Source organism: Pezoporus wallicus, unplaced genomic scaffold (genome assembly GCF_028554395.1).
Source record: "Pezoporus wallicus isolate ANWC-B61680 ecotype Strahan unplaced genomic scaffold, APGP_CSIRO_Pwel_v1 contig_2908, whole genome shotgun sequence".
In the NCBI taxonomy this organism is placed as follows: Eukaryota; Metazoa; Chordata; class Aves; order Psittaciformes; family Psittacidae; genus Pezoporus; species Pezoporus wallicus.
The window spans coordinates 2,470,998-2,759,355 of NW_026642179.1; the positions used below are offsets into that span (position 1 = coordinate 2,470,998).

Genomic DNA, 288,358 nt, shown 5'->3' on the forward strand with positions numbered 1-288,358 from the left:
TTCACATTAAATTCAGAAAGAACACTTTTAACCAACAGTTATGCATGGAACAGTTTAGTTACCTTCTAGCAATTCAAATGTTAAACAGTGCTTTGCTCAGACAAATTGTGATCTGTGAGTGAGATTTTTATATATATTTTTATTGCTCCAAAGCATTGTGCTGTATGAAAGTTGGCAGGCTTGGGGAAGCTGGGAAAGAAGTGCAGACTTCCTAATTATTGATATGTGCAAAACCCAGGGGTTTATGGGGAAGCAGATATCAAAAATTATATGATACCCTGACATGTGTAGAGCTTCCAGTAACTTTGAGTATATTTGTCAGTGTGATACGCTAAAAGTGTCCCTGGAAGTGTTTTGCTGGACAGTAACATCAGTCAGTACTTTGCCAATTTAACTAAGGGAACAAACAGAAACCCATGAATAACTGTATGATGTCTTTATAATTAGAAAATATGTAATTTGTGTTTTTTGTGGGAAGTGAAGGCATTTTGGGTTTTCCAAGTTTTTAGGACATACACAGAAGCAAGATATAGCTTGAATACCAGACCCTTGTTCAAGCATGTATCTCCACTCATTTTCCTGGGCTGCATCTCATGCGTAAGGGAAACATGATTATGAATGGGAATCTGTATTTCTGGCCAAGGTACTACTTTATAGGAACCCATTTTTTCTATGATGTTTTTCAACTGTGAAGTCTGCGCAATGTCTAGAACACAAAACAAAGAGCCCCAAGTACTGAGTCTGATACATCAAGAGTATCTGAGGGATTATTTCTGTGCTCAGCCTTCCACCTTTGCATACAAGCGTTATGTAAGGAAATTACAAACATAAGGGAATTTGTAAGCATGCATTGGGTTCTGCACTTAAGTATTTTACAAACAGGTTGAATTTTTACTGCATCTATGTTAAGTATTTGCAAGTCAGTGCCTGTTGAACTGACTTTAGCTCTTCAGTATCTTTTTTTCAGTTTCTCTGTAGTTACATGCTTAGGGTATATCTTTGGCCTTTTACTAGTTCCTCAGCATCCATTATCAGCATATTAGTCTGTGCTTCTAGTTCATAATAATAGTTGTAGATTAAAGATTGAGATGAAAGAAAACAGGGAGACTTCTATACACTTCCTAGCCACCACTGCCGCTTGTCACAGAGGCAGCAAAGCTTAACTCCCCCCCCCCCCCCCCCCCGATCCGTGTCAACAGCACTAAATGTTATCTTCTCACAAGAAATGGCTGAAAGCAACAGCCTGAATGAAACTACTGTTTTCACACAAGCCCTTTAAAGAGTTGGAAGTGGGAGGGAGGTGGTGCGACTGTGTGGTTAATGAGTGGATGGAGGGAAGAGCCATTTTGGTGCTTAAGATTATGCTGTTGAATATTTGACAAGGGGCAATTTGTCGTCTTTAGGCGCAGGAAAACGCATGTAAAATGAAGTAAAGCACAAGTAAAGCTTCCCAACCTGTTCTTCATCCTTGTGTGAGGATGGAAGGAAACAGTTCTGAAGACCCAAGTATGTCATGGCTCTAAAATCTCCTTAGCTCTTCTGAAACATTTCCCTAGATTTACTTATTTGTTCCTTCCATGGCAGCATTCACAGCATGAGTCAACAAAGAGGAAACCTGCCCTGATTTTGGTTAATGGTCACTCATAGTGCAGAGCTTTTACATACATCTGGGTCAGTAGATGCTGTCAGAGCAGCAGATCAATACAGAGCATCTATAATGTATGTCTGTGTAATGTACAGAGCTAGAAAACTATAGAAACCCATAGAAAAAGCTATAGAAACCCATAATTCAAAAAAACTATTACAAAACCTGAAGCTTCAGACAGCTTTACAGCTGTTGTGACTTGAGAATTTTATTTTGATATATGCGGGAAACCGTATCAACATGCAGTGTGAGTCCAAAACATTGTTCTTTTGGACTTGACTTCAAGGAGAGTGACAAGGTAAAGCCAAAAGTATGACTTGTAGAGTCAGGCTAAAAGGCTCTGTACGAGTCTTCTAAAAGACAGAGTGTCATCCAGACTATTGCATTGCTTTAGTTACGTCTTGTCCTCTGGGAGAGATGGTTTCCACTGCCATCCAAACATACCCAGTTATGCAGTTTTTGCATACTATATAGGGTAGGAAAAGGTATTTTTTCTGAAGGAGTTTTCATTGTAATTGATTTTGTGATTGAGTAGAATCATAGAATAGTTAGGGTTGGAAAGGACTTTAAGATCATCAAGTTCCAACCCCCCTGCCATGGGCAGGGACACCTCACACTAAACCATATCACCCAAGGCCTCATCCAAGTAGCTATTAAAGGAAAAATACACACCTGTTACTGTGCAAACGGAATAATTTTTTGACATGCATCCAAAAACTGTCCAGTAAATTGAGGCTATTCAGGCAGTATCATTTGCACCAATGTGATTTTGGCATCTTTGCCAAAATAATGACCCTGTTATGTTCAGCCAACCTTCTCTTACAGCCAGCTCACACTGTGATATTTTGTGTGCATGAGGTGTTTAAAAGAAACCTACTTACACTGGACTATGATACAGAATAAATGTAGACTCAGTGGGCAATGGCCAGCAGGAGGAAGGAGGCAGTGGATGAGAAAGCAAGAACATTTGTGGTTGCTTTGGTTTTGTTGTTTTGTTTTTTTTGTTGGTGTGTTTTTTTCCCTGTTAGTTCTCTATAGGGATGTGAACATACTTATTTTCTGAGTAAATATATAGTGAAATGCTGAAATACTCATGAAAAAAGCATGGAGGCAAGGTCAGAATGGCCAAATGCTCATTTATGATGCTGTCTTCTGTTCAAATTAGGCCAGACAAATCTTTGCTGTTCCTACTGAAATGACAAGCCCTCTACCTGAGGCTCACTGGTGAAATAAAAGAGATGTGTAACAGTGAAGCCTTTCTCGTTAGCAATCCACTCCCTGAAGACAGGGCTCTCTGCACTTTTGCATCCACCTCTATGCAGATTATTTAGAGAAGTAGCATCTCTGCTTCAGGACCAGGCTAGTGGCAACTGTGGAAATAGCAGATGCATGGAAGGGAAGGGTGGGACAAATCATATCATACCCATTAATAATCAGAGGTAGAGTTCTGTTTCTCCAGTACCCTTCACAAGGACCTGTTTTATTTTGGGATTATGGTAAGACTATGCAGTTTAGCATAATATATATGTGATAGTTTGAAGGAAATTCCCCATTGTAACCAATATGACAATGAAGTAGATATTAAAGGAATATACACCTATTTACCTGCTAGTGGAATAACTGTTTGGAAGAAAAGAATGCAAATATCTGAAGGAGGTGATCAGGATCCCGGAAGTAGCTGAGGTACTGAACTACACCCTGGAACCCTGACAGGCAATAGCAGAGCCCAGAGTGAACATAAAGCATATGCGGGTACGTTTGCTGTTTTGCCAATAGTGAGTTCTTCACAGGTAAGCAATCCAGTGTGTTTACTTTCAGTTCAAGTTTGTTTTGTTTACATTGAGTACCATTGCTGCTAACTTCCAATGAGGTGACACAAAGCAACAGGTTACAAAAATGCCATCAACATCCATTCTGACAGCATCCATGTCACAATACACAATGATGTACCGGAATTATACATAGACAAAAAAAAATATATATATATATAGCTAATTATTCTGACTAGAAATGAAACTGACAGCGAAAAAGAAAAGAGCCCCACCCTCACCCCGAAGCCCCTGCAGGAATCCATACTGATGCTTTGGCAGCCTTGTAAGCAATAAAGCAGTAACCAGCCCTTCACATGCCAAAACCTTGTTTTTGTAACATAGTGAATTCCTGGCTTGGAGAAATAGTTACATCTGTTAAAGCACTTTTTATTTCCCACCTCCCACCTCAATCAGCTTCACGTTTTTTACACAGGATTAGTACTTACTGAAAATAATAAACAAATGAGGGGTATAGGCACCACAGACTGCTTGAAATCATATGGAGTAATGGAGTTTAAGATATCCCAGCTTGAAATTCAGCTGCCCTTCAATTAGATTCAGTAAAACAAGAGCCTGTTCAGTGGCATTACTGAAAAGGTTGGCTAAAAGAGCGGTCTCTCTGCTTCGTTAGTACTAGCACAGTCAAGAACCTAAACCATCCCAACTCAGTGTCAGCTGCCCGCATCAGCTTCAGGCTTCGTGTTTTGGATTTCTGCTCATCAGTCCATTCCTTGGGTCTCGTGCTCCCCCTAAACCCCATGTACAACAGTGCTGTAGGAAAGAGTCAAATCTATGTACCCAGCAACTCCCCCCACCCTCCCAGCCCCCTTTCTCTTCACAATCTCCAGATTTCTTCATGTATGTTCATGCCTCGCTATTCACTAATGAGGTATTATTAGATACTAACAATGCCTGCTCTCCTATGGACGTTAGCACAGACCAGTGACACATGAAGAAAGCTCTTCAGTCAACCATTAAAAAAATATTGCACTTACTTTAACCTTAAGCCCAACCTGCACAGAAAGAAAATATTAATAAAAGTACCAAACAAAAACCCAACAGCTGAAGCGATCAATTTTCTACACATAAAAGTGTCTTTTCCTTCATGGTGTTTAGTTGAATTTGGTCCAGTATTTTAAAAAAATGTCCAGAAATGAAACAGTTCGAAAGACACCGCAGGCTTGTTAAGGCTTTGTCTCCCCAGTGCTTCAGAAAGGTAAAAGTTTCTTTGTTTGTCCGTGTACTGCAAAGCAGCGGTCTCTCATGGCAGAACAACTGGCCATTCAAACCATCATCAGAAAAATAATCAGAAGCAAGGGAAGATGGGTGTGCTTCATGGTCTCACCTGCAACCGAACAAACAGAATGCTTTAGAAATAGGAAATAATACAGTTTTTGGTATATATTTTTACCAGCCCTCCATACAGGCTGGACTGCAGCCCACCAGTACAAGTAGCTGGGCTCTGGGACTCAGGTTAGACAGTAAACAACCTGAACAGTAGGAAAAGTAAGGCAAATCGGGGTTCATTTTACAGGCAGGGGAATGGTGTACTCAGAGGCTAATAAAGGTGCACGTGCAACACCACAGACACACCAACAGAGATGGCTGGTGGTGGTACCCACAGCCCAGCTCTCCAGCAACTATCCAAGAAGCCACTTTGCGTTGAAAGTCTGTAACTTCCTGCTTCTCCCAAAAGTAAATATTAAGGTTATGGCTGGCTTGCTTATTACTGCCACCTAATGAACTAAAGCTCATTAGCTTAAACAGCAGTGATGGATGTCCTCACAGCTTGCCCCCACCATCAACCTCCTGGGAGGTCAGAGCCATGTGTTTTGCTCTGCAGGTGGGGACTGCATGCAACAGGTCAGGGACTCCGTGGAAAGGCAAGATGGTCACTTCACTTACGCTAATGGCAGTGCTACTGTGTCTGAGACACTTCTTGTTCCCTGGTTCTGTTTTATGAAAATATTCCCCAGTGTTTCATGTCGGAGGTTTTTAGTTGCCATGTCACCCTCCAGCAGGTTCTGTTGCCAATACAGCAGTGCTCCAGAGCATCCCTAAACCACTGCCGGCCTTAAACCACTGTAAACTTGGCAGTTAGTTGGTGACTTAACACTGACTGAAGATATTGAAGTCCTCCCCTCCTTTAAGCTTTGTAAGAAGAGTTAGGGCAAAAGGAAGGGAATGGTTAGATGGCTCAGCTCACTCAGGATATCCAGATTCTCTTATTCTTTGAGTGAGTCAACATACTCTTACAGTGTCATGTAAAGTATAGCAGATTATTTACTGTGAGAGGTTAGAGGGATTTTCTTCACACTGTTCATGTGAATGTGGGGGTTGAGGCCCAGAAAGCTCCAAAACACCAGCAAAGCACCTGGAGCAAATGCCCATGTTGCTGGTTGCAGCTGAGAAATCGGGATGTGAGGCTGCAGGCACGGCACAGAGCCAGGCTTGCCTAACTGACTTACCACCTGTGACTCTGAACTAGGACTTGCTGACGTTCTCATATATAACATCACTGATGCAGAACTGCTGCTTCTTCTTTTGCCACATCAGTTGCACACACTGGTGAATAAAAATGTATTGTTCCTGGAAGAGAAGACCAAATGAGCAGCCATTTTTGCACTTCAGAAAGCATGACAAAAACCCAAACAGTGAAACAGTTTGATAGTATACAGTAACAGCCTGCAAAGCTTCTTTGTCTCTCCCTCCTAAGACCCTCTCAATGTACAATGTGTTGTCAGCTCCCAAAATAATAGCCAGCAATTGTTAAAGACACACAGCAGCTGAGGAAGCACGAAATCCACCTGAGCTGCCCTGGCATCATAATCTCTTACTAATAACCTGAATGATGACAGGAGATGAGAACAGAGTAGAGCAGAATAAAATATAATAATTCCATTGAATCTCAGCTAAAGTAGGTCTATTTTATATAGCATGAAATGAATCCCTTTGCAGAAAGGTACCTGAATGTTTTATGTGCAACAAAATGCATCCATGCCACATATGCACCTGAAATATTTTAATGAACTTACTTCATATTCCTTAGTGCTTGGCTTCTTTACCAATAAAAAGCTGAAATCTGATTTTGTTCACAGAGCAGTTAGTCAATTATTTGGGGAGTTATCAACCTCTGTGCAAATGACCCTAAGTAGGTCGGGTCAATCACATGCACTGCTACATTTGTGGATAGGTTTTTGTGCAACAAGACTGTGATTATCTTTGGGTTTGGTTATGGACTGGCTTTTCTAAGTATTATCATCATACGGATTAAACCCTGTAATGCAATTTAGGAGACTCTTAACTGATGACTTTTAGATTTCAAAGAGAAAGAAGGTAAACCCTGATGAATGCTTACATTAAGTTTATGTGCACTAGGCACAGGGAGTGAATGGAGCCCAAGCAAAAGAAGGTGTCCCAAAACCTGAGTCTGGATTTCAGCCCCTGTTCCCAGTGGTCTGCTGATGCCAGGAGATATCAATGCTTCAGATGACAGAATTGCTTTGATTTCCTCTAATTTGAAGAAACTGGTTTAAACTCAACTGGTATTCTCAGATCTAACCCCTTTTGGGGCCTGTGCCGTTTGTTTTCTTAAACTGCTCAGTGAAACACTGCCAAGTTTTGAGTGTATGAGGCAACATGAACTCAGGTGAGCTGTGTGTGGTTTCAGATTTTATAAGGAAAGCTTTCTCCGTGGCCTCTGTGCCCGAGTGTCAGTGTCACCTGGTGACCTCTGCAGCCAGGCTTAGCCATTGCCTGGAGCAGTAGGAGCCCAGCATCTGCCAAAGCCCAGCCCTTGACATCAGCCCCAGGCAGGCAATGGGTTTGTGCATGGGAAGAAAAGAAAATAAAAAGGAGAAAGAATTGCATCACCTCTGGAGTGCTAAAGCAGTTGCAGCTGAAATCAGCATCAGGGTTTCAGATCTGCCTTTGGGTCAATATAGCGAATTGTGATGAAAACCGGTAGTTGGATGGGAATGATCTGGAGTGGTCTGAGAATAATGATAGTTTTCTTATTTCTAGATGCTAGTTGTTGTCATTGCAGGTTTTCCTCCTCCTCTCTCCCTGCTAAGTCTTTGCTTTACTCTGGATTCAACAACCCTTGGCATTAAATTACCTGCCAGACCTACCCTACAAACAGTGATGGTGGCACTTATATGCAGGTTGTCAGCTTACACTGTGTGTAACCAATGAGGAGCTCAACAGGCATGAAATCTTTCCCTCATTAGCAGAGGAATCAGGATGCATAAAAGCTTCTGCTTTGGAAAAAGATTTTGTGATTTTTTCCATTATATATTCTGACAGTTTGACTATTCTTCCAGCATTTGCCTTGAAAAAATGGAAAAAGAACTATCCAGCAGATGTTTGGGCATGGAGTGGGGCAAGGAGTGTGCTTGGCAATCTCACAATCCTTTTATCTGTTTTGCTCATTATTTGTATTACCACTGTGTAACTTGAGTTCCTGTGCTTGCCCAGATGATACCCTCTTGAATAAGCAGGAATGGCTGTCCAATACTGATATAATTTCATGAGCCATTAATCCTCTCAGCAAGCTCAATTATTTTCAAAATGGTTTGAAAATTTCATATGTTAATCTATTCTAATGCATTTTTTGCATATTAATTTCACAGAAGGTGAGAATAACTCATCCTCCTGGAAGACATCAGTGAGATTGTAGATATCTTATTGACCCATCTATACAGCAAATTAATAACATGACAATATTACAACAAAGATGAAAAATTAATTGTATCTATTCATAGCTATTTTGTCAAGTGTTCAGGGGGAATAACATGAAGACACTATAGAGATGTATGAAATAGGTCCGATGATATGTTCACAATGTTGAAGTAAACTGATTTTACCTCTGTCTGCACCATGGACATTCTGTAGGACCGCATGTCAGACACCAGGCCCAATATATCTACGAACTCATGGTCACGGATGTGCTGTAAGAGCCGATCCAAGGCTATGAAGGTTCCTGTTCGTCCCACTCCAGCACTGCAACACACAGAGTTATGCATCTCATTTTAGACTTTTCTGATGGGGACACACAGGAAAATCAGTACTACTGCAAAAAGCAGGTGTCCTGCAGCTGTGATAATCAGATGTAGCTAATCTGAAGTCAGACAGGTTGGTTAATTAGTAGGATTCAAAACCATGCAACTCTTCATCCATTGTTTATGCAGAATGTATGGAGTGGATGGCTCTGCAGTTACTTCACCTTCTTATACTCCTCTCCATGCACTCACTTACAAAATGTGCTCAGGAGCTGCCTGCTCCTCCTACTTTCACTGCTCCCCTCAAAGATTTCATGATGAGGCATCTTTAACTACAGTGGCTGTAGTCGTAACTGTAGAGACTCTGGTTGCTGCAGAGGCAACTGGAGTTGAACCCGAATAATTCAGTTTCACAGCTCGTCACGCTGCAAAGCTCTTGGCTTTGCAAAGGCAGTGCACTACTGAAGTTAACCCTCAGAGGACAGACCACCCAGAACAGTCTACTCCTAGACTTCTGTCTTGGAAGCATGAGACAGAATAGCCAGCAATCATTTGGCTGACAAATCGTTATCCCTCCCCCAAGAGAAGCTTAGTGACTAGAAAAAAGATACACTGTTTTGATTTAGAGATTCTTATATGTGCATATGATTCTTTGATTGTGATTTCACACGTAATGTTTAAGTCTGATTTCATTATGAGTATGGCTTTAGAGGTTTTATGGAGTTTCATATAGCATCCCAACACCATACCTACTACGAAGGATAGAAGCGTGTGTCTTAGCAAAAGTTCTTCCTGCTGTCTTGTCATGTCTTTCAGAAAAGCCGTGGAAATATTTGCAATAAAGCTTAACAGTTCATCTCAGTACACAGTTCAACATAACTGTCACAAAACATGTTGTGTTGGGTTTTTTTTTTCCCGTGTTTAAGAAAACTGTCAATATCTCAAATAAGATGAATACAACAGAACTTCTGATTCATTCATTGATAAATTCATTCTGTGACTTTTTAATGTTTAAGCAATTTCTGTAGGAGTTGACAAATGTATTCTTCCCCTCTACCACTCATTTCACAGCATTGCTACTTTTAATCTATATTGTTCAGGATGTACAGTATATGACAAAAATACTATCTGAAAACACCTTTTTTTCTGCTGCTAGAAGCATCCTAATTAAAAAGAAAATACTACAGTTGTTGCCCAGCTCTCTTTTACTTGCTTCTATGCATTCCCAGAACAAGCAAGTGGTGTATAACCAATCTGATTTCACAACACTACATATAATCATCTTTTCCTGCCTTTCTACCACCTTTCTTAATGTTAGGACTCCCAAAACAATATCTCCTATGAATTTCTCCATTAAGTTACAGGGGAGGGCTGTGTGATTTGCTGTTGTTTTGCATTCCGTATCTGGAAAATAGAAATTATATTACTATAAAAGATTGTTTTCTGGGAAGGAGCTCTCAGAAGTGTGTGAAGTGATGGCAAGAGACAGTCAGTGCTGATCATCATATCAACACCAGGAAAGACAGTGTTGGAGAGTGCTCACTCATTGTGCAGCTATCTAGCTGCTGCCTCTGGGGTGGGTGATGTAGGGTTGGCTGAGATTAATCTCATCAAGCCTTGACTTCCATTAGAATATGTCACCATAAAGTACATATGTTCACCCTCTGCAAACCATCAATTTACGTATATCTGAGAAACCTGTGAGTGAGGAGCTACAAAGTGGTCTGAATTTAGAGAACTGCAACAGGAGCCAATCTGGTATGATATCACAACTAACATGGGAGCTGCTCCCAGAAAGGCCAAGTAAGTGAGTACCTTAATAAAGGCCAGATGATGCACAAATCTGACACTATATAAAACAACCTTCCTCCAAAAAAGAAAACCAAACAAAAAAAATCCCATATAACTGTTAGGATGGGGTACTGGTATTACTTCTAGCACAGCATACTGCTCTTCATGTCACTTCCTGAATGTACCACAAGCTGAATGCCCAGAGGAGATCTGCATGGAGACATACTGTTCACTGGAGCTGGTTCTCTCTGGTGTTAAGGGTAAAGAATTAGCCCCCTGCTTTGACTACAGTGAGGCTGGGATTTCAGCCTGCAGCCATAGACACCAAGGCATTTCTTTGTAGAGCAGTCATCTCTTTGGATGTTATCAACAAATGGCTTCAGGAGCACAGTGGGCAATCCTGATTTACACCAGCTCAGAGCCTGACCCTGCTCTCTCGTTTCCACACCTTCATGGTATGGATAGCGTGGTCTGTCCAGCAGTATGCCACTGCCCTGCAGATGTGCGTCTCTGTGCACATCCTCCTTCTCTGGTCACTGGAAGGACAGATTTGGGGGTTCCAAAGGTTTTCCAATCTATTTAATGAGTTACAGCCTTTAGTTCTCCATTTCCTTGAAACATTTACCTGCAGTGAATAATCATGGGACCTTTAGTCTTTGCTGATTTCTGCCTGACCATCTGTACAAACTGAAGGATGCTTTCAGCAGCGTTGGTTGTGGGGACACCATGATCTGGCCAGGCAGTGTAGTTAAAATGCATCACATCTTGCACCTCATCAGCCTAATGGGAGAAGCAGAACAGCAATGTTCACAGGAGTTTTAACAGTGTAGTCATGCTCAGTAAGACTGAGGTTTTTCTGTCATTTTGTAGTGTTTTCGTTTTGTTTTGTTTTTTTTCCAAATACAGCCTAAGAATGTAAAGGCAGCCAAAAAAGTGGCAAAGAGTTTACACACTATTTGATTAATAAGCACAGGGGGTACCAGAACATCATTCTGAAAATGGCATGAACTCTTTTTTCTGGGTTTAGGATTTGGCTTTTGCTTTTTTTCCTCATAGTAGTTCAATTTTATTTTGCTTTAAAATCGAGAACTGTTGTATTTTTCAAGTTTAAGATTTTTTCCTCTTTCTATTCCATTCCCTCTACTTTCTCATCTTGCCACAGATAAAAAATAAATCTGTTGGCAAAAAACAAGACTGGACTCTTGAGAATTTTTTTTTCAAGTTTCAAAGAAAAAATTAAATACCAAAAGGGAAGAAAAAAAAGAAAAACATTACAGGGGCAAAGGAAAGATTTAGAAAAATACTCATTATCATAAAAAAAAAAACCCTGCTAAAAGCTCTAGAGGCCTTAGGTGAAATAAGATTCTCAACACAACACATTTTGTCTCAGAGACTTAAAGGAACTCAAAACATGGGGAGAGGTGGGAGCCGTTATCACTTACATAGCTAATTCTGAAATTCCTATAAACCCAGTCTGTGTGCTCCTCCTCGGACAGCATCTCTACTGTGATGTCCCCATATGCAATGGGGTCTTCTGTAAAAGGCCAGTAATGGTCACATTTCACCTGAAAAGGAAGGAAATATAAACATATTCATATAAATATATATAGATATATAAAAAAGCACAATCAAAAGTATACTGAACCTCAGTTTTAGAAATGTCTACAGCACTATTTACTTGCTGCTGTGAGGTAATATATCCTGCAATGATTTTCAGATTGATCATTCCTATTTGTGTTACTATGGACATAAGCTATGCTTTGGTTTTCTGAAGGGTAGCATTAGTATAGCAAAGAATGGAAATAGATAGTGTCTTTTTAGGTTGTTTTCCTAATAAAATAGGTCTAAAAGGAAGAAAACACAGGGAACTAGAATATACATATAAAAAAATAAATTATATTCCAAATATTTCTATGATGATGTCAAGGAAAATGTAAAGCATAATACTTGTATTTTATCATTATTTAAACTTAGAAATGCAGAGTCACAGAGTGGTTGAGGCTGGAAGGGACCTCTGGAGGTCTTCTGGTCCAATTCCTCTGCTCAAGTAGGGCCTCCAAGAGCATCAGGACCATTTCCAGACAGTATTTGAATATCTCCAAGGATGGAGACTACACAACCTCCCTGTGCAACCTGTGCCAGTGCTCAGTCACTCTCACAGTAAAAAGTTGATTCCTAATTTGAGATGGAATTTAATATGCTTTAATTTGTGCTCACTGGCTTTTGTCTTATCATTGGGCACCACAGAGGTCTCCCTTGTCTCCATTGCCTCCCATCATATATTAATAAAAAGTAACAAAATCCCCAGAGCCTTCTCTTTCACAGCCTGGAGAGTCCCAGCTCTGTCAGCTGCTCCTCATGTGAAAGATGCTCCAGTCCCTTAATCATCCTGCAATGCCTGCCTTAAGTGTATGAAGTGCCATTCTAGGTCTCATTATGATGCTGTCTCATAATCAGACAACAATGGAAAGAATTTCACTCACCAGAGAACAAGTATGTGTTCAGAGTAGTCTTTTATACTATGTGCAAGATTTTGCTACATACCCTTCTTTTCTCATTACACTGAGTGAGCATAACAATAATTTGAGATTTCTGCTGGAGAACCATCTTCCAAAAATCATTCCTAGTTTCTGGCAGCGGTCCTTGGGTTGCAATATATTCCTGGGGTGAATGATAACCCTAAGAAACAAAGAGACAGGTGCTGTTTACCAACATGATTACTGCTTCAGAATACATACATTTCTCTGCCATACATATTTTTTAGCTTGCTCAAGTTCAATTTGTACTTCAGAAAGTGATTTCTAGTATAAAGAAACTACTTCATGATATTTTTCAATTTATTTTGAGATTACAAATATTGCCAGTTTTTTGAGATTACAAATATTGCCAGTTTTCAAGGCTCCTGAAGTGTAAGCAATCTAGAATGAAGGACAGAAGATGAAGCTGTTACTATACAAATCCTTTTCCCAGAGAGCAGGAAAGGCAACATAAAAAAAAACAAGTAATGGGAATCCTAAATCAAAGTTCCAGCTTCTTCCAGATTTCACTGAAGGGTTTGCTCAGTTATAGGCAAAAACCCAGTTACAGATGCTTAGCTTGCTCATCCTAAACAGTGGGTGATTTTCAGTCACTGATGTAAACAGAAGATAGCAATAAACAGGATTATATGTGTTTATGTCATAAGGACTTCAACTAGTAAAACATTAATTAGAGTTCTGCTTAAAATAATAGAGAATATGTGGAATCCACACCCTTAAGAGATTATCACTGCCATGTTTTATTGAAGCTTAGATGTTTTATATCCATGTATTCCTTCTCCTATCTCTATCAACATGGAAAGACTCCTTCCCCTGTCCAAATCCAAAAGATGGCTATAAAGACTGTAATAAAAGATCCAAAGAATGGCCATTCTGGCATCTGCTGTAGCCATATTTACTGAGATTGTATCATCAAAACCACATTTGGAAAGTTATCTGTTGTTTCTAATAAGAGTGAAAGATACATCTACCACACAGCATGAGCTAATATAAATTGGGCCATTTCTGTGCCACCACAGCATGCGGATTGTAAAAATATTTGTGATTTGGGAGCACTTTCCATAAATGGTGTCCTCCAGACATCTAGAAGTCTCAATCCAAGTTTTCCCACTACATAGAATTTGCTGGGGTGGCTTTTTTCCTACATGGGCTATGTCAGAGCTAAGTGTCAAACCTCCATTATCACAGGGACACAGATGACCACTAGTGTCTGTGTTTGGAGGCAGGTAGTCAGTGAAGAAGCAATTGTCAGGAAAAGCCAAGCATTAAGATGACATGTGTCCCAGTTTCTATGGTCAGCATTATGCAGTAAGTAGAACTGAAGAGATGTAAACTATAAAAGCAGAACTGAGCAATCTGAAAAGGACTGCTACATAAATCCTATTATCCAGAATCCAGACATTGAGAATGATGGTTTTTAACGCTGGAACATTTTGCTTTCTTGATTCACTGCAAGCTCAGGAACTTGCAGCATGAGTGGTTAGGTTCGTGCTCCTGACACATAGAAACTAAGTGCAGGCAACATGCTCAGTACTACATGCATGGGTGATGCCACAGTGACAAAATCATGGTTTGAATGACTCATCTGAGGGTTCCTTCCATTTCCATAATGCTGACTCAGGTCTCTTCAGCATAGCCAGGGCCAGCTCTGTCAACTGTTCACATCAAGGGTGCAGAAATGCTCATCTATGGTCCCCAAACATTTTTCTAAATGGATGTTATAGTGTCCTGCCTCCACTCCATGCAGAGGGACCCAGGGGACATTGCTCTCCCTAACACAGCTTGTACTGAGCTATAGCAAGGGGTGGATAACAGAGGGGCGAAACTTTGTGGCAGGGATAAGCCTAAGTGACTGCACAAGCTCAGGCAAAAATGGAAAGACCTGATGAGGTTTTAGCTTACCCCCATTGTCAAAATGGTTGAATACAGCTCTGTGTGTACTTTAATTATCCTAAAACTCTGGGTGCTACTCCCTGGTAAATGGCTGCTCTATGCCAGGCACAGGGAGACACACTGGGAGCACCAGGGACGAGGCAGAAAACAGCTCTCTCCACTCTCCATCTGGGCTGTGTGTATTTTGTGGTGTGTCTGACACAATCCTTATTTCATGTGCTGTAGAAACCTGGAAGAGTTTCTCATTTCAAAGTTTATGTTTTTCCTACCTGTCTTCAAAAGCCACTGAACCATTTCACATTTCCTCCCCATTTCCTTACCAGTATAATCTAGGTTTCTCAGTGCTGCTGTGGCAAAATTTGCCAAACTTTTAAAATTGGGCAAAATGTTGGAAGCTGAAGGAGATACTGAGAATCTGACTGAGCTTTTAGGAGATACTGTGCTATCTGCAGGTGACACACTAACTGCTATGCCGGACACTCTTCTTTACACTGACCAAGTTTCTGTACTCACAGGGATGTAGTTGGCATTAATGTAGTCAGACCCCTCTTCTTCATTCATTGAAACTAACCGGACACGACTAAAATCATCTGTGAAAGGAGAAAAAAAAATGTCTCTCAAACACGGCAAAATTAAAATTAATCCTATAAAAACTGGAACAAAAAAAAAAAAAATCCATTGGAAAATTCTCATATTTACCAATAGAGAGCAATGCCTGTTTCAGTAACACTACAAGGATGCACATTCATTACTGTTGTCCAAAATACACCCTTGAACTGCTGTCCCTTTGGGCTCCCTTAGGTTTCATTAAAATTGTAAGAGGAACATAGTAACAATACTCAGTAGTAGAAAGGACAACTTATGCTTCTCATCTCCAAACTCCTGTCAATAAACATCCTCAGAAAGCTCTTCAAAGCTAACTAAAAACATCTCTCTAAGGACAGGTTTTAGAGCCAGGCTGTTATGAGTCAGGAAGTCTGCTCTGATTCTCCAGTTCTCTTATTAAAACTCTTCTTTCCCTCTTTATCAGGGACTTTAGCAGAAGTCTGTATGCATTGTACTTACACGGCAGGATATTCGTGTAGCGATTTTTACAGCGATTCATGGGAAGATCGGCAGCAAAGTGGGGGATGTCAAGACCAATCAGTTTTAGCTCCTGGGATAACAGAAACACCAAGGTCAAGCTCACAAACACTCAAAAAATAATGCCTGGTTAAGTGATTACTTGTGGCAGGTACCAGATTGAAAACGTTCATAAATCACTTTATAAACTGACAGCAGGATCACACTGACTGTCCTTATCTGATGTCTCTGAGTTTGGCTCCAAACAGGTAGAGAGCAAAGATGTGGTCTCTCCTGCTGATGCTGCTGATGCACTGCTGCCACCCAAGGCTGAGGCTGAGGACTATTCCTCTCTACCTGAACTTAAATTAGTCAAAATAGTGTCAAACCAGGGGGTTGATAAGTTACTTCTGTGGTGGTCATCTGCCCCACTTAATGGTTTTTCTTCAGCTCCTCAAGTGTTTTTTTGGTCTTGATACTGGGGAATGCTTAGAAGATCTATCTAGTCATTATCTTCAGTAGCTACATCTAATATATGATGCATCAGAATACTTTTTACGGGCAGGAAGGGAATGTGTCAATCACCCAGAACGGTGGTTAACACCCTGACAGTCCTCCCTACTCCCTTTCCATGTATAAATCTTTGCAAGCTAGTCCTAGGATAAGAGCTCTTTAGTTTTATACTATTAAACTGACTTTAAATTCTGTGTAATTAAGAGAATATACCTGAACTGGTCTTAGGGAGGCCTACTTAAAGACATTTTTGATGTCACCTCCTCATTCCAATGCTTCCTGTCAAATTCAGGAAACGAAATAATTAAAATGAATTCAGGATTTTAATGTCTTTAATTCAGGCTGCCAGCATGTCCTAAACATAAAGGAAGTGTGCTGGTCTGACAACTATATCGAATCAAATGTGATGAGCCACTCAAATCAGCTTACTAAACACAGCCTCTAACGCCACCAGGGTCCATTTTTAATTTCTGCATAACTGGAACGGAAGCTGACCCACCTAGCAACAGCATTAAACAACACAGAGCACAGGAACATGCCATGCAAGCCTAACATCTGGAAATAGCTGATCTAGGCATGGCAGCTAGGCAAGGACAGAGTCCCCATAGATTTACCTCGAATTGCAGAGAAAATTTATAATCCGAATCTTTGGCCATATCCTTGATATATCCATCAAAATCATCCAACTGGACAGGGCTTTAAAAGAAAAAACACACAGAAATTAAGGGAAAAAAAAAGCCCAAAATAAACCCCCAAATAATTTTAGTACATTTTATTTCTATTTTTCCCTAGAATACTATCAAGTCATAAATATGTATTTGCAACTGTTAATGCTAGAAAACAACAATAAAGAGCAAGAAAAAATGTCTTGTGGTTGAATGCTACCAAATGGTGGGTACTCATTACCTGCACCACAGCATAATGGCACCAGAGAGGCTGAGAGAGGGGTGCTCATCCCTCTGGATGAGCTAAATTCTGCCACTGCTGGTGCTGATGGTGGCAACCACCCTGTGTTTGGGTGTGTTAGAGTTCTCCTACCTGAGGGAATCCACTGGTTTGAAGCCAGGGGAATGGTCCATGCACTCTCTTCTTATAGTTCCCTGGCTTCTGAACTGTTTTTGCATGGGTTATGTTTCCAAGGCACAGGTGGCACCATTAGAAGCACCCCATCACAGACCCACTCTCAGTACCATCCCACCAGCCTGCTTATAGCACCAGGGCAGATGCTGTTTCATTTGTCTCTTGTGCAACGTAAAATGTTGCTTTCAGATATTTTCACATCTGTCAGAAACACTTTTAAATCTTATCTGAGCTTTGCTTGTGCAGAAAAGTGGATTTCATAATTAGGTTTTCTTTTTTCTTAGAAATTCCACCAAAAAAAATCTCCTAAACCACCATTTTGGATGCCACTGCCACTGCTGCTTTCTCTGCTGGCTTTGACAACCGTACACATTTGTCATCAGAGGTCAAATTCTTGTCCCAGAGAGACCATGGCTAAATAAAGTAGCATGTGGGTATCAAATGCAGAGCTTCAGCAGCTATAAACTAGCCTTGATGTAGCAACTCACATCATTTTACACGCTTTTTTGCTAGGTGAGGATCTATCTTTTAGTATAGGCACAGCCTCTGAACATAACAGAGAAATAATCAGGCTAATGCTCTGAATAATGAAACACAGGTAAGCAGCTTCCCTCACCTAATTATCATGCTCTAATTTACAAGCTACTGAAGCATGTACACAGTAATCTTTTCATTTACTTCGAGGCAATATGCCCAAAGGAACCTGTCTTATCACCACGTAATTACTCCTGCTTACCCGTTAGCGTTAATGATCTAATGCTCTAGCAACAACCATAATGAGACTTTCATGTCAAGAGGGAAACATCACTACAAACAAACGTATCCCAGTTTTTCACTATTTGTCATTTTTAACTAAGGATAAGCTCTGCTGGAATCACTAAGTTGAATAATTGATCTTTTCCCTGATGACTAATTTTCTATCAGTAAGGACCTGCTCTACCACAACTTTATCTGTTGAGAAGAATTGCTTTTGCCCAATTATTGTTTGTTTTCTGCCTTCAGATCTCTCTCTCAGGATGTGTTTATCAAAAAGTAACTGCAATAACATTATACCATGTACTCCATAATGCACGTTTAATCCATTTTTTATTTCCTTAAATATCAAAGAAGTTACATACTTGGTCAGCTTTCTCTTCTTCAATCCATTTTTACTCCTGTAAAAAAAAAAAAAAGGAAGTGTTTTTCACTCATTAAACTACTGTAGACTTAAAACAGTACTGATTTAAGAAATTATGCTTTCTGGTCCAACACAAACGATGTGTTCTCTACAAATCCTGATCAAACAAACAGCACTGTTGGCTTCAGGTGGGCTGAAGCTGAGTCCTTAGGGCCTAAGCTTGGCTGAGACTGGGAGAGGGCTGTGCTGTTGCAGGGCATGAACCACCATAGTGCCCTCAAGGCTGCTTTGCTCCGGCTTTAGTGGGCTGGGAAACTGGATGCCAACACTAGAGAGACTTTGGGAATGAGAAGCATCTGTTGGGTAGAGGAAGACCACTACTTGCAAATTCAAGTAAAGATGAAGCAAAAAAAAAGGGCCTGAGCAATATTTATCACCCATTTCATAACCTGCTTATGATGATCAATGAAGACAATGGCAAATGCCCTGCTGGCTTCATTGGATTCAAGCTTAAACCTTAGGTAATATTAGTTGACTTTTCACAGCTAGAGATAATTATGCCAGTCATGTTATACACTGTCTTCACATGATTTATGAGTCATATAATTCACTAGTGACAATTGCAAGCAAGCTTATGAGTGTGTTAAGTGGTATAACCCATAAGATACGGACTTAAGAACTGTGCTGCACTACCTACCACCATGTGTTGTTTTTTTGGAGAAAGGGTGTGTGTTCATCTGTGTTCATCTTGTTGCTGCCACAAAAATCTTAAGCAGTCAATCAGATTGAACGCACAAAATGAGCACCCTGAACTAATTTGGCTAGAGGTCTGAAAACACTTATACCCTCTGTTAAGTCATCCACAGAGCACTAATAGATTCTTGCTTACTCAGAAGAGATTTTAGTAGTATCATTTTTTTCTTCCTAAGCATTAAACAATATTTGTCCATTCATCACATTATAATGACTAAAAAAAACCCAAAACAAAACCACCCACAAAACCCACACAAAATACACTATTCATTTCCAAAATTAAGTTTTACAACATGTTCAGTTTTTGGAGTAGGCGCACCCAACCCATAGTAATTTTGTTATCTTGTCAAGGTACATTTCTGTTCAGATGTGGAGCTTTGCCTGCAGAATAAATAAGCTATAGCAATACCAGCTTTACACTACTGTGAAGGATTTACTCTGCCAAGCTTTACTTTCCAAATATTTAAAATTCTTTCGGCTACTATTATCTAAACAGATACTATCTGTAGCGTATCTGTACATTTATGTGTAGTATGCGCACAGCCTAGTAGTATTCTACAACTTTAAAGATTTTTCCCAATGAAATCTTGAAATTAATTTCTCTAAATTATTCAACACATTTATTTTTTATTTCCTATGACTATGGGAAACCTTTTAATGTCAGGCACATTGGAATTAATTTCAAAAGAAAAAGAAATCTGAATGCTGTTTATGATAGGAATGCTTCTAGGAACACTTCTCCAGGGAACACTTCAAGAGGCAATAAAACAAATGATTGACATCCATTTCTCAGCAACATTTTCTTGTGCTTTGATAGTCTCAAGAGGCCTTTCTTTTTTAGCATTGTAATTGTTTCCTGAATGTTCATAAATGTTTTAAATTAATTTATGTGCAAAACAAAGACATTTGAAACATTAGCTGGTGTTTTCATCTGTTCTTCCATTTACCCTATACATTAAAATTCAAAGAGAGGGATCGCTCTCATCTCAGTCAGCTCCTTTAAACTTGGTCAACTATACTAAACTAGGTAGCTTGATTGAAGAGGAAACTTCTGAAGATACACATCTGGCAAGGTGAGTTAATGCATATTAACCAAAAAGAGGACAAAGGGAAAAAGAAGATTACAAAGTTTTGCAGCAGTGCCATAGATAGTGGCCTCCTTGGGCTTCTTGAACATTAGAGAGTTAACAGAGATCAGTGTAACCTACACAGCAGCAAACTGCTTGCCTGATCCTCCACCATTTTGCGGCTCTCATAGTTGAGTTTACGTCATGTAAGTTAAAAGTCAATATAATATTAGCCTTGGAAAGATGCAGTTCTTCAGCTGGGTGCTGGGATCATGCTTTTACTTTCTTGGGAGAAGAAATGGACCTTTATTTAGTTACATAAACCCACTCATTTTTGGGCCCACTGAAAATTGACATGATTTTTACTACATACTCAATGCAACTCAATGAAAACCAGTCTCGGAAATCCCAATGCTGAAGATGCCAGTGACTGCCTGCAGGGGCTTTTGTGCTGAACAGTAGTACTATGGTAGCACCAGAGAAAACATTTGGTCAAAAGTAAACCTTAGCTTTGGTACCACATTTTTGTAAATCACTATACCTTGGACTCAAGACCATCAGGAACTTGTTTATCTTATATAAATTGACCACTTTTAGATCATAATCAATTATACTTATTTGTTAAATGGTTCGTAAAACAGTTCAGGTTCTAAATAGACTGTGGTTTTGTTGGTTAGGTATTGAAAAATCCCCAATCAGTTGTGTATTATGTCTTTATGGACTATTTTCAGACTAAACTATTAACTATACACACATACACACATAGACACACACAGAGTAACTCGCTTTTTATACTTTGAGACTGCTAGTTTGTATTGATTCTCATCCAACTGTTGTTTCCAAAAGCAAAACTTTTACTGATGTCAGGAGAGCATAACCACACCTTTAAAAACTAAGGTATTATCTGACAACACGCATCAAACAGGTGGGGCATGATTAAGCAATTTTAGTAATACAAAAGCAGCAGAAGGCAATACCAGGCAATGAACAAATGAATAACTGGGACAGAAGAAGCCAGGACTTACAATGAAGTGGCAAAAATTGCAAAGACAGCAATGAGATGAATATGATGACCACCATAAGATTAGCTTTTTAAATACTGAAATGGATTGGAGCATAAACAGACAAACCAGATGAAGCAGGGTAGCAAATACTTTGATACCCACATCCTCTCCAATCTGAGTTCTAGTACAAGAAAATTGTATCTTCAAAAGCCTTGACCCATTTGAAAGCAGAGGTATCACACATTTTTCATGTAATAGAAACTAACATTGTTTACACATTGCATATGGAAAAACAAGTAAATCACTTACCAAGGATTAATATAAAATGCCAAAAGATAATCAGTCCAAAGGCATGAGGGTAGCAGAGTTAGGAAAGCAAATACACTTCTACGCCTGTGAGCATTAATAAATAACATACATAAAGATGAAAAAGTGAGGAGAGTTAGTAAGACAAACAGAAATCAGGAGATCAGCACATTCTATTTTAAAAATCAGCTAAATCCTTAAAGGCTTCCTCTTACTTACTTCATATTATTAACATCCATAGAAATTTTAGTCCTCAACCTGACTGCCTATGCAAGATTTTCAGATATCCAACATAAAATTCTATTTATGTTGGATAAATAAAATTTAAAATAAAATTCTATGATGAAAATTATTGTGGTATCTATGAATAACTATTCACAGCAGATTTCATTGTGGCTAATGCGACTGTGAGTACAAAATCATTCTAAACTTCTGCATTGGCAACCTGTTTACCAGACTCTGCTATGCATTAATCCAGGAAACCTACTCAGGCATGTTCTACCTGTTGGTGGAGTGGGCTGCTGGTACTTTTCAAATCTGAAAAACTCATAAAACTTAAACAAAGATTGCTCCATTAACAGGATTTTTTTTTCCAAATACACCCTCAGTGTTTCCCCAACCCCCATCAGAAAATCTGCTGTCTTAAAAACAATACCATCCTTCTACAACTGTTCTAAAGGAGAACCACAAAGTGAAGTTTCCCTTTTTGGTACTCTTGGATCTTACAAAGTTGGCAGATACTGTGTTTTCCCTGATAAGAAAGTCATGTCAAATGTAGTCATCTCTAATATTAATCTTCCAAACAGTGGTGGGAAACCGCCCATGCAGTGGAAACTCCAAGTTACGCTTTAATAAGTTTTGCTGCTGAGCAGAAAACGGGCAGGGCAGTTTCTGCATGGACCCTTCCCCAGGTGTTGGTAGGGATCGTGGAGGTCAGTCATCAACCACCTCAGTGTTTCTCGTGTGTCTTAGAATAGTTTCCACGAGAATCTGCTCCATGATCCTTCCAGGCACAGAGGTGAGACTGACTGGTCCGTAGTTTCCCAGGTCTTCTATTTTTGTTTTCTTGAAAATGGGGGTTATATTTCCCTTTTTGCAGTCTTCAGGGACTGAAGGAGCTTCACCTGACTACCATGATTTTTTAAATGTGATGGACAGTGTCTTAGCAGCTTCATCCGCCAGCTCCCTAAGGACCTGCAGATGGGTTTCATCAGGTCCCATGGAACTGTGCGCATTCAGGTTCCTAAGATGATATCAGACCTGATCCTCTCCTACAGTGGGCCTAAGGTCTTTTATCATCCTGATAAATTTCCACTTTATCAAATCACATGGTAGCATGATTGCAAACCTATTTATATTGTTCACAAATTAGGGACTCTGACATCTAAACTAATTGATTTTATTCAACATATGAAAAATATGCAATTGCTCAATAAATACAATAGTGTTTTCCTGGAATTATATAGTCTTTCACCTCTTGCTTAGGTGTACTGAACAATTCTATGCAATTAAAAGAAAGATGCAGATACTGCTCAAATCCTGAAAACTCTGCTGTGTTGAGCTTTCCTTAGGAATCAGTGGATATGCCCATAGTTCCTTTACTAGATCCCTGGAATAATCCCGAAGAAAATCTGGCTTCTTAATCATTCTACCTGTCTCTAGGGCCATATTTTCCATTTGACTGCCTGGATGGACAGTGAATTTGGTCTTGACATTAGACAACAGAGGCACACAAAACAAGATATCTTTACTAACTTTCAGAGAAGTCAGGACAATAAGATTAGGGAACACTGACTTCAGTAACAGAAATTTGTGGACATAGTAAGTGGGGATATTTTCCTCAATTTATATTTTTATAACATATTTTATGTATGTATACACATATGCATATATACACATATATATACACACATATACACATATATATACACATATAATAAGCAACAAGAACTTTCACGTTCACATCCAAACCTATTAGTTAATTCCCCTTCCCATAAAAAAGCCTTTTATGATTTTAATAACATCTGTTGCTAATTTAATCATTTGATTCAAGCTTGGCTATTTAATTAACATGGGTGTTTGATCTTCTGCCTTCTTTGCCATTAATATAGTCCAAGCAAGAGAATCTGAAAGATTAGTTTGTACTACATACAGCTGGCTGCTATTAAAGCTAAACCAAGCAAGTGAAGCTTGTTTAATATCCAGTTAATTAGCAGCACAGTGAGGTATTGACAAGATTTGCAGAGCTTGTTAGTTCAGTTTGCATGCTTATTAGCAAAAGGCTTGCTGTAGTGCAGTGTCAATCCATTTAATCCCATCCTTGCTGGCAGGCTGCATCCTATGAGATCATTGAAGCAGTTCCCTGTGCACCAACTCCTCTTTTCAACTTCTTGGCCATCAACAAATGTGACCATGGGTGTAAAACCAAGGCACATACTACCTCTGAAGGTCCCTTCCAACTCAAACTGTTCTGTAATTCTATGATTCTATGATTTTCTTTTTCCTACATCCTGGAGTAGGGCTGGCAGTATGCTTTTAAATATCTGTGTTTGGACTTGTCTTGAAAGAGAAGAAGTTTTTGCAGAGATTGCTAAATAATGAGCCAGTAAACCTTAGGTCAGTCATTAGCCTTCGTTTTCCATAATAGGAATGAAAATGACCACACTGGTGCCAGTCAATTAGCTTTGAAGAGCCCTTTTACTTCTATAATATCTAATCCTACAGACTTTCTTTGTTCAATTACTTTTCTTCTGCTGATGGTGTCAGTGATGGTTTGGAGTCCATAGTCAGTGCCTGCAACTCTGGTAAGTGGTTTCCTAGACTAGTAAGAGTATGCTGAGGGGGTTTTGAGCCTTTTCAACAGCACTGAACATTAAGTTACAGTAAATATTTGAGTTGGCTTGTCCTTGCCTTGCAATGCAAGGAGAACTTAATTAATAGCACTGCATGAAGACAGTTGCTAATTAGTCATCTACAGGCAGGCTTACTTCTGGATGTAAATATATCTCTATGGAGGTGCTAATGGATTTATAGACCAAGTTTCTACATTTGTTTTATGTAAGGAAATATGTCTGTAAGAGAAAGGAAAAAAATATCCTTCCAAAACACATCTATGCAACTTGGTTAACATGTATATACATCATTCCCTACTAAAAACAGAAGGTGACAGAATACACAGTCTTTAGTCATCATTCAAAAACCCAAAAATATCTTAAAGAAGGACAGTGATGGCATAAAAAATAAGCACTTAAGATTAAAGATCATATTTGCCAAAAAGCATAGATGGGGAAAGACATAATTAAAAGCCTTGCTTCAGACACTCACCAATTATAGGGAAGCTTTCCATCTCTCTCTAAAGATGCAAAATTGACAAAGGTTCCAGCCCCGCATTCCCTGTTTCAGGAAGACCATTGGGTACAAAGTTACCATTTTCAGATTTACAATGCTTGCTGTGATGTTGATTTAACACAGAACTCTTGGTGTTGTGGAGAACTGCTGAACACTCACATCTCTGACTAGATGTGAGGTAATCTGTGATCAGCATAACTGAAATCCCTTAGCACAGTCATCCAAAACTAACAAATTTTCAACACCACCTGAGATCAGCTTTCTTAATGATGCTTAAAAAAGAGTAAAATAAGGGAGAAGTTGCTAATAAAGATTTCAAATAGGACTCATCTTCTGTCCACATTTGGGCTTTCTAGCATTTCCAGCCCAGTGTCTGGCTCTAGCACTTGTTGTTGGCCTCACTATATATGCTAAATATTTATCTTTCTATACTAAATATTCACTGTCCCAAATTCAAGGAGCATATGTATAATTGTCTCCATTTGACAGCATAGTGGTAATTTTGGATTCACAAAATAATTGTGGCAAACCCCTGAATTTCCTGAATAACGTTTCGGTGAATTTATCACAAGTCCATTATTTTCAGCCACAAACGATAAACTGACTTGACATTTTTGAGTCTCTGATTTAAGAAAACAATCGCTTCCAGCTTCTTACTCAATCTACTTTTAAAATTTCCTTCAGGGGGTTTTATCTTCTGGGGCTAGAAGAGGTGATAAAAAGAAAAAGCTTCGGGTTGCCTGCAAAGTAATTAAATACGAAAGAGAATTAATTTTGCTGGGATTTTCATGGAGCCAGCAAAATGTGTGATATGGTAATCTGCTGTGTGGAATACATAGCCAAAACACATAAAATAACAGTGTCTGCTAGGTAACCAAGTGCTAGATTCTTCACATAAGTTGGTGGGCTTTTTACATGAAATAATTTCCTTTCTTGAGACAGCACAGTAAATTAATAGAAAAGATATTGCTCAGATTATGGATGAAGACTCCAGGACACTTCCAAAACCAGAAGGTGAACTACATATTGAGGGTTTGGGGAAACTTACACAGTTCACTCAGGCCATAATAAATCTCACATTAAAGTGAACTGTTACAGCTAAAATAACCAGGAAAAGGAAACTGAATTTCAATACTCAGATACAAATGATTTGTGCAGATAGCTGAAGGAACCGCACCCCTATACTCCTACAAGATAATTTTTCCTTTCATCTGTATGACACAATAAATTGGGATCTTCAGTGTTATAAGTGAAGGGCAGACCCTGAGATCCCTTCTGGATTTGTGAGTCTCGGTGTATATTTGGATGCATCCTGACTGCATGGAAAGACATGCAGTCTTTCACCATACAGGTGAGCCCGTATGCTCTTTCCCATGCTGCCATTCCTATAGGAAAGGAGCTCATACGAATGCAGAATTTGGACAACTGGAAGATCAGGATTTGGGGGCAGATTGGCAAGTGCTCTAGAGAGAGACTAACAGGGCTCTGGGCACATCCTCCCTCATCCTAGGGGTTTGGCTGCTAGGGCTCAGGCCTTATATGGCCTTTGAAACGCAGCATCCTGGATCCGATTAACAAACTGTCTTATCTGTTGATATAGAAAATCTTCTTTCCAAACTGTAAGAAAGATTTGCTAAACATCTTGATGTCTTGCTTATGCCCAGTTGCCTCAGATCCTAATTATCCTATAGGTTCCTGACACAACCCTCTTGTAATAAGTGATTGTACTTCTTAAACAGCCACTCTTGCAAAGCTCAAGGTTGAGCTTTTAGCTCAGGTCAAGAATGAAAACAGAGGGAGAAGACTGCTACTCATAAACAGCAGCAAGATTTTGAAGGTACCCTGTTCAAAAGCATCTTGAGCAGCAACCATGCACAAAAGCATCCTCAATTGCAACTATTGGTGTGTTTGTTGTTGTTGGGAATTTTTGGAACTAGCATAAATCTGGACTTACCTGGCCATTTGTAGATGTTTTCTCCTGAGTACAACAAGAGTCACCAGCAGCAGTCCAATCAGAAGAATACTTAGGATGGCTAAAACGGAGATTACCACTATATTGGGATTCATCTCTGTGACTGTACATACAAACAAGAAACCTTGGTTAATTCAGAAGTGCTGTCAGTTTTGCCATGGGGCTCATTTTGTTTTTTTGTGTTTTTTTTTCTTTTTTCCCCCTGAATGTTGATAGTGTTATCTTTCTGAACTGATCCCATTCAGCCTAGGGAAAAATCTCCCACTAGAAATGAAGTGAGGTTTTGACTTGTTATTGCTCTTACAGAATTTCTGTGGGGAAATGTCTTCACTGGCATTTTTGAGAAAACTTTGGTATTTTGTGATTATTAGTATTTTTTTGCTTTTTAACTGAAACTCATAACACAAGAGAAAAGAGTGAAAGAAATATAAAATACAGAAATTCATCATCATCTATGTCTCCAAAGCACATTTCAACTCTGAAGTTGATCTTCCAAAATAATAAATATCTTTTCCGACCCGAAAGCAAAATAACAGGCTGAGGTGCTGTAATATAATGTGTTAGAATTGAGTTTCTTTTGCAAATAAATTTGTACAATAGGTTCTGTTTTAAATAAGAACTGGAGTCAAGTCTCAGTAACAAAATCTTGATTTATTTTTGTTTCATATTACAGTTTTATCGACTGTACTATGAGACCAGACAATCTGTTCTGCTCATTTTGTCAGAAACCCTCTTTATTTTCCTTGGTCAGAATAACTTTATGTCTACAATTATATTAAATATATTTTATTGAATATATTTTATTAATTATATTAAATATAGTTTTCCAAGTCAACTCCCCAGCAAGGATTTTTCTAAGAACTTTTTAAAGCTGCTTCCTCATCACATCCACATCTGGCAGCCTTTCCATGATACAAACAACCCCTGGGGCCAGCATTACTGACAGCAGCTTTAGAAAGCAAGGAGAAACAGATGTTGTAGCTGGAAGAGGAAGAAGAAAGCAGGGAAGTGCTGCTTACCCATGGTGGAAACCGCAATGAAAGTGGGGATGCTGGGGCTGTTGTGGCTGAAGGTGGTTACACTGCAGTTGTAGGAAGTGGCAGGGGTTAGGCTGGAAATGGTCACTACGTGTGAAGAGACAGTGACAGGTTCCTGCAGACATGGGGAAAAACACACAGAAGTTTGTTTCTCCTGTAAACAACAGAGTACAAATCAGTGCTCTCCTCTCCACCCATATATTTGAACAGGTAAAGTCAGATCTGCTGAAAGAAATCAGCACTTCAAAATCCAGGGAAGGTAACCAGGGCCTGCCTGAAAACAGGCAGGTAGCCCAGCAGCCTGGCAGAAGGGAGGAGAGGAACGGGTGAAAACAGCATCAGGAACAGCCCAGAGCACCAAAGGGGGCCCTGGGGCCCCTTAGGGAGAGCAGAAGGGTGAGAAACCCCTCACAGGGGTTTGGCCAGTCACAGGCTTGGTGGGGAAAAGTGCTGACACCCGTGGGGCATCCCCAGAGGTGGGCAGACCTCATAAGCTCTGGTTACTAAGCCATACGGGCAGTTGTTTTATACAAAGTTCAGCCAAGACAGTTGCAATCCCCACACTCTTGTGTGAATATGTGCCATCTCTGCTTCTTTTGACAGGCCAAGGTGAAAAACAAAGCTAGAGCAAAGCCTTTTGGCAATAACTATGGTCAGACATCCCACAACTTAGTTTTTCTAGCTAGTATAAATTCTTTGCATAACATATTTATACAATTTTTTAATTACTGTGTCCCTAGTAAACACTTTTGTGGTTTTTAAATCCTGACATAGTAAAAGAAAACAAATACAACATGTGAATGGACTTAAAGGTCCTCCTAGGCTTTTCTGTACTCTCCAGCAAAAACAAGGGTGGGCTGCAGATGTGAAAATAGGGACACTGAGTGAGCAGTTTAGAAAGGGAACAAGAAGAAGTTCCATGAATGAAGTTGCTCTGGGTGGTGAGTGCAAGATGCTGTAACAAGTCCCAAGCACTGGATTTTTGCAGTGGCCTGTTGTCAGTCATAGGCTCCTTCCAGTTTAGCAAGGGTTGCTGTTGCAGTGCAATTCTGAGGTACGTTACGCAGATGAAATTACATCTACATGAGTGTAAGGGAAAAGGCTTTTATTCCCTGAGCTGAAAGGAGGGGCCACTGTTTGGGAATTGGACTTGGCTAAATGTTTTCCATTTTCCCCTCTGGGAATTTTAAATTAGTCAACCAAAATCCAAGATATTCAAACTCAGAAAGCTGTTGCATTTCATTTTGCTAGTTTAAAAATGAAGGAAAGGGAAAAAAAAGTTCATGCAATTAGCACAGAAAATCACAAAGAATTTTCACCAGTCTAATGGGAAAGCATCTCTTTTTATAGTACAAAAAGGAGCCCTTCCCCTTTTTGCAGAGACAGAAAAAGTGACGAATCTCATGAGAAGTGAGCTGACAATCTCTCTGTGCATTTCCCACTGCCAGATGTTCATGTCAACAAATGAGACACTCACTGAGCAGTCTTTTCCTTATGTTCTTAAAACAAGTCTGCTGTGCAATAAAGCTACAAATCCTAAGGTAACTTCTTTGCCTGATCACATAATTATTATGAATCTCTGCTAAGTGGATAATGACTTCACTATATTTAGCTATTCACTGTGAAAAAACAAGAATCTATATGTGGAATCCAAACTACCCATAAGATTAAAGTTCATTTAAACAATCTTTAGTCAGTGCCTTTCTCAATTCAGACTGGTCTTCTATAGGAGTAAGAGTGTGTACGTCTCTTTTTCAATAACCAGTGCCCTGAGTGGGTTATTTTTTACTTTTTTTCTGAATGATTCATGATTACGTGTGTCAGTCCGCATGAGAGAATGGTGTTCCATGACATGTAATCACAGCGATCCCCTACACCACCAGCTAAATCAGAGTAAGCCTCATATGCTGCACAGCACTGAATGTCAAGGAATTAAAACTGTTACTGCTCTGTTCTTCTACTGAACAATGTTACCAATCTAAACACTTAGATACCCAGGACACCTCTAAGCACAGGTACCTAACTGGATAGAGAGAAAAGAAGGCTCATTTGTGAGGCTGAGAAGGTGGCTCTTGAAAGAAATACTCTAAGAGACAAAATGCATGAAGAGCAGCTGCATTTGCAGCACAAAGGCACTCTGCAACAGTGAACTTCAGTTAGCAGTTCTCAAACCAGGAGTAAAGTAAGCCATAAATGATTAATGCTGCATACAAGATCTCATGGCATCTAAATATGTCCATTTTTCTCGTTGCTTATCAAGCTACCTGACCATTTTTGACCTATTGACCATTCCTGCCTATTGACATTACCTTAGTTTTGTGGCCTTTTAGGTTTTGCACTGTATATTAGAACCATTTTCATCAATAGCCAAGGACTCTGTTGAGTGCATGTAGCTTCTGTCCAATTAGTTATAATCTCATTAGTAAGATAGAAGCTAATTTTTATATTGAAAAATAATGAAATATTTTAGTCTTTGAAATATTTTAGTGGTTTAGCTTTTAAAATAAATTCTAAGTTAAATTTTAAGTTAAATTCTGAACCACCCTACCACATTTGGTTTAATCATCTAACCCGTGTACTGGGCATAAAATGCCATTGGACTTTACACACAAAAACCAGACACCAAACCAGAAACACGCAAGGCTCAGTCTCAGTTTCAGAGATGAAGAGCAGAAACCAAAGAAGAGCTGCTTACATACCTGGACTTTTGTTTCCTGACCAGATCCAGCCTGCTGGCAGTAGACTTCAAAGAAATCAGCCACTCCTTCTTCCACCCAAAGCAGAGTCACAGAGGTCTGAGTCTTGTTGACAGCAAACAGTGATTTTGGAGGGGCTGGTTCTGGTTAAGAGAAATTCTCCTTTTATTAAGCTTATCTATAAGTTTCCAGACAACTAAGAGGAAGCCTTGAACAAAAATGAAAGAAATGCCTGATGCCTTTCTATCTTTCATTTCCTTCAGATAAAGCCTGCCAATATAAAGCCCTGCCTCTCATGGTGATAAACTACCACTATAAAATGAGAAGATGATAAAGCTCTTGGTTTTCCTTCTCTATTTAAACTGTTCTCTATTTGGGGAGTTGGATAATTACTTCATTTCCCTTTTCAACAGAACCCTTGCTTGAGGATCATCAGCGTATTCTATTAATAGAACGACATTAGCAAAAACTCTTGGGGGAAGATGGCTGTCTACCTGTTAGCAGCACATTTGGCCTGAGAAAGCTTTTCTGTGCAAGACCTTCCCCAGGAGGTGATAAAGAAGCAGCTTTCCACAAGCAAAGGCTGTTTAGGTTTATTTAATTGTAGCAGAGGAAATATTTAGTCAATTAGCAGTTAAAAAAAAAAATCTTGTGGCTTATTTTTTGTGGTTTTTTTTATCAAGCTAACATTTAAAGGCCACTGAATCTGCACTTGTTTCAATAAGCCACAGGAATTTTCTCACTGAATGCAGAGGTTCACACCTCAGGGGTCTTCAGCTTATCGCTCTGATTTTCATTGCTGTTGTGCTGGATGAACTGACAATGGGCAAACATACGCAAGGGTCTGGTGAGGAGGAGACAACCCTGTGATAGGGGGATATGGAAGGTCTTCTGGAAGTGATGGCATCAAGGATACTCTGAAATGGGGGGGGGGGGGGGGGGGGGTGGGCTTGCACACAGCACCCGCAGCCCCATGTGTGGTGGCCTTGGCTGCCACAACCAGGGCCACCTCTGGTCCCATGAACCCTGTGGCTGGGTGGGCAGCAGCCAGTGGGAGGCCACACTGGCCTTCAGTGGAGGCCACCCCTCACTGCAACGTAGCCTGAACCAACCTGGTGTGTGGAAAACACAGAATAGGAGGGGAAGTCTTGAGGAGCAGAGGGAGGAGCAAACGGCCCTAGGACGGTGTTAGGACAAGGTAATTTTTTTTTTTCCAAGATTATTTAAAGACTAAGGCTTGATCCTGATTTTCATCCTAACAACTTCACACGATGGGTAATGGCAATACCTAGCTTTCAGTGCCTCAGGTGTCCTGGGCTCCTTTGGTTTGCCTTCAGAGAACGCAAAGTTTGAGTTGTTCAGGCAACATTTCTGAACTCTTCTCCAGTTTTCAGATTTCCTAATCTATGGATGTTTAATTAAAGCTGTCACTCTCAAACAATGACTGGATTCCAGGGTCCTGACACACTACACACAATGTGCTATGTACAACAACATTTTGCTGTCATTATTCCCCTTCACAAATAATCAGTTATTCTCATTCTGTGAGATGCTGTCACAGGAGCCTGGATGTGATGTGTAAGATCTATCACAAAAAACTTGGCACAAAGGACTTGCTCAAGTAGTTATAGACATATTGGATACATTTCTGATCCTCAGACAATCAGATCTGTGTTCTAGAGTTGGAGGCTGCCAAGATTATATTGCCATGAGGGGGAGAGTTGGGTAGGGACTGAGGCACATTCACGTGGCTGCTTATCTGTCATGGGGATTGCAGTGTACATGTTGTCCCTGTACTGCATAGGAAAGCGTCCCTCTTAATTACAGCCATATATCTGCTCTTGGATTCAGGAACACATTCCATCCCTCACTCAGGTAAAAAATGACCTCAATTAAAATATGAGTTTTGCATTAGGGCATCATCCCAAACAAATCCTGCTTTTGCCTCCAGCAAATGGCTTGATTTTTTTCTGCAAGTGGAAAGTTGCCAGGATGAAGCAAACATCATGGAGGGAAGAGCATTTGGCAGGAGTGCTTAAGCAACTGCCAAATGCGGAGTCGTCTATCACTTAGAGTTAGTTCCCACTTCTGCTAATTACAACTCCCATTGCTCCCTCAGAAACAGAGAGAAAGAAAAACTCTGGCATAATATCCTTACTATTGTCTATTCAAAGTGCAAACAGCATTTAAGAAAAAGAAAACCAACAAAAAACAAACCACCAAAACAACCAAAAAAACCCCAAACCAAAAACCCCCCACACCCTTAAGTCTGGAAGTGATTTATCAAAATGGAATTCATTCCACCTTCTCTTTGTTGCCAATGAAACAGCAAGGGTAAAGTACCTATACCAGTCCAATGAGAGTCTTCCTGTCCGAAAGCAAAGAACAGGAAGATATAACTATGCTGCAGGCCGTACAACATGAATGTACAGCATATGTAATAATACGGCCACAAATAAGATCATTTGTGGACCTGTCTGAAAGACAGAGCTAGCTGATATTTTGGAAATATTCCCCCCAAAATTTTTTACCATACCTATGTACAATGGTAGAGGGGGGATATATTCACCCTCACACACCCACCCACTTAGTCCTGGGAAGAAATGTACAGACATAAGTCCATGCACAGACACAAGGCATGGGGAAAACAGCGATTAGGACTTGTGCAGGTAAGGGAAAATCCATGGAATTTCTCTACATCTTTTAAATATCTCGTTTGGTAAAAAGGCCTGGAAGAATCTCAGATTCTTGTGGCTGCACTGCTTGCCCCAGAACTATTTAAAAGACTTGAGTAAGAGCTACAGAGAAAGACAGTTGGACAATGATTGCTTCAAGACCTCTAATTCAATTAGAAATTATTGGGTCCTTTCACTGTCACTCACAAAATGTTTACTATGAATGTAGTGAAGAAAATCCCATTTGAAATTACTAACTCTTCTTTACCCACCTTCACAGTGGAGTTAACACCTGTAAAAGAATTAGGCACAGTTCGAAATTTCACAGCTTTAGGTACCTAGGGCTCAACAATTCTACATGCATGAAAAAGTGGAGTAAAATCTCCTTAAGGCAGTGTCCAGTCTTCCTCAAAGGTAAAGGAAGATGTTAGGCAGCAAGCTATCAAGTCTTACCTTAAGGATTAAGTTCTCAAGTCTGTTTGTTTCTTTGAGTAGATGACATATATTTCTCTTAGAATGATGCTGGGCTCCACAGCCATGAATCTGATTGTTTTTGTAAAGAGTACTGTCATTTGTTTGTATTTAATGGTACATTTTTGGTGTTAGAAGTCTATGGACGTGTTCATGGAGAGAGATGGGGAGACAGGGAACCAGACCAGGTAGCAGAGTGCAGACACAGACACAGGCTTGTCAGAAACAAGGAAGGTTTTGCTTTGTATTGAAAATTTCACCTGTGAAACCTGAGTTGCTATTCCCAAAACCTGTTCCAAGACCTTAAGGAAGCAACTATGAAGCTATTCTCCCAGCGAGGCATTAAGTGATTTCCACTCTCCTACTTCCACTTACAGTCAAATTCTGCTGCTCTTGCTTCTCTTGAGTAATACTGGTTTAGGAGAGTAGCTTCACATGCAGGAATGAGAATCTTCACAGCAAGGTGAGGTGAAAATTATAGCTTTGCAAAAGAAATGCAGTCACAGGTACATGACTCTGAAATAAGGAAGATGCTGAGTCTGCTGACAGAGTTACTTTTACAGTCTAATGAGAGAAGGAGTGAGTTTATAATTTACATTTCTTACCCAATTCCACAAGCTGAGGCAGGGAAGTATTGCTGCCTCTTTCAGTACAAGCAGTCACTGAAAGGTTGTAAATGTCCCCCGGAGGCAAGCTCAACACTGCAGTCATCACATTGCGTGTTACCTACAATAATTACAGACACCAGCTGTTAAATTTGACATAAACTATACATCCTTCCTTTAAAATTAATCTGGTCACTGGCCACAGTTTTGTGCATCACAGCAGATGCCTTCTGCATATTCTAGCTTTGTTGCATGAACCAGTTCCCACTGACATCAACTGTGGAAAGCCATTGCAATCAGCAGAATATCACAATGCAAAAAGACTATCATAGGCTTTATTTTCTATATGACCACTGAAATTTTAAGGAAGAAAGAAAATCTCCCTTAACACTAATGAAAGCACTGTTGTATCTAGATATTTCATGTTATGCAAAATGTTAAACAAGCCATGGTTTTGAGTCCATTACAATTTTAGAGGAATTTAAATCAAGTCAGATCTCTAAGAAGAGTACACAAGAGACATATAAGCAGCCTTTATGTATCCTAAGAACCTGCAAATTAAATCCAGCTGGGCAAGTCTAACACCTGGAGATCTGTTGACTTGACAACAGATGTCAGGGCCTGACTTCAGTCATCTGCAAGTTTGAAACCAGATACGATCCAAAACTGAGCTGAGCTTCAAAAGATTGTGAATAACTTCCTCCTGCTATTTTAGGGGTAAGCTCCCCATTTTTCAAGGGTCATGGAGAATAACACAGAACTCAGGTACTGCAACAGACTATTTTCAGAGGACTTGAAGACTATCTATAAAAGGTACATTCAGGATTCTCACACCGGTTTTCATAGTAATTTAATTTTCAGGCTTTTAGTTACAAGAGAAACAGACAATTCTGAATAAAGACTAACAGGATGAAGTAAACTATTTTCAGCACTTCACTAAAAACTAACCAACTTCTACAGAGTCTTGGGAAGTGCAAAACAGCAAGAAGAAAAAGTCCCCATTGCCTCATAACGTTACCTGTTCATTTTAACCATAATAACAATCTTAATAAATCAGACAAAGACATTACAATATAGTATGATTTTTAAAGGACACCATTTCTGAAAGTGACTAACAAATCTTAGTCTTAACAGGAACACCCTGATGCCTGCAGGCATGTACCCATATTTATAAATATAAGCAGGACCATAAATCTTAACTGTAGATAGGCTGTTACAGGAATTTCTTAAAGAATACTTTCTGAGTTCTCTTGTCCTGAAAATGATAAAAAGACAAACATTTCTCAAGACATGCCTGAAGTTTTAAAGTTTTATTTGCAGATACACTCTGCTGTTTTTAATCTTCTGTTTAATCTAAAATTCTTCAATATTATTTTAAATTAATTTTATATTTAATGTTTATTCTTTATTTATTTAATCTAAGATGTAAATAGTCAATGAATATTAAAACAGTTGAACTGAAGTTGAATGGCACAGGAACTGGATTCTTTTGAAGAACAATAACCTTGCAGAGAACATGACTTTTGGAAGGAAGAGAGAAGAGGGATATTATAGCACAATTTTTTTAGAATTCACTTTTAGGATATTTATTTGTAGGGAAAAAAAAATTGTGGTGTTTTCTTCCATGTTTGAAACAAAGATCCAAATATTGGAAGCTCCTGCTGTTGAGAAATGTAATGTTTTTGAACAGTTCTACTAATCATGTAATTAGATTCATGCTGTAACAAGCTCCAGATGGGTGTACTCTTGCAGCCACTAGGAATCCAAGGAAAGCCAGGGTGCTCTATATAAATCCAAATGAAAGTTGCTGATGAATTTGTGCTTATGCTGAAAATCCACTTCCAATTCAGCATCTGCTGAGTCTTCAGTTGTAGAAGGGAAACCTTTCCCTTGAAAAAGACCAAATACTTTCTGCCTGTCAACAATTAAAGCTCAAGCGTGGTATAGAAGACAGTCACATGCTACAGGCTATATGAAGCTACACTGCTAGCCATACACATTCCTGCTTTTCAGCGCTTCCCTGCTATTTCACATACTTCTCACTGGGGGCTCTTCAAACAGTTCTCAGGGGCTGCTCTTTTGCTTCAGGTTAAACATGCACCTCTGTACCCTGCAGCCGGATGACTTTAATCTGTAATTGGAAACCCCAAATTTCTTTTTGTAAGGGATTTTTAAATATGCTCAGAAAGTTCAAGATAATGTGCCAAGAACACATCTTAGCATCTGGTAAATTTTCTATGAAGGGCACACATTCCAGGTGAAATCCTCATCCCATCAGAATCATTTTGTCCACTGACTATTTTGAGAGCTTGTCTTTGGAAGTGATGCTAACATTGTGAAGCAACTTCAAGTGATCAGGCTTCTGTGAGTCTTAATCAACTTGTTTAAACTTCATAATACAAATTTATTGACTCAGCAAATGAGAAATGAGTGACAGCTTCCCCACTCATACTTACACTCTTCTTGATTTTTTTCTTTCCTTCTGCAATGACCATCCAATGCAGCATCCTGGAATGAGAAAGGTCAGTACCATCTCCTCCATAGGTCCAGGTGACGTACAAAAGGTGGTTGTAATATTCTACGGAGGTAATCTCTGGAGCCACTGGTGCTGAGAGGAGAAGGCAAGTGTATTACAGACAGGGTCTAACACAGCTGAATACCAAATCCTGTGATAAATTTCCACTAAAGGAGACTCTTGGGAAGAGTGTATCACAAAGATAGCAGAAAAATATTAGTAGAAACATTTGCATTTAGTACTAGATGAAAGAAACAAAAAAACAGCGTTTAACCTGGGGGATATTCAGAACAAAAAAACATTCATGTTTGCAATCTCTCAGTTAAAAAAAAATAAAAATCATGAAGCTACTGGCTGATACAAGCCATTTTTTGAGTCAACGTTTAGAAATGGAATTCAAAGTCAGGTTTAAAGCTTGAGATATTACTTCACTGTGTTACAGCACTGGAAAGAAATGACAATCTGTGAGAAATAAAAAATTTCACACTGAATAGTTGTATAATTTTTCCACAGGAAAAAAAATACCTTCCCTTAACTGAGGTTGCATCTTCCCAGGAGGAAAAATCCCAAACCTGCAGTTTTACAAGGAACAGCTTTTTGCATGAAGTTATGGCCACTTTTGTTCCTGGAGTGAAAGTCCTGCTATCGCAGAAGGCAGCTGTCAGCTGACATCCAGCTAAGCACCAAGTGATCACTATGTCCAACATGGTCTCCAACCACCACATCACCCATAAGTCCATCTCTGCTGATAAATAACAGGCTTTCGCTAGCTGACTCACTTGCCAGCTGTGTCAGGAAGTTATTTTCCACACACTCCAGGAACCTCCTAGACTTTCTTCTCTGCCGTATTGTATCTCCAGCAGAAATCTGCTAAGTTGAAGTCCCCCAAGAGAACAAGGGCTAGTGAATATGAGACTTCTCACAGCTGTTTATGGAGTATTTTACCTGCCTCTTCACACTGGCTGGGTGGTCTATAACAGACTCCCACCATGATATCTGCCTTGTTGGCCTTGCTCCTAATTCTTACCCATAAACATGCAACACTATCATCACCATCATTAAGCTCTAGACAAATCAAAATACTCCCTAAGATGCAGGGCTATCTCCCCCTTCTCCACCTCCTTTCTTGCCTATCCCTTCTGCAGAGTTTATAGACATCCACTGCAGCATTCTAGCTGTGCGAGTCATCCCACCATGTTAGTGTGATGGAAACTATATCATAGATCTCCTCCTGCACAATGGTTTCAATCCTTCCTAAAATACGTATATAAAGATGAGAATTGCCTCCTAGAGGTGCCTCTCTAATAATTGCAGAGGGTGTACAGCTGGTCAGCTCACTTTGATTGCCTAATTCAGAAGTGCAGGTTAAGACAAGTTCAAATTGAGTGGAGACACAAAAGTGAAGAAGCTAGTGATCAGTAATGATTATAACCCCCTCTCAAAGTGTTATCAGTGGGATAACCTGGATAAAACAGGGAAATGCATGAATCTGTGTGCTTTGAAGGTTTTTTAGGAGCGCAAACAATGCGGGCTGATGGATCTTCCTCTCCACAAGCCCCGTGGAGTCCACTGTTTTTGTGCAAGGGCAACTCATATTTGGCTGCCTGGTGAGAGGACCCTTCCCACCACCAAAGCTCTGGATGCTGGCACAGTTGCATGTATCACCAGCAGGCATGAAACACTGGATGGACTAGTTCTGGATTGTTTGAAGGGGCCACAAGATGTCACTGCTGCTTTCATGAAGGCTTCTGTGACTTTTGCATTGAGACATTCATTAGTGAACAGATTTACTGAAGTAGTCGCTAAGAAGGCAGCAAATACAATGCAGGGACAATTCAGAGCCATTTAGAAACGTTTAGTAAGACTATTCTCTCAAATGAATCTTGAAAATGTCCTTTTATGCTGTTGAGAGGAAACTACCTTGTTTAGTATAAAATCTTTAAAGCAATGCTTTTAATTTCTAGAGTTCCCAGTCCTTCCCTTTGCACAGATTGTGTATTACTTACAATTTAAGGTTATGACTGGCATGAATATAATACACTAATAATAAACTCCTTTTATACCTAAATGCTGATGATACGCTTTCCCTCTCAATGTTCACACAGCTGTTTGCTTTAGGTATCTGGCGATGAACATCCAGGATATGGGCTACGGCTTGCATGATCCCTAGAATCATGTTCCGCTAGTTGCTAAGTGGCACAGATTGGCTGTAGGAAATTGCAACCCATTGCTGATCTGGCCCAAAGCAACAGCTGAAAGCATCCACAAGACCAACAGACAGCAGATGTGGTGGTACTCACCAACACCAAGGTTCTCGCTTTCTTTTTGCTTCTCCAAAGCTAAAAGCATTCCCATTATAAAAAAAAAAAAAATGTTCGTGGTCTAAAGTGTCCTTGCTTATGATTGCTTTAAATCCAGCTGTTTACAGCAAGTGGCATTAAAAACTCATTAGTCACCACAGCAACACTGGCAGCACCACAATCTCTCCCTGCATTAAAATGACAGTGTGCAACTGTCGCTGCAGGAGTCTGAGAGAACAAATGCTGTTTCTGATAAGTCTCTAGGATCCCCCAAATTCCCCCTATTTTCCTGGGAACATCTGACAAGTTGTTGTGGGACACAGCTATACATCTTCTGGTTTCTCGTAATATCCTTTTCATTCCAGGTCAAGCTTATGCTCCAGATGCAGAGGTTAGCTTTCCAGTTATACACAGAAGAACTGACAGATGGTGAACTGCCATTGGTTTTGTAGAAGACTACAAAACCTTCATTTTAGTATTTTAAAGTTTAGGGCTTTTTGGTGGGGTCTTTCTTTGATTTAATTCCTGGTAACCTGTGCAGAGGAGGTAGTGCTGTTGAGAATGACGTAGAAAAGGATTAAGTAGTCCATAAAACCGTCTGTTCCCTGGAAAGAAAGAGGCTGAAGGTGATAAGGAACTCTGCAAGTCTCCTGGTAACTTGAAAGAATGAAAAGGCGGCACTTACTGGGGACAAACATTTAAAACCTGCAGACATAAAAAACTGGCATGTCATTTTCTCACAAGTTAGTCTGATAGCAGTCCCTGGACAAAACTGAAGAGATTACAAGTAACAAGGCAATCAGAGGACAGGATTGTATTAAATGCTGACATTTAATGGTGACTGTCTATTGCTAAATGCTTGTACTTTGGTCAAATCAGACTTCTTTTTGAGGACTCTTCCCTTAAAATGCTGTGATGTGGCTCACTGCTATTCAATGTTTCCATCAATACTCTGAAAGTGAAAGTACCACTAACAAACCATGCAAGTAACATGGCAACTGGCAGAGGAGTGGAGGGTTTGGACAGGGCTGTGATTTGAATTATTGGCCGGGGCCTACTCAAACAAATTATATTTTGAAGTACTAGGTGCAAAGTTGAGTATTAGAAAAAAGGCATGTAGACAACACTTCTCAAATAAGTTCTGCTAGAAGCCACAGAATAGAAGCAAACCAACAGAGACCTCCAGTGTGATGCAATAGGAAATGCAGTCATGTAGATGCACAAACAGGAGAGCACTGAATAAAAAGCTGATTTTGCCTCTGTAGGAGAATTCAGCAGGGTGGTATTACACTTTAAGTTTTAATGTACTTTAGTAAAGACAGTAAAACTTAGAAAGGAAGACCTGGGCAAAAACGCAGCATGAGAAAACGTCTTAGAGTGAGAGAACCCAAAGAATTAAATGGAAATAATTGATTAACAGAAGAGTGAAGCTGGATTCTGTATAGGGATGTGAAAAAACTTTGTGTCTCTTCAGTGAATAAAACCCTTTGATGTTAAGAGGAATTAAGCATTGGAACAACTTCCCAGTCTTATACATTCTGGATATTTTTATGCAAAACCGGATTACCTTTTTAAAGAGAGGTTTTGCCAATAATAAATGGATGACATTATTGAAGAGATTAATCCATTTCTGATTTTGTCTACATCTGCTAGTTAAGGACTTGATCCATTTTTCCTCTAATAGCAGTAAGTATCTTTATTTTCACACCATACAGAGATCCAAACTGATCCTGGTGACAGCTTATATTTTAGAACAACCTTAATCTTCCTCATTTTTGCTGCTGGTTTCTGGAGGCATAATATTGAAGTGTGAGGGTCCCACTGGAACATTTCCACTCTAAAATGCTGAACCTGGTGCCCAAAACTGTTGGAAAAGACATTTCTCCCCTCATACAGCAACCAACCAGCTGGAAAATTGCTTCCCTATAGCGCTACAGAAAAGTTGATTGATGCCAAAGGACAATGAATATCCATGGAGACCTTCATGGAGCTCCAGCAGGGACTGTGAGTTTCTGATACACTGGAGAAGTGCCAGAATTTGTCAGCAGCATAGCTGAGGATCAGATGTTTTAGGATGGGAGGGTTTCTGGTTACTTCAGTGAAGCTAGGACTTAACCCACTGATAACTTTTCTGTCATGGCTCTGTCAGGCACCAGCACTACATTAATCATAGAATTATAGAATCATAGAATGGTCATCCTGGTAAATGGATTGCATTCAGTTTCTTCCTCAGACACATCCTCTTAGCTTCTTGTCAAACAGAAAATCTAGGACTAGGCTAGCATCTTTTTTGGAGAGAGTGGCTGGGATGTTGGAGGCTTTTTTTCTTTGTTATTAGATTTCTACAAATGGAAAGGAAGAGTGAGTCATCCTCTATTTCCTCTCATGGCGCATCTGGATTATTTACTGCTTTCAGTCACCTGCAAGGTGAATGAAACAGCGGTGCATAAAAGCACAACGATTCAATAAGAAACTTTGACTTCAACTGCCTGGATGCTAGAAACATGGGGCTAGGCGCTAACAAGACCTCTTGTATGTTGTTCCCTCTGTGGCTGATCTGTGATGTACTGAAGATTCAAACCCAAAGAATCTGACAAGAGACAACGGAGTATGTTAAATACATGGCTAGTCCCAACTGGAAGAGGGCAATCCATGTAGTTATATTGATTTACTGCAGTTGAGAATCTGACTTGCCATCACCACACAGTTTCCCAAGGCTAACTGACGCAGCATGGGTGCATGCGTTGATTGCAAGGGAACTCTTCTCTCATTACTGTGAACAAGCAGAAAAGGCAAAGCCGGAGGCCAAGAATAATGTGCTATCAAGAATACTACCTGCTTCGATCTGCCTAAGAGTGCATAACTCTCCTCCATTCTACCTGAGGTGGCACACAAGTCATGGACTGGTCTGTGGATTATTGGAAGTATGATAGTGGAGAAAAAACATTCGGAAATATTGAAAATATTTCAGGAAAAGAGTAACCAAGCACTGTACTTAACATAGGAAAATTATATATATTCACCTAGAACAGCTCTCACAGCTAAAAAAAATAATTAAATTAAAAAAAATAAAACAAACAAACAATCAAACAAACAAACGACAACAGAACAAAACCCCACAAACAAAGCCCCAGATAGGTGTTAAGTGTCATAATGTGCAAGTATCTTCAGGAGAAACGCAACACTCAGGTTAGACATTCTCTGCATCTCTGCTCCTGGGAGCATTTACGCAGTCTTTTCAGATGGCTGCTTACCTGTTATGAAGCTGATGGTGGAGCTGTCACAGCAGCTTAGCTCTGGGTCCCCCCAAGTCACCATGGTGACCCGAAAATTATAATACCAAGCAGGCAGCAGATTTGCTATTCTCTGTAAAGTGACAAAGACAAAGAGCAGCTCGGGACGTGTGACTTATAAAATACAACAATATTTACAAATTGCATGCCCACATTGATTTTACTGAGCACCCAGTCTTTACTCCAGTGGAAATCTCAAAAATTTGGCCCTTGAATTTATTCAAAAATCTGTGCAGTGAGAGCAAATATGGTTGTGATGGTTCTCCTGCTTATCCATGTACCTGTTCTACTCTCCACGGGAACCTCTCATTGATTTCTAAGGGAGAAAGAACAACTCCCACAGAGCAATCTTCCATCACAAAATTGACTCAGATTTTGTTGCTTCAAAAGACTTATATTTTCTGATTTTCAGTGTATTTCATTTTGTATTGTCATTTCTTATAAATGAAATATGAATGGAACATAAATGACTTATGAGACATAAATTATATATATAAATACAAATGAGATATAAATGAAGTATAAAATGCAATGTATTTTATAATATCATATGTAATATTGAAATTAAAATTCAAATATTTTTATTAACTTCAAATATTTAATCTTATGTTTAAATGAAAAGCCTCACGATACTTATTTTAATTCAAAATAAAAGCAAATTGGAAAAAATGAAATTTTAAAAGAAATTAGAAATTGGTATTTTTACGTATCTCTGCTGGTTGCAGTGCCTTCCCCCCTCCCCAGACAATACAAGGCAATCCAAAGATAAGGTTTGTGGATTATTCTCTTCATGTTTTTTGGAAAAAGTTGTATCCAATTAATACCGAAAATCTTGAAGATGCTTGGCCTATTGACCTGCCCCTGGTGTAATACTGAAAACACAAACATTGCTGTGACAATTTAAAAATAAGATGAAAAACACAAGAAGAACGAAACAACAGAGTGAAAGGGAAAATTCAGTTCCAAAGGTTCTCACTAAGTGACAACTCTTCAGGAGATGATAGTTTTTGATCTAAGATGTCAGATATAGCTTGATTTTTTGATACCCCTGCCTTCTCACTGGGCTTGAAATTGTTGCTCCAGAACACACTACTGAGGGATGTCAGTAGATCATAGGGAAATTTATGGGATATGGTGGGATTCTGGGGAACCAACATGGAACCCAAACAGAAGTTCACTAATACTTACTTGTATGTTAAATACCGTAAAGGAAGAACAGGGAGATGCTCCTTTTATAATTCAGGCTTACTCTTTAAAATTATTCTTTAAGAAATTACTTTAGCTGTGATACAGCACTACTGCATTTCAGACTGAAATTCAGGCTAAGGAATTCCAACTTCACTGCCTTGAACAGGATATGCAACAGTTAGGGACAATATCACCTAATTTTCTAATGGGCCCCACTAACTCTGGAAGATACCATTACTTCTACGATGATTTGGATCACTCAGCTATTAATCTAATTGTGCTGAGTCATGATTACAAGATATTAATTACTCATTTGGTACGTTATTTTTGTTTTTAATTTCCCTAGAGACTCGTGTGCTAGATTTACAGTCACATACCCAATTACAGTTAAGCTGCTGTAGTCAAAATGACTCCACAAATGGTATTATGCAAATCAATTACAGTAAATCACCGTGACTCTCACTAGCAGCAAGTTATTGCTATCTTTTTGCATACTTATAACTTTCTGAACAACTGACTCCAGCTAAAATTGCTTGCTGTCTTGAGCTACAGCAAAGCCTGAATAAAATCTGTTCACTTTCTCTAGGAAACAGTGGAAAGGAAAAGGCAAATTTCACTTTATTTCTGCAAAGGTGCATGTATGTATATGTGTATGTGTATTCTTCTAGAGACCAGTCTCCACCTAGTTGAAAGCACACTACAAGACTAGCCTGCAAGCTCCAAATCCATATTATCAATATTAATTATGTAGATAAAGCTTTGGACAACACCCCCCTGAAGAGAGGATAGCATTTTTAAAGACTTGACTGACAAACTGACCCCCAAATTGAAGCTGCCTCTGGACTTGCTGAACATGCCCATTTGTCAACAAAAAAGAAGCTCATCTCCTACATGATCTCCCTGCTTAAAAGTTAGCATGGTTCAGCTGGCATTCTCTTTCTTTAGAATAGAAAATGGCTTTAGAATCTGGCTATTTTCTCTGCTTTGTCTAGTAAAAAGTGCCAGGCTTAAAGGCATATATCCACATTTATGGGGGAAAGGCTGGGGAACAAAATGTCACAGGGTCACACAGGCATAGGAAAACAATAATCACTAATGGTCACTTTACCACAGAGGCAGTTAGGGAGACAGTTGCTGCTATTTCATAGTAGGTTGTCCATTCAGAAGTCATCGTTGATGGGTTGAAGTAAAACATTTCTACAACGTATTTCCTGAACACCCCAAGGAAAGGTCTGTTCCAGCTCAAAACCACAGCAGTAGGTCCCAAGGGGTAAAGTGTCAGATCCTTTATTCCAGTGGGCACTACAAATCAGAAACTGTGATTAGTAATGTGTGTTATCAGGTACAGTTTATTTTAAAAAATACCTTTCCTTAACCAAGTTCTACCCGTTTCTGATTTGTCTCTGAGTTTAATTCCCAAGATCTTCCTTGTCACAAGTAGTTGAATACCATTTTTTCAGCATTTCTTTCCCACTTTGTTATGTCTACTTTTTCAGAAATAACTACAGGCTACTTGGTGTTGGCTGCTTAGCTTGAGATAAAGTACAGGACTTGCTTTTTCATTAATGAAGGGTTCCATTCTACTTTGAAAATCAGGATGTGCAGCAGATATTTCAAGTTGCTCAAAAACAAAAGCATCAAAAGCCACAATACTCTGGAAGATGAAGACTATGAGAAGAACATTTTTTATGTCTGTCTCGCCTCCTTCCTTGGGGAGCATAAAGGTGCTGTCATGTATTGCTATTCTTGCCTCCCAGATGATGACACTGAGAAAGAGAAGTCAAGTGATTTGAAAAATGTCATATAAGGGTCAACTTCTGCAACCCTTACTTGTCTAGAAAGCAATTATTCTTCATGACTTAACTCAAGCTACTTAAATAAGTACTTTGCTAACATTTGCAAGGGTTGCAGAGCCCCAGAAGTCGCATGCCAGGTCAGAACCAACACCAGCATCCAGATGACTTCAGTACATGTTAGCACATGACTGCCTTTCCCCTTATAAATCATTTACCACATCTTTGCTTTATCTGAAGTGTTAGTATTCACTCAATGACAGTGAAGCTTAGGATAAACAGGGGGAGAATTTAATACTGGTAATAGTATATTTTATCTTACTTCCATTTCATTTATCATTATCCACCACTGATAATTTCACAGAACAGTTTCTTTCGCAGTTCTACTATTTTAACATCAAATTCAATATACTGTTATGAAATGAAAACTCATACAACTGTTGTTTTTCTGCATAAAAACATCCCCTTTATGAGATGCTTTGTTTAGAAACTGGTTGCCATTTGAAGTTTATGGCTTTTATGGATGTCAGGCCACACAAAAGTGGAGAAAATGAAGGAACTGATTTATTTTGGGAATATATGATTTTACTTTCTCAAGTGAAAATGGAATGTTGCAGATTTCTGAACAAAGTAAAATGAAAAAGTAAAAAAAAACTTGTCCAATGGTAGAGAATTTAATACTATATATATATTTTACAATTTTTTCATTTATTGAAATACACCATACTTTTTCAAAGTTTTATTTAGACCCAATTTATGAATATATATTAGGAGATTGCCTAGACTGGAAAGGGTCTCACCATATTCACTACTCCATATATTTGCTTTCACTTAAGGATTCAATTCTTAACAGCTTAACTTTGTTTTTTTTTCTGTTTCACTTTCTTTCCTATATCACAGAAAGGAAGCAGAGTGAAAAATATTGAAGATCTCCGACTGTCAGCCACCTGCTTTCCCACAAGGCAGTCTATTTATCAGAAGGAGAAGCTTGGTGACTCAGATTAAATATTTCTCTGTGGGTGTAATTCTATACACCGAATCTCTTTGTCCTTTGTTTTTTTAATACACTTTGTTAAAGTAGTAACCTTAACAAAATAAATGATACTGAAACTAAAAGATACTGAATTCTATCCTAAGTGACTATTTAGGAGCCTGGAGGAATCCTGAATTACAGGCAGTGGGGCAGCAACCTGCATCCTTGATATTGTTACTCTTAGTTCCAGAAAGTTCTCTTCAAATCTCAAAGCAGAGATAATCAAGATCCACTGATAAACTCTAGAAAATCAAGGCATGCACAGCCTAAGTTGGTGATGGTCATGAAGGAGATCAGCCAGCTCTCCTGACTCTTAGCACTGTGGCCTTCAGACGGGGCCACTTTACATTCTTCATGAAGTACACTTGCAACAAATGTCTTAAAAGCAGTCCACATACTTCATGAGCCAGTGGTAACAAATCACCTTTAGGAAGTGCCCACATCTCTCCATGCAACACAGATCAGGTTGACTACACTTTAAGGAGGCTCCCACCATAAATTACATAGACCATGACCACTCTAAGGGCAGACATATGTAGGTGTCCAATGGTGAAGATGGGGCACTCTGTGTGAAACCTGGCCATAACCTCCCTCTAGTTAGGTTTGGTAATAACATAACATTTAAATGTGAAATATCTATCTTCCACTGAAGGAGTATATTCCCCACCTTAGTAATGGGCTAGACAATATAAGAAAATAATTCCCACTAAGTGTTCATTGCAGTTAAAATAACCAACGTGACAATGCAGTAGTCCTTCATGGGCTCTAGAACTTAATGAATATACTACACATATTTAAAACCAAACCAAAATGAACATATTTCAAACAGCAGATGCAGGGATTACCAATGGAAAATGTAACGGGATCAGAAGGTGGTCCAACCAACGGTCCTTTCCGTAAATAAACCACAACTTGGTACTGGGCACCGGGAACAAGATTTTCAATGAGGCTGCTGCTTGAATTTACCTAATAGGAAGAGAACACATTGGATATGAAGTATTTACTCAGTTAATTAAAACAATACTGAGACTGTACTTGAACTACTCCAGTTACAAAAGGTGTGAACACACTGGCATCAGCTGCTAAAACTCTGTTCATTAAGCCCAAAATGGAAAAACTGTGAAAGTGGTCAGGACTGACTTGATAAATGATTTAACTTGGAGAATTCCACTTGCTTTGCTACATAAAGTCAGCTGTCACACTGCAGACCAACTCTCTCCTACCGTCAAAGTTTATTGAAATATCTAGGCTACGTTATTCATATTCAGATGATATTATTCAGGCATGTTTTTTTATTGAAAACCATGTGTTTTCAATAAAAGGCTGAGGCTTTTCAATGGCCATCTGATTCATCTGCAGCTATGTGAGCTGAAGGCAGCGTTATGGGAAAGCTGTCTTCTGAATGCACGTGTTAAGTGATTGCATGGTGAAATCAGAGAGAAATTACTCTTTCTCACCTCCCCTGCACAGCACAAAACCCTAAGAGACATTGTGATTTTTCTTTTCCGTTTGAAGCACCACCATTAAAATTTCTGCTGTTCAAAGTTTCAGCCTGAGCTGGAGACAGAATGCCTGACCAAGTGATTCCTGGTCTGATACAATATGAAAAGTCTTATCTTCTGAAGAACCAGCTAACAGCAAATGCACAGAACATCGTCAAGGAAAGGACAGCCGACACCCCTTCCAGAGCTGCAGGCTGATACTTCCTACTAACATTTTATTCACAAACTTTCCAAAGTCTGCATCACAGCCACCTTTGCACTGGTGGTTTACTGCAATGCCTGTGAATACATCAGTGCCAGCACAGATTTAGTGAGGAACAGAATTTCTCTTTAACAGCTGCTTTGGAAATCTAAATTCACTTTTAAATCGTGCACAATGTTCGAAATGGATAAAAGTCTGCACTGAATTTTGCCCTTTTCAGCTTGTCAAAGAGAATTCAAACCAACCAGCCATTAAGAATTCCAGATATAATAAGGTGATAACACTTGATTAGAGGTGGTATAAATATTTGTAGTGACAAAAAGAAACAACTGTATTTAGGACTTTATACCTGCTTGCAATAAATAGGCATTTACTTTTACAGATATCTTGTTTACTCAAGGATTAGCTTTAGATACTCATTTTTTGAGATTGTAGGTGAATCCTGTAGTATTTACCTTAATCATATGTGTATATACTTGTGATCTGTGGTTTATAATCACTGCTGCATTGTTTTCCTTCCTGATTAAATGACTGCACTTTTAATAAGTGGAAGGAAAATAACTCTGAAATTACAAGATGATTCCAAAAATCAATTCTGAAATTGTCATGAAGAGACACTTCCAAATGTTGAAGTTCACAGCCATTCTTGGAAGAAAACTGAAGACACTTTGACAAAGAGCCATTTTAAAAGACATTTTTAAAGGATGCAGACTCTATGTACTATTAACTTGCAGGGTTAATCACAGAGTTGAAGGAGATGAAGATTTACTGGAAATGTTAGCAGCCTCCTTCCATTCCCATGGACAAGCTGAGGGTGCAGCAGGGCAGTACTGCAGGTCATTTGCAGACTCCTCCACCACACACATTTAGGGAGACAGACAGAAATTGTGGCACTGCTCAGTAATGGCCTTATCAGCATCTTGGTAAGGTAACTGAGATGTGGGCTAAAATCTCTTTCTAGTTGAGCTGTATGCTACCAATCCATCATAGCCACAGCATCTGACTCAGAGTTTCAACCAATGGAAAAATGCCATATCTGGGGATTCAGGATTACTGCTCATCATAAACACATCCTATATGGCAGTCCTAAAAAACTGTTGTTCATGCAAATCATAGGTGATCTAAATGATCATTTACTTTCCAGTGCTGACATTTTTTTTTTACAGATAAAAAGAAAAGCTGACTTCTGATCACCTCTAAACTTCCAGAAAACTTAGAGTTTCTGTATTCATTTGTATTCCGTATTAATCTGTAGGTATCTAAGAAAGAATTTATGCTAGTCTGATTATAACCATGCCTATGAGCACTTTGCTTAATACAAGTGGATTACAGCAGATGCCTAAATGTTGTTATGATATGGCTGGGAAGCAGCTCTGTGGAAAGGGACTTGGGATTCCTGGTGGATGACAAGCTCAATATGACTGAACAGTGTACTTCTGAAGCAAAGAAAGCCAACAGGTTGCAGCATTACATCAACAAGGGCATCACCAGCAGAGATAAAGAAGTCATTATCCTACTCTACTTGGTGCTTGCCAGACCACACCTGGAATACTGTGCTCAGTTTTGATCCTCTCTATACAAAAAAGATGTGACAGGCTGGAGAGGGCTCAGAGAAGGGCCACAAAGATGACCAAAGGACTGGGAAGCCTGTTAATTGAGGAAAGGCTGAAAGAACTGGGTTTGTTCAGCCTTGAGAAAAGAAGGCTTGGGGGACACTTTATCATCATGTTACAGTATTCAAAGGGTGGTTACAAAGAAGATGGAGATTCCCTTTTTACAAGAAGTCACACGGAAAAGATGAGGCATTAGTAGGTACAAGTTACTCCCAGGTAGATTCTGGTTGGACACAAGGAAAATTTTTCACATGACAGCCATTGGAATAATCCCCAGGGAAGAGGTGTGTTCCTCAAGGCTGGGTACTTTTAAGATTCAGCTGGACAGGGTGCTGGGACATCTTGTCTAAACTATGGTTTTGACAAGAAAGCTTGGACCAGATAACCCTTGAGGTGTCTTCCAACCTGGGAATTGATGATTCTATGATTCTGTTATGGCAACATTTTGCCTGCTGCCATGAAAGTGTCTCAAAAGGTACAATGTAATTCACAAGCTCGGACAAAGGACTGGCTATGTAAGTCTAACAGAAATACAATCTTAACACTACTATGTTTTACTACACTCATTAGTTCCCAGATGCTGTGCTCTCCCCTACACTTTGTAGCAGCTGTGTCCCTTTAGACTGCAGCAGGGAGCAGCTACCACTGTGCTCTGCAGCCCTGATCCCAAAAGGGCCCTTAGGCATGATGATCCCAAACAGCAGAATCATTAGCAATTTTTTCCTGTGTTTGAAAAGGCTCCAGCTTCCATCCCTTACCTCAGTACAGTAGTGTTTTTCAAGCCTTTGACTTTCCTTTTGTTTCTGACAGGTCAGAGAAACCACAGACACGATGGTGCTGTTGCTTCCGCTTTCTCGCGATGCTGTCCAGGATGTCAGGGCAGTAGTGGAGCTTAGCACCTTCACGGTCACGTGCTGGGGCTTCTCAGTGAGCTCTTCTATCCATTCACCTGTGGGGCCTGGGACATGTCCCAGAAGAAAATGTGAGCAAGCCACTCTACGCATTTGAGGCATATACGTCAAAACATCCTTCTTTCATGGGATCATTTGCTACTAGTGAAGGAGGCTGGACTGACACTTGTTCATCTGCACCGCTGTCAGGCAGTGAAGAAGGCAGCCAGTGGGAAACAGCTTATGGCTGGTGCTATTTCACCTGTAGCAGAGGAGATGACGAGAAAAATGTCACTGTTCAAAAATTCAGATTGCAGTATTCTCTATTGCATACAAGAAACCACCCAGAAATACCAGATTTGCTCCAAGATAGTGTTTAAAAGCTGTGACATCCAACCGCATACAGATAATTGACAAATATTAAAGGATAAGCACATAAAATTTTTCACCTCTCCACATACTGCCATACCCTCCAACTGTACTACAGCCTTGAAGCGTGAAAATCAAGTTCACAGAGGTTACCACGGTGAAGAATCTCATTGTTCATCGGACTTTCTGAAGGACTTGGTAGGGAACACAGGTTTAAATGTAGATAAAACAACATTTTGAAAGATAACGTCAGCTAGACTTGGTCAAAATTTCAGATTTCATGAAAATTATCAGCTTTTCTTGTCACTTTGAAGTGATGTGACAGCTCTCTCTCCTTGACATTCCTTCCTTTACATAATTCTAATGGTTCTTTACATTTATTGAGAAAAATAAAATAAATGCCAGTGAGATCAGCCTACAGTATTTGACAAGCTATACTGCTATATGGATGCAGTATAAATGTTGTGTAATACAAGCCAATAATTTGACAGGATGTTTCACTAACAGAGTGCTACAAGGATAAGATAAGGCTGAAGCTATGAGCGAGAGTCATAACAGCAGGCCCACACCTACTCATCTAAAAGAGGAACTCGATCATTAGATTAGTCTCTGGAACAAATGCTTTATGTGCCGTTCTTACCATTCATAATTTGTTTCAGCATTGGCATTAAGGGAACTGAGCTATTTCATGTCACAAACCTAAGCTGTAGTCCCTATACAAAAAGCCTGCTTGATTAGGTTCATAAAGAAATATGGAAAAGCAATTTCACCTTAAGAGGACTTGTGCATGTCTCAGATTTGGCATACTACCAGGAATATGTATAATATCTATCTAAATACTAGGGATTTTGCATTTGAAAGAATAAATATGACAATTGCCAAGAATCCTCAAGTGGTTCGGAAAGACTGCAAAACTAACTGACAAAACCCCCCAAAACAAATGTTCTCAATGTGTTACATGTAAAATAAAAATATTCATTACATGCCCATAACATCTTAATACATATTCTAGCAATCTATGCACCCATACTTTGGATTAACATTTTCTCATTTCTCTCATGTCTGTCCCCAGTGAGTAGACTTCATGGAGACACTGTATTGCATATTGCTTAATGGAAATGGAATAACATTTGGCATTAATAGCAATGCTGCATAATTTATTTGTTATACTTGAATACTTTCATATATTTTAATGCTTTCCACATAATGAAGCTGTCTAATAACTATTTCTAAAGAAAACCAAAGACAGTGAAATTACAACAGAAGAGGCCCTTCCTCTTGTGTTTCCTCCTTTCTCTTTGTTTTCTGAGTACCATTTCTTTCACTTATAAAGTTAAAAAATAGGCAAGATAGTGGAATTCAGTTACATGCAGTCAAGCATTATGAGGAATTTAAGCCTAAATAGTTAGTATTTGTAAATGTTATGAGCTTCTAAAGACAAGGTTTTTATTAGAAACGTAATTAAGTACTTGAGTAAATTTTCTTATAAATATGAACGTTTCTGCCAGCTTTAGCTCCTGTGTCTTGTTACAACATTCATGAACTGGGGGAGACACCATCTTCCCACACATAAAATTGTGTAGTGTTGCAAGTATTCCCATGTTCTCATTGCATGGGCACTTTGCAGGCTATATCTACTTCCTTTTGTAGAAAAGGTACAGAGGTGATGACAGCCACCAGAAGGACAACAATCTGAATTCACCAACACCTGCCTTACTTGCTGATCTAATTGTCAGTCATGATATTAGTTTACACAATAGTGTCTTCTTGTTTTGTCTTTTACTAAATCTTCAGTTAAGAAACCCTGGGATCCTACAGGGAAATAAATTACTTTTTCTCCTCTGAATTCAGCAGGCTGAACTATGTCATCTATTGTAAAATTACAGTAGATATGCTCTGTGTTCTCTCAGAGACCATCTAATTTCAGAGTTCAGTGTTTAATTGTGCAGTTCTCACACTCTCAGCCTGAGATACCCTTCATCCCTAACCCGGTACAAAGAGCCTCCAGGAGTAAAGAAATTAAGTATTTTCAAGAATGTCTACAACCACTGCTTTAATTCTCTGAATTAAATCCTCTCTTTGAAAGATGCAAGGGGGGGAAACTTGTTTCAGTGAGCCGCTTCACTTCTGTACACTGGGCAATGACTATCAAATACGTCACCTGCTTTCAGTTCTTAGCTCTGCCAAGACAGCACAATGAAGGCCCATCCAGGGAAGATATAACATATAACATATTTGCATTATATTTCCTTCTCTGGCACAGGTAATTCCAGACGACTAGACTCTTCTGATCCTGCAGCAGATGCCATAGCTGCCACAGTGGGCAAACTCTAACATTATATTATATATATATAACCTTAAAGTTATATTGGTCTGGGAGAAAAAGACAGATTTGTTGAAATACTTACTGATATAAAAGCTAAGTGTTTTTGATAATTGACTTCCCCGAACTTCACAAGAGCCAGAGGAGCTAAATGTTGTTACCGACAACTTATATTTTCCTGGTTCTTTCAGTTCAGCAACAAATTTGTGAGTGTCCTCACTTACTGTCAAAAATTCCGTGAAGTTCTCTAAATCAGGGAGGAAAAAGAAGTATGGATTAATTGAAACTTGAAAGGCTTCAGCCGCTGAGAAAATGATTTATATCGGAAATGCTAATGCTGTTTCTGCTGAGGGATTAAAAGGTATCCAAAAGGACTGGATTTATGTGGGTAGTTTTATTTCCTGCCACCACCACAAGAGTAATTAATGACCAAGGTTGCAGTATAGGTGTAAAGGAACAATAAACCCAAGCCAAATTTTCATTCCATAGAAGGGATGATAAAATTGGGTTGCCATGACTGTGCAAGTGAAAAACAGCATGACATGAAAGAAAAGGAGCTTCCAATTTTCTATCTAATCCATTGCATTCTTATTCTGAAAAAAAAAAACAACAAACCAAAACCAGTATTTGCCCTCAGGGTGGGAAGGCTTATCAAAACTGCTTGTGAGGAAATAAAATTAATTTGGATAAAATAGATTTTAAAGCAGAAAACGTTTAAGCAACGTGGTGATTTTCCTGTAGCTTCATCACTTGAAAAATCTCCCTGATCTCTACCAAAGCTTCCTTGTTGCCTAAGGAATATGTTTGGTAGCAGTCCTCCAAGACAAGCATTAATCTGAATCTTTTCTGCATGCCCCTTCCAGTCCAGGTCCCTCTGAGAACCTCTCTCAGTGGCAGGCAAAACTACATGGTATAATGTGCCTTCTGTTCCTCAAATTTCTGTCACCTCACCTCCTTTCTCCAATACCAGAATGGATTTATGATAACTGCAGTGTAAACAGTGTAGCAATATGTACAACAGTATAAATCTCGTTTAACAAAAGAGAATTGCGAAATGCAATTTACCCCTCCTCCCTGACTTTTATGATGCACAGCCAGAACCAGATGCTACTCAGTGCAAGAAATTTCTGAAGAAATACAGGAGATCTAACAAAGCCCTCTGAAGCACAGTACTAGTTAATAATCTGTAGTGGGGACAACCACCAATGGAATTACAAAAAATAAGTATGAAAAGGCTATAAGGCTCTGGTTTACCTTCCCTTTCAATATTGATATGGAAACCATCAAACGCAGTAGGCGGCTTTGGTGGTAACCAGGTCACCACCATTTGTACAGGAAGGAAGGAAGGGGTCTCTGGATTCAGTTTTCCAGATGTGTTGACATCACTGGCCTCGTAATCACTGGAAACTGCATTGACAAACTCCTCTTCACCCTCTGATGACTCAGCTTCATTAGACCACCAGTACGGCTGTGATGTGGTTTCATACTCAGTGCTGTTATGACGGTAGACAGCTGAGGCTGCAGTTGTGTTCACTGCTGGAATTTCAGGTGGGTTGTCAGAAAAATGGCTATGTTTTTCTTTCTTCATGATCTCTTGTGGCCCCATGAATGATTCTTCTGCAAAATTCCCACTGTGCTCTTCCCAGTTATTTCTGTTGATTGGTACAATCTGAACAGAAATGTTTCGAGGTGGGTAAGGAACTAAAAGAGAAGCAAGGGTTAGTCTTTTAATAGGTATGTTCTGTGCACCTTTAGAAGTGTTAATTCCAAGAGGAATACTGTTTCAGAAAAACAATGCATCTAGAGATATGTCCCTGCCCATGGCAGGGGGTCTGGAACTGGATGATCTTGAGGTCCTTTCCAACCCTAATTATTCTATGATTCTACGATTTTGAAATAACTTCTTCATATTAAGATTCTCCCTTCTCTTACATATACTTATAGAAGAAGTGATTCTAGTACCATCAAGATGAGTGTAAATTCACAGGAAAATCATGATTCAAGAATAACAGGAATAAAAGCAGATATGAAATCACAGTCAATCAGACTTCAGTGCTATTACAGCAGCAAGGCTACTCAAGTGTGAATTTGTAAGAATGGATTTTCATATATTTTATTATGCTTTCCAGAAAGACCTTGATCATGGAAAAAAATACTTCTGTGGAAATGAATTGAAAAATATATTCAAAACTAATACATGGCATATTCAAAACTAATACATGGCATATTTAAAAAGTATGACCTTCATGTTACTGTAGGCCTTTTCATATGCTTTTAGCATCATCTTTTCACAACCATTAAACATCAGTTTAGATTTTCATATCTGTGAAGGTTTGATTTTAAGATTTGGCTCACCAGAAGACAAGATTCTGGCATGCAAAGAAGGTACTTCAACTTATACCAGGAGGGTAACACACAGCATTTTGTCTTCCTCACTGTAACTGCTTGTCTGTCTGCCCTTATATATGATAAGTGCGAATAGCCTTTGCAAATAATTTTGACTGGCACCTTTCAAAATGGCACTTTACACCACACTAATCTGCTTACCTCCCCTGTCTTGGCCACGGCCACTAATACAAAATCAGACACTACGATTCCTCATGCGAAGAATGAGGGATGTGAGTGCAGCAGGAAAGCAAAGTAGAGTCCTGTTGGTTGTATTCTTATGGTTCAATATCTTGATAACTATATTTAAGATTCTCAGAACAGAACTCAGCTGGCATCAGTTGACTTTGGTTTGTCCACGGCAATGAATGGACCAACATCAGTTTATTCATCTGAAGATTGTTTTTTTTTTATTTTACCACCAGTTCATTTCACTTTGGACCCTGGAAAATGTCTGTGGTCCAACAGATTAATAAAAAAGTTTTGGGCACTGTCCCAGGACCAAATTAAATTAGTTCTGGACCCTGAACAAATGTAATTTTCAGCCTTTGCAACATTGCTGTCTTGGAAATTAAAAAGTCATGCTTCAGGGCACAAACTGGCTGCCAAGTGGGGTGACTATGACATTTCTCTCCATAATAGAAGACTGCACAGTAAGGAAGGCCTTCTCCAACAGTTTGGCTATGATTCACTGTGCAAAGAGACAGACCAATATAGATAGATCAATAGTATGCTCAGTGCAGCTACTACTGTGGCTTAAAAATTAATTCCTAGCACAAGGCCTAGGTCATGTGAAGCAGAATTTATTTTCTAAGAAGAAAGCTTTATAGCTTCATATAAATTCTCATCTAAATTTCCCTTTGCACTGCATTGGACACATAACCCTATGTGCTAGCCTCAGAATCCCCCTCCCATGCTCCTGGGCAGGAGCAGCTTCCAGGACTGCTCCCACTCAGACTCTCCTCTGGGGTCAATCCCCTCCCCACAGCGGAGGGCAATCATACAGACTAGGAGCAAATGGTGCATAATAATTTTCTTCACCTGTTCTGTGCTGTTTGGGCTCATGCTGTACTCCACTGTATTCCACCAGTGTGCTTTTGTTGAAGGTTGCTTCTGATACCAACTGAAATGTGATGTTACTGTAGCATATACCTGGTAGCCAGTGATTGAAAACTGTTTTACCTTTAAAGAAATCTGCAGAAAGTTTTAAAAGAAAAGAAGAAAGTTAGAAAAAAGGAAAATGCAACAAAAGTTCACTTTCTGGTAATGCAACTGCACATGCTGAACTGGCAGTGTTTCAGATGTTTAAACATTGCTCAGCCTGGTCTGAGACATGAAATTCTGATAATTCAGTCTGCCAATGTTTTTCCTGGCATCAAAGCCACTTTGCTAAATAAAAAATAAAAAAGCCCAGCACAAGAAACATGAACTGCTTTTCACAGGAAAAGGAACTGAATCTGGCAACCTGTTCCACATGACACTAAACATCTCAAAGAGCATCTGACAGTTTCTGCAGACCTTTAACTGCTGCACGCAGAAGCCTCCTTGGTCTTTTGCTGACTGAGGTATAACATTCATGGTAGGTTGTTCAAAGGACCCTCTAGCATGCAAGTGAGTGCAAGCCACAGTTCTGAGTCTGGAGCTCATATCCACCACCAGTACACGTGAGAAGTTGCTTCAGGCTATTTGGCTATAGGAATGAGTGTGCAAGTTGTTTAGTGAATTTCTTAAACCTGGCTGACTTTTTTATTTATCAGCAGCTGCAGCATTACAGCCCTTGGAACCATGTATTAGCTGTAGAAGGCAAAAATTACTGCTGATATTCCTTTGTTCTCCAGAAAGAGGTTATCTATATTCTGTGCTGCGATTCAGAATCACCCTTTCTAACTTCTGGCACCTCACAGCATTGAAAAAATGTGATTTCTAGCCCCACTCTGTTTTGAAGCAAATACACTCAAAAATCTTCTGACCTCCATCTGGAAGTGTCTATCTCCCTCTACTGACTTTAAAGAGAGCTTACAGTGACTAGACTTTGGGAGCCTTAGCTCAGTGCCTAAAATTCAATACAGCACCTACTCGATTACTCAAAGAATTTTACTGCCACTATGCAGTGTTAAACCACCTGCTCTTCAGGGCCCACAGAGTATGCAGGTGCCTTTCTCAGTCCTCAGGATGGTTTCCATAGGACAGTCCAATTTACATTTCTGAGACAGATGTTATGCTTAAGCTACATTGCAGGGCAAAAGGGAGTTATAAAAAAAATAAAAATCAAAATCAGAATTTGCTTTTGTTAGATTACTTAGATAAATTGTTTAGACTGACTGTCTAGATTGTTAGCCCCTGATTACATTATTCTAATAAAATTGAAAATGATAATATGCAGCAGGGTTTATTAGCTCAGGGACAATGCTGAATACTACAGTAATATACAGTACTATACAGCAGAGTACTATTAGTCCTGTGTCACTCTACGGTGATACAGAATTACCAGGTTTAAATTCTGTGCCAGGAATCAGGTATATTGAATGGGTTTCCCATCTGTGGGGCATCCCAGAGCTCTCCTATCAGCTATTCACCAAAAATGACATCTTGGCCAGAGGGAAGAGACTGGGAAGCATGTTTTATGCTTTCAACTGACACATGTTATCTAGGGATTTCAACAAGCATCTTTAGGAAGTAAAAATGTATCTCCCTCTTTCCTACTGAGTTTTGTATTTCTTTCCTTTTAACTTTTGTTTTGGATTGTACAGCAGCAGGGAAGCTTAAAAGACAAGGAAAGACAAGGAAAGACAAGGAAAGACAAGGAAAGACAAGGAAAGACAAGGAAAGACAAGGAAAGACAAGGAAAGACAAGGAAAGACAAGGAAAGACAAGGAAAGACAAGGAAAAGAAAAAAAGGTAGAAAGCTTTTGGGGTTTTAGCGCATCAGGAACTGGGGATCCCTTCCCAGGTTGATTTCAGAACTGATTAAAAAAATCTGGACCACCCAGTCTTCCTCTAATATCCAAAAGAAAAGAAGAATCACTAGAACTAGAATGGGAAGCAGGCTGATATCCAAAGTGAACCACCAGTTCAATTCAAAGACTCCTCCTTTCCTTCATGATACTATATAATCTGACACACAACAAAAAATATAAATCTTTTTAACTCATACATGTCAAAACTACACCTAAGACCACAATTCAAAATGTTTCTGGCAGAGTTATCATTAAGGTATAGTGGAATAGTTTCCTCCTACCTTTGTACAGCATTGTTCGGTAGTCTTTTCCTTCCCAATAGCTTATATTTACCCTGGTAAAAACATTGTACTTCTCTGGGTACTGAATTTCAAACAACACTCCTGTTTCTGGAGATGGTTTGTAATCATAGATAGAAACACTGCTCACAGGAAGGGGTTCTAAAGGATATACAAATAAAAGGAAAAAAGGAAGAAAGGAGCAGATTAATAGGCAAACTGAGTTCTTCACACACATACCATCATCAATGCAACGAAACAAATGGTTTTGCTAGGTACGGCACAGGCACTCAAATCTACCACTTGATATGTGGCGTTTCACAGAGGTCCGGGACAAAAGCTTCTTGGGCCATTGTCAAAGCCAACATTTATGTGTGCCCCCATCAATAATTGTTTTTTATGCTTATACTTTAACAGAAAAAAATCCTTATTTGCCACAAAAATAAGATTGAAATAACAGTTATTACTTAAGCACTCACAGTTGTCATCCCAGAAAGATTTTCACCTTTAATCCTTGCCAATCATGTAAAAGTGTCCAGACAATAATATCAAAACACATGAAATTGCTCATAAGTTTGGCATAAATGTGAACTTTTAAGATTAGATGAGAAGCTTACCAGCATAATGCCCAAAGGAAACTACTTGGATGAAGATTTTCTATTTTGATATACATTCATTTCACGTAATTACACATTCCCTGTTCCTACCATTTTTTGGGAGGGCCACTGTCTTCAGTGTATTTATCCACATCAAACTTCTACAAACTATAGCAGTACCATCACCATTATTTTACAGATGAAGGACTGAGATACAGAAAAATAAAGTGGTTTACTGGAGGGCAAAGGTGGGGGGGGGGGGGGTGTAAACCTGTGCACAGAAAACAGCTTAGTGACAAACTGCTGATCTAGTGCTCTGAACTCCGAGCCAGGTGGGCTACAAAAAGAAATACTCTGTGTCCTGCAATGTGGCACCTAGACCAGTGTAGCTCCGTCACCTAAGGAAAGCAGTGCCAATTCACTGCAGCTGGGAGTCTGATTGCTGATAACAATAAGAGTGTCTCAGTTTCATTCATCCTCCTTTGTGCACAGAAAACAACAATGAAAAAATACCCTTTTTGCTCGATGCTCTTCTCAGCAAGAAAAAAATGATAGCAATCCAATTATACATAGGTTAAGAGGGCCAAGCACATATTCAAAACAAGATTACAGTGGCAGTTGAAATTTGTCATACTAACATATTTTAACAGAGATAGTTAATGCACAACACCCTCAATAATTATACCTAAATCCTTGTAAGTATTATCGTGTTGATTTAGTTCTCACACACTGTAGGGAACAGTTGAAAAATTCAGGCTGTTGATTAGCATGGCCTCAGAGGACACATTTGAGTTCACAGTTTTGCTGTGGTAGGTCTTGGAGAAAAACTAATCAAATATTTTTCCCTGAAAAGCATACAGTTACAACAGGCAAGAGAAAGAATAGATTAAAGGGAAGACTGGTGTCAGTTTCAAAGGTGGGATTATCCCACAGAAGGTGGAAGAGATTAATCAAAGATGGAAAAGCAAGACTGTAGTGGAAGCAAAAATTAAATCCAGTTATCAGCACAGTATTTTCACCACAGTACTAAGTTTCCAGATATGATGAAACATGCAGAAGAAAACAGAACTAAGAACAAAAACCACAGATGCAAACAATCTTTCCCCAGGTTTAAGAAGTCATATTATCATTTTTAATTTTGTAAGAGCATGTGAATGCAACACTGTAGGATTCTTAAACTAGCTCTCATGGCAAAGACACTTCATTAGCTTCATTAGATAAATCTCTATATATCTGTATGTTAACTACCTACAGATAGAAACTCCTGATCTCACAGATAGTACAGGCACTTCAGTGATGGGGACTGTGAAAATTTTGCTGACAATTTGTGACAGCCTAGAAATAAATAAGAGTAAAGCAGATCACAGGAAACAAAGCCTACCCTCTTCTTTTCTCTGAGGCTCTTCCCATTGCTTATTCTGAAATAAATTGTTCATCTGACTATCCACATGACCAGAGGGTTCATATCACAGCTCACACAGCACACGATAGTAGTTTAAATGTCAATAACAATCTCTAACTAGCACAACGCTAACATGCACTCATCTTTCATGTTAGCGGGTGTGCCCTGGGCTTTCTTCTGCTATCTCATTCACATCTGAGGTCTCCTTATTTCTGAAAGAATTACTGAAACTTTCTCATGCAGTGATTAACTTATCCCATTTGTTCCTTCCTACAACAAATCAAATAAAGGATAGAAGTTATACTCATTTTTAATCCAAATGATTTTTCCTCCTGATGCTTTGATTTAATTAACCAATAATTAAATTAAGCAGTAATCACCACAGACTCTCTTTCTTGTTATCTTCTGCTTACTATCCTCTCCTTGCTCATGGCTGATATTAGCAGAGTAGCATGAGTGATATAATGCAATTTAGAGATTCTTCCATTATCTTACTTCCTTCGGCACCAAATCTTCACATCAAAAGCTATTTGCACACTGTGAAATTAAAAGGACACTCAGCAGATAAAAAACTCATGTTCTGTTTTTCACTTACTAACTCCTCCTAGGGTTATTAAATTTAAAGAATATGTAAAATGTCACTCTTCGCTGTCTGTATTTATAATTTAGAGCATAAACAGTCTGGTCTTTTTAATTTTACCATTTTCAGTAGTCAGGATCCAGCTTTTCACAGATTTCAGTGGTTCTCAAGAAACAGCCTAATAGTTCAGAAAACATGGAGCTTCATAAACGTTCTGCACTATGTTGATGTCTGTATTCGTATTACAGAAGGGACAGAGGATTTCAGTGTCCCTCTAATAGCATGTTTAAGGCACTTCTTCATGTACAATCTCTTTATTTTTAGACTGGCAGATTATATTAATCACACATAGACATGCTTGCAGGATCAAGACCTAAATTTGCCTTTTTTCTTAGTGTCTCAGAATCTGCTGCTCCTATAGCAACTGCTTTCCCATTATATCGGTTTATGGGAGACTCAATTTCTTCGTTTCTCCTGGATTCTACAGCATTTTGCATTAAGCACATAGCTTGCATTATACAAACATCAAGATAGCATAATAAATGTGGCCAACTTCTTCCTCAAATGCCCTGGAAAATTCTGGATGCTAAATCCTTTATTAATATATCAGTTTGTGCCAGACACATTAACATTTGCAATTCAGGGGATAAAAAAAAAAAAAAAAGAGTACGTTGACAATAATTCATAACATATAACAACATATAACATATAATAACATTCCAGTCCAAATTAATTTTGGTTTAGTATTTAGTATTTGTAGATCAGGTCACTCTACAGATTGGATTAATGATTGATTACTGTGGTAGATTCTATGTAGTATTACACATGTGTGGTTGAAACTGGATGGAGATCAACTGAGATCAGCTCTCATGCTTCTCACACTTAAACCCAAATTAATGATTTATGTTCATATCACGACTTTCACAAAAAAATTAAAAATAAAAGCCCCACTGATGGCACGAACTAACTGCCATGGGCAATTCCCTGTATTCACATGAAGAAGTGAATTATGTCATTTTCTCCCCAGGATGACACTATTTATGTATCTACATAGATATTGGGAGCAAGTCACAGCCAGAGTAGGGGTTCTGTTATGCTATAAACTTTAGGGATTTTTTTCTCTCTTGCTAAAAAGCAACCATTTCTGAGATTAAAAATCTGCTATTTAATAATTTAGGAACATAATGTTCAAGTTTATGATAGGCAATAGAGATACCATGTGCTATTGCTTATGAAATGGGAATGTAAGTGAAAGTAGCGTCTGAGCAATGATGGTATATACTGCACTTTCTAGATGTTCGCATAAGATGACAAATAAAAAGACAATACAAAATAAAAAGTAATGTTATCACAAGAACAAAAATGAATCTGTTAACCAGCCTTTTTAAAGATGCACCATGTAATCCCTTAAGAAAGAAAAACACAAAGGGCTTAAGTTTTATATTTCATTGGAAAAAAACCTTTGAAGCTCTGACTTCAACAGTTCTGATCCATTAATAAGCTGGAGGAAAGGATCTGACCTACTGAATCACTTCCTGCAGCATCTGGCACAGACACAACCAAGCATTAACTATGTCTAATGCCAATTACTTTCTGAGTGCAGAAGAGATCAGAGTCCCAAGCAGTAGGCCCATTGGTCTCCTGAGAAGAATATTTTTTCATAGAAGTCACAGAGGCAGAAATCTCCCTAAAGGGAATATACTTTACAGTGACTTATATAAGGAAATATAAGCTTTCGAAAGAATGAGACATTTACCACTCAAAACTCCTAATCATCAGCTAAAATGAAAGTCAGGCAGAGCTGCACTTAATTACCCTCAGAGATCCTGAGATCTTGATTTCTCCAGTTCCCAGTAGAGATATATTTTTCCTAAAGCACACAATAACTTTGCAGTGCGCTGCTTTCCACATTCCTTCAAATGAACAAACACTTTTTCCTTCACAACAAAAAGAATTTACAGTGAATTTTGGGAAATAAAAAAAATAATTAAAAAGCTGTAAAGGTAAGAGTCAACCTGGGAATAAAACAAGGCTTCAAGATTGCATATAAAGAGGAAATTCTTCCCTGTTAGGGTGGTGAGGCACTGGAATGGGTTGCCCAGGGAGGTTGTGAATGCTCCATCCCTGGCAGTGTTCAAGACCAGGTTGGACAAGGCCTTGGGTGATATGGTTTAGCGTAAAGGTGTCCCTGCCCACGGAGGAGGGGTTGGAACTAGATGATCTTAAGGTCCTTTCCAACCCTAACGATTCTATGATTCTACGATTCTATGGGAAAATGGAGGATGAGTGAGAATTTTAGTCATTGTTTACATCCGTGCTCTTTATTTCTCTCATAAACTATGTAAAACTTATTAGTAATAAAGTGGAACTTTCTTTCAAATATTACAAAACACTAAATTAATTATATAAATTCTAGAGTTTCTTCACTCCCATTGAAAAGCCAAAACCAGAAGAGCAGAAGAAAGCAGGCTTGAAGTAATCATGTTAGATACCAGAAGTACTTCTAACCTTATCCAGACTGAAAGCTGGAAGAAAGGTAATTTTGATAGGCACAATACAATTGCATTCACAGGAATCTGGCCAGGATGGTGAGATTCATACACCTATTGTTGTGAAACCATCACAGGGATCTTTACAACTGAGTGGTCAGGGTTTCGGTTTTTCTCCTTCAGTGAAATACTGAGCCCCATTTGCTGAGCACAGCTTTGCTTCAGAATCAGAAGAAAGAGAACTATTTTGTGCTCAAATCCTATTTTACAGGCTTCCTATCTAAGAGTTGAATGCACCCTGTTCATCTTATCCTATCACCCCTGCTCAGGAAGCAATGCAAGGATGTGGGCTGTGCTCAAGTTGACAAAACCCTTGGCCTTTGAGAAGAAATATTGCAACAAATAGTTCACACTTTGCATTACAACAATCTGGACTAAACAAGAAAATGCTATAGTTTGTGGTGCTTTGAGTAGTATGAGAAAGCCCTTAAATGATTCCAATCAGAGATAAGCAGAAAATAAACTGTCAGGTCTTGTAGAGAAGGCCCAAATTAATAATGAAAACCTCAAATGTAGCATACAGACATGCATATTTTTATACTTATATAATGTTAAGTTTTTTAAATTTTATATGTACATATTTATCACACTTGTATTTATGTCTATATTTGCACATAATTATATATGCATATGTGTATTAAATATATATTTCCTTAACTTCTAAATCATCTTTCTGTTGAAGAATCTTTTTTTCTGCAGAGAAATCTCTGAGGGGTAAAACAAAGTCTTCTCTGACTCAAACTGGATGAAGTTTCAACCTGTGAAGAGACATACCTTTGTCTTGCAAATATGCTGAGAAGCAGCACATTGCTGAGTGATGTGAATAGCAGAAAGGAAACGTCATCAAGATATACCATTGGAAAGCAGAAGTCTTTCATGACTCTTACTGAATTTCTAAGTAGACAATGTCTTTAAAGGACCATGCTCTCATTTTGACATACATAATTCGGATACACAATGTTTATGCGAAACTCAGATCTCCAGGATATGGCCAAGCTGCAAGACTACATCTCCCTTCATGGTCTCCTTTTTAGAAATCAGAAGATCCCAGGAAACTGTACTTGTGAAATATCAAAGTATAGCCTTGGGAATAATCACAATGGCATCACTGGCTATCCCAATTGATTTATTTTGTGTCAGTCTAATGAATGGGGCTAATCTGCCACTTTAAATCTCTCCTGATACCAATGAAATTAGAATAAGAATTAATTTGGTCCTGGAAGTTAGTTGCAATGTGCCATATTTTCACATGTAAAATATAGGTGGAGTAACTTAGATAGTTATATGTCTTTTCATGGTTAAAATAAACTAAGCATGTTAAACAGGCAGTGAGAGCATATGGTGTGAAGAAAATTTCTCCTAATTATTGTCTGCCACAAAAATCAAGTTAATTAATAGTCAGAAAATGATGTAAAACAGGGAGTGAACAATAACAATAAAAGGAAAAATTAAAAAAAAAAGGGGGGGGGGGGGGAAACCAACTATTATGCAGTTTTGTAGGAGAACCCAGTGGTCACTACATGAGCTTTAAAATCTCTTCTCAAAAGCAACATATTTAAGTGTATCTTAAAAAGACCAGCCTGCCACACTGTCTTTTCATTCCAAATTTACTTTCATTCCTGCAGCCTTGTGCTCCAAAGATGAGCTATGTTAGTAACTGAGGCTGCTACAAGAGAGTTAGCAATCCTCAGTCTGCCTGGCAGAAAATACATGGAAGGAGATCTGGCCCTTTCCCTCGAGAAGTCCAGAATTTACATCACACTTTCACTGTTCACTACTGCATCCTTCAGTGCTGCCCACAGGAATGCTCCTTCTTTTCCATAAACCTGGTTGTCTTTCTGCTGAGACAAAATTAGTGAAATTCACTGCTCTGTTTTTTGTTACATGAGTTACTCAAGCAGTGCTGTCCAACTGCCAAATCACTGGTCCTTCCAAGCTGTAGGTGAGCAGCAGAGGCCATAGCAGAAAACCCTAGGATGCTGCCCACACACTCACAATAAAACAGGTGGTGAAAAGGGGTGGGCTGCTTTACATCAGAAAGAACACTGTCAAGTCTTGGAGGAGGGAAAGTGACATGGGATATGCCCCTTGGAGCCATCAGCCTCACACTCTTTCAGGAACACCTTGTGGAACCCCCCTGAGCCAGAAATAGGAAGTCTGGAGCTGGCCTTGGTGGGCTGAGCGACACTGGTTCCCTTCTTCCTTCAGAGATCCCCTGCAAAGAAGTCCGTGTGTTCCATCAGCCACACTGGATCACACCTTCCCAGGCTACCACTGACCCTTGTGGGCTCTGGAAAGCAAACAGCAATGAGCCCTGAAGCACAACTGCAAGTGCAGCATGCAAAACCCACTAGAAATGCATAGTGAAGCATTTTTTTTTCCCAGTCGATTATACCTGATGTTTCCATTATTTTCTTTTAAGAAAATAAACAAACCATAAATAGGAAATTGGATTAAAATTACTACATTGTCTGCAAGGTTAAAGCAGTCAAAGAAAAGGAAATTCAGACTGCCTTTGAACCCTAAAATTGTTCACTACACATAGATGTTCTTGCACATATGCCTTATGAAAAACTTGCGTTACCCAACACCACCATACTTTTCCCATAGATAGCTTCATGGTTGTCCTCATCAGGGCACAACTTGAGAACACAAGGGAAGGCTGAACAATGTACAGATTACGCAAAATCTGGTTACTGCAAAGTTTCAAACGCCTCACTCGGTAACCTATGAAACTACTGTAATATGCTTTGAATATTACTACAGTGGATGGCAGTTTCTCACTGGCAGACTAATGTAAGTACACAAAATCATGGCCATTCCTCATCTGCAAGCTAACTAAAACTGTCTATAGAAAAAAAAAAACAGAAACACCTTGAAATTGGTTTTCTCCATCCAAATATTTTTTTCCTGTCTTTTCTTAAATCTGTCTTCAGGCAAAGAAATCATTTTATATTTTACAAATTGTTTTCAGGGTGGCACATGGAAGCAGTTCTGGAGCAACAGTCAAGCCAGAAATACAGCAGACATCACTCAGAAATCTGTGGTGCTTCACATGATGACAAAGCAAACAAAATCACACTTCTCCCCCAGGATTGATACACATGGAGGTAGTAAGACACAGATTACTACAGTTATGATCTCCACGCAAAAAACCTTCAGCTGTACTGACAGAAACATGTTTTTGGTGACTAGCATCTGCTTTCCAAGTTTAGTACTGCTTCAATACATTAGCAACCAAAGAACATTTTATAGCATTTAAACCAGAATATATCTCACCATGTAACAGGAGTGCTTAGATTGAAATGTTAGTCAACACTTTTTGTCTTTTACTAGGTTTTTGGAACTCTTGGTTCAAAGGGTTTAGGATGAACATTTGGAAAGGAGATTCATCCATCATATTTGTCTCAGTATGTTAAACCTCTGGTCACTGTTCAGGAAAGGTCAAGCTGGGAGAAACCCACACCCATGCCTTTCTTCTTGCTCAGACTTTGTGAATTTTCACTCACAAGCCTTCTCAACACCTCTTCCCTACTGTTCTCATGCAGGGATTAATCCTACACAGAAGGATGACCTACTGAAAACACAAAAACCCCACCCAACCTTCTCCGCAAGAATAACTTCCAGGGAAAATAAAATCACACACAAAGAGAAGAAGCAGAAGAAAGAAAGAATAATGTGTTACTTACTGGTTAACACAGTGATTGATCTTGCTGACTTGGAAACAATATTTGAGTTCACTACCAAGAGAGTTACTATGTAATATAGGCCATGGTATTTGGCATTAAAAACCACAGGGGCAGGTAAAGTGCTATTGAATTCTTCGAACTGGAAAAAGTAGTTCTTGGATTCTCCAGCTATCTTCACAACATATACAGAGGATGAGCTCACCACATCAGATGCTTCCAGGGAGACAATGATACAATTGTCTTCTCGGACAGTAACTTGGAAAGGTTCTGCATTCTACAAGACAAGAATAAAGACTTTGCTGAAGTAAAATATGTTATTTTACTTTTACTTATTTCCCTTGGTATTCATAGGATTCTCACATTATATTTGAGGTAAAGTTCCATTTCGTATTCTGCAAGAGAGTTAACATCAAACCATAACATTTATTTCTGACCACAATTCACAGCCAAAGTCCACAAGATTATCAGGCCAGTCTCTTTGCAGTGAAGGCTAGTTCCTCCTGTGTGCTTTCTGATGCTCTGGCTACTCCATCTCTTACCTCACAAGCAACAAAGCCTCTGTCATTCTTTCCTGACAGAAGGTGGAGTAGAGCAGAAGAAGGATGGGATTAAAAAAGGGTATCAGAAGCAAGAAGGTTTCCACTAAAGCCACAAAGAGTAAGTCATTTAAACCACCAAAGAGAGAAAATTAAATCAAGACTCCTTTATCTTGCAGAAAGAGGATCATATATTCTTCAATGCAATATATTCTGGAAGCCTGCAACTGAAGAATAATTTTTGGCACTGATGAAGCTTTTGCAAATATGCCCATTCCGGCAAGTACCAGGTGATATGCAGCTCTCAGCACTATGTCCATGGCTTTGGTAGGCACTTTTCAGTTCCTAAGCTACACCATTTCATTTTCAATATTTCTTTTGTTAGTAGTAGAGAGAAAGAAGGAATTTAACCTTGTTTTCATATATCATGAGCATATTAAGTCATTGCCAGCTGAAAACACTTTCCATTTTATTAATCGCAGACCAGCTGTCAGCAAGAAGCACTTGCTCTCTACAGGAATTTCAAAACAGTTTCATGGTAATTAACAAGAAGGAAAAGTTCAAGCTTTCATTAAGAGCTGCCTTTTTGTTTATTAGGCCACACTGCTGCTTAGAATTTTTTACCCTCAGTGAAAACTGTAATATCTGATATTTTCAATTCCCAGCTCCATAGGATCTTTTTCTCCTCTGTATTTCACAGGCTGAGAGCTCTATTTTGAAGGCAGGGTGGGCAACCATGGCCACTTTGCCACTTATTCAGTCAAGTTGTTCCTGTAGCGAAGAGCTAGACAACTCCTTCAGAGATTAATTCTAGCAGTTTGTCTACCTCCAGTCTTCTTGTAGTTTTGTTTAGGGGATTCTTCCATGAAGAATAATGTCTTTTGCATTTATGCTGCAGGAACCAGGCTTCCAATTTGGAATTCACATATACGGTATTGTTAACTCCTGCCGTTCAAAAAAAAACCCAACAAATCCCCACAAAAACCACCCCACCAAGAACAAAGAACTCATTCTAGGTTTGTAAGATTTTATATAACAGTAGTTTGTCTGAATATACATTTATGGTTTCATCACTGTCCTTGAGATTTCACAGTGTACCTAAGGTCATATCACCCTATAGACAGAACAACAGGCATGAGAAAAAAAAATGACCAAAGCAAATTTACTTACCTGACCCAACATGAGAACAAGGTAAAAGTGCATTAAGCCCAGTTCAAATAGGATAACCAGTCTAGACAGCTTCAAGAGATTAAAAATAAAGGCAATGCAACTTCAGCTGCTGATTGGAGGTTTGTTTTGACTGACTTTTAGGAGAATTAATTTTAAGTTGCTAAAATGATATAAATCAATGTTATCCATGGATGAATACTTTGGTGTGGAAATCTGATTAATTTTTCACAGATGGCAGAGCAATTGCTCCAAAAGATTTATAATGTAAGACTCCGATTGCACAAAAGCTTCCATGTCTTTTCATTAGCCTCAGCTGAATTCAACAGGTTTACCCTTGAGTAGATCAAATTAACACATTTCAAGAGTTTGTATTTTGCTTTTAATCCCAATTCAGTATTTGGATCCACACAGGTTCAAGCCTTTAACTGGGGATTATGTTTAGATCTAGTCAAAACCAAGCAGAGGTCCTCTTACCCTTCTTCATCCCCATTCTCTCCACACTAAGCAAATGTGGAATGATTCCTACTTCAGCTCTTTTGATATGGGAAGACAGGAGAAGGAAGGCATTTACAGCCTGACTTTTCAGATGCATGTGTGCTTTTGTATCACAAAAAGCACAATTTCCTTCCAAGGCCAAGCAAGGAAAGACAGACCTAGTTCAGCAAGGTTATTTCTACATATCAAGCTTGAACTGCATATAAAATTCCATGTAAGTCAGTGGGTGCTGACCTTCCCTAGACTAGCATTTGAATGTTTTGCTAGAGGAGAAAGAATGATATTATCTCTAAAATAACTTCTAGCCTGCCCTTGGCTTTGCCATTGAATTACATGGTACTAACTCAATGGGCCTAACTTGCTATGAAAAGACAGACAAAAAAGCCCAACAAATTTATATGTGCCAACAAACAGTTCTAAGCAAGTTCCTTGTGTTTGGTGGTATTATAAATCATTTGTGATGTTAATTGAATACAGCTGGAAATTAAGCATATAATTGCAGAGTGACAGACATTCCTAGGATATAATTAGATGCTTTCAGAGACTGCTCATATGGGGTGTGATTTTACTCTTTGATTCTTCTGTGGGTATTGTATTAAGCATGTTGAAGATTGTACTTTCATTTTTCCCCTCATAATGTTTCCTTGAATTCACAGCAAGTAGCATTCAGCAAATGATCCACAAACCTTCTTCAGTAGTTCTCACACAATTAACATGCCTCTGCTAGCTAGACAGATACTATTGTTACCTATGACTATACCTAATGGGGAAAGTAACTTTTCCCTGAGTCCTTTATCTCCTGAGCATCTGAGGACTGTGAAATGACAACCTCCTTACTTTGTGTGCATGTGTCCAGATGGTTTTGAACAACTGCTGCCATTGCACAGGTATTTTTTGAGTGACACCTCTTTAGTGGCTGTGTGCCCACCTGCATAACAAATCCCTCTCTTGAGTGATACCTATTCTTTTTGGTGATTATCTGGCCCTCTTTCACACACCTGTACCTGCCCAAGCTTTTAAACTGCTGCATGCACAAGTGTTTTGTGGGAGCCATCTGTTATTATCCATTGGTTCTTGAAATAATTTTTATCCTTTCATTTCAACTCTAAGGTTTGGTTTATAGAATGAAGTGGCAAAAAAGGTATGAATAAAAAAGCCTTGCAATTAACATGTCATAAGATGAAATCACTTATCTCCTTTGGGATATGGATTTCACTTTGAGTGTTTTAATAGAACAGACCACTTTAGGCATCCTGTTGTTGTACGTTGCATAAAGTGAGGGTTACCAGCCATCATTGGGCTTGTGATTTTGAAAAGAAGTCTAAGGAAAAACCTGAGTATTTTTTGGAAGCACCTCTGGAAGTAAGAAACATGCCCCACTTAACTAGATTGTAAAGCCAGTTTGTTTTAGGACTGACAGCATCAGTATGGTAAATACACATTTCATTACTTCTGGTCAGCTACCTCCAGGATTTAATTTGCTGGTGTCGCAGCTTGAGCGGCTGTTTCATGCCTGTGGGGAAATTTGGCAGGGCTTGTGCATTCAGAACCAAATGATTAGCATCAACTTCCTTTCTAGTTTATTATTACAAGCTTGTGCCACGATAAAGCACTTAGGAAAAAAAAGGGGGTGAGAGAGGGAAGTAAATCCCACAATGTGATGCCTGTTCGCAGTCATTTCCAGCCCAGGGATGAGTCATGCTAGTGGAATTTCCAGCCAATAACCAGGTCCCAATTAAAATAAAAAGGAGGGGGAGGCAAGGCAATATAGAGCATGTCAAATAAACAACATTCAAAGAGTAATAGGAAAATAAATGGTGTGCAGCAGAGCTCAGAGTTCTCTTTTCAGAAGTCTATATCCTCAGTTTATTTCCTTTTAACAGTATGAGCTTTACACATGAGGAAGAGATCAAAGCTGCAAAACAGCTACTAATTTTACTTACTTTAGCTTTTGAATGTCTCACTTTGAAACACATTGGACCAGAACCCAATTATATGAAGTGTAAGTAGTTACATGTCTTGCTGACTTTAAGAGAAGCTGTGGATACTCATCAGCTCTGTAAAACTAAAATACTGGTAACTGTGTCACGTTATCTAATGCTAGGCAAGTGGAACCAAGATGCTGAACAAATCTTACTTCTGTCAGCTCTTATAGAGTAAATCCTAAGCAAATACTAAAGTATCACAGAGTTTTCAAAGTGGCCATCTGATATCGTAATGTAGGAGTAAATTTTAAAGCTGTAAGTTATCTACTTCTTAGGGCAAAAGTACCATTATGATCACCTTCTGTGTAATGATGGTCAAAAATATCATCAATGCAAGTATGACAAGAAAATATTGAACACTATATCCACACGTCTTGGATGAAATACTGGCTATTTTTGTGAATCCTAGAATCACAGAATAGTTAGAATCAGAAAGGACCTTAAGGTCATCTATTTCCAACCCCCCTGCCATGGGCAGGGACACCTCACACTAAACCGTGTCTTCCAAGACTCCATCCAACATGGCCTTGAACACTGCCAGAGATGGAGCATTCACAACCTCCCTGGGCAACCCATTCCAATGCCTCATCACCCTCACAGTAAAGAACTTCTTCCTTATATCTAACCTAAACTTCCCAAATTATGCTACTGTACTCAGATATATCTTGTTCCACTGGCCGATAATACTAATTTCATTCTAATTCACACAATGACTCATTCTCACCAAGATTCATCTTACTTAATTTTAGGTACTTAAAGGAAATGACTGAGAGACAGGATGACCTTTTCAGACAGAGTACCTGAGGGCTTGTCTGAGAACTGAATTACTTTTGAAAGTGCACTGAACAGCCAAAGGGTGCATGCTCCCAGCTTGGCAAAATTCCTGCAGTCTTCTGTCACCAGGTGCTTCACAGAAAGCACGTAAGAAATTTCATAAAATGAATAATATTGCAAAATGTGCATAAAACTCATGTCACAGTATTTTTGCACCAGCTTTCTAATGTATGTGACAAATGATACTGAAGAAAAATTATAGCAAAAATACTAAACATTCATTTTATGCAGAAATTGGAATTTTATTGGAATCTACTATGCAGTTGTTGGAAATGTATTGTTTCATGTGAGTCACCGTGCAGGAAACAAATTCTGACCTATATAACTGTTTCAGTAATTTACTTCTCTTCCACCCCTCAATCACTCTTGCCCTCCATCTGTCCTTTTCCCTGCCATTCGCCTGTTCAGGCTAGACACTTGACAGTGGTGGAGGATCGCAACTACCTTCCAGTCCTTTATAGGTGGAAAAAAAGAGGGGTCCATGAAACTCCCTTCTGTTGCAGTGTGAAGTCACCATCCAAAGCAAGCAACAGACTGTGGTTTCACACAGTTGAGCTGTTTTGAAGTATAAGTTAATATATAAATCTTTGCTTTAGATGACCCTTCAGGTTCCAACCTTTCTTCCATCATTACTGCATCACCTTTCTTAATTTCACAGCTTCCTGCTCATAATTTTCACAGGGTATTTTCTGCTGAACATTGCAACATCAAACCTTACACTGTTTATATTCCACATTCAGCCTCTTTGCTCTCATCTCAAAGGCTCTTAATAAAAACCATTTCATAAGGCTGAAAGTGATATGGTTTCACAAAAAGATACAAGCAGTCTCAAATAAAGCAGTTCTTGTAGCCATGAACTGAGAAAGATCCTTTCTGTGCATAGGAAAGGACTGGGTGAATATTGCTTATTATATATTACGCTAGCTATCATTCTTAGATCCTATAGTTCTAACAAAAAAAAAAAAAAGGCATGGTCAACCTTACAGAATTTAGGGAAGAAAGTACATCCTAAGATTTCCACATGTTCCAGTGAATTCTGAAGCAGGAAGAGACTTCAGTATTGACTGCAAGATGAAAAGATCGTTTGAAATGCTTTTCAGGAGTGTGAACAAAAATGTTACGGACTTGGAACAAAAATGTAAAGACTTCTTGAAAATAAGGATATTTATTCCTGGGGCTTCTGCTTATATCTACACTTCTCCACAGGTTGGAGAAGCAAAGAAACTCCCTTAATAAATACTCTTTGGAAGAAATATTCCATCAGAGAAATAGAAAACCTTATATTCAAGACTTTCCATGCGAAAAGGGAATATTTAAAGAAGTGAAAAGAGAGTAAAAGCAGCAGTTCTCAATAATTTATGATGTTTGATTCAGGTTAACATACCATTTCTGGAATCCTGCTCTATGAATAGTGTCCTCAGCACTGTTGCTATTCTCAGTCTCAATAAGCCAGCAACAACAATCTGCTGGTCATATTTTATAAATGAGCTTCAACATTTCTTTGCTCTGGGAGACATTTTTAAAGGGACAGGTATGTTTTCCCCTCTCCGCACATGAATGAAGAATAAGAAGGTATTTTTTTAAGCAAATGTTATTTTGGTATTTACAGTCCATCACATTTTGCTACCATTCTGAAGTTAATAATCTGGAAGGAAATCTTTCTTGACACTATCAACTGCTATTATGATAAAGTTAAGTAAATGCCAGAATGCTAAATGCATGAAAGTGGAATGTTTGCATTCAGTAAGGCTAATATCTTTTATGTATCACCTTGTTAGTATATGTAGCATTTAATGAATTATTGCTAAACATATATTTCTATCCCATCTTTCTGATGTAAACTGGAAAGGGCAAAACCCAAGCACAGTGATTCAGAGACCCTGATATTGACATAGCATAAAACTAGGTTAGAAAGAACTATGGATGGCATTTCTCCCTCTTATCAATCCTGACTGCACATACCTGTCCCAAATATGACAGGAATTCACACTCAAGCAGATACAGTTGGGTTTCTCTCTGCTCTAGATTTTTAGCTTCTCCCTAGTATTAGAGTATGTCAAAAAGAAGAATTCTTCTGAAAGAATATATGAATTTGATTACCTTCCTCAACTCAGACCTTTATGGACCTTCTGCAATTAAAGTTAGCCATCCCTGGTGGATGTACCCAAACACACATGCCAGATGAACCATGTGCTTTAATTAAAATGCATCTTCCATCTTGAGCCTCTATCTGAATAACAAAAAAGAAAAAAGGGCACAGGAAACATATTATATTGGCTCATCAGTTCCCTTAACTCTGCCAAACTGGCCTTTGTAGTGATCTTCTCCAATCAATACTTATTCTCTCTCTGGAAGAATAGTGAAAGCAAATTTCTACCTGGACAAATGTAAAATGATCAGAGTTGTACATAGGCCAGGTGGGAAGAGGAGGTCATGTTAAGTGGCTTCCCTATTAAATTCCAAAAAGGAGAAGTTAGGAGGAAAGGAAAAGAAAGATTACTTTCTAGGAATAGGATTTAATTGAACAGCATGCCACATGTACATTATCCTAAGAATATACATATTCTCCACCAACTGAGAGCAAATGCTTTCACAGCACAGTGCCTACAAGTCAAAACACATACACTGTATTTCAGTTCCCTCTCTGTGATAGAGGAAATGAAGAACAGATCACCCCAAGAAAATACTGAAGGAAAAAGAAGAGTGAGAAACTAATGTGGATTTTTAAGAACTTGGATTATTAGAAAGACACCCTCTTTCCATGCTGTCAAACAATCTTTGAAGTGTCTTATACTTCAAAGTGCCCTATGTGAGATGTAAGAAATACTGGAATAGATGTGCTTTTTGAATGACGAACAAATTCATTCAAGCTGTTTAGTACTTCAGCTCCAAAATTGTGGATTCACCTGTGCAAATAACAGAAGTCTGTAATACAGGCTTCTGATGCTGAATCAGCTCCTAAACAGCTACTGATGCTGAAAGGTGACATTAGAAAGTGACACAGAAAATTCCTGGTAAAGACTGTTGTTGCACTGTGAGAAACTGACTGTGACATGCTCCATCACTGTTGTGCAGCTGAGAGGAACTGGACTGAACTTTTTGCAGGAAAACAGAGGGATCAGGCCCAATCAGCAAAGGCTCATGAAGGGCACATCCTACTTGAACCAACCTGTTCTCCCTCTGTGATAAGGTGACTCACCTGGCTGATGAGGGGAAGGCTGTAGACATTGTCTGTTTGGACCTTGGTAAAGCATTTGACAGTGTCTCCCACAGCATTCTCCTGGACAAATTGGCTGCTCATGGCCTACATAGGTGTATTTTTAGCTGGGCTGGAAACTGGCTGGATGACCGAGACCAGAGAGTGGTGGTAAATGGCATCACATCTAGTTGGATCAGCCACTAATGGTGTCCCGCAGGGCTCAGTGTTAGGGCCAGTGTTGTTTAACAACTTCACTGATGATCTGGACAAGGGAAATGAATGCACCCTCAGTAAATCTGCAGACAACACCAAGCTGGGTGAGAGTGTTGATCTGCTAGAGGATAGCGAGGCTCTGCAGAGGGATCTGGACAGGCTGGATCAATGGGCTGTGGCCAATGGTTCAAAAGGCAAAGTGCCAGGTCCTGCATTTGGGCCACAACAACCCCATGCAATGCTACAGGCTTGGGGAAGAATGGCTGGAAAGATGCTCAATGGAAAAGGACCTGGGGGTGCTGATTGATGGCTACTGAACATGAGCCAGCTTGAACCCAGGCAGCCAAGAAGGCCAACAGCATCCTGGCTTGTAACAGCACTAGCATTGAGAGCAGGGCCAGGGCAGTGATCATCCCCCTGTACTGGGCACTGGTGAGGTTGCGCCTCAAATCCTGTGTTCAGTTCTCGGCCCCTCACTGCAAGAGCGACATTGAGGTGATGGAGCCAGAAAAGGGTAAAGAAGCTGGTGAAGGGTCTGGAGCACAAGTGTAATGAGGAACAGCTGAGGGAACTGGGAGTGTTTAATCTGGTGAAGAGAAGGCTCAGGGGGAACCTTACTGCTCTCTACAACTACCTGAAAGGAGGTTGTAATGAGGTGGGTATTGGTCTCTTCTCCCAAGCAACAGGCAAGAGGACAAGAGGTAATGGCCTCAAGCTGCACCAGGGGAGATTCAGATTGGATATTAGGAACAATTTCTTCCCATGAAAGGGTTGTTAAGCATTGGAACAGGCTGCCCAGGGAAGTGATAGTGTCACTGTCCCTGGAAGTGTTCAAAAACTGTGTAGATGAGGCCATCAGTGCTATGGTTTAGTGGTGGACTTGGTAGTCCTGGGGTAAAGGCTGAACTTGATGAACTTAAAGGTCTTTTCCAACCTAGTTGATTCTATGATTCTAAGGACAGGTTGTCAGCTCAACTTCATCTTACATGCTCTGGCAGAGAGTATGACGTGGGGTAGAGACTGAGTCTTATGGGTACTACAAAAGTGAAAAAGCTTTCATTTTAAATTGATACGGTACATATATACCCTGCACAAGTTCTTAAAGAAAGAATGCAATGCTTTGGTATTTGCATTATCTGCAAAGTGCATGACTGGGAAGAAGTTAGATTTCCTGTTCCCTCTCCCACCCAATTCTTCCATGTTAATCTATAAGAGGACAGATTAGATGCAATGAATAAAACTGTAGATAGGGGCTATTCCAGGAGCTATTCCTTATTCCATAGCTCCAAGTGATTTTACAGAGAATTGGGCATCAAAGTGCTCAAGTATTTTCAAAAACTCTGTTTTCTCAAATATGCTCTGAGCCGGCTGGAGAGGTTTGGAAATTTGAAATAAGGAGTCATTAATAGAAAAAAATCCTGTTTCAAATCAGTTTTTCTGATATGAAGAATTCAGAAGCAGGTGTGGGGTGCATTTGTCCCCATCTAAGCTGCTGACTTCCATTTTGTCCAGAGTTCACCTTAAACAAGTGTTTTAACATTCTTAATACCTATCCGCCCGAAGCCATAATCATAATGTGGCTATGGCTGAACCCTGAAAGGTTGCTTACTCAGGTTCAAGCACTGATTCATGGGTTGGGATTTTTTTCAGATCCAAGCAGAATCTGATATTCTGACCTTTGATAGCTCTGTTGTGTCATGTGTTCTCTAAATTAGCAATTGCTGACCAGATAATCTGCTGAGATTTTCTCATGTTACTTATACATAGTTCCTGTGGCTGAATGTTTTGTGGTTTGTTTTGGGTTTTTTTCTTCTTGCTAAAGTATTTGCTCTGCAGGTTTAGGGGGAGTCGATTGTCTTACCTGGTGGGGTTTTTTTTTGTCACTTTTTCCCAACCTGTGCTCAAAGAGGGGCAAGCAGCCAGTGCCATTTCCCTGATTATTAGCAAGAGATAAGCTCTGTAATTCTCTGTAGAGAAGAGGGTCAATTGCAAATCCATACAGAACATTTCAGCAGTTGCTACATCCCGAATTTCAATTCATTTCTAGTGTGGCTTTAGGCTCAGCTCAGCCATTTGTACTGATTTGATAAATGCCTATCAGAAAAAGAGTTCTCTATCACACTACTGCTGGCAACATACTGCTCAGCAGTCATGAAAGCTACCAAATTCTCTAATGATACAAAAACTCATAGCTTGTCACTGCCACCCTCCCCTGCAGGGATAGCTCCAGAAGGATTTATTTGGTCACAGCATATCAAGCATTTAGTTTTTAGTACAGCTGCCACAGGTTGACTTGAAAGAAGTGAATGAAAGGAGTGAAAACAAAGAGTTTAGGAAATGGAGTCAGGATCCTCAACTGTGGGGTGAAGTCTTTTCAGATGTAACACATGCTACCCCACCTCCTCAGAAGAAGAGACTGGTCAAGGGGGAAATGACTGTTGTTACCTACCAGAGGGATGACAGTCCAGGTTACTGAGTGTTATAGGGCTTTCATGAAAGATATAATTCTTCTACAATGTCCTCTCCTAGCAGCTTAATGGCTTCAACTTGCAATGCAGAATCTTCTGCAACTGTGCTTACCAGGTCAGGAAAATAATAATTACTTCTACTCTAATATACAGACCCCACATTTACCCTTTACTGGGATCCACTTGTGTGCTATCACAATGCTTAAATATTCTGCATGCTTCTGTGTGTATAAGTAAAACACTGAATATCCTGTTACCTTTAAAGCGAGGAGACCTTAATGACATGTTGGTCAGAACTTTTATGCTGAGACTTCTGTACTTGGTGTGGGATTCATCTGGCTTCATTTTATCAAACTAAAAATTGGGCATATAGTCAAATCTCATCATCTAGGATCCCTCTGTACTCTGTAGGAAGAGATGGATCTAAAGAATTTGATTTATCTACTTAGGATTAAACAAACTGCCTTCTGCAGATGTTTTTCTCTCTCTGTGCACCTTCCTTTCAAACATCAAGAGTCAGATGAGACCAGAAACAACAGCTATGTATGATATGGTGGCAGCTGTAACTTGGATTTGTATTGCCGTCTTTATGTGTTATGGCTCCTATTTTGTCTGAAGTGATACTATAAGGTTTAAATTTTGTTTAGCTATTCTCTTTTTCAGCAGTATATGAAAAATAAATGATGGCCATGACTGAGAAAGGCATATAACTTTAAGCATACAAAAGGTCCTACTCAGCAGAAGATGTAAGTATGCTCATAAATCCTTTGCCTATGTGACAAAGGCTGGCCCTGCATACAAGAATCAATCAAGAGATCAAGGTTTCTCTTCCTGAGTCACCAAAGAGTAATAAACCCCTGAAACTTCCTTCTAATTTGTTTTGGCATTTTTACGCAGTGAGGTTGCTAAAAAATCATTTAAAGGATAATATAAGTCTTGGGTCATTTGGTGATGGTGAGAACCCTGTTCTTCAGGTTTGGTGTTCTCTTTGTAGAAATTATTATTTGTTGCTGCTGTCATTTGTTTTTTACACTTGGCAGTTATTCAGTGGCCAAAAGGGATGCAGACAAACCCTTATAAATACATTCATCAGCTTAGTATCTTAGGTGGGGGTAGCTCAGCAGTAACAGTATGGAAAGCATACAGATCAAATTTCTAGCTAGTTTGGCAGTTACAAACCCTTCGAATGCAGAATTTATAGAATTAAACTTTAGCCATTACCTTTCTTTTATCTATTCCTTTTTTAATACCTGACAGAGCTTTTCCCCAGGCATTACAACGGCTAGCCAGGCAAGAGAAGGCTTAATACACCAAAAGAGGAAAGTCAGCTGAGAAAAGGGTGTGTGGAAATCATCAATGGGAAGTCTGTACCCTTAAGCAGAATTGACTGTAAAACAAGAATATATAATTTTAGAAGACTATTTCTTAATTTTAACTCAGGATACAATCTGTTATGTTTCTGCTGAAAATGATGATTTTATAAACAGCATGACCTTCAGTGAATCAACGTGACCTTTCCCAGAAGTAGCCCCAAATAAATATTTACTGAGCTTTATTTCATAGGCATTAACTCATCGGTAATATAAAAAGCTTTCAGGTCACTAGGCAATATAATATTATCGTTGTGACATAATGCCACAGTATAAAAGTGATAATGATTTTCTTTCCTAGTTAACTTCTAGATATGAGTTCACCACATATTGGTTTATGCCATTGTTTTCTTCTTCTATTTTATGAAATATTTTTGTCGCCAGTGAAAGATGACATGGATTTTTTTTTTTTTTTGCCTTTTCTTTAATTCACAGCAAGTGGTGCTTCCATACATAAGCGCTCGTCATCTTGCATTACACTAATCCAGGCAAAAAATGCATTACCCTAATTGGCTGGCTGCCATTTGCCATTCACAGTATGGTCATTTCTCAATAACTGCAATGCAAATATACAGACCTCTCCTACCAATTCCTGCACTCAAAATTCAAGCAATAAATATATTGTCTAAGCTCTTTCACAACTCTTTGACTGAATTGAAACATTTTTCATTATTCTCCTGTGACCACACCTGCCTGTACTTCAGAATATCAAATTCAGGTTCTCCTTTTCCACATACATGACCATGAAAAGTCACTAAGATCAGTTTTACAAATACATATAGGTGGCTTACAATGCAGGTAAGTATCCACAAGAACTCTAAAAAAATTAGGGCTGGCCACCAAAAAGTTTTTTTTTTTAAAGACAAGTGTGCACTTCTAAATCTCTCCACTTGCAGAGCATGGTCCTTTATGTATGTGTATATAAACAACATCAGAAAGATGCAAGAACATGCACACTGGCAGCGCTGAGTCCCCATAGTAATGGGAGCTGTTTAGCAATCAAGCCAAAGGAATGGTTTCTCTTATTTATTTATAGCTTTTTAAAATTTTAAATACATTCTTGATTTATTCTCCACCAGGTCCTTACTGACATAATTCAGTTTTTCCTCCACTTCCACTCCAGTGGGCCCATACCGCAATGAAACCCCTTTATTATCAACATCAGACTACAGTGCTATTTCTCAGTTCAGGTTTATTCTGGATGTACTTTTTGCCACCTAATTCAGGTGCCAGGAGAGTCAATGGACAAAAGTATGATCCTGACCAAGCTGTTTCTCAACAAGTCTTAGAAATTTAAAGTAGTAGAGAAGGCAGAGGTTTGGTGTTTGGTTGGGGTTTTTCTTGTGGCTATTAAGTGTTGCAACTCCAGGCACATTCCTGTGATGATTTCTCAAGTGATACCAACAGTGCTGAGAGCACACAGAAGAAAGTTATGACTCGGTGTTGTCATTGTGTTCCCCAGACTTCAGAGAAGAAACTCATCACCCAACAGCACTGTGAGTTGCCTACATCTCACTGCGCCAAAAGTCATTTGCAAGCAACAGCTCCTCCACAGCTTAATGAAACACCAGCAGTAACAGACTGGGTGCATACTCTGAGTTTACCACAAGCACCAGGTAAAAATGATTGGCTTAAATTACCCCAAAGATTTGGATCATAAACACAGCTACCACAGCTCAACCTATCAGCAAAAATGTATTTATCTATGAAAACAAAATTAGCCATGTCCTGCTTATCTCTGCTGCTGCAAATACATCTCCTAGTATGTGTGTGAAAATGAATATTCATACTTATATTAAGTAATTGCATGTTTACGACCAACCTATAATCCATTTGACAGCATTCTTCTTTCCCCTCTTATTAGCCCTGTAAGATCTCCATTCAGTTCTTACACTTTGCATACCAAAAGGACAGAAAAACATCCATGTCCTTATAAAGTTGCATACAAGTGCAGCAAGCCTGCATAAATAAGAAAGACTAGACCAAAACACTACACACCATGCTTCAAAGTGCATGAATGTCTTGGTATGAGCCACAGTAAAAACAGAAGCTGGAGAAGACTTGGATTTCCTCCCTGCCATTTGTCTCTACTTGAAAGAGGAAAAAAAAAAAAAAAAGAAGACATGCATGAGTGATGGTAATGGAAGACCTATTTGTGTCCAATTCACTGGAGAAACAGTACAAGGACATATCATCCTTGTGAAATAATTTGTCCTTATTCTTTGAGCCAGATGAAAGTTCCATTATGTACAGAATAACATGTGCAGATGAATACAGATTTGGGAGATGTATTATTCTTTCAATACACTGCCTCTGTGTAACTCATCTTCACCTCTGCCATGAAAACAGGCTTCTTCCAGAGTGCCTCATACTGTTATAATGTGTGATTTTTTCAACTAACCTAGAATAGATCTGAAAGTGCAGAGCAGAGACGAGGAGTCATTCACAATTAGGGCTCTTGCTGTGAAACAAAACTGACACATGCTCCTGAAACATATAGCAATTAGCAAGTGTGAAATTAAAAAAAATCACACCACACCAGTTGTTAGCAAGGCGTGCAGGAGCAAAAATAAAAGAGCCACATCTTTATCGTTCTGGTCAGCTTTGCAATTCAAAGAGACCTTAATAAGCACATAATTTCATTCCCTAAGATTTCATTCCCTCTGTGCCTCATACCGACACATCTGAGCTTCTCCAAATGTTTGCAAACAGAGCAAATCCTTCTTCTACATAAAATTAAATAGCAACAAAAGAAAAAATCGTACTTCCTACAACAATGAGGCCCCATTCTTGGTTGAAATCTCCTGCTACAATCACATTACAAATAATTCCAAGCAACACAAAAACACGTCTCTGCCAGGAAAAAGCAGTCTGCATGGTAAAACAGAAGTTGGAAAGTAAAGACCATGCTGTTTTATTAAGCTGTCCTAGAAAAGCCAGTAGCTATCACTGAGATGCAGATCAGAAAAAAAAAAACAACCCAGTCGTGCAATCTGGCATGAATGTAGCTTGAAACCAAATGCCTACAATTCTCATCATCACCTCCTACAGCACAGTTTGATAACTGTAGATGTGAGGGTGGAAACAAAGCCATTTCCATTCCAGTCTGTTCCCTTGGGTTCCAGTCTGCCAGGTTAATGGCAAGATCATCCTTCCTTATTTCACCCCAGAGGAGCTGTGATCTCTACATGGCCTCAGAAGTGTGCCCTCCCTTGCTGTGGCTAACCCAAAATTACTCTCACTTGGCCTCATGGCTAGGCAAACTCCTGGCAGAGGTTTTTGCAGTAGGTAAAAAACACTCCAAGATTTTTAAAGGTATTTACAGGTCCAGTATATAAATCTTTGGTTTTGAAAATCCTACTGGTACCAATTTGTAGCTTCATAGACCTTAATGACTTCCAGACTTCCATACCATTGGCCAAAGCACAATTCCTGGAGTACTAGGCTAAATCGTTGATGTTAGCATTGATCTGTATTTGTTAAGAGAACCCAAGTATTTTACCTGAAGCTGAAAACTTGCATGATATTTTATTTAGACTTATACTTTGAAAACATTAAGAACATATTTGATATCTACATCTTACATGGTAGGCTTTGGTTGGTTTCATTTTAAGTATTTCAAGTCCAAGAAATTTCAGCCTGCATTTTCAAAAGCAGCTCAGAATGAGTATCTAGGGAGAAAAACCAAGAGCAGAGATAGAATAATGATTATAATTCAAACAAAACTCCTCAAAGGGCAGAAGAAGCTACAACTGTGATAACTAATTGATCCTACATACACAAAAAATGATAAGCAGGATTCTGCCCTGGTAAGACTGATTTTTTTTTATTTTTTTTTTTAAGAGGGATTTAATTAAATACCTCTCAGGTCTTTTTTTTCTCTCTCTTTTTTTTTTTTTCCTTCCTTTATTTTTTTCTTTGAGATTTTAACTGTCAGGCAGCATTTCCAAAAGAAAAATTACATCCAAGAAGTAATTATCTGTAATGTGTGCTGTTTGACTTCTTTTCTGCTACAGTGACCTCTGGCAGGAGAAAGCAAAGAAGTTGGGGGATGAGGAAAAAACCCAAAATTGAGAAGTTAAATACATTTCTCATGGTCTCAACTAGCAGAAGGAGGGCTTGTTCCATTGTGGGAGCAGCACAAGGTTCATAAAAGCAAGGCCTATTTTAGCGACTGTATGTCATGTTAGAAAGTGGAGAAACATAAGAGGCTTGACACAGCATTATTTGCTCTGAATAATTAGCCCTCAGAGCCACTGCTAGTCAGAGCTGTTATTACAGTTGGGCGATCGAGTTCGGGGGGCTCCATTCACAGAGCACTGGGTACAGGCAGATGTCAAAGCTCTCATTATCTCTGCTTTGCCTTTCCCTGTTCGTCTGGCTGCTCTGAGCTGACACAAGAGGACAGATGCACAGCACAAGTCATTCAGGCTCTTCCCTTCTTTGCTGGCTCCAGTTCAAGACTACTCCTATTCACTACAGAAATTTGTTTATAAGTTTTCAAGGTGGATGTATTGCTCATATTCTTAAAGCCCTGTTAATAAATGTTTTATTACCCCTGACTTTGGTTTATCCCAGCTGCTGTTATCCCAGATAATTGAGAGTTGAATTGAACACTTAATATTTAAAATGTTTCCTGTGTGTTTTGGTGATGTCAGCTTTCCTTTGAATCCCTTCACCGGTTTTCCCACACAGACTAATCTTTTGTTCTTTTCCCTCAAAGACTTTAGCAACCATTATTTGATGCCAATCTTTCCATCATGTTACCTGCCTTCTATTCTGCCAGTAACAGAAGACACAAATACCTACTTCTGCTTCTTTCCTTACCGCTCCCTGTACAAGACACTGTCTTGCCATAAATAAGCAAGAATACCTCCTTTTTAGAGAGGTTTGTAATAAATCAAGAGAGCTGCTGCTGATTTGCTTCATATATATATTTAGAAAATATATTAATAGAAAAAAAATTTCATATAAAACTTGGCATGTGGCTTGCTCACACATTCCTCGCCTTTAAAATGAATTTTACAAAATAGTGGATTAGAAACATAAGTATTTTATATCTCCGATTTATCTGTGTGTTGCATTCTGCAGTCTGTCTCTTCTCTGTAGTTTTTTGTCTTGCTTCTTACTGATGTGGATTCATGCTGCTCCTTTGGAGGCCAAGCTGGTTACCTCATCCAGCGGTAACAGCAACCAGCCCAATCGGTTTCCAGTCCTACCAGGTGTTCTCACTGCTCCTTCAGTCTGCACTGCAGCCATCAAGCACAGCTATGGGATCATGAATCTATTTTAATTTTAATTTCTTTGATCCCCAAGAGGATAGGGGGGTTTCATCTACTCTGTTCTGTGCAGAAGACGTCATCCTTAACGTGCAAGACTCTGACCTGAAGTAACAGGACAACCTCGCAAATAATTTTGTTTGAAAAGCTTTTAGCTTCAAACTATTTTCTAATGTCAGCCACGGTCTAGAAAATCCTGGCGCTGAATCTCCACTTTGTTCACAGAACCACGCTTTTTGACAAAAGACCAAGGAAAGTCAGCCTGAAATAATCATATATTCCTCTATGCATGATCGCTGCAGTGACTAATCCCAATTTGCTCCCTTAACTCCCTGCTTCTGGCTCCCTCCCTTTCAGAAGGCAGCAGCAAGCTCTCCCAGTACTGGAAACAAATGAGAGTGGAGGAGAAAAGGCAATTTGTACTCATGTTCTCTCCCCCACCACACTTCCTCCCACTCCAAATTCAGTAGCAAAGGAGTATGTTTTGGTTGACTATCTGAGCCCAAAATTCCCTGCTATTATGTTAACGAATAGCAATGAAAGAATATTTTTGGTTAATTATGTGCCTTTACTGTTGATATTGCAGCTGAGTGGGAAAAAATGTGAGAAAATCTGCATGTTTTATGGTCCAAACATAATGTGGGAAGTGCTCAAGCACCAGACTTCTTGGATTCTCATTTAGTTTCCCCAGAAGTCTGGGAGCACTCAGGTCTTGTAACCTTCTTGATGCCCTGAAGGAGAGGATCTAAACTGAAGTTCAGTTCTAGACAACTTAAATTAAAGAGCTGATTAAAGCTGATGTCAAGATTGGAAAATGTTCTGCATTTCTGTACTATGATATCTTTCACTGGAGAATTTCAAAGCACTTTTCTAATACATGTTAATGAGACCTCACAAGAATGCTATAAATACAGTATCATGTGTATATGACTCATGCAACTTATTAATTTTACATCACCTACACCGCTGTTTGAGCAAGAGTGACAGAGCAACATTCAGGCAAATTCCTCCGTGAGAAACTAGCCAAAATAACAAAACCTGGGTCTTCAGGGTCAATCTACCTCAAGTCTGACTCCAGTTACACAGATTGAGGCTGAGAGACATGCACCCTGCTTACCATAACCCTCCCACTTCATGATTGCCTTGCAAAGCAACAGCAGTCCAGTTCTCCTACCAAAAATGTAGGGCATTTTTCTCACAAGAAAACAAACTCTAAAGAAGTGTATAGCTGCTCCTGTGCTAAACACACCATACTATGCCAGTAGTCTATAGTAGGATGTAAGAAAAAGAAGGAACTCTGTTGGGGGATGGATATGGATCCAAGATATAGACCTACTGTGGGACTAGATTTTAATTATAAAGCAGGAGAAAAAGCAATATATAATCTTTTAAACTTACCTATGCCCTTAACTAAAAGCCATTTTTATTAAGCTTAATTAACTGTTAGTACTGAGCTCCTGATAAGCTCTTAGTAATTCCAAAGAGTTCATTCTACTCCTGTGGTGATTACCCGTTTAGGAGGTTGTATAGCCATAATAATAAGGAAGACACACAAATGATTTGTTTGCATGGTACTTTACAGGAAGGGTCATACATGTTGATGAATGGTCAAGTATATTAACGTGGGCTTAGCACCTGTTACCTTAGCTTCCTGCTAGCTTAGAGGATGGGTAAATGAGCTAATGCATGTCTGTAAACTATCATAAGCTAAATAAATGGTTAAAGGCAACACAGAGGATAAATAATAGAGCTGAAACCACAGTAACTAGATTTTTTTAGGCCGGTCTCAGGGGAGTCAAGAAAGGTGGATCAAGCCACTCATTCCCAGGTGATTTCTTTCTTTCCCACATACAGGATGATTGACCTGGTTGAATTCAGCCAAAACAAGGAAGGCAAATTTTGCTTCAACATTCACAGGGGTTAGAGCACGTAAAGAGTGTGGAAGGAAAGTAGAAACTCCTGGTAACTGCACTGCTCTCCCAAGAGAAAAAAGGAGAAGGAGGGGAAGATGCTTCCTGTCCTCCAAATGGGAGGAAGGACAGAGAGAACGCGTTTTTAGGCTTCAGATGAACCTCAGGCATTTCAGCTCCTAACTGGATATCAGTAACATGAGAATATAAAATTGTAAATAAGTTGCTGCCCTTTTATGCTTTGATGGCTCAATGCTGTAAATGCTAATTAAAGCTTTCTAATCTATGAAGTTTGTGGATAATATAGATCGGTAAGAATATCCCTCTTCCCACACTGAAGCCTGTACTTGTCTCTTGTCTTTGTGAATGGCTCCTCCCTAGATCTGAATCTTAACAACTCCAGACTTCTGAATGTTCATATCCAAGAGCAGACTCTGTGGCTATAATCTACCTTTGAACTCCAAGCCATCCATAACCAGTGCAAGTTTCATTCTGTAAATTGCTATTCTGGCTAAGAATTCAAGTCTTCAAATTTTAATTTCAATAAAAATAAAGTCTATTCTCTGTCTCTGACAATTTGAAAAAGCCACTCAAGCTTAGACCAAGTTGAGTGATGCATTGAAGCCTTTCCTGTAGTAATTAAAGACTGAATTAAGAACTTCACCACTAAAAATGTTTCTGTCATAGTCTGGTCTGCTGTACTGTGCTGTAAATGTTCCACATGGATGAGTTCTGTTTCTTTGTCATTACAGAAATTTTCCGATATCCCCAAAAATTTCAGATAAAACAGCAGGGAAAACATCAGAAAATTCAAGTGCGTGTGCTTGCACGTTGCAGCAACACAGCCCAGCCCTCACCCTATTAGCCATTGACTGGCTAAGGATGATTAATCCATGAAAAGATGAGGAAAAAAAAAAAGTTGATAAAGAACGTGCAATCACCAAGAGACAACCTGAGAGCAACCACTGTGCACTAGGATTGGCCAATCCTGAGCTGCCTGGAAAACTGCCACTTCTATAGACTGAAAGAGTTCCTGAATGGATTTATTGCTATTTGTAGTAGGGTGCCATTTGGAAAAAGTGGTGTTCTTGTGAAACACCTGATGGAGTTAAAATTGAAATGGCCCCTATTCTCCAGAGTTAATAACTTTCCGAGGGGAAGAAATCACCTTAGGACCCTGACGTATTTCAGAGGATGAAAAAAAAAACAGTTTTGGGTTAAGGTGATGGAGAAAGGAGGAGGAAAATCTCACGTGATGGGAAGAGTAAACTTATCCCTTTGATCTGCAGACGGTTGGTTGAAGCCATGCAGTGGTTTGCCAAATGACTGTAGCAGTTTCTGAACTTAGAGGCTCCTGTTTTGAGGACCAGAGACTCCAAATCTCATACCTTCTACTAATAATATCTGCAAAGGAGTTGTATTATTTACACTTATTTTAAATTAGCTGCTGACCTGAGCTATAACTATTACAGTCCAAATGCCGTTTGCATATCATTCATTATATAAATGAGGTTTGAAATGAACATAACTGTTTACTCAGAAGTCATCCATTTAGTAAGTTGAGATTTCTTCATTACCCAAAATATACGATAATTGTCCTTCAGTAAGTTAATTGCACAGTCCTACTCCTCAATTGAAATTATCTGTCAACCTCAAATAATTATTACGCATCAACCTCAGCTAATATTTATTCATTCATACTCTTGTATACATAGACTGTATTGAAACTGAACTTGACTGATAGTAAGGTGAGCACCTTTTAAAAAAAACTATAACAGCGAGGTTTTTACAACAAAACTAAAACCATGTCTCCTAAGTCAGTGAATGAAGTGCTACCACAGCATACAATGGGGTGCTTAGTACACAAGAGGGAGAGAAACCCTTGGAGCTGGAAGTCCAGAAACAGCAGGTCCACAGAGAGGGGTGCACGCCTTTTTCAAGGAGCTGGGCACCACTAAGTGTTGTCTCCCACCTCTGTACCCCTTCAAGTCAAAATAGTCCCTTCCTGCCATGGAAGTGAGGGTTGCTGCAGGGTGTGGTGCAGCCATGGGCAAGCTGTGAGCAGATGGCAGCTCAGGGGACCCTGTGGTGCCCGGGCGATGCCTGCTCCAGTGCTCTCCTCCTCCGTCTGCCCTACTCTCTCTGCTCACCCCAGCTGGCTTTCAAGTGCCTGTCTTAGGACAGCACAAACTCCCAGTGTCTCCATAGCTTCCCAGAGGATTTTAGCAGCATCCGAGCCACTTGCTTATAGGTGACTTCAGTGTAGTCTAATATTTATGATATTTAACCTCTGATTCCCTAATGCCTTGCATGTTGAAGATGCAGTGGTTCCCCGAGAGTTCTGCAGTGACCCACAACTGATCAGTAATTATTAAGATATATCATGATGCCTCTGAAGATTACAAAAGTCTGAATCTTTTGCTGTTCCTTGTACCTATTTCTTCATTTTCCATCTCATTCAGGCATTTGTACCACTCAAGAAGAATGAGAAAAAGGTGTGCACTGATATATCAGAATAGATATAGTTACATCCATTTTGCAGACATGTGATAATTACAGGGTGAAAGGTAATGGTAAATCAGGGTAATAACATTCATTCCTGCAAGGAGAAATCCCCTTTGCAGGAGGGATGGGAGGATGCATTTCTTGCAGCTGGAAGTGTATTTTGGACGAAACTGCTCAAATTTATTTCACTTTCACTAGAAAGATTTCCATTTCTAACAGAGTTTGCTGCAAGCGTATCTGAAGAATTTTATTGTGCAAAGGGATTCAGTACTGACAGGAAGCATTTTCTACCCCTGCCACATCTGAGAAGAGGTACAGATCTTGAGGGAAATCCCTGAAGGGTGGAATCAACATTGGCCTCAGATCATGTACAAGATACTACGTCAGGCACGTTGTTTACTGTCATCTCCAATTTATCCTGTGTGACACAGTGCAAAACAGCACATATCACAAAGAAAAAGCATGAACCAGAGTATGTGAAGTAGCCTAGCAAATCTGTCAAGAACATGAGATATATGTATGCATGTGCATATCCCCAAAAAACCCACAAAGAACATTCAGATGACTAGCTCAAAATAAATGTAAATCCTCAAGCTCCCAAAATGTGACATAAGATGGTCTTACCTGCTAAAAATGTAAGTTTTGTGACTAAAAAGCATAATCTGGCAATCTAGGTGAGGTTTTGCCACCCACTGGTGACTGCTTTCAGTCTTTCTGAACCTTTTTGTTCCTGATCCTTACACATCCTCATGTTCATGCTGCAACTTTAAAAGAAAAAGAATGCAGTGTAACGCTACATTTATTTAACCTTTTGGTTAACTAAATAAAGGTTTTTTTCAGCCAAGGCTTTATAATGTTACATTTTTAATTAGACGTTTTTAGAAGAAAATACTCTGCAATGGAGTCTGTATTGAGAAGGGAACATAAATACCCATAATACAGACCCAGCCTAGTCAACCCTTTATGATCACGAAGGCACCCAAAAAAGATACACAATATGAAGTAACTTGAACAAGAGTGTATTACACAGGTTAAAGGCACTAACTGCAAAGCACCCTATTGCAGAACTTACAGCATTTCATATTCTGTGAAGGGAGTAAATAGGAAGACCTAAATTAAGTGACTTTGAGGTTAGCATAAATCACTGCTTCGAGGGACTGCTGTGTACTTGTCATACTACTCAGAGGATTAAAAGTAGACATCCTGTTGTATACACCATACTTCTGTAACTGTCATGGAGAACAAACACCACCAAGTTGCAGCAAATGTAGTCCAGTATTTCTCTTTTTACTGGATAAGAAAAGGAGGCAATCTAAATTTGTTTGATGAGAAACTTCAGCAGTCAGCAAAATAATCAGTCAAAGGTCAGTAGTGCCCCCACGGGTCAGAGACAGGCCTTGTCTGAGACCTCAAAAACCAGCTCCTTTCTCACAGGGAGTCAGTAAATTACAAAAGAAGGTTTCAAAACCAAAAAGTTAATATAGAGAAATTGATACCTCTTCAAAAAATTGAACAACAGACTGTGTTTCTCCTCAGTACCTTACCAGACCTCCAGCAGGAGGAAGGAGGAATGTGGATTTCCATTTGTACATGCTTTAAATTTCACATAGGTGGTGAACATTTCTTCTCATTCATTCTACCTCCCTAACAAGATGCAGAGTCTACAGACAGCAAAAGAAACTTTGCAGTATCAGTGCAGTAGTAAAGTGTTTTCTGCCCCCAAAGTAGGAAAAACTTCAGAATAAACTTATTTTAGATGATCATAAAACTGTATTTCAAACCCAGGTCCCTGTGTCAGCCTTATTTATATGCAGAGCCTCAATAGATTATCTTGGTGGGAATGTCTGATCATGTGCAAAAATAAAAGAGACAAAATTTTCTATGGAGTTTTAGTATGCGTAGCTCTGTGTGTCTGAGTGGACCTCAAGGCACTTGTAAGGGTCAAGGGTGATACTTAAAGTTGTCAGAGATATGCTGGTAGCTCTCCTGCTGTTTCCCTGCTACATATACTAAAGGCAGAACTTCAGTATTTAAGCTGACTTCAGAGAGGCTTCTGTACCCTTAGACTCTGGTAAGGGAAAAACTATGTGAATCTGTTATCATTTCCATATCCATAAAATGAGGTCTTCTTAGATGCACAGCTCAAGATTATTCAGGTATAAAATTTTAATATTAAAAATATATTTTTTTCTGTCAACATAAAAAGCCTAGAGCTAATCTTACTCCCAGTTCAACTGAACTCCCAGTTCAGCTGGAAATGCATGTCTTATTTAAATGTTCCATATATATTTACAACAACCACTTAAAGACTTTGTCTATTCAAACATATTTCTGCACATCTAAGTAGGCTGAGGATCAAAAGCCAGGTTCAAACTTATGCCATTTTGAACTTAAGGTGGTGAATAATGACTCTGCAGCAAGTGCTCTAAGCTACTTTTTTCTGCTGTTACAGATCTACATCCAAATTTCCTGTTGCATTTCTGCATTTCTGCACCTTTTTGTCCTGAATTGATATCAGGCATGGAAAACAACATACTCAAAAAATTCAGTGGGTGGAAGAAGTTCATGTTTAGTATAGAGCTAAGGTTTATTCTCAGGGCTAAAGAGGAAATTTTTAATCTTTTGAAACTGCTTAGCTCAGCCCTAGTTATGGGACCTCAGAAAAAAACATAATGACAGGAAACAACTATAATATCAGCTGCCACACAATAATAATTTTCTATGCTCCCTAAACAAGTTCAAAGAAACACCTAATATCCATTTGCACCCTCACTCAGCATTCTATTTCATGGTGGAATTTCTTTAGAGTGGTCTAATTATACTTTACAGGAAATACATAATTTTCAATTTTTTCTTGATGGCCCAGGAGACAGTTCCCTAAAGAGAAAGATCGGAAATCTGCAGCTTTTTATATCCTCACTAATTATATGAAATAAAGATCTGACACCTGAGTACAAGATGTCCAAAAGAACAAGCAAATGGAAAAATTGTGGTATTTTTTGCAGTTTGAATTAAAGAAATAAAATATCTGGAAGGAAATTGAGTTAGATGAGGTGTTAGATCAGACTGATGAAGTGTCTGTTTGATGCCCAGTGAAAAGGGAACACTACTTTTTTGTCAGCGACATCTTACACATTTTAGCCAGTATAACCAAACAATAATTAGCTTTCCATGGCCACTCAACAAAAATCGAAAACAAAGAAACACAGCTTCAGAAGATAGTTGATGAATACTGACATTCAACATTTTCTGTCTTTTAACACAAATGGATACCAGTTTGTCAAATTTTGGGGGAAATAAGTTTTCTTTTCAAGGTAAGCCACACAATTTATGATTTAAAAAGAGTCTACAAAAGTTGTAGGTTTTTAAAGCTATTCAATTAAAGGTGATTGCTGAAAACTGAAAAGCTATTCGTCGTGTAACTTACTTTGTCATAAATATATTTGCAGTAAAAGTAAAAATAAACTCAAAAATAGTTTGAAAATGTCACTGAAAAGTAGGTGGCACATCTCAGCTCCAAGAGACACCAAGAATACAAAAACCTTGCTTCTTCAGTATTTTGATTTTGCAACTACATGCATTTTTCCTTTAAAAAGGTATCTTTAGAAAGTGCCAAACCACATTTTTTCTGCAAAAGTTCTACAGTTGAATGAATAATGAAAATAGCATTGGCCAAACTATTTAATGCCATCTGTTATAGTTGTATCGCTCCAACTAGGCAAAGAGCAAGGAAAATTGTGGGATTTTCCTAGCTAGGGCACAGCCAACATGGGCAGCTTCCTCTGCCCCTCCTGCATCTGCCAGGATGCCCTGATGGAGCCCGGGCAATGCAATGCAATGTTGCTCCCCAGGACAGTTGTCTTTGAACACTATGGGTGGAAAATTAGGTTGGAGCTATCCTAATTCTCCAGTTAAGGACAGTTGTACTGCATAGACTCAGGGAACTCATTCAAGTGTACTTTGTCACACGCTGTCTTCCCATTAACAAGTATCTGAAATGCTTGCTTGAAATTTTGGCAAACCATTACAGGCCCAAGATGACAGGTATTAAACAGAGCCTGAATTGAGCGCTTCTTGGAATAAGTGCTTCTTGAAGAACAGATGCACTAGCTCACACCTTGCTTTTCTGATCAAGCTCCTTTTCCTGTGTTACAAGAAAACGAGCCTTTCCATAATTCCTTATCTTTCCTATTATTTCATCCCACTGCTGAGCCCACAATAGCAGGTGACAGATTGTGGAGAGGGCTTTTAGAGATATTGTAGATACTTATCTGCTATAAATCACAGCTTCATTACCTCCAGTGGAATCTGCTGAGCTATAGCAGCAAAGGGTCTGACTCTGCATGCTGCATTTCAGAGCTGTGGTTGTTGTCACCATTTCTACAGAGAAGCTACAGATGTTCAATTTGTAATTTAAATTAATGAAGAAGGGATCTTATTCTTTTTGTCACAGAAAAGGAGCTCCCCATACAGCAAGACAAAATAATGATATTGAACTTTCTTTTCAGCTGTAACTCTTCAGTGGTTTTACAAAGGAAGAAAGTAGCATTATCCTGTTCCACAAATTAAGGCACAAAAAAGGGACATACAACCACCAGAGCCAGGGACAAGCTTTCATAAAAGGCAAGGAAAAAAAAAGATATCCACAAGGACTTTGCACAGATTAGAAACCTACAGAAAAACAATTCAGAAAACTCAGGAACTAGAGGGTTTATGTCCAAATAAAGCAAAGCAATCAGAATGATCTGACAGCAAAAAAGAGGGAAGAGTTTACACATTTCTAAGCATTTTCCAGCAGAGCAGGGTGTCTTTATTGGAAGCTAACATCTTACCTATGTTTATCAATCTAGATTCAATTGAAACTGAACAAACTAGTCTTGCTTTTGACAAAACAGTCCATGACCAGAAAAAAGAAAAAAAATAAAATCAGCCGAAGTCCCCACACTCATATGAAATGAGCTCTATTACTTTATTTCAGAAAATGAGTAAAGTATAGCAGTCAAGAGCCAGCAGCACAGTGCCAACATGTACATCTATTTGTTCCAAGGCTGGATAAGGACCCATAAAAAGATCCCTAATTTAATTGCTGCAAAGAGTTATAACAGCTAAGGTCACTTTCAGCTTGGCACAACTTCAGGGGTGACTCACCTCTGAACTTGACCCACCATTTCAATTCTGATGTGCACTGCAAAACCCTCTACCCTGGTCCACAGCATGAAATGCAGAAAGCCACCAAGGCTACGGGCTGTGGCAGGCCCATGTGGCTGCACCTTCCCTGGGTTTGCTGTTCTTAGGGCCCTTCACCCCCCTGAACATCCCATTCTGAGACAAGTCACTGCCCATTCAGAATTTCACAACTGTCTTCAAAAAAGCTCTCAGTAAACTCTCTAATGGTCACATGAAGTCTTGGTATACTATGTAGAGATAAAAGTTAGCTTTTTGAATTTTAGGAGTATGCATGCATTTTCCTCATCTGAAAGGAAGCCATTTGGGCTAAAATCTTGCAGCTGTAGCTGCCAATGAAATGTAATTAGCATTATTAAAGTGTGGTAGGTAGTCCCTGCAGATTTAGTCTTTTCCACTGATGAATGACAACAAGTGTATTTATGGCCTCAAGAGAATTCTGGATAAAATTTCCATCATTTAACTGTCCATTTATAAGACAGTCTGTATGACCAAAATGAGGAAGTTCATCCCAGTTAAAAAACACAAACCAAAACCAAACCCAACCATAAAAACAAAAAGTATGTTGGTATAATGCATAAAATTGCAACACAAGCGTCCATATTTGGTTTGTTAATAAAAGATTTTTGTGACACTGTTTATCAGTTTATTTCAATCACTAGAGTAAAATGCTTTACTAAAGCCTTTACAGTAATACAATAATCCTTTTTTGGGGGGCTACATTACTGCACAAGTTCATACAGGGAATTCATTTAGGAAATTCCTAGCAGAGTCAGGAGGAGATTCTAGAGATCCTAATTTCTTATCCAATGTTTGTCTAAATTTTTAGAAATAGACCCTAGTACAATAAAACCTCCAATTCAATCTTCTGAAGGCTTAAGAAGTCCTTATGTTAAATGCATCCAGAAACCAAGTGTTTTCAAGCAGCTGTCCTCATCTATTCACAATCATGGGGTTGACACCAGAACACCCAAAACCATACCAACCACCCCTGGCTGGACAACAGCTTCACTGCATGTCTGCTGGAAGCTGGCCCTTTGCACTTCACCTGACACAGTTTTGAGTATAAACTCATTCCTCTCCTCCCTCTTAGTTTGTTACTTCCAGTTTACCTTTTAGCCAGGCCTCCAAAATACAGCATTGGAGCCATCCACATCCCTGCTACTTGACTGTATACCCATCAGTGCATTTGAACTGGGAATCCAAGTATTGCTTTGACCCAATAAAATACACATCTATTGAAGACTCGAGCAGGAATTGTTTTAAAAATGTGAGGACTCCAAACACCAGCATATTTATCCAATTGTCGCTTACCCTCCAGCACACTGCACAGAGATTCACTAATTATCTTTTAGAGGTGAGCTTGGCTACTCCAGCTTTGATGCTCTGCTTTGCAATTAAATGTATTCCAGCAGCCACATGGGGAGAAGGAAAAAATACAGCTTCCAGTTCTGCAATGACCTACTTATGGCATTAGAGCTCTGAGGGGGAGGGCTGGGGGGGGGGGGGGGGGGGGTGGAGAGGAGAGGTCTAACTGCAGCTTAATGCAGGCTGACACTTATCTGTGCTTCAGACTACACAGCAATCAATATCAGATATGACTTCACATCCTGCAGAAAATATTGGAAAGACAAGGAAAGTTAATGACAGGAAGAAATTAATACAAGACCTTGGTTCTCAAAACCTGCAGGAATTTTAATATCCCAGTCCTTTTCTGCCTACTTTGCCATGCCTCATATTACAGCACTCCTGCAGTTTATGTTAAACTTACAATATTATTCAAGATCCAGGAACCATTGTGCTGAGCACAGGCTCAGTCACAGGCTGCCTGCCTCAGACAGTCTATCTTCTAACTAGACAAGAACAGAGATTCACATTGCTCCCTCTCAACGAATAAAGCAAGACAAAGGAAAAGAATCTGACTGATGTATCATCACTAACCTCAGTCAACAACTGAGCCACAGATTGACTCTGGATCTTCATGTTCATTTTTTAACACACACTCCCCCTCTTTTTCCCCTCTTCTCAGATTGTCTTTGAGGCAGTTAAGCAGAATTGATAGAGAAAGGTGTTGATCATGGGAACATTTCTGCATTCTGTCAGGGATCCCAGAACACACTGGATTTTTAAGCACAGGAAGTATTTTAGTATGGTTTCTGTTTCCAGTATTCCATTATCTGGGTTTACAGCATAGAAAATTTAATTCCCAAACTTCACACTAACCATAGCACTTACTGGTGACATACTCAAATGGAAGCCACACTTAACAGTGCTATCACTTGACTCTTCCAAAATGCCATATACTTGCAGCATGTGAAATGCCTATCATTTAAATATCACAGCAAATGTTTTGAGAGCTTAATTGCAATAGTTAAGCCAAACAAATCAGTAAGCACTTAAAAATCTTTTCGTTCATTTGTGGCCTTTGTATAATACAGTATGAAGTGAAGGAAACCCCATTAGCTTATGCTGGAGTAAATTCAGAACAAAAGTTTGAGGACAATCACCCAGATTATTTTTTTAATTTTGTTTTTGGTGGTGTCAGATGAAATATCAACCTTCAGTCCTGTTTCCAAAACCTTACAAGTATACTGGAAATATAAAACATCAATGTACAATGGCTACCCTGAACTACAACAGCTAAGGATCAAGAAAGAAAGAAGAGAAAAGTGATGGACAAGATATGTTTTCATCCTTTTAGCCCAGACTCAGATGAGGAACGGCATCCAGCAGCAATGTTTGTCCCAGCCAGATGAGTTTCAGCCTGATTTATTAGCTTCCTTCAGTATTCCCTAGCTCAGTAACCACATTGCTTGAAGGAATCATTCACATCTGTGGAATTTACTAATCCTACAGCCATCACACAAATTGACTGCTCTCCCTTTCCCCAACTATTTCTGAGTCACACTACCTAAGGCTGTAAGCTTGTCATAACTGAGGCAGGGTCAGACACAGTCAGTACTTTAACAAGAGACAGCCACAAAGAGGTGAAATGCTATGGAGACAATGCCAATTAATCAATGGACAGCAAATTACACTTTGCATGATTCTGCACAGAAAATTATTCCTTCAGTAGGGTCAACTGTGGAAACCAAGAGAAATACTGTTTCTACTCAAAATGACAGTCAGAATATACTAATTTAATGAACGGTTCTAAGTTAGTCAAAATCGGATTGGATAAATTCTTGAATTAACGTCTTGCAAGAGAGTTGGCAATAAAAAAAAAAGTCCATTCACATCACTGCTAAAATCTCATTGCTCAGTCAGAGATTTCATTTAGCATCATGCCCACGCATCACTGCATTGTCACAGAGATGGAGGAGTTCTAATCTCAAATTTATTCAGCCTGCAGCACAGCATCGGATAAGCAGGGACTTGCTAGACTTGGCCAATTGCACCTACTTATAAATCTTTATGCCATTAAAATCCAGGCATTATAAAATGATCAAGCAACTGAGAACACAGGGCAAAAGGTGTTGGTTTGCTGGTTTCCTGAAGTCTCTCTCCCATTTAGTACCCTCTGTAGATGTTAATATCACCTCTTCTCCATAGTTAGAGTTTGGAAAGGAGAAAGTACACCCTGCAAAGGAGAAACAGAGTTCCCTTGTTTCCTTGCAGTGCACCCAAGACCCTGTATTATAACACACTGGTGTCTCACTTTATCCATCAGAACTGTAAATTATGTACTTTGCCTTGCAGTGATATTAAGCTTCAACAGTTGTGAAAATTTTGCAATGCTTGGATGAAAAACATCATCTAAAGTACACTGTATAATTAATGTGACTCCACAGACATCTTTTTAAGAAGCTTCTTCAAAAGCACTCTGAGCATCTAAACCCTTTCTTCTTTTCATAGCAAGATGATTGATTGCATATTTAAAAGTATTAATTGGCTCTATGATAAGGTTTTTAAAAAACTCTTCAAGCTTCAAGACATCAGGAAGAAACATTGTAATTGCTCAAATAACTTCAAATGCTCATACATTTTCACTGGTCCTTAACACATATATACAATTATGGGACCCTTATAGGCAAGTAGTATGTATTTATTTAGAAAAGGCTGGCTGTAAGTAATGGACTAATAATAAATAATTTGTAGAACATTGTGCATGAACTATAAAGAGCATTGAGAACAACTGATCTCATTCCTTGGTTTAATTATTCAGTTCTTTTTCATATGAAGCTATGTGTCTGGTATATTTGCTTCAGATCTCGAGAGTATTGACCAGGTTTTCTGAAGTCTTCTGCATTATTTATCTCTTCCTACCATAAGGGGTCTGATAGGTATACTGTTTCAATAATTAAATGTCAACAATTCATGCTGTTGGCCAAAAGCCAGAGGACCTTCATAAATAAATAATAGCATCTTGCATTTTTATAGCTTCTTTCATTCAAGGGTCTCAAAGTGCTCTGCGAATATTCATTAAGATCCCCCTGCCCCAAAATAGCCTTGTAAGGTAATTCAGAATTAGTCTGCTGTTGGTTTTTTCACAACCAGGAAAACAGGCACAGGGAGATGGATCAGATACTCCAAGGTCATGGCTCAAGCCAGTGGCTAAGGCAAGGGCACAGCCCGTAACAACAGCCCTGTCTGCCAGCTCCCCTCCCCAGGCTCTGTGCTGGAGGCAGCGGGAAGCAGATGTGACACTGAGGACCTCACTGAAGTCACAGCTACAGAAAAGCAATGAAAAAGGGGCGGGGTGGGGGCAAATCAGTATCTGCCCTACTGTCAATTTCTGGTTTAAACATGTTTTAGTATCCAGTTGCCAAAGAAGGTGAGAGAAAAGAGCGAGTGCTGCATGGTACGCATGTGTGACCCTGGGTGCCATTTCTTCATTACTAGGCTGCAGTCAGCAGTGATTTCAGTCAGAGCAAGGAAATATTTGGTATCTTTTTTCCAATCTAATCCTTAAACCTTTTCATTAGTAGTCATACATCTGTGTTTTATTTGCCTTTCTCCAGTCATTTTTCCTGGCATCATTCTCCATGACCCCATTTCACTCTATACTGAGGAAAACAAGACTGATAATAATGATCTTACATTTCTATAGCAGCTTTCATCCCACTGACATGTTGAGAGCAATGATGAGCACAGAAATAATGTAAGAAGCTTTTCAGCCATCCTCTTCTGGAATTAGAACTGAATTTCTGAGGAGAGAAAAGCTGAGTGTGAAAGCTGAGGTCACACCACTTGCTCTGCTCTCTCAGGTAGTTTTCAGCCATTAATTCTACCTCCAGTCCTCCAAAGAGATGAGAAAATCCACACAGAGATGATGCCAACAACAGAAACAAACCTCCCATTAAGATTCTCACAACAAATACCAAGTTCAAAAAAGCTCTGGTACTGTGCTCTAATGCAGCTCATTTCTGGTTTGAACGCAATGCCTAGATAAATGCAGCACCAGAACACTATGTATTAGAGAAAGCAATATCCAAAAGTGCTTTCACCCAGAAATAGCACTTTAGCATCTCCAATTCCCCACTGAATTCAGAGGAATGCCCATGTTTTCCACCCCTTTACCAAAACTGTCACTGTATACATACACACACATATACCTGTATATAGTGTATGTACATGCTGTCTATATACACACACACAAAGCACAGCCTCATATTGGTAAGGTGTTTCAGACAACTAAATTTGAGGACAAGTTATCCCTTAACTTTTCACTACTTAGTACCATTTATCAGGTGCCTGAATATACATACCTCTTCCTGATGTTGCTTCCTGAAATTCTGCACCTGAACTTCTGGCTGTAGTTACAGCCAGAAATATTTACTAATTTTAAAGAACTAAAATAGGTTTTTTAACATCGCTGTAGATTCCACATCCATTAGGACACAAACCATCAATCCTTTTTGTGTGTGTGCGCATGATTTTCAAAGAAACAGACCAATTTTCTCTGTTGATAGTGAAGGTTAGGGGCACTGGTAAGAAAGAGATGACATGAAGAAGCATTCACAGATATTATTATGGGTCAAAATACACACATTGTCCTATCAGAAACTGACCAACTTTCATTGCCAGCAAGAAAAAGAGAGAAGACTATTGAAATTTAAGGATATAGGAGATATATTTAAGACTATGTTTAATTATTTAAGGATATATTATTGGAGCAATAAAAATGAAATCCATTTTATATGTTGTGAAAACCAGTAAAAAAAGAATGAAAAATAGGATATATGATACTTTAATACTAGTAATTCACCCCTTTCTCCTGTAGGCTCTTTTCTCTATGCCTGCACTATTCCTCTGTTTCTTGAATCTCCCTTTCACTAAGCTTCACATATGTTTTCAGTTCCTTTTACCCTGCCATTTAGGTTTGGAGCCATTTAGGGAAAGTGTATGTTTTTTAATTACCATGTTTCTGTATCTACTGGAGAGTTTTTAAGTTCTCCTTCCTCACATCTTTCTCATTGAGTCACTCAACTGAGAAATTAACTTTATTGGTAATTTTGGCTTCAGCTATGTAAGATACTGAGTTGTGGAATACAATTACAAAAACACAGGAGACCGTAAGAATTCACCTGTTTTTCAGCAATGGTTGCAATGTAGTGGATGGTTAAAGACCTTTTTATCATCTGTGCAGTTGATTTATAAACTCACCTATTTTACCCACATGCATACCTATGATTTGCAAGTGCCCTTTAACTGCATTTAGATTCAGCATGTGATACTGTGCCAGAATAACGCCTGTTCTGTTGACCAGCTATAACTGTTTTTCAGTTTTATACGTAGTTTGAATAAATGGTTTCATAACAGCTTTTATAAGTTAGTATAACAGCTCAAAACTTAAAATGTTGTTGATGTGGGTTGAAGTGACAATGAAAAGAAGAGGGGACATATTTTGAAGTTATCACTATCTAAATTTGGATTCATAAAAGATTTTTGAACTTTTTCTCTAAAAGCCTGAACACATTTGGTAAAGGTCCCACATCTCACTCTTTACAGAAGACACTACTTCACTGAATGTCTTCCCCTTAGAAGACTACTTCACACTGTCCTTAAAAATATGGTGCAAAATTGGGTTCCACCGTGATCAAGGCAATAGGTATTCTTTGATGCATTTTACCTGAGCGAGTTTCACATCTCTTTATGTCTTCATGGAAATCTCTGAGACTGGTCATGTGTGTCTAACACGTGTGTCTAACAAACATGTAAATGATTGATTTAGATAGACTTAAGCCTGTCTCAGAAGATTAGAATATTGTCTCAGGACAGCAAACTCCAAGCTGTACGCTTCAGTACTACTAATGAAACACATTTTTACTCACTTTTTATATTACTCTGAATACTTTCTGCTTTCTTTGTCCTCTCCTTAAGATCCAGCAAGCAGTATGAGACAAAGTTAATTTTCAAAGCAGGCACTATTGATCCCATGTCACTGCTCTATTAAAATGACATTTTGTGTTATGCAGAATGACTGATGCAGACGTTATTTAATCTGACGGATGCCAGAGCAAGAGGCAATAGCTGCTCACTGCATCATTATTCAATAGATAACATTTTAGCTGGCTTTGGAAAGGTCACTCTCATGTAAGGGATACTACAGAGCTAACACTTTATTACACTTTTAGAATACATCATCCACCTTTAACATTCCCTCCCTTCCAGTAAAACTATGTTAAATCCAGTCAAAGCAATAGTGAATGAAATACTGCTAAATTTTATCCCTTGAACCAAATTAAGCTACTAAACTGATTCCAGTAACACCTGTATTCTACAACCTGTTTTCTCAGTTCCCACCTACTCAGTTCCCTCTTACTATAGGCCTTTTAGATAACAAATAAGACCAAAACAAAATAAAAAGACACCTGAAAACCCTGTACATAAAGTCAGCAAGATTCTCAAATTCAACTCATATTATTTTTGCTTTCTGTGTGCAAAACCTTTTGTCTACACAAGCCAAAAGTTTGTAGTTTGAGTCTGCAGGTATTGCCTGATCCACCCAGGGAGATTTCACATAGAATGAGGATGCAGAAGTGGTCAGCTATTAAGCTGAGAAGACTCTTATTCCAGCTTTTAGAAAAACTCTCCTAGAAGAGCTAAACAAAAAATCCTAGATTAGGAGAAAAAGGCTGATAAATCTTCAAAGCTTAGACCACATAAATCATTTCAGTGATGACAACAGCATTATTTGCATACGTGAGGAATACATACATAGAGCTTTTGCTTCCTGCACTGCACTCCAAGAAGCTTCCACACAAGCCAGGACAAATCTGGGCACTTGGGGAGCACAGCAGTGCAGCCACATTAGAGCAGTGTTTTGCAGAACCTCATTAGCGCTGCTGAGAAACAGTTCATTTATATCTATTTCAGGTATCTCCAAGGTACTGCATACAGACATGCCTCCAACCACAGCCAAAGCCCACTGAAATAAAGAGCTAATTGCTAATCTCAATTATTTATTTAATTGAAAAAGCTTGAGTCACTCAGGGTATGTCCACAGAGGGCTTTTGCAGGCAGATGGGAAACTGGTTTGCCCAGGCATTGGGCTGCCTGAACATAGCCTAACTTCATTCAAGAGCTAGAGAGATACAGTTAACAGGACCCTGTGCGTAAGCTAACCAAACTTTGCCAAGAACTTTCCTCATGCAACATGTTATCCGCCTACATGAACACTGATGGTTTCACTCCTGCTATTTCCTTCTGCTCTCAGAAGGTGTAAAAATGAGCAGAGAAACTGGATTCTAGCAGCGGGGGAACTTTTCAGTAACTAGGTTGATCTTAATCTTCCCTTGGACAAGAGCATAGGGCAGACCAGCTAAACAAGCACAGAGAAAGAATGAAAGGTAAAGAAAGCACAAGTGGCTGCATTGCTGCATGGATAACAGATTGTTGTGGTTTAAACCCAGTCAGCCGTAAATCAGCCATGCAGTCTCTCTCTCACTCCCCCCCTGTTGCCCCCCCTGCTCCTGGAGGGATAGGTAAGAGAATCGAAAGAATGTAACTCCCATGGGTTGAGATAAGAACAGTCCAGTAACTAAGGTATAACACAAACCACTACTGCTACCACCAATAATAATAACGATAAGGGAAATAACAAGGGAAGAGAATACAGTACCACCCGTTGACTGATACCAATACCCAGCCCAAGCGAGCAGTGAACTAGCCCTTCCAGGTAACTCTCAGTTACATCCTGGGCATGATGTGCTGTGGTATGGAATACCTCTTTGGTCAGCTTGGGTCAGGTGTCCTGTCTCTGCTTCCTCCCAGCTTTCCCTCCTCCCTGGCAGAGCATGAGGCTCACAAAGTCCTTGGTCAGACTAATTATGTTACTTAGCAGCGTAAATTTGATAGGTAGCATGGGGACTTCTGTTTGTACCTGGGTGCAGACGAGGAGCAATATTAAGCATAAAAGGCAGAGGTTTAAAGTAAGCATTGTGGCTTCGCTGCCTTTTCTGACAGCAAGTCAAACAGACCAGATGACTCTTCCAAGGGACCTGATCAGGAGCAGCAAAATATTTCTAATGCAAACAACAGTGTATTAATAGCCACTCTATGGTGAGAATCCCATGTGATAAATACACCCACAGGAATCCAAGGCTCGTGCTGGTAATCTTGAAAGTTCCCAGAGGCCTGATTATTTTGCAGCGATGTTGCCAGCCTTGTCAAGACTCATTGCTTAATCAATCTCTGCAGAACCATCTGGCTAACCAGCCTTTCACTGACAGGATAACCAGCACTAGACTGTGAGCTTTACTTCTGTGCAACTGTATGTTAACAGAGCTGATAAAGCATAATTGGCCCTTATCAGTTCAATACCACCAGTCATTCAAATTGACAAGGTTTGCTGTGATGGAAGGAAACAAGACAGGGATGTATCTCCTGAGGAAAATCCTTGATTTGGTCATTTCTCTCCTAATGCACATTTGTTACATATTTCTTTGCCTAGTAGCACTCCCTCATTCACAAAGCCTATTTTGCTAACTGATAATATCCTTAGATTTATTTTTGTAAGGCAAGAAAGCAGCACTCTGGTTGCCTAGTCTGACCTTTCACATAACCCAGGCCAGAGAACACCAACCAATTTCTCTTAAGCCTGTAACATGTGCTTGAGCCATAACACAGTTTTACACAGATTCCCAGTCTTGTATCACCTGTATCGATTTTTCTTTGCCCTATAATATATTAAAGAAAAACATGTATAAAAAAGTAGGTATTATGGAATTAAAGACTTACAAGTGAGGAAGAATCCACTACTTCCCTAAGTTGCTACAGAGAATAATTACCTATAATGTAATTTCTTTTTTTTTCATATTAAACTCAGCATCAAATCCTCTGATCTAACAGAATAAAAAAATGAAGATCAAAACACTATATAGTATAAGGAGTCTCTTTTCCCTGTTGATTCTTCTAGACCATAATTAAATTACTCTTTCCCTTCCAATGAATAAACTAACTAGATCAAATTCTTTATTTTCCACCATAAGGCATGTTCCCCATGTCTCCCATCACCCTCATACCTTTTTTCCTAAGCCTTTTCCAACTTCATGGCAACCTATTTGAAGACATATAAACCCCACAGTTCAAAACCAGTCTTAAAAGTCATATGACCAGGCAGTTGGATGCCATAGGATCCAGCAGATGATGGTTTTTATTATCCCAAAACTATTGAAAAATTGTGAAATTGCGTTTGTTTGTAACAAAGGAACCCCGTAAACTTTAATATAAGTCTCTGATAGACATGAACCTAAACTACCCAGAGACAGCAGAAAGAGATCTAGGAAGAGCAGGAGATATTAAGCAAAGAAAGTTTGGTATATGCAATATTTTCTTTTTTCCACATTTGCTGAAGGGTGAAAATCAGTCTCTGGAGAAATTCAGAATTGGCGAGGACCAGTTTGCTTAAACCACTGTTTATACCAGCTTTTTCTTACTGAAGAGTGGAAATTGCCTACTTTTATACTGCCTTTGCTGAGGAATCCTCATTCTTTTGTACGACTGTTAAACAGAAATGGCATCTTGCTCAACAAAAATATTCAAGGCTGCTTAGTTGGAAATGACATCTGTAATAAGGAGCAAGAAAACCTAATGTGATCACCTTCTGTTCTCCCTCAGACAGTCCACATAAAAAAAGCCATGGGAAAGCTCCTGGAGCTAACTTTGGGGAAAATCAGCAACAATTTAAGGGAAAGTGAAAGCTTTGCACTTGGCCACAAGAAGCAGTGGGGTCAACATTGCTGGCCAGTGTGTGACATGAGCCTGACATGTCCTACCACCCTGTCCCCAAGGTTCAGATCTGCAAAGCCACTGCAGTGCTCTCAGGACAAGGAAATGGCTAGCACACTGAAAAAATGTGCAATCAAGCAAACATCTCATTCTTAGCTTTCCCACAGGCTCCATGCATTTTATGTGATATCAGAAGCTGGTGACCCTCATGTCCTGGACTGCAAACAGGATTTAACGTGCCATGGTTTTGAGTATTAGTAACAAAGCTCTAGTTACATCATGGTGGAGACAAGAAATCAAAAGAAAAAACAATGGGACCTGGTAAATGTTTATTATAACTTTTTAAAATTCTGTGCCTTTTCCACCCTAAATCCTCTGAACTAAATCTGCTGATGAACTATGGTAAGCTGCTAAGGCCCAGGGCACATCATGATGTCAGCTATTGTTGTATAATTGTACTGAAAGTTAAGCTTTTGCTAAAGAGAGAGAAAAAAAAAGGAAAAAAAAAAGTGATATTTTTATAAACTCTCATGATCAGGAAATAGTTGAGAATGTTTCTAGAGGAAGAAATAATCAATGCAGTGCAAGGTACCTGAGCCTGCAAAGACCATGAACTGGCAAATCTCACAGCAATATTCAACCCAGGACCTATTGATCTGGAAGATTTCATCAGCACCATCTTGTTCTCTCCTGTCTAATCCAAACGTTTCCTATACTTACAGCACTGCTATCTTCACTGGATGACCACAGGACTGTCAGGAAGCCATAGGAAGCTTCATGTTATACCGCACTAAACATATTGGATAGTTTTCAGATAGCTATGCCTGATACAGTAAAGAGCATCTCCATAAGCCTTACTCCATGAGCCTTACATCCTGTAATGCAGAACTGCGTACCTGTTTTATCAGCAATGATTCCTCCATTATTAAGATGTAACGTCTACAGCAATAACTGCAGATATAATCTTAGTTATCCTGCTGCAAGTGTTTTGTTCTATTAAGAATCCAGTTTCCAATACTCTTGATTTTGGACAACACTCTATCTGCGCATGTGCAAACTGAATTCACCATTAGAGACAATTATTAAGACTAGTATAAAAAAGACTTTCTGTGTCAAAAGACCCATGGAATTACTATGTAACTGCTTTGTAACCAAGAAAAAAATACAACTGGGAGTGGCTTATTAGTGCTGGTTAGAAAAATCTGCAGAGGTTTGAGGCTGTTTTTTTTTCCTGAAGGAGGGAAGAATATGAAAGAATGTGAGGTTTTTAAGGTGGCAGAGCAAACCTGCCTGCCCTAAGACGTCAGGAATAATGGCAGAACTCTAAAATGGCAGGAGGAGATGATAGATTAATAATTTAGGATGTGAAGCATGACAGATTTCCCTTATTCTCAGTGCCACCTTCTCAGAATGCTGTTTGAGGCTCCTCACTCAGGCAGGATGCTCACACTACCACGACTACAGCAACAGACTCACAATTTCAAGTGTTAGCAAAACGATGACCTCATTTGCATTCACTGTTTCTCTTGGTTTGCTAATGATAGAGCAGTGCTTTTCCTTAGTGGAAATTACTCTCCCTGAGAAAGGGCTGTGTATAACAACAAATCAGGATATGTGATTCTTTGTGATGTATTTGGCTACACACAAAAATAATTTAATTTTACACTTGTATCTGTATCATGAAATATCTTTTGCATACGTTATGGCGCAGCGTGTCACTCAGCATTATTTTCTTTCAGGCTACACAATTTCAGTGCTGGCTTTTAGGTTTTGGGGGAAGTCTAATGGATATCACCAGGTAAGCATTTTACTACTCCATTAATTTCTCTGCATTTAAATGGCACTTAAGAATGCTTGAGAAGTATAAGTCCTCTAGGAATGTCTCCCAAGTCTGGGGTGGTGCCTTTGAAGACTATCCCTCCCTTTCACCTTTACACGTCCATGAAAAAAGAGGATGAATGACACAAATTGTGGTCTTCAAGATCTAATGCCCTCAACTTACCTACAGAAGACAACTATAAATTTATTTTCAATGTGTTTTACCTGGAGATGTTTTGTTGTGTGGTGTCCTGCAAGGCTAATTTGATCTACCAGGCTATAGCTTAAGCACCCACCATGATACCAGAGCATTATCATCACTTCCTCTTTTAATTTAGATGCATTCACTTCTGATCATCTTTGTACGCATACTGAAAGACTGGGAAACTGCAGGGGATGTTTCTCCATCTTTCTTTGCTGCTCAGAGATGCAGCATGTGCTCTCTGGGGTCAGGAGACAGAGCAGTGCCTGCTGAGCAGGCACCCTGCTGAGCACCGCTTTGCCAGCAGCTGGACTCCTTTAAGTGTTTAACTTGCTGAATTTATACATTTCTAATGCAAAGCATCAAGGAGGTAGCTTCAGGTCAGTGATCACAGTCAGTGAGGAAACCCAGACCAGAGTTCCTCACCTTTCCACATGGTCTGAGAGTCTACACCACCCTGCTATGCAAGAATATACTCTGAATACACTCACAAATGCCATGAACTTATCCGTTAAACTGATCTCTAGCAAATTAAGCACCAGAAGGATATGCTATATATGCATAAACTGCGAAGCTGTAGGGGAGCAGGGTGACAGCATGGCATAGCAGCCCAGTGCCCTGGCCCAGGACTCACTGCAGCAGGAGGTGGGCATCACTGCCAGTGGCCACCCAGAACCACAGCAAAGGGGTCCTGTCAATGGGAACTTCCAAAGTAATCTTCATTGAAAGGGACAGTTGTTGCTGCCACAGATGGCCTTCCTTCTCATCTACGCCAGCAGCTCTGCATGGGCGAGGATGCCCTAAGTATAAATGATCTTGGAGGTGAAAAGAGCTGCTGTCATGTTCCTGACCCTTTCAAGAGATGGGGATGGAAAAGACAAGAGAAGAGAGAAAGCTCCTGGCAATGGGAGCAGAGCTGTCTACGTAAAGGCAAAGAGAGAAGGGCTGGGGAGGGAGTTGCTGTCATGCAGAAGATGGAGATGCAACAGAGATGAAGACATCAGCTAGCATTTGCCAAAAAATAAAGGAAAATCCTGTGAAACTTAAGCAGATTAAATGACAAAACCAGAGGGCCATAAGAGAAACAAGAGTGCTGCTGGTAACTAACAACATCCACCACTACAATGCTGGCGTTTCCCAATCATGGGATGAGGCCTGCAGCAGAGGGGCAGCATGAAGAGCTGGCACAGCCACCAGGCAGGGGACACAGCCTTGCTGTTGCAGGTTGAAGGACTAACGCAGTGGCTACCAGCACACCAGCCCAACTTCATAGAGATGGCCACTGCATGGCAGAACATCCCACATGGAAATAAATACTGAAGACCTTCTGAGACTCCTTCATATACCGCCGTTTTGCTGTGTTAGTAGTCATAAAGCAGGGGAATAACATAACTGTGCAGACATAAACTACTTTAATTTCTTTCAGAAATTCAACTCTCTGGTTTTCTTTCCATTCTTTACTCTCCCTCTCAAGAGTGAGTGAGCATTTGTTAAGTTTGGCTTTGAACACAGGAAAACATTGGTTGGTAATAACTCTCCTAAATTGCTTTTCTTGGCAAGCGCTCTGTGCCAGCCGTCCTTCGTTCTGCTGTTAGGGGATGACTCTGAAGCTAAGAAAACACACACACACATGCAAAGTCTCCAGTAATTATACGTGCAGTACCTGCTTTTTTATGCACTGCAGTGTAATTACCTTTTTGTCAGCACAACTTCATTCTGCGCAGAACAGCTGAAATCCCTAATTACCAACTGCAGCAGCAAAAGTCTCCCATTTGCACTGGGGAAAGCAGTATCATTAACCCAAATCATTATGTGCCGCTTGTCAGGCAAGGACTATGGAAATTTCACCTGCATTCGTAGGTTTCCTTCAGTGGAAAAGTAAACACCACAGTCTGGATAAGATACTGAAAAAAACTCACTCCCTAAAGGGAAAACCCAACAAGCTGACCCAGACAAGAATCTCACCAAAGCCAAACTGGGCATGAAAGACTTGCCAATGGATTTCAGAGTTTAGCCTTACATAATGAGAAGTGCAATTTTCTTTAAGAGCAAGGGACAGAGTCTGGAATATTGCATGCATCAGATAAGGCTCCCAAAGGGCCAGGCCCAACTGGGGCATAATTTGAGCCCAAATAGTAGCATAGCACATTGTGGCTCTCATGAGCTGCCAGAGTGCCCTGAGCAGAAAACATACTGTGAAAAATCATGCAACTTTCCATAGCCAGCTGTGTGCTTGGAGCAAAATCTCAATCAGATTTCAATTTACATATTTATGTTCTGTCCAGTGAGCATCTCTGAAAGTAGCTGAAGAAGAAAATACATGCAGTATAAACTAAGTGCTATAACAACTCAGCTGAAAGCTAAGGTTTAAAACTAGCTCATTGCTATCTGGCTCAGAGCTATGCTTCTTTGTGTTTCTCTGTGCTTACCTTCTCTATTTGTCTTCCTCAGAAAAGGACAGTTTTCAGTGTGTATTTGCTTAGGGTCCTGTGTGTTGGATACCTTCATATAACAATAATGTTATAGCAATTGCTAACGTCAAGCTTTTAATAGAAAGAAATTGAGGTGATCACTCACCAAAGCAGTGGGTGAATTTCAGAGGGACAAATATCTTATGATTTTTCCAGAGGGTATATATTTTAAGGGGAAAAAAGCACTTTCGATGTCACTGTAGCTATTTCATATTTCAGCAAGTATCTTACATTTCCAGGAAAGTGGCTTGCAAAATAATCATTTTTAGCCAATGCAAGAAAATATTTTGCAGAAAGCAAATTCTGAATGAAAGTATCTGAATAACAAAATTGATTAAAAGCTGTGTAGAGCTTTTCAGATTAAACATGGGCAGGAATTCATAACATAGGTAACTTACAGGTTCTCACCAATTGAAAATTAGCCATTAAGACACATGTGGACTGTAGGCATCAGCCCTATAGTGCAGCTAGCTATCTTTATTTGGGTACCATCATAAATGTGTCTCTCTAGAAGTCCATGTGCACTTTGTGAGTTGTTAAGTCACAGATCTATGGATTTCCGCTGCGAACATCAGGGAATGTATCACTATAATATCCAGGGATAGGTTTATGCTCTTTAGTTTTTACAGTCTTGCTTCATGCAGTTGAATAGCAAGTGAATTTCAGAAGCCAGCCCATGGATTCAGATATGAACCATGCAGATGCTGAGCATTTGAAGAATTTCTGAGTTTACTATGCAGAAGTTCTAGGCAAACTTAAACACTCTGAGAGTCAACCATTTCTCTGCCAGGAACTCTACTGTAACATCAGGCTGTTAGGCAGCTACAGAAGGTTATCCTAATAAATTACATTTTTATGTGAACATACACACTTTCTCCCCTCTTTCCAGAAATTAAATAGTGAGCTAAAGCAAATGACAACATTTTAGCAACTTCTGAGCAGATTTAATTAAGGCAAGTCCATTTTACTGCAGACAGACTGTCTTATTTAATCTCTTACTCACAGTTTTCCTTCTCACTGCAATTTTGTGCAATTAAAAAAAGACAAACTGGAACGCCAATTAAATGCCTTTTGAAACAACAGCCACCTGTTACAAAAATGCATGAACTGACACATTTGCAAACTAATTTCAGTGTTCCTGCAGTGGCCCCCAGCTGCCTTGGGGCCGAGGCTGCTGCATTCTATGTCTCTGAAAAGCGGAGAACATCAGCCACTCTCGCAACATCTGTGTTGAAGTACTGTGAGGCAGGAGAAAGGAGAGGGGTTTCCTAAAACAGGCAAGAAGGAGCCATGGGCTTTAGGTTTCCAGGGTCTTGAAGAGAGAAAAGAAATAATCTTCTTGTCTCCTGAAGTTTCAGGGGCCCTATTAGTTATTCATTTGCATTGATCTACACCAGACAGAAACTCAGAATCATAGAATCATAGAATCACAGAATCATAGAATAGTTATGGCTGGAAAGGACCTTAAGATCACCCAGTTCCAACGCCCCTGCCATGGGCAGGGACACCTCACACTGAACCATATCACCCAAGGCCTCGTCCAACCTGGTCTTGAACACTGCCAGGGATGGAGCATTCACAACCTCCCTGGGCAACCCATTCCAGTGCCTCACCACCCTAACAGGAAAGAATTTCCTCCTTATATCCAACCTAAACTTCCCCTGTTTAAGTTTTAACCCGTTACCCCTTGTCCTGTCACTACAGTCCCTAATGAAGAGTCCCTCCCCAGCATCCCTATAGGCCTCCTTCAGATATTGGAAGGCCGCTATGAGGTCTCCATGCAGCCTTCTCTTCTGCAGGCTGAACAGCACCAGGAACCATGATCCAGCTGCCCTCCGCCAACCCTCTCACTGTTCTCACCACCCTCAGTCCCAAAGAAGCCTTCTTAGCCTTCCTCTTCCTCCCCATGCAGCATTCCTCCTGCACTGAGCAATCTTCTTGGAGAGGAAAAACTTTAAGCTTCATGGTAGTGGGAAAGATGATGCGTTTCCTCTCTGAGTAGTCAGTTACTGGATGCATGTGAGGTTTCAGGGTAAGACAAACCCAAGATAAAGCCAGATGCTCCTAGAAATACTAACATTCTTCTCTGAGAAAGTGTTCAGTTAATGGGCTCCACAAGCGTATAGCAAGACTTCTGAAGTTTAAGCCGGGTGGTAGCTCCAGGGATGTATTATTCAGACACTTGGAGAAGGACAGAGGTTGGATTTAAGGAGGCACTTTAGAGTGGTTATTTCTAACTTGAAACTCTCCTCCAGCCTCCCTCTCTGTGTAGCCACACAAATGAAGGCATGGGGCAGCATGGCCTGGGGGTGCAGGCAGGAATAAGGAGGTGGAGGGTACAGCAGTGGAGAGGGCACTGCTCTGGACCCAACCATTAAACAGCCCCTGCTTTGCAGACAGAGTCTGCTAGATGAATCATCCCCTGAACTACCCAAATCTTGCCAGCCAGTTTAAAACAAGTTTGCTGACTTAATAAATTCACTCTTTCTGCAATCCTGCTCACTGTTCTCCAGCACCTGCTTCATGTTTTTCACCCGCCTCTGCTGGTGGAGGCTTTGTGCAGCTGCTTCCACCTCTGCAAAGTAAGTGGAAGCATTAATAAGTCATCAGTAAGGAATCAGACTTGGTACAAAGAAAACACTGCTTCTTCTATAGTAACTGCTCACAAACCAGGCCCTACACCAGCTTAATGATGCCAGCACTGACTCTGCTAAAAGGCATAATCATATCCTCCCTTCCAGCAGGCTATTTATCTTCTGTGCTCTTTTTCTTACCTTATGCTCTGTTTTCTCACGTCTCTCTGAAATTGCTGGATATTTTAGTAAGATTCACACAAAGAATTATTTTATTGCTTTTTTCATCCACAATGTTAGGGAATGATTTCTCACTTTTTTAAGCTATGCTTGGCAGCATTCAAAGATTATTCCTTCCAGTGGAGTACCAATTACAATCTCTTTTGCTTTGTAAATATGTAGGTTCTTTAGTTTTTGCCTGACTTGAATATTAGTAGAAGTGATGGGACATTGCTCTTTCATCTTGCAGAAAGGAACTGAAATTATTTTTTTGCCCTGTTCTTGACCAAGATGAAACAGAATTTACAACATTATCCATGGAAGACAAGAAACACAAGGTGGGAGGAAGGGAAAAGAGCAGCAGGAAAAGGAGGAAAAGACAGATTAAAAGAAAGGAAAGGAGGTGGGAAGGTAAGACATTCTCATTTGACAAGTTCTTATTGACTTTAACTGCAGCTGAACTTGTTATTTTGGTGTAGATTTCATATATCTCATCTGATGGAGCCATCGCTTTCTGTGCATATACATGCTAACACAGGGTCTTATAGTCAAAAGAACAGGGATAAGTGGTAGAAAATTAGAATTTAGGTCCATCTGCTCACAGCATCCCACACAAGGGGCTTGATTCCCTACAGATTCAATCAGTCTTATGTTGGAGCGATGCATATTATGAACACAGATTGTGGCAGCTCCGACCTGAAAGGCTGAGGGTGCCATCATGAAACCATTGATAATTTAGGGCATCTGCTTGTAAAGTGGCAGGCTGCTGAAACAGGTGGAGGACCTGAGGGTTGCACAACTCAGATGAATGCTCAGGTCCTTAAAATACTGCCTCTTCCAGAATCAGTCTCTCTTCAAAACTAGGGATTTCATTTTGCACCCAGTATTTCTTTTTCTGTGAAAGTCTCCTTGAAATTGATACATGCCTCAGTAGGGTTCTGATAAAGGAGCATTTCCCCAATAAACTATTCTTAATGTAAAGCTAAATTTGAAGCACATATTCAACAGCTCTTTGCACAGGAAGATGAAGCATTGTGACATGTCTTTAAATCTGAAAAAAACAGCACAAAAAATATCAACTTCAACCCACACTTACACAGTGGTTCTCTGCATTCCTTGCTTCTGTAATTTTTACTTTTTTGCTAGCTTTCTTAATGCCAATCAGATTTTCTGAAAATAGATGTTTATATTGATGGCATATACTGTTCTCCCCCTGCCTCCAATAGTTAAGCTACATTGCACATCTGCTTAGTCCTTCCAGCTCATATCACAGCACCACTCCATCTTCCACCACCTGCAGCTGCAATACTGCTGATCAAGCAGCCTGGCTGTTTCTATCCCAGGTAGATCTTCAAGGCAGAATGTGTCTCTGTATTATGTTTGAACAGCACCCAGCACAAGTTCACCCAATGAAGTCCCCAGACTGCATGCATATAAAAGTCTTCCAACGTCTGAAAACAGGGAACATAGAAAGATGTTCCACATGATTTTTTATAAATGAGTAAGTTAAAACTTATTTTTTCTGCTGTAGGCAGAGCCTTGAAAGATCTAACCTTAGCTAGTTCACATACTGAGCTGTGTGCTACACACTAGTCCATAGCGGTAGTGATTTCAGAGAACAGAAATAAAACCCTACCAAAACAAAAGCTCACATATAGTTCCTGACATACTACATTAATGATCTATGCTAGTCAAAACCAACCAAAATAGTTCATAGTCCTTGACTGTAAGCCTTCAGCCTGCACTGATGTCTAGGATTGCTTTAAAAGGTCATTTGCAAACCCTCTGGCGTTGTCAATTTATGCTGTAAACCTTTGATGTATAGAACACATCAAAACAATAAGTTTCAGGATACGATGGTGACCCCACAGGTCCCCAGTACCTCAATTTCTGCTAAGTTTGGGATGTTCTTGCTGAAGCAGACAGGCCTGCAGCATCATGCTGTGAGTCCTTGTTGTACTTCGAGACTTTGACATGCCTTTCACATCTCCAAGAGGAAAGAAGCCTAGAAGAAGAGACTTATGATCCACAAAGCAATTTGTATATGAGCTCCTGCTTTGCAAGGAAACCAGATCAATAGCTGATGAAAACTGCAATTACAAGAGCTTGCTTATTAAAAAAGTTTGTTTGAACCTGTACATTTTCAAAGGGGGCTTTACCTCAGCTTGACAAGCTGCCTGTAGTTGCCTTGGTGCACATTTTTCATTTAAGTGTTTGACATAGGTAGGGATCCAATATACCGTATACATGCTTTTGTCCATACCACCACCACAACAGTAAGGAATCACTTATGGGTAGCAGACAAGCAGTTAAGAGCTGACTTATTTTGTAGCATCTTTTATTTTGTTACTGAGGTAAGTATGACCATTATTGAAGCAAGCAAAATAACACACGTTTTCATAATCATAGAATCATAGAATAGTTAGGGCTGGAAAGGACCTTAAGATGATCTCGTTCCAACCTCCCTGCCACGAGCAGGGACACTTCACACTAAACCATCTCACCCAAGGCTCTGTCCAACCTGGCTTTGAACACTGCCAGGGAGGGAGCATTCGCAACCTCACTGGGCAACCCATTCCAGTGCCTCACCACACTAATAGGAAAGAATTTCCACCTTATATCCAACCTAAACTCCCCCTGTTTAAGTTTTAACCCATTACCCCTTGTCCTGTCACTACAGTCCCTAGTGAAGAGGCCCTCCTCAGCATCCCTATAGCCCCCCTTCAGATACTGGAAGTCTGCTATGAGGTCTCCACACAACCTTCTCTTCTCCAGGCTGAACAGCCCCAGCTTTCTCAGCCTACCATAACCCTGGGTTCCATGCATCCTGGGTTCATTATTCACTACTGTGATTAACATTCTTTCTTTTTTTTTTCATGTACAAGAGACAGTGGTGACTAATTTATTACTGAAGCTCATTGCTTCAAGAAAGAACATTTTATGATTGATGTTGGACATCTTGTTCTGCAGTCCTATCATAGAAAATTAGTATCATCTAGCATCCTTACAATAGACCTGTCTGCAGGTTGTGGTGTCACCTTTTCTGAAGAGTACTATTACTATAATATAATCACAAATAATCACAATCAAGATTCAAATGGACTAAATGTACAGAGTAACAACTAGTTCTTTCTCTAAAGGAGTCTGATTATTATAAAAAATAGACAAACTGCAGGGAAAAGGAAGCGTTAGCTGAGCAAAGCAGCAAACACAGTATAAAAGAACCTAGACAATAAAATATCTTTAGGTCTTTTAATATAAACAATATGACTGAGATTACTGAAAGAAACCTAAAGCAGAGAAGAAAACTATGCACATCTTCAAAGTTCCATTTTTGTTTTTTAATCAGAAGTTCATTATTCCTACAAAATTTCTACAAAATTCCCAACTTAAATGGAAGGTTGGACACAATGACTGCCAGAGATCCCTCCCTAAATTATTTTGAGATGCTGTAACTTCACTGATGGCTGTCCTGGGTTCAGCAATAGCAGTCATTTTTCTCCTTCTTGGTAGCTGGTGCAGTGCTGTGTTTTGACTTTTGGCCTAGGAACAGAGCTGGTAACACTGATGTTTTGGTCTGGCCAAGGACTTTGTGAGCCTCATGCTCTGCCAGGGAGGAGGGGAAGCCAGGAGGAAGCAGACACAGGACACCTGACCCAAGCTAGCCAAAGAGGTATTCCATACCACCGCACGTCATGGCCAGGATGTAACTGGGAGTTACCCGGAAGGGCTAGGACGGCAGGGTTGGAGGAGGTATCGGTCGGTGCTTGGTCGGGCTGGGGGGGCGAGTTATTGGTCGGCTGGTGCTGAGGTGTTGTATTCTCTTCCCTTGTTATTTCCTTTATCATTATTACAATTGGTGGTAGCAGTAGTATCTGTGTTATACCTTAGTTACTAAACTGTTCTTATCTCAACCCATAGGAGTTGCATTCTTTTGATTCTCCTCTCCCATCCCTCCCGGAGTAGGGGGAGGGCAAGAAGGGGGGAGTGAGTGAACGAGCTGTCTGGCTGGGTTTAAACCAGGACAATGGCTAATAAGGGATCTTCCCATCAATCAAGAATAAAAGTAACAGAATGAAAAAAGAAAATTATTGCACACCATCTCTGGTGTCAGGGATTGTTTTTGAAGAGCATGCCTAACTACAACAGAAGGATATGGCCATATAACTACTGTTTTTCCTAAAACACTAAGAATATAAAGAAAGCATGATAAAGGACAGAAAAGCAGACTTAAAACAAAGTGCCATCATAATCATGTAGACAAACTGACAACAGAGAGTTAGTAAAATAAAAACATGCAATAACAGCCTGTAACTTTATGATGTTCTCCACTCTTAAAGTATCACTTTGCAGGTATAGACTTTACTAAAAGAGACTCCTGTTTCAGTCTAGGCAATCCTGACCACCTCAGCACTGGGGCTGCACAGATTGATCATCTTAGATGCACCCTGACCTTCTCAGCCAACTTCTTGCACCACACAGGCCACAGGTTTCAACCAACTGATTTTTGGACCTGGCCCTGTAAGTCACAGCTGAGCTGGGAGGCAACACCCAGAATGCCAGCCAACACTTCTCAATGAGGGGGGCAGGCTACTCTTTGCAGGATCAGCCCTTTTTGAGGTGAAAGCCATAAGGCGCATTTAATTCCAGCAGCGGCAAGTGCAACATAGCAACCCAGCTGTGCCATGTAAAATACCAGCATGATTAAACAATGTGGAGGAGAGGTAATTACTTATTGCAGGGTCACTGGAGGAGAATGGGTTATATACTCACGAGGAACACAGGGAGAGCAGGATGCATACGTAAGCAGCCTGACAAAAAAAATGTACTGGCATTTCATAGGCACAAACCTGGATCCACTTGGACTTCCCCCTCCACCAGTAAAATGCAACCTAGATGCAGAGGAAAAATTACTCTCCCTCCCACCTCACCAGTAGCTTTATTATACCTCCAGCAGCACTTATCCTGCATGCTCAGTCTCATTAGCTTCAGTAGAGCTCTTCTTACTGCAAGATCAAAGGAGTCTTTTCCTGGAGGGTTTGTGCCATTGATAATTTGGATATCTGCAGTAAACTTAATCTATCTGTGCTACACCATAGAGATTTGAGGCAGGGGAAGATTAAAGTGATTTGCCTAAGACAACAGAAGCAGTTTGAAGAAATTGAACACAGGTTTCCACAAAGCCCAGGCTTAAAAATAAGAAGTCTCTTCACACATTAAAAGCCCCCAAATACACATTTTGAGAATTAGGATTTTGTTATCACTATATTGGATATCTAAAGGGGAAGGGTTTGAAAACAGGCTTACGTTTGTCTTTTTTGCTGTATTTTTACCCTTTTCTTCTTCCCTGGCTTATCTTAATTTTCACTGTGAAAGGCCCAATCAAATGGGTCATGCAAGTCTTCATACATATCTTATCAGCAGACTGCAGCTCTGGGAGAAGGCTTTTCTGACATGCTCAGCCATGCTAAAAATACTGAATAAACACTTGCCACTTTTTACAGTTATTTCAGGATACATCACTCCAAGAAGAGATTCAGACGTCCACTGCCTTCCACTGCAGTCCAGCTCTGGCTGTGACCACAGCACACCAGCTCCTCTGCAAAATGAGAGAGGTCTCTGGAGAGGCAGATGTGACTGTGAAGGGTGGCATTAGGAAAGACACGCAGCATCCACCTTGGGCACAGGCATAAATAATGAGGTTCCTCCAGAAAGCACTTGTAGGTATTCTATTTCTTCAAAAGGTTTAAGAGAGAGATATAGGTGTGACAGCAAACACCACTTTGGCTTTGATAATGACATTATGCACAGCTAGCCTGTTCTTTGGCTTGTTAAAGTAGAAGTTTCCTGTGGGTAAGAAATGAACATTACTTTGTCACTGTTTTCAGGGCTTTCTGCCATGTTAATCTCATTATCTATGACAGTTTCTGTCAGTTTGTTAGCACAGATCCAATTATTCTGCTTGGCTTTTAAGTTCTCACATATTTCTGGCTATGGGCCTGATTCAGAGTTCTTTGTCCTCCTGTCTCCAGTGAAAATTTCAGTGTAAAAATACTCAACCCCACAGTATCAGAATTGATACACTAGCGATTTATACAGAGCTCTGGAAAAACATCCCTCCTAAGCTTTAAAAAAACAATGCAGAAGTGACAGCTGGAGGAAATTAATGGCCCTGCACTTGATCTAACTACATTTCTGTAATTGAAATTTACAGTGTTGGTAAAGAAGGGAGGTGTTTTTTTCTCCCTTCCTTAGACTCATGTTTAGATCTTGGCATTCCTTCTGTGTCAAAAAAAAAAAAAAAAAAGAAGGAAAATACAGTACAGTTCTATAAGTAAATATGACACACTTTAAACATAGAAATAAAACATAGAACCAGGTGGATCCATTTCCAAGGCATTTGACATTGAGACAGCATATTCAGCCTATTATTTTCTGGTTTACACTGAGCTTTTCTAAGATACAGGTTTGTGTGGGACAGACCAATAGAGCTGGAAAGTGGCAAGCATATACTAACCTATAAACAGACAGAAAAAAATGTCAACATCATTATAAGTTGTTCGGTGCCTAATCCTTGCATGTCACCAGCTTTTAACTCTTCTCTGTTTGAGGGTCCACAATTAATTTGCCCAAAGTCAGTTGTCACTTCTTTAATGTTTTTGTCAATAAAGCCAGTAATTCACAGGCTTCGTGAATTCCTACCAGCAAACCCTGTACCTCTCTCATTCTAGTCCGTTTTAAATGTACATTTTTTCAGTGAGGTCTGTAAACAGTATGCCTATACAAGAGTATTTTGTGAAAAGGACTGACCATCATTTAGTACAATGTATAGCCCCACTGACAACAGCATCAGCAGGAGCTTGTCATGACAGTCTCCTGCAGGTACTTAAGAGAGTGATTTAAAACTCTATGAAACAACTATAAAGACAAAGGTGCTTGAAGGTGATGCTCTTCTTTGCTTGTGCTCCACGTCTCTATTACCGCTACTAGTCAAAGTTTCTATTTGGAAGAGTTGCATGCTTACCCATCCACATAAAACTTAGTGGAAGAAGTCATGACACCCTGGTGTGCACAGACTTTCGTGCCAAACTCCTGAGAATTTCCTCACAAGCAGCACTTCAGCAACAAACAAAAGCTATCCTTCAGTCCTGGCAATTCCCTCCTTCATCACTGCCTGTCATTTTCACGCACTGCAACATACTGGCAGTGAAAGACATACCCCAGGAAGAGTATGTTTCTTCATGTAAGGAATTCCTATTAATGCCTAGTTCTGGTCCATAACAAATGTTTGCAGATAAGGGCTTTACAGACAGCGTTTTGCAAGCAGACACTGCTTCTTCCCCCACCTCCCCCTTCCTTGGGGTGTGATACAGGTTAATTGTCCCTTGGCGCCATGTATAGCTCAACCAATGGCAATAAGGATGATACAATGCTTTCTATCCACAATCCCAGTAAAACCTCTGCATCCCACCAACCAAATCAGGAGCTAAGGCAGCTGCCACCAGAATTAATTTGAGAATATTTTTTCTTAAACTTTATAAAGTGGGTACAAGTTTCCATCATACCAGATGTCATACTCAGCAAGGACACTGAAAACCAAGCCAAACTCCATTGCTAAATATTAAGTGCAACATTTTGTATCATCACAAACTTCGACATCTCACTCCATGACAATTTGTTTGCACAGTTTTTTCCAAAATGAGCCTGTTCATATTGGGTGTAACTTGGCAGAGACTCTTCAAAGTCAGCAGAGTACTGCCAGCCGCTACCAGGCAAGGATCTCACCAACAGCTCCATTTCAGCACATCTTAAAAAAGATAAATGAAAGAGAAGGCAATAAAAACCCCAGCATTTCTTTCTATAGGGAATTTTAAAGCTTGAAAAAAATCTTCTCTTTCAAGTGCAAGCATAAAATATATACTTGGGTAACATTAAGATTGGGACTCAATATTAAGATGGAAAGATATTTCGTGTTACTGCTGCCCCTTCATCCTTACCATCCCTCTCTGAGCCAATTATGCCTGAGAGAATCTGGGGAAAAGCATGAGTGTGTTAGATGCATGAAGTGGGGGGTGGAGGGAAATGAGGTAATCAAACCTCACAGCTTCAAACCTCACAGCTTCAAAGCCTAAGTCTATCTAACAAGGGTCAGAAAGAAATCCTGTGAACTCTCCCACTCTGCCTGCTACAGTATCGAGCAAACCTTTGTTCTAGGAGGGATACCATTTCAGGCTGCATGGCTGCTGCTTGAGTCAGCCTGCTGTTCTATATGGGCCAATTACCTATACCAACAGCCAGGCAGGTGTACTAGGAAACTCTTTGTTGTACTAATTCAACCTGCTGATGATCACTGATACACAGGTTTCATAACAGAACCACCCTGCGAGGTTTGTCAAATTGTCCAGATGAAATTTGTCTATTACATCTGTCCGACCCCACTCAAAGTGATTATGTTCTGAGAGAAAGGCAGAAACAGAATATAGCCCGCACTCCTGAGTCTGGGAGATAGGATTACAGAAATTATTAGCTTGCTGCCAGTAAGTCTCCAGAACACTGTACCAAACAGAAGTTTATAAGTTTACAGCACAATCAAATGAGCAGGGAATGACAGGGGGACTGCTTTCTGTGCGTCTCAAACCAGGCAGATTAAAAACATACGTCTTGCTTCACTATATGGTGCTGGGTTTTCTGAAAGACGTTCTACAGGGAAGAAAAATAAAGAAAAAATAAATTAAATAAAAAAGGCTTAAAAGTTTTAGTAGCAACAGAGAACACTATGAGAGTAGAAAGGCAAAGTCTGTATACAAACAGTGGACACTTACCGCACCTCTCCCACAGAGGAGGTGCTTCTGTTAATGCTCTAGTGCCCTAGCTTCCTTCCCACATACAACAGTTGGCTGATTTTCGTTAGTAAAAATACCTAAAACTTTCACGATTGAGTTAAGAGGAAGAATTCTACCTCACAGTTAAAGGAAGGAATGAGAGATGGGGGACAAAAAACCCCACAAACACGTTCTGTGCTTTATTTCACCTTTAGGCTTCCCCAGCCCTGAAGCTTATGAAAGAAAGGAAAGAACTTCAGCCTTCAAGAAATTTAAGATCAGCCCCCACAGCTGCCTTTAATCTGAATGTAGTAGCAAATAGCTCTCCCAGGGACACGCAGCAGCCTAGGATCTTTGGTTGTGTTGGTCTGTCACCTTTTAAGTGTCACAGGGGCACAGCACCACTCAGTCCACACAAATAAAATGCTCCACATCCCGTCAAGCCAAGGGTTATTGCTGCAAGCCACAGAGTCAGCAGCTGCAGCCTGCAGCTGGAACAGAGAGAATATTGTGATAACATTTCCATATTCCCTCAGAGAGGTAAGAGCAGCTTAATTCAGTCTCAACTTACATAAAGGTCTTGAAGATCCTTAAATGAAAGGTGCAAAATGGTATGGAAGAGCAACTATGTTTAAGGCATTCAATAATTACCAGCATAGTATGAAGAGAACAACACAAAAAGTAATGTCAGGAAGATGAGGACGCTATCTGCAGCTTGATCAATTATTAAATACAGTAGTATATTAGATGCAGTGCTTGTATAGCTATATTGCCTGAAGCCATGCATAGGAATACCTAGAAATCTGAAAGACAAATAGGAGGAAAACAACTTTTTTTTCCATATGATTATTAATATCTATATAGGTCATTCCTTTCCTTCAGAAATCACTTTTGCAAAAATGTAAGGGATACAAATTAGGCAGGAAAGAAGGAAATATATCTGCATTAAATCACCACCAAGTATGAAGCCATTTAGGAGCCAGGTAAAGAATTCCAAATACCTATAAATATTTAAATTTTTATCAGCATGTTTTAAAACTAAAGTTTGTTCCCTTTTACTGCCTTGCTGCCTGTATTGCTGAGATGCATGGGCAGTATACAGTCAAGGCACTGAAGATGCTTGGAGCTATTTCCATAGCAACAGACTGAGGTGAGGTAATACACCTGAGATACTAATGACCTCAGCGTGGAGTCTGGATGCTCACAGATAAATGAAATGAGGTGGCTGAAAAATTTCACATTTCAGTGGGTTTTTTAATGAGCAGGAGAACGAGCCCATAACAAAAAATTCCAGATAAAATACTTTTTTCTTTTTATCACCCCTAGGGCATATATTCTTGTTAAAGAGAAAACAAAAAAAAAAAAAAAGGGGGGGGGGGGAAGGGAGGGAGGAACAATTGCAAAACCCATGTATGTATCTTCAGGAAGAGCAAAGCTGACACAAGCAGATTGTTCACCTCTTTTTCTGCTCCTGAGTGTACAAATGCACTTGCATTTCCTGACTGAACACATTTAACTCCATAGAGAGCTCTTATGTACTTCAGCAGGTTTTAGCTTTAGCATGAAGATCCAGTTTCTCTCCTGGTCCACCTTCCCAGTGCCACTTCCCCCAAGAAATTCCACAGTTAGATTTTGCCACTGGGGGCAAGAACTACAAGAGCATCTTTAGATTTGTAACCATGACCCGTGAGGTCATGGAAGACAGCAGACAACATTTAAATTTAACATAGTAAGAATCCTACAGTTTGAAACAGGAGAACCGTCTGCCAGATCTCACCATGGCTCTGAAGACAGTCTCCCAGCTTGGTGTAGTACTATCTGACTTCCCCCTGTCTGGAAGAGGAAGATCAGGACCAAGTGATGAGAAGGGGAAAAGCAAGGTCCCCTTTCACTTAGCCCAAAGGATGTGAACCTGGCATTCAAAAAATGCCACCTTCATGAGGCAGTGTTTTACTCATGGGCCAGTTTGCCCATACCGTGTAGTTGGCACCTGTGGTTTAAGCTGTAGCATGGGATGGTTTTTTAATCTCCACTTTCAGGAAGCCCAGGTCCCTCCTAACTTTATGTTTCTGCACAAGCAATTAAACAGAGTGAATGAAGTTGGACTTTAACAGATTTGGACCTGCACTTTACAAGGTAGACATAATCAGCCCCATAAAATGTAAAAAACGAATGAAACAAACTGATAATGCCAAAGCCAGCCTATCCAAGTAGGATTTCTTGGTGTATCCAAGAAAAATTTTCTCACAGTCCTTCCCCCTTGTTAGTCAAAACTCTTGCTGATTTCATCAAGATGCAATGATTGCTGAGAAATGAAAAATGTTCCTCATTTGTAGATCATCTGTTACGATTGTCAGCTACATCACCAGCTCCTAAAGCTGTCCCTACCTCCAGTGCTCTATACAAGTTACTGCTGAAAGCCACACAAAGAGCAAGTATTTTAACTAACCACCCTACAAACACTGAGATTATGAATTCAAAGCATGACTGCACCAAGCCAGTGGTCACATTACTGATGATTTATAGGAGGGAAGTTCACCCTGGGTTCCCACTGAATTCCATAGAGAGATTATAAAACTACAGTTCTCCCCCCTCACTGATTCAGTGCTAACGCCAGAGCAGTGGGCAGCAGGGATGCAGCATGGCTCATGTGATATGCAGGACTGCAGAATAACTGGGCGGCTGGGAGGCGGCTTGAGGACCCCTGAGGAAATCCAACACCTGGGAATAAAAGACCCAAAAGTTTGCAGAGTTTTGGCAGCAGGGGTTTGTCAGAAGCAGATCACTTGTAAGAAGCAATGCCCATGCTCTGCAGAGGGGGCATGATTAGATAAGAGCTCTCCTTCCTAATCACTTGGCTTTTCCTCTTTTTTTTTTTTTCCTAAAAAAATACATTTATTCACTATAGCTGCCCTTGAAAATGTTTTTCATCAAGACACAGAAAAGCTCTGATAAATTGCCAACAGATCTTTTCTAAAATACTCTTTTAAACAGATGAATTTGCAAGTTATTCAACACTGTTAAGCCCCTTTTCTCTTTGAAAGCGGGAAGGTACCCTCTCACTACAAGGAAACAATTTTATTCGACATGGTCAAAGCCACCAACACTGCTTCTATTTCTCAATGAGTATCCTTCAGTAAAGCTATCCTACTTTCCATTTTGAAAAGGCCATTAGAATGTAATATAGTACTGATCAGAGGAAGACAAGGCAGGGACCAGAATTTGCACATTGGTACTTCTGACAGTGCAGGTGTGATGCGATCCCATTGCTTGTGAGACATGGAAGTAGGTGACCCAGCCATTTGTGTCCAGGCTGTTGTATCTGCATCTGAGGTTGATTACCTTTAAAAGAGAAAACCCAACCATGTAGCAAAAACCCTGCAATGGGGTGCAAATATCCCATACAGACATGTGATTGCTGGAGCTTATAGGAGGCATTGGCTGGGTAATTGCTGTGCCCAAAGCATCAGTACACACAGCAATCAGGAAGCACAGCAACCAAGAGACTATTGGACCAGTCTTCTTAGCAACGACTTAAGAGTCAATTCTCCTTGCCCATCTCATAGCCCAGGCTAGGCACATAGCTGCTAATTTTCAGCCACCTGCTCACATTTCATTCGAAACTTCACCAAGTTTTGTTTCGGTTTTGTGGATGAGAAATCAGTGTGTGAAGCAGCAGGTAAGTACTGGTGATGCTGAGAAATAAGTCAGTCTAAAGTTAAATGCACATGGCAGAGAAGAAGAAAGCTTTGTAAGTGGCTTGAAAATTAAAATATACAAAAAATACTAGCTAATTCTGATCACGTAAGGAACAGAGCACAGGCTTGCCCTGCCACAGACTCATCACTCACTCTGTGGAGGAGGGAGATTTTCCAGTGAGAGAACTGGGTCAGTAGAACTGGAGTTCAGGCTTGTCACTTCAGCAGTTTAAACACAAATCAAGTTAGTGTTTAAACCAGAGGCTCTGACCCAAGGAATGTGAACAGATGCTATGCTGAGACAAGTCACAGATAAAATCATTTTTGTTGGGTTTATTTTTACTTTTTTATTCTCACTTTACCTGAATTTCCCAGTGTGGTGCAAAAATTCAACAAAACAACCCAGTTTTAGTATGTCACAGAATATAAGCTTTTCCTCATGAATATTTACAAACTGTAAATTACAGTCATTTGCATTGTTCACTTCATGCCAAAAAAAGCAAGTGTCACATTCCTTTCACTTAACTTACTTGATATTTCTATTGATGTTGATAGGTCTACCTAGGTTTGAAAGCAAACAGTATCTGGCTTCCATAGGTATACAATTTCAGGTAAGACTATATCGATAGGACTTAATATTATAGTTTTACTCCAGAAAGACTCATGCTGAATATAGAGAAGGCCAGAATAATACAACCTGGAACTGTCATTTACTGTAATTAAAAGTGCTCAATAATGTTTATGATCCTTTCCTCTTAGCAGCTGCTCCAGGATTTAATGTTAATAAAAAAGCATATTTTGGAACAATGCAATTTTATTGCAATCCTCTTCATATTCCTGACCTTCACAAGAAGCTGAAGGCCATTTAGTGGGCTGAAAAAGGACAAATCAGTGTAACTCAACAGAAGAGCCAACTGCAGGGCAAAGAGAATGGGAGTAATCAGTCCCTGGAGTAGGAGAGTGAAGGTCAAAGAGTCCATGAGCTAACCCATAGAAAAAGACAAGTCACAAAATTTGCTTCTGAATATTGGTGAAATTCTCATCTACATCATAGGACTATGGTTTGAAGACACCTCATTCACCAGGGTTTGTTTCATCTGAGGCCATTTTACACCTATGCTGTGTCAAGTTCTAAGGGAAATCAGTAGAATCCCCAGACACCTCTCATCTCCTTGAGATTTCCAATGCCTCTTTGTCACAGTGAAATCAGAAACACACAGAGTATTTTGTGGCTCGAGGCATTTGATATTCTCATTTCTGAGATGAGAGGTTTATGCAAATTCTTTTACAATAACAGAGAACTTTGAAGCTTCCAAGATGTCCTTTCACTGCCCAAAGTGCTAACAGGAAGTTAGCATTTTCATATGGCATTCCTTTTCCTGTGTAAAACATTATTTTCCCACTTGCAAAATTTTGTTTTATGGAAATTACTATTAAAATCACAGCCTTAAATAATAATAAAGCCTGTTGTCACATCCCTGTTGGAACTGTCAGCTTAAACCACATTTGCTCTTAAAGTGGACTTCTGGGCACAGAGCACAGCATGCTGTACACAGCACTGTTAACCTGAGGGATGTTGCTTTTGGCTCTCTCTAGTTGTGAGCTTCATATAAATTGAGATTTGCAGAGGAGGAAATTAGACAGCCAGCTCTAATTGATTTGAGGGCCTTTCTTCTATAAACCTCAAAAGCTGTAGTCAGGATCATGCCCTGTCATGCAGGTAAATGAGAAATGCTGTCCGGCTGCTTCCTGCTCTCTGTTGGTGTGCAAATATGCTGGTTTGCTGCAGTCTCACAGCTCTCTCCTCACTCTGGAAAGCTAAACCATTTAACTCCTGTTGTTTGGGTTTTTTTTCTCACCCAATTTTATTTTAAGCTGAACTGACAAACTTCATGGTTAAAACTGGCTTTGGGCAATTGCTTACTGAATTAAGCTGCTTTTCTTTACCCTATTTCTATTCTGTAAGAATAGAAAGCATTTCGTGTACTTCGTTTACCTCTTCAAGCAGCATTCCAGATTTGTAGACTGAGGTTTTTTTGCTTGGGATATTTTTTTTTTGGTATGTGTAATATTTGCAATACTGCTGAGACAAGCGAGGGGAAATTTCTCCAGACAGAAAGTCACATAATATTGTTTCTGTACACTTATGTGAATATATAGTTTATGTGAAGAGAAAGAGCTACGTAATGGTGGAGAAGCTGACTTTACCATACCGGTTGCTCCTGACAGAGCCTGCTCCAAAGAGCTGTGTTTGTGCTGTAAATGATGGATAATCAGGAAGACCAGAGAGAGACCAAACTAATTGGAAGGGTGCACAACAATCATCTTTCAGTTTTGGAGAACATTTCCGACATTGTTTGATCTTCTGCAGTACAGGTGAGATATCAGGGAAATCTCACATCTAACCTATCAGAGAAATGGGAAAGCTACTGACAAAGACAACATGTAGCATGCAGTTCCCACATGGATAACCTTATCCTACTGTATATTATCTAACATGTATTCATTCAAGAGTACAGATCAAGCTCCACTACTCTTCTTCACCCTCCCACCCTGTGCTGTTTTCCAGTTTTCAGGGGGATCTTCCAAAGAATAGCTCCAAAGCATCCTTACATTGAATTTAAAAGAGCTCTCTTGTCTGGAAAAGACCACCATACTGCTTACTAACCTGAACAGCAGACCAGAGCTAGCCAGCTTCCCTGCAATAGGTTAGTGGCCTGCAAAAATTAGCTGGAAAGATGAAAGGAAATCCCACAATTAAACTGCCATATTCAGGTGGATAAAATGCTGAGCTCATGCTCCTCCATAGCAAGGTGTTAAAGAAGATGCAAAGGGTGAGAAAATGAGAAGTCAGTGTCTCTCTCTGTCATCTAAAAATTAAAGATGGGTGTGTTCAGATGGCAAGAAATGTGAATTTGATATCAGCAAGATAAATGAAAACCAAAATGACAATTCCAGTAAAAAGCCAGTCTTGGTCTTTGCAAGTTTTTTTTTTTACATGAAGCCCAGTTGATCAAAATGGAAACACTTCAACACATTTAACGGTGAACTGCATTTCTTAAAAAGAGTGTTTTCAGATCATGGTGTACTATTAACATGTTAAGCGTCTTTCTATATTCTATTAAGAAAAGCCTCAAATCATTCAATATCTATTAGAAGTACAATCTTGTTTCCAGTGCCTGGAGAAGCAGTAGGTAATTACAAAACAGAACAGCTGGAGGAAGATAAGAAAAATCATTATGTCACATAACCTTGAATTAGGTTGCCTGCATACTAAAAAGCTACAGTATTAAAGTCTTACTTCTAGTGGAGTCAATGGTAATGCTCCCATCAACTTCACTTGGGAAAAGTTTTATACAAAGGTTTACTTATTGAAAGCTTGGGTTGTCCTAAAACATTACTAAAAGGTTACTGTAGTTATTAATGAGGTGTCTAATTTGCTGTCTCTATATAATGACTTCTAGTTTACAGTACTACTAGAGAAACTGAGGCAAAATTATGATTCCCCCCCCCCCATTAAAGTCAAGGGGTAGGGGGAAGGCACAAAACTTTTGTATCTATGCATGCATTAGATCTTTACTCTGAAATTTGGAAGATGCACAAAATTTCAAGGCAAAGCTATGAAAATGACAAAGCAAAAGGTTAATTAGTCCCTTCGCTCCTTTCCTCTTTTGCAAATGTCTTAATGCCTCTCATCTCACTTTTTAGAGGAATTTTCTCACTAGCTACACATCTGACACAATTTCATGCCTAAATTATTTGTTTAGAACTTAAGGAACCAGAGAGAGGCCAAAATAAGGGGACTGAAAAGGACAGGCTGCAATTCTGCTACTGGTAGAGAAGAAAATTAAATTAGACGATGTTTCATATATACACCATGAATGACCAATGCAGTGACACTATGCAGTCCCTGACCCTGAGAGCACTCATTTCCCAATAATAATAGCAGGAGTAACCACAGGATCTTGTGACGGACATGAAGTACTTAATTCACCCCAAGAAAGCGCCCTCTGGGAAAGAACTGCAGCATGTGGAGTTGGCATTACTTTCAGTGGCATCTTCAGTTTGGCTAGGCATGGGGATTTTGTCCCTAGAACAATAAATCTGGCACCTTTCTTACATATAAAATTCAGTTAGGAATAAAGAATTTGCCATATGTTGATTTTTCCAGGCACGTGGAAATGAGCCAGCTGCAATTATAAAGAGCTGGTGTCTCCTAAATTCTACCTTAGTGTGGGCTCTTCAGCAAAATCTAGCTATCGGGTTGGAAAGTATGTACAAATAACTGAATGCAAACCCCGTGTTCATCTTCCAGGTCGTCTCTAAATAACCCTGCAGTAATTTCTACTCACGATCAGGTAAATAATTGACTCCCACGGGGACGGAACTTATATGCAACTTGTCATGTAAGTAGAGAATAATTAATTACACTCTTATTTACAGTTTGTCTGATAAGAGCATTAAATGGCAAGTAACTAGAAGAATTTCAAGGTGCTGAAATGTTTGCTCTCACCCACTCAACATGTAAACACAAGGGGAATGAAATTAATTTGGCACTGGCTTACACCATGGCTCCTCACAGTGACGGGGTTTGGTTTTTGCAAAACAAGGATCACAGATGCCTCTGTCCTGAAGCCAAAATCAAATTTTGTTGATGCTCTACAAGGTAATAAAATGTTCTAAATACACCAGCAGTTTTGAGAGGCTAGTTATCTACTCTGAGGCCCTATAGGACCTGCATATATTACTTAGATTATGAAGCAATGTATGTCCTTGGTTGTTCTGAATTTTCTCAATTTAGCCAGTGTTACCGGTCCCTGGCTATGCTTGTATTTACAAATGTAAGCACCTATATCTGGAGTAAATCAGGAGCTTCAGACACTGACTTGCCTGGCTAAATACAAAATCATTGATTTTGAAGAGAGTGAGAAAAGAACTTCAAGGGCAAGGAAAGAAGAAAAAAAAAAAGAAAAAAGAAAAAAAGGGGCACAAACCAATGACAACCTCCATGCCATATTCACTTGCACCCTCTTTAAAATTTCATTTTGGTAGAACTAGGACATCTGTCACAGGTCTCTTAATACCTCTCTGACAAGGTGAAGATAGAGCCACATTAAGACCTCTGCACTTGCCAGCGAAAGATGTAAGCTGTTCTCATGCTTAGTAAAAATGGGGGCCTAAGATTTCAAATTGCAGTCATAAAAATGAAATAAAAAGCAGAAAGGCAGAAAAAAAGGACAAGGAGGCTGCTTTTATATGAACCATGAAAAAGTAATTCCCCAGGCTTTGCATACGTTATTTCCTTTGCATAGTCTTTTCTGAATTAATTTCCCTGCAGTTTTTATAAGATCTTAACCTACTGAGTGAAAATAAGCTGATGTCAAAAAAGTTGCGCTAATAGGAACAAACAGCTTTAAAGGACCGGAAAGTGGACATACGTTCTCTTTTATAGGTCACTGCTTAATCCAGCTCGAAGGGCACTGGAAAGCAATGTTGCTGCCTTTTTGTGCCAGTAAACAAGCCTGTCTGTGAGGCCCATCCCCAAACCAAGGGGCTGCAACCCGAGCAGCAGCCTCAGTGGAGATGAAGGTTGGACTGTCAGGGGAAGTGTTTCACCTGCACATGCTAAGGAAAAGTCCAGTCTTCACTAGCCTGGTAACTAACTAAACCTGTGTCTGAGCAGAGATGTAATGATGGTCTAGGGCACAGGCATAAGGCAGGAAGGAAATTCTGCACTTCCATAGAAACTAGGCTTTGATGTCAGTTACCCAGTGATTTTTTTTTATGTTAACAAAGGGAAAAGCAACAGTAAGTAAGAAGGATTCCCATGAGCTACATTATTATCAATGTCAATTGAGTGATGGCTCTAGAAATTATAACCATCTGCAAGGTATATGTACAGTACAGCAAACTCCCTCCTTTAAACCCAGGGAGAAAAAAGCCCGTTACTCTTTTCTGTAAAGTAGTGAGAGATTGGCAGGTGAAATGAACATATTCACATGGGTATTAACTATTATCATTTACTGCTGCTATTATTCAGTTTTGAGAAAGAGAACCCTTTCCCAGCTACCCAGTTTATTCAAGAAATGTTTAAAATCATATTACGATAGGATTATTTTACATAATTTCACAGCTTATGGGTCTTGACACATGTTTAATTATCAGTGCACGAGCTTTTGTTTTTTCCCTACCAATATTATTTTATGCATCCTTCTTACCTCATGTGAATCACAGAAATACATACAGTAAATGCAACTTCTAATAAAAGCTTTCAAATTTTTCTGATTTGAAAAGGAGTAAGACACCTGAACTAATAATCTAGAAAATAAAATTGCCTATGACAAAAAGATATAGAAGAGCCACAAATCTGTTCTATCCCCAAAACCAAAGCAACTAAACAAATCTATCCACATATTTTATCCATTGGCACAATCTGCTGACCCACTTCCCTGAAAACCAGGCATGAGAAATGGAATGCATCCAGGAGGATTTCTGCAAACCACATCTCCATCCTTGTTTGTTTCAAAGAGCTGTCAAGTCCATATCACACTGCACTTCAAAGGCTAATTTCAGCCTTTCAAATGGTGCATAACAATTTGAGTCTCAAAACTGTGTTTTGTAAAACAATAGCAACAAAGTCACAGAATAGAAAAAAAAATGTAGCCTGTTGTGAACACAAATATTTTAGAAATGCTCATTATGTTTGAAGAGCACACAATAAACATGAACAAAACCCCAAAATAAAATAAAATACCCAAACAACCAAAGAAACCTCTCCCCAACCCCCTTTTTCTTCTGTATAAAGGAATTGCCATAACACCATGAGCCCATGAGAACCAACTTGTAAGGAGCAACAAGGATGTTTTACAAGTGAAACTTACATGAGTTAGAGTCATTTTAAATAAGCAGATTAAGAGCAGAAGGAACTGATGCTATTGTTTCTCCTTCAGTGATCTCTGTGATTCTCACAAGATCTCTGTGTCACTTCCTGCAGTGCCTTTCATGGATTGGATAACACCAATAAAAATATTTCAGAGAAATCTAATCAACGTCTTGACAAAATAAATGAAATTTCCTTAGCTACTGTCTGGGCTTTAACACAAGATATAGGAGACTACAGACAACAGTACAATAACTAGCACAAATAACTTGTGAAACCTCTAAGTTTTGTTGAGATCCAAAAGCTGGAGACTGATGGAGTAAACTACCTTATGACTGTACTCCAAGCCTTTACATATTTGTCTTGTGTTACTGAGAATTCAACAGGGGTTATGTTTTCTGTAGTCAGAGCTGACTAATCAAATGGTTTTGTACACTCTTTAAAAATCAAATTGTATTTTTAAAAAAAACACATAATCAAAGATTTTAATGTTTTTGGATAGAAGAAGAGAATCAAGTGTTTGGCACTTGACAAGTGTTTACTTCAAGATGAATAATGCAACACAGTTTGAACACATCCCAGATACAGGTTGTCAGCCTTGTTTTCTTCTGCATAAGAAAGCCTTGCTTCTGGATGCATGAGATTAAAAGCTAATGATATAAAATGGACAGTCTTTTTAACAGGTTAGATAAGCAATTCAAAGTCTGCATGCATGTTCAAACGTTTTGGAAATGCAGTTCTATGTGATTCCAGGCAGTTTCTGCTACTAGGCAGAGAACTGTTTCTCTCATGCTTTTTCAGTATTTCTGCATCTAATTGGAGAAGAAGTGGTTGTTGAAATGGAAACACAGCCAAAAAAAAATGTTGGCCAAAGTCTTCCCTACCTCTAAAAAAATTATGTGGAAAGTCACAAATAGGTATTTATTTCATCCAGACTTTTTTGGCTTAACCTGCAATATGTAGAAGAGAAAGAGGACTGACTAGGTTTCGGCCATCATCACTAAGACTTCAGGATGAAATCCTAACTCTACAAAAGCAGTGGAAGCCAAGTCTGGATTTAAAACATAGGGTTGATGCTTTAATACTCATCTCCCATTAATGTTCTTTTAAATCTCTTCCAGACCTTTGAAAACCTTAATCCAAATGACTTCATTCAAAACTGCTGAAATTACCCAGAAGCTTTCATGAACAAGAGATACTGAAATTCCTCTGCTTTTTGCAGCATAAAATTGTATGCAGCCCAAAAGGTGCATTTAAGAGATATGAATTTCTGTTACAACATCCAACGAGTCTAATGGGAGTTTAAAAAATTATAGTGGAAGCAGAGGCCGGGCAGGTTTCACTGTGATGCCTAATAAATATTACAGATAAAGCTTCTAGTATCAGCTCTGAACTTCGTGCAAATCCTGTCAGGGTTTGGCAATGCTGTAGGCTGATACAGAACACAGTCCTGTATTTCCTCTTGTATTACAGGGGTCAGGAGTAAAAGCCACCAGAGAAAGACCTGGCACTGAGAAAATACTAACCCTTCTCCCCATTAGCTGAAAGGTGGTTTTTTTCCTGAATAATGAGAGGAAAATGAATGTACAATGTTTCCAGACATCTATCCTCCCAGCAATTGTGCTATTAAAGTCTGAAGTTGTTGTTGGTTCTCCAAATGTCATGGTTTTTTGAAACTCAAAAAAATCCTCAACAGATCTTGCCATGCACTGCCAGAAAAACTGTACCCCTCATTTTCCCACATAATTTACAGAAAGCTTTTAAATGAAATTTCATTTCCATTTCAGTATTCAAGAAATTTCCAGCACTGCATTTTACTTGGTATCAGTTGCCCCGAAATCCCTTTGCCTGTGATGTCATGTGGGCAAGAAAGGCCACAAAAGGACCCCAGGACAGTACTAAGCTACTGCTTTCATCTCACCCCTAGCAGAAACTATCCAAAATTGGGGCACCTGGTCTGAGCAAGCTGGATTAATGTTGTCTGGACAGACATGACCAGGTCTGGAGGGTAAGTTATCACACCATAACACCTGTATGAAACATCTGGGATGTATAATCCATCACCCTCTACTGCGTATACACTAAAATCTACAGCTCGGTTCCAGGCTGTAGACATCTTCTTAATGGCTAATGTGAGTAAAATCAAATCTCACCACACACACACGCCTCAGATGCAATTGACAAGTCCAGAAAATAGTTCCTCCCTCTGTGAGGGGAGGACCCGATGACAACATTCCTGTTGCACGTGCAGCTGCGCTCCATTGCCAAGCAATATTAATACGGTTATGCTGCACAGCACAGTTCTGCTGCTTTTCCCTCAGAGAAGTGGACCCACTGAGTTTAACAGAATTATACATGTGGAAGGGAGTTTGGCCCCATGCCCACTAGCTATGGAGCCATGGAAACACCAGTTTCAGTGCAGACAGCACCTCGGCTGCATACTAAGCAGCTAAAGGCCACATCACCACAGCTCTGCTGCTAACAGTAGCTGACCCTATTAGATTAAAGCCAGTTTAGGCACAAGTACCTGAGATGTAATCACGTATCCTGATTGCACTGCAGACCCATCCAGCTAAAGGGCTAGGGAGTAATTGCTACCAGCACAGGGGGCCAGTTCCAGATCTTGCCTCCTTGCTTGAGCATACTCTGTTCTTTACGCCAGCAGTGCACTGGGTCAGGCTAATGTTCCTTGGTTAACTCTCTGTTGGCAGCACTTCTACAGAGCAGAAATTCCCCAAAAGCGCAGTGCGGAAGATGCTCAACTGGAGGAAGTCTGATCTGAGACCACTGATGCCTGTGGGAGCTCCCTCTTGAAATGAACAACTGGAAATTAATCCAGAAGAATTTAAAGCTGAAGTAATGCTTCTTGTGCTGCATATATAAGAGACTGCTTTCTTCTCTTTCAGTTTGTACAATTTGCATGGATTAAAGACTGCAAAAGCATGATCCTGAGGATGTTAGGCTGGTCACTAATTTAGGGGACTACCCAAGCAAGGAAGGATTATTTTATCCAATTAAGAAAGAGCACAGTGTTTAAGACAGAATTTGCATTAAAGCAGACAACTCTGAATTATAAATACTGTTGAGTCTGAAATTATGATCGTTAAACTCTCCTCACATAACAACATTCTACTGGCACACATTGTAAATCACTTCCTTTTGCTTGCAGTAGATGAAGCCATCACTCAAAACACTCAATTATAAATCTGAATACAATTTAAGAGGTGAACTTTTTCTAGTTCTACTGAGGGCAGAAGGGCAATGCTGATGGTGTAATACCGACGTTAATGCATTACTTATAACTGAAATTTAGTATTCAGTAATTCACTCATTCCTGTGATCAGAACAGGCAGCAGTTTGCTCTCCTGGATCCTATTCCCCTCTCTGTAAGCACACTAGGTCTGCCACAGGCAGGTTACCCAGTTCACCCAGCATATACTTTTGAAAACACAAGAGCAGCTTGGTCTCAAACTCTCCACAAACACGTTCCTTTCAGGGCCGCTTTTACACATCTATAAAAAGTGTACATTAATTGGAAAATGTTTCTTTTTTTAGCAATTACAAATAAGCTGTCTCAAAAGGACATGTGAATCTATAATAAAAAAGAACCGGAAAATAAAACTCAGTATCTTCATTTATGTGTTAACAACAGGAAGATCGGATTTGTGGTTTACAAACTATAATTAAACACAGGTATGGAATCATTCAAATATTAAATACAGCATCATTAGTTTTCATTTTCCTATGGAGATGAGACAGACATTAACATGTACAGTGTTAAAACTCTTTACCCATCTCAGCATCTTTAGGTGCCAAGATTTAATTATGCTTTGTGCCATGCTAATCTGCAGAGATGCTTCCACTTCAGCAGACTCTCCTACCTGCCTTTGTTGAAGTAAAAACTTAAAAATTACCATTTCCAGTGCAGAGCTGCAGTTTACCAAAATGCAGCCAAGTAGGGTTTTACAATAGTAATTGATTCGTCAAAGTAAACGCTTCCAGTTCCAGTCACTTCATCTACTTAACAATGGCAAGTATTTTGAAGGTATTTCAATTCCAGACTTTTTTTCAACTGCAGCTGATGTAAGACTGGTCTAGATGTACTCGGTGATCAATAATTTCTAGAAATGACCAGAAGGTAAAGGAACTCCCATGGGTAAAATTGCTCTCACCTTCATAAAAATTTCAGCCACCCCTTACTGACTGTCCTTATTCCCCATTCACAAAGCCCATCTGCTTTTTGGTTTGGAATTTTTTCTTTCTTTTTTCTCTCCCCCTTCTTTTTTTTTTTTTTTATTATTTTTACTGGTACTTGTAATGACGTGCACGGCATTTTTCTGGGACAGAGCAACCCCCTGGACCACCGGGCATCGATCAACACTGGCTAGCACATGGTCCACTGACAAGGGACTTTGCTCACAATAAAAACATAAACAATGTTTGACCAACCAGACTTCAAATTTAATGAAGATGCCAAGAACAGTTCCTACTCTTCTTGAAGGGAAGCTCAAGAAAAGTTCCTTCCTAGTGAACTGCTTTTTCCAGATGGGTTCCTGCTCAAAGTACCACTAGGGTTTGCTCTTATTTCTAAAATTGATGAGACATGAGATGGTTTGTGCAGACCCAACAGCCTGCTCTCAGCAGAAGAAGGAGGAACTGCTCCTTGTTTTCCTGTCTTCTCACAGCCATCTGCTCCTGCTACTACCATTGCCTGCTGGACTACTCACTGTGAAGGCTGAACTTGCTACCCTCCACAAAACTAGGACAGCTGAAGTAGTAAGCAGGGCTGGTTCCAAAAAACAGGTCTGACAAGTCCCAGAGGTACTGCAAGAGTGGGACTCGATGCTTTGTACAGGGCAGGACTGCTCTGTGCAAAAAGAAGTGAAGCCTCCTGAAATCAGCAAACTACCGGGATGAAGCAACATGAGCCAGGTAAGCCTAAAACTTGACACCACTGTAATAAACATAATGTAATATTGTACTTTGCAAGTTGCTTTCTCGCTCCTCATTTCATAGTCAGGTCTTAGAGTTGGTACTCAAGTTGACCCCGAGGCATGCAAAAACAGTCTGAAGTCAATACAGTCACTGAAGAGAGGAAATTGTCCAGCCTCAGTTCAGCCAGTTAGTTAAGGATGTCCCTGGGCGTTGGGATGTGGGTCACTGTCAAAGTCACGTGTTCCAGGTTAGGCACAGCGTTATGGATGAGGTCTATGCCTGCAAGTAGGCACTGGGGCAAAAAGGTCCTTACCTGTGGCCCAGACCTACCACCTTTATAGAAGGAAATAAGGTGGAAAGAGTAACATTAACTTCAGAGTAAACAAGCTACTGTCTTGCTGGTCCACCTGTTATTATGTTAGTGTGTGGGATTAAGCAGACCAAACTGCTGGACTTGTACAGAAACACACATGCAGACGCTTCTGAAGGCATTTGCAGTGCTTCCTAACACATTGAGAAGCAAAACGGTAACACTTTCCTCTTAACTCTGTAAGTTACCCTGCATGTGCACAGCGGTTTCAGCACTCTGGGAAGGTTGGACCTACTGCTTACACAAGGCTCCACAGCCTAGTACCTCCTATGTGTAGCGTCTAACTCGTTCTGGCTGTAAGACGTTCAGAAACTCAGGAAGATTTGTAAAGTCATGTATATGAGCATGGACAGAATTTCTGGAATGAAGAAGAGGAACTATCTGCAAAACCACATGATCCTTGGCACGGCCATCTGAGGATTGCTTGTTTGTCCCCACCATGTGTACCTTCTTCAGCTCCACGGCTCAGCCCCTGCCTGCTGCTATGTAACCCAAATGCCATTCAACACTCTCCCAGAGCCACTAGTCCAGCTGCACCACCTGCTTGGGAACCCCACACACCAGCAAAGCTGGTTGTTGTGCCTTTAGCAGGACACTTCTCTTGAAGAGCTCCCACGCCATTCACAGCTGCAGCTCACAGCTGCTGTTCAAATCCTTTGATATAAGAGCCTGAACCTAGCCACAAGCTTTCCACCCATGAATTAGAGACCTGCAGTGAAACTCTTTGAAGACAGAGTTCACAAAACATGCTTTAGTTTATTATTTATTTGCTTTCACAAATCTATAGAGTGACTGGTTTTCTAGCAAAAATTGTAAGAACTTAAAACTTAATATCCAAAAGCAAGGTCATGTGACCAAATAAACTCCAATATTTTGTGTGGAAGCACTACTTTGTTAGTAATTGTGGCTTTAGAACTCAGGGAGGGCCTTGGCATAAATCACATAGCCTTAGCAATAGTCCTGGAAAATCTATTTTATGGGCCATCAACCTCTCCTGGTGTAGAGAAGGACCAATTTATCTACCAGAAAGCTCACAGTACGGAGGGAATATATGTAAGTCAGACACAAATAAATACCCAAACTTGCATTAAATGCTTTCCAAGAAGAGATGAAAGGGGAGAAAAGGGGAAGCAGAGACAGTAAATACCAATTTTAAGCTCTTCACAAAGACTTTGGAGCCCCTATACTTCTAAAGATTACAGTGTAAACAACCACATTTTTCTAAGCAAGAAATAATTTTTAGTTTTGGGAAAAAATAAGTTGATCTATTTCTATTTTTCAATAGTGTATCTATATCAAATGCCTGCTATGTGTTGATTCTGTGCTTGTACCCTAGGGCCAGCTGGCAGTGGTATATGGCCAACTGGTGGTGATGTATTGCCCAAAGAGGTTGTGAGGATCCATGTAAACATATCCGAAAGCTGTGTGCCCACAGTCCTGAGCAAGTGGTTCTAGATGGAGCTGGGGTATTAGACCAGAAGACCTCCAAAGGTCCCTTCCAACCTCACATATACTGTGATTCTATGAACTATAACCAGGACAAGGTTATGAAACCCTAGCACTGTTATAGCCAGCCAAGCTGAAAGTTATGGGGACCGATGCTGATTTTAGTTAAATTTGGTGCAATTCAATGGAACACCATTGCTTTAGGTGAAGTTCATTTGAATTCACAGTGTAGGTGACTAAGCACAGTAATTGGCTCTTCCCCCGCCCCCCCCGAAATATAATCTGTATTTGAATAGCAGCTATTTTCACAAAAATAGTCTTTTCATGCAATCATAGTCTTTTTGTGACTATTTAGCATTCCACTGCAAGTTAACTATTGAACTGGGCTAAATGGCTGCAAATGGTGTGTGCAAAGAAGCCTCTTCTTTGACTGCTATAAAACGCAATCCAAAATGTTTACTGGAGAAATACAACTTCACATAGAATTGGAAAGCAAAATGCTTGAGAAATGAGGTTACAGGGTTTACATGAGGAGGGTGAGAGAGGCTGGGTGTGAACCAAAGTGACTTGAGCAGAGGTAAGTGCAGGTGGAGGAGAATGAAGGCTGAGAATAGCGAGAAGAGATGACAAGTGAAACAGCAGGGGAAGAAGTGGGCTGGAAAGAGGCCAAGGAAACAATAGTGAAGGGACAAACTCTAGAAAGGATAAATGCAAGAAATAGGCTAGTATTTTATTCTTGGAAAAATACCTATATCTGACAATTACAAGTACTGGTGAATACCAGGAAATGGTTGTTAAAATTGCTGAATTTTCCTTGACTGGCTGTCGCTTCCTCAATTTTTCTTTAAAGAGGGCTAGAAAGCTTAGGACTGAAATGTTCTTTCTGGAGAATTGAAATATTTGCTGATTTGCTGGGAAGCTTCTTAGGCTCCTCTGTCATGGCAAGAACTATAAAATAAGTTTTGCCAGTCAATCCAAATTACTATTTTACCTTTCAAACCCTTTGAATACCCAACCACTACAATATTTTTAGCCCAGCATTAATAAATAAAACATCCACGTATTCTGCCATTAAAAAAATGAAATCATCTGGTATTTAATTCATGAGGGAAAGGCAAAGGAAAGATTCGTCTTTGCACTTTTCTAGAAATTTCTTTCAACCCTCCAACAAGATGCTGTCTCAGAGACACTCTCCTATCTCCCTCAAGTACTGAACCTAGTTACACAGACTGAAAACCGGATTAGCCTGTAGCTTATCCATGGATAAGCCCCCCACCAGCATTTTAGGTGCTACTCAGCATTCTGTTATGACAATGTGATAATGTGCCATGGTAACATATGCCCTCAGAAAACATCTGAGCTGAGGTACCACTGCAATCCCTCTGTGGCTTGTACCAGCTGTGTATCACAGAGGGATGCACTAGTGCAATCCAGTCGCACTGTGGAAGAGGACCCAGTGTCTTCTGCTTCCTCCCTTTCAGGATACAAATGACCTCAAAGGGAAAGGACCAGATAAAAACATAGTGTTGCTGCCTTCTACTCAGCTAGGAATGCTTCCTTTCTCTGGAAACGGGAAGATAAAGCACCCTTCTCCAGTGCAGAGTTGCAGGGATGGAGGAGCACCATTAACAAGGCAATGCTAGCAAGGCTGGCTTGGTGAGCAAGGCATGACTCCCAGGCAGGCAAAGCTGGAATGTAAGAGCCACTGGATCCTCTCCAACACCACAGCAGGTCCCAGCCACCACCCTCCCATGCCCCACCCCAAAGTCATCCTTGCACCTGCAAAGGTACATGCTGACAGCCAGCATCAGTGGGAAATTCCTGACGTATAATGGGGGGAGCTACAAAGCCAGGTGAGTTATCCTGCCCTCTCTTCTCCTTCTATCTGAACTGTTGCAATAGGAACAGGATGAGACAGGGGCACCAGCAGGTCGAGTCCTGCAGTAACTGCTTCTGTTCTCCCAGTGAGAACCAGGCTGGCTAAAGGGGTGTGGGAACAACTCGGGCTCCACTATGCCACTGCCGTCCTTTGTTTCCACAGTCTCCATGCTACAGACTACCAAAATCTGACTGCTCTTGTGCAAAACAGTGTCCACAGAAACTCCTCCACTGCTGTCACAAATCTGATTTTTTTTTAATTAAAATACATATTTGTTTAATCTCTCACAGTCAGAGCACCAATATTTAAATTTAGAGTTAGTGTTGGTCAGGGGACACAAACATTCAGGGAGTATCTTTATCTTGCCTCTCACCAGAAATGATTTATAGTGTGATCTGACTGGTTAATTTGATATAGCTCCTTTAACCATAACATCTTTCCATTCCTCTAGTAGCAGAGATTTAGCATTTCAGGCTGAGTACATATGTTGGATAAGAACATAATCCTCAGCTCTGGGCATAGGAGTTCATGGTAAGAGGATGGCTCTGCATACAAATTGAAAGCACTGAGATGCATAAAGGAAAAATACACTAAAACCTAATATGCATATTACGAAGGCCTTCTGGCATCAGAATAAATCATCAGTTATTTAATTTGCCATCTTTAGAAACAGAGTGACTACAGAAGAAAAAAAAAAGGAGAGAAAGATAAGAGAAAAAAAATGGGTATGACCTTTAGTCCAACACTCCAAGTAAAGACTTTTGATAAATACTTGCAGAGAAGGAATATGCCAGTACGCAAAGAGGAAAAAAGATAGATGAGACTAGATCATTTGCGTGGAGAAAAATCCCAGAGCTCCCATTCTATAGCCATTTCTGACAGCACAGAGATGGATTTACCACGGGGCAAAAGAGGACACTCCCCTCCCGCTTTATTAGCCTTCTTAATGTAGCACACGCATTCCTGGGTGCAGGATGCAGACATCTCTGCAGTCCATCTGCTTCCCCTCATTCAGGTTGAGGATCATCTCCTAATGCAAAAAGACTTTTCATTATAATTGAAAATTCACAGTGGGCATCCAGCAATTACCAGCCATCCATCACGCAGTACTGTAGGAACAGGGTAGCGTTTCTGGACAAAAACGTAAAGGACCAATCCCAGGCATCAGCTGACACCACTAGACTTCATTCTTTAAACTTGTTAAGGACAAAAAGAAATGACACAGTATGGAAAACCAGAGTGTATATGAAACTCCTGTATCCATTTGACATGCAACTCTCACACAGTCCCTGTGTTAATAATCTATAAACCTTCCAAATTATTTAATATCAGATGAAATCATGCATTTAAATTGCATTGCAGGCAAAGGGCCCTGTGGCAGAGCTGTTTCAGTCTGGAGCCCTTTCCCACATGCCCTGAAGCTCTGCTGGGTGCAGCAGCGTGGGAAGTGGACCTCAAGGTGTCCTCCTTCACAGCACCCTCCTTGCACAGTGAAGGCCATGGAGTTTGGCGTAGCTAAATCTAGCTTTGAAGAGTTAGGATTAGAGAGCCAAACTTTCTGAACACACAGTCTGAGCACAGCTGATCCGCCCTAGGCTGTGTATGACATCGCAATCCCTTCTATCCATTTCTTTTATACTAAATATAAAGTGCAGAGGTTTTTCCTTTATTCTATAAACTCGTCTGGCTCTGTGTAAGCTCTGTTCTCAAGGATATCTTCACACCCTCTGCTGACACCTTTCGCTTCACAAGTGGTAAGCACGTTCCACAGAATAGTCTCTCTTTCTTCCCAAAATAAATTAAATCTGGCATTGTAGTGTCTTCAGGGGAAAAGCATCATTTTGCTTTTCTAACAGATGACATTATGAGATTTTTTTTCTTTCTTTTGGAACTGTAAGATATGTTTTTATGTTATACACTGGAAGATTTGACTTTTCAAAGCTGTAAGCAGAAGGCTTTTGTATGGTGATATTGTTTGGAAATCGGGATTCAATGTAATAGAACTGGAAGAAGTAGGGGCCATAGAACAACAGCCATGTTGGAGACTTTTAAAACTTGACTGGCAGGTTTTTGTTTGGGTTTTAGTTTTTTGGTGGTGTTTTTATTTTTAGTTGGAGGGTATTTTTTTTACTATTCTATATCCTGTAGTTAAAAAAAAAAAAGAAAGAAACCTGTATCCTAGCACAGACAAGTAAACATATGAGCTAATATAATTTCAAGGCAAAACCTGTGAAAAAAAAAAATGAATCACCAAATCCGGACTCCCTTTCAACATTATAAATTGTTAGTAATAAAATGCTAGCATGATGTGGAGTCAGGCAGCAGAAACTGTAATCACAGTCCAAAGTAACTGTTCCTTTGGAGCTCATTAAAAGTATCGAGTCACTGTAATCTATTGATTTGAGGAGCAGTGGTTATCAATGAAAAAAGCACAAGGGAAATTTCCAGAAAGGATTCCACATATTCCCTTGACACAAGTATTTTACACCTTGATTCTTACAATTTTCTCTAACTCAATGCAGTGATGACCAATTCCTCTGCTCCAGCACAAAGCCATAGGACAGAGGCAAGCCTGTTCCCAACAGCCTTTCATTCACATTACTCACAAGTACCCCCACGGTGAAGCTTTAATGGTTTCCTGCATGACTAAGACCTAAGCTTGTCAAATATATGAAGACATGGTTCTCCTCACAGAAGAAAAAAAAAATCTCAATCAAAAAGCCTTCGTGAGAAACGTGAAGCTGTGAAACGAATGTGTCGTGATGGCAGATACCTGCCTGACTCTGCAGAAAATTTAAGTGATAATTAAGGCACGTTCTAACAACAGCAGCTCTAAGAATTTTATCCTTCATGTTATATTTAAGGCTCAAGTTCCAAGGCGCTGATGAATGCAAGAAAAAGCAGCTGACTTCAGCATAAAGCCTGTGACTGTAACCCAGAGTTTCAAATTCTACAAAGAAAGATGGCCTAAGATTATTTTAAATGAATTTAAGGGAAAAAAATAAGGTCAAGTTAATAAGATGGTTTCATACTTTTGAGTCCTAATTCATGATTTTGAAAAAGGTTTAACTGACTGTCATTTGTTTCCTGCTGTGCCCTAAGAGGTTGTCCAGAGAGGTGGTAGAATCTCCATATTCTCAGATACTCAAAACTCATCCAAACATGACCCTTAGCCCCCAACTTACCTGACCCTGCTTTGAGCTGAGGCTCAGATCTGATGGTCTCTAGATGTTCCTTCCAGCCTAAATTGCTGTTTGATTCTGAACAGTTAATACATTTCCCTATATCCTCAGAGATGTCCAGTCCCCGCTCTATACTACAGCATTTGCCATTTTATTGACAACCAGGGGACAATTCTGAATCATTTGCTTTCTCAGCTGGCCCGTTGGAGTCTCTTGCTCCCCCCTTTCCCCACATGCTGCAGTTGGTCAGCGTGAATTGTACACCCCCAGCACACCCCCAGCTATGCAGTGGAGCGAGGATTATCAGCATTAGTCAGCATAAATCTAGCTAGAAGGATAAATGAGAACATGCCTATGACATTCCAAAAGAAGTCAGCAAAACCTAGAGCTGTCCAGTGATAGCCAACCAGACCACATCCAGCTTACAGCACTACTGTGGCTTTTGTCTCAACATCTTTTAAGACAATCATGCCTTGCTTCTGACCCACAGTCTTAGCACTGCATCTGCAAGCAGTCCAACACAGCAGCCCTTGGCTTTCCTCACTCTAGACAAGATAGCTTGCTGCAAGCCCAGTTCCTTTGCGCTGTTGAACCTCAATGCAATAATTTATTACATTGGGAAATAAACATGAGAAAATCTGACCCTTTCTTTCTAGAGCACCATGAGACCCATACACCATACAGGACACCAAACAAACACAGAGATGGTAAATTATCATCTTAGAAAACCAAATCACATTAGCCTAAACATTTCAATGGCAAGATTGATTCTTTCCATTAAAACCAATGCTATATCCACTAGGTATCCACTAGCTCTCATATGCTTTAATCATATAACCAGCACTCATAAAGGCAACAAATCCCTACCTCCAGAAAAAATAATAATAAAAAAATCTTTCAGCTAAAAATAAAAGCACCCTGATCATTTAAAGCTGCTGCAAAGCACTACAGTCAAAGGGCCAAAACTTTCTTTTTTTAGCTTGCTGCAATTGTTAGCTTCTTTTAACTATTCACCCCTCTAATTATCAAGTTTTAAACCAAACAGAAACATGTCCATGCAGAAACAGAGAGAACTCAATTAATCTTCACAACTGTTCTGTGCGCACATGTAAGAAAATACCCAGTTTCTGCTGAATTCCTTTCATGAAGAAGAGAATTTCACTCCACATGCGTTCCCTCCAAGCAAGAGCAGCTCTGCTACTCAATACATAACTTGGGCTCTTTGACAGCATTTAATTTGGCTGTGCATTTGCCCTTTGGATAAAAATTATTTTCCAGACACCTATCTTAAATTACTTCTCAAATTCTGGTTCCTTCTGCATTTCAGATAAGCATGTGAATATATTTTGAACTGCTATTTCCATTTGTGTGATCACAGATATGGAAGTCTACTGTTCGGTAATTAACTGGAAGAGTGCAAGTGAAAGAGTCTAGGTAATAATGCCTGTCTTCAGATTTGCACCCGAGCAGAGCAGGATGAGAGTTTACGATCTGAAATTCAAAGGCCTCTGATTGTCACTGGGTTTTAATTTTGCTTTTAAATCAGCTAGCCTGTTAAAGAAGCAGGGATCAGCTATATTGTTCAGATCCATACACAAGTATCAGGTATTGGTGTAGAATTTGGTTTCCATCCAATGTACCTGTGTTTATACTGCAATGCCAGCAAAAGCAGGTATATGTTGAAACATATTTAAATCTGAACTCTTATTTGAACAGTCCCTGAAATGTGCAAAGGAAGAGAAAGAGGAGGCTTATGGCTCTGCCAGGAGAAAACCACCCTATGTTTGCCTAGTGCTAGTTACAAAACTTAAGTTTCCTGCAAAGAAGCTCCTCTTGTAAGAGCAGAAGCATTCAAGTGTGCTCTTATTACACTGGCGCCAGCAGGGGATTACAACAAACCAATTCTTGCAGTACAGCTACTTCCTAAGCAAAAAGGTTGCTCAAGATTTATCTTTTGGGGAGTATCTTTAAGTTATCAGACTCTCAGATTCCAAAAAATCAAAACGATCCAGCGGCCTCCAGTCTGCGCTACCAACACTGCGGTGAGCCCAAGGTCACCTGCATGTTACAGTTAACTCTGTGCTGCATGTCAAACTTCACGGCATCACCCAGCTGAGATCACAGGTCTTCCCGCTACAGCTTGATCCAAAGCTCATTTAAAGCAACATAAAGACATCCATTGACTTCGTTTGGATTTTGGACCTGTTCCCAGAAGCACAGAAGACTCTCTGATAGCTCCCAGCATCCTAAAAATGAGAGGCAACCCATCAGTTCTAGTTCCAACTAACAGAGGTCAATGTTGCACATAAACAACAGGTGAGATGGCAGAATTATTATCCGTATTCTTGAAGTGCCTCCATTTCTGTTAAATGCTGGTGGCAATCATATGGTGTCACTATTCTGCAGTTTTCATGATTTCCCACAACGCTTCTGAGGAAATTTGAAGGTGCTTCAGAGCCTATGGAGTCTTCAGTTGGTTTTCAAAAAAGTCTTAAAAATAAAAAAGCATTTTTGGTTTAGCACATTTTGTAACCCAAAGCAGAAGTAATTTTATACCAGAGATCGTTTTGAAATATGCTTAAGTATTCACTATGTATTCATTTGTCTTACAGAAAATGTCACAATTTTTCTTGTTGTATTTAATAACAGCCAGTTAATTATGTAAAATCCCTCCCCATCTGCTTATTCCTTCACACAGCGAAATCAGAAGTCATTACCCAGAGAAGGAGAGGCATTGATTTAATGGACTTCCTTGAAAAGGGATTACTGTATAGGATTCTCCAGTATTGATTTTGTGACATCATAATATTTTCCTTAGAAGCAGACACTGATGACTCAAGATAATTTCAGTACAAGATTAGGCAGGGGCAGCCAAGGTAGGGAAAGAAAAATTAATAAAAACCCCAAACCTCCCAATTTACAGTGAGCTGACTGCAATAAAATATTAGCCATGTTGTCTGTTTTGAATAAAAGTTCTCTTCAAAAAAGCCCAAAAATATCCAAGTGATGTTTCCTGCTTTCATCTCTTGCCCTGCTTACAATTACTTTCATGAAGCTATTGTGAGCTAGAGCATTTTCTGTAGGTTAATAGGCTCTCTTTGAAGGGATTAAAGTCACATCGATTATTAATTATTTTTTGATGTTTTAAACTGATGTAAATGTCCAGAAGCTCTGGTGAGCAACATCCTGTAGAAATCAATACCGAATTAAAACTAAAGCAGCAAACCACAATAACAACAAAAAAACCCTCTGCTTAGCTCCTGGGGGAAGCAATTGTGACTTGTTTCTGTTTGGAAGGCATACCTCCCCTTAGAGAACACCAGCAACTGGCATACATGATAATCATTTCTCAGTTATCTAGAGCATACTTATTTTGATGTGTCTATCTTTCAGACTTCAGGCAGAGTCTGCAGATATTTTGCATACAGAACAAAGCTAGGCACAGCAGTGCTAAGCAAATAATAAATAAATTAATTTCATTGCTGTTGGAAAATGTTAGAGCTGCCTTGCAGTACTTTGGGAAAAGACTAATTAGCATTCTTTCTGTGGATTTCCCCCACCACCACCAATAATCTCTACTGTTCTCCACATTTTAATAGCGTTTTTTCCCTTGGTTTTTTGTTTTTTTTTATTTTGTTCTTTTTTTACTGCATTTTAAGATTTCTGTGCTGTTTTTAAGTGGAATAAGAACTAGACCCTTCTCATTTGATAGGTCAACAAGGAGCAAAGATTTTCCGTGTTAAAATTACTTCTACATTAAAATGACTTCCATATGAACAAAGAGGAAATGATCCCAAATAGCTGTGGTGCAGATAAGAGACATATGCCAAACAGCCGGTTACACAAAGGTAACAAGGCGATTGGGACAGTCTGGGATCTGCTCTGGTGACTTCCCTCAGTCTTGGAGAACAGCCCCTTCTTGGCTGATTCTAGGCATCTGTCAAGGAAATAACTGAAAGCTCTTAATATAGGAGTTGCTGATGGACAACATTGTGACTGGGACCGACCTCCCTTATCCCAAACACCTGGCTTTGCATTATATAGTCAGAAGTCAACATAACTGAATAACTGTAACACATAAAGAAGCTACAGTTGTTTAAACACTTCTGACATGACTAGGCGATCTATGTCTCAACCACCTAAAGAGCACTGAGGTCAAATCATTTTAAAATCACAACTGTTAGATTGACAAGCAACATTATCTGTTTCTCCCAAAGTACTTAAAAAGGCATTTAGGATTTCCATGCCCCAAGAGGTTCATATCTACCAAACAGCTATCTCATGTTAAATCTCTGGCTGACATAGAATAGCACAGAGTTGTTGTTGACTTCTGTTACTTCCATTCAGCTCCTCTGAAGTGTTCAACCCTCATGCTTAGATGTCTCACTCAATTTTTCCATCCCCAGTATTATGTTTTCTACTCAGTCACAGTGCCTATCCCACGTATTGTCTTCTTGCCCAAGCTGCCACCTCAAGACCAGCATTTTAAAAGCAGAGTCTATTAATTCCCTCAAAAACATATCTCCTTTCTCTTAAAAACATATCACCAGCTCTCTTCCCTGTTACTATCAGTTGTGTCACCAACTTTCCCATCACTGATTCTTACTGTAAAACATTTCTTCTCTAAATACACACATATAACAGAAAAGAAAATGCAAAGATAACCATAGTAATTTGCGTACAGCACATACTACTTTTGCTCTGGTACAATGTGCTATCTTTATGGTAAGCCAGACATGATGCATACCATTTTATTTCTGGAACTCCTTCATTTAAAAGCCACTGTAATTTCCCAGCATGAGAATGAAGGTGTTCCAGAAATGAAATGCATCATGTTTGGCTTACCATAAAGAAAGCAGACTTCTTCCTTAGGAGTTGGTCCCTTCACTGGCTCTATTCATCCAAGATTACACAGCACTATTAAAAGCAAGGTAGCCTTTCTTAGTTTTCTTAGTACTCATAGGTACTAAACTCTGTGTAAAGACTTGATAAATGTTAAAAATGTTTTAAATTTAAAAGTTTCTTTTTTTTCTTTATATTGCAACCAACTACATAATTTCAAAGAACACCTAAACCCAAACTTAATTATGAGACTTTTAAGTTGTTTAGCAAAAAGACCTGTTTTCAAAGCTTTATTTTTTGACATTCATTGTCCTGACCCAGAGTTCTCGCCAGAGCTGAGACTGTCTGGTAAAATAAGTCTCAAGATGAGTTTAGACAAGCCTTTGTTCAGCTTAACATCCATTCTGAAGCTCTATAAGGTCATTTTATGATCTGCCTGGATTGCTCTGTGTGTTGACATCAAAAATGCAGATATTAGTGGGCTTCTGAAGTTCAGTCAGCACACTATCTGTGAGACCTTTAATGAATCACCAGGGGTTCACCACAGGTAAATCTTTATTTGGCATAGTCCCTGTCTTAACTGGAATGAGGGATCACCCTTGAGTGCAGCTTCTGACTGAGGTGATACAACCTAGAAATTGCCTTAATGACCTCATGCAGTTTGAATTTGGGGCTCATAACTCCTGCAGGGATGAAAGATCTTTTCTCAATGGTCCACTACCATTTCACCACAATGAAATCAGAAATTTGCCAGAGTAATAGCAGACTTGTATTCCACTGGTAGAGAGTTTTGCAAGCACCTACTACAGTTTCACAAACATGAGCTGGCATGCAAGCATCCTCTTCATTAGCTTTGCCCTCTAGAATCACCCTGGTCTAGAAAAAATCAATGAAAATAATGAAATAAGAGAGAATATGACTTCTAGAAGTTTGGGGCTAAGGATGACCATTTCTTTTAAGAAGAAAAGTATATGCTTTTGCAGGGAGGATGTTTTTCTCCTCCATATGGCCTGATTAGTCTTTGAGTAGTAGTACGCAGGAAAGTTCAGACTGTTTTACCTCAGTAGCTCCTCTAAGTCTGTCCCATCATGAGGAAACCTTACATTAGTTTTGCCAACAAAAATGAATTGGTAAGATTGGGGGTTTATTTTGGTGCTGGTAGGATATGGTTATGAGGAAAAAAAAGCCAAACCCAAACTTGTTTTCTCAATAAAAGTTTCAGCCAGCATCTCTAAGAGAGAGAAGAGATTGCTAAAAGGACTCAGTACCGTCACCACTGCCAAAATTCACATTGTGTGTTTGTTTGTTTTTTTTTATTTCCAGACAGGAGGAAACTGTGACGAAACACTGGGGCTCCCAGCTATGAAGTCACCCTTTCTCTTAAAAATGCTTCTCCCACAAAAAGAGGCAATGTCCTGATGGTATGGATTTTGCTTCAGATGATGAAGTGCAGATTCTCTTGAAAATGCCACCAACAGAAACACATTTCCTTTTGTTGGGTAAGGTTGTGCTGAGTAAAGTATTACAGAATCTAAATCTCTTGGAATGCCGTGGTCCATCTAAACCTGAATTTAGACTTCACTATGACACCAGACTCCATAAACTGATGTACTAGTGGACAGAAGTCTACCTGCTAGACATAAAAAGTTGTCCTTGCTAAGAGAAAGAAAGACGGTGTTGCCACTTTACATGCAGAGCCTGATGAACATGTGTAAGACTGATATACACAGACCTCAGTCTTCTGGAGAGACAATTTTCACCAAAGAGTGTCATCCCTCATATTTAGTTCTACTCGGAACTACTTTGACAAGCTTTCTCTTTGTTTTCCCACTGACAGCATTGGTCAGACACTCTTGGGGGTGTAATAGATTGTAAATTGTGCTCCATCATCAGGTTTGGCATATTTAAGATGCTTTATGTCCTCTGCTTAAGCTCTACCTTGTTCCACAAAAATAAAACAGCAAGGAAACATAAAATCACACAGGGGTAAGTGACTAACAGCATGGGGCATCTGACATAGTGGCCACATAATCCAGGGCAGAACTTCAACTGGTCAAAACTCAGTGCAGACAAGACTAAGGGAAGGTTACTGGATTGAATCTAGAAAAGATGGGAAAGATAACATCAGTCACTGGGATCAGCAAACATGTCTACTTTTTATTGTTCTTTACTTGGCTGATGTGCAGCTTTTCCCTTCAACTGTGATCAGCCATGCCTTTACCACACCAAAATGAGACAATTACAAAGCAAGCAGCTAAAGACTATGCCTTCCAGCCCTTCAGACTGGAACACCGGACAACGCAGACCCCTTGCAAAATGGCTATATATTAACTAAGAGATTCCCACAGCAGAATGGCTGGAGGCTTTTCTCTGAAGCAGGACTCAGCCCTGTTCCTCTGCCAAGTACTGTAAATCCATAGCAATATCTGAGCTTGCACACAATGCCTTTCTTCTGCTAGTTTCTAAACTAGCCATCACATGAGAAAACCACCGAAAAAGAAAAAGAGAATTATGAAGGTTCAAGATTTCATTGCTGTGTTTCCAAAAAGAAAGATTATGGTATTACCCTAGAGTACAGAAAGCTTTCACACTGCATTGTGAAAGAAGGAACTAAATATTACTAGCCCATGGGCAACAATATCAGGCACAAAACATGCAGTGTGTAATATCCCTGTTTGATCTCCTTTTGTCACTGGCTGTACCAGCAACCTCAGACAGCACCAGGAGTTAGAATAAGTTTGCACTATTACTTTGCACCCTGAAATAACAACAGAAATGGAAGAGAAAATGTGCTTTGAGCAGTTTTATTACCGTGCAAAGTCTGCTGATGATTTTACAAATTGCCAGATGGGTATATCAAGGCCACATCAAGTCAGTACAGCTTAGCAAGTGACATTTGGGCTGCTAAGGCTGAAACAGCAAGTACACAGACATCAGTTTTGTCTGTCTTCAGATTCATCAGTTCAATGACACTTCTTTCTCAATGAGTTTAACTTCCAGGTGAAACATCAATTTAATAACCTGAGGCTGGATAATTTTAGTAGTATTTCAACAGGTTGGCAGAACTAAACAGCACAAAACTAGGGAAATGCCTTGTTTTAAAATTAGCTGCTTGCAATTATTTGTCACTGCAAAAACATATGTAGACATTAAAGAAAACAAAGTGAATTTCAAGCTCAGGAAAATAGTCTTAGTCCAGTGATTTGAAACTAGCACTGCTCTTGCTTCTACAACTTCTCCCCTGTAATCATGCTTACTTTGAGCATCCACCAAAGTCTCAGTTCTTCACTTACTGTAGTGTCTAACATACAAGATAACTAATGACAGTAGACTTGCTATCCAATCAAAGCCATGATCCATTACATGAATCTGTGACATAGCGTCACTGATGCAGCTCTATCTTGAGTTACAGCTTTACCTTCCCTCACACTACAAAATTCTGATAATTCTCATCAGCTTTTTTTTGTCATTCCAGTCCTGGTTGGTCTGAGTTTTATTTGGTCCAGAAGCAATGGTTTCTTTCCAACAGAATGAAAACCCGAGGCCTTTGCTACCTTCAAACATTACCAAATTTCTTGATATTCATTCTTGAGATCCATTACTTATAAGTATAGTATCTTACAAATTTAAACTACCTATCATGAATTGTGATTGTGGGATAAAACAACTACTTAAAACTGTGAACTTCTATATTCAGGAACAAACTAGAACCTTTACCTTTCTGCTGGGCCATAATGTTCACAGTCTTACTTTAAAATAAAAATAAAATAATAAAAAAACCCGAAATCACCAAAATCCAAGGAACAAAACTTTGTCTGTATATTAACATCTTATCTTGCATAAATGTATGTTTCAGCACTTATGAAAATGAGACAGCTGACAGTTGACTACTATATGTGAACAGATGCTGTGAAAGCTTCCCTTTAAATAGTTCCGTCAATGCAATGTCAATTTTAGAAGTGACACCGCTGCTGTTCTAGGACATGATCCTGCAAACTCTTATTCACACAGGGACTTCTGCTGATTTCCACAGAACATTTACATTTATAGGACTCTGAGAGGTCAGGTCCTTAGCTGTGGAGTTCTGCTTAACAGTGACTGACAAATATACAACAAAGTTTTTAGTAGCACTGAACACTGTACGTTAGGGCAGTGACATTTATAGTCAGCGGTGTTCACCTAGATGCCACATACATTTTCTTTTCTAAGTTACAGGCAGAATATTAAATATGCCTGAAAAAAACATTAAAGGAGCAGCAGTGTAAAGACAGAGAATGTCATGTGAAACCAAGCTTGCAGTATTAAGCAGAACTTTGAAAAATTAATCTACCAAGAAGATAGGCTGAGCCTGAACACTGCACGGGGCTGATCAGAAAGCAGCGTTAAAACCACCGCGATACACCACCCGCCCCTTTGTTGGATGCGTTTTCACAAGGGTTCTCTTGCGGGGTAGGGGTGAATGAACGGTAAGAGACATTTAACAGGGAACACGTCGCGGCGGGACGCGTCTCTCCGGAGCCGGGCGGTGCTGAAGGACAGCGCGGACCCCGGCACGGCCCGGCCCTGCGGGCAACACCTCTAAGAACACCGCATGTCCCCTCTCTCGGCACTCCCAGTTGAGGGCCGGGTAACTTCGGAGGAGGTAGAGGATGGGAAGAAGCGCGGCCGCAGCTCCTCCGGGCTGCCGGCACTTTCGGTGGGGCTTTGGGAGAGGGAACGTATCCCGCCGCGGGCTGCCCGCCCGTCGGATGGCGGACCGAGGGGTCGCACCGCCGCCTCTCTCCCCAGTCCCCCCACATCCACAGGCAGACCCTGCGTGGTTCCCCGCGGGAGCACAAAGCAGAGCCAGCAGGGGCTGAGCCCCAGCCTCCGCCGCCCCGCGGGAGAGGCGGAGCGGGCGAGGCCACCCGCCGTCCCCGGGTTCCTCGGTCCCGCCTGGAAAGCACACAAAGGCGGCGCGGAGGGGGCTCGGCGCCCTCGGAAAAGGGGGACTCGCACCCCTCCCCTTCCCCGGCACTTACCTTCAGCAACACAAAGAGCCAGAGGAGACAAGAGCGGGCCCCCGGGGCCCCTCTCCGGCGGCTGCCGGGCATTGGGGGGGACGGCGGCCGCGGCCCAAGGGGGCTGCTGGGCAGGGGGGGCTGGTGCTCCTCTGCCCCTCGCCTCCCTCCACTCCGCTCCAAGCCGTGCCCGGCAATGGCGAATTGCGGCAGCATCAGGCTGCCGGCGGCGGCGGCACCGACCTCCCCGCCGAGCGGCGCATCCTGCCGCCCCCCGCCCCTTTTATTTGGGGTTTGCAGCGGGAGGGAGGAGGAGGAGGAGGAAAAGAAGGAGGAGGAGGAAGCGAAGGCGGCAGCGGAGGGTGTCTCCCCTGCCAGGAGTTTGGGTGATGCACGGGAAGGGGTGGGGAGAGCCGCTCACCGGCTCCGGCAGCGCCGGCTTCTCGGCGGGAGCGCCGCAGCCCCCGGCGGCAGGCGAGAGGGGCCGGGAGACGTCTGCCACAGCCCTCGCTTCCTCCGCACTGCCCTACCCTGCCCTCAGCATCCCCTGTCCGCGGGCGGGGAGAGCAAGGCGGCGGCCAGAAGCGCAGCCCCATCGCCGCTCCCCGACACGCACAGCGATCCCTCCCCAGTGTCATTTTTCCTGCCTTCTCCCCGCCGCCGCGATCAGGGGACAGAAATGCCGCGATCACGCATGGGGACAGAGAAAGGACGGGGCCAGCCTCTGCCCCGCATGGGGCTTCAGGCTTCTGAGGGAGGCGGCTGCTCAGCAGCTCCAGGAGCAGCAGCTGGCACACAGGCGCCAGCAGCAGACACAGGGGGTGGAAACAAGGCAGACTTCCTTACAGCTGTTCTCAGGAGGGAGAATAAATGTATGGACAACTCTTGAGTAGTTCTAAGTACAGGTCTAAGCCTGCCTGCAAAGGATGGAGAAGAACCCCTCCTGGCCCATCAGATACTGAGGCCCAGTGACTACAGAGGTACATGGAGAAACCTACAATCATCTCCCCTGCTGTGTCTTCCCTCCCACATCCCACTCTGCAATCATTCGAGTTGATCAGGGCCATCTCCAAACTTAAGGATAGGCAAGATATTCAGCCTGCAGAAGACTCCAGGGAGACCTTAGTGTGGTCTTTCAGTACTTAAAAGGGGCCTATAAGAAAGATGCGGAGAGACTTTTTAGCAGGGTCTGTTGCAGTAGGACAAGGGGTAATGGTTTTAAACTAAAAAAGCAAAGGTTCAGGCTGGATGTGAGGAAGAAAGTTTTTACACAGAGGGTAGTAAAATACTGGCACAGGTGGCTCAGAGAGGTAGTGGACGTGCCATCCCTGGAGACATTCAAGGCTAGGCTGGATTCTGGGCAACCTGACCTAGTTCAATATGTATATGCTCATTGCAGTGGCGTTAGACTAGATGACCTTTGAAGGTCCCTCCCAACCCAAACTATTCTATGATTCTCTGTTTGCAAAAGTCTTGCTTAAGCTGATGTCCTCAGGGAAAAAATGGGGGTGAGGGGGAACTAGAACAAAACCCCAAAACACCTATATGCCCCACCTATTTGACCACTATGATGAAAACAGTCTTTCCAAAATAAGAAGACTACGTCAGAATCTGGTTTGTCACCGAACACAATTTCACTCACACCGGTATAAATGGGGGTGCATCCTCGGTGCAGCTATCGAAGCTATAACCAACACCGATCTCAACAAAATAGGGTTATAAGCGTAATAAGGACAATTAGGGTAATAAGCATGTCTGGGACATTACACTTCAGAGCAACTTTGGAGCTAGGTGCGGTTCCATTGCTTATAGTAATGGAACACCATCTCACTTTTCCTTAAAAAGTATAAAATAGTGGCTGAAAGTAGATTCAATATTTGTTTTCAAATTTTCCAAGCCATTTAGGCAAGATGAACCCTATTATATTCTTGTGGGAATATCCTTTAAAATGATCAATTACAAACTTGTTTTCTAACAGCATTACTAAATTAGACAGTATTGAATCTGCATTTCAGAGCTCTGCGTGGTTTATATGGGGCGTATATTTGACTTTCATACAGCTTTGTCCTTCAGTCAACACAACTGTGATTTCAAAGTGGCCAAAGCCAGGGAGGGATGTACTTATTTTGCACTGAAATGGGCCCTTGAGCGGTGATTTGCCACACTTGATGGGGATTAATCCAGAAAATGAAGAAATTCAAGTCCTGCGTAGATACTGGCACAAAGCCCAAATTTAGAGCTCCAAAAGGCAAGTGCTATTCATATCTTCATTTATAAGAGGCTGGGGACAGAAAAGACCTACTCAGTGCTGCCAGTGAAGGACATACACCTCTCTTGTGTACCCATCACTCTGCTGGTGTTCGGAGTATTATCTGAAATTAGTATGCAAGGGGTTAACTGTAGCTAAATTTCCTTCAGTATACAGGTTTAGAAGGAAGAGAGAAGTTATCTGAAAGACAAAATAGTGAATTTCTTTAGGAAATCAAGCTTGTCATCAGTACTTGAGGGCTGTAGATTGAATTTTAGGCTAGGAACTGCTTGTTTATAAGTAAATTAAATTGTGATAGTCAATTATTTTTGACATTAAGACTGTACTTTCTGCAGTCTGTCTTTTCCAGCATGCCACTCATTTACAGTATTTAGATGTTAAAATGAAGACACCTAAAAAGCAAAAAAATCTGGATATAAAATTTAAACAGCATTTTAGCCTCAGTGCAACACTATCTGAATAAAAAAGAGTTAAAGTGAATAAGTGCTGAAAGATGTGAGAAGGGTTTCTGGAATGAAACCTTTAGTAAAGGACTAAGATAGTAAGACATTCTGGTCCAGCTGATGCAGCAAAGAAAAATGCAGCCAAGAGAATGCAAGAATTGCACCGTTTTAAATTATGGGGGTCTAGTGATGCTCAACCTTTTCAAGACATGACAGTGCTTTGGAAGATGCCAAACAATCCTTCAGAAAATGAATTAATTAATTTTTAATTAAAGAAAATTAAAAGGTGGGGTTTAGCAACTATTCAGGGCTGTGTTACATGCAGGGAGTAGAACAGTTCTTGCCAAGGAAAGCCTTCACCTGACCAGAGAAAGAAGGTATGATGTGCACAAAGCTAACAAGCAAAGATTGGCATACTAGAGAAAAAAGAAGCAGCAGCTGTGAAAACAAGGGCAACCTTAGTTATTTTTAGCACCTAAACAATAAAACCAGCAAGTCTATTAATAAACAGGCAAAACTTGAAAAATAACAAGATACCTTGTAATATCCATGGAAAAAGAATCAGGGCAATTTTTAAGTGCTTGCAAATGGTCAGATGGTGAAAGATACCAATACAAGGGTATTCCTGAAGCTCCAGAAGTCCTTTAAGGCCCTATCCACTGGTCAAAAGTACACCAGCAGTCATAAAGTTTCCAAAGAGCTCTATAACCCACTACATCACTCCAGGAGGAAAGGAAGTAAGTACTCAGCAGCATACCTCACAAATTCATCTGGAATTTGGTTTATTTGAATGAAAGCATGCAAACATTTGAGAAATTGAAACACAAAAACATACCAGCAAAAAAGTGCTCAAACGGGAACCCATTTTGGAATCAAAAATGCCTTTTCTGAATCAGATACTGAAACCTGCTTGGGACAGTAAAAACTGAAAGATTCCCAGTTTACTAATATAAAAGGCCTAAGGACTTATGAGTATGTAAGTCTATATAGGACTAAGGTCCTATAGCAAGGACTAACTCAAAGCCCTGACCTTTGCATTTGTGCAGCCCCTGCTCTACAAAGCAGCTAACTGAATAGGGAGTCCTTCACCAGCAAGTTCTTTTTACTCACAGAAGACTGATGCTTGTTAATCCCTGTCATCTTTTCCCAGAATTTATCGAAGGTCATGTACGGTATTACAGCATGAATATGCCCAGAACATGTTGCATTTCGAGCATTTCTTATTTTTCTGTTCTAAGCATATACTTGGAAGGCATCCTAATTTGTCATAGGCTATGATGTACATTGAGCTGCAGTGGTATCAGAGCTGGTTTAATTGACTTTGATTCTCTCTAAATCCACCTGGCAGAATTATGGTGAGGCGGAGAACTTGGAGCAGAGGGACCTGACAGCAAGGTGCATAACAAGGCATTATGATACAGATGGAACTCCCAGAGTCCTGCCTGTGCTCACCAGATTTACTGCAAAATCTGGGGATGAATTATTTTGTGATGTGCAATATGCAGGAACATGATAAAGATATTTCAAGGTATTACAGGACACTATAGACAACCAGTGTAGATCACTAGAGGACAAAAATCATTCAAAGAAAACCCTCTTGCAAAAAAGAGCACCACCTACAAGCAGGACTCCACACCAAACACACTTTTTCAAGAGCTTCTCAAGTAGCTCATCAACAGTTTGAAGGTTGTGCTAGTGACAACGCTGGAGCTTTACCTTTAATTTAATGACCCAATGAATTAAAGTGATCGTGGCTGCTTGTAATCAGTGATTTAATGACTGCAATATCCCAACTGAACCAGCATTAATTACCATATAGCACCCTAGATTATTAGAGAAAAATAAAAATCAAGATGCTTTGTGATTCAAATGTTTATAAAAGTGTTCCTGCTTGTAGCTTTCAGGTTTACAGTGAATTCTTCCCTTGCTCCAGAAAACCTCAAAGCAACACTCAGTAAGATCTACAGAATTTGGCTGGCCTAGGGGACAAAGCTGTGAGTTTCCACTTATTCTTAGCTGCAGTATAAGCCCAGATTTATACGAAGGTTCGCAGGCTTCAGCAAATTTGGATAAATATGGCTTGAAATCAGGTTTATAAAAAGGAAACAAACAAATAAACAACCCCCAAACTGTAAGTAGAAGTCCTAGTCCATGAAGTTTTTGAAGCAAAGCTATTTTTTCAGTGACAAACATTTATGTGAAAAAGAAGTGTGGATCCTTCTTAAATATATTCTTACCTAAAGCCCTTTCATTTCAACACAGCAATGGATAAAACAATAACAAAAACAAGTGCAAAGGGTGGCTAAAATAATGTACAGAGGTTGCCACTTATGAGTTCAAGTGCGAATTTATCTTAGCTTTCTTATGTCCCCCAGTCTCCCTAACAAACAAGTTGTCAGTTAAGATCTGTCTTTTCATAACAAGAATGATTGACACACTTCAGATGTACAACCTGACCAGCTTCCAGATGCTTGTTAGTCTTTCAATGCAAGAAAAGCAGTGAACTATACCACAAAAGGTCATTCTCCTCTAAAAACAGTAAGAAATCTGTCTTTGGCATTGAAGCTTTTCCTCGTAGATAAGTCTGAAAGATTTTGCCTGATATTTCTTTCCTTTAACACTGTGCAATGCTCACTGAAATAATGTATGGAAAGGAACTGGGGTTTGGGGTTTGGGCTTTTTTTTTTCCCCAGAATGTAAGAAGTAAACAAACATAAAAGCCAGCGAGATTATTTAACATTTAAACAGTGCATGCAACTTTGTCTTATCTGGATGTTACAGGATGCCCAAGAAATAGAGCAAGTTCTGTGAAAGGAGTTTTACATCAAGAAAAATATTCATATATGTTTACCTTTCTTGTGAGCTATTAAATAGTTGATCAGCCCTGCCTGTTATCAGGAACCAGCAGATATATTTGATATTAAAATTTGCTGTAGTTTCTAATTGTGCTTATTTAAATTGTAGCCTCTGTGTTTCCTTCTAGATGCAGCTTGCTTCTCCAATTTTATCTGTGAACAGAGAAGGTCAAAGGCACACTGACAGTGGAGAAAGAGAGAGGGTGGGAATTTCCATCTGTCTTTAACACCTTCCCCAGCCATAGAAGACAACCTGCTTAAGATAGGTACATATTTATAAGGGTAATCCTCAGTAATTCAACTGTATTTTAAATTGTAGAACCATCCAGGCTTTTTGTCTCCCCAAAAAACGAAAAGAAAACCATCTAGAAGAGACTGGGTTCTGTCTCACTCCACAATCATCCACAGACTTTAGTACTTTTCACCTCTAAAAAATACTGACTTCCTCTGACCCTCAGAGTCTTTATTGATTCACAGAAATCTGAGTCATACTTACAGGAAACATTTCTCTCTCTGAAATTTACAATAGGAGCTGCAATTTTGCAAGATAACATCCTTCTTTTCTCCCCTGGCATCCATGCTCATTTTTTTTCTCTGTCTTCATGGTACGAGGTTACAATATCCCAGTATAAATGCGCATGCCTTAAATCAGTGCCTTTTGACTCCCGTTTCCCAAATGGCCTCAATAAGCAGCCTTTTTGCATTAGCAATATTTGTTTCCTACACAAAGATAATAATATTAGCTTCTGTGTTCTACTTCCCAACCACAGGTATCGAAGCATTTTACAGAAGAGTAAGCATAGCTGCTCCCCTGGCTCTGCATAGCTCATGTGCTCTATAGCATCAGAAGGCCATGAACAGGAGTACCTCAAAGTTTCACCTTGAAACCAATGAAGAAAGCCCTTCTGAGGTCTGTAGTCTGATTTGTTACCTCTTCAGCAAAAGTTACCCACGGCTGAGCAGCAGTGTGAAATCCAAATTAAGGCAAAAGAACTGTTTCATGCATTGAGCTGAAGCGCCCCATTATTTTACCTGCTCCCTGCCTGTATTCCTGCAGCAGCATTTGTGCTGCAGCCCTTTTACCACGGGTACCTGCGGGTGGGATCAGCAGCCCTGACCCAGCCTGGTGGGATACTGCTGCCAGCCCTGGATGCCTTCCTACTGTGCTCTCCCTTTGCAGTGAGATGCTCTGCTTAAAGAAAGGGCTCCTAGCATCTTCTCCCTGCTTCATGAAAACCCCAGCCGATCAATGAAACATCAGCACATGACTAAAGCAATCGGTCACACGGTTTGATTAATCATGTCAATTACCAGGTAACTCAGAGTAAACAATTTCAGAAGCAACTCACTGAGGAAAATGGGCCTGCAGCTAGGTAAGAATAGGTCAAATCACTTGAAATCATAAATATATTCATAAAAATCGCATTTCATTCACAAACAATTTACTTCCTAGGGGGTGAATTTCATTCAAAGAAGAGAGAAAAGGCAAGATTCAGCAAGTCTATTATTGGCACAGTCAGGTATTCTAATCACTGAGGAAAGCATTTTGGCAGGATTGAAGAGAATGTTACATATTATATGTAAATAGGAAGAAAATCTGTAGATTTATGAGGTAAGGCAATAATGTTTGCTATTTAATTTCAGTCTTTAACATTTTAAGATCTTAAGGGTCAAAAAGACTGTTAAGCACAAAGAATAGTATTTTGCAGGATTTCTGCTTTTCATTTTTGCCTTCCTGTACATTCTTCAGTAAGTGTTTTTGATCAACCTATTTTGACCAGTGCTGGGGGAGTGCAGAGGATGACAGCTCATTGCAGACATTCACCTAGATTAGATGGGGACAGCTGAGGGAGAAGCCAAGTGTCTGTCCTCTCTCCATGAAGCACACTCCTGCTGATGTCCTTACCTGGTCTCGGTGGGAACACCCCAAAAGGTATGCTCACATAGGGCTCAAGGAAGTATAGTACATATGAGGGCACACATTGCCCAAATTGAGTAGGGAGTACCACCCTAGTAAAGTAGGGAGGTTTATTCAGTTCTGGACTTCCTATGTCCTAAAGGAAATCATCTGATGTTCTGAGTCTTCTACAAAGCAGAAAGTTTTTTATAGGGGAAAATCTCCCGCAGTTTCTGAAAAGAAACCAACGTTTGAGCTGAAAAAAGCTGACTTATCGTCTCCTGCCCTGATCCATATGGTCCTTACAAGGTAGTGCTGAAGTATCCTGAAGGAGTGTGGGGAAGTCTTGTGCTTCAGAGGCATTTCAGAGCCTAGGGATTGTCAGTCTCCAGTGGGGGTGACAGGGAAAAAAGAATAAAATAAATATCCATCACTGTTAGCACTCTGCAAAGGAGTCCCTACATTAGCTTAGCCAAGGTTATCAAGTCCATGACAAATATGGGGTTCACTTTCTTATGCTTGCAGACAACCCACAAGTCTCAAAGTGCCAAAGGAACTAAATTGCTATGAAATTAGAGTCATACAAAACTACATGCAACAATAAAACCCAGAACAATCTTCATTTCCATGGCATTTCTGTCATAATTAAAAATATTCATAGAGCTTTACGAAGCATGAAATTACCTTGGCATTTCCATATCATAGAGTAGAACCTTGGCACCAACTTGGGGTGAAACTCTGAATCCCCAGGAGGCTGCACATCACACATCAAACAGGCATCTACAGAGCTGTGCAAGTACACACCAAATGCCTTGTAAAAACAGAGGCAGCTACGAAATGGCTGGAGCGGTTCCGATGCTTTTGGACAAGACAGCTCCGACATTTTCTGTCAGCTTAGGAAATCCACACAAAGCAGGAGGTAGATCAATAGTGTAGAAAACATCAAAATGACATTATGGGGACTTTGACAGAGGTAATTTGTTTCCAAGCATAATAGCTTCAGCTGCAATAATTAAATGTGGAGTTTTACTCAAGCCGTGCAGGGAAACAGACCCTCTGAAGCAGGCTGCTAGCTGACATGACCTAAATACACGCACAGGGCTAAAACCCACTGAAAACAAAGGCACCTGGGTACAGTAATGCTCAGAACCTGACTATAACCAGAAGTAACTAATAAAGGGTGATGCTGACAAGATCTGATATATCTTATATCATCTATTCAGCAAAGGAAGTGGAAATGTGGAATTCCCATTCGAAATGTGAGAAGTGTCATGACTGCTTTCTGGCAACAGATTGCTCCATTAGAGCATCATATTCCTGCAACAAACAAGTCAATGGCACAGTTTATAGGAGAAATACCATTTATTCAATGTAAAAGGCTTAAGGTCTGCAGAGTTCATCTGGTCAAGCTGAAAATAATTCACGTGTTCCAAGAATGCTTCAGCTTTGAGGTTCCCACCTATTTTCAATGAATCCCCTCTTGGGCAGTACAACACTTCCCCTCTCCAAGTCTCATTAGATATTTGCTCCAAGGAATTTTATTCAGGCCTGCTTCTAACTTGGGAAGCATGTTGATCTTGGACAGCTTGAAATTAAGGGGACTCCCTTATTTCCATAGCACACATAGATGGTTAGCAGAAAGGCACAGATACATGGTGGAGTTCAGAATAGTGAGACACAAATTTAAGTAAGCTTTGTTGCAAATGTTGGACCATGAAAGCCCTTGTGAGAGGATGCATATTAAAAAACAAAATGAAAGCAACAAACAAAACTCTTCACTTTCTGTCCCATCACTGGGTGAAACAAGCAATGTTGTAACATCAAGGTGGATTTGAATGCATTGCCATCAAAGTAATTCCATTTGACAGAGATGAGAAATGGGATCCTATTATATATGCCAGCACACTTTACTGCAAAAATCTGACCGTGCCAGAAAAAAATCCAGCATATTGAGGTCAGCTGAAATCCCTGTGGAAGAGAGGATGAATCTAAAGAGGCAGGCAATACCCAGGTGAAAACACAGATATTCAGGATAATTTTCATTGTATTCTGAAACTCAGAGACTTATCTGCAAGACTTCTGTGAATCATCCTCATGACACTGACCCATCCAAGCTGAATCAAGGTATTTCATCATTTTAAAGGCGTAATATTGATTCAAGTAGTCAGCATGACAGGAATCAGAAAGATGATTACTGTGCTGACAACAAGTTCGTTGTTGCAATGACAGGAAAAAAATAAAAGCCGGACTGTGTAGCCAGAAAGGCACAACTGAGCCTAAAAATGCATGTAGTCTTCCAAGAGTCTCACAGGCAGAGTAGACACTGAAGATACTCAAGATATCTGTGTTCTTTTCGCTGGAATGGCATTAATAATGCTAGAAAATATTTTCAAGGAAGGAGCTCAAATAATAATGGAACCAAAAACTTGCTGTTAAGATCCTTAGCCATGCAGAATGCACACCGGTGGACATTAAAGTTGATGCTTACTAAGTCCTCACTCAAAAAAACCATAATTAAGCAAGAGACTGGCAGATAGCCCAAGGAGTAAGTGAAACCCTTGTCTGGTAGCAACATATTCAAGTCCTCCAGATTTCAAATAAGACATAGAGGAGAGACGTAGCAGTTTGGGGTCTTGAGATCAGTCACTATCAGCTGATGAAGTACTTGCTTTTGCCTCTCCTGCCCATATGCAGTGCTGTAGAAAACCAGCACACGTATCTTAAATACCTTCTTTTGTCAGGCTGTGTTTTTCATTAACAGTACTTGTCTTTTGTGGTTACCACTTCTTTACCTGGGCACTGATGTACAAATATTGCTGTCTTTTATGGGTTTTGTGCTTTGTAGCCATTTACACCACTGTCCTAGCCTTATTTTAAGTATGCTGACCTACTTATTCACTTGATACTGCAGCTTCACTGAGTACCACTTATTGGCGTCTGTTAATGTAAAAACATCCTACTTTCTTTTTTTATTCAGGCACTTTCTATGTACTTATAAAGCAAAATAAAATCATCAAATGAGAATAGGATCAGTAACCAGCTATTAGTGTTTTACATGCAAGTCTGCAAACTATTATGGCACTCATTTTTAGTACGAGCCCTCCAATAACCCTGAAGTATTTGAATGTTAGTGTCAGTGTAATCAAATTATTTTAATTTTCAGTAAAAATGCATAACATTAAAGCTTTATCAGATTACACTTTGTTTCCATACACCTTAACCTATGCCAAGCAATATTTTGACTTTCATTTGAGTGTGGAAGCGAGCTCCGCAATATTAATTAAGCCTTAAAATCTCTCTCCATAACAGGAAAATATTACTATCTCCATTAAACAGATAGGTAAAATGTAGTCAAACTGTGTTTAATGACTTGCCTGACTCAATGATAAATCCAGGAATAGAGCCAAGAAGTTCGCTTTCCCAATTCCTTCTGCTTTATCAGTGAAAAACATTATCTGACTGGAGGTAAGTGTGCTCTGGGTAAACATGCATGAACTGCCTCAATGTGTGTTGTTTGTAAGGCACAGAAGCAAAATTCACTATTTTTCTCTTTTGGTCATATATAAGGAAAGACTCCATCCAGCCATGTTCTAATTAATATAGGAAGATAGTCAATATAATATGTTGACATCAAAGCTAACATTTGCTGACAGTGTATACCATCTTGTTAAATTGAAGGAATTAATTATAACAGTTTGTCAATGTCAGGTTTTGAAGTAGAGGCTCCCAAAGCAACAAATGCATCATTGTACCTTGTTTGATCTAATTTTCCTTTGCTGACAAAGTCAAATATGAATGTGCCAATGTTTATGAACTATAAAGCTTTTCCAAATCCATGCATTATTGTCTGACTGTATTTTGCTAAAGTAAAAATCAATACAAGTGCAGCACACTAAATTAGACTAACTATAAGCGATACAGTGAGGGTGTAATATCAGTGGTAGCCTTCTGAATATATTAGTGTCTTGCAGCAGAATTAATTAAATTGGTATCAAAGATAACTGTATTGCTTAATATTCTACAGTGAGTAAGGAAAACCCTTCAATGAATTTAAGATCCCCTCAGGAACATGAATGTCATTGAAAACTAATAGTTGCTAAAGTATGCCTATGCAAACTTGGTAAGATTTTAAAAGAATTATCATTGAATTGGTGGGATACATCTATTAATTCCATTGCTCAGGTTAGTCAATGTATTGGGAGGGACATTGAGATGTGCCTCTGATTTAGAGGGATGGGGCAAGGACGTACATTAGACTACTGTTCCACCACTAGGTGGAACAAAAAACACTTGTGTATGGATGTATAATCCATTCACTAAGTACTACAAAAATTGACACTGACAGTATAAATCTTCTCACAGCTGTAGCCATGATGTCCCTCTGGACCTTGTTTGTGAGTGAAAATAAAGCTAAGCATCAAGCATAATCTTCCATAAAACTGAAAACAAGTTTGAAGTCATCCAATCCTTTATTCCCTTACTTATTAGGGTAAAGAAGGGGAAGAATATGGCTGAAAAAAAGCTTCAGTTCTGTTCTCCTGAACTTTGTTTTTACCTCTTTTATAGGCAGAAGCACTGCAGCAGCTTCACAACAGCGCCTGTTACTGCCATACTTCGTCCTCTCCTTTTTTTTGTCTGTGTTACTCCACACCAGTTCTGCAGGGCACAAAATGCATAACTGATTACTCCTGTACACATAGACATGCTCACTACCTTCATGCTTTATTAACCTCTCTTTAAGGCCCAGTTTCACACCTGACAAGTTGCTTAGTTATCCCAGGGTCCTGACTGGGTATGTATTGAGTACCTTTACCTGACAGAGAAAGGCTGGGGTAGGCATGTTTGCAGAGCCCAAGGGCTCCACCTCAAGATTAAGCAAAAAAAGGAAAGGAGACCATATTCAGGGAAAAGGAACGGCTACCTTTGACATAATCCATCCACAACTGTATGTCATTACATTGGGCAGCAGTGTGTACTAATCAGTAACAACTTTTCCTAAATATCCCGTTTCCGTAAACCTGGAATTCCAGTTCCTTTATACTGACCACCAAAATGCTTGTATACAACTGATATTCAATAATTACAGAGCATATTATTAAAAGATAATACTAGGGATTAGCCAAAATCCAACTCATTAATTTTATTTTTCACCTTAATATTTAAACACAGAATAATTCTGTAAGGGAATCTGGATGCTGAGGAAATATAAAGATAGCTGACAAAACTCTGACTAAGCTTGAAGCTAGCTGGATCCAGGGTTTTAGCTGTGTCCTGTCTCCATAGCACTCTCTGTGCTATATCCTTTGTCAGATATAGCAAATTTGAGAAATTATGTTGGCATTTATTTCTTCACAGGCGTTTATCTGAGTTAAGCTGCAAATAGGCATGAGCGCCCAGTGCACCAAGAGGTTAAGAAACTGTGTGAACACAGATTATTTTACTTTGTTAAATATAGAAAATAATGTCAGAAGATGCTCAACACCCTTATTGCAATTCAGAATCTTAATATTGTGAATTATTTTTGCATCACAAGATACCTGAATGTAAATGCAAGAGAAACAGGTAAGTACGTCATTCTAACCATTGTCAGCTTCAACAAATTACAGTTCTTACTTTCCCCACATAAAATAAGTACTCTGAGTAAGGACACTGGGGGTGGGAGGGTGGAGAAGGGATTCCCTAAATCCTAAATATCAGGAAGAGATCATAAAATGCTTAAAGAGCAGCAATGCTGGTTTCTCCTATCCCAATTGAAAAATGATGAGACTTTAAAAAGATGTAATTAAATCCCTCTACCTTATCCTCACCCCAACCACTGCAATCCTCTGCCCCAGCATCTTAGTGGATTCTTCCTACCTCTTGATATGGGTGCTTGCTTCTGCCATACTGAACTATACAGAGTACAGGGAGGGTTACAGGAAACTCCACCGTCAGCCCACTACTGGGGTTCAACAGTATTGTCAGCAGACTTGAATAACGTTTCCTGAAACACTGCCACCCTGTGGCAATTTAAAGTACAACAGCTATGGTTTTCTATAGCTGTAAAATCTGACCTTAGCTTTTATGGCGCATGAGGTTAAAAAGAGCAAGATTTATGGCAAAGAAAGAGCTCCAATTAAGATATAGTAAACAAACAAACACACACACACACAAAATCCACACACTAAAACCACAGTGATCCTCATACACTGCAGCAACATCACTGAGACCAGTTACAATGGCATTTTAAACGGAAGTGTTATGCCAGTGTGCGCAATATTACACAAATGTTGCATTATCAGAGGATGATAAACAGCCTTATGGAAATTCAGAATCTTCATGTGATGCATTATTTTTGCATTACAGAATATTTTGATGCAAATGTGAGAAAAACAGGTAGGTATGGTGTTCACCCCCTTGTTCAGCTTCAAAAGTCACAGTTCTGATTTTCCCTATGTAAAATAAATACGTCGAGTAGGACACAGAAGAATTTTTAAGAACTCAGTGAGCCTAAGTCTTAAAGATGAAATGGTCATTTTACACTGTAAAGAAAAAATATTTTAATCTCTGAGAACACATGCTCCTCCTCTCCACAGAGACATAAAATCCAGCCCCTGCATGGCACGAAAGCAGTGGATTTCATGCTGTTTGACATGACAGCTACCAAAGCAAACAGGAAAATCTGTGTCATTGTGACAATAATTTATTAATATTTAGAAGTTGGAAACAGGAGAATGAAAGCCACTGCAGAGCCTTGCCCTGGGAGGCAGGGGCAAAATAGAAATGTTTTCCTATCAGGCTCTGTAGCCAGACTATGCACATAGATGCAGCATTAACTCAGTGTAAAGTGTATACAGATTTAACTTAAGTGATTTCCGACTTGAGCCTTCATCAGTGCTTAGCCTTCATATTATAATGTAATGATTCCTATGGGATAAGAGAAAGAAACCATGGCTATGGAAAGGGACCCCATGAGATTTCAAGCAGTGAGGATGAGAGATCCTCTGCCAGTCCTTCCTAGCAAACATCAGCACTTTTCCATGCCTCAACAAAAAATAAGTGCCATTGAACATTAAGCAGATTAGGGAAAACCCACAGAAAGTGAAACAATCTGATGCCTCTAATCAGCAGTAAATGCGAGAAGCCTGACACAGGTTGCTTTTGCACATTCAACAGAGGAAGCTTACAGCGCATCATTGTTAACACAGGGGCTGCCACCATCACCCAGACCATCATCTGCTCCCAGCAGTAGAGGTGCTTATCGTTTCTTTCTGCTTCACCTGCCACCTTTTTTGGTCTATCTGCAGCCCCTTCCACTTCACTGCAAGTCTTGATACTCTGGCTAAGGGTTTTGTGCATTGTGTTTTTTGGGGATGGGGCTTTCTTGGGGCACATGGGCGCTTTTAATTGCAGTCAGGCATACATGGCTCAACCTGCCTATGGGAGGCTGCTCCTCAGATCAACCTTCAAGGACAGAAGCATACACAGGTCTGACAGCAGTTTTTCCACAAACACCACAAAGCACAAGGTGTCATAACACCTTCTCAGACTGTCCTCCATGAAAGACCAGTGCCCAGAAGATCTCACCACATCCAGCAAATATTCTTGTTTGGAACTGTTATCTTAGTGCAGTTGCAATCAAGATAGTAAATACAAGTGATGTGCAGAGGGCTGTGTATACAAGTGTTCAATTAAATCTCTTCTTGAGATTTGTCACCCACCTTCAAGTAAGCCATCTGTAAGTGTGCTGATAATAATTCTGTAGCTTGGTCAGCAGGAAACTTGCGGCCATGAAAAGGATCCTAAGCAGATGCTCCCAAGAAAGTGAGAGAACACACAGTGAACACAACGGATTTAGTCATGCACTGGCAGGTATGCTCATTTTCCTTACTTCTTCTTTTAAGCTTCTTTTGGAGAAGCCATAAAACCAAATTCCTGACAACTCGTTTGGTCACTAAGGATTCCACAGCTCTTCCTGTAAGACTAGTGGTGCTAAGTTCACCACCACAGTCAAATTCTAGTCTGGACAGCTGTGATCTAACTCTTCAAAATCTCTTTGCTGTATCAGTTAAATGAGATACTTCACTTCTTTCCTGTAATGAATTAGCTGCCATCAATAACTGCTAAAAGTGACCCTCTCCATTACTTTTAATTGTAATTAGCTGATAGTGGAAGTGGAATGGAGGTTTTAAAGAGACATGCTGAAAAAAATGTGACTTCAAAGGAGAGATTTAGATCTTTTCACTGAACCCAGGCAAAATGCACTTGTTTTGAGTGATTTCTGTTCACCAGTCAGCACGGCTGGACCAAGCATCCAGACACAGTGGCTGTAAGAGGCTGTCCCAACAGTGCCCAGGTAGTCTGGCTCTGTCCTGGAGCAGGTCCAGGCCCCAGCGAGACAGGCACTTCTCCTCTGATGGCAATGGGATGCTTCTCTGTTAAAAAACACATGGCACAAAAGCACAACATGAGTATACGTTTGTGAGAAGAGCAGGCAAAGCACAAATTACTTTTTACCATGCACAGACTCTGTACAGTGTCCCTCTTTTTATTTGGAACACACAGTTGTGCTGCTTCTAAATACACATAAAAGGAGACAATGAAAAGTGAAGTGACTCGGAAAGGTCACAGTAGATTCAGTCGAAATATTTTGGCAAAAATACACACTTTTATCAGCTGATGCGATTCACAAATTTGTAGTAAATACATGCAGTCATTTTCCTGAAAAAAAAAAGAAAACCTCAAATGATTGAAAATATTTTACTACTTCAATTTGCTTTTCATTTGCCATCTTATATTTGTGTTTTGTTTGGAAGCAAGCTTAAACCTAAAGCGGCAAGCAATCCAACAGAGATCAGTACCAGTGAGAAACATTTTGATCCCTCTCCTTCTGCCTTTTGAGGATTTTGTTTTATGGAACTGACAATTTTCTTCCTTACTTTTCTAGGTCTCACAGGCAGTTAGTTACAGAAATGGGGGGGTGGGGGGGGGAAGGAAAAAAAGAAGAAAATAAAAATAAAAACATCCTGATTTTTCTGCGTACATAGATTTTAGCAAATACAGCTCCTGGTGCCAGACAGGACTCTCCCTGGCACTCCTGACTAAGTAATTACTTTCCTGACAGCCTTGGCATTTAACCTCATATTCTCAAATAATTTCTGAAGGTGATGGGATAAAATAAAGCCTTCTTTTAAAACCTATGCCACAGCTTTCCTATCTGATGCTCTACAAAAGCACATTCTCAGAACAAAAAGCCGAAGTCTTCTAACATTTCAGAGTATGACATCACTTATTTACTGGTATCCTATATTTACTTCACACAAAGACTGTAATAGCTGACCTCCACAATATTCTGAAGTCAGCACTTTTCTGTTCTCAATATTTCATTTCCAGAACAATTTAGTGCTAGTGTTATTAGAAAATCCAGTTGGTGCAGTGTCACTCTTCAGAACTTGTATCACTGATCTGGTTCACTTCATGAATCGTCCTGATGTGTAGCTGCAGGACCACAGCCAAAGACTCTTCTGGGGCAGGTTTATTAGTCTGAGCACCACACTTCTCAAAAAATGGCTAAGCTGCATTCAGGGCCACGTTGGAAATACGCGCTGCCTGAGATCTCTGCTAGCTTGGATAACTCTATACCAGCCTCCAGCTGACCAAGAAAATGTGCCTGGGGTTGGTAGGTCCTCCCTCAGATAAGGTAGTGCGGCTGCAGATGTTCATCCATGTGAATAAAGTTGTGGGTCCATATTGATGTCTATCAGCAACAAATAAATCAGCTTTAATTACATGAATCAAATGCTCTCATTTAACATGTAGGCGTGTACTAACAAAATTGCGTGTGTTAGGCAGATGCAATTTAGCCTCACTTCATATGCTGTAACTTTCGATTTCAAAGAAGTTCTTTATTAAAATAGAAGACATTGTGGACAAAACTCTATTACATGAAGAATTCCTGCTGGGAAAATTCTCCAAATATAATGCATTTCTCTGAAGCATTTTGAAACATCAGGGAGATCCTGGAAAGGTTTTCTAATTCTGTTTTGATTCCACTGGCTCCTATAAACAATACATTTCCTGTATACTTGACACTTGTCATTAAAGAATCCCTGTTCTTCCTGAGTTTTCATTACAATTAATCCTCTTTCAAGTAAATCACTGCGGGCCAGATGTCCTCAGAAAAGCTTAAAAACATTAAAATGCATCCTACCCTTCCTTTCCCTTTTATGATCTGCATTCATTTTGACAAGGCTGGGGATTTATGGCCAACGGGGGTTTACATATCACAATTCACAGGATGCAGCAGAAGTAAAACCCTAAGCAGAGGCTGAAGGAACAGCATGGGCCCATTTGCTTCTCCTTGGCCTACCATGGTGGTACTAGGCTTTGCATCTTTTTAGTGAGCATGAGCACAGCCATGGCCTTCCAAGGAGGAAGAGAAAGAGAAATGAATAGAATTAAGAAATTTCAGGAGCACAATTCTAAAGCACCCAACTAATAGGAACATACCAACATACACCTGCAAATGATACAGCCAACATAAATCTGATGTTTTTACTCTGAAATCAGGCAAGAAATATTTCAAGTCCCACAGAGAATCAAATGTCATGAAGGTTAAACAATAAGAGAGCATTGAAAAAGGAAGACTAAATAATTCTGAGGCCCTCAGAAACTTTAGAAGGAGGGTTTAAAATTTGTTTATTTTGCCCCACATGCTTACATTCCAGAACAAATACATGAAGTATATGATTTTCACAGCACATTGCAATGGATAGGTTAGGCAGCAGCAATTTCAGTCAGCATACAAGCTCTATGTGAGCAATGATGTTTTCAAAAAATCTTCAAGCTTCTGAAGATGGAGACATCCAGTATTAGATCCACTTGTATTAAAATATAATTTTGGAAGTCTAATTCATCTCTTCTTGCACAGCAGACCCTCCTTTCGCATCACCATCTGCATCTGGAAGAAGAGAAAAAATATGTCCACTCCTAATTAATAATTCTCAAATACATATCGTATATTATTACAAGACTTTCATCTAAAAATAATAATAAAGGACTTGGAAGTCGTGTAGAACATTTACAAGAGTGAGAGCAATAGGACAAGAGGAAATGGCCTCAAGTTGTGCCAGGGGAGGTTTAGATTGGATACTAGGTAAATATTGTTCACCAAAAGTGTTGTCAAGCATTGGAAGAGGCTGCTGAGGGATGTGCTTGAGTACTAAATACTTGGAAGTATTTAAAAGACATGTAGATGCATGCACAATCAGTGATAACGCAGCCTAATGGCAATAATTTGTACATATGTTTTGCTGTTTCATCCATAAGTTATAGAAGACTTCATGGTCATTTGCCAAGTGGGTGATAACAGTATCTGGGTGTGGATCAAATTATATTGGCTTCTAATCTTTGTTATTTCACTATTAGTTTGAGAAGAAATGAAAGTCACTTTAAATGGAGATGAGAGGACAGGTAAAGGAAAAGAAAGGAAGAACTATGTGGCATCCTGCGTATAAAGTATGTTTTTCTCTGTGAGAAGCAAACATGGTGCTCTCCAAAGCCTGAGGAGCTAATGCTGATGTAACCAGTGCAGCTTCCACCCTTTGCATTCTGATTCCCTCTAATCTGGCAGGTCACAGGCAGAACTGGCCTAGAAAGAGACCCAGTAGTTGGACAAATCAACTGGGGATAGATACCAGGAACAGTTGGAAGCATGAGAACAACCCCAATTCTGCCACTCCTTGGACTACACAGCAGATACCTTATCATCCATAGGACAGAATATGACAAATTCATACTTTAATTTTTCCCAGAAAATCAATTTGTTTGTAATACTTCAGGATCTCTTTAGGGTTGTTTTCATAGTGCTCACTAACAGAGACAGCATCAGCCACCTTCCCACCTCATCTTTTCTCACACCCGCATCTCTCCTGCTGCAGCTGACCACTCATCGTTTTGCATCCAGGCAACATGTTCTGCAAGCTTTCCATCTGCTTCCTTTGTTCTTTCCAGAAGAAAAACATGGTCAATAAAATGCTTGCCAAGTAACACAGATTTTTATGCCAGATTCCAGACCTTCAGCTGAAAGAAGTCAGCACAGATCCAGTGAAACCAACACGTTACATGCATTTACTAATTTCTCTGCACACCCCATGAAGGTAAGGTACCCTCCTGAAAAGTACCAGGACACTATATATTATACTGTACACCTTTTACAGTGATCCCAGCCAAATGTGGTGCACCTGCAGAAATGGAACAATATCAAATTCAGTGCTGCTCATTTCTTGGAATCTTTAAATACATCATCCACCTCTTACTTTGGCTTCTTTGTATGTCCAAACGCATACATAATAGGTCCAGTATATATAAATTTTGTGTTTGCTTACCACTGTAGTATTTTCTTTTCTTTTATAATTATTTTATTTCCCTATTCATTCTTGCATTCCATTCATAAGAATGAAGGCATAGAAATAATGTATGTACTACAGTAGATTATTATATTGAATAAAACTATGAAGTAACAGAAATATTTATTTTAAATCTGTTCTAAATACAATACCATTGAAGAAACAAATATATCTGCTAAATTCATGCTATGATGAAATGTGGGTTCCACTTTAATATAATTTTTAACTGGTGACTTCACTCAAACGGAGACCTGTCAGTAACTGTCAAATTCTCTTCTGGTGTAGCTCACCTGAAGCCAAAATTCCCTGCAAGTATGACTCAGGGAAGTCAACGGAGCTACTGAGAATCTGACATGAGAGTGGTGTGCGACTCCAAATACTTAGCTAAAACGGCAAAGAGAAATTTAGGTCACCAACACTGTTTCCTGACCTAAGGGAGGAACTGGAGATTAAAGATTACCCTCTCCTAGACTGGTGAAACTCGGGTTTTACAAGAAGAGTGTTTTAATTACCAGTGTTTCATTACAGCTTGTGTTTGATGCACAGCTGAGCCCCCAGGCTGTACAGGGCACACTCCCTCCTACAATTCAGGCATGTGCTCCTGCGCCCCGGCCCGGGCAGCTCTGCGGTGGTTCCTCCAGATCCTCTCCAAGGCCACCCGCAGGTGGCAATGTTGGATCGCTTTTTAAGGATTTCGTAACATCGTGGCCCGAAGATAGATCGCAATTGTCTTCCCATGGCTCGTGTTTTCTATTTCTTTGATTGCTTCTTGCTTATTTTTATCCTACGCTAGGCACCCATAATAAGACACATTCGGTGTTAAATTAATTTCAAATTTTCTAATACTTGTTATTTTTCTATCACATTGCCCCTCATTTACAGGTTTCCTGAACATGTTTTCTGGCCTGATAAAGTTTTTGGAGTATGGAAGAGTTCGATTTCATGATTTTCTCTTTTCTCTGCTTTCTGTGGTCTGTACTTGGCCAACTTTGGAAGGCTCAAAGGAGATGGAATTAACACTCTTAAGTTCCATATGTTTAAGACTCCTTTAGGCCAAGGATTTATTCCAGAAGCCTTAATACATTAGGCACTGCTACAGGGAGGAAATAGTATACATAATTTCTCTTCCTTCTTTTTCTCCTCAGATGTGCAGCTGGTGGATACTAATTCCCCTAGACCTCCTTATCAACTCATAACATAGCATTGATCCCTGTTGAACAGCATATGGGTTTAGCCTTCTATATCATCATGCCAATCAAAGGTAAAGAAATTAAATTACAAATGCAGCAGTGTGACCATGGCATCTGTGTGCACACCTTATCACACTATTCCTGATGATCCCACTCAGGGACTCCAGAATCTTTCGAGCCCACAGGCTGGGACAGAGGAAGTGCCAAGGTCAGTTTAGCTGGAATAATCCTCCTGCTTCTTCATCCAAAGCACATACACACGAAAATCAATTAAGAGGGTAATTGGGAAGTACAGGGCCACCTGCCCTTCTATGGATTAATGCTCTGGTGTGGCAGGGATGGGCAGTGCAGTGACATCTGCAAAGGATGGCGCACATATGTGGTTCACAGGGCTGGAAAGGCAGGCACAGGCACCTCAGGCATGCCCATGGCTGGGACCTGATCACTAAAGTGGCATGCAGGAAGGTGGAAAGGCTGTTCTTCTTCCTCTAACAGTCTATAGGTGGGACTCTGAGGACAGCAGCAAGGAAAGATGACAACATTGTGGATTCCTGCAGAATTTTTGGCAGTGTATAGGAATGAGGAGTGCACAGCTGGGAGGTGGAAAGGAGCCTCTGCCAGTTGTAACCCCTCCACTGGAAACTGCAAAGATTGTGCATGCCATGGGACCCCAGCTCTCATGATCGGCTAGACGAGAGAAGGATATTTCCACCTTCTTCAGTGGAAGTGCTGGAGAGAAACCAGCACTCACAGCTTGTGATTACCACAGGGAGCAAAGGATTATTTTAAAACCTCTTAAACCCTTTTAAAATTCTCCTAAATCTAATATTACATGTGCAGTGAAGAGCACCAGCTTACAAATATTGCTAAGTTAATATGCGTATGCTGTGGGACTTGTAAGAAGATACAGTACATCTTTTGCATTTTGGCTACCTTAAAGCTATTTAAAGTGTCTGAAAGATACTATTTCTGGGCAGTCTCCCAGAGCCTTACCAGTGTACCACTGTAAAGTCCACATCCAGCTCCAAATATGAAAAAATAAATAAAAATCACAGTTATGTTTCCATATTTCACAGATTCAAAAGCTTTTGAGGAACAGAAGTAAGCCTCAGAAGGTGCTGGAAGCTGGGAGAAGAATAACTAATCACTTCTGAATTTAACTGTCAAATCCAAGAACCTAGTTACAGTAGGATTGTTCTGTTGGCAATGGAGAGAACTACAATTCTGGGGGGAAATTCAGATGTTAAACTTTCTACAAGGACTGTATTACAGCTGAACAGTGACGCTTCTAACTCAAGCATCTCAGGTAGCAGGAATTCCTGCTTCCTCAGTTCTTTTTACTCTGTTTCTGTAGAGAAACAATCACTTATCTTCTGTGATTCTTTTTCATTAATTTGCATCAACTTAAGAAAAGCAGTACAGAAGCACTAATAACTAGACTAGTAACCACAAATCACAGATCAGGAAAGAAACCTCAACACAAAACCATCACCATGTAGTTTATTTCAGATGTGGAAATTATACAATGTGAATATTGCTGTCCCATAGGAGAATACGCCAACATTTGAACTTTTGTTTCACACAGTGTATAAGCAATAGGACTGTGATCAGGAAAAGAAACTTAACAGTAATCCCACTCTCAGAAATCCTCTGGAGAACTTGCTGCTGAGAAACTCTATCCTGAAGGCTGCCAAAAGCTCTAATCAGCTAATATATCAAAGCTCTGATGTAGTCTGCCTACTCCCCCGATCTCAGCAAGACATAAAAATAATTCTCATGGGTCAAACTACAAACCTAAGAATAAGCGAGAAAATATGCATTACTACACTCTGCAAGACTGTGAGTGATCAAGATGATGGCGATCAAGACAATGCTTTGATGCTGCATCCAATACATTCTCACATACATTTCAGATTCTGTGTCTCTTGAATTTAGCATCGGCACAGAAAGCCAGAGGTAAATGGAGGCATGGTGCTTACTTCCGTGCTTTATGCCAGGCAGGGATGCTCACATTTTTTGCCTTTGTTGGGATTCAAACAGGGTAAACGGTTGCTATAACAAAGGAGCTAATTTTTTTCATGGGGTGAAATGGTAAACTAGGTTTTTAGAGTCGGGAGACATTTCTTCCTCTTCCCATTACCAGGCGTGAAAAGGTCACACAGTACCAGCCAAGGAATCACTATCAGCATCAGGCTTAAGGAGTGCATGTGACTGTTGCTGTACAGCTCCTTCTCACTGGTTTTACACAGTTTCTCAGATGTGGAGAGGGATTATACCCCTGATTACACTTTCATTTTCATAAGTCCCTCTGAGTTAACTTTATGAAAATACCATTATTCAGCTAACAGCAGAAAGAAACAAAATAGGACTACTCCCTGAAACATCACCTTTCTTTCTTTGTGTCTTGTGCAGAATGCATAACAATTTCAAACCTAAATGCCCAAGAGGGAACTAGCTTTCTTCTTAATGTGGAGTATATGATTAACCTCGGTTTTCCTGAAGCCATCAGAATACTGGAAGGCAGCCACTTCTGGAGCATTTGTACCCAAGTGCTTGAGGATCATCTCCCATCCAGAAAAAGTAACAGGTAACAGTCATAGGATGGTCTGTATGAATTCTTCAGTCTTCTTAGGCACTATAAACCCCCCCCAGAATTCAAGATAAGTGCAGATGCCCTTCTTTAAGAAAGCTGCTAATGCTAAGGGCTCTAATGGGGTTTTGTGCGCGTTGTTTTTTGTTCTTATTGTTGTTGTTTCGGGGATTTCGGTTTGTTTGTTTTTTACCAGTGGCAGAATTTCCCTGTCAGGTGTTTACATCGAGACAGCACCATTATCCCAAGTTGGATGCTGGTACTTGTACACAGGAAACATTACTTTCCTAAACAAGTAGCCAGCTCTACAACTTTCACTGGGGCTACTTTTAGAAAATATTATTGCTCACTTGAACTAAAGCAACCCTGGAATATCCTGTCTGAACATGTGGGATTGCAGGAGGCAATAGGTCAATAACCTTTGATGTATTTTACATAACAGATCAAATAGCTGTAAATTGTCCCTGAGGTGGCCAAGGTTAAGTTGGATAAGAGCAATGGCTGTGGTCATGCAGAGCTTCAAGACTCTGTTTCAAGTCCAGGCTTTTTGGAAGCCAGTGATAAAATACTGGAAAAAAAATGCAAAATGTTTCAGATAATTAGAACCATTTATTCAGTGGGAAAGAGCATAAACTGCATTTTCTTAAGGAAAAGCAAATGTAGAAAGACTACTACTAGCATGGTTGGACTCCAAAAGCACATCTTCCCTATTAAGGTTAGATGATTCCCATGTGGGTAGTAGACAAAAAGACTCTTGTTGGTCGTTTGCTATTTACGCTTATTTACTGCATATAATGAAGTGTGGCGTAAATGAAAATTAATTGGTATGCTGCAAAAGTTTTCTTAGTAGATATTTGGGTGGTCAAAGTCTTGTAGGGGGCTTGCAATAAAAGTTAATTCTGGGGCAACCTTTGCTTTGCATAATGAGAGCCTAAACGGCTGGAGGTCTATCTGAAATCTGGATGTAGCACTCCAGCAGCTTGAGGACCATCTGCAGTTACTTTCATTCATGTCTTCCTCTTAATCATCTTAAAGATTTAGCCAATATATCATCCAGTGGAAATGCTAAAATACCATGAGCCATAGATTCTGAATTAGCAATTCCTGCAACACATCAGTAATTTATATTTAGTTTATAGCAGCACTTTTAAAAGCATCTGTTTAGAAAGATGTCCAGTTTAGATTAAGACATAATGAGGCAGTCTGTTTAACTAATTTGAAAATTAGTTCAAATCTCTGTCCAAATACAAACGAAACTGAACATGAACACTTCCGGAGCACTGAGGAATTCAGTCACCTTCTTTATGCTGTTTCTCTTCCTCTACATGTGCTCATAACTAGAGACATCTCGGATGAAATCTAGATGTAAACTCTCTGGATCTGAATATCCTGTCTCAAATGGTACAAACCACAGTCTCAGATCCAAGCATCCAAGGCAAAAAAAAAAAAAAGAAAATTGGATCCCAGTGCAAATCCTGGGAAGCTCAAGGAGTTCTAAACCAGCTCATTGTGAGCCAGCAAAGGGTGATCTCAGACTTGAAGCTGAACTCTGACCCATATATGAGCTCTGGATTCCTGGGTTATTTGCACAAATCACTCCTTATAAAGCAAGTTTTTATCACATTTGGGTTAGAAAGGAGCATGCAGAATCCAAAACACAGCAGTCCCAGAGCAAGCACCAGGCATAACTGGCCCTGCAGGACACAGAACCTCTCATAGGCCAGTTATGGGAGGAGGCAGGACGGTCACTTTCCCACCCAGGAGCCATCTATATACATGTACCACTAAACTGACTGTGCACCTTCAAAACCGTGTAAACAGAAGAGTACTATATACCACTCAAATAACTAGACAAACAGTAGAGGTATTTATTTCAGAAGAAAGCCAAAAAATAACCTTTATATCCAGAGATCAAATGCGGTGGCATTCTTACATACTTCAATTATGGTTCTCACTTCTGACCTGACAAATTCAGATGAAAAATTTAAAGGCAAAAAAGGGATTTTGCCACAGCAAAAATTTTCAGTTCTCAAAATTATGTGTTTCAAAACCTACCTAGAAATTATTTTAATTGAAAAAAAATTGTTGAAAGTGTTTGAATAATAGTTAAGGTATCTTCTTTTAGTAGGTTTTGCTACAGCTTCCCTACTAACCCTCACTGGATTTTAGCAACTCACTGGTACGCCCACAGCCAGCACCTTCTGTCTATCTTGTAAGTTCAGCTCATTACCAGGCCTTATCACTTGGCCAAGATCATTTCTTTGAGGGTTCAGTCCTGCAAATTACTGATAGATACTCTGGCCCCAGCCTACAAAGTACTTGGGCAGACACTTGGCTTCAGTGAAACTGCTGATGGAGTTAGAGTTAAGACTTGAGTATTGTTTTGGATCAGGGCCAGAGTAGGTTTTTGGTTTCAGTATTAAGTCCTAAATCTCCCTGCAGAAGTGATTCAGTTCCTGTTCTTTTACTCATTGTTTTGTTTCTCTGAATTTCTTCATTTGCTTTTATCTTTTGGATGAAAACCAAGGCCTAAGGCCCGACTCACTCATACATTGCTGCTCTTTTACACAAGCATAATAACTTCAATGAAGTGTCTTAAATCTGAGAAAATGATTATATGGGTGAATGGATGTGTTTATGCACTGCTGGTTTCAGGCAGCTGGTCACTAGGGAAAAAAAGTCTTACTTTTTGTAGATCCTACTGTACAGTTGCATAAAATTATACAAAGTATAATTTTTCTCCCCTTTGTGATGAGGGATTAAAAAAACCCACAGGTTCTTTGGCAACAAGATAGGCACAGGCTCTTCCTGACAACAACCATAAACCAAGAGGGCTTGAAAAAAAAAAAAACAGGGCAAAGGAATTAAAGTCCATTAATATATTTCAGTAAGTTTTAGAGACCCACAAGGTTATGGGAGATGATAAACTTTTAGATGCAACAAGTCTTTCAAAAACATAAATTCACAATATTTCTGGCTAAATTCACTGGGTCAGAAATCTGTGGTATACTAGGGAATAAATTCTCATTCAAGTATGAGGTGTTGGAAAATTCTGTTTTCTATTACTCTAGTTGAATTCAAAACATGTCAGCCTTCACAGTGCTCTAGTCTTCAACTCACATGCATTCTTACCATGTTTCCTCAGATTAAAATTATCTGACACATATTTCTGAATAACATAATGTCCACAGGCTACTTACTCCATCTTGATGGGCAAAATCTGCTCTTTTCCTGCCTCCTCAAAAGGATGGAGAACAAGAGAAGGAGTCTCTTGATTTCCATGAAGTTTCTCTCCATAGCTCTGACAGCAACTCAGTCTGAACTTCACCATGTGGATTTGCAGCTCACAGCAATTTTTGCAGTTAAATTGAGCAGTAGAAAGTTATCACATCTCATTGCAAAGCTGGTCAAAACTTGTCTCAGACAGGCTGTGTAATAGAAAAACTGCATAAGAAGCAAAGCAAATCCTTTCAGAGTCAATCATGATTTAGGGAAAGTGCATCATCTGACAAAACCTCCATTCTTTATCAGCTGAACTACATCTTGCCTAATCTAACAAACAACAAAAGCAGTTCAAGTTAGCTTTAAGACAAAATGATCCTAAGCACACTGTTCCTACTTCCATCTCAGTAGAAGTGCTATAATTTTAGATATCTTGTATTTTTACTGTAAATACAAATTGCTTCTAATGTAGTAAATAATTCACTAATCCTGTTTTGCTTTAATGTGTTGGGCACTTAGCTGGTCTTTTTCAAAGGGTTACTACTTGACTATCCTACAAAAACCAAGTGGTTATTGTGCAAGTGCACAATATTTCTGTGAGAAAAGAATACTTCTGGTTGACGTCAATATAATTAAGGATTTTTACACTATCCTTCAAAAAAGAATCTGCTTTGGTGGAAGTTTATGATATTTATGACATATTAAGTCTTTGTAAACATTAATATAATCTTGTGCATATCACTCCTTCAGGGTGTATTTTAACAAAAACATATGCACTGACACAACCTCCAGCAAGAAAAGCAAGCTGAGCTGGCCACTGAATAGGTGTATTTTAAGAGTTAGTGAAATATGTCGAGAACATCTCATTGCAGATCAGTGGTACCCTGAATAATTCAGTCGTTTCCACTGTCAGCACAAGTCCCCAGTTTTAGGAACAAGGGGGCTACATTTATACTAATTTGTGGAAACATTAGAAGATACGCTTCATGTTGCTGCCAGGTGGCTCCCAGCTGCCTTTTTGTGGAAGTGAGGCAGACAGTGACTGCGGGTGCATGCTGGGGTCTCGCCTTGACTTGCATCAAAATACATCTGGACATGCATTTAGCCTGGAAACCTAAAAACTATTTCCAGGTTCCGGAGCCTGGGTGTAGCCTAATTTGAGCAGAAAGTAAAGAATGGATCCCTAAAGGTATTTAGAAGTGTTAATTTCTATTAGTGTTCTTTTAAGAACTATAACTAAATATCTGATTGTCCTCATGTCCCTTCCTACAGGTAAATGTTGCAGAACACTGCTGTGGCACCTTTACGAGTTGCAACTCCTTCAAAGAATGCTGCTGCCTTGCATAGCAACTGCAGTTCCCAAACTGGTTTAAATTGTCCCTCTGACATGGTTTAACCCCAGCTGGCAACTAAGTACCATGCAGCTGCTTGCTCGCTGCCAGCCCCCTCAGTGAGATGGTGAAGAGAATCAGAAAAAAGTAAAACCTGTGGGTTGAGATATGAACAGTTTATAATGGAAATAAAAGTAAAATATAATAACAACAACAATAGGAAAAAGAGGGAGAGGAGTAAAACCCAAGAAACCCAAATGATGCTCACCATTCACTGTCTGATACCCAGCCTGACCCAAGCAGTAATCAGTGGCTCCCATCCAACTTCCCTCAGATTATATACTGAGCATAATGTTGTATGGTATGGAATACCCCTTTGGCTAGTTTGGGTCAGGTATCCTGTCTCTGCTTTTCCCAGCTTCTTGTGCCCCTCCTCAAAGACAAAGAATGAGAGACTGAAAAGTCCCTGATCGGGGTAAGCGCTACTTAACAACAACTACTTAAAACATCAATGTGTTATCAGCATTGTTCTCATAGTAAATCTAAAATGAAGCACTGTACCAGCTACTAAGAAAAATATTAACACTATCCCAGCTGAAACTGGGGCACTCTGTTTAGAAAGTATTGTATTATTACAGCCTTCTGTACAGATTCAGATCAAACACCTATTTTGTGTGCTGTTTACATACATTATATAAAAAAAAAAAAGGCTAAAAGAACTTAGAATCATACAATAGTTAGGGTTGGAAAGGACCTTAAGATCATTTAGTTCCAACCCCCCTGCCATGGGCAGGGACACCTTAACGCTAAACCATATCACCCAAGGCTCTGTCCAACCTGGTCTTGAACACCGCCAGGGATGGAGCATTCACAACCTCCCTGGGAAAACCATTCCAGTGCCTCATCACCCTAACAGGAAAGAATTTCCTTCTTATATCCAATCTAAATTTCTCCTGTTTAAGATTTAACCCATTACCCCTTGTCCTATCACTACAGTCCCTAATGAAGAGTCCTTCCCCAGCATCCCTATAGCCCCCCTTCAGATACTGGAAGGCTGCTATGAGGTCTCCACGCAGCCTTCTCTTCTCCAGGCTGAACAGTCCCAACTTCCTCAGCCTGTCTTCACACGGGAAGTGCTCCAGTCCCCTGATCATCCTCATGGCCCTCCTCTGGACTTGTTCCAACAGTTCCATGTGCTTTTTATGCTGAGGACACCAGACCTGCACACAATACTCCAGGTGAGGTCTCACAAGAGCATAGTAGAGGGGCAGGATCACCTCCTTCGACCTGCTGGTCACGCTCCTTTTGATGCAGCCCAGGATACGGTTGGCTTTCTGGGCTGCGAGCGCACACTGAAGCCGGCTCATGTTCATTTTCTCATCAATGAACACCCCCAAGTCCTTCTCCACAGGGCTGCTCTGAATCTCTTCTCTGCCCAACCTGTAGCTGTGCCTGGGATTGCTCCGACCCAGGTGTAGGACCTTGCACTTGGCATGGTTAACTTGAACAAGATTAAATGCCAGAATTAATCTATCCAAAAGGTTACTTACTTCACCTTCACTGCATGTATACTCAAGTGATACATTTCTTAATTATATGATGCAAACCATTATTTCTCCTTTGGAACACAGCCTTTTCCACCAAGCCTCACCCTGAAGGACTTTGCCATTGTTGCAGATAATCCACCTAACCAGCACATTCCTCCCACCAACATGTTCCCAAAGCTATTAAGACTAATTAACGCTATAAGTAACTAGCAAAACATGCCTACTGGCAAAGATCACTGCTTCAGGGATAGATTTCATAGTCCCTGCAAAAGTGAGCTCTAACTCACTGGCACCACTAAAGAGCAGTACCGCTGCAAAATACCTAAATCAAGGTCAAAATTCAGCCCACCTGTCATCAAAGCCAGGCTGCCTGCATGCTCATACGCCCGCCCTTTCCTACATGAGCTGAGATGGTACAGTGGGACCCTCTCCCTTATTTCTGCCCCTTTTTATGAGCTGCACAAGGGATGGGGGAGGATGAGACTTACCGCTTTTGCAGGGGAAAATCTCCAGCAGGAACTCGTAGGCCCACGCAAGAGTCCCATAGTGAGAAAAACACCATGTACTCATGTTTGCAGTCATTAATATGAAGTAAAGAGAAGTTGGAAATCTGATGCACTATGAAGCCATACCACTAAAAGCTGTATGAGCTTTTGTTACTTGCCTTCAGAGAATCAATTTTCAGCACATTTCTGCAGTCTGTATATTCTCCTAATATTTGGAAAACATTGGACGTTTTACATTCTCAAAACTTTTAACACCGACATCCACGTCTCCAGAATAACTAAGGAGACAATGAATTAGGCCTCTTTCAACAATGGAGAGACAGACAACTTTGGACACATTTGTGTTTACCTGTTTTGAAGGATCAGTGACTAAAAGGAAGAGCATGTCCTTACAGAATACCTGGTAATTGTTTTTCCAACTGAAAGAAGAACTAGTATATTGCTAGAGAAACAAGGAGCTTTAAGTCCAGCATGACTAGACTAAACTTTTTAGCTGTGGGTGAATCTTGGAAAGCAAAGTTTTTATTTGATGCCTATATTGTATAATTTCTGTGAATTGAGAATACTCCAGGCCACTCAGCTTCTATTACAAATCTGCTCATGGGTTTAGCAATTTATAGTTTTCAAAGAGAAAGAGAAAAAAGAAAAAAACCCACCCTTTTATCCTAGGAAGCTACACTACAATTATTTTTATTATTTACTTCATTTATAGGCTACTGAGTATCTTATAGCCTATAATTAGCCACTAGTGGAAAGTCTTCCTATGCATAAACAATGTCAGCCTTATGGCAATTAGTGCTATCTTTAGATAATCTATGAAAAACGTTTTTCCTACTCATGCCAGAAAATGAGACCTCATTTTTAATGATACAATGATCATTATCATTACAATCAACTCATGTAAGCATACAATCAACAAAAAATAAATAACTGCATTGAGATACATAAAATTCAACTCAGACCACAGAGTACTAGAATAATTCAGGTTGGACGCCACCTCAGCAGGTCACCTAGCTCAGCCTTCTGCTAAAAGCAGGCTCAGCACCGAACACAGACCTGGCTGCCCACAGCATTCTTCAGCTGTGTTTTAAAAGTTTGCAAGGACAGAGTCCACAACCTCTCTGAGTAGCCTTTTCTAAGTCTGAATGTCCTCAGCTTAAACTTTTTCCCCCTTTATGTCAGCTGGAAACCCACAGCACCCATCCAAGTACTGACTTTTGGGATCTAACTCTGCTGAGCTCCAAGTTCAGACAAGCTCCAGAGTATTCAGGCGTATGTGACCACATAGGACGATGTTGAATAACTCATAAATTTGGTTGCCATCCTTACACTAGGATGTGCTAATGTCTATACTCTTCCAAATTTAGTATATGCATGCTAAAATAAGCCACAATCAAAGCAGTCACTTTACCTGCTCTGTAATCCCCTAATCTGTACCTGTATCACCTAACCATGGGCTAACAGACCATAGATATTGTGCCTTATTTAGTCCATGACAAAAAAAGAGGATAAAAATTATGATTCCTTTCTAAAACAATGAGTGCATAGGTGCATTCTACCACCCAATAGACTAGGTATCTAGAAATGAGAATATCCTTTCTGCATTTCAGTGATTGTTACAGTCATTGCAGAAAAACCTTAGATGTAGGACCTTGGATTTAATGGTGGTGCTTAAATGTGAATGTTGTCTGAGACCAAGTGCACCAAGCAGAAAGGCTTTTAGTAAATATAATTCAAACACAGTCACTGAAACCCTATTATAAACAAGCTTTTCCAACCCTTTTTTTCAGATATCCCCAATTCATTGCACTTGATTAACAAAGCTTTTCAGAGTTAGGTATTAAATCAGGCAGACAGGATCTGAAGATTCTTCACCCCACTTCCTTTTGGAAATGCTCGCTTAGCTACTGCTGTTGGCCTAAATAACAGAATGAAAGCATTTCTTGTAGTTTGGTTACAGAGCTCCAATGGTGTTCTGCTACAGTCTCAGCAGTTTGAGATGCAACACCAACAGATTACAAAGAAGCCATTAATGGTCTAGTCTTTTGTTTTTTCCTGCGTATTAAACGAAAACATCCAAAGAGCTTTGGTAAGACCCCTATCTCAAAAACTATTTCCTGTGCCAGGAGCCTTACACCACCCACAGTATGCAATGATCATTTTCCAATCAATTTGAGTTCATATGTAACAACCATTTGTGGTTGATGTAGCCATTAATAAACAGTTCTATAAGCCTGCATCCCTACATATTTTCTCCTTACATTGCACATGAGTGGAAAGACAGCTGGGGGAGTCATAAGTCTTAACAGGCAAAGGGATTAATTCCAAGAAATTAATTTTACACAGGGAGGCTAAACATCTTTGCTCCCTTTGAAAATAGTGATTAGGAGATGCTGCTCTTAAGAATTATATGACCCAGAAGTCAAGCTCTGCAGGTATTCTGAGTTACCTGGAGGACTCCTTCATTTTCCTCACTGGCAGCATACTGGCACTCAAACAGATGAGATCCTAAAATAAAAGCCCTCCAAAATCATGAATCCATATCCCCAGTTTTGGTTTAGGTTTACAGGGTAGAACTATTGCAATGATTCTTTCTTCTTTTTAGTTTGAGGTATACATTTTTTTAACATATTAAATTTTTTTCAAGCTGAATTATACATAGAAAGCAAGATTTAATGAACAAACACATTGCTAGGGTTAGTTTTCTCTCCAAATTTTTGATCACTTAATACAACCTTCCAATTTGTCATGTGAAAAATGAAAAAGATCAGGAACACTATTAAAAATGTACGATGAATGTTCAACACTTGGCACAAATCAAAGAAAGGAGAGATAAATTTGCACTCCATTAGGGAAATTTCTATGCATAACCACTGTTATCTTAAGAGCTCAGTGTATTTCTTCCATATAGTTGGTCTAACAGTGTTTTGATAGTTCAAAGCTGCATCTACGTGGCATTTCTCTAATTGTGATTCAGAAGTAGCTTGCAAGCAATTAGTTTCTTTCAATTTCTTGGTACTGTCAGTAACCAGTAACTTAATCGGGGTTTTAACACAGGAGAAGGGCTATGAAAAGTAGGTTGCTTTCTGTCTTGGAAGGCAAACATTTTCACATTGGACTATTTTCAGAGGTTATTTTTAGTTTGGCTGGGTAGTTAGAGTTTTGGTGCTTGCGAGAGTAATACAAATCAAGGAAGAAGGTGGCTTAATGATGCAGATGGCACAGGGCCATGGAATGCACATGCTGCCTGACTTAAAAAAGACATAAAAATGCATTCCTCTCACCATGGCACCCCCAGAAAACCTAAAAGGGAAAATATCTTTGTTTCATTCAGCCTAAGAATTCAAATCTCTAAATACAGACTGCTAGTTTGTGCCTTTCAAGAGGTGCCACCCTGAAACCCACGTTAAATAGCTGTGTGCATCTGGAGGCGGTTGTTTTACTGAAAGACTTGTAGTTGCCAGTGGGTTTAGTACTGAAGACAATAGTGGACCTCCTTAAAAAACAAGCTCTCTCTCCTATTCAGGCTCTAGAGAAAGAGCAATCAAGCTCTTTATGTAGCTGCAGGTGATGATGGTCACTACCTCAGTCTTATAACAAAGCCAGGCAGATCTTAGTTCACAGTTACAGTGGTTAGGCTGTCTTTTTATTTATTCTTATTGTAAAAGCCAGAGGAAGACAAAGCCAGAAGCTGAGACAAAGTGACAGTTTCATGTGTGAGAAGGTCTTCAGGAATGACACATATGAAGCTTTTCAGAAGGTGTCTATGTGGTCCTGAAAAGAAACAATTGTCAGTAGACCAAAACTGTATGCAAGGTTGTTCCATAAATATATGTATTTTTTTATATGTTTCTCATCTTCTGTGATAACAAGAATGACAGTCACAGAGCTGCCTGGTAAGGCACATATGTAGAATATGAATGCCAGGTTTTGAACTCCTGGAGAAAAGTCCTGTGGGGCAGTCACTTCTTGAGAAATATACTTTATAGAGATGGATCTGCAGAACAAAACCTTCAAGACTTTATCTGGAAATAGGACTTATTTGACCAATAGAAAATGGCTCTGTTTGAACTACTCAACTAAAATCACTTTACAATTAGTGGGGGAGAAAAAAAAAAAGGAAGAAAAAGAATTCACTAGACTCAATGTATCTCACCAAAATAGTCATTTTGACTATAAAAAGATGCCTGTGACCAACCTCCAGCTATATTATATGAGAAGGGCTGCTGGAAGTAGATTATTGTAGTAAGTTGTTAGGTTGTATTGAAACACTGGAGCCTCCAAGATGCCTTTAGAGAAGGAGATGATGAACTGCCTGTTAGAGGTAACTCTGTGTACTGCAGAAAGTTAGATCAGTAGCTTAGACTTGATGTATATTAGATGGCTAAAGGTAAATGAAATAATCTTCCCACCCATAGCTGTTTTTAAGAGGATACCATTAATAGAATGGAGACAATAGCTGTAGACACTGTCCACAGCTAGGGATACTTTTTCCCACTTTCCAGTAATAGACTTGCTGCATATGATCATGCTGTATTCAGGCTGTGTCTCAGCCTGTTGTCAGAATCATGAGAGGTTACAATAAACAGTAATCTGCAATTTTAAAACCAACAGAAAACTTGCTCCAATGCACTTATATGGCTAAGAGTAAATGCAGAGCACTGTGAACATGTAGACATCACATGGAAGGGGGATGGTATGAGCTACCTCAATTTGACTGCTTGCTCCCTTGAAAACACCTAATATGGAACTACTATTTACAAAATACTGGATCATGGTTCTCTGAACATCAAACTGGTATGAGATACATCAGCATCCACTAATTAAATCACTCAGAAGATGAATACTAATTCAATTAACAGTGATTTTAGACAAGAGTGGTGTTTTCAAAAGCAAAACAATTCTGGGTGCCTGATTTTTAGAAAATGTGCTTATGAATTCTTCAGAAATATCATGACCTCTTAAAGAGTTCCCAAACAGACACTGAAAAATTTGGAACAACTATCTTCTAACATTTTTTACCAAAACTTTTAGGTAAGAAAATTATGAACTCTATGTTAGTACTAATATTTACAAGCATTTATGCTATGTTTGTCAAAGTTACTTTACTGGAAAAAGACACACCACCATTCACTGATTTGTGCATGATACTTCCAAATCCTCTGACATCTCCTTGTTTTGTTTCAAGGACAGCAATGAGTTGTTGTTTTGGTGTTTCAGCCTAGATATGGAACACGATGGAAAAATCGTTAATCTTTCTTTCCTTGCTACAAGGACTCCAGATTACCTCTGCTCTTAAACAGATGTAAACAGAAATCATCTTGACTGTGGGAAAAGCACTGGTCTTTGTATTTAAGAACCTCAGTTTAGAATAACTTTAACCAACACCAGCCAAACTGTTGTGAAATTCTTATAACTAATCTATTTCACTTGACGTATTCTTCCTCAGTGCCCATTTGCTTTGTGCTTGTACGCATTAAATGACTGAACTACAATCTTGTGCAATGTTAGAGAAAATGTGCAATTTCATTCTTGAGGCAGAAGACTTGAGTAACAAATGAAAAAAACAATGTGCCACTGTACAGAATGTTCTTTAAACATGCAGGGATATTGCAGCTACATTCATTGCTCTAAATTATGAGTTTCCTGTAGGTATTCTTTTTCCTGGATAGAGCCAAAACAAAATGAAATTAAACTAATTTTAAGTATTAGCTTTAAGTATTTCAAAATGTGACATTTATTATTTTAATCTTTTGTCTGACTCAAGCTCAAAACATGCAATGAAGTTTTTAAAGACATTATTATTATACCATACTAATAAAGGGGATAGTGCAGGTATTAGTGGATTGTGTTCCTTAAGGAGTACTCTTAATTGTATTCCTGCTATTCCACTATCAGTGGATACTGGAATAATGAGCAGCTTAAATAAGCTAGCTACTGCTTGGTTAGTAAATCTCCGTAATAATGTTACACTGTTTTCCATGGGATTTATGTTTATATGAAAACAGGAAGCCTAAGTAAAGAACTAATCTTAGGTATTTCTTTCCTCTTTTAATTGCTGCTGTTTTACTAAATCCTTTGAGCTTTGCCTATAGGTGAACAGGGAGTCTGTGGAAATCTAATGTGTGCTTAAAAGATTTCTGAAATTCTGGCATTACTAGTTGCTTTTTAAAATACGTTCTTTCAGGATTTCTCTGCTGGACAGGGTGATGTGCTGAGAAATTTGGGTTTACAACAAGCATCGGCTTGATAACATTGCCCTCTATTTTCTTGGAGGGTATTTCTGATGGCTCTCATTCTGTCCTAATAAAATTTTATATTGGTTTGATAATCACTCATTTACAAATGGTGCCTAAAGATCTTTGTTGCTGACTGAAGCTTAGTTCACAAAAATTTTGACAAGAAATATGATAACAATAATCAGTATACAAAAGCTAGACTGATTAGCAATAATGATTTCCAGACATGGAGAGATTATCTACTAGCACCATCACCTCATGTCCTGCAACCACAGTGCAGCACAGAAATACTCAGCATCTGAGCTCCAACTAGCTCCCTTAACACTGAAAGACCTTATTTCCTTCACCAGCCGTGCAGTCTGAGGCTGCTTGAATTCCTTCATTGCCTTATACATAAATCAAACTCACAGCACTGTACCCTGCCCAAAAATACCATACTGCTTTGAGGAAGAGTGCTATCATTTTATCACCCAGTGTTTTCCTAAAAGGGAGTAAATATTCTTTGTGGCAGGGATTGCCACATTTTTTTTCATCCTAGACACAGGGCTGCAGGATTAGCCCTTTCAGCTGCGTCTATTTCTTCTCTCTGACAGCATTGCGTACCCCATCCTGCCACCTGGCTGTGCCCACTATTCCCACAGTACTTTGCTGTACATGTTATCAGGCCATTTTAGAAAGGACACAGGTTGATGTGTCTGCTATTTTCCATAGTCACATTCCCACAAAGCAGCATATTGTCAACTACTGCAAGGCCAGGCAGACATGGTCTATGCTAAGGAATATGCCACAGTCAAGACTTCCCTTGCAGTGTAACCATGACCTTTTCTAAACCCTATCCCTGAGAATGGACTTTCATCTGAAGGGCTTAGATAGGAAGCAAGTCTGGTTTTCATCATGCATGGATAAAGGTTCCTCTCTGAAAACCACTATAAATTACCTCTCTCCTTGATACAAGTACAGAACTGTTTTATACAACATGAAACAGCCCCAGTGATAGAAATGGGGTAATATATAATATAATGAATATATCACACTTAAACATGTACTGTGGTCACCAGACACTCTCCTTGGAAGGGCATTCCCTGCTAAAGCCACTGGTTGGCTTCAGAATGGAAGATGAAAATGTGGCTTCCTGCCTTTCTGGGCATGCCATGACAAATGGCATTACAGTGTGCTGAAAGCAGATGTACCTCAGTCTCACCTCTGTGAACAGGCCTGTATTTGTTACATCCTATGTCTAGACATCCTCCTAAGTCCTAGCAGTCATTCAGTTTCTTGAAGATATCAACAACGGCAGCAATTTCCCCTTCCCATTCTCTTGATTAAACAGAGGGAAGGAGGTAGAAAGAAGATGAGAGACATAAAACTCCAGATGTTGTCAACACCAATATCTAGTTCCACCAGAGAATTTGAACACTGAAGCAATGATGAATTACAGTGGGGTCCCTATGGCAATCCGGATTGCAATTATAATACCATTGAGAAAGAATAAGGGCTAGCATTCATTAAAATGATTAGCAAACAAATTTATGACAATTTCCACTGGTCCTTTCAAAGAACATGAATACATCTGTAAGAAATTAGGATGACACATCAGTGTAACTCATTCATTAGTAAAGTCTGGTATTGCACATTTGTTGCAAAATTTGTTGCAACTGTTACCAGGTTTTTTTTTTCAATTCTATAACTGTACTTTATTAGAACCATAACACAAATATCTCTAGATATTTGTATAGAGGAGTACTAGTTAGTCTGCAGACTATTATGTAGGTGATTTAGTTATCAATCCAAACTTACTTTGGAGTAGAAACAGAACCTCTTCAGTTTTAAAGCAAGTAGGTATTTAACCATTATGAGAGAGTTACAGCCACCCTGCCTTCTTTTAGGGTTATAGGGCGATTAATTTTACATTAACAAAAACCTATTAAAGGATCTCTGTGATCTGTGTAAGTGTGGAGGGAGAAATAAGAATACCAGAAAAGCAAACCCAGTAGTAACATACCAAACAGAGATGGAGTCAGTGCAGTCACTGCTGTCTTCCTGTAAGTGTGGAGTCACAGCTTGACCATTTTTAAAAGCAGACTGTCAGGACACAACCTAATAAATGGCACAGGTGAGAAGAAACACAAATTAGCAGAATTTATTCATTTTAACTTAGGCAATACGAAGAGTATCCATTAGCCATGAGTAATAAAACATGAGTTTATGCTTTGCTAGTCTACTTAGCAATTGTTCTTACTGAATTGTGCTTCTCCGCTTTGCACATATAGCGCTATTAAATATACCTGATAAAAATCTTGCTAATGCAAGAAACCAAAGCTGTGTATTTACATGTCTCTGTGCAAATGCACCAAATGCTGACCGAGACAGAAGGCCTGCTTTAGTTCATAGCACAGAGGCATTTGCATGTGTGAGATCCACCAGATGCTGTGAAAAGCATCCCATGTCCATCTCCACTGCCCTGTTTTGGCACCTTGTGAAGCCAAATGGAACAAAATGTTGAAGCAGGCAACTGCAGGCAACTCCACAGCCCACCTTCAAGTGATACGAATAATGGGGAAGCTGTAGCTTCTTTAGCCACTCTGTTAAGACTGTCCATGTAAGGTTCAACACAAACAGATATTTGCAGGATTGTGGTCTTATTTACTACATTAGAAATAAATGCTTCTTAAGTAACAAAGCCTGCATCTCAAAAATATGTATTTGATTTGTTTTCTATACAGTGAGGAAAAAGTTGAGAGAAACAGAAGTTATAAACCCTTAGCATACACTCAAGAAAACCCATTGTTATAAACTCAGTGTTTCATGAGCAATGGGAGAAAATATGAGAAAATGCACTATTAATTTAAAACAGCAATACTTCATATTGAATACAAACCAAAATAACAGCAAAGTTCCTCCATAATTTAATGACAAAGTTGCAAATTTTTTTACGGCACTAGATTAGCATAACTGAACAGATTTATGTACATTGCTGAGAGCCAACACAAAAACATTTGGAAAATATTCTGTGAAAATGAAGAAAACAATCCTAACGTTTCCCTGTGAACCTTTAGTAATAGCTACAAATATTTGTGTTAACATTTTATTTATTTGGTATTTTTTCTACTTGTTATTAAATATCATCTTGGGAGATGTGCTGGAAGGAAGGGTGAAAAAGTAAACCAAGTCACTGCTGGGTTGCTGTTTAAGGCAAGGATCCAGCTCTGACCAAGTGTGCTCTGCTCTACAGCAATACTTGCTGCTGCTCTTCTGCAGCATCAGCAAAGACAGTAGTAATGAGCTCAATAAGCCCTTCCTTACTGTAGGAATTGTACAAGAGGAATCTGTTTCCTCTCCAAGTCATGATCTGCTCTACAGTTTTTAGACACTTGGACCCAGTTTACCCAAAGGTGTTCAGAAGATGAAATGACACTCCTTTCCAAAGGATTCAGAGGCTCTTAAGTGACCTTCTGAAATCAGGTTTCTGTCCTCTTGCCCTCTCTCATGAGTCTTATCAACCCCCATGCCTGAATGTTGTTCTGGAAGCTGTTGAAACTTGCAAAATCTCATGGGATTTCCAGCTTGTGGGGAAGAAGGAAATCCACATCTTCAGCATTCCTTTCCTGTCCATATGTCTTCTTCATGTGTTAGCTGTCAGGCCTGCAGTGTCACACCGGTCCTCTCTCCCACCTTTGAGGAAGCAAATGCCATTGGCTTGCACAACAGAAACACCTCCAGAAAATACACCATAAGCATACAGAGTGAAAATGTTAAGCCAGTAGTAAGGGTTTGATGATAAACAGGTAGCATCTCCAACCTGACAGCCCATCTGGGATCAGATCCCATGTACCTTCAGTTTTGCATCTCTATTCCCAAATTTTTAGAAGATGGAAGGCAGTTAGTAACATGATGATCTTCATAGGGAAATACCTTGATCTCAGAAGCCCACGAGCACATTTTAGGATCAGCACAAGCGGCAAAACCACTGAGAGAATGTGACATCAGCTCCAAATACCAACAAACCACAGCTTGTGACAAAGCAAGGTAGTCCTTGGTCTACAGGACTAAAACTTAACACCTTCAAAACCCATTTTACATAGGAAAGAAAACCCAAACTCATCAACATTATGTATGAGAAGTACAGCAAGTAGACAGAGAGCAAATGACAAATGAAGCAGTCCTGGACCAGGGTCTGAACCATCTGAACCATCTGAAATCTTTGCCTGTGTTCATGATCAGTGTTTACTAAGTTCGTATGCCCTGGCACCAGTAAGAGACTTCAGCAGAAACTGACTGCACAGTCACTAGGTTTTTTAATGTTTCATACGTTATCTGCTGCTTTGGAAAAGCCAGTTACTGTATTTAATTTGACAGCCCCATGCAGAGTGAGTTCCACAGACACAAAACAAACGTCAGGCCTTGAGACTAACACACATTTCCCCAGATGCAAAAAAGACGCTCACCAGTTGCTCTCTTAGGGAGATGGAAAAAACTAATCCCTCTAAATTATGTAAACCAGAGATTGAAGGCTTAAGGCCTCAGCATTACTTTTAACAAGTAAAGCATCAACCACACTACTGCTTTCACATCTGCCTTCTAATATTTTTATCCTTTGAATGATGTGCAGTACAACTATTTTAAGATCTGCTCCAGAGTGCCCGCAGCTGGCACAGTGTGGAGGGAATGATTGGTAGGCGCTCATCTGTCCACAGGACTGCCACCCTACCCCCTGAATGGTTATTGTGCTCTTGTAAAGAGACTTGGATTATGGAAGATCCTTTCTGATCCAACCGTTATTTAATTTTGCATTGAGAAAGACAGTGAGGGGAGAGCTTTTTCTTTTACTCATCTTGTATCTCATTCAGATCTGGGCTGGAAGAGAAACAGAGGAAGAACAACCAGTGAACTTCAAGTGCTTTCCAGCTCTGATTCACATCTGTTGCTAATGTATCTTTACATTGCTGGGTAGTTTAATAAACACGGAACAAAGAGTTGTCTGGTGAATTCTGTCCCAACATTTCAGAACTTGATCCCTGGTTGTGACACTAGCCTCTTGGAGGGCATGATGTAATTACACAGTTCGCTTTCCCCATTTGCAGATTGAAATAACAATGCTTTCCTTCACCATAAGCCATGATAGCATGCAGGGAGGAAGAGTGCTGTGTAAAAGGTTGGTGCTACTGGAAAGCGGTTTGATGAGGCACAAACCTTGCTTTCTGGTAGGCTTGTCAGGACGGGGAGATACTTGCTGGCTCCGCGGAGAGTTACACAGGGTGCTACTGCTGAGCAGCACCAAGCAAGTAAGAGGGAGGGAAAGTGAGTGCTTGAGACGTGGAAAGTGGAGCAAACTTGGCCGGGCCGGCTAGCCAGGGCTCAGTCAAACTTCAAGCGTGGGAACAGCAGCCGTTGACCCACATAATTAAAGGCTGCGTTACCGTCAAACACGCCGAATGACAGGGCTGCGCTCGCTGCCCGCGCAGACCGTGCCGGGCACCGGGTGACTCTGGCAGAGGTCTACAGCGATGGGCCGGCTCCACCACGCCCGCCCCTCCCCGTCCCGCCTGGCCCAGCGCAGCTGGGACCCGCACGCCAGCGACGCCCCGTGCTGAGCCCGGCGGCCCGCAGGGGGCGCCGCAGTGCCGCGCGGCGGCGAGGGGCGCTGCGGGTGCGGGGGGGCGGAGGGAGCCGGGCGGCCTCTCCGCATTGTGCGGCCGCGCCGCTGCCAGGAGCTCGTGTGCGCCTGGGGACGGGCCGCGCCTCCACCGCCGAGCGTGGCGCCTCCGCGCTGCTGGCTGCGCGCAAGGAGGTGAGAGCGTGGGTGCTGTGCGCGGGTGCGGCGAGGAGCGTGAGTGGGAAAATGCGGTGCGGGGGGCACGGTGTCCCGTGCGCTCGGGGCCGGGCGTGCCGCGGAGCGATGGTGCCCGGAGCAGCGGGGGCTACCCTGCGCCGGGCGGGCGGCACCTGCCGGGGAGTAGAGGCCCCCCGAAGTTACGGGATGGGCGGTGATGAATGCGTATCCACATAGACTTACTTGTAGAGGGTACCAACCGGCGAGGGGCGGGCAGGGTACCGGCAGGAGACCGGCAGCTTTCGTGGGAGGGGAACGCTGGTGCTCCCTCCCATCCACCTACCCCGCTAGGTGATACAGCTGCACCTCCGGACGCGCTCTGCGTTTCCAACTGTTCGTGCAAAGTGAGCGCGGTCTGGTACTTACAGTTAGGCAAAATCAGGACCATGAAGACATCAGAGGTGTATTGGGACCCTCCTCTATGTAAGATGTCTTTACTCTTTGCAAGTTTGTTGGTTTTTTGTTTTGTGGTTTTTGGTTGGTTTTTTTTTTGTTTTTTTTTTTTTTAAGTAGGCAAAAGCTTTAAGCTTTTATCTCAAGAAATACTTGAAATGCATTTTGGTGTAGAGTGGGTAATCTTAACACAGAGAGCTTCCTACGGCACTGTTAGAATTTACGTCTGAAGAGGACAACAGCAGACCTTCATTGCAGGTTGTATTCAAAAGTAGAGTTCTGCCTTGTTTTAAAGGGAGAATAAATTTTTGATGTTTTAGTCAGGGCTGAAGTATCAGCACTGTCATCACAGTTGTGATTTTTTCACCCAAGTCCTTAAAGCATTCTACAATGACAAGTACTGTTATATATTTTTACTGTCCAGGTTAGAGAAATCAAGGATATGAAGTGTCAGATGACTTGCTCAAGGTCATGCAGCAAAACTATGAATATAGATAATTCCATGTGGTCCATTAAAAGTGTATTACCAGAAATTCCGGCATCCTTTTTCTAACCCCACGCTTTGCCAAATGTTTGTGTATGAGCTGAGGCAGCTTAAACAAGGAGCAGTAAAGAACATCTGGGTACAGATTTGTTTAGCAGGATGAGTAAGGTATAAGTGCTTAGAGGTTTTTTTCTGCAACTGCAGCTGAGTAACTGAAACCTTTCTGGACAAGGAGGGCTTGAGGAAAGATCATCTATCTGCAGGCACTATTAGTGAGTGCTCACGGCTTTTAAAGACATTCAACAAAAGCTAATTCGTTGGAGTTGAGGCAAATACAGTAAATATCAGCAATTGCTGCTGAAAGAGAAAGAACAAGTAAAGAACCTTGGGAGGCAGATACTTCAGACTGTTAAGTACCTTTTTCAGAATTACAGTGCCAGTGGGAAACAGACAGCAAGCGCTTGAAAGCTGAAGGTGGGTTTTGCATGAACAGTGCCAAATGTGTCAGTGGTGTTACAGCAACATTTAAAGCGGGAATGTAGCATCACTTATCGTGACTGTTTAAAAAGGATGTGTGTGTGAGGGAGAGCCTGGCTCCTTGCAGCTCTATCCTCGTGGTGTTCTTCTTCAGGCTCTGCATTGACGTCACAATGACATGGTGAAGCCGAAGACAGGAGCTGGGAACAGTTCTTCTGCCTCACTTTTGATAATCAAGTGAATTTGTCGCCGTTCCTTCCAGCATGGCTAAGAGCGCAGAAGTGAAGCTGGCAATCTTTGGTCGAGCTGGTGTGGGCAAGTCAGGTATGTTTGTTGTCCGATTTTTTCCTTCTGCTTGTCATCAGGTAACTTTTTGCTCCCTCTGTGCAGACAAACTCTTTGTACAAAAGGACAGCTGTGATATTATTCTTGTCAGGGAGATCAGGATCAGGCCAGGAATTTTCTTGTCCTCGCTTTCCACAATGTTTTCTCCAGGTTCTTTAGAATAAAAGTACTTTTATTGCTGTAAAAAAATGAAAACAACTAACTTCCCACCCTAACTCAATCCCATTTATTGTGAAGTGGGTGGCAAGATTCCTCTTTCCTATTGGAACAGAATTAGTGATGTTTAATTTGTCTCTTCATAGCTTGTGCTAGATGAAGTCATTTATATTATGCTTCCTATCCCCTTAGATCAAATCCTCTGTTAAATATTGGATGGCTTCTATAATAGTTGTAATTCTGATTGATTTCAGTTGGAAATTTTAGACTCAGTAACTCAAAGAATTTTTATTCTCAGTGCTCTCTTGGATTTACATTTTTACCAGGATACTAAGGAAATACGATGTGTAAAGTTTGCATTCGGAGAGATCTTTTGAGAAATAAACATAGTCTGGTGAATTCATATCGTAGAAACACAAGGGGGAGGCATAAATGTTAAAAATCCATTTCTACAGACTGCCTTTCCTTTGGTGACATGAGGAGCATAACATGAGGGTTGCAAGCTCTCCTGGGTAGTTCAGTGCTGTTGCATTAACTTGGCAACTCCAGGGCCACTCTAACATGTCCTTGCACCAGAAGGGTGAGGAAATAAGGACACCGAGTCTAACCATGCTCCTGTGCCAGTTTTAGAATTGCATGATACTATTTGTTTTAGAGAAAACTGCCCAAGAGAAGCCAGGAGGTAGGATGTACTGGTAAGAGCGTTAGGCTAGACTCTCAGATGCTGTCAACCAGCTCTGATTTCCAGAAGTAACTTTTGTATTAGAAGTGCCAAGGTTCAGGCTCATAAACATGTTATAGTTTCATTAACTTCAGAATGGGTTGTTTATAAAAGCACATTTACCCTGAAGGTATTTTACCAGAGCACTACCAGTGAAGTAGCTCTGTTAGCCTTCAGGACAAAAGGTGTATGTGAGGCAGAGGTTCTTGGAGATTATGGCACTTATACAAGGACAATGCAGATGAAATTCTACCTTCTTGAATAAAATACCTGAGGGAATGCTGATAACATACAGGGATAAGTTTAAACTGTTCCTTCTCCCTCGCTTTGCTCACCCCACCCCTCTTTTGTATTTGTATTTCAGTGTCCTATCCAAGTTTTGCCAGTAACTTCAGTGGTTCTGCTTTTGGTTTGTCTTACATTCAGTTGACTGTTTCTGTTGTTGTCCAGTCTTTTGGCTGGATTCAAAATTATGCAAGAGGATGTTGAAGTATTTGCAGGAGAACTGAAACACCAAAAGACTTCCCTCAACCTGATATTCCTCACAATTTGAGACCTTTTATTTAAAAAGTACAAAAACTGCCAGTTAAGTGCTCAGTTAAAATGCCTTACTAGCATAGGATTAAGAGCCTTTTTTATCTGTAGCATTGTTTTTGTAGACTTCACTATACTAGGATTTTATAGTAAAAATGTTTTCCTGTAGTCCTAGAACTGGGTGGGAGATAATTTTTAATGAAAAGCCAGTAAAAGCATCCTTAGTCTTTCAGAGTCCTCCTCCTCCTCCCTCTTTTCTTTTTTCCCCCTTGAGATGCAAGGAAATATTACATAAAATATGACTCAGGTCTTCTCTTTTTGACTGTGACCACACATGTGAATCCATGTGGAAATGAAAGTGTAAGTGGGCAGCACAAAAAGGTGAATTTAAGAGAGTAGAGAGAGAGTGCTATCGACTACCTTGACAGAGCAGCAACTGTGCTTCCCAGAATCTCCAGCTTGCTTATGAATAACCTCTGTTGTGCATTCCCATAGAAGGATCCAGTTTCAACAGCTTGGCCAACTCCAGGGAAATAAGTGTGTGTGTCTGAAGATACCTATCTGCTGTAGCAAATAGCAGCAACAGCAGGAGCTGTGGAAGTGCTGTCACGCCTTTGCTAAAAGCAGAGCTGGACACAAGTCTCCAGATAGCTGGGTTTGCCAAACAAGTACCCTGATAGACTAGTGCTGATAGTGCCTTTTTGCAGTATGGCTGTGTAATTCCCTACCCCTGTGACCAGTCTGTAGTACTTTGTTGAGACAGGATCCTGTGGCCATGGGTTACTAGAGTAGGCTTGGCCAGACAGCTGAAAGATAAGCCAGATTCCAGAAGCAAGAATTCAGGGCAGAATGCTGGAGCACACTAGATCTGTGCAATAAAAAGGAGATAAAAAAGGGTGATAAATAAGGCCACTGGAATTGCCAGGAAGTCATACCAAAATATGGTCACTGGCTTGCTTTCTTGGCTCATCTTTATTTCCTGAGGAAGAACCAGGCTTAGGTTCTTAGTCTGTAAGTGGCTCCACCAGCTGACAGCATCTGTGAAGTTATGGACACATACTGTAATGTCCCAGAGAGGCTCCTCTCCCAGTTCCTGTCTGAGACTTTGGATCAGTGAGTCAAAGCAGCTATGAAGAAAAAAATGTTTTGCTTCAGGAGAATTAAAGCTGCTCCTCACACTCTATGAAAATCAATAGAACTGCTACCATTCCTGAGGGCTGAGGAACATCCTACTCTTACTGTTAATGCTAGACATCTGTTTACTGAGGTGCAAGATTCCTTGTTCTACTAAGTAGTTCCTTCTGACTAATCCAAGGCTCTCCCAAACATGAGGTGGGAAGCCAGAACACTGTTCACAAGTCAGAATAGTATTAGCATCTCATAAAAGAATTGAAGCCGGGGAAAACAAAACCTGTCTCCACTTTTTTCTGCTTATCAAGTTTGCATGGTTCAAAGGTTTAAAAAACAGATGGGGGAATAGCAAGTCTGAGTGTCAGCTTTTTATTGTCCTTCCTTACCTTGTCTCTTTCTGCCTGCTGCATAAGGCCAGCAGAACTGTTAATCAGCTCACTTGTTCTATGTTGGTTTTTACTTAATGTAGACCTAAACCTTTCAAATAGAAAAGAAGGAGGAAACCAATTCAGAAAGGGGCATGTAAAAGTGCTCTAGTAAGGCACTTTGTTCAGAATTACACTAAATCACGCGTCAGCTCATCTGGGCAAGCTCAGTCGGTACGAGCAGCCCAGCCTGCTCTTGTACAGTGAACTGGATGCTCCTCCATTCATCCAGATCTTATTGTATAAAAGTTGCATAAACATTGCTTTAAACTAGCTGAAAAAAAGAATCAGATGAGGAGCTCTTCTTGAGCCAAGGAGCACTTTGCTGCGGCTTCACTTGGGAAGAAGAGAAGACACTCTGTGGGTGGGAAAGGACATTGCTAAGCCCTGCTATAGATAACAGGGCTGCACCTCCTAATTTGGGTTAGAGTCAAGCAGCACTGAGGGGGAGAGTGAGCTTTTAAAGTCTTTTTCTTTATGTCCAAGAGGAGCTTGGAGGGAGCAGAGAATTAAAGTTGAAGTGCATTACTTAAATGTTGCTGTTTAATTTTTTCTTCTGCTGAATTCTACAGCGTCATTCCTATGGTAACAAAAATTAGAATTTCCTAAATAGCTCCTTTTAAAAATACAGTAGTAACAATTAGTAAAGACTTAAAGACCGTGTTCTTCCATGTCATCACAAGGTACAGTACGTGCCCAGAAATCTGAAAAGGAGTGAAAATGTATGAACCAGAAGGAGGAAAAAAAGGCATGTACTGGATAGCACTGCATGCCTGATGCTTTTCCAGCTCATAATTCAGTTGACTATGAATGTTCAAAATACCTCTGCTTAGGAGCCTTTCTATTTTGGCCAAAAAAGAGAGAATGTCCAGCTGCAGCATGTGCTATCCAGTTTGCCTTTCTGCTGTGTGTGTGCCAGGTTGAATACTCCAAGTTTCTGCACTAGCGTGTATAGTGTGCCCAGCCATGGGCAAATGCAATTCTCGTCTATCTGGATGGGCCATGCAGCTGCAGCTTTGGTATGTGGTGTGGAAGCGTGTGTGGCTTCTGATGGTGTTTGGCGAAAGGGAAGAAGCTTCCACAGGCTCACCTCCAGTAAATATGTGTCTGCTTTTAGGCAGCTATGCAAATCATTTTCTTATGCAGTCAGGTACATGGGACACAAGGCTGTTGTCACCTTTAGATCCAAGCAATATCTGAGATGCTTGCATTTGAGCAAGAGGGTGATTGATAAATTGGCATCAGTATATATCATCCTGCAAAGAGCCGGCCCCATCTCAGAAATGAAGATCTCACCAACTTCAGTCATGTTAGTGTCACAGTTGGGAAAGTCCTGAGCATATGTAGATTTGTATCTGTTGGCTTATGCTATTTTCCCTGTCCAACAGAGGATGGGAGAACAAACCTGGGAGAAAGATATCTAGATATGAAAGTTCCTACAGAACAAATTCAAGCAACAGCCAAACCACAGATGCCTGCAACTAATCTGTTTTGTTTTCTTTATTTGGGCATATATCCAAAATGCACTACCAGGGATCACTCCCAATTGCAATTGGGCATGTGGGGAAGAGAAATTAATTCAGCGCCACCCCCTTCAGAAAACCGTATGGGTTGCTGGGAAGGAAGCCCATTTCAAAATGATTTTCTATTGCACAAATTCCTGCTTATGCTTTCTCCTGCTAGTTTAATTTCAGGAACTTTTGGGGAGGAAATACGAGTTACCAAGGAGTGATTAGTTACCAAGCTTACAGCTCTGCTAGTAAGGCAGGAACAGCTACCACAAAAACTTCAAAGTCCATGCTGTACCAACTGATGTATCTAGTGAGGATTCCTGTAATAAGGTGATTCTGAAATCCAAAACTGGGGTGGAAGGAGACTGTGGATTTTCAGGTGGCATTTGTTGTTTCTTTGGGAGGTTTTTTTTTGGTTTTTTTTTTTGTTTGTTTCTTTGGTTTGTGGTGTTTTTTTAATGTTTTGGTTGTTATTTTACACTGGTAAAGCTGTTACTTCCCCCCCCCCCTTTCATTCTTAAGAATCACAGTGTGACAACCAGATGCTTAAGTGATTATTTACTGATCAAATTCAACACCCACTATGTTGTCCCCTAATATTTCACTGGTAAAGTACTCATTAAACAATCTTACTTTTTTGCATCATCTGGTGTTACACTTTTAAATCAGTTACAGGTTCACTGAAGGTACTCTGCATACATGCAGAGTAGAAATGTAACATGCTAGTAGAAATGTAAGAGTAATTAGGTCAGTCTGGGTGAGGTTTTGTGATGATTTCTTCCCCAGCAAACATGCAAATATGTCCCCCTGGAGCAGGGAGTATTTCAAGGAAACTGCTGCACTAACATGACCTTTCTACATTCCTGTCCAGTGGATGACACTGATGCCTATACAGATGGTGAGTCCTGGATTCATGGATCAGTGAAGTCAGTCAGTTAGCTGTGAACATGTGGCCCAAGAGTCCTTGCCATGCTGGCAAGGAGAAGGGCTGCTGTTGTAGTGGCCCAGTATGTGCAGTTTTGGTGCCAGGAAGGGTATACATTAACCAAGCACAGGGCTCTTCTGGGATCAGCCGTACCTGAAGGCACCCCCTACATTCTGCTTGGGAAAGTCCTACCAGCCTTAACACACAGGTACAAGCTTTTAATCAGCAGCTGTGTGACAACCAGTCTTTCTTGGACTGTTTTAAAGCTGCATTTGTCAGTTCTTGTTATGCTAATACTGAAGAGAAGGTACACCAAGAACTTGGGCTAGACACACAAGATAGTCCTCTTGTATCTGTTACCACCTTCCTTTCTTCTGCTTACTCTGTGGTTCACTATAGCCTTGACCTTGGTGTAGAAAGTATTCATATTCATTTGATCTTCCTTCTAGCTAACCATGAAATAATAAAATGCAGAATTTCTCTAGCCAAATGCCAACATTGTTCATTCAAGCATAGCTGCCTTCCCTGTTCCATCTCATTTAACTACATCTGACATCGGCTCTACCTGCATCCCCTCTGAGCAGCTGGTGGAAGCTGTTATAGCTAAGACTGGCCCTGCTGTTCTTTGTTTCTGTTTAGGTTGGGCTAAATATAGCCTGCTGTTTGATTACTGGGGAAAGGAATGCCAGGATTCAAGATTTATGTGTGCAGCACAGATTTTTCTCTAGGCCTGCACCCAGCCACCCCTGCAGTTCTTGCCTTGATAAGGTAGCCATCCTGCCCACTTCTGTCTCCTGTAGTCATTGCCAAAGACAATCAAACAGCTTCCTGGTGGAGTCCCAGGAATCCTTCATCAGCCTGCTACAAAGCTCTGCAGTGTTTTGTTGAGTCTGCTGTTTCCCACCAGGTCAGTGAAAGCACTGGTATCTCCCAGGCTGCTGACCCTAATGAGTGCTTTCAGAAATGCTAAGTTTTTTATTCTTCCACAAGCTTGCTCTTTACCTCCCTGGTATCTGGAGTCCCTGTCTACCCCTTGCCTTGCATATACTTTTTCTTCTTGGCTGTTACCCTTCCCTTTTCCCTTGATAGTTTAGTACGTGTTCCCTAAAGTCTGCGTATGGTGGAATCACTTCTGATTTGTACTTTGCATGAAGACTTTGTGTTTACAGTTGCCTTCTCAGCCTTTTCACTTTGTGCTTCCTCATATCTCTGTGCCTCATCTCCAGCTCCTTTGTTACTATTTGCTGTCAGTGCATCATTAAAGGCTCAGTGCATGAAATCCGGATGAGCTGACCTGACAGCAGTGATGTGACAAAAAACAGCCAGTCTGAAGTAATTTCTACTGTCCTGGAAACCATTCCCTCGCTTGAACTTTGAGGATGCTCCAAACTTTGACTGTTCTAGACAGGTTAAAAGGGAAGCATTGTATATCTTTACATAGCTAGTCCTGGTCGCAGAAGTAAATTAATCTATTTTGGCTTTGTAGCAGAGCAGGAGAAACAAGTTGTAACTGTATTTCCCAAGCAGACTTTCTTTTTCTGCATTTATCTTTGTGCCATCCATATGCCTTTTACATTTACAGCACCCCAAAATAAGTATGTTAGGTATATGAAAAGCTAATACTGCCTTAAAATGGGAGGATCAACGAAATGCTTTAGGCTTCAGCTGAGCTGTGGTTGCAGGGCTGTCATTAGCTACTGTTGACTGAAGGCGTTTGTGCCGCTCACCACATGCCTGGCAGGCACTTCCAACACTGTGGTGAGGAGGGTGGAAGAGTTGCTGTAAGATAGCAGTGGGTAAGGGAACTGCGTCATCCACATCCACTTGCTGCTTTTCTTCCAAGTCTGTGTTAGCACAGCATTACTAAGATTCTTTTGTTATACCTGCTTCTGCAGAGGCAGAGTTACAACTCTGGGAGAAGGCACCGCTTGGCTTTCCTTCCCTTTCCACACACAGGTTGCAGGGCTCTACCATGAGTGCTCCCTGTTGCTACTCTACTGGTTATGGGACTCCCACCTCACCAGCTTTCAACCTGGCCTGCTGTTTCAACTACCATTTCTTTCCATTTGCTTCCATTAAGCCAATTCCCCCTCAGCCTTCCGTTGATTCCTACCTCTTCCCAGAGTCAGCAAAATAACTGAGAAGGGAGGTGCATCTGTTTCTATTGCCTTTTCATAATTCTGAATGGGAGAAGTACTTCTTATGTTTGTTTCCCACCAGGTTGAGCATTCACACTGCTGGAGTAACTCCAGCTGTTAGAGTTTCTAATGTGTTTGCCATGTAGGTGTTGGGAAATGCCATAAATTATGGTAGTGATGCTGTAGATAACTCATATTCTATGCATACAGTACAAAAAGATGAATGGCAAGAGAAGCATGAAGCCCTGGGGAAGGAAGTAGTGGATATATTAAACATATGTGCAGCTTTAAAATGCCATAGAAATTGGCTGGAGTGTCTGGCTGCTTTTCCAGAAATGCTACACAGTAGTTTGCACACAGAAAAATGAGAGAAAATGTTGAAAACATCATGCCTGGTTTTGAAAGCACATGAAACTCCTGACGTACACAGGTTGTTCTGCTGCTGCCACTCAGGTGCTAGCAAAAAGGAAGCTGCAGACAAGCAAGAGCAGAGGCCTAGGGCAGCAATGCATTACCATATGGGAAGTGTTTAGATAAGTTGCTTGGAAAGTTTTCAAGCTGGAAGGATGCAACTGGAGAGTACACAGGATATACTCTCCCAGGGAGGGAATTTCTTTAGCGCTTGAACAGCACATTGGTTTTCCAAAGAGCTGTGGGAACAAAGGCCACCACCCTGACCCTCTTGCAAGGCACACTGCTATGACTATCCTCAAGTGGGCAATATGGAAAATGAGGCAAAGGAAGGGAGAGCCTGATAATCTCAGGTCACCAAGGGAATTGTGACTCAGGCATTGCCAAAGCCGTTTTTCATGATTTCTCCTCGGATCCAGGGCTGCTGAGAATCAGCCTGCAATAGCTTCCAGGCTAGTCATAGTCACCCAACATCTGAGCCTCATCCCCTATAGGCTCTATGGGATCCTTATGACCCTTTATGGCTCATCCACTGCCATTAATTATTGACAGCCTAATAAGATATGGAAATAAAATTTATTTCCATTAAAAAACATATTTGGCAATCCAAAATTTAACTTTATTTTGGCTCACAGGTCCACAAGCATAAAAGGAGCATGTCTTTACCTTCTTTCACACAGAGTCACCACAGAAGAATGCAGTATTAGACCCATGGGGAGCAGAAAAACACAACCCCCCCCCCCCCCCCCCCAACACCACACTGCAAAACCTGGGGCATGGGAGTACTAATGCCAAAACAAACACTTTGTGTCAACCAACCTCAGTGGCAGAATCTGAGACAGCAACCACTATTGCTTAACCCAACTGGATTCTTGTGGTTACATACGCTGGAGCTGGTTCTGCATCAGGCTGAATTCCAACATCAAATAATATAATAGTGATGTGCATCATGAGTTTGTCCCATAAGTCCATGTCTGTTAGGCCTTTTGCCGGGCAAAGTTTAAGAAGTTTATCTCTAATTAAGAAAACTTGACCTTTATCCACAAAAAGCATGGTAGTTCACAGGATTATCAAGGAGTAGAAAGGAATATCAGTGTCATTTATTTATTTAGAAGGGTGTCCTTCAGTGACGTGTGGTCTTACATGCTTTCTGGCAGTGGGTGCCTGCTTACCCCAGCTGAAGATCTGGCCAAACAAGCTTCTTTACAGAGCTGGGTGTGTGAAGTGGGCTGCCTGCCTCCCACCGCCCTTCTGTGCACACACGATCAACTTTCCCCTTGCTACAAGGGAGAAGCTGAGAAATTTCCCTTGTTTCCTGACAGCAGTCAACAAATTCATTAAATAAGGAGGATCGAGAGCTCTTGTAATTCATATCCTAGCAAGGGCAACTGCAGATGTAGCCCTTATATCCACTCCTATTTATGTTTACCTAGGTGATGAATGACAAGAATAGGGAGCACAGCAGATTTCTAATTAAAATGCGCAGGCCTGAAAGAACAACACCTGCCTCTGAAGTGCTGCAGGCAGAAAGGCTGAAGGGAACAAGAGGCAACTTTAATCCAGGACACAGCTTACTGCATTTTAATTATAAAATTTTCCCAAAGTGTGTCCTGTTGATGATTGTGACTAAAGTAGGCCTAGGCAAAAGGATATGAACAATCCAACCAGAGCTAGTGAACACAGGTTGGCCATGGATGGAAGACAATCCAAACCGAGTGTGAAGAAACCCATGCCTTTGAAATCTGATAAGTGAAAAACGTAAATCAAAATTCTTCCCATTGTCAGTGGAGGAAGGATGCATTAATGAGCTGTACTGGTAAGACATGAAAAGTAAGTGATGCATAATTACATGACACAAAACCAATCCAGGCTCATTATTTTGCATGAAAAAGGCACCTGAGCTTTGATTCAGCACCACTATGGTGCAAACCAGTAGAAATTCGCATATTGCCCAGTGAGTCTTGAGAGGACTTTGGGAATCTACACTTTAACAAATATTTGTATAGTTTGGACAGGTCTTACGTATAGGTCTGCAGATGTCTAGACCTCCAAGGAAAAAATCATGTACTATTTCCAGTCTTTCCTGCTTGGAAAGGCAGACACATTGGAGTTTGAACTAAGAAAGGAGCTTTGCCTGTTCTGTTTTCCTGGTCCCCCACTACAGAATAAACCACCAAGTTATATAGAAAGTGCATTCTCCTACTATATTTTCATGATGAAACCTCAGTAAAGTTACCTATTTCCTAAACAGTTGTAGCATCTATGATGATGTCAGTCTATAAAATCCTGGGCAGTTACCGTTCTGGATGGCACAATTAAGCATCAGCTCTGGAGCAGGCTAGATTGGTATCCCTTTGAAGATAAGAGAGAGATCACGGAACATGCAAAATGAACTTAGAGTAATTTGTTCAGTTTTAGCACCTTACAGGTATGAAAAGTATAATTTGTCTGCATGAGGTGTCTAGATACAGCCTGAACAAAGCTTCAGTATCATTAGTACTATTTTCATGTTTAGTATCATACGTTTCACCTCACATTAGGCCTATATCTAATCTATATCTTATGCCTCATTTTATATCATTTCTTTACTTGCCAAATATTTACTGAATTATACATGAGGGTGGTGAAGCCCTGGCACAGGTTACATAAAGAACCTGTGGCTACCCCATCCTTTGCAGTGTTCAAAGACCAGGCTGGATGGGGCTTTGAGCAACGTGGTCTAGTGAGAGGTGCTCCTGCCCATGGCAGGGGATTGGAACTGGATGAGCTTTAAGGTCTGTTTGAACTCAAACCATTCTGTGATTCTGACAAGCTCTGAAAATTTCAATACCATCAAGTCTGAGAAATTTTGTTACACATCAGAGTGCTGCAAGTACTACTTTCTGTTCTCATTGCTGCAGCATAGACAGTGGCTGGCTTCAGTTATAAGCTGGGGACTCAATAGAAAAGAATGACCTTCAAAGACAAAATAATACATTGCCACAGTAGATAGTACCTCTGGGTTTTGCAGAGAGGTAGCCAATATTCATGTCATTCAAAAAGGCAGGGAAAATACGATGACCAGCAGCAGGAGCTGGAATAGGGCTTCGGGGAAATGTTCATTATTAAAACACCTCAAAGCTTGATTGTACACTGTCATTTTCCCAGAAAATGGGAATTAAAGCACATTCCTATTAATACTGTTGCGCTTTGTGAAGGTTGAAATGCTTTTGTGTTTTATAGTGGATGGAAAAAAAGTTTAGTTTCAAGCGTGGGCAGATTGACATCATGTGTTAAAAGTACTAAATTACTGTGCAATTCCAGGACTTCTCTGTTCCCTTTAATAGATGAATTTTAAGAAGTCAGGTCTCTACACACCTGTGACATTCTAAAGGCATATTTCATATGACATTTCAGAACACACTGAACCTGCTGATCGCAAAAATGCTCTTAGAGCTGAAACTGTTTTGCTCAGAAAAAGGTTTCCAAGGTAGTCACAAACGTAGGATTCTCAAGTGTGCCTCCCAGAGTACTAAACCAATGAGTAGTTTTGCACATGGGTCTCTTGTAAGGCATAATCCAGTTGCACCTCTTCAGTTTCTGAAGAGTCTTAGGCACTTAACATCTTAATGATGTTGCTCTTGTACTGGGAGAACAAAATGAATTTTTATTTACTTATTTTTTTTTCTTTGTCTGAAAAGAAACTTGGCTGCCTGAAGCTTAGAGCACAGAGTGACATTCTCCAATTCCCTACTGGATTGCAGGCTTTCTGAGGAGCAAGGCCAGTGTCCCAGTAAAGTGGGAAAGAAATCAGTTTGATTCCTGTAAGCAAAGTCCCTGGACTGCTGGCTTTCAACTATTCTAAAGAAAAAAAAAAAAGAGAAAAGCCCTCCAAAAACCAAACCCAAAACACAAACAACCAAAACCAAAAATAAACACTCTCCCCCCTTCACCAGGTTGGAACTAGATGATCTTCAAGGTCCCTTCCAACCCAAACCATTCTATGATTCTAAGTGTTATTTACTGCCTTACTGCAGTAGGACTTAAGCCATCTGTATATCCAGAAGCCAAGTGAAAACAGTTTCCTCAACTCATGAATTTGAAAGAGAACACTGTTGCCTAAATATCGTCACACAGGTAGTGTACTTGCTACCATACTTCAACAGTAAATGATTAAAATATTTTATCATGGAGAAACAGAATTAGCAGCAACATGAGATGTATGTATGGACTATCTCTACCTTTGGAGAGTCAGTGCAGGGCTCTTTAGCAATAGTCTCAGCAATGCAGAACTTGTCCAACTTTAGTTAACTCATGAACCACCTAGGTTTTATTCCTCAGTAGATAATTTCCCAAGCGACAAGCATTTTATGGCCTTTGTTGCAAGGGAGTAAGTAGGAGTAGTAGATGACTGCAGTGACCCTTTCTGACTTGAAAAATGTGATCTTGTTGCCCATGAGTACATTAAATTAAGAATTTTTCCCTGGTGCTTAGTTGCTTCCTCCCCCTTGAGCTAAATCACTTATATAGTCATGATTCTCTCCGATCTGCCGCTTGAGCTTTCCTTATTCTTAGTTGAGATTGCATTCTATATATCTGATTATTCCTACATGCTGTTTTACCATATGGAGCCTCATCTTCATTTCATAAAACAAATGATTTCCATAATACAGTTAGGAAATATCTTTATAGTATTTAAGGAAAAAAAAAGTAACTTTCTGTTGAATAAAATAAATACATGTAACTTTATGGAACTAAGTTGAAAGCATTAACTGAGTCAATGTTTCAACTGTGCTACAAGGGTGTTAATGAAAACTTACAGATTTTATGCATTTGAACTCATAAAAATGAACAACAACTTGTACAGCAGTGGCTAATTTGCAAGAATAGGGATTAACAGGAGCATGTGGAATAGCAAAATACAGATGCAATTTCTCTGTAAATTCACATAAAGATCAGAACAAAAATACAGAGCTCTCTGCTGACTCCTGCTAACATGAATATTTATACCTCTGACCAGGGTGTAAGATTTGAAAACACACTGGCAAAGAAACTCAAAAGCTTGCACAGAGGAGATCCTGCACATACATATCAGGGAAGGAAATCCAAAAGCAGAGTTTTAGGAAGAAAAATCTAACTTAACACTCTTGGACGATGAAAGCCAAAGTCCCAGAAAGATGGGCTTTAGTTACAACTCTGCAAAGCTAGGTGGAAATTTCACTGAATTATTTGCAAAGGTGAAGAGCATTAGTTATGGGAAATTGAAGACTATTAGTTAATTTAATTCAAGACTCCACAAAGTGCTCGACAAATGACCTTGTACATGCCTTGAACAAATGCTGTGGCCCTCACAGATGGAAGGGGGCTGATACATAGGTAATATTTGATTTCAAATGATCTGGATTGGAGCTTGTTGGTGCTGCTACTTCTGCACTGTCTTCTCATTTTAGCGGTGATAATCTGCTAGGGAGGTCTCAGTTTAAAAGAGTTTCTCATTCAGAGGTAGTTCTGGGAGATTTGAAAAGCAGAGGTTTCAAGACATCTGCTTGTGGAAGGGTGAGAAGGCAGATTTTTGGGGATTTTTTTTTTTTTCTATGTCTCAAATAAGAGCACCTCAGCCACTTCAGGGGCTCGAACAGAATTGATGGAGGAGAATCTGCAGTGATTTACAGCAAGACTTCCCCCTCTTCTTCTCCCCCCCAAAATACTGGTTTGGTTCTCTTCTGAGCTGCCATCATTACTTAGGTTTTCATAGCAATATTTCCACAATTAAAAAGTATTGACAGACATCCAGAGGTACGTCCAAAGGAAACTTGTGCATTTATTTTTCTGGGCTTTGGAGGAGGTCCGTGGACAGCAGAGTCATAGAATCATAGAATAGTTAGGGATGGAAAGGACCTTAAGATCATCTAGTTCCAACGTCCTTGCCCTGGGCCATGGACCATACCCACTGTCCATTTGTGGCACTTCCCAGGGAGAAAAACAAGAGTCTGCAGTGTCCCCACACTCAGTGCTAGCAGACTCTCTCAGAAAGCAGTGTAATGAATTGAAAGACAAAATACCATTTGAAAGCATGCATTGTAAAGGCAAACCCATAGATCTTGGGAGAAGTGTGGTGTGCTCTTTCCTCAGTGAGTGCTGTGTTGTTTTGTGTTTAGAATTTGGAGCACTTCTTAGAAACTCTGTAAAAGCTCATAATCTCAAAAAGCTATAGTTCAGACTTTTTTTCCACCCCTGCTTTGCAACAACAATCAACTGCAAATAGTACAGCACCAAGATAGATATCCTTGCAGTAGCACATATTTCTCATACTGAGGACAGGCACCGGGCAAAGACATGAAGTGATACGAAGATGGTAGCTGTGGTAGGAGTCCAACCCATACCTCTCCAGTTCAATCTAGACCCTGACTTCTTGGACAAAGGGCTCCCTTGTGGCTGTGGTTTCAACTGCCACTATTAGCATGTTAGATTTTTCAGTTGCACAAATACAGATTTACCACAACCTACTGGTTTTATCTCCCAGATACAAGCACCCAGCAGAGAGCTTATCACAGGACAGCAAGGACATGCCCACAGTTGCAGTATTTTTCCGTTCAACAGCACTATGATACTTCTAGATGAGTCTGACTCAGACTACTCAGTGGTGAAATAGAAAAAGGTGGTTTGTTGAGAGCTTTGGCAATTAAAATAAAGAGACAATGCTAGTTACTATCACACAAAGCTTCAGGGTCACAGGTTCAGCGAGGGGAACTACTTAGCTGTGCCGACTCAAAATGCCGAGTGAAGTCAGTGCGGCTCCTGAATTTATTTCTCTAACAGAGATGAGTGTCATCTGTCACGCTAAGCCTCAGTTTTCAGTCTGACCGGTGTAGCTGGAAACAACACTATTCAACATAGTCTTAAATAGTACTAGGATAGTATTAGGGCCAATCTTAAGTTTTAGGGTATTGCTTAGATCTAACTGTTCAGGCTGAATATTTCCATGTTGGGTATCTGCTCCAGGGTGCCTGTTTTTTCCTGGAAGATGTCTGCAGAAGTAATACAGTCATTTCTAAAAACAAGGTTAGGAAAAAAAATGGGTTATGGCTGGGTTAAAAATATTCCTGCAGCCACTTCACATAGGTATTCTAGTATTATCATTCCCCAGAGAAGGAACTCAAAATACGAGGCAGGTTAGCACGTCAGCAAGATTATGGTTTTGCTATGCCTCTGAAAGCATACTTAAATTTGCCAGCAAGCCAATGCTCTGAAAGTCCTGAGTTGTGCTTCATGTGTTGAAGCTGGGAGATAAATTTTCCTCACAAGTTCATCCTTATGGAAAACATTCCACCTCCGGATACAGGACTATCTATTCAAGGAAACATGTTAAGGAAAAAAGTGGGCATGCTGGTATTATTGTTTTGTCCTTTTTGCTGGCACAGTTACTCTGAAGAAGTAATGAAGTCTATGGGAGACAAAAGTCCCAAAATTTGAATAACAAAGAGCAATTTAGGATTAGGATTGCCTTTCCATTAGTTTATATCTGAAACAGATTTGTGCCAGGAAGCAGTTCTGGAAGCTAAAAATGTAGCTCACAGCCTCAGAGATCAGTGACAAAATTTCAGTCTCTTTACCTCATTTGGCATCCAAGTGTCTGCACATCAGTGTGAGCCTCTCTCTCTCTTTCATGCTTGGGCTTCAATTGAGCTTTTTACACTGTCTTTTTTTACAACTAGTAAAAAAAAAAGATAGTGCAACTAGAAATAAAGACTGAATCAGCTTCAGACACTTAAAGATGCTTCCCTACTGGGCAGAGCCACGACATCAGTGGGAAATCTCCCTCCTGCTATTGCCTGTGTGGTAATTATGCTATGAATAGGTTGAGGTCTTCTGTATCAAGGGCCATCAGGCCAGCTAGCGCCTCTCATCAGCACAAAACAAACCAAATCACAGGGCTGAGGTTTAGCTCACTGATTCAGAAGAAAATTTAACTTAAAATACAGTAAATATAGGGAGACAGATACACATGCCTGCACACAAATATACCTCTCTCCAAGCGTGTTTTGGCAGCTTGGGTTTGTGGCCTCATATTTGCTGTCTTTTGAATAGCCCAGGCAGAGTCTGCTGTCCTGCAAAACAACTTCCAGTTTTCAAACAGCACAAATGTTATACAGGCTATTTATGAATTTAAGAAATTGAAACACTAAGATTAAAGCCTGCCTTTGTACAGACTTCGGAAACATTGGCCACTAAGGGGATATCATAGAATCATAGAATAGTTAGGGTTGGAAAGGAGCTTAAGATCATCTAGTTCCATCAGGGTATCATTTATTTTTCTATTATGTCTAAGATCCTAGATAGAAGCCATTCCAGAACAGTTGTTTTCATCCAGTTCAATTGAGAAATCAGTTCCTTGTGGCCTCTGATTTTTTTACTTTTTTTTGCTTTTTTCTGAAAGAGGCTTTTTAGTGCAGGGCTGGAATGCCATGTTCAAGTGAGACCAGCGAGCAGCTTTGGAGGCAGTTTTAATACTGAGTACATACCATGCAGCAGCAGGACCAGACACCATTGTCAGTGCATGAAATTAATTCTAGATGTTCGTCTTAGTTCTAGGTGTTTGTCTAAGCTAAATGCCTTTTAGATGCTAAGAAGCGGCAGTAATCCAAATGCCTTCCCTAAGATTTAGCACTTTCACAGCAGCGAGAAAGCTTTTGTTTAGCTTGAGATTCCAGTTTAGGCTGCCTCAAATGAGAAGCGCAGGGCACTTTGTGCTTTGGCATTTACATCAGCTCAGCAGCACACTGCTATTTAGCTTTGGTGGAATTTTATAGCCTCCTTTACTGCAGCAAGAGCAGCAATGTGACGAATCTTTTTACATAAATCTCATGTGATGGATTTGCTGGCGTCTTATTTAGACTAGGGGTGAAAAGTATCCCACCCTCAAAGCTCAACACATTTACCACCAGCAAAGGCACCGTATAACACCACTAGCACAGTTTTGACTAGGGAATTTATATTAAAAATGCATGTACCGTGTGGGGACATATCACAGATGAGCATTAAGTGCATTCAGTGAACAACAACATTGAAATGAGCTTATATTCAGTATCAACTAGCTTAAGTCAGAACCTTACTACACAACTAGATAGGTCATCTTTTCTTCTGCTGTGTGTTTGCACTCAAATGCAACAAGTGAATGAAATGAGTGTTCTGGGATTCATCTGCTGCTGAAACAAGCTGTAGGGAAAATAATTAATTTAAGGGCAGTTTCAGTTTCATGTTCATTCAGAAAGTGAGTTTAACCCAATTTCTTTTTAAAGCAACTTCTTCTCTCCTTCCCCCAGTCATTGTCCCTCCCTGTCCCCATCTCTGTTTTCTGCTTCGGTACTGCAATACCAAATAAAGCTGTTTGAATGGTACTTTTTGCCTTGTCTGAAATTGCCAATGAGAAAAATTTCTTGTCCCAGTGCGAATAAGGCCAATTTTGCAGACTCTCAAAAATCAAATAGTTTTTGGACAAAACCCTGAAATTCTGGGACTTTATCCATTTTGGACTTTTGCTTGTGCATTACTCAGGAAAAAAAAAAAAAAACAGAAAAAAAATAGGAGCGGGTTGGTATGTGGTTCTTGATCCCATGTGCCATGATATCTTAATTAAACTGTACCTTTGTTTGCTTAAGCCCTTAAGTATGTGGAACTGAAAACTTAGCTAAGAGCTATTTATAGGGTAGTGTCACTGGTCTGTGCAAGTGTTCAGTTAATCATTCTGACTATTGCCTGGTCTATGTGCTAGGTGAAGCAAAACTCCCCTCCAGCATTTGACCTGTACATAGGAGCTTAAGGGTGTGAAATTCCCTGTCTCTTGCCTAGGCTTTGTACACATTTGTACAAGAGAGTTTTTAATGGATTTCCACTTCCACCCCCTTACTACGTGTTTTCTTTCTGTTCTTTCCAAGATATTCCTAGTAGAAGAACAGTCAAAAGGATGTGTTACAGCTCCTGCTGCCTTTCTTCAGACACAGCCTTCTGCACTGGGTGCTTTTGTGTCTGCCTTTTCCTGCTCAAAGCTTTGCTTTACTCAAAGTCAGAGGTGTGAAAACAGTATTTATATTAACCTGAGGCATATTAATTTTGCATCTTTAATGAGTCAGAATAGTCAAAATAAGTCTGATCTTTAGCAAAGATACAGGAGCTGTCTGCTGATCTGGAATATCACATTATTTCTCTATTTCATTATGGAAGTTTTAAAACCATAGAACGGTTCGGGTTGGAAAGGACCTTAAGATCATATAGTTTTAACCCCCGTAGCATGGGCAGGGGCACCTCACACTAGACCATGTCACCCAAGGCTCTGTCCAGCCTGGCCTTGAACACTGCCAGGGATGGAGCATTTACCACTTCCTTGGCAACCTGTTCCAGTGCCTCAGCACCCTCACAGTAAAGAGCTTCTTCCTTATATCTAACCTGAACTTCCCCTGTTTAAGTTCCCTCAATGTATTTCTCTATTTTTGTACAAGAAGAGGTACAGGAAATTTTGGGAAAAGCTTTAACATTTTTGAGCAGTGAGCTTAAAATCTATTTAGAAAGGGAGAAAGTTAATTGCTTTACAAGTCTGATGCAGAGTATTTAGTAATTTTCTTCCTATGATATAGGAAGAGAGCCTTTTTGCACCTTCCAGAGAATCATAATCTGACTTGCAGTGTCATTCATATAAGTTCACATGAATGTTAAAAGGTACTCTCAGTGAATTTCAACTGCTAAAGAGAACAGATGTAATATGAATACATGTGTAAGAATTGTGTTTGTGTGCACATAGCATATGAATGACAGTGCTAAAGTCCAAGTGTGTCTACACTGATAGTTAATTAGCAACTGGAAAAAAATGCATATATTTCAGTATTTAACCTTGGAGTCTGGTTGGTGTAAAGCTCTGAAGTAATGTCACATTGAAATGTTATCCAGAAATTGAGTCTTGAAATGAACCACAGCGAGCTGTGGTTGACAGCAAAAGACTTTGGTCCTAGTTTTCTAGCATCTGTTCTTAATTCTACTGCTATGTATTATATAACATTGAGAAAACTTACATCATTTTGGGGTTCCTTGCTCTCCATCCTATGCTTAGATACAAGGAGAAGGCTTTACTAATCTCAGAGAAATTATTACAGTCCCGGAACAGAAGCAGCTATACAGTGCAAAGTATGGATGAAAAGAGAAGATTCCCTGAGGATAGAGTAGGAGAAGGAAAATGTGGAGATGAGTCCTGCACTCCTGTGATACATAGTTCTGCAAGTGTTTCTGCAGGATAGGTAGCTCTCAGGCTAGAGTTAGAGATGATCATCTGTGACTGAATTTGCTTTGCAGTCAAAGGAGGTTAGGAGAAAATGAGAAATTAGGGGGCTGTCACAGCAACTTTACAGTAAGACACTGGAAAAATAAGACTCCACAATTGGAAAGCTAAAGGTAGAAGGTATGATCAAGGTTTACACATCATTAAAATGGTGGACAAAGCAAACACAGTTTATTAAATGCTACTATTGAATACTACTACTATGAGGCCAGTTGATGAAACTAGTGTAAGACTAGCTTAAAACACATTCAAGCAAGTGCCTCTTCAAAGTAAGGGTAGCAAAATCCTGAAACTGTGTGGTAGAGTTTTAAAAGACAGGCAGCATCAGCAAGTTCAAAAAAGGATTTACACAAGTTCATGGTTAACAGATCTACCAGTGGATTTTGAAAGCAGAGGGCATGGATGTACCCTGTAACATCCTCAATACAACAAGTCTCAAGAGTGGACCACAGAAAGCCGCCAGGCTTGCATGCTGTCCTGAAACAGCATCTCCTTTTGCCACCATCGGAGACTAAGCACTCGTCTAAGATGGACTGCTGGTCTGACGCAGGAGTGCGTTTTGTACGCTCACGGGCTACAGGGAGCAAATAATACAAAAGTCCAGTAACTTTACTTGCTGATGGGTTTCCTAAAAGATACCCTTTCGTTATTAACTCCAGATTCCTAAACATCACCAGATCAGGGCTAACCACTTCCCTAAACATATGCTATTTCTGCCCAGCTCAGAAGAGGAGGTTTCATTTTTTTAAATTCATATTTTGAATTAGCTGCAATTAAGATTTATTTATTCCCTCTGTTTGGTGTGAGGTTTCAAAATACACCTGCTTAACTTTTTCAGACTTTTCTGCATAATCAGGGTGGCTGAACATACATCTTCATGGCTTTCAAAGAAAGCTGAGATTCTCAGAGCGCCTGATGCCATCAGTCAGGGCTGCAGCAAAGGTAACTAATGTCAAAAAATTGAGGTAAAGTCATGAGAGATGGCCGTACTTTTGTGACTAAACAAGACTGCAGCTGGCAGTCAGCCATTAGATGATTCTATATTCATTCAGGTTCCACAAATCAAAAAGACTTCTGGAATGAATCTATTTCAAGGGTCTGCATCAAAGAAAAACAACCATTGCAAGTGGCACTTGAAGTCCCAGTACAGGTATTAAAATAATGAATGGCACTAAAAATCTGTTTTCCTGGCAGGGGATCCCTTTCACCACAGGCACTGCAGTAAGGGGTGTTTTTTCTTCAAGCTGAACAGATGAATTGTGTCTTAAAGTCTATTATCTAGAAACTTCTGTAGTAGAGGCTGACCACACAAACTGATGTTGGTGAAACAGAGAGCAAGATTGGGCCAGTTGCATTTCAGTTTAACATGATTCTTAAGTTGTTGGCTTATGTTTTATTCTGCTTCTGCCTGGCTCCTTTCTTTTGTAAGAGCACTTCATCTGGAAGGCACAGTTCTGTGCTTGCAGGGCCATATGGTAGTTGGCTATCCATAGAGCATTCTTTTCACTTGGCAACCTTGGAAACAGGGATAGACAGCCCTTGTAAGAGAGACAATAACAAACACACACATACGCCTAGTCAGAAGCCTAACAAAATTTCAAGCTAGTTATTCAAAGTGTTGGAGGGGTTTTTATTTTGGTGGTGGTTTTGTGTTGTTTGGGGTTTTTTTTTGGGTGGGTTGGTTTGTGGTTGGTTTGTTGTTCGGTTGGTTTTTTTTACCCAAGATTCCTAGGAGTAATTTCTAAATCATAAAATCCAACAACATGGCTGTAGCCCAGCAGAGAAACTAGACCTGTCTAATAGGATACACATGCTTTAGCTCTACCACCGTGCTTTAAAACATCCTTATCAACCCCCCTGTAGGACAAGAGCATTCTTCAGAAGTGCCCTACCAACCTAAACGCACAGCCTTGATTTTGTAAGCCTCTCAGTTAAGAGGGCTACACGTTAAGTCACTACAGCAAGAAGGTGCACAGCCTGCTTGTGCCCAAGCACAGGGTGACTTATTTTGAGGAGTTGAGCTGTAAGATAAGTTCATTATCTATGTCTTCAGGTGCCATAAGGAGTACAGGTAGCCAGGAAGTTATCTGGACATCAGTGTGTGCACTGTGTAGCTTCCAAGTCTATGCTTTACATAGAGCAATCATGGTCTTAAAGACTAGCCCCATATCTACTAATGAGAGCTGAAGACTAGGAAATACAAGGCTGAGGGCTATCAATTAATAGTTCACTCCTTCTATGGCCTTGGCAAGTTACTTAATCATTTGCTACCTCAACTTCTCTCAACCCCTGAAGAACCTTTTTATTTCCTTCTTTCTCTTTTCCTATGGCAAGAACCAGCAAGCCCCAGCAGAGGATAGAGGACTTTCTACTGTATGTTATGAGGCAAACAAAAAAGATGAACAAAAAAAAAAAATCAGCTGATGTTTGTATACTGGTGAGCGCCTTGTTTGCAGTGCACCATATGGATGCAAAGTTTTCGTCTGGTGTATTCCTACAAGCAGATGCCTGAAGGAGCAACTGCTCATCTAAAGTTTTAACTTAGAGGAACCTCCCGTTTAATTTACACCACAACCTCCTGTTTCTGTAACATATGGAAATTAAATGTAGCTATGACTCAGGAAAATGTTTGTCCTTAAAATTAAAAGGGCTTTCCCTGAATGCACTTCCTGTGAGGAGTTTTCTTTGTCATCTTTCTTACAAACCATTTGTATAGTTTGTGCATGTCCGTAGATTACATTTTATATGTCAGCAGAAAGCCATTTGCTTGTACTAATGTTATGGATTCTGGAGACAGGTTTGCCCTCTCAGTTGGCTTCAAGAGCAAATGAAGGCTTAGGTATGAGACCGACCACCTGAATGGTTTGGTTCTCCCACTTTCTATCTGCAAGAAAGTTTGTTTTGCAAGTGCAACACAATGCCCAGTGAGGGTTTCACAAAGAACTAATTGTGGGGCAGGCAGTAATTTCACACCATAGTTTATTAGCTGCTGTGTTGAAACAGCCATATGTTTGCATGTTCTTACCCCACAGAAGATGCAAAGTAGCTTTAGTGGGAGATGAACTTCCTTCTTTATTTAGGAAAGGCTATGCACACAGCAGGTGGTACAAGGAAAATGGGACCATGTAGTGTCTATCCAAATTTGGCCCTGATTTGTTTTCATTCCCTATGTCTTACAATGTAATTTTCATTGTAGCTAGTGAATTGAAGTTTCCCATCTGTCACAGACTTCTTGTGCAACCTGAGGTCAGTCACTTCACCTCTTGCAGGATTATTAGGATATATCTTTATTTCAGTAAAGCCTGGGGAGGATAAATGTAGACACTTAAGTAGTTTAATATCACAGCAGTGGGAGGCTCCACGTGTCAGCATGTCAGCTTAGGTTATAATTGTGTAAAAATTATTTGGAGGAAATAAAAGATGTATCAGCATAAGCCATATAGAACGGAGTGTACTTAAGGTTGCTGAGGAAATTAATTTACTGGTAGAAAAAGTAGATGAGATTTCTTTTACTGCTCTCTACCTCCTTGGCCTCCAGATTATTTTGGCATTAAAATATATTGAGGAAAAAACAATTTTCTTGTATTAAAAAAAGAATCTTTCTGCAGTGCTCTCTGAAGAGCTAAGCTTAGCTTTAAATGACTCTCCCACCCCATTCTTTTTGCAATGCGCAAAGGGCACCTTTGTTTTCACTTTAATTCTTTTCTTCCATATTTTGCCAGTTAGTTTCTTGACCTTTTCCAGATACCACACAAACTACCAGCAATTCAGAAAACACAGGCTGAGAAACGTCATTCTGGAGGCTACTGCAATATCAGAGAAATGTTTAGAGGGGACAATATGGGAAAAGCACATGTTCCTCAAGGGAGACAAAGCCAACGGTCAGCATATTTTTAGATAAGGAGGTTATTTCTTCACCTGTACCTTCACCATCTTGTCCAAACATCTCTGGTGCTATCCTCAAAGGCAAGTTTCTTGACCATCCAGCAGGCACCCCATGGGCACCCAACAGAACATGTAATCCATGATGAATCTTGAAGACACTAGGATTCAAGGAGCCTTGAACTCTGGGTGCTCTGAGTGCTGCTGCTTGAGGCAGCCAAAGTCCACTACTCAGAAGTCTTTATTATATCCTACAAAACTTACCCCAGTGCTCCTGCATTTCTTCTCATCTTGCTGTAAGGCTTTTCTCTCCCCAAAAAAGAAGCACCTCACTAGGCACACAAGTCCATACGTTGTTAGGACATGCTGACCTTCACTGAAGCACATTCAAAGAACAATATAGTCAAACACCACAAACAGAACCAGAAAAAATTACTGGGGCTTATGCTGTTAAGGAGTCTGCACAGTTGAGAGTATGGGACCTTGGCGTTTTCGAAGACAACTGTTACTAGAAGGGAAAGCACCATCCCTGGGTCCGTGGTGAGTAATTGCTGCAGAGTATTTCTGTACCCTCAGCTGAGTATGGGCATGTCTCTGTTCCCAATTTAAGCGTGCTTGTGTTAGAGCAGATCAGCATTCATGGATCCCTTCTCAAACAGTCTGGATACTATACATCCTACTGTAGTACAAATTGTTGTCAGTGCTAAATCAGTAATTTGCACTGGGGCTTAGCAAGACAAAATGCCAGTAATGCAAATTGGTACTGCCTTGGGGCAGAGGGTTGACTCATTTGGTAGCTGACTCAGGAATGTGCAAGGACCCTTCTGAAAAATGTGAAGCACATTGGCTTCTAATAGAAGAACATTCTGCTCTTTATGCAGCAAGGGGCAGGCTCACATGTTTCCTTTAAAAAAGACTAGAGGTTAGAAAATGTTTCACAATGGAATGTAGGAGACTCAGCAAGTTGGTTTAAAGAAATGTTTTTGCTCTCAGTCCATTTTAAACTCTCCCTGTGTTTTTCCCATTGGCACTGAAGCATTCATCTGAAATAGCTCTCCCCTGTAGAAGTTTCCGCCCCAGAGAATGGTGTGGTTCAAAGAACGTGTCCATGCAACATCCCAGTGGTACTTGTTAGCCTGAAGATGTATACCTGATGCCCTTTTCCTATGGCAACTAAGTAGGTTGAGACATTAAGCCTGCCTGTGAGCTCCAGGGTGCACTGAGAATTAAGAATGTCTCTTTTCAAGAGCCAAGGTTACAGACAGAAATTTATTCAGATGTCAAAGCAGTGAGTTAGGCAAAAAGCATCCCTTTAACCATGTGAAGATTTATGATTAAGCAATACTGTATACATACCCTGCCCCACACAGTTATTTAGTCAGGACAGCTTAAGCAAGATGACATAATTAAATCTGCAGTACAGGCCAAAGCACCTTCCCCCAACATTACTGACTGCATACATGGTGGCTTTGCAGCTATAGGTATGTCAGGGAAAATGCACAGAATTTGTTCTCCTAAGGGACAAAGATGAGCAAGCACAGCCTTAGTAGTACATTAAACCTAATTCCTCTTCAGCACATTGCAATGACAGCTCATAGATGAGCACATCTTGCAAATAACTGCTGACATTCCCAGAAGACAAGGAATTTGCTCTGGAATGAGAAGGGACAGTGTTAACTTGGAGCATAAGGACTGTTCTAGAATAGTTCTCTATACAACTGCCCTGATTTTAAACCTAATCTTTTATGATTTAGTTGAATTCCTTTCCAGGTATTTGTCCTTGTTCAAAGTAAAGCTACAAGAGGTCAAGTTGTGTATCTTCCATTTCCCACAGCAGGGATCCAGACATAGAACACAAGCTAACAGTATTGCGTGCATGGTATCAAATGACTTGTCTACATGTGGAACTGTCAAAGTGAAGTTTTTCATCCTGGTTTACAAGCCACCATGATCATATTCCCTTTTCAGAGGGGCTACAATGCTTTACACGATTTTTCTTACAGGTTCTGCGTAAAGATTTGCAGGGGTGGTTCAAGATAATGAGACAAAGTTTTCTTTAGCTAGAGCTCAGGACTGTGGAATTACACTTCATTATCACTTCAGATAATGTCACCAGGACTGTCTGATCAGCACTGAAATGTGTGGAGACTGAAGAGACAGTTTCTTAACTGAAGCTGGTGAGAGGTAGTACTGTATTAGAAGCAGGGGAAAGTGACAATCTTTCAGACCTTCTGACACAAACTTGCATCTTGTACCAAGTATCTTATTGAGACAGGCTTTGTGACTTCAGGGAATCCATGTGCTGCTAAACTCAAAAGGTTGTGCATATTTTCTAGACAGCACGTGTGATTTTACATGCATGGGTTTTTAGTGGCTGCTGGATCAAAAGCTACTAGAAGCTAACAGGCAGTTACTAGATCACATAGTAGGATACACTGGTGTGCAAAGGAGGTAGGATTATCAGATCCTGAAAAAGCTTTTTGATTTGCTGTGTATCCCATAGAAACAGCATAGCATTTTTCTTGGAGCAAAGCCACTTACAAATGAGTCAAGCCAACAGTCTAGAAAAGCAACAGAAAACCCAATTACTAGTTCAAAATACTACTAAATAAATACTAAACCTTCAGTACAGAACATTTTCTACCTAGGAAGGTTTGTCAGTGCTTTCCATTGACATTTCCAGGCACCACCTGTTTTCATGGCATCAAATAGTTCACACCCCTTTAAAGAGTAGTTTTTCCTAGGATCTTGGGTAAGACGAGCAGAGAAGGCCAGTCTGTAGTATACAAGGGCTGTATCTCTTCAGCTTGGAGTCCCTTTACACGCTTTCTCTTACTGTCATTACTTTCCTCAGCCTCCACTTCAGTCCTTTCCCCAGCTCCCCTATTACTGGAGTTACCAGTGACTCCATAATGAAGGTCACATCAAGCTAGACACAGGCAATGTAAAGACAGGTAGGACATGACTGTTACCCACTCCTGCATAAGTCACTTTCTTACATATCATTTTGTGATCTGCTTTTTTTCTGCCCTGGTTGGGAACCCCTCTTCTTCCTATGCTCACCTCTCGCTTTTTAAAACTGCACTGCTCTGCTTACACTTCCCTGCACTGTGCCTAGCACAGAGGAACAGATGGCACAGCCTATTTAGCCCCAGAGAGGGGAACATAAAAGCATTGCCTTGGTATGTTAGTGCTGCTTCTCTGATGCCTGGTGAAGCATAGGCAAAAAACCCAGTTCTTTGCATTGTGGGTCCTATGATAAAGCTGCTATTTAAGTGTCCACATGATAATTTCCGGACAAGTCCTTTCTCAAAGGAAGGAACCCAATAGGGAAAACACTGTCACAAAGTACTTTGAGTCTGCAGCAGACCCACAGCACACAGAGGCACAACAGATCTCCAGGCTAGGAAACAAAGGCGGTTCCAATAATCTATCCACTGTGCTCTGGAGGTACCCAGAGTTTGCACCCAAAAGCAGACTGGCATCTAAACACAGCAATAGTGCAGACACAGCACAGGATGGAACAGCAGAACACCTGAAATCACAGGCAATTATCAAGAATCAGCAGCAGCTTAGCTGAACTCCAGTCTTTTCAGGACTTGGAGCTCAGGTGTTGCCAAGGACGTGACTAAGAGGAGGATACAGCTGGACAAAAGATACTGCCTTCCTGATATTTCTACCACTGTAGCTCCCATCATGGTAATGCTTGCTGTGCTCTTCCTGCAAGCAAGAGGTGGTCCTGCACGCAGCCCTCAGTGGGCCGGATAGGACCCACCTCTCTGCAAGGTTAGGCCTATTTCCGATCACCTGGGCCAAAGAAAGCAATCAAGGCAATACCAAAAAAAGAGAGAAACTACTGAGGACACATATGCTCATAAACACACATCACAATGAAATGGAATCATTTAGGAAAATCTCCTATATCATTCCAAAGTTTGACTACTGTGTGCATATATCAGCTGTTATTGTTATTATAGTAGCATTATCCTAAGTTGCATGTTTGGAGCTGAATGCAAGTTGTAAATTACATCACAAGAGTTTTCCTCTTAAGTAGTGAGGATGCACCTTGACAAACTGGTTTCTCAGGTTGTGTTCCAAAGCATGTCGGAGAGGCACTGGGAAACAGCTGACAAAGAAGAATATTTGGAGCCTTGAGTATGGATAAAATAAGTTAGAAGCAAAGCTAGATAAATGAGAGAATGTCTGTTTGAAGCAGGATGGCAAGAAATCCCTAAAGGTTTGACCCTATGCTGTTCAAACAGACATTCACATCAGGCTTGTCTAGCTTAATATAGAAAGATGGGTTCAGGTTCTTCCCATCAGGTATCAGATGGAGGGAAGTCTGGCTGCCAGCCTCAATACATGGCCTCACAGGACACTTGTACCTTTGAGTTGCTCTTCTTCCATCACCAGATGAGAGGCATCTGCTGAATTTAACATTTTTGGCCTGAATATAGGTACAGTTTGCATATGGGGAAGTAGTCCATATGTAGTCCTATTACAAAAATGACACTTTCTTCATAAAAGCCATTTTTCAAGAGCAGGTTTTCATTAAATTAAGTTAAATGAGTTCTTTTACTTCAGTTAGTCTAACTCCAGATAAGAAACACTTTTAGCTCAGGAGCTGACCATGAGTGTCTAAATTAACAAAGAACACTTCATTCTCTGGAAGTATTTCATGTTCACATGTATCTTGTTCTCAAGGACAAGCAAATCCTTTAATGTTTCCCACAAGTTTAAAATCTAAAACACCCAACCCCTGGCAACACCACCCACTCCAGCTCCACACACAAAAAAAAATCCTCCAAGAAATCAGAATCATTGTGCTAATAAAAAGGAAAACCACAGCACCCCTAAAGCACCTAGACTTGCTTAGTCATGTTCTTGAGGAGAGACCTATAATTAAAACCAAAATCAGTGGTATGGTACTTTTATATCTTATCACATCAGAAGAATTGATGTATACACAACTGTTCACAGAAGTGGGCTTGGAGCCTCACCAGCCACAGCTTAGGATTTATTAAAGTCACACTCCTACAAGATAAGATGGGGGATGCAAGTAATCCGGTGTTAGTATTAGAAAGGGATAGAAGTGAATTAAAGCTTTAAACTAGATTTTCCATGCATAAAGCATCTTATCCCAAGGCTTGCATGCCACAGCTTTATAAGGAGCATTAGCAAGAAACTACAGTTCCAGGCTTTGAAATACGCAAGTGATCCTAAGTCCTCTTTTAAACCCATCAATAACATCAATACCTTGGTTCCTCAAATAGGCAACCAGTGGACATTCACAGCCTTGCCCTTTCCCATTTCAAGCTCAGGCACCAAGGAAGCAAATCCCCAGCAGAAACCAACAGCAGCAGGTTTTGGAGAGCCACAGAGGATTCAGTGCACCCTGTTTCCAACATCATACAATTACAAGAATAGTTGTGAAGTGATTTTCTTATTTAAATAAATAATGGTTCATTTTTGCTTGAAATCTTAGGCAAGATGAAAAGTTAAAACTAACAAGCTTGAAATGAAATCAGAACATTCCTTGACCTTGTCATCACTGTTTGCTTTTTACTTTTTTGTGAAATGAAAAAGTATTTTCTTTAAAGAAAATCAGCATATTCCCATGAAATTTGTTGATTTCCATGAATTGACAGTTTCCAGGAAGGAAAGGGAAAAAAAAAAGAAGCTGGAAGTTTTCCAGAAAATGCAAAGCAGAAAGATTTGCCTCAGCCAGTCCAGTTTGAAATCCTCAAAAGACTTTTCTTTTGCTCCTCTAGCTCTGACCAGGGAGCAGAGCCTTCCCTGAATTCCCTTCTGCAGCATTATATAATGGAAAATAGTTCTTACTGGTTCTTTGGATGCTTTACACTATCATAACTGCATATATGTATTGCATTAATGGAATTTGTGTAAGTGAAGGGAAGACATGAAAGTGTCTACTGCATATCCAGGGATGTAATCATTGTTTTGTTCAGGAGAGACACTGTAAAATGATTTTTGTTGCTACAGCAACAGGCACTGCATATGATAAGATTATATTTCTTTTATAAACGTACACAGATAAATAAACATGTGTAAGACATGCTAACACTTTTAAAAAGGAAATGGCAGATAAATCAGGTTGTTACAGCAAACACAGAATTTCAGAGTTTGATAGATGAACATCCAGACAACGAATCCAAGTTCCATAAAACATTGGTGCATTGACTAGCTGCATCCTTCTGGTATAAAGGCTCAGACTCTTGGATTTAGTATTTTTCACAGCACAACACACCCAGACAGCTATTGATTTCTGTGCAGGGCTCTTACCTTTGTAGCGTGACTCCATCCCAGGTTTCTGACCCTGCATTCCCATAGTGGTAGTTGCAGCATACATCCATTGCCAGCCAAAGCGAAGTTCACCCTTTCAGAGGTGGATCAGGTCCCAGAGAAGTGCTACAGGGAAGGTCTCCTACTACCTTAGCAGAGTTCCACAGCCTCTACCTTGCCGTGGGCAGGTAGCTGCTTCTACTTCAGGCACACAATCAGATGCTTCATTCGTTGTCCTTACAAACTGAAAGCTTTGTCCCTTGCTGAGAGAGCAAAGTAGCAGTGAAATTTATTTAGGTCTCCCAGGAGAAGTTAGAGAAGTGCTAGACAGGGACTGCACCTCCTCAGCAACCTCTAGGTTACTTTTGTCATGCTTCCTACTTCTTGTCCAAACACTGAATTATCTCTTAGGACCAACATTAACTCCTGAACAGCTACTTCACTTGCTAAAGAACATACCCTCCAAGCTTAAACTAAGCTAAGCAGCTCAGAGCTTGGAATTTAAAGGGAGTGCTGCAATCAGCTGATCTCCATCGCCTAGTCCCCTGTTTCACCTCAGCCACAGACTGCATTTCCCATCAAGACTTTGTTCTGGGCTGTTCTTCACCATCTCTGGTGGAGAGGATGATGGAGAAAGAGCTGGCCTGAGGCTAGGTAGTACAAGTGATAGGGCAGATACAGCAGCAGAGCTTTTGGCATGGGCTCTGCAAGCTCCTTGGCAACTCTCTTTAATTGTCAGGTCACTCTGCAGTGAAGCTGACTGAGACAGAAAACACTATGCTGTAAACATGCATCACACTTCACTATCCAAGCCCATTGAAACAGATAGGAAGTAAATAGCAGCAAAACTGAGTATGGGAGATAATTAGGGAGACGGTGTTACCAGTACAGGTAGTTTTGACATGTGCAACAATGGACTGTCTGGTTCCAGCTACTGATAATGAGAATAATAGGGAGCCTGGAGTACTATATCCTATTGAAAACAGCATGCCAAGTAGTTGCTATGGTGCCAAAATATGGTTTTAAAGCTGGGATTTAATTTCTCATTCCTTATGAGGAAAATTATTTATCTAAACTTATATTTTCAAAATTATGAGTGATGATGTATGAGTAAAAGCTGAATTTTGATGATTTACAGCTACATTTGATACTGGCCTTGATAATGACGTGATGTTTTTGTCTGTGTAGTGCATGAGTTACCCAGCAAAAACAATCTTTCAGCTGCCTCTAGCTGAAGGAGAGTTTATCAGGGAGAGTTTATAAAATGGTGCCCTTCAACAGAGTAAAGAGGAATCCCTTCTGCTTGTGTAGAAACTCTGTGCAAGTTATCTCAGGACACAGGCACTATCAGCTGATTACGCATGTCGTGGTTTAAGCCCAGCCAGCAACCCAGAACCACGCAGCCGCTTGCTCACTCTGGTCAGATCTGTCATTATCTCAACCCTTCATGCCCCACGTTGGGCGCCATAGCTGGCAGGATTCGAACTTGTGTGGGGAAACCCCAATGGATTTCTAGTCCATCACCTTCACCACTCATCCACAAGTACCTGCTGCTACCGCCAATAATAATAATGATAAGGGAAATAACAAGAGAAGAGACTACAACTGCTCACCACCCGCTGACCGATACCCAGCCCGAGCCGAGCAGTGATCTAACCCTTCTGGGTAATTGCCCCCAGTTTATATCCTGGGTATGATGTGCTGTGGTATGGATTACCTCTTTGGCTAGTTTGGGTCAGGTGTCCTGTCTCTGCTTCCTCCCGGCTTCCCCTCCTCCCTGACAGAGCATGAGACTCAGAAGGTCCTTGGGCAGAGTAAACATAACTGAGCAACAACTTAAAACATCGGTGTTATCAGCGCTGTTCCCAGGCTGAAAGTCAAAACCACAGCACTGCCCCAGCTACTAAGGAGAAAAATGACTGCTACTGCTGAACCCAGGACAACGCAGTATTTGCAATGGGCTGCAGATTTGAGAAGTAGGTTAGATACTGAAAATTTGCCAGTATTCTGCTTCAGTTTCTCATAGATCTTCATGGTTTCATCTGTCTGTGAAGACAAAAAACCTTTCATTTCTGTGGATAGAAATTGGCTCGTAGCATATAGGTTAGATGCTACTGCAGCACACATGAAAACAGATCTGCTTGAGAGAGTCTATGCAGAGATGTCATATACCATATGGGCCATGGGTTTAAAAAAAGAAAAAGAGAGAAAGAAAAGAAAAGGAGAAATGGTGGGACATTTCCAAGATAGAGATGAAGTAGTCTTCCCATCAGTACTTTGTTTTATTAGATTCGGTATTTGAGTATACAGCCTTGTGCAAAGGGTCAACAGCTGGTCTCTGCAATGTTTATATCCTATATCATTATCCTAGGAATTGTGGTAAACTGAGGCCTTAAAATGCTCCACTGCATACAAGAAAATTTCACCTTTTGAAGTACAAAGGAAGAGATGGCTTTTAAACCTCAGAGAGAGGCTGTTTGTTCAAAACTAATGAAATAAAAGGGAATGGTTTTGTAACTAACTTTATTACAAAACTATACTCTTGTGTAAGAGATTTTGCTGCTAAAAAAGTATCTTAAACTGTTTCATAAAACTTGGTCAGAAAGAAACACAAAAGAATTTGTTTCAATTGTATTTATCAAAAGTTTCACAATATCCTAAAAGAATTTGTAAGTCTTGCAAGAGTACACTTCCTAATGAGATTTATGAGGCTTTTTGCTTCTGCTTAAACTGGAACATAAAGAAAAAAAACTCCAAACCAACAAAAATAATAAAGTTTAAGCAGTGTTTACTGAGCCTGAAATAGGTTTGACTTGAGATGGGAATATAGTTTTGTTTCACCTGTATTGTCATGCTAATTTACACATTTTATGAGCGCTTGTTGCTGCTAGATACCTGTTGTGCAGAATACTTGTTAGGTGTATCACAGGTACATTTCCCTGTGTATTTTGATACTGTTTTGTATGGAAAGCTATTTTGTAAACATTAGCACATTTGACACAGCTTTACATGATTCCTTTATTACTTAGGACGAAATAAACAATGTTTAGCAAAGCAGATGGTGGTGTAAGGTATATATTCTTTTAGGAATAAATCACAGTGTACCACAACACATTTCCTGCAATTGGTATTAAGAAGTGAGCTAGGAAGAGAGCCTAGAAACATATTATCTTTAGCCACTTAGAATAACTTAGAGATGGTTTTTCCATAAATGTCATATCTTAGTATAAAGAGGTCATTGCTTCTCCACTATCTATTGAATGCCTGTTAAAGCAAACACTGTGATCCTTTAAAGCTTGTTTCAGCAGGTCTGGGGACTGGAACCACCTATCTACCTTGTAAGGGTAAATCTGACTTAAAACTCTGGAAACATAAAAGCAAAATATATTGTGTTGGAGAAGAGTTGAAATCTCCCTTGCTAATTGTCATCTGAGGTTGGAAAGTAAATAATGACTGATACAGGTATAGAAGCTTTGACTCACAGAAATCATTGAACATAGAAAACCCGTTTCAGCAGTTCCACACCTCTAGCTGAGTAGGAACAAATCCAGCTGAAGCTGTTGGAAGAATAGAAAACAAGAGCAAAACTAAATTTGATCAGAACAACATGGCTAACTTCATGAAAAGCAAGTAATATTATGTGATCTTGTTAAAAAAATGATTAAGAACTTTTATAATTTTTACAGTTTTGTGGTTTTTTTTTAAAGTGTTTTTTAGACAACTAATGGATTTGGCTCAGGAAGTATGTGCTAAGGAGATGAGAGGATTCCGGATGTTAAAAACTCAAAGTTTAATGAATGAATGAAACCTCAGTTACATGCTCAAATTCCGTTACTAGCAGGAGGAGATTGTGTTGAAGAACAATATTTGGAAGTAACAAGTAAGTCTCAGAGAATCCGTTCATGGAGTAGTGCTGGATAAAAGGCATATTCCTTTGCAAAGATACAGTAGAAGTCTTTGATTCTAGCCAACTTACTGCTTTTTGTGAGTAGGAAGGGATCAAAGAAATGCATAATTTCAGACAGTGATTTGAATTTCACACATTGTTGAATGAATCGTTATTAGCAGTGATGCATTAATACTAGAGATATATAGTGCTATATGACTGGACTTGGGTTGCTTACAATGGTATTTCATGGTCTTCTGTGAAATTTGGAATTGCTGTTGCTCAAAAAAAATGCAAAAGAGGATGGTACACGGTTAAACTGTTGAACTTATCTGTTAGTGTCACAGTGTAGAAGATTTTTTTTGGCTGTGCAAGGACATTGCAACATTAATGATTATTATTGAGGCAGTATCTTAAATGTGCTTTGTTTTTACTCTTCTTATCTCAAATTAACTTACTGTAGTTCATTATTTTATACCCTGTGATTTTATCTCTTAAGAATTTGGGAGGTGTGACTAATTGCATAAGAAATAAAAGTCTATTTGGTATAGGAAAAACAACAAGGGGAAGTACTTCTGGAAAAGAGTGAACTGTCAGAAGAAAAGATGTGAATCCAAATATCCCATTTTACATTTGTCTTTGTGATCTTGGTTTTTTAAGGAAATTGGATTTTTTCCCCCGTCATGCTGTCTCGCTCTATCTTGCCATTTCTCTCTTCTTTTAATTATTTTCTGACCAAACTCCATCCAAATTTGACAAATAGATAGTTATCTGAAGCATACTGTGTTCCAATAATGCATGTAAAGCCCCAGTTGAATAAATGGCTCATTGTAAATTGTCCTCTTTAGACATCTGAACTTAATCTTGGGATCCACATCTGAAAAAATTCTTGGATTCCATTCATGTCCCTCCTCTCAGATTTAGTCAATTCCAGTTGTAGCAGTTCAGTTCTCAGCCCGCCAGACTGGACTCAACGTTAGGTGCTATGCAAACACAGACCAAGAAGAGCACAAGAATAGAGGTTGTCCTGAGAGGACTTAGAGAGCAGAAGAATGCCTAGAAAATAGTTTGAGATTAAAATATCTAGACTTACAGACATGCAAAACAAAGCACCGTCCTGGGAAAAAGAGCTCTGACAGGATCCTGGGATGGACTTGTATGTGGGACCCATGCTATTGATTAATTGGGTCCCCGTGTGGCTAATCTTCTGTTAATCCAGATTGTCTTGTTCCTGCTTCCACACAGCTCAGTTTTAGGACTGAGTTGACTAGGAGAAATGTCAAGTTGAAGATCTTTACCCACAGCCTCACGGACCAGTTGTGTCCTACCCCTGTCAGATCCCCCACTGCTTTGGCATATGCCTTCCTGGCACTTCAGCATGGCTCTGCACTCTCCATTTTCATTTGATTTTCGTGATGGTCACATATACTTTAGGGTTTTGATGCCATGTTACTGTGGATTCACATGGTGTAAGTATTCTACTGGCTTTACACAACAAAGCTACAAAGGGCTTTGTTTTTCCTTAGCATACAACCAAACAGCTCAAAACCAATCAGTTTCTCCTTAACCATTATTCTATTTAGTGAGCATTAAAGACCACATAAAAGAGAACTAGAAAAATTTAAATAGGAAGGCGGAAGGGAATACTTATACATAAGAATGTTTCTGAGGTAAATGAATTTATCACCCACAAGAACTAGTAGGGCAAGAGGAGGTGTTTCTTGCCATTCCCACATTAATTCATGTTGGTAATACCAAGAAGTGATGAAGAACTGCACTTAGAAGTCCTGCCATAAAGGAGGAGTCTGAGTGCCACTTCCTGTATTGCCAAAATGAACCAAAAGGAGAATTAGAAGACTTAATTGGAAATAATTTTCAAGTGCTGAATTCAGCTGCAGCTCAGAAACTGAGTTCACATGCCAAAGCAGGTGCCTCTGTTGCAGGTGACTGTAGCTAATTATTCATATTCCACAAACTTCAATGAAAACAGACCTAGAGATGCAAAAGTCATTTTATACTTGTAAGTTAAATTCACTAGCATTGAGTAAGCAGGTGCAGCCCCACTAATTTGAGAGGAAGAAGTTCTGTCAGGCCACCAGCAAAATTAGATCATTTTTTAGGGTGCAGATGGCAGGAGGTTTTGGAAGAAATGGATGTGGTTGATTTGCTTTTCGTAACAGTTGTAGTGTAGTGTGGAGCTATATGCCATGTGTTTACTACAACTTTTACTTTACTACAGCTGTTCTTCTATCTGGAATTGAACGCTTCCAGGCCATAGTAACAGATGATATACTGACAGTGTGTTTCACTGATTCCCAAAATGCTATAAATGGTAACAGCCTAGGATGCTGAAGTTCTCTTACTTGCAAGATGAATGCCATTGCGCAATATCAAGCTCCTGAGAGCACACTATAGTCCTTTCTGCAGAATAAATTAAATATGTAGTCTCTAAATCCCTTGGGACATGGAGCACAAGAGGGATGTGGAGCTCTGCTCTCACTGTGGTTCTTCATTGGCTCCTACCATCAGTGCTGCTCACATCCCCAAGGGCCCACTGACCAGGCAGAAACTACTTTTTGTGGCTCACACTAGCCAGGCTAGCCACTGTTTTTTAACATGCCCCCTCCGCTAAGGACATCGAAGCTGGGGGAACAGGGGCAGCAGATTTGTTTGCTCATTGTTGGCACAGTTAGGGATGTTAGTATTTTGCCAGGAAAATGTTTCCCTTTTGGCATGTTTGCCACTCAGAGCAAGTTGTTTTGCTTACTCCTGAAGTGCAGCCTTCTCAGGGGAAAAGTGCAGATTCTTTTTCATAACACAAGGTAGCTATGACTTTTCTGGACAGAAAATGAGCGGCTCCTATAGCCATCCCAGCTAACAGAGTGGAGACTGGCAGAATGGAGGTGCCTGAGTGTGCCAGAAATAACACGGCTCCTCTCTCCTGCGAGTGTGGCCATCTGTCCTGCTCTCCCCACGCTGCCTTGGAACTGCACTGTGATCTTTGGCAACCTCCCACTTTCACATTTGCAGAATGGGGGCTTGCAATGTTTCCTCCACCTCCAAGGCCTGCTATGGAACTCTAGGATGGAAGATGCTGGTAAGGTCTAAAAATACCATGGCTGTTAAAACATGAAGAGATTTGGGTTGGAAAAGCCAGTGAGAAGCATCTGGTATATATCTGAGATCTAACAAGGTGCATTCATTTCCAGTTAGACTTTGTCATCTAGGTGGCAATGAATCAATGAGAAGAGATCTTCTATTTCACATATGCTCTAGAAAGACACTGCATTATTGTTTATAATACAAGTAAATGATAATACTCAAAATAGGACTCTTGTACTTTGATGCCTCTGGCAATGGTGTTAAGTGCAGAAATATTGCAGTTCTGCATTGAAAGGTGATTCTGCTTAATAAAGCATTTGATGGCTTGAAATTTCATATTATTCTGACAAGAGACATATTTTTAAATTCTCTATAAAAAGAAAAAGGCATGGGACTAGGGCTCTGGAGCAGACATTTTGGCTCTCTTTCCCACAGGCAGTGCAATGCCAAGAGCCCTAAGAAACCCAGCCTTTGTGCTGACTGATCCCAAAGCTTCCTGGGTTGTGAAGGAAAACTGTCAAAAGCAAACCATCTCTTCAAAATGTTTCGATTTTGACAAATAAGCAATTCCTAGTGGAAAAAAGAGGAAAAAAAAAACAAAAAACAACCAACCCTGCTGGAATTTTTCTCAGCGGTGCTAGTAAACACTGAGGTGCAATGGCTCCAGCTAAGCAAACAGGAAAGCATACCCTGCTGTCTAACTGCAATCTGGCAGTGGCAAAATAAAGGCTAGATTAAAGGTATGTTGGACCACAGAAACCAAGAGAGTTCTGGATCCCTGAATGGCATCATAAAATGAAACATGGAAAGGTAGTGCCTCTTTATGAGCATAACACTGTTCTGCCATGCATGTAATAAAGGCTAATTTTGTGATGAAGCCATCCAGAAGAGCATACTGGAACCTGTTCTTGGCCAAAATAAGTAAGTAACAACTTCAGAAAAAATACACATCTGTTCCCTCTGTTTGATTGACAAAAACATCACTGGTATTCCAGTGCCTCCCTAATTTACAAAATTAGCCCTTAGGATAATTATGGTTGTAAAGGGCTTTGAGTTTTGCGCAGGTACCGCTCTATACATGAAGTACAAAATAGTATTACCTCAGCACAGTTGCTGGGATACCATTTTATTGTGCATTATGGGAGTACTCATGTTAGTGATACTGCCTGGAAGAGGGTGTGAGGAAAACCAGAAATATCTTCCTCACCCCCCCTTCTTGTTCAGTGCAATGGTAATTACTGTTCCTGCTTTCTTAACTTTGTCTACATCCCAGCCGGCTCTGAAAAGGGAGCTTTACTGTGGTAGCTGCACACCCTTCCTCCCTCCAGGACTGTGAACATGAGCTGTGGCCCCTCTGCTGTTCTGGAGCCTGTCATTACAGCTCCTTACACATGCCGTATTCAGCATGTCCCAAGTCACTTTCTGAATCAGGCCCTATTAATGAAGTTAAGCAGTGATTTATATCTCTCTGTGGCTAAAACACCTATATGTGGCATCCCATCCCATTCCTTGGGCATTTTGCAAACAAACCGCCATGTAGGTCAGCAGTGATTAGAACTATTGTTTGCTCTAGCCATCTAATCTATGTTTCTCTGCTTTCCATTTTGTTATTTGCTTTGGGATTCATGCGTGAAGAGCTATGACTCACTGTACTCGGGCTCCTGCTGCTTGAAATTAAAATAAGAAAGAGCCTCTATCACCCCCCTAACCTCCCCCATTTCCTAATATGTTGCTTTCTGAAGCCGTACAACACCTTATAAATGTTTCACCAGAAGGGAGCTGCCAGAGCATTCCCATCTGTCACATTAACACAGCCAGATTGGAAGTATTTTTAAAATTTAAGATAGTGTATGGAGGGAGGGAATGAATAGGGAACTGCATGAATAACTGGGAGAAGCAGAGTTAACGGGAGACTGTGAAGTACCACCACTTTGGGTTTGAGAATCTAGGCTCACCTTGAAACATGCTTCAGCCTATATAGATGGCAAGCAATCACTATTCTGTGACTGCAATATTCATGCTTAACGTAACTGTGAGTTTGGCCTTTGCATGTTGCTCTGGTCCATTTTAAGTTTCACTTTACCAGAAGTGAAAAATACAGCACCTTACAATTGCCAGAGCTAAATAGGAATAGTTGGAAATTATCTCTGCCTATGTTTTCAAAGATGGGAAAAATTCCATGATATCTTAACAATAACTTTTGTCTCCTGTGTCTTACCAAGTATTCATAACAATTAACCGATTTTCCAGTCTTTCCTCTGAGCTGAACTCCTCCCCCACCAAAATCACTGAGTTCTACCATTGCCTGGGACATGGCTATGGTGGGATTTCAGCCTTAGGCGTGATTACTCCATATGAAACCCTAAGTTCAGATCTCATCAAGTGGTCACTCAGGAAAGAGAAGTGAAACGTCCATCTGGGATGTATGCATGCTTGGAGTAATTAACCTAGTCTGTTGGCAAGGCTGGTTGCTCTGGGCCTTGTGACTATGCCTGTACCACTACACAAAATAGACCTACAGACTGGTTCTTCGCCCTGAGAGCTGGTGACAGCACACAGCTAAGGGCTAACTCCATTTGAAGCTGATTTGTCTTGGGGTGAGATAGTGGAGTCCAAAACAAAGCCAGGGCAACATGATGAGTGAACAGTGTGAATGACCGGGGTTATTGCCAAATTTAGCTTTCTGCCTTTGTGTCATTCAGAGTAATAGATTTGTGCTGTGTAGACTTACCAATTCAACTCAGAACCTGTGGTCTTCTTCCACTCTGGGGCTATCCTGAGCAGGATAGGCAGCTGGCAAGGACCTTACAAGTTCACAGACTTGCGGTAGATGAATCTACATCACGGTGCATGGTATTCAAGCTGTCGACCAGAGTCAGTAAAAGGTTGTAATTAGTGCAGAAAAAAACAGTGTTTTTTATTTGGCTTGCTTTGATGCTGAGATGCAAGCACACACAGTCAGTACGACTGTTTTTCTCAGCTCCTCTGAGTAGGAGGAGGGCAGAAAAAGTGTTACATTGCAGCTTTCCAGGAACTTGCTTAATTCTGTCTCATTCCCTGTGTCACGTACAGCAGCTCTGTCATCACGCAGGGTGCTTTCCAGCTTGTGTTTTAACCAGTGCCCACCGTGGACACTGTTGACATGCAGTTCTTACTGGAGCTGAACACATATGCTGTTATAAGTCAACCACACTACAGGCCAATTTGCAAGAACATATGTGAACAGAAATGGGGGACTTGAAAGCCTTAATCCTGATTTCATTGCCACCTGTTAGGCAAATGCTCTGTTGCACTGGGGTCTTGTTCTGCCAGTTCATCTTCTGCAAAGCAGTGGTAACCTTACAATAGAAATCCAGATTTTCAAAAGGGCTCAGCCTCCCACTGTGACAGCCAGACTTTACAAGGAAATCACCTCCAATTTAAACACCCAAGTGCAATATTCATATGCAGAAAAGAAGTTTAGCACACTGGATCCTCATCTTCTTACAGAACCTGGGCAGCAAACACTGCTGCAGCATTTGTTGGGAACTTCGGAAAATTTGCTTCTTCTATGAGAACCTAAACAAAGAACCCAGCTTTTCTGAAAATCTGACTCCAATTTAGGTGTTGAGCACTCAAAAATTTGAGTCTGAGCTCTCTGGAAAACCTGGCATCCAACAGAGGAGTGCTGTGAGGATAAAGTAATTAGTGTGAGATTCTGGGGTAACGGTGATGACAGGACTAGTTAACTTTGTAAAGTGAGGGATAGCTTCATGTGTTCATGTGTTGAAATTTAAGGAAAATACCTAGTAGGAGAGAAATGATGACCTACTGTGGGTCTGCCACAGCACAAGGAGAACCACAGTAGGTTCTCCATAGCTGAATTCTGCCACCGGTAGCATGGGTACTGTTACCAGTAACAGATGTGATACTATTAGCACACAATTTAGGAAGTTTTAAAATATTAAATTATAGGCTTTTATTGAAATGGAGAAACAAACAATAAATCTTTAATCCTGACTTCTTAACCAAGAACTGCAGAGTATCTGGAAGCTGTTGCTCTGTTGCTATTGGTTTCACCAGAATATTTGTTGTCAGGTGGACTTAGATTTTCCAGATGACACTAATATCCCTACAGGAAATGGGAGGGAGATGAAGCAATGTCTTTGAAGCTGCTGACAGGCTAGTTTTGTAAGAGAATTATGCAAATATGATAAGCATGTGTTTTTAACAGTTACTCTATGTAAAAGAAAGAGAACTGCATCTAGGAGATGACTGCTGCTTAGTCTTCATGTTTACTGGTGTAATACCCGCTTAATGAGAAGTGCCTGTAGCTGTCAAGGGTCTTTCATCCCCTCAGAAACAGGCATATAACCCTGTTCTGGGGGGAAGTTTTTCTAGTGAGAAATAAGAAGGGGTTTAATTCTAATGTGCTTTTATTTCTTAATAGTTTCTCAAACACATCTGAAGAATAAGGCTAGCTTTTGGCACATCCTCACTGTGTGGGGTAGTCACATCTTCAGCAGAAGCTGAGAGTGCTGTAACTGAGGACTAGCAATATTTATCTCATAGCTTCATGTTCCAAGGACCATCTCTTTGTTTTGCAGTGAGCTAAGCAGCCATGATATAACAAATACATGATTCTACAGCAGAGCTACTCCATTTCATATTAGCAGAGAGACTAATCAAGTAAATAATCTTTTTTGCAGGTACACGAGTTACTTGTACAAACATATATACACAGACAGCATAGCACTCCAAAGGCAATGGAAATAAGCAGGTTTGGCATTTCTGCCTTTTCTTAGCTATCTTGCCTCTTTTCTCAATGATTCTTTTATAAACTTAAGCTTTCTTTTTTGCCCTTCTGATACTTAATTCTCATGCCTGCTTTTGCCAATTTAAAAAAAAAAAAAGTAAGAAGAAGTACTGGGAAAATTAAATGATTTCTGGAATGTGTCAGCAACAAGTAGAATCTCTTGGGGTTGCCTCTGACATACAGGAACAATAAGTCTGAGAGAGGAAATTGGTTTCCCCATGGCTGATGGTTTTCCTGGATTGGTTTACCCCACTCCCACAGTGTTGAAGCTATTGAACGCTCAATTAGTATTCCCCAAAGTGTCAAAATGAATTGAACCAACTCCAGAAATTTTTCACTGCAGTTCATGTATCATTTTTCAGACTTTGAGAAAGGGACCTACTGTTCCACTGTGTGCAGCAAAAGCATTCTCCCTTCTCAGCCTGTGCAATTCTGCTTTTTTTCGCTTGGTCTAAGGGCACCTGCAAAAATAAACAGGAATGGCAAGCTACTGCCTCCAGAATGTGTGGAGTACCTCAGCTAGCTATTTTATAAATAGCTAAACAGATGGATATAATGACTATAGTATCTTGAAGTATTTTGAATTGGTTTTGTTTTGCTTTGAACAGTTGCTATATTACACCGTGTGATTCTGACAACGGTAATAGACCTCCAAAGTGCAGATGGCAGGCTCCATGTTGAGCTACAGGCCAAAAATTGTGCTGCCAAGCCCAAGGACTCAAAATTCATGAGCTAGATTTCAACCCAAATAATGGAATTTCTCCACAAGCTGGTCGAATTGGGTTTCTAAATAAAAATAAAACTCTAATAATAAAAAAAGGGTTGCTTGAATTTAAGATTTATATTTTTGTGTCTTTGTAATGCATTTGGCTACATTTTTATCTTACCTTTATAAGCACAGACACCATAGTGTGACTCCAGGAGCCAAAGCTCCAAGAAAAATGCTGGTTTTCACTAGAAATGGCAAAATGGCAGAAGCTAGAAGTTAATTTTTCAGGTACAAGAGGTTTCCAAGGACATTCTCGTTCATCCCAGTGCAAATTCCAAGAAAGCTGCACCTCAGCTTGAATCACTCACTAAGGTATTCAAGTGTAATAGTCTCTCCAAGCTTTGTTTGCATTAACTTGGATTTCTCACTGTAATCATTCTTGACCCAGTCTTTGTAGTGATGGCTTCCTCTGTGTTGGGCATGTTTGTGGTCAGAAGAAGCAGACAGAAATAAAAATAAGACATAGCTAAGCTGGGTGATGGACATGACTGAGGGCTTTGCTCATCAAGGTACTCAGAAGAATGAGAAAGCGGAGGTTACTTAAACATCAAATCACAGTTGGATTATAATATGTAGTAGCAAAGAAAATTCTGAAAGCTTGCTATTTTATTGTGGAACAAGTGAGCTTTAGTACTTTGATGCTTTGCAGTAAGATCAAAGACTGTTTTTCAATGACTGAGATGCTTATCCTTGAGTAAATCATAAAAAGCAGCTCTTCCCAGTTCAGTCAGAAGCTACTTGCAAGAAAACTGCATGCACAGGGAAGTCTCATAGAGGACCTGCCTGGAAAGCGATTCAGAAAAAGAACTGAACAAAGAAGAGAGACAGTGGCAGAGAGAAAATAGGTCAATTTGCAATATTCTCTGTTAGCTTCTGACCTCTGACAGGCATACTATTAGTTAATAATTTTGGTGCTGAGGTGGAGAATACATTTATGACACTAAGCTGGGACAGATAAGTATGTCAGAGAAGAGAATAAGAATTCAGAATTACCCTGGTGAGTTGAAAGAGTGGTTTAAGATGACCATTCTTTTAAGAAAAAGACCACTTCTATTTAGAAAAAGGTTGTGGTACAACATAGAGAAGTGGAAAGTGTGGCACAGAGACTGAAGAAAATGATGACGTGAACACAGCCTGAAGGATGTCTGTCTGAGTATCACTTTGTCCAGCAAGGATCTGAGGGTTATGATGAATCAGAAGCTATGACCATGAGTCAATCAGCTGAAGCAAAGAGGGAAAGTATTATTTCAGTATGTTTAAACCAGACTATCATCTGTAATAATTACTCCACTCTGCTTGGGGCTGCTTAAGACCAAGAGAGCGACTCCAATATTTAAAATGTAGTTGTGGGTTCAACAAAAGTAATGACCTTAAATTTGTAGTAAGGAGGGTTCAGTTAAACTTTTAAGAACAAACATCTAACAGCAGGAATGACAAACCCCTGGAACAGACTGCTGTGGGAAAGTTGAAGAGCTACAGAAGGCTTTTACTCACAAGATAAACATCCATCAAAATAGATAGACTTTCACAGTGTGGATATGGTGACCTCAGGGCCTTATTTTCAACGATTTGTTAATAAAGCCTATGTAAAATATGAAAAGCTGAATACAGTACTGTCACCATTTCTTTAACACTCTGGGCAAAAATGAGCAACCAGAAACAGTGCCTCCTTTTTGGTACTTACTGATCCTGATGCTGGCAACAGCAGCTGTTCAGTACATAAGGCAGCTTGCAGCAGAAGCAGTACAGCTTGCAGCAGAAGCAGTACAAGGGCAAGTAGAGAAGTAAGATGGGGCTTGGCTGTATGATGTGCTGCAGCTTCAGAGCTACTTGCTGTTGCAGGATGCTTAGCAAAGAGATAATGGTAGCATCACTGCCCTCTACTTAATTGCTTCTAGCAATTGGGCTGCATCTTGGGCTGTATAAGACCACATAAACAAAAGTATTCAGAGCTCAACTCGTTCAGTCTTTACAGCACATACGAGGGTGCAGCTGTCTGGTCCAGAGAATTTATGAACACCCCTTTATGCCTCACCTTTCCTTTATTTATCCCTGAATGGCATAAAGAGCTGCTACGGGAAAGTGCCTTGTCTATGTTTGGGCTTCTAGCAGGATTTTTGTTTGACACCTGTGAGAGAAATCTACTGTCCTTTCTGCCTCGCTTCCTACAGAGCCTGTTGTAGAAGCTAGAATGGCTACCTAGAGCTTCAGTCCTTACATACTGCAGACCTTATTCTAACTTGTCTCCATGTAAAATCTTATGCATGGAAGAAAATACATTAAAAACACACTTGAGCAAGCTGAGAGAAAGAGATAATGAGAGTCAAAAATAGATCACTTTCAGGCACAGAGGGTGTACAATCCTTGAAACTTTTAATTTTAGCTTTTAGCTTTCTGTCTAAGAGTGCAAGAAAGTTCTGAGAGAGTGGGAGAGTGAGTGCTTTGACATGTACACAAAGACTTGTTCGTTGGCAGAAAAAATATTACTGGCTTTGCTATTATATCATGAGCTTTAGTACCTTTACCTTGGCACATACAGTGTTTCCCAAAGTAATGTCTTTCTTCTGAAATTTCCCCATCTCTTATTTCCATTTTGAAACTATGAAGTCAGGAAATAAAACATGAGATAGGCTCCTAAACAGAGACAGGCATCAAATCAAAGCCAAGGAATAGGTGAATAATGTGGTGGCAAAAAAAAGGCAAGATTGGGATTAAGGGTACATAGAAACTTCTATTTGAAATAATGTTCATAGCATCAAGCTAAGAAACCCAGGACAGACAGATTGGCTGGTTGCCTATACTGCCTCCTGTGTTTTCATTTCCTTCCCATGAGCTTATTTTCCTGGGATAAAAATCTGTTTGTTCAGCTATCAGAGACATAGGTCTAGCAAGCAGAAGACAAAAGAAACACTGGCCATTTGCACAAGGCATGGAGGGAGAGAGTATCTCTGTATACCTGTATTTAGGATGCTATTTAGGAGACTTCCATAGAACTGTGCCATGGAGAAAGATTGGTTCTTCCTGGCATTGCAGTCTCCTGTCCAGTTGTGAGCTGAGCTTGCTGGTCCAGTCCAGGGCCATATTTCAGTACACACCAGACTGGATTTGAACAGCATCTCTGAAGTCACCTTATTGTAAGCAATAAGGCTGCTTCCTGGAGAGCCAAGTGGCAAGTCTGGGAACAGATATTCTGTGAAGGGCTGCTGTATTGGATAGGGACATACCAGGACAGGCCAGAGCTAGTTTTCATTTATGCAAAGCTGGTATCAGGATAGCACAACCTAGACACCCAGCCAGCTAGACTGTGGGTACTCAGGTTTGTCACCATGTACAATAATCACATTTCCAACATGTATCCGCTTCATCGCATCTCCCCCTAGACAGCATCTGTTCAGTTTAGCTACGCAGTGAGACAAAAGAAGGTTGTATAAACCAGAGCATCTGAAAGAATCGAGTATGCAACAGATTATTTGTAGTCTCACAGCAATGAAATTAAGTTTCCATAAATAAGTCCTTAACAAGCCTGTATTATTTTATTAAGTCATGACAACAATCTAACTAAATACAAATTAAGTGCAAATTTGGGGACTTTAATTGAAGGGATTACCTAAAATATTTAGCTGAATCATCATCAGTTATCATCTCTGTTGTCTCCTAACAGCTGCACTATCATCTGTGCAGAGTTTAAGCAATATGCCATTAAGGGTATTCGAGCACATGTTTACCTTTGAACCTCTCACTAGTTCCAACATTTCAACCTTAATATTATATATGTGGTCAGAGATGTTGCTGACTCACCGCCACAATCCTGAATAGGCATCCAACATGTTCAGTTGCCACTGTCAGCATGAGCTTTCATGTGTGCGTCACAAGAGAAAACAGCACCAGATTTTTCTCTCCAAGTTGTATTTAGCACTGGTGACAGCTGTTGAGCCTGCGATGTGCTACCCAGAGTGTACATCTAGCACGAGAGCTTTTGCAGCCAGCTGCCAAGTGCAGCCACAGCTAACACAAAGGCAATGAAGGGAGGTCCTTCTTCACAGCTTATTTCCTGCCCTGGAGGCCATGGCCTGCCTCCCATGTCCGTCATTTTATGATCTCCACGGAAGGGTTTGTCAAGGGGGCCTGGGTGGAAGCGTGCTGAAGAGGCAGAAAGGGTGGCTGGCTGAGTCAGAGCCTGGACTTGCAAGAGATCACTATGGAGGACAGCAGCTAAACTTATCTCAAGGAGGAGGGTTGGAGTGGGATTTCAGTTTGCGCACTGATTGCTGGTTGTTTCGTGGCCAGCTCATGCTGGCAAAGTGTACAGCTTGCCAAGGGTCCCTGTGAGCTGTTTTGGCACCTATGAACATATGGAGGTGTGTTGCCCATGATTTTTCCTTTTACATCATAGACTGGGGAACTTTCTGGAGCTGTTTAGATTGAACTCAGGCCTGAGGAGCCTACAGCTAGCCTAAAAGGGGAAAAAACTTGAAATGTAGCTACAAGGAGATTCCAGCCTGTTTCTAATGTCTTCTTGGAACTTGCTCAGCAGAAGCCTCCAAGAAGCAGCCAGAGAGTGGAGACTCGTGTTTTCTACATACTGTGGAGTTACAGGAATTTAGCCTTCTGGTAAAAAGTTTTGCATCCCATTACCAACGCCTCAGCTTTTGTATGCTGATGACAGAAGGTCTACCTGGTATTGACGAATTGCATTCCCACACAAAATTTTAAACCTGAAGTCTTAATATAATTTTATTTTTCCTTTAGGACTTCTTTATTGTTTCAGGACTTCTGGTGTAATTTATGCCCTGCTATTTGACTTTATTACGCAAAATGCCAAGATTTATGTTAATAGAGGAAAATGCATTTAAAATGTCTCCTAATATATTTCCCTTGAAATACACGAAGATTACAGCAGCTGCAATAAACTCATAATCTCTGAATGCTAGAATGGAAATGTTTGACATTAACAGGCTGCTTTTAGAAATGAAGTATCTGTAGCAAGGACATGGAGAGAGTACAACTGACATCTAATTGTGACTGCATTTGAACTTTGCATGCTATTCGAGATTCTTGGAGGTGGAATAGTTAACTTTTTACACATACCTCAACACTTCTTGATGTCAACCAGAAACACAGGCAGTAGAATTCCACAGGAGAGACTGCTCCCATGGCAATTTGGAGTTGACAGGATCCAAGGAGCATGTGAAATCTTGTAAGAAAGACTGATTCCTCGTATTTTCCAGTCTCAATGATTTCCATGGAAATTTAATGATAGGGAATCCTTATAGAGATTTATATCTCAACTGCAGCACAAACTTCAAAAATCTGGAATGGTGTGGGACAACTTTTGAGACAAGTTGGGTTTGGATTAGCACTGAATTCCTGATGTGCCCTGGTTAAATATGTGATTGGGAGACTTTGAAAGTGGACAACCATCCTGCAGCAATTCCTGCATATAATTCCAGTACTTTCAGAAGATGGAAACAGGCTTTTCATGTCACTGTTAAGTAGCAAATCATGAAGTGATGAAAAGAAGTGGTCTCTGACCAGATTTCCTACTCTGCCACAGAAGTTTTGTGCCACTAAGATTTTACTAGGTTATCTCATTGTAAACCTATATGGAAGAGCAGAGATTAAGTCTGGGCTTAGAAAAGCTGGGCAAGTTTGAAATGAAAATATTACAGTAGAGTTGTAGTTCATACTACCCTTAACAATTCTTAGTGCTTAAATAAGATGAAGACCATTTTTCTACACATGAAACTCCCACTGAACTATGCTGGCATTGACAGGGCAATGACTAATTGCTCAAAATAAAAAGATTGCCTATACTGAATTGCTTTTTCTGATAAGAATCTAGATTCTTTTTGGTATATATATCAGGTTATTTAAGTCCTCCTTTGAAAAATGAATGTAGAGAGCAGGTCTAAGCATGACAAAGAACTTAGACCTCCACTTTTGATTTGGGGAAGCGTTGTCGTAAGTGTCATTCATCTTCTGGGAAGGTTTTTGTTTACATTCTAGGCAGTAACTGTAGACTGTATTGAAGAACAAAATGGTACCTTTCCGTTTTCCTGGAGTACCCTATCAGAAGAAGATCAAGCTCAAAGTGGTTATAAAACCTTGAAGGAGGACGAATATTTTCCTACTTTTCAAAGGATCATGCACAAATACAACAGTGCCTATGTCAAGAGAAACAAACAAGCAACAACAACAAAAATAACCCTCAAATGACATAATCTGTTTTAATATCAATAATTTGCTGTATTTTAAAAAAGAGAACATTTAGTGTTTAGTTTATGAATATATTTCGTTCCTGCTACACAGATATCAAAACCGAAACATGCCACAGACCAGCTGAGTTAAAAGAAAACCATGCATTCTTATTGCCTCCTAACTTTTCCATATATTTAATATAATGACAATAGACCAACTTCTATTTGAGGCAAGGTCAAAGTAATTTAAAAGAAATCAGTAGAATTCATCTGCAGTTATCTATGTAACTAAAAGCAGAATTAGTTCCATTAAGTGTTAAATGAGCACTCTTAAAATAGGAAGAAACTGATTCTAGGTATATGTATCATCAGATCAGATTTTACCTTTTGAAGCATCCCAGCACAATGAAGAAACAGGTGCAGAAAGGAATTGCTCAGTCAGTGAGGAGTACAGCATCTCTTCTACTGTTCATATTGTCTTTCCTATCTGTTTTCTTTAATTCATCAATAATTAAGTTTTTAGGATTTTGATGCAAATTCCTTTTTCTGCTTGCTTTGGGCATTTTGTATGCCATATTCTGTAAATCTAGAAGGATTATTTCTTGTAAATCTAGAAAAATCCTTACGCATTATTATGTTCATGTTATAAAAGACTCAGAACTGGTTCTTTCCTATATAAAAGTATGAAAGAAACCACAGCCTCATGCCTAAAATGCTAATGTTTGGCTTCATCATATTTCAGGAAACTAAATTTAGCCTTTCATATCTTCGAAACTGAAATCACAATGTTATGGGAAAAAATATTTGAGACCAAAAAAAAGTACTCAATAGAATCTTAGTTGGGAGCTTTATCTGACTTGGTAGGATTTCTGAAAATGTCATGGTTTGCACTTTGAAGAGTTAAACTGAATGACATTTTGCTAGTCCAGTAATGCTGGGAATTACAGTTCTCTGCTCATAAGCCTAAAGAAGTCCACAGAGTAGACAGCTCAACAAAGCTGCTACATTATTAACAAAAGTCACCAAAGGCCTTTGTGATACTAAACAAAGCAGATGCAAATAACAGGATACTCAGATGAGTGTTACTATTATACTCTCTTCTTGGGGGCTGCATTTAATTTTTATTTTATTTTGTTTTTTCTTAAAGACACATGGAATCTGTATATTGAAGTGTTTCATTTGGAAGGTTGTTAGATTAAGTGGAATGCAGTCAAAATTAAAAAAACATATGTTCATACTTGTCCATGTCCTAGTCTTGACTGCTGTGGGAGTTGAGAGCTAGTTCTCTCAGATGAAGCGCAGCATGCTGAAAAACTGAAGTTTTACTGTATCATTTTCTTTCATTATATGAACTTGGTTATATAGAGGAATATTTCATCAAAATTATGTTTAATCAGAAGTTAATTTATAGGTGAAGAATGATTTTGATAACAAATTTATATCCAGCTGCAGTACGTAACCATAAGGAATTCTTAGGTGAGAAGTAAAGATTTTTCTTTTACTAAATATATCCTCTACTGTGGCATCAAATGCATTAAGGCCATTTTTCTCAGGTGGAGCTGTACAGAATCAGACCCAAAGCAGAGTGCACACCGAAGCACAGTGTCCACCTTATCCAATCAATGAGACAGATCCCCAATATACAGAAACCTCATTCGTCATTGAGGCTGTGCCTTCCACCCTCCATCCAGTACATCAGATGTACCAGAGGTCTTGACAAAATAACGCATGGCTATGTACCTGAAGGTTGTATAATAGACACAAAGAAATTAAATTAAGATATTGTGGACAACTTGAATCCCAGTTATTTGAAGCTTGAATTTTTACAAACTTAGCAATTTTAATAGCAAAAAGAAAAAAAAAGGTGTCTATGACAGTATAAAAAAAATGGATGTCACGCTAATTTTATGCATATATCATACTTAAAAATTTAGAATATATTTCATGTGAACAAAGCTATTAAATGTAAATAGTGGACTGGAGATATAGATACATAGAACTGGAAGAGAGCTTGGCTGGTCACTGAGTCTAACCCTTCATGTCCCCTATTGGGTATTTGCTTTCTACATGAACAGCATATTAAAAATATTGCCTCACTCATAAGTTGCTTTCTATTTTATAGATTAAAAATAAGTACAGTATTTGAAGAACACATTACACTGTAGAAATTGATAGCAGATTGCTTTGATAGGGTGATGATAAAAGAGATTAGGAACATGAAAAACATGAGAAAGTGTCGAAGATGCCTCTTCAGTCAAAGATTATTCCCTAGTTTAAGTTAAAAAAGATTGCCTCAAGTCTTCCCATGTGTTTTACATAGCACTTTTAAGATGTAAGCGGAGCCTGAGGGTGTTTAGTACTGTCATTCCTTGTGTACCTGTGTGTTGTCTGAAGAACACTGAATTGGGCTGATTTGCAGGTGAAATACTGAATAAAAAAGCTATGTGTTTGTGGAAAAGTGGGGTGCTTTGCTTGGATAAGAACTGAGAAAAGTATGTGAGGATATGGCCGTCATACATATGTCAGGTATTCACAAAATAAAGCTAATACATTTATCTTCATGAGTTTGACAAGTAGATCATCTAAATGTGCTGTGACATTCATCTGTGAATGACTAAAATGCCCAGTCTAACCTCAGTTTACTCTAAATGAGTAGCTCTTCTATGTATAACTCAAGAAAATGGCTCTACTTTCAGAAATGACAGCTGAAAACCAGGAAAGTGATACCCATGCATCTGATTTTCAGATTGCCTGAGTTGCTCTTCTGATGACCTGTGAGGCAAAGTCATGGACCTGCTATTTCACAGTGGCGCTGGATGATGTGAATTGCAATTAATGCTGTCAAAGGAAGCAGACAGTTGTGTTCATAGACTGCCACTTAATCATGTAGCTTTTGCAGCTGCACAAGTAAATAGCTCTAAAGCAGGATTTGGAGGTTAATTGTCTACCATGGTAATTATTCAGACACCACATTACGTATGCAGTCCTTGATGCACCTATATCTGCTTCATACATAATGTCAGCTCGGCACACACATATTCACAGACATTACCCACAGCCCAGATTCAGTAGGACAATTTGGTTAATACTTGTAAAGCACTGTCTAAAATGCAGTTTGGGGAGGATTCAGAATTGCACCTTCCCCTTCCCCCCCCGATAAAATTGCCATCCCCAACCTTCATATGTTAAACTTCTAGATTACAGTTTCCAGTTCAGTATACTAAATCCTAGTTGAAAGCATAGGTTTAAAAAGGAAAGCGTATGTAAACCCAAGGTATTATTGGCAGCTAATGACAAACTGCACTACACCAAAGTTGGTAACAAAGTTCCCACTCCTTTACCAAGTTTGTACTACATAATGGGATATATCTGTTCAATTTCATGCAGGTAACAATATAACGTATGTATGTGGTTCAGAAAGATGGTTATGAAAATGCAGCGCTTCACCCCAGTGATTGCTGTTGTCTGGCTCTCCATTGCTGTGTACTTTTATTTGTAACATAAGTACTTCAGATTATGACCATGACACTTTGCAGATCCTTTCAGTTAAGAGTGACAGAAGGGCATGCCGGTGCAGTGGGAACAGGACATAGCAAGAGAGTCTGAATGCCTTTAGGGGCTCAAGAGCTCAGATGTGGGTTGTGGTACCCTCCCGGCACCAGAAACAGAGGTAGGGTGGTCAGGTTGAAAGGAGTGCAGCTGGAGCATTTTGTTCAGTTCAAAATGAAACAGCGCTTTTCTTCATGCCTTAAATTTACACGATTTACAGAATGACACTGAATCAGCAACAGAGGAGCTGTTCCCAAAGCAAACTCACTTTGTTTTTTTTATGAAACAGTTTTCTTCTTTCTCTCAGGTCAGACTGCTTGCTGATTTGACAAATGGTTTCAGTCTCCCTAAAGCTGCATTTTCTTTTGATTATTATTTTGTTTACAAACCTCCTTCTTTCTCTACCTCCTCTCCTGTCCCTAGACTGATACTGTAGCATACTGATTCCATTCCCTCCATCTCCAACCAGCTGTGGGAAGCTGCTCAGCTCCACGTCCCCTATTTGGCTGAAAACAAAATCTAGCTGAGTTGTTAGCAGAGGTGAGAGGAGGCTTCCTATCCCTTCCCTCTCCAACCTGTACACATGTAAATCCTAAGGAGGAATATTTATTTCCCCTGTGATTTTTTTTCCATACCTGCTGGGTTCCCAGGATGACTGGCAGTCAGGTGTAATACAGCCCATAGGAACTGCCCCCCAGCTAGAAGCTACTTCCCCTTCAGTGGAGCTGCAGAAGGCTTAGCACAGCTTAGCACATGATACTCCTAGTACGTTGCAAACGTGGCTGGCTTTACAACACCAAAAGCAGTAGTTAACCAGCTTGTCTTCACATTTGCAATACTTTGGAAACACACGCACACAGAGTCAATTACTGTGTCCCAGCCGACAGGAGAAATACACAAACACGATAGTTTTCAATTGTAGGCCTGCACAAAGCATCAGGATGCATGCTGACTCCTCACGTTCCTCGGAGAGCAGTCAGATGATTTGAGAGGAATGTTAGGGTGGATCTCCAGACACTTCTGGCTGTGCTGAGGGCACATCAGTCATGGTCTCATCCTGGTTGTTTATGTCTTGGAAAGAGAAAAGGTGGGCAGAAGGAGTGCTGAAGGCAAACAGACCTGCTGCTAAGGGCAGCAGCCACCTCCCAGGACATGCCTTACCCCTAGGCCCTCTGTAGGGCAAAATGTAATAGCAACATATTAGAAAACTCAATGTTCTGAATCAGTGGGTTTCAACTGAACTGATGAGGGGAAAAGAGAAAGAGCAAAACAAAATATTTGCAGCTATTTGAATGGAAAGTTCTCTGTCATTCAGACCTCAAAATCAGATTTTGTTCAGGCTTAAGCGCATGTCGCTGCACTGGTTTTTACAAGACACCAGATGCCAATCTGAATTGCTTCACAGAAGCCATTAGTAATCCAGGAGATTTAGGAGGCTGCTGATAAGACAAGATACAGCAGCTCTAAATTGTCTCATTATACATCGATAAAGGTCGAAGTGGAAGCTTTCATCTACATTTGATCCATTCCCAAATGTGTGGAGTGCTTGAACATGCCCATTTTTTCAAGTAATAAAACAGCTGTGTTGAACCTTGCAGAAATTAGTAGATTAATTCACCACCCTTCACTGAAGAGGCAATTATAGATTTTGTTTTTTAACATCAAAGCTTTGGAGGCAGCTGCTGAAATTTGCTTATTGAGGTTTTAACTAAGTATTATTTGCAATACACCTGAAGCTGTTGTCTAAAGGGTTTTTTTGTGTGTCCCAGATCAGCAAACTGAAGTAATAATTCGCACTGTGTTCCCAGGGTTCCTATTCAAGTCAAGTCCTCTTCAGTGGTCTTGCTGTCACTTACTGAGAACAATGCAATTCAGATCATAAATATTCTGAAAAGGAGGCCAAAGTATCTCTTATTAAAATTAAGAGTAGCCTTTTTCAAGGAAATTACAATTAAAGGGCTTACATTTCCTGCGCCTGTGATTGGTGTTCAGTCTGTTAAAGTGTTAGGGGTGAGCAGGTGGTGGTGTTTCATTACTTTTTTCCTAAATTGTGATGGGTTTAGCTATTTGCCAATAGGCTTTTCTAAGTAACTTTGTTAGCTTGATGGCTAACATTTACAGTTCATAATACCTGAAATGCTTCAGTATGCTCAGGTGATTTTAGTGCTTTGGGAATGTCTACCCTAATTCCTTCAGAGCAAAATTTAAATTATCACATATATCAGAAGGAATTACAGCAAATATGCATATGAATGACATCATTTACAGTTAAAGGATAACTAAACATTGGTAGAGATGGATATAAACCAGAACAATTGGATCCAAACCAGAACAATTGGTCCAAAGCCTTTTGGACAGGCTGAGTCTGGCTAGAATTTTGTAGTTGAAGCATCTCTGTAAATAGCCCTGAAAGGAGTGTACAACAACTTGCACTGTAATATCTGAGGTGGTGAATACAGCACTGAAAATTTAGATATTAGGGGTGCCTTAGGACCTGTAAAATAAATAGCCGGTGTTGGGATAAGTAAGGAAAAAGTCAATAAAAAGCTCTCTTAAACTTCATGTGCTTGGTTCTGAAGCTACAAAGCTGTTGAATTGTGGACAAATATAATGAAGTATTTACCTAACAGAAAAAGAAATGAAGCCGACCAGGTGAGAATGCACATTCATATTTGTATACATAAGGTCAGACTCAAGCTGCAGAGAAATGTGTTCACAGTACATCCATGCTGTCAGATAAGTTCTCTGCATGCTTTGTGCTCAGATCTGGTCCTTTGATCATTTGTACGGGATGGAGTAAAACATCTTTATTCCTCCACACCCCTCCAAGTATGATTCTGGGAATAGTTTGCTCTGTGGACTGGTACTACAGCAGCAGGGATGAAGAACACAGCATGTGCTCCAGCACCTCCCCATTAGCCCTGCACTTTCAACGACCTTCTGAAAGATTCCTGTTACTCTCCCATGGCATGCAACAACGACCTACGCTCTTGGGCTATCTCTCTTTCATCACTCTCTTTCAATCTGCCGTATCACCTACAGGCACCTCTGACTGAAAACTGCAAGAAAGGAAACAACTGTCTCTTACAGCCATGGGCTCTGTGAAGGCAGCTGGTTGATTCTAAGTGGAGTTAAGCCTGTATGGTGGGAGTGTGACCCACCTAGAAACACTGGTCTGGCATTTCCTCAGGCTTAGCAGGGTACATGGTACCCCCTCTCTCTGAGAGATGTGCCCAAACCAGGTTATGTGAAATGACTGTTAAAAATAGGCAACTCTTCATATAGTACTAATTGATATTATGGACTGAGAAGTCCAGAAAGTATCAGAGTGGTAAAACAAGGAAGTTACAATAAAATTTTATTGAATCAGTTATTTCTACTGATAAATGGCAAGATGTGGACTTAGTATCTACACACTAAAAGGCTTGTTGGGTAGACTGGAAAAAGCTTATGTTTACAGATACCAAAGAAGAGGTGACATATCGCCTTGTAGACGTGGACAGTCAGACCTGTCTAGATTATATATTAGATAATTATGTTTAGCTATTTTAATAAGCTGTTTCTCAACATGCATAAATGTATGCTGATCAGTAATTAAAATAGCTGTAATATTAATCTCTGCAGTTTTTCTTTAAACAGGCTTAACCATATTTTGCTGTCCATTCATTACAGTCTCTTGTCACAACACTGTGCCAAATATAATAAAATAAACTTTTTGGGAGACCAAGAATGAATATGTTCACATCCAGAGATAAAACATTGATTTAGTGGTTACAGCTCCGTAGTGTCATTTCAGAAGCCTTCTCTCTCCATCACTGGTACAGACATTGGAGAGACAAGCTATGCCTTGCGGCTGTGCACAGAACAAAGACCACACAGGGTCTCCAAAGATAGGACAATTAATCTATAATGACAATGTTTATTAACAACAGTAAAATGTGCAATGATCTCACATCAGGGGAAGAAAAGACTCTTAGCTGCAATTTTATCCTAATTTGGCTGAGTGTAAGAGAATAAATTTTAGAACAGTCTAACATGCTTTATGTGGGTACTTGTATGAAAAGAATTGAAAATAACATTGCTAAATGCAGTAGTTTACCCTCCTGAAATTAGGAGGATTCCAAGACATCTTAGAGGGTATTATTAACAGAGTATGTTTAAGAAAATAATAAGGGGGGCTTGGGAGACGTCTCAGAAAACTGTATGACTGTTCATATTTTTAATTCTTTAGTTGGCTTGTTTTTATTTTATGGTGGTTAGTATTAAAAAGTGAAAATATTTTACTTCATAATGGAAAAAGAAAATTCTCCTATTAGGTAAAAGTTTAGACTATTTTGCAAAGTAATTAAAATTGTCAGTGAAAGAAAAGCAACTGAAAACCAACAGGACTGCATTTTTCATATGTGCTAGTGCAGAAACAAAACAAAATCATAGAATTGTTTAGGTTGGAAAAAACTTTTAAGATCATTGCTTCCAACCATTAACCCAGCACTGCCAAGTTCACCGCTAAATCATGTCCCTAAGTGCCACATCTACGTGTCTTTTAAAACCTCCAGGGATGGGGACTCAAGCACTTCCCTGGGCAGCCTGTTCTAATGCTTGACAAACCTTTTGGTGAAGAAAGTTGTCCTGAGATCCAATCTAAATCTCCCCTGGCACAACTTGAGGCCATTTCCTCTTGTCCTATCACTTGTTACTTGAGAGAAGAGACCAACACCCACCTTGCTGCAACCTCCTTTTGAGTAACTGTAGGAAGCAATAAGGCCTCCTCTGAGACTCCTTTTCTCCAGACTAAACACCCCCAGTTCCTTCAGCTGCTCCTCCCAGGGCTTGTTCTTTACACCCTTCTCCAGCTTTGTCCTTCTCTGGGCCCGCTCCATCACCTCAGTGTCTCTCTTGTAGTGAGGGGCCCAGAACTGAACACAGGATCCGAGGTGCAGCCTCACCAGTGCCCAGAACAGGGGGATGATCACTGCCCTGGCCCTGCTGGCTGCACTATTCCTGATACAAGCCAGGATGCCATTGGCCTTCTTGGCTGCCTGGGCACAAGCTGGCTCACATTCAGCTGGCTCTTGACCAAAACCCAGAAGTCCTCTGCCAGGCAGCTTTCCAGCCACTCTTCCCCAAGCCTATAGCAGTGTTGCATGGGGATATTGTGACCCGAGTGCAGGACCCAGCAGTTGTCCTTGTTGAACCTCATGAATTGGCCTGGGCCCATCGATCCAGCCTGTCCAGATCCCTCTGCAGAGCCTTCCTATCCTTCAACAGATTAACACTCCCACCCAGCTTTGTGTCTCCTGCAAAGTTACTGGGGGTGCCCTTGATCCCCTTGTCCACATCATTGATAAAGATATTAAACAGAACTGGCCCCAAAATGTTCCCCTACATTTTGCAAATAAAGCAAAGCAATTCTATGGAAAATGAAGTTCTATTTTTTAAAAATGTGTTTTTAAAATTGAGAAGTTATTCTAAAGGTCATGCATAGATGTCTGGTGTGTCTGATTTATAGCCCATGCATGACACCATAAGAAATCATGGGCACATCCAGAGCAAGCATAAATCCAATTTTAGCTTAAATGCAATGCTGGACTAGCTGAGAAACTCATATTTATTCCACTGTGTTGGTAGTAAAAGCAGCAGATGTCATTTCTTCCTGAATTAACCTTTATTCTTGTAAACATTCTACAAAATTTATAAGTCTATTATTCTTCATAGATGACAGGCTTGTAATAATAGATATCATTAAAAGATGGGGGGAAAACAATTTTGTAGGTCAGAGTCTGTCATGTCTGTTAAAAAAACAAACATAAAGTCCATCTTCCCTGAATTTGGATGGTTTTCCTTAAGAAATGAAGCCGGGGAAGATAGATGAGCCACTGGCTGTGAAAGGAAGACTTAGTATGTTATAGAAAATATTGTAGGAGACAGTGTCACCTTTTCTGTTGAACATTTTAGAAGTTTCAAGATGTATCACCCCTGCTGTGATATTTAGCTGGGGCAGAAGAGTCCACTCTAGTACAGTTATCTGGGAAACCTCATTAAGCCAAATTGTGCTCGACACATTTCCAGCAGCTGTGTAAAGACCACATGGAGCTTAGAAGGCCTTAAGTTTTGCAAGTGCTTTGCCATTAAGTAATAAATATCTCACAACATCTTGCACTTTGCAAATGGGGAAATGGAGACCCAGACAAACAAACTGTGGTCCCCTCCCACAGTGTGGCAGAGGCAAAGATAAAAGGTGCCTTAGGTCAGAGGCTATTCTTCCATCTTTAGACTGTGCTACTGCTATTCATAAATGTTTATTCAGTTCATACTCCAAATATGGGGGATAGTGAAGGTAATAGTAACATTGATATAAATACATTTTTCATTTGCATTTTACTACACACTGGGGGTGGCAAACCAGGGAAATGAGAGAAATGCTCTGTCTACAATTTGATGGTGACCTCTCCTATCTGATATAGAGTACAAGCAAGTTAACAGGAAAATTTGGTACTACACCTACTTTTGCGCTGTGGAAGCATCTTCAAAAGCAATGATCATCCTAATTCAGAGAAACTGTCTAAGACCTGTGTATCACTGTGAAGACAGAGTATGTTTTAATTTGTATGAGCTGTTTGAGTGCTCCATTCTACCACTGGAGTTAATTCCTCTGTGCAGAAAATATTCCTCAGATAAAAACTGTATCACAACCTGATACAGAATAGAGCTGAAAACTGAACTGACTTAGCTGAAATGAATTAAAAATTGTGATGGATGTTTTCTGAACACTAGTGAATGCTGTAGGCTAGATTCTGTTGTCATTCTATATAAAAAGTGTTTGGTAATGGAGTAAAAGAAGTGAAATGCGTCTTCATGCTTTTGGGATTGTAAGTACAAAAGAGGTCCAGTGGGAAAAACAAAAAAAAATCCAGCAGGATGAGGGAAAATGCATTAGGAAAGTGGGGATACACTAATGTCAAATTGGAGGAACCTAATGATAACCAACTCCATGAAATATGAAAATATTGAGAATACTTTTTCATGGAAATTCATCTCCACTGTATATTTCATTATGCCCTTGGGAGTTGCTTTTGTATAACATCTGCATAGAACAGAGTGAAATGCATCTTTGGAGTATTTTGCTACTGGCGGGGAAATCAACAAAATGTTTTGTAAAGTGGAGCTACTCCATACTTGTGATTCCCAGGAGGAAGCATTTCTCGTGGCAGGAGGCATGACTAGCTCCCATTTTCTACCTTTCAGCTAAAAGCAAACTGAAAAGTTTCTGCTAGGAGCTAATGACTGGTATGTGGGAAAGCAGCAATAAGATTATGTTCCTCTTCATACTTGGTTCAGATCTGTTCCACATGGCTGTTGGTCAAAAGTCTTTTCCCTTCCAAATGCATCTGGAGATAAGCCAGGATGCTGGAGACTCATTACAGCTTGTAGGGATTGGTTGCCACCTACATCACAACCTTGATCTAGCTGGAATTTGTGCTGTTGATTTGAGCATAGAGAGGGATATATTCTCTCTGGTTTGCTTAATGGAATCAGGACATTTAAGGAAATGTACCTCAAGTAAGAGCAGCCATACAGAGCTATGGGACTAGCAATGAGACCATGCCTGGTCGAGCTGTCTCTGTGTCCTGGCTTCATTCCTGGGTCCATCGTCTGTAGGATAAAGCTTCAACCCAGCAGCAAGCTATTTTCTTCCAGCTTCTTGTCTCAGCTGAGTTCACTGAGTGGATAGTGATCAGGTCCCTACTCTGATTGTGCGTAAACCTCTTATAAAGGTAAGAGTACGGTAATGGCTTGCCGCATGCTGCAAGCTGGGTTGTGTGTGGCACTGCTGTCCCTGATGTGTCAGCTCTGTGGGAAAACACATCTACCAGCAACTTCAAGCAGAGAGATCCCTTGCTGGTTTGTGAGAATCAGAAGAGGATGCAGTACACAGTGGTTTTAAATTGTTTGTGTTCACTGCATTGTAACAAACTCTGAGGCAATAATTACTTCCCTGAGGTAATATCAACTGCACTAACAGTATGAGAAATTTGATCTGCCTGTTCCCTGGTTTTGGCCACAGCTCATGAAATCACAACTATCAAATGCAGAGCCTGGATAAAAGGTCCATTCTCTTCTAGCTACACAGCTATTTTTGATTCTTCGTGGCTTATAAATAAAATAATCTTTGAGGCTTGAATTGCTCAGCAGGTTTTTTGATTTGGTTTGGGTTTTTTTTCAAACCAAATGGCCAGTGCCTTTGGAGTACGTGAGGAGATGGGGGAAGAAAAAAATCATTTTTGAGCTACAAATCTGTTTTTTGAAGGGTTCAAGAGTGAAGATATGTTCCTAAAAAAAACCAGATACACATCCCCGGAGAGGCATTCATAGCGTCAGTGATTTCCATAGAGTTATGTCAAATTACACGAGCTGGATATTTGCTCCAGGCCATTTTGAATCACAAACAGCAGCAATGTGATAAAGATCTCAATGTGTTTCTGAAAGGAAGGCAAGTGTCACTGATAGACTAGTTGCAAAAATGTCATTCATTAATAAAAAGGTTGTGAGTGGCTTAAAGGGATACAAATGAAATAGTTCACTTGCTTGGAGTGTTGCAGTTGCTTTAATTGTATTTATCAACCACACTTTCCTAATCTTTCCAAAGGTCTCTCTTCCTGTAATTTAAGGTCTGTGTTTGGGAACCTGGGGTTAAAATAGAGCCCTCTCTTTCAGTCTTTAAGTCTGGATACATGCTAGAAAAGTGAGGACTACTGTTACGAGAGGGAAGATGAGATTTGAAAGATGGTGCAAAGCAAAGACACTGACCAAAACTACAGGTTATCTAGAATGCAGGTATAAGTACAAGTATAGGCAGTAACGCTGGCATTACATGAAACATCTGGCACTAGTTAGGTAATTACAGATGGTGTTTTGAAGCTGCACACACCTAACCATTTGCGCACGTAGAGACTAAAAGCGTGAGACCTAATCCAGAACACAGTAGCATCCTTGGGAAAAAACCAAAGAAAATTAAGGCATAAGAAATATAATCTCATAGCATAATACTTGAAATGACTGAATACTTCCTCTATCATTCCTGCCTTAGGCAATGAAAACAAGTTTATATTCCAGGGTGAGAAGCAAAATTTATGAGAATTGTGGAAAATGATCACAGTGTTTTACTTGTCCATGGTGTGCAGGAATTTCTCAGAATCCAGAATAAACTCTTTTTGTTGTTGTCATCATTATTGTTCTAAACACAAATAAAGAATGTGTACTGAACTGGAGTGGAAACATTTTAAGTCTGTTTTTTCAAGATAAAGAGCTTTAGCACAAACAAGAACACAGTCCTACTTAGGGGTCACAAGACACTGTCTAATGCCCAGGTTTGTGCAGCAGTAGAGGTGAGGATTTACAATTCTTGCACAAATCATAATCCCAAGTGAAAGTCAATTCTAAATCAATTACAAAGCACCAAAGCTTTTATTCTATGTAGCTTATTCCCTTCTTCCACCAAACTGATGTTAGTGAGCAAGTATGAATGTATAGTACTAGAATCAACTAATGGAAGGGATAACCCCAAAGTATTTGTACAGTTGTTCCTGTTCCCTGTCTGACCTGCTCTGCTTTATGTCACTGTCTGCTTTAAGGGGTAGGAATTGTCTTTCTGTAGTGTAGTTTATGTAGTGTCATAAATGTTGATATTGATCTCTTGCGGCAAAGGTTTCTGTTTGATCTCACCAGTGTAAGAGCATGTATGTTATTTTCATCAGGGCCTTTCCAGTTACTTGATTCATTAGTCTTGTACAAAGCAGGATTGTAACCGGGTAGTGAGAAGGGAGAAGTTGTATGTGCAGAACAAAATTCAGCAATTCCTATATATAGAGGCTATTTTGAGGTTGGCTTGTTATGTTCGACCTTCCTTTAAAAAAAGGAAGTTTCTCCCAAAGCAGAGAGCAATGGCATCCAATTTGCTCATTCACTGTTTGTAAAATCTTTATTAAGTAAACTTAACTTCTACCTTCTCCCTCTTAACTTCTTCCCTAATTCTGTGACATGGTAACTTTGCTCCTATTGTAAATGTCCTTCCTCTCCTAGTCAGAGATAGTAGATGTCCATGGCAAAATAGTACATCTTCATTTTTTCACACCAGAGTTGCTATCCCACTGGTTGCTTAAAAGGCAAAATTAATGTTTTGCCTGTGGGAACAATTTCAGCTGAGATAAACAGTGAGTATTTGCACCTCACACTTTGCCCCAAGCTGACGTTATAACCTTGTTCAGTTGTTACATATGGTGGTATATGAGTTTTCCCATAGCAGTTTTCAAAGAAATGGTTTAGTTTTGGATCATACAGTAGGATTATGAATCTTTAATATTATCAATGTCACTGGTGGGTATCCTGCTAAGTGGGCTCTGACTCACTTTAATTTGCATTTTTGTAAGGAGGAAGATCCTTAGGTAAATCAAAGGTACTAGTAGGAAGCAACTCATATTCATCTGCAGGAAACAGGTAAAAATCCCAATGGTCTTTCATTACATCCCTCATAGGATCAATTGAGCATTCTTATTGGGCTATAGTTTGACATCCTGTGGATGTGAATTTAGGTGTTAAGTCGCATAGGAAGTCTCCTGTGGATGAGATGTTGAGAGAGACTAAGTGTCATTTAGAAAAGCTGCTAGGGACACATAAGGTACTACATGAAATTTCTAATGCTGCTTCATACCAGCATTTAGCCAACTGAATTGCGCCCAAAGTGTCTCTACTGCTTCTTATGCAGACAGCCAAGCAGCAAGCACAGCCCAGAAGGTAAATGCTACTGGTCACCAAAAAGCTCAGTGAACAGCACTGGTTCTCTTAATATAACATTTTCCAAGGCAGAAATTTCTCAGACAGGAATTAATTGCCTCCCTGCAATTTCCCCAGAGTGGAGTGGAAACAGTGCATCTCTTTGCCCTTCTCTTTTCTTGTTGTCTCAGTCTTTTAGATCTTCTCTGATGCAGACAAGTAACATTTGAAGTTCTCTGTTGGGATAGTGAGTCCAGCTCACGGTTTAGAAAGCAATTAGATATCCTGGGGTGTTGAACTGTGACAACCAGACAACTTCCTTGCCTCTCAATTCCTGTCTTTGATTGTCTTTGTCTCTCTCAGATATTCTTTTAGGTATCATTGGAGGTTGTATTTAAGTAGCAAAGACATTTTTGACATTACTCAGGAGAAACAGCAGCATGATTCTAGTGCTTCATAGCCTGCAAGTGCTTCAGAACCTACAGGCATGGCTGTTTGCAGTGCAACAGGTCCCTGGTGTCTAATCTTGCAAGTAAATATGTGACTCATTCATCCTGCAAGAGTGTGGGACCATAAATATCAGATGTCTAATCGCTCAACAGAAGGCCATGTTCATGTGTGGTTGATGAATGCAAGTCTCTAGATAGTAAATACTCAGGCCCAAAGCAATCCAAGCCTGCAACCAAGAATGAAAAGCTCTGCTGTTTTGTCATGTTACAAGGTAGACCTTGTAGTCAGTGGATCAACAGTAGTCCCTGCTGAGAATTATGCTATCTAACTTTAATAACAGAAAGTATTAACAAAGTTTTGTTGTTCTTCCTGTCTCAGTATCCTTTTAAGGCCAAGAATACATTAATTTTGTCATGAACTGTTTCCAGTCAAAATATTCTTGTCAGATTCCAATTAATGTATTCAAAGGGACAGTTTTAGTACAGTTTCCCACAACCCCTTCTATAGGAATTGTGTTTCAAGGGGGCAATAAAACCAGAAGGAGGTTTTACACTATAATAACGCTTGGCTGTTTTATCTGGGCTCAAGGTTACTTGGGTGTTACATATTCTTTTGTGTTGGAGGAAAATGAATTTAAGAAGGAAATTACCAAGCATCTTTCAGGTAGGGGTCTGCATCATCCTAGAGACTTTTTTAGCAAAACAAATTGAGTGATCTTAGCCCTAGCAGAAAACCCTAGAAAGAGCTGAAGGACTCTTTTGTATTCATATAATTTCCACTTAAACTGTTGGTGCTGTAGTGCAAGTCAAATGCAGCACAGAGATACCATTACAGAATTACCACCAGAGACTCCAGCATTACAGGTACGTTGACAACTGCGCTTAAAGCAATGTTAAAATCCTGCTAGCTGACAAATTAATGGTAACTTTGGAAACCAAATTCTAACACAATAGCTCTTCAGGGGACAATCTGGAGGAGGAAAAGCGTTTTCATTTGGCTTTGACAATCTCTCTTGTTTTCTTGGCCCTTTTATGCTAACAGCCACTTCAGACCTAGCACTTGCAGAGTACACTCACTCCTGCACAAGTCTAAGGATGCATGGCACATTTCAAACTCTTAATCACAGCCAGTGATCACGGTTCTTCATAGCCTAATTTAGTTCTGCAAACAATACAATTAAAATGTCAAGCTTCATCAGCTGCATTGATTTTCCAGAGCAGCCTCACATTTGACTACAGCCTTGACTGGGATATCTCCCTACAGGCTTTGTTCTTTCCTTGGACGGTTCAGATCTCAGGGCTAATCTTCAGAAGCCGAAATTCTCAGATGAAAGAATTTTTACTTGCATGTGATCCTGGTGACATCCAGAGGGTGCAATAGAAATAGGAGTAACTTTGCAGCAAACCCTCAAGCTCTACTGCTCAAGTAAATATAATTCCCTACTGTAGAAGCTGCCAGTCCTTCATTCCTGCTAATAGCAGCAAGGCAGGTTCTCCCTGTGATGCATTTCCTGCAGCGCAACAACTTCTCCAGCTTCAGTTTCTAACTAGTATATAATTTAATGGGAGTTGAAGCCCAGAACAGAAGCAACAAACAAGATGGCCAGAGAGTTCCTCCTCTTCAAGCCTTCCTGCATTTGAAGAGAAGTAGCCACTTGTGCCTTAGTACTTTGGCCCAGGGTCTAACATAAAAAGCTCCATAATAAAATTAGACTGCACAATAACTCATTCTCATCATAATTCCTAACTGCTGAACTCTAGACTGCTTCAGCTGTACCTTAACCAAAAAATGAGCTTTAGAAAACTCAGAGGAGGGCACTACAGAAAAGTAGAGTTCACACCAGAATCTACACACTGTGGGATAAAAATTAAGTACAGATGAAAAGTAAGAGAGAACATGTAATCATGAAGGGAAAGGTGAAATTTGGTAACTTCATTCTGTTTCTCTAATGTTGCAATGCTAGAACACCACTCTCTGGAAAGATTAATAGCTGGTATATAGAGTTGAAAGCAAAATAGAAGGAAATAATACTCCAAACAGCTGTTAACTTGTGCATTGCATATCCAGAGAAGATTGCCACATCATTTTCAATTTTGTCCAAATGTTGAAACAGTTTATGGTCTTCAGTAAATATCTTTAATTATAGGTGGTAGGATATTGGACGGCTTTGTAAGTCATGATTCAGATCTTTAGAGGAGCATTGCCAGGCCTGAGGTCTGTTTTATCACAGATATAAATGCTGGGTTCACACCACCAGGAATGTCTAATCCATGACTACCCAGAAGGATCTGAGTCCGCAGCATAAAAAAAAATAGGCCTGAAGTCTACACTGGTGCGTAGTCAAGGATATTAAGTACTAGAAGACAGTAATCAAGCATGCCAGAATTTACAAGATCAAGTAAGACTTACAAGATCAAGACAAGATTTACTCCTGGCTCCTAAAATGATTGGAAAGTATCTGCATATTAATCTAGAAACGTCTTTGAACATACTTTCTCTGGAAGTAAAAGTGGGCATCTTATGGCAGCACACTTGCATAGGACAGTGACTCACTATATCCGAGCCAAGATGGCAGCCACTTTGAACCCCACCAGTTCTTATACTTCCACCCCCTACTCTCCCTTCTCCCTCACCTAGTTCTTATTCGATTAAAAAAATATTAACAGTAAGAGATCTTAATTTTTGACAACACTTTCTTTTTACATTCACGTCAAGCCAGTGCTACTGGACCAAGTCTTCAGCTGGCGTAAATCAGCGTGATTCCATGGTTTCTCTGAACCTCAAATGAAGCTCAAACTCATCTGTTAGCTTCAGTCTCACTGTTCTGGTCTGCACAGAGGGTTTGCCCTACTGCAGGTTGTAGTTCAGCAGGTCAGGGTTTACTGACCATTTTCCCTGTACTTAGAGCAGGCGAGACTGCTGATCTGCCCTCCTTAGGGCTGTCTCAGCCCAGGAAGGAAGAAGCCAGAATGGTCACTCTCTCCTTGTCACTTCTTTGTAGACAACTGGAGCATGGAGGGGCACCCAGAGCACTCCCCACTTGTGTCACTGAGCTTCTGGGATTCCTAACTGGAAGTTTGGAAGAAAAGTACTCTAATTACCTTTTAGTATCTGGTATGATTCTACATTTGAGTTTTCAGATCGTACACGTTATTAAGATGCCCGTGAGACTAGGATTGTCAGCAATGAGGAATGAACTAATGAACCCAGCTTCTCAGCAGGGGAACCCTGTCATTGTCTAAGCTCTTTCAGCTCTGTTGCATAAAGCTCTAGCAGAATCTTCAGCCTTCCCGTGTACTTCAGCCACCTGGATAGCAATCATATTAAATATATATTTTCTCGGGCATCTTTGTAGCTCATAGCTTAAAGAACCAAGAGTCATTTTGGAATTTAGTGACCATTTAATTGTATGCTCTCCTATTCTATGTTATCCATATGCAGAAATATGAAGAGTGCATGTGACTCCAGTTGCTAAAAATATGTATAACTAAATGTATATCAGAAAGATATATAAGTAAATTTTAAGGTAATACAGAAAAAGATACTTGCAACTTCTAGATAGATCATTGCAGGCACTGAATTAGGAACCAACCATTTATTTTTTCCCCACCTGCCCTCTGAATTTTTGGCATACCCTTGCTGTCATACGCTTTGCATTGCTTGTTGTTTTAAGTTCATGCTAATGCTAAAAGAGAGTAATTTGATGGCAGATTGAAGGACCATTTAATCTAATCAATGCTTGCTTTGAACTTCTGCAATGCTACGAAAGCTTGTCAAATTAGTGTGTTTACATAGCGCAGCTGCTGTTCATGAGCCTGCACATTGTACATTATTTAGTGCTGCATGTAGGTACCAGCAGGGCTCAGAACTGTGGTTGCATGTGCAGAAATGTCTTGATGCTTTGTTGTAACCTGTCTCTGGCTGCACAAGTAATACCGGAATCTTGAGAGAACTTTCAGTACTTTTCTCTTGGTCTCATTCAAAACCAACAAGAACAGAAGCGCATGAAAAAGCAGTGGGAAAAGTAAGTTAACTGAACTATATCAAACTTCAAAATAAGTGCTGAGCAATTTCAGTTTACAGAGAAGCTTCAAGTAACAGAAATGAATAAACAGATTAATTTGGATAAAATCAGGATGGTATTCAAAGTATAACTGAGCATTGTTTTTCCTCACAGAATTATACTTAATGCAATATACTTTATATTTTATGGAAAAAATATAGGCAATAAAGTCTTAACTATACAGAAAAATTACAGCCTACAAAGGAAAACATCATACAGTAGTGTTACCTGATGGAATCCAGACTAGAGATTTCTTTCTACGTCATTACTGCAGGGTGGATCTCAGCAAGTTATGCTATATCTATGTACCTTGGTTTTATCATAATGAGGTAAAAGATGTTCTTCTAGTGAATAAGTCATCTTGTGGAACTGTGGGTGAAAACAGAATTATGTAAGAACTAATACAAAATATTTATATTAACTTGCTTATATAGCTCTAAACATCACATGGATAGAATCATAGAATAGTTAGGGTTGGAAAGGACCTTAAGATCATCAAGTTCCAATCCCTGTGCCACGGGCAGGGACTCCTCACACTAAACATGCAAGTGTGTAATTGTGAAGCATTAAATGGAAAACATGAAAGATCAGCTGCTCATCATCAATAGATTAGCAGGACTGGCAAAATATTTTGAAGGCTGTTAGGTACATGTGCAGGATTTAGGAACCCCAAATTTAGCTCATGTGACGTCAATGTAATAGCTGAAGGAAGGTAACATCATATGACTGTAAAGAACAGCAGCGTGTGCTTGGGTTTTGTCAATGAAAGTTTGTAGTAATGTAGAACGAATGTAACAAAAATCTTAAGTATAAAAGCTGTTTCAATACCTGAAACATAAATACATCTATGCTAGGCTTTCTTTTAGTAATCATATGGCATGCTTTAGGCAAAATGGGTATAGTGGAGGAAATGGGAGAATAAGCAACAAAAAAAGACCAGGGCTCAGTGGATCAACATGTAACCAAAAAAGTTAAAGGATATGAATAATCAGGAAGGCAGCAATACTGGGAAAACCTAAAGCTATTACTTAGGTTTCATTCTTGCAAAAAATTTATAAAGAACACACATCAAGATTGTATTTCTTTTAGAATATTCTTAATACTGTTAACTATAGAACAAACACCCCTACTTTTCCTGTGGAAACCATGTAAAAGAATGAAAAGCAAATATGCAAGTAAACAGTGTTTATTCACTTAAATAACCAGTGCTTATTCAATTACTGTTTTGCACAAACAAGCAGAGTGTTTTAATATCAGTTTGTAAACATCTCCTTACCCAAAATGCATGCTTAGTTGAACATCATCTACATGCAAGTTGGTTGAAAATAAGCACATGCAAAAAAACAGGCCAAAATTCAAGGGAAAAAGCCCTTAAAAGCACAATAAGATGGGGTGGAAAAAGGATGAAGAAAAGGAAGGAAACAAAAGTAATTGTTCAAACTTTTTACTTGATAAACAATGTCAGAAAACTGTTGACCACAGAAAACCAAAAAATATCTACTCATCTTGTATAAACTCGGTTGTGGATTGTCAAATGGAAGCTTTTAAACAAGGCTGTTGGCCAAGAAGGGGAGAAACGGAAGTCCCAGCTGTAATAGATTGACTCCTTTTCCTCTGGAAGCAGTGGCATGAGAACTTCTCTCAAAACTTTTCCATTTCTGTGGCTGTTGCAGTGCAGACCATCTGCCTCAAAGCTGAATTAGGAGCACTGAGGGGACTGGAGATGTCGAGAACTTACAGTGTTTTCATTCAGGTGTTTGCATGAGGAAGGAAAGAATCTATTTGGGGAAAGAAGGAGTGCCACAGCTGACAGAGTATCTCCTTTCCCTCCTGCCGGGGAGCTTTCAGCCTGCCAGGGAACTCAGGGAGGAGAAAAGGGCAGCAATTACCTTCAGCTGCCTCCCCTCCTATGCCGAGAGAGATGCTTACAATGCAGATCGCTGGGCTCAGTCCTACGAAGATTAAAATAGAATTTTCTTTTCAAATACAAAGATTACTAGCTTTGATGAATAAGCCATACAAACTGTAGATCCTAGTTAGGTGTTCCCCTCTGCAGATCCACTTCCTTCCTCACTGGGACAGTTAGATCATGGGTGAAACTGAGGACATGCACCCTTTACTCAAACATCTGACTCTTCGTAAGCCAGTTTTCAGGTTTCAGAATTTTTCTACCTCAAGTGATACTGCTTGACCAACCATTCAGCTTTTCTATTAGGGTAAGCCAAGGATAAAGAATTTCTAAGGTATGATGCAGTTCCTTAAATAAGGACAAATTATCTGACTTGTTTTTTGCAGCTTCCTTTCAGATACACTTTTCCCTTACTCTGACCTCTCTCCTGAAGTGCTATACCCCCAGAAGCTGCTGCAACCCTATATGATGCCAGGTGCTCAAAACCCAAGGGGAAGCTGACCTTGAAAATGTCCTTTATCATCTGGCTGGGGCCTTGCTGCTGGGGCCAGCTAGCTGCTCTGTTGGAGGATGCTGCAGGGTAGAGATTGTCCCACAGCTCAATAGGCAGTATCTCATGGGAAGAATCCAGGCTCTTCCTTCCAATCAACCTTGTTTTGAAAATCTGAATGTTATTAGATTCTGTAAGACCTGACCTTTAAAAGTCAGGGGTGCAATTAACCAATCTGGCCAACTCTGTATTAGCAGCTCATGCTAGCTTCTGAGAGGCAGGAACCAGACTGTTCACTTCTGACTAATGTTATTATAGAAGAACAGAAGGTGGACCCAAACAGTCTAATTAAACTGCAGCAGGTCTGCTCAGCAGGCTGTTATGATTGAGTGCAGAGCAGAGATACCATGCAAAGTGTGCTGGAATCCTCTAGTTATGTGGCATTTGCCCTGCGGAGAAGGACTTGGGGGTGCTGGTGAATGAGAAACTTAACATGAGGCAGCAGTGTGTGCTTGCAGCCCAGAAAGCCAACTGTATCCTGGGCTGCATCAAAAGGAGCGTGACCAGCAGGTCGAAGGAGGTGATCCTGCCCCTCTACTCTGCTCTCCTGAGACCTCACCTGGAGTATTGTGTGCAGGTCTGGTGTCCTCAACATAAAAAGGACATGGAACTGTTGGAACAAGTCCAGAGGAGGGCCATGAGGATGATCAGGGGACTGGAGCACCTCCCGTATGAAGACAGGCTGAGGAAGTTGGGGCTGTTGAGCCTGGAGAAGAGAAGGCTGTGTGGAGACCTCATAGCAGCCTTCCAGTATCTGAAGGGGGCCTATAAGGGTGCTGGGAAGGGACTCTTCATTAGGGACTGTAGTGACAGGACAAGGGGTAACGGGTTAAAACTTAAACAGGGGAAGTTTAGATTGGATATAAGGAAGAAGTTCTTTCCTGTTAGGGTGGTGAGGCACTGGAATGGTTTTCCCAGGGAAGTTGTGAATGCTCCATCCCTGGAGGTGTTCAAGGCCAGGTTGGACAGAGCCTTGTGTGTCATGGTTTAGTGTGGTGTCTCTGTCCATGGCAGGGGGATTGGAACTAGATGATCTTAAGGTCCTTTCCAACCCTAACTATTTTATGATTCTATTATTCTGTAGCCATTTCCGTGTTGATTTGTTGGTAGTAGCCTGTCATCCAGCTGGTAAAAGAAAGGGCAGGTATCCAGAGAAATGGGGATCCTCCACTTCCAGTGCTGTGGCCTGGACACCTCTATACTAACTTGAATCTGACCTTGGTGTAGGTGAAGACTCAGTCTCTGGAGCCTCTGGGCAGTGCTAAAAGGTCACTCCCCTCTCTCCCTATCCCATCTACTTTAAATATGGACTTATATGGCAAAACAGAAATACTGCAGAAAGGTGAATCTTGCAGATCCATTAGGCTCCTTTTCTAGGATGTCAGTTGGCTTGAATTGTGGACTGCATTTGTCTGTGTCTGTGTTTGCTGTCCTTTCCATTGGTGGTATACTGTCATTTTTTTTGCTTCTTTCTCTCTTTTTATCCTGCTCACAATGAATTGCCTCTGGTTCCATGCAGCCCTTTTCTGTTAACAGAAGACTTCAGACTTAAGATAAACTACTTTTTACTTAGATAAAATGGGTCAAGTCTGAATTTGACTTTTATTTAGGCTGGTAACCTACGCACTCTGCAGTACAAACACAAGTCAAACCTGTTTTGGCCTTTGTTTCTCTCATTTCTTACTCAGAGAAGCAGACAAGTTTTCTTAACAGTTCACTGTGGAAGAACCACAGGCTCTCTGTTTACTTACAGAGAGCATTGGGCTGTACCTAAGCTTCCTACAGTATGCCAAAATGACCAACACTCATGGAACCCAAACATCCTTAACATTATTAAAAGAATGTGTGTGATGGAAAAAGGCAGGAAGAGTATTCTTAAGCATAGGCATTAGGTCCCTGCAGCTCTTTACCCAAGGGACAGAAATGAGCTGCTCCAGATTGTAATCCAATGCAGAATCCTAGTTTACCAACTAGAAAAATACCTTGGAGAAGTTAGTCTTGCCAGGCTAAAATCAGCTGTTGTGAATAGATCCATAACACATTTTAGGTCTTAGCCTAAGCCTTCAGGTTTTCTTCAGCTGATTATGCAAGTGAGAAACTGTGTTTCGTGTCTTCATGTCTGTTAAGATTGGTGTAAGAGCTTGGGCACTGCTTTGTTTAGGTTTAAAAACCTAATGCAAAATCATTTTAAGCTTCCTACTGATTTCTCAGCTAAGCCTCTGAATTCCCCCCCTACTTGTTTTTCTGTATTTGAGTATTGTTGGTAGAATTTGCAGCTGAAAAATAGTCTAAGACTTGCAGAAAAACATTGTTAGCATGGTTATTTCTGAGGAAACAAAAAATCTTAACACTTTTGTATTTGCTCCTGATTTATGTCTGTGGTTTTTCACTTCTACTTTTCTGTCCCGTATGCCATAGTATTGTTCATCTAGTTCCATATTAAAGCACAAAACTTCCAATTATTTTAAAATAGAAACTGTAGGAAGAATTAGATATATTGCTGATATAATCTATAATGAAAGTCTAAACTGGCATAGGTCAGTAGTCGGGGTTGTACGTATTCCTGGAAGTAATGAAACTGACAGAAATTGCAAATTAAACAAAGATTGAGGGCCAAAATTTTTAACATGAGTATGTCCCTAGAGCTGCAAATCAGTGCCAGGATATGGTGCTTCTGGAAAATCTAATTAATGCATTTTAAATGCCTTTTAAAGATTTCACAATCTTTTAAGTTGGGATCATCCAAAATTTTGACAACCATAGACCAAATGATATTATAGGAATTTGTTCAGATTGGGCTTCTGGGGGCAAATATACATCATGATATTACAGAGCAGTGGAAAAAAACATTTTGCCAGGATTAGGTGGAAAAGACCCATGTGTCATCAGCTATGCAGCCATGCACCAAGCTGATGGAGTGACTAGTTACTTGTTAACCTTTTATGATGCACTTTTTATGATACTTGCATTTTCCTGATCAAAAGAAGGAAAAAATGCACACTTGCTGCAATTCAAGTCTTACTGGAAAGAAGCATAAGAAGGTTTATCTACTACGTAATCTTTTCAAGTGGAATTAAAGTGAATTTAATTTGTCTTAAATCATAGGCTTGTCCTCTGCATGTGTAAATCACAACTTACTTGCCTGTATTTGAGAATCAAGACTCACACATATACTGAAGTCTCACAACTGGTGGGAAATGTGGCTGACGCTATTTGACTGAGTACTGGCAAAGACAGGGTATGGGAATATTAGTGCTAAGAACTAGTTCAAACCAGTGTTAGCAGAAAAGTTACCACTTTGTTGTTGTTTTAAGGTCCTACTAGTGAAAAAAAAAGAAAAAATCCTTCCTATAAGGGCAGGAGAAAACAGAGTGATCAAGCAGAAGGGTGGGAAACCTGCCATGAAATTTTACCTAAATTTGAAGTATTTCAGGTTTTCTTTCAGATAATGGAAGAGGGGCATTGGAGGAGCAATAGCCTTAAACGGCAGCATTTTAATGAAGAAAGTTCCATTCAAATCCCTACCAACAAGGGCAGTTGTAACAATACTCATTTTTCTCTACATAATTCCCATACTTCCCTTATATAAATTTAACTACCCTGCCTGTCCTCCTGTCAGGCCTATTACTGTATTAAGCCAGCATTTCTGGCATGACCCATTTGGCACACAACCCTGCGATACATCTTTGGATTCATTAGCTGGCTGTTGTGGTTCACAGCCCATCCATCTGCCCTTTGTTAGGCGCTCTGGTCGCAGCTAGTGGGAAGCTGGCAGAATTCTGGTGGAGCAAGAATTTAGCTTAAGCCTCCTTGTTTCCATCTATTGCAAGCCCGGATATTTCAGCCCTAACTTCTTTCTTGTAGGGGTGGGGCTGCTGCTGGTATCAATTTGAGAACATTACTTACCACACGTAAACAACTCCTCAGGGGCATGAGCTTCAGCCTACAGAAAGCGAGGCAAAGCTGTTGATGACTTCAGTGGGTTATGCCTCAGGCTCCATTCAAAGAAGGAGGAATTCTGTACAAAAGTCATCCCAGAAATATATGGCTATGGCAGGCCATAGAGCAATGGCAGGGCACTTCACAGCTGTTGAACAATTTAACAGCCCAATCGAAAACAGCCTCCTGATGCATGTTACTCTAGGAATAATTCCAGTGGCATGTGAGTTTTCTGCCCTTTTATTGTCAGCTTTTTTTTCCAGGAATGTTTTTCTTTTTATTAGCCAGTGCTTTCCATCACAGTGGCTTATCTGACAGTAGGTTGCAATGAGCCTGCTGCTTCTCTGCTTTCCCAAACACACAGTCCTGGCCTTATCTCCAGTATCAATGAGTGATGTAACTTTAAATGTTGTACTTTATCTAATTACAATGAGGGTATGCCCCTTTTCTAAGCAGACTATGCTCATTCCTTTAGAGTAGTGAATTATTCATCTTTTCTTCCCACTTCTCATGGCTTTTTTTTTGGGGGGGGGGGGCTAAACCCTGAAGAATGGGAGGGGAGGGAATTCAGAGAATGGGGAAGAATAACAAAATTCCTCGTCCAGCTGATAACAGTGGGGAGACCAGGAATTGCTGCTTTGATTGCTCATCCTCTAGGACACCAAGTAGGGCAGATAGAGTAACTAAGTCTGCCTGGAGCAGGAGCGTGACAGAACAATGCTGCTGGGGGCAGGAGCAAAAGCACTGTGGTTTTTATTGCCCCCTGGGCCTCCATGTCACTGGGGCTCCATCACGTCTGCCCCAGGTGGATGAGCAGGAGGTGCCACAGCTCAGGTGATCTGCATCTAAACAGCAAGGCCACAGGGCAGGACAATACCTGTAAGTGGAGCTTAAAAATGTGTATATTCTTCTATATAAAACCAAAGGGGATCAGACTACTTTAAAAATAACCCTTTCTCTTATAAGAAAGGTAAGCAAAGCTCTCAGCTTTGGCTGAACTCAGCTGGAGCTGAAGAATTCATCCTACTCTGCAGCAGGTCATTTCTGAGACTGCAAGACTCATTTTTACCTCCTGGGGAGGCTATGTCAGGGTCCATCAGGAAAGTTAAAAATGCCAGCTAAATTTGCCTTCTATTTTAAAAGCAGTCAGGAACCAGTGGTTATAGGCTATTCTTCCTCTCTGTTAATAGCTCACTGAAAATGCAGCTTCTAACAAGCAAGCTAGGGACCAGGTCGGGAAGCTAGGGATCAGGTTAGGAAAGCAAAGGCCCAGTTAGAATTAAACTTGGCTAGCGGTATTAAAGATAACAGGAAGGGATTCTACAGGTACATAGCAAATAAAAAACAGACTAGGGAGAATGTAGGCCCCCTCAGGAAGCTCTCAGGAGAACTGGCTACACAGGATTTGGAGAAGGCTGAGGTTTTGAATGACTTCTTTGCCTCAGTCTTCACTGGCAAAGGCTCTGACCAAACCACCCAAGCCTTGGAAGGCAGACGCAGGACTGTGAGAATGAAGACCCTGCGCCCACTGTAGGAGAGGATCTGGTTTGAGATCATCTTAAAAATCTGAACGTGCACAAGTCCATGGGTCCTGATGAGATCCATCCGCGGGTCCTGAAGGAGCTGGCAAATGAAGTTGCGAAGCCGCTGGCCATCATATTTGAGAAATCATGGCGGTCAGGTGAAGTTCCCGATGACTGGAAAAAGGGAAATATAACCCCCATTTTCAAGAAGGGGAAAATGGATGACCCAGGGAATTACAGACCAGTCAGTCTCACCTCTGTGCCTGGCAAAATCTTGGAGCAGATTCTCCTGGAAGGCATGCTAAGGCACAGGAAAATCAACAAGGTGCTTGGTTCCTAAATTAGAGAGACATCAATTTGATGGATGGACCACTCGGTGGATAAAGAACTGGCTGGATGGCCACACACAAAGAGTTGTGGTCAATGGCTCAATGCCCAGCTAGAGACCAGTAACGAGTGGTGTCCCTCAGGGATCAGTGTTGGGACCGGTCTTATTCAACATCTTTGTCGCTGACATGGACAGTGGGATTGAGTGCACCCTCAGCAAGTTTGCCAATGACACCAAGCTGTGTGGTTCAGTTGATACCCTGGAGGGAAGGAATGCCATCCAGAGGGACCTTGACACGCTTGTGAGGTGGGCTGATGCCAACCTCATGAAGTTTAACCATGCCAGGTGCAAGGTCCTACACCTGGGTCAGAGAAATCCCAGGCACAGCTACAGGTTGGGCAGAGAAGAGATTCAGAGCAGCCCTGTGGAGAAGGACTTGGGGGTGTTGGTAGATGAGAAAATGAACATGAGCCGGCTTCAGTGTGCGCGCTTGCAGCCCAGAAAGCCAACTGTATCCTGGGCTGCATCAAAAGGAGCGTGACCAGCAGGTCGAAGGAGGTGATCCTGCCCCACTACTCTGCTCTCGTGAGACCTCACTTGGAGTATTGTGTGCAGTTCTGGTGTCCTCAACATAAAAAGGACATGGAGCTGTTGGGGCAAGTCCAGAGGAGGGCCATGAGGATGATCAGGGGACTGGAGCACCTCCCGTGTGAAGACAGGCTGAGGAAGTTGGGACTGTTGAGCCTGGAGAAGAGAAGGCTGCGTGGAGACCTCATAGCAGCCTTCCAGTATTTGAAGGGGGCCTATAGGGATGCTGGGGAGGGACTCTTCATTAGGGACTGTAGTGACAGGACAAGGGGTAACGGGTTAAAACTTAAACAGGGGAAGTTTAGGTTGGATATAAGAAGGAAATTCTTTCCTGTTAGGGTGGTGAGGCACTGGAATGGGTTGCCCAGGGAGGTTGTGAATGCTCCATCCCTGGCAGTGTTCAAGACCAGGTTGGACGAGGCCTTGGGTGATATGATTCAGCGTAAGGTGTCCCTGCCCACGGCAGGGGGGTTGGAACTAGATGATCTTAAGGTCCTTTCCAACCCTAATTATTCTATGATTCTATGAAAATGAATGCTTTCCTTAAAGGTACCTCTGTGAAAGCATTGTTTCAGCATCTTAAGTAAAAAGAACTATTTATACTTCCAAAACACTTCTGCTTTGTCAGCATCAGCCTATCTGCAGCGATGATCCGTGTGTCATGCCGGCAATATCATTACACGCAGGTTCCAGATGAACTGAGGAGTGTGCAAAGAAACTAAAGACTAAATTTTTCAAAAGCTGCTCAGGGGCTGACAGAGGAAGATAGGTTGCAAAAGGGCATCTTTAGAGACCCAACACCATTCGAATACTGTTGGGCATTACGCTGACTACTTCTCTACCGTGCCGGGCACATTAATAGCTTTGAAGATGTACTTGCCCATTATGCTAGGCAATAAAGCCAAACAAAAAGCGTGGTGAAGCAAAGAATGTAAACCACGTCTCAGACCCACTCCCCAGCCACTGCATCAGCCTTCATTATGAGCAATTGGAGGTTTTCTTACTTGTCAAACTGTAGATTCCCAGGGCTGTGTTTCCTCATGGCTCATGTGATGTCATCGTGAATGGTTAAGCAAACACAGATTGCTGCAGTCAGTATGCAGCGCTCTACAGGGCAGTAACAGGAAAAATAAATGTATATTCTTTTATTCAAATGCTGGCAGAGAAAGTGGAATTGTTTATATTTTCTCTGCTTACTCTAAAAAGATCATGAGGTGAAACTGAGGAAGTGTTCTTAAAAAAAGCATTAAAAGAAAAACTCAGTGATGAGAGGTTTATCACGCTGGCCTGAGAAAATAATAGAAGCTAATATCATCATAATTGCAAACTTCCTTAGTCCTGAAGGATCTCTGAGCCCTTGACACTGTTGTCCACTGTGGTGGAATCTACCTACCAATCCTCAGGATGGAGAAGAGGATCCTAGCAGGGAAAGATGACGGAATACACTTGCAAAACTACCGTGGGATCTTTAGCATCCCCTAGAACAAACAGGAATTTGGTGTTTGCAACCTCATGTAAAAGGAATGAAGAAAACCCATCACTAAGGTCACTTCAAGCTGAATGAGATAATGACTAAAACAGTCCTGAATACAAGACTTGTTATCTTTCCTATCTGTGTAGTTTCTATGGACATGAAAATCTTACATAGATAGCACCTCAGGTTTTTGGGGTATAATTCATTATTCAGCATGAATAAATATATCAGATCTTCCTCTTAATATAGACTTTTAACTAAGTATAGCTAATTAGCTAGCTAGAACCAGAAGAACATTTTCTGTAGCTATTGCACCCTGGGGAGGCAGGGCCAGGTCTCCTGGCAGCTGTGATGAACATCATAAACTTAGCTATGTTAATCCTTCAAGTTTCAGACTTGAGATAAGTCAGAGGTTTTACAACATCCATTATCTACTACCGTGTCTTTTGTTTGAAGACATATGATGTTTATTAGCTGAATGCCCTTAAGCATTGAAAATGAAAGCAGAAATTTACCATTTAAATTTAGATCATGCTTTCCCCCTGCCACACACATACATAATTTTAAAGTTTACTCTGAACAGTTCCCAGGATTGTATGTCCAGATTCCTAGCAGAAGGCTAATAATAACCCCTACGTTATTATAGGCACCAAATGAGTGTTTATAAAACTGTAGTTGCAGCCAGAGACAGGAGATGATAGTAGTTTATCAAAACTATCAATTAATTTAAATTCATTTAATGCTGTCATGAGTACTGGGAACCAAGTATATCACTACCGTAGCATAATACTAGCTGGACCATTTAGCAGTGTTAATCTTTGCCCATTGTTACATGCCATAGCTCTGACAGGAAATCATTATTTCCAGGTTCTGTGACGAATTAATCTTCCTGCTGACAGTGGTTGTATGGAGTGAGCTGTGATCTGAGATCAGGCAGATCACCAGTTAGGCTTGATTTAAACAGGCTTTGGTCACTAGTGATTTAGGAAAAACAGTTCTTCACCCACACCTGCTCTTCCAGCCTGCTCCACAAGAGAAAATGGGTGATGCTGCAGGAGATGCTACCAGATATCATTAGGTGGCTACCAGTCCTACCTCTCTTAGGGTCATTTTTTTGCCTCTGGAAATGAACGTCTCTACAACATGTTCAAAAACTCAAAAATTCAGACTGAGTTTTCTTCAGCTAATCATTTCTCTTACTTTGCTACGTACATCTTTGTACTGTGAGAAAGAAACGTGGTCCATAGCATTTATTTTATGTTTTATTTCAGTTGTTGATTGCAACCTTTCTATTCACTTTTCCTGTTCTTCAGTACCACAAACCCTACTGTGGAAATGGTACCTTTGTCTCTTGAAGAGCTTCTCTGCTCCTGCTTCGGCGTCTCTTAACTCTCCCTGTGTAATGGCAAAGCTGTCTGCCATAAAATTATTGGTGGTACCCCTTTCCATGAGGTACTGGAGGCAACTGGAAGATGATACACTATGTTGCTAGTAGCTAGTCACACAAGCCTCAAAACCATTGTGGTATATGTCACTGTCTGATGTACCTGTTCTTACATGCCTTTCTTCATTCATTCTTCTGGGAACTTCTCCAGGTGTCTGGTTCAGGTACTTGGCAATGAGCCTGTCAGAAAGAAAACTATTCTTTATCTGCCTTTAAAATTCCAAGTAGGCAAAGGAGCTGTGATGTAAAATCAGCTAATAGCACAGTTTGAAAACCATGGGTTTCTGTAAGTATTATAGTGTGCACTGTATTAAAAAGCTGTAACATTTATCAATGCTTACATCATCAGGCTCATAAAAAAAGAGGATTGTGAAAACTCCATGAGTCAGTTTTCGATGTATTTTGTTGCTCTAATTCTTCATTTCCCTGTGACACAGAGACCTTACAGGCATGAATCTATTGAGCGATTTCTGGCTTATCAGTCTGTAGTGCTGATATGAACTGCTGGTGTCCATCTAAGCTGCTTTGTCAAGTAAATTACACAGGACATACGATCTTTCATTATTTTCCCATATATTTGGATATAGGGGAAAATCCAGCTGGATTGTAATCACAATGTAAAGTTTTTACAGGTTATTTGACACTTCTGTGGAGACAAACCTAGAAATCCAAGGTGTGCACATAAAAGAAATCAAGTATATAGCAGAAAAAGCCAGGGAACAACTTGTTTTTCATCTGACGCGAGCTGTAGTCTCATCTGATAAAGTATACATGGTCTTAAAATAAGATGAGAAAATTACTACAGTCAGGCTGAGGAGAAGAGAGTGATAGATCATCTGTTCAGACTCAGACCCAGAGAAACAGCCAGTGCTGTCTACCAAAATGAAATAGAAACAGCATCCTTTTACATCACTGGGTTTGTTTCTGAGGCAAATGAGAGAAGAAGGTACACTTTATGCCATTTCTAGTTACCATTTATGGTGATGTATACACACTTGGTGAAAGAGTACACAGCAAGGCACTTTCACAAAGGTACTTTTTGACATCGTGAAGGTTACAAACACAGGCAGGGATCTAGCATTAATGCTAATGGCCTTGCTTACAGGAGGGCCTGATAAAATCCTGTTCTTAAGCACTTAGAGTTACACTAAGTCTTCAGCCTACCAGCAAAAGAGTATGTTGCGCCTTTCCAGAGTGGGTTTATCAGACCAGCACATCCCACATGAAACATGATGTCTTTTGCTCCTGACAATAACAGCAGCCAGTAGGATGGTAAAACACAAGCCAGCCCCCAAAACTGTCAAGCGCTATCACCAGGATGAGGCAAATTGGCTTGCTGAGCTCCTTACCAGTAAGGATTTATGGCCAGGATGCTGTCACAGAACAGCTGGGCCTTGTAGACCAGTCCCTAACCCAGTCCACAGTTTCACACAGAACTGGCTTTTCACTTTGTTGGAAAAGTTTGTTCATCCCCTTTGGGCATGAGACAGTGCTCCCTCGCCTACTCCCTGGGAAAGGGGTCCACAGGTCTCCCAGGACATGCAGACTTTCTCTAATAAGGCAACATCAGGTCTCTCCTCTTTCTTCCAGTTCTTCCCATTTATCTCTTGCCTTCTGAGCATGGGAAGGGAGAGCTAGAGCAGGGATCAGAGCAAGAGATCCTTTAAGGAGAGCCTTAAAAAGCAAGCAAACTAAAAAAGCAACCCATATCCAAACAAAACCAAGAAAACCTACAACAAAATGAGTAATAATAATTAAAAAAAATAATAATCCCCAAACAAACAAAACAGCAACAAAAATCCCCACTCCTGAACTGCCACTGCTTCCTTCTGTGTTCATGTTTGTTCTTTCCTTTGCACTGGCAGGAGATGAGGCAGCAGCTCCACACTGTCCTACGAGCAGCTGAAGGCATCTCCAAAACAGCCAGCCAGCCCTTCCTTTCAGGAGTGCCAGTCAAATAACTCACACTGACTGTGCCTTGAGGCAGAGCGAAATCAATTTTGAACCCTTTTGGTACATACAGATCAGCTGAAGCCGAGTAGCTGGTGGGTGCTACAGTCAAGAAAGTGCATCTTTGCCATCTCTGCAAAAGTGACATCTGGTTAAAAAAAATCACAGTTTAGTCCCACGCATTTCTCCTGTGCAATACAAAATAACATTGCAATGAACAAAGGAACAACATGGAAGCTAGTAAGGTTGGGTTTGTTTTTCTTTTAAATCTGCATTTCCTAAATGACAAGTCTGTTGAAAACAAATAGTGAGCTGTTCAGGCATTTCCTTTGAAAAAGAAATCCAAAAAACTAGCTTCCTTCCAAAGAATGCCCTTCTGTTCAAACTGCATTTTCTAACAAAAATCCATACATTCAAAAATGCTTTGACAATAACCAGAAGATCATTCTGACATCTAAAGCATTATAGAATTCTCTCCTTAATTTCCTTACTTTCTTTTTCCATTTTAAAGATGACAGATTTGACCAAGAAAGTGGGATGTTTTCTAAAGCCAACACTAGGAAAAATTAAATGAAAAAAAAAAATACAGAAAAATTACATCCCCCCGAAAATTTTGTCATCTTGCCATTTTCTTAATAAAGTGCTGGAGTTTTAAATTAAAAAAAAAAAAAACAAAAAAAAAAGAAACAAAAAAAAAACAAAACCAAAAACAACAAAAAAAAAAACCCACAACTTTCCAGCCCTTCTTTTCTCTGATTTTTTTTTTCCTCAAATAAATCAAACTTTTTTACTTTTTCACTTTGAGATGGGGGGTGAGGTTTATGTCAAAGTTTTACACTGAGAATCCTATCCTACTGTGCCCAGCATCTTTCAAAACAGCATGCAAATTCAAACCTTACCTGTGTCAATCATCTAGCAAAGCAATAGTTAACTGTGTGACTTTATTCGTTAAGACTTGCTCTACAGCCTGATCACAAAGATACTCTGTCTCAGACACACAAACATCTGGAGGTGTTACCATTAGCTGTGTTTTGGAAAACCATATGTGTTAGGAATAGCACACCGGAAAGTTTAGTCTTTGCACAAGGGCGACATAACATGTTATACAATGAAGTCAAGAGAGGAGAAATAGTAGAAGTACAGATTTTATACACTACGTTCCTAAAAATGATCAAAACCATTAGACACACCAGTCTGATCATTTATCTTTTGTATGAGAGGAGCCTTGTGAAATAAACAACCTTATAGTGGAACAATATATTATGGAATGGGATAATGCAATATAAATTAAGCCTCCTGCTTGTATTCCATATGCAGCAACCGTTGTAGAAAAAAAACAACAAAAACCAAAACCAAACCAAAACAAACAAACAAAAAAAGGCCTCCAGCACTGAAGGCAATGAGCAGAACTTTGCTGCAAGAATCATCCCCTTCAGTGGCAATGGGACGAATCACTACTATACTAATGCTATGTGCATTTTGTGAAATTCACGGTAGACTATACCAGATGAAAATACAGAGAGGTTTATTGTAAGATCACCATGCCAGAAGCAAGGCAAGAAACACTTCCTGCTATTAACATTAGGATGTAGTTGTAATCAAAGGTCTTGACAAATGACTCCTGTATTTCCCGTATTCAGTACTGAATAAGGAAAGTGGCCTTTGTTCCGCTAGCATGCCTGTGCCAAAATTGCTTTCTCCCCAGTGTCTGAGTAGTGGCAAATTTTGCCTCTAACACTGGGGCCAGACATCTCCGTCATTGAAGGGAGGTACTGACAATTCCTTAACATTGGACCCAGTTCTGATGTATTTGACATCTAATTGAACAGCTTACTGAATTAGCATCTGAAGCAGTCCTTGGAGTCTTGTTATGTGCATATTTAGTGTATAAAATATTATTTACTGTAAAGATAAATCCAATATACAGTGCTAAATTTTTTCATTTGAAAGTATGCTAATGTTTTCAAAGTACTTACACATGGAATGTTGCTTTAGTTCATGATCCAGCTGCAGGGATTAAGACAGAGATCTGAGACAGGATTCCAGTCCCTTTCTAACAGACATTTGAACCATTTTTGATGTTTAGATTTGGGTCCACAGAGCCCACATCATTATCACTGAAGAAAAGAGGTTTACATTACACTAAGCAATATAACCCCCTGAAAGGCAAGAGCAGCAGGTTTCACATAGCTGTTCAATCCTAGTCTATATATGTTACAGTGTATCTATATGTATGTCATTATATACATCCTGCTAGAGAGTACACATGCTTATAGTAAGAAGTATATATACTTTTGACATTTATATGTAACAGATATTTATATATGAAAGTATATATACATTTTATATTTATATCATCAGTCAGTGGAGGACCTCACTGCCTACAGAAGAAAAAAAAGCCATACAAGCATAGGCAGTAATTTCTCTGACCAGTTCACTGCTTAAAACTGTGATTAAAATATGCACAAAATATGGGGAGGTTGAAGCAGCAAGGCAGTGTAAACCATACCATTTTCGTACTTGGTATGGTTCTTCCTTTCCTTTCCCCTCATTGATATTTTTTTTCTCCATTAAACTTACCTTCCAGTTTACTAAAAGCATGCTACATCTCAACATCAAAAGTGACCACAGTGAACAAACCAGGAGAGGAGGGAAAGCAGAGAAATCCTCCTGCTGATGTCTTTCTTACCACTCAAATCCCTACATCACTGAATTGCCAGAGATACTGCCAAAACAGAGTCAAAACAGACACACAGATTCAAAGCCAGAAGTAATGACCGCATATTTCACATACATGATGTACCAGGACAAGAAAAGGACTCGACATTCTAAGTTCATACTTTTTCACACACAGAGACATCCCGAAATGACCTGTGTTTTCAGGAGCAAGTTAATTTCTTTATTGTAGGGCCTTTAAAACTAATCGTAACTTCCCAAAGCTGAACACAGAACTGTGTAGGGAGGCAGCACACCACATGCCAGAATCGTGTGGCACTGCTGTCCTTCAGGCTGGAGCTTGCCACATGCTGAAATTCCAGTATATGAGGTGTCTCCAGAGGTTAAATGGGGGTTGAACTCTTTAAAACAAAAATCATACATTTTAAAGTAATTAAATACTAATTTGATGAAGTGCCTTTTGATCATTATAACCTCTGATTTTAACCACTCTGACATCTCCTGCCAAGTATGGTTTTCTGATGTGACACATCATCATGGCACCAGGAATGGACTTGTTGATAAGTTAAATAATGGGACTACTTTCAGACCATTTTTGTAGCTGAAAATTCTCATGGCATAAAAAAGTCATCATACAGTTATTTCACTGTGGAGAGCTGGTATTTTTCTTAGGATAACTTTGAACTCTGTAGCTTTTGGGGAAGGGGGATGTTTTCCAAATAAAACCCTGCTTCCATTCTTCCCCTTTCTTCCATAGCTGGAATGATAACAAATTAATGAAGATATGTATCCAGGCAGATTTTAAACTTAGCCAGAGCATGTTACAAAATATGTTACAAAATCAAAACAAAGATCTTTAGCAAGATACAAAACACCACCAGAAAAACCCCCAAACAAACCAACAATGTACCAAAAGATACAGACTGAGGTTTTTAAAGCTGGGTAAGGGACTTAGCCACAGAAGTCCAAAAGTAATTGATTGTGTGGTTGATAATCTCAGTTTATCTGCCAAGTTAATTCCTGATAGAACTTCATTGTCTTCAGTGGAGTACCACTGGAAAAGTATTTGACAGCTAGTCATATATACTCTCAAAGAACAACTTCTAAGGCAGAAGGTTTAAACACAAGTGAATGAAAGTCCTGGGCCAAGTTCTACCCTAATTTAAACCCTGTACAAAAACAGCTGACTTGGAAGCAAGGGTGTAAAGAAAGAGACGTGAGTCTGTTCTTTGTTTGTTGGGACATTACATCAATTCCCTTAGGTAATGGTCATGTCTCTGAAAAACACAGTGGTAATCCAAATTACGGTTTGTTGGAGAGTCTTTCCTTCTAAGTCTGCAAGTTCTTGTATTTCACAAGCAGTAAGTGTTCAGGGAAGAGCCTGGACTAGTCTCAGTGGAGAACCGTGAAGTTCACTCCTGTTAGGTATGGCATCAATCTGAATCTTGCCTGCTTTGAGATGAATTTCATCTTTTTTTGTGGATAAGTACTGGGAATGGTCATTTTAATTGGAGCATTGGAATTAGTCACCTAATTTAATCAGAAAATAATGTGTTTCAGACATTGTCAACCTCAATGTTATTTTGAATCAAACCTCAGCATTTGGATTTTTTTTTTTTTTTTAGCGTGTTATTTTTGGCTTATTATTAGTATTAGAGTTAAGCATGTCTAAATAAGGCTGAACCTAAATAAGGTTCAAGCAGGGTGCACATACCTTTGCTAAGGTGAGAAGGAAGTAATGCCCATATCAACTCTTTTCTATGCAGCATTGCTGAGGACATGGGAAAGTTTTATTGCTTTACCCAAAGCATTGCTTATGCCAGTGGCTGAAATCTGAGTGCTACAGCCCTAAGTGCAGTGAAATCCTGATGTGTCCTTACTTTTGATTCTGCTGCTGGCAGAAGTTACTTCAGTAAAAAGTGAGGTAATCTGTCATAAAGTGAGCTCCATGTAAACAAAATGTCTCCACAGTAACACGCCTGCTCTGGGGAATCACTGCTAGGGCAGGAGGTGTGAGCCAGCAAACTGGTCTCTGGACTGACAGCCCAACCACTTGGATGCCCTTCCCAGCTCTCCTCTCATTGACTATTTTCAGTAAAATCAGACAACAGAGTCTCAACTGGGGGTTAGGGGCCCATCTGCTAAACACCCCTAATGCAGCAAAAATGAAGACGTTTCCCATTCAACATAGTTTGCAGTAGTTATAAACAGGAGAAACACTGCATCAAGAGCATCTCACATTCCCCATCCGTGAAAGGCAGCTGCTAATCTTCAATGCGCAGAATTGAAAGCTCCATAGGATGTGCTGTGACCATTGCCATGACGGAGAGCAGGGGTATTTTGAGGAAATCGCCCATGCTGATTCCCAGAAGCTGGGAGGCTGAGCAGAGCCAGCCATGCAAGAGCAGAGCTCTGCATGGCACCAAGTTGTGTGCCCCCAAAATTGGCAGAGAGCACATGGAAGCTGATGCTTTCCCACTCACCTAGGGGGCTGGGCTGAAGTGGCATTTTCTTCCCTTCACAGGGCCCAAGCAAGCTGTATGCAAATGCTTTGTTACCTGTAGTGCCTAGTGAGTGACTTGCTGGGCTTGCTGTGCTCCCTGTTGAGACCTGCCAATGAGGGAGACTAATTGCCATCTGGCCCTGTGCATGGCAGCTGCCTCCCACCCTTCCTTGCCTTTCTTCAGCTCCCTCCTCCATATGTGATTATACCTGCGTATGTGATTATATATCTGTATGTGATTATAATATATCTCCCTGCTGGAGATTAATACAACCTACTTTTTCTCTCCTCACCAGAGCTTACATCTATGGTCTCTAATTTTTCACCCCTGCAGCATGAAACGTACCATTTCATTCTGTGTACATAGGTGAACTTCTCTTCTGCCAGCCTCACTTCAGCAGCTGCAGTCCAGTTCCACCTTTCTTTTTTATTGCTTGTCACCTTCTCACCTCCTTCATTTGGGCTACCTCCAAAATCAGCTCTTTTCCCTCTTTTCCTTCAGAGCTGGTACTCTTTTTATCACCTGTCTCAGACATTAGTACTTGAGAGACTTTCTTCCAGTTCCATTTGTCATTTCCTCCTTTCCATCAATTTCTGTCTGCAAGGGAAAGGTTATCACAACAAAGTGAACCATACTGAAATATTAAAATAGCTGGCCAAGATGCCCCACTCTTCTGCCCTTTCTCTTTCTTCATTAACTACTCCAGGTCCAGGCACAGGCTTAGGCACTGCAATACAGATAGCACATCACTGCTTCTTCATAGTATGACTGTGGAAGAAGAAAAAGATGATAGTAAGGAGTCTTCTGAAAGCATGTCAGGAGAAGTATTTTACAGGAATTCGAGAATCTTATTATTGCAATTAGAGTCATGACCAAGCTCCCAAACTTTCGAAGCATCAAGATGTTTAAACTATTCTATCTGAAATAAATTCCGGGGAAGAAGTCCTGCTGCAGAAATCATCATGAATGGAAAGTAAGCTACATGGATCTTCTTGTAGTATAATGGCATCCAAATTAGGACTATGGCTTAAAAAGTTACTTTGGCTAAGAATTGCCTCATTCAGTCTAAGGGCCAAGGAGACAGTTTCATCAAAGGCTAAAAAAAAAAATAAAAAAATAAAAAAATAAATAAAAAGTAGGACTTCCTAAAGAAAATAGAAACGTTAAATAACACTGATTTGAAATTGCTTCTTGTGTGATGATCTCATTTCCTTTGGATCAGCTTCTTTTTACCCCTCCAAGTGTGAGGTATACTTAAAACTTCCTGAAAAATAATGTTCTGATTGCATTTTAAAAATAGGTTCCAATTAAGCAAAGCTTGCTTAATTATATTTAGTCTGTAAACTGCTGCCTTGTTCTACTCTTAGGCACAGAAATCTGTGATGTGAGACATTCGCACACCTTTCATTTTGAGGAGGATCAGAACTGGGTTTACTGTCAGCTGTAGAGCTGACAAGGAAAATTTTTCATATAGCTGAAATCTCTGCAGTCATAGCTAGTGCAGGGATATCTCTAGCTCCATTTTGGAAATGCAGAAAGGATTATGAATAGTTGGCAGTGGTGAACACTTTGTTTACACCCCTAGAAATTCAAGTCACTGCTGAGTTCTAAATTGGAACATAATCAATATCCTGACAAAACCTACATAGACTGTTTTTAAAGGGACTGGAGGGATAGAAAAGAATAAATATAAGAACATAAGTAGCAAGATTTTAGACCATAAAGTGCAAATGAGAACTAAAAAACTCAAAAAAACTAAAGCTTTATTTCTGCTTCTGCACATTCATTAATAGCATTTGTGGACTGTTGATTTAAAATATTATAGCTGATTGCTTCAAGTGACAAGTAGGCAACAATTTATCTTCCACATTTTGCAAGGAAGGCGTGCAAAATACAGAAGGAAGCTATTTAGCCAATTACATGGTTACTTTAAGGTTTAAAATCTGAAAGGGAAGTTTGAGAATTAAATTATTTTGAACAACCTCTAGGTTTGAAGATTCAAAGCATCCTAGTTCAAAAACTTTCAACACTTTTTCCATTGGTTATGGGAAATCTAAAGATTCCAAAGTAGCGGGTTGTTGGTTTGATTTTTGTGTGTGGGCTTGTTTTAGGTTTTTTCACCCACTGGAAATTGGGTTGTTTTGGCTTTTTAGTAGTAGAAGGTATTTTGACCAAATAAAAAACCCAAAGTGGAAAATTGTTAGAGACTACCATCAAAAACCTCTCAGTATACTTTTCCTGCATTGTTACATGCATAGATGATAAATCCTGTAAAGAGCTTTGGATTTTCTTCATTTTGTTTCCCCCCTCCAAAAGTGTGAAGTGGGGCACAAACAGAGAAAATGACCCAACTGCCACAATAAGTGATGATGAATTCTGTGCACAGCTCAGGGGAGCTGCTACGTGCCCATTGACACAGAAAAGTTTGCTAGGAAAGCTTGAAAACCCAGATGAGTTGATGGCTTGTGCATCTCACCTGGAATGTTTCTGTTCCTCCAGCTCTTGTTGTACGCTTCCTGACCAAACGGTTCATCTGGGAGTATGACCCGACACTAGGTAGGTTGCATTTTATTCTGCACACGTCGTATGCTGTATATAATAGTGTAGCTGAAGTAATGGAAAGTCATAGAGTTAAAATTCCAAGCCTCATTCAACCTTTAAATTTGCTGTAAAAAGCTTCTCTATGGTCATTTAAAGCTGGAACAAATTATTACCTAAGATGGGAGAATAGAGAAGCAGTACGATACTCAGACAAAAGCAAAATTAATATATGAGGCATATTTCTGCCCACACATAAATCAGTGGGAATTTTGCCTTTAAAAGCAACTGCACTATTTCACTCTGAAAATTATTGGGTGTGCGATCAGTTATTTGCTTTTGGATAACCCAGACATTAGGTACTGGAGAATAAGGTGGGTGGGATACAGATCTCAAAAATTCAAGGGGGAAGAAGGGAGGGCAAAAAGTATGTATTTAAAGTCAGCCTACCTACACTTAGATAAGGTTTTTGTCCTCACTTTCAAACATAGATTGCATCTCACTTTTTGGGTGACCAGATAAACACATCAGTCATTCAAAGAGCATGCACATATCTCCTCTACTGCTCCTCCTTAGCTCTGTTGGGTCTGGCACTTCTAATAAGCTGGCACAGTTACCTCAAAAAAACATGTCGAACAAGTGCTCTGAAATAGTGGCCTTGCTTGAAAAGTTGGGCCAAAGTCAGATTTCATAGTATTTCCTAAGTTAATATGTATTTGAATGGTCTGCACCAGAGAAAATTTGGCCCAAGAAGTCCAAGATGAGGCATTCACTTCTTAGAAGGCAACTTCATTGCCTCAGGACTAAGTGATTCACACATGAAATAAGGGTCTAGTAAACTTCCTTTTCTCCAACAGTCTGTTGCCATCTCCTTCCTAATCTTTCTTTGGAGGTTCAAATACAGATCATACAGTTAAATACATATTTCTTTGTTAAGGTTCTGTCTCTAAGAGTGCTCACTAAAGATACAGACTATGCTTTACACTTGCACAGCAGAAACAAAGGTGAAAGTTTAATGCACTTTGTCGCAAGCCAGGCAGCCCATTCAGCAAAGCAGACTATCCAGTATCTTACTAAGTATTTTCATCTGGTAAGATAAGGAAGTGACAGACATCAAAAATCTCATCTTGGGAAAATAATTCTCAGAACAGTCTGAACTCAAATAAATTCTTTTATCTGCTAATACCAACATACTCATCAGTGAATAATATGTCACCTGCTTTGTACTGCACAGCGGGATGTTTGGTATAATGTTCTGTTAGCATTATTAGTACTTCACATCTCATATCAGTACTTCATCTTCACATCACTAATATATCATTTTAAGAACTTGACAATAGAAGAGGTATATGAAGTGTTTTGTGCCAGTATAGTCCCAAGTTCATTAATTTCTTACAGGAACACTGTATGA

At 40.2% G+C, this 288,358-nt stretch overlaps 2 protein-coding genes and 1 long non-coding RNA gene across 6 annotated transcripts in view; 1 reads left to right on the forward strand and 2 right to left on the reverse strand.

Moving 5' to 3' along the window:
• Positions 1 to 3,436: 3,436 nt before the first annotated feature.
• PTPRO (protein tyrosine phosphatase receptor type O) lies at positions 3,437 to 154,854 on the reverse strand. 2 transcript variants are annotated; one of them, XM_057427949.1, is made up of 27 exons: positions 154,519 to 154,854; positions 67,841 to 68,114; positions 59,028 to 59,186; positions 56,831 to 56,983; positions 54,659 to 55,105; positions 53,490 to 53,651; positions 50,581 to 50,780; positions 47,351 to 47,471; positions 44,788 to 44,981; positions 42,453 to 42,564; positions 36,840 to 36,991; positions 34,384 to 34,504; positions 30,636 to 30,775; positions 27,919 to 28,051; positions 26,882 to 27,002; positions 24,904 to 24,972; positions 21,583 to 21,666; positions 18,451 to 18,486; positions 16,867 to 16,948; positions 15,743 to 15,833; positions 15,191 to 15,267; positions 12,792 to 12,926; positions 11,690 to 11,812; positions 10,873 to 11,027; positions 8,322 to 8,457; positions 5,925 to 6,045; positions 3,437 to 4,801 (listed from the first exon to the last, which is right to left on the reverse strand). In XM_057427949.1, the coding sequence occupies exons 1-26, from the start codon at positions 154,711 to 154,713 to the stop codon at positions 5,941 to 5,943; spliced, it is 3,777 nt and encodes a 1,258-aa protein (XP_057283932.1). In that variant the 5' UTR covers positions 154,714 to 154,854; the 3' UTR covers positions 3,437 to 4,801; positions 5,925 to 5,940. The 2 variants fall into 2 exon arrangements, with proteins under 2 accessions (XP_057283932.1, XP_057283933.1); XM_057427950.1 differs by lacking the exon at positions 21,583 to 21,666.
• A 23,785-nt stretch (positions 154,855 to 178,639) lies between these two features.
• LOC130609223 (uncharacterized) lies at positions 178,640 to 198,299 on the reverse strand. Of its 2 annotated transcripts, none has more exons than XR_008974737.1 (4): positions 198,097 to 198,299; positions 192,975 to 193,069; positions 181,328 to 181,555; positions 178,640 to 179,821 (listed from the first exon to the last, which is right to left on the reverse strand). It is a non-coding gene; the product is annotated as an uncharacterized LOC130609223 (long non-coding RNA). The 2 variants fall into 2 exon arrangements; XR_008974736.1 differs by having other exon boundaries at positions 181,328 to 181,571.
• The window catches only part of RERG (RAS like estrogen regulated growth inhibitor), a 108,355-nt gene continuing 16,606 nt past the window's right edge, over positions 196,610 to 288,358 (forward strand). Inside the window, exons 1-3 of one of the 2 annotated variants that reach the window (XM_057427957.1) lie at positions 196,610 to 196,760; positions 198,311 to 198,480; positions 286,909 to 286,965. In XM_057427957.1, the coding sequence (XP_057283940.1) occupies positions 198,420 to 198,480; positions 286,909 to 286,965 (118 nt within the window). In that variant the 5' untranslated portion in view covers positions 196,610 to 196,760; positions 198,311 to 198,419. The remainder of the gene's footprint in view (positions 196,761 to 198,310; positions 198,481 to 286,908; positions 286,966 to 288,358) is intronic. The other variant, XM_057427958.1, reaches the window with a different exon arrangement.

Coding starts and splice junctions, on each gene's coding strand:
- PTPRO (XM_057427949.1), bottom strand. CDS start 154,713: ATGCTGCCGCAATTCGCCATTGCCGGGCACGGCTTGGAGCGGAGTGGA. Junction 21,667..24,903: donor GGAAAGCTTCCCTATAATTG/GTGAGTGTCTGA, acceptor TAATGCTCACAG/GCGTAGAAGTGTATTTGCTT. Junction 8,458..10,872: donor CCCATGATTATTCACTGCAG/GTAAATGTTTCA, acceptor TGTGTGTTGCAG/TGCTGGAGTGGGACGAACAG.